The sequence below is a fragment of the Crassostrea angulata genome, chromosome 7 (assembly GCF_025612915.1).
Source record: "Crassostrea angulata isolate pt1a10 chromosome 7, ASM2561291v2, whole genome shotgun sequence".
In the NCBI taxonomy this organism is placed as follows: Eukaryota; Metazoa; Mollusca; class Bivalvia; order Ostreida; family Ostreidae; genus Magallana; species Magallana angulata.
In genome coordinates, this window is record NC_069117.1 from 58,702,199 (window position 1) to 58,947,327 (window position 245,129).

At 36.8% G+C, this 245,129-nt stretch overlaps 11 protein-coding genes and 2 pseudogenes across 20 annotated transcripts; 10 read left to right on the forward strand and 3 right to left on the reverse strand.

The window, feature by feature from the left end:
• Positions 1-7,680: 7,680 nt before the first annotated feature.
• LOC128193167 (cell surface A33 antigen-like) lies at positions 7,681-25,414 on the forward strand. Of its 6 annotated transcripts, none has more exons than XM_052866473.1 (11): positions 7,681-7,822; positions 8,154-8,555; positions 12,091-12,224; positions 13,394-13,619; positions 15,775-15,810; positions 15,991-16,107; positions 16,612-16,632; positions 17,662-17,686; positions 17,986-18,061; positions 18,383-18,397; positions 19,156-21,783. In XM_052866473.1, exons 1-11 carry the CDS (start codon positions 7,774-7,776, stop codon positions 19,336-19,338), a joined length of 1,284 nt encoding a protein of 427 aa, XP_052722433.1. In that variant the 5' UTR covers positions 7,681-7,773; the 3' UTR covers positions 19,339-21,783. The 6 variants fall into 6 exon arrangements, with proteins under 6 accessions (XP_052722433.1, XP_052722435.1, XP_052722436.1 ...); XM_052866472.1 differs by lacking the exons at positions 18,383-18,397; positions 19,156-21,783 and adding exons at positions 22,659-22,873; positions 23,237-25,414 and having other exon boundaries at positions 7,682-7,822; XM_052866475.1 differs by lacking the exon at positions 18,383-18,397.
• A 6,822-nt stretch (positions 25,415-32,236) lies between these two features.
• On the forward strand, positions 32,237-38,772 carry LOC128157526 (uncharacterized; annotated as a pseudogene).
• Positions 38,773-42,382: 3,610 nt separating this feature from the next.
• Positions 42,383-50,627, forward strand: LOC128155248 (trehalase-like). 2 transcript variants are annotated; one of them, XM_052816865.1, is made up of 14 exons: positions 42,383-42,849; positions 43,228-43,328; positions 43,452-43,584; positions 43,786-43,873; positions 44,031-44,131; positions 44,265-44,357; positions 44,490-44,729; positions 44,892-44,938; positions 45,055-45,258; positions 45,552-45,775; positions 49,281-49,505; positions 49,597-49,650; positions 50,244-50,430; positions 50,474-50,627. In XM_052816865.1, exons 1-13 carry the CDS (start codon positions 42,752-42,754, stop codon positions 50,421-50,423), a joined length of 1,788 nt encoding a protein of 595 aa, XP_052672825.1. In that variant the 5' UTR covers positions 42,383-42,751; the 3' UTR covers positions 50,424-50,430; positions 50,474-50,627. The 2 variants fall into 2 exon arrangements, with proteins under 2 accessions (XP_052672825.1, XP_052672824.1); XM_052816864.1 differs by having other exon boundaries at positions 50,244-50,627.
• Positions 50,628-50,821: 194 nt separating this feature from the next.
• On the forward strand, positions 50,822-56,302 carry LOC128155249 (dermatopontin-like). Its single transcript, XM_052816866.1, has 6 exons — positions 50,822-50,879; positions 54,657-54,857; positions 55,371-55,502; positions 55,727-55,850; positions 55,977-56,027; positions 56,142-56,302. The coding sequence occupies exons 1-6, from the start codon at positions 50,864-50,866 to the stop codon at positions 56,203-56,205; spliced, it is 588 nt and encodes a 195-aa protein (XP_052672826.1). The 5' UTR covers positions 50,822-50,863; the 3' UTR covers positions 56,206-56,302.
• Positions 56,303-57,732: 1,430 nt separating this feature from the next.
• Positions 57,733-59,157, forward strand: LOC128155254 (hemagglutinin/amebocyte aggregation factor-like). The gene is made up of 6 exons (XM_052816869.1): positions 57,733-57,860; positions 57,994-58,185; positions 58,276-58,407; positions 58,746-58,869; positions 58,953-59,003; positions 59,091-59,157. The coding sequence occupies exons 1-6, from the start codon at positions 57,845-57,847 to the stop codon at positions 59,122-59,124; spliced, it is 549 nt and encodes a 182-aa protein (XP_052672829.1). The 5' UTR covers positions 57,733-57,844; the 3' UTR covers positions 59,125-59,157.
• Positions 59,158-59,232: 75 nt separating this feature from the next.
• LOC128155250 (dermatopontin-like) lies at positions 59,233-62,369 on the forward strand. Its single transcript, XM_052816867.1, has 6 exons — positions 59,233-59,380; positions 59,452-59,646; positions 61,497-61,628; positions 61,713-61,836; positions 61,921-61,971; positions 62,237-62,369. Exons 1-6 carry the CDS (start codon positions 59,359-59,361, stop codon positions 62,295-62,297), a joined length of 585 nt encoding a protein of 194 aa, XP_052672827.1. The 5' UTR covers positions 59,233-59,358; the 3' UTR covers positions 62,298-62,369.
• Positions 62,370-63,916: 1,547 nt separating this feature from the next.
• Positions 63,917-72,670, forward strand: LOC128155252 (hemagglutinin/amebocyte aggregation factor-like). The gene is made up of 6 exons (XM_052816868.1): positions 63,917-64,046; positions 64,118-64,312; positions 71,757-71,888; positions 71,971-72,094; positions 72,183-72,233; positions 72,536-72,670. The coding sequence occupies exons 1-6, from the start codon at positions 64,025-64,027 to the stop codon at positions 72,594-72,596; spliced, it is 585 nt and encodes a 194-aa protein (XP_052672828.1). The 5' UTR covers positions 63,917-64,024; the 3' UTR covers positions 72,597-72,670.
• Positions 72,671-74,013: 1,343 nt separating this feature from the next.
• Positions 74,014-75,782, forward strand: LOC128155253 (hemagglutinin/amebocyte aggregation factor-like; annotated as a pseudogene).
• Positions 75,783-76,717: 935 nt separating this feature from the next.
• Positions 76,718-162,352, reverse strand: LOC128156075 (uncharacterized). The gene is made up of 135 exons (XM_052818065.1): positions 162,030-162,352; positions 160,239-160,332; positions 156,640-156,727; positions 154,727-154,952; positions 154,252-154,395; positions 153,735-153,863; positions 153,474-153,543; positions 153,184-153,305; positions 152,760-152,876; positions 151,890-152,102; positions 151,501-151,647; positions 151,201-151,372; positions 150,699-150,977; positions 150,262-150,390; positions 149,887-150,071; positions 149,327-149,563; positions 148,010-148,315; positions 147,521-147,727; positions 147,170-147,307; positions 146,567-146,731; positions 141,961-142,110; positions 141,736-141,837; positions 141,373-141,514; positions 140,869-141,008; positions 140,318-140,538; positions 139,919-140,111; positions 139,640-139,822; positions 139,203-139,400; positions 138,737-138,950; positions 138,271-138,620; positions 137,810-138,040; positions 137,393-137,536; positions 136,205-136,373; positions 135,676-135,851; positions 134,472-134,733; positions 133,752-133,945; positions 133,333-133,419; positions 132,870-133,109; positions 132,136-132,297; positions 131,568-131,736; positions 131,073-131,251; positions 130,660-130,815; positions 130,150-130,379; positions 129,641-129,878; positions 129,254-129,493; positions 128,868-129,032; positions 128,381-128,665; positions 127,368-128,171; positions 126,935-127,117; positions 126,219-126,346; positions 125,791-125,935; positions 125,409-125,555; positions 124,761-125,036; positions 124,293-124,544; positions 123,754-124,056; positions 123,386-123,634; positions 122,811-123,032; positions 122,296-122,442; positions 121,959-122,074; positions 121,540-121,817; positions 121,238-121,329; positions 120,727-120,924; positions 120,146-120,502; positions 119,837-120,007; positions 119,444-119,726; positions 117,764-118,014; positions 117,325-117,462; positions 116,902-117,091; positions 116,341-116,522; positions 114,422-114,646; positions 113,699-114,036; positions 113,265-113,595; positions 112,941-113,093; positions 111,337-111,516; positions 110,830-111,051; positions 110,378-110,722; positions 110,132-110,257; positions 109,658-109,955; positions 109,382-109,532; positions 108,897-109,074; positions 108,631-108,753; positions 106,011-106,227; positions 105,531-105,709; positions 104,983-105,162; positions 104,567-104,739; positions 104,123-104,300; positions 103,326-103,463; positions 103,066-103,221; positions 102,602-102,850; positions 102,248-102,400; positions 100,987-101,181; positions 100,067-100,569; positions 99,464-99,971; positions 99,031-99,262; positions 98,496-98,695; positions 98,143-98,313; positions 97,670-97,795; positions 97,158-97,358; positions 96,626-96,883; positions 96,279-96,491; positions 95,924-96,046; positions 95,455-95,815; positions 95,121-95,272; positions 94,862-94,999; positions 94,326-94,580; positions 93,768-93,991; positions 93,352-93,513; positions 92,883-93,065; positions 91,612-91,991; positions 91,204-91,366; positions 90,688-90,876; positions 90,170-90,368; positions 89,886-90,031; positions 89,491-89,739; positions 88,889-89,390; positions 88,263-88,598; positions 87,741-87,980; positions 87,300-87,473; positions 86,807-86,977; positions 85,815-86,538; positions 85,158-85,494; positions 84,573-85,030; positions 83,960-84,440; positions 83,412-83,660; positions 82,703-82,936; positions 82,122-82,298; positions 81,732-81,887; positions 81,223-81,408; positions 81,046-81,132; positions 80,618-80,946; positions 79,842-80,440; positions 79,104-79,495; positions 78,667-78,852; positions 77,760-78,035; positions 76,718-77,549 (listed from the first exon to the last, which is right to left on the reverse strand). The coding sequence occupies exons 1-135, from the start codon at positions 162,094-162,096 to the stop codon at positions 77,355-77,357; spliced, it is 29,880 nt and encodes a 9,959-aa protein (XP_052674025.1). The 5' UTR covers positions 162,097-162,352; the 3' UTR covers positions 76,718-77,354.
• Positions 162,353-170,640: 8,288 nt separating this feature from the next.
• Positions 170,641-171,483, reverse strand: LOC128155281 (uncharacterized). The gene has a single exon (XM_052816910.1). It carries the CDS (start codon positions 171,360-171,362, stop codon positions 171,036-171,038), a length of 327 nt encoding a protein of 108 aa, XP_052672870.1. The 5' UTR covers positions 171,363-171,483; the 3' UTR covers positions 170,641-171,035.
• Positions 171,484-174,672: 3,189 nt separating this feature from the next.
• Positions 174,673-221,783, forward strand: LOC128191707 (alsin-like). Of its 3 annotated transcripts, XM_052863919.1 has the most exons (35): positions 174,673-174,797; positions 184,570-184,642; positions 190,446-190,690; positions 190,993-192,336; positions 192,431-192,545; positions 193,016-193,112; positions 193,240-193,314; positions 193,725-193,837; positions 194,085-194,148; positions 194,301-194,472; positions 194,567-194,649; positions 194,983-195,155; positions 195,377-195,542; positions 195,971-196,105; positions 196,574-196,702; positions 197,451-197,480; positions 198,114-198,181; positions 198,332-198,398; positions 198,595-198,788; positions 199,171-199,236; positions 199,372-199,467; positions 200,792-200,958; positions 201,189-201,298; positions 201,426-201,503; positions 201,867-202,003; positions 202,513-202,686; positions 213,606-213,726; positions 214,750-214,907; positions 217,615-217,713; positions 218,259-218,435; positions 218,824-218,866; positions 218,974-219,035; positions 219,283-219,346; positions 219,640-219,822; positions 220,792-221,783. In XM_052863919.1, exons 2-35 carry the CDS (start codon positions 184,614-184,616, stop codon positions 220,837-220,839), a joined length of 5,082 nt encoding a protein of 1,693 aa, XP_052719879.1. In that variant the 5' UTR covers positions 174,673-174,797; positions 184,570-184,613; the 3' UTR covers positions 220,840-221,783. The 3 variants fall into 3 exon arrangements, 2 of the variants coding, with proteins under 2 accessions (XP_052719879.1, XP_052719880.1); XR_008244454.1 differs by lacking the exons at positions 214,750-214,907; positions 217,615-217,713; positions 218,259-218,435; ... (3 more) ...; positions 219,640-219,822; positions 220,792-221,783 and adding an exon at positions 209,227-213,228 and having other exon boundaries at positions 213,606-213,710; XM_052863920.1 differs by lacking the exons at positions 197,451-197,480; positions 213,606-213,726; positions 214,750-214,907; ... (5 more) ...; positions 219,640-219,822; positions 220,792-221,783 and having other exon boundaries at positions 202,513-202,690.
• LOC128191708 (uncharacterized) lies at positions 178,806-187,923 on the reverse strand. Of its 2 annotated transcripts, none has more exons than XM_052863921.1 (3): positions 187,448-187,923; positions 182,077-182,370; positions 178,806-181,847 (listed from the first exon to the last, which is right to left on the reverse strand). In XM_052863921.1, exons 2-3 carry the CDS (start codon positions 182,351-182,353, stop codon positions 180,205-180,207), a joined length of 1,920 nt encoding a protein of 639 aa, XP_052719881.1. In that variant the 5' UTR covers positions 182,354-182,370; positions 187,448-187,923; the 3' UTR covers positions 178,806-180,204. The 2 variants fall into 2 exon arrangements, with proteins under 2 accessions (XP_052719881.1, XP_052719882.1); XM_052863922.1 differs by lacking the exon at positions 187,448-187,923 and adding an exon at positions 182,925-183,740.
• A 1,733-nt stretch (positions 221,784-223,516) lies between the features above and the next one.
• Positions 223,517-225,372, forward strand: LOC128191561 (uncharacterized). The gene is made up of 2 exons (XM_052863691.1): positions 223,517-223,829; positions 224,862-225,372. Exons 1-2 carry the CDS (start codon positions 223,517-223,519, stop codon positions 225,287-225,289), a joined length of 741 nt encoding a protein of 246 aa, XP_052719651.1. The 3' UTR covers positions 225,290-225,372.
• The last annotated feature ends 19,757 nt before the right edge of the window (positions 225,373-245,129 follow it).

Consider the following 245,129-nt stretch of genomic DNA (forward strand, 5'->3'; position numbering starts at 1 on the left):
ATGTGTGCTTAACAGGCGATTTCAACGCCAGAGTATCTGACAAGAAAGATTTTTTTGAGGAAAGTGATTTGTCAAATTTTGAAGTATCGATAGACACAGAGTGTGATATCCTAACTGATGTAAACAAGTTGAATATTTTTAACATTAATATTGATAGAAAAAGTTGTGATAAAAAAACAAACTTTTTTGGAAATCAGCTGTTGAATTTTTGTAAAACAAATAGTTTATATATAATGAATGGAAGAGTTCACGGAGATGCAGATAGTGGGAATTTTACCACTATAAGATCAAGTGTTGTTGACTATTTTATTTGTAATGCAGATTTTTTTAAGTTTGTTAAACATTTTGAAGTATTAGATTTTAACTGTCTGTACTCTGATATCCACATGCCATTGACTTGTCAGTTAAGCTGTGAAATGTTAAATAACGAAAATTATAAGGATATATCATATCATGTCAATCCTACACAAAGAATCAGATCATGGGATCAAACCAAGTCGAGTGAGTTTTGCCAAAATATAAATACATTAAATTTATTAAGTATTGAACAAACTATAGATGATAAAGTACGCGACTCTGTCGAAATACAGAAGGAAGATGTAGATTTTTTGTTCAATAGTTTAGCTGATGTACTATTATCCTCAGCCAAAACCACTTTTGGAACATTTTTACCGCGCAATAAAACTTCGGTAAGAAATAGCAAAACAAAACAATGGTTTAATGCGGATTGTTTCACAGCAAGAAAAAATTGTAGGAAAATTAGACGCAAATTCAAGTTATATGGAACCAGCGTGTTTAAATCCGAGCTGCAAGGAGCACAGAAAAAATATAAGCGCATATTAAATAAATCTTACAAAGTTTATAGAAATAACCTACAGCGTAACATTAAAACATTAAGAAGTTCAAATCCAAGAGAATACTGGAAACTCGTGAATGATAAAAGCTGTAACGAATCTAACGATATTAACATAGTAGATTTTTATGACTATTTTAAAACTGTTAACGCGAACGAACATGATTTAGATATTGAATTAGACTATTCTTCCTTCAATGATAGATGCGAAGATACATTTTGTAACTCTTTGCTCAATGACCCAGTTACCGCGGCCGAAATTCTTGAGGTTGTTAAAACTATTAAAAATAACAAATCGCCGGGACCAGATACTGTTGTTAATGAATATATTAAGTCATCCATTAATATCATGATACCATTATATGTTAAACTTTTTAATTTAGTGTTTGATACTGGTATTATTCCGGAAGCCTGGTTGGTCGGAAACATAAAACCAATATATAAGAAAAAGGGTAGTTATGCTGACCCACAAAATTACCGTCCGATTACTCTTTTGAGCTGTCTAGGAAAGGTTTTTACTTCTGTATTGTGTAGAAGGTTAACTACTTTTGCTGATAATGTTAATCTTATCAGGGAAAATCAGAGTGGTTTTAGAGAAAATTATTCTACAATTGACAATATGTTTGTTCTTTACTCCCTGATTGAACTTTTTTCACTTAAGAAAAAGAAACTCTTCTGTGCTTTTATTGATTTTAAAGCTGCATTCGATAAAGTGTGGAGAATAGGATTATGGAAAAAACTCATTGAATATCAAATTAAAGGGAAATGTTTAAGGGTTGTTGTCAATATGTATAATGGCTGTAGATCAAGAATATTTTATAATAATGATTTTTCCGAATATTTCCCTTGTCAAAATGGTGTCCGTCAGGGAGAAAACTTATCTCCGTTTCTTTTTGCATTATATCTTAATGATCTTGAAGATTTTTTATCACATGAAAATGTCATAGGACTAAAAAGCCTGTCTGAAGAAATTGAACAAAATTTAAATTGTTATCTAAGAATTATGATTATGTTGTATGCAGACGACACTGTGCTGATGTCCGAAACCGAAGATGATCTACAATATCAGCTTCATTGTTTTCAAATGTACTGTGAAAAATGGAAATTACAAGTGAATGTTGAGAAAACTAAAATTATTATTTTTGGCAAAGGTAGACAAACCTCAAATGTATCATTTTTATACAATGGTAACGAAATAGAAATCGTCAAGGAATTTAAATATTTAGGAGTTATCTTTTCAAGAACAGGCTCTTTCTACAGTACTAGGAAATATGTAGTGACTAGAGCTACCAGAGCTATGTACGCAATAATTAAAAAGTCAAGAGAATTAAATCTATCGATTGATTGTCAACTTGATATGTTCGACAAAATGGTTGTTCCAATTTTACTGTATGGTTCTGAATTGTGGGGTTTTGAAAATTTATGTATCATTGAAAAATTGCATCTTAAATTTTGTAAACTTATACTTAGTCTTAAGACGTCCACACCAAATTTTATGATCTACGGTGAACTTGCTAGATATCCATTGTGTGTGAAAGCAAAAATTAGAATGTTGAATTTTTGGATAAGATTGTTGAAAGGTAAAGAATCAAAATTGTCATATATATTGTATAGTTTTTTACATAGCCTAACACAAATCAACAATTATAATTTCAAATGGGTTGAATGTATACAGAATATTTTACATGAATGTGGTCTAAGCTATGTCTGGTTGACGCATAATGTAGAAAATGAAAAATGGATTTTAAATGTTGCTAAGCAAACTTTGATTGACCAATTTCAACAAAAATGGGTCTCTGATTGTAACGCATCTAGTAAAGGATTGATCTATAACTTGTTTACCAATAACACTTTTGTACCTAGAAATTACATAAACTCTGGTGCTTATATGAATAACATTACTACATTAGTTAGATTTAGAACAAGCAACCATAAACTGCCAATTGAGACAGGCAGATGGAACAATGTACCTAGAAATCAACGATTTTGTAATTTATGTAAAAATAACATTGGCGACGAATATCACTATATCATGATATGTCCAGAATTGAAAGAATATAGAAAAGCTTATTTACCATCAATGTATTTTAGACGACCAAATGCTTTCAAATTTTTTGAATTATTTTCATGTAAAAAATTAGCTGTTATTAATAACTTATGTAAATTCATCAATATCATTAATAAGAGAGTCAACTCTCCAGGTTGATGTGTACAGTATACACTCTTGCTTTTTGTTTAATATTGTATGTATTGTATATTTTCTCTATGTTGTTTTATACAATATGAGAATAAATAAAATGAAAAAATGCAAATACTGACTATAAATTACGAAAACATTAAATTGAATACTATGGAAAGATTCAAAATTAATTTCTTTACAACTTTGCTTCAATATTGCATTAGAAATTTTTATTCCTTTTCAAGTTATTGACAAGAAACTTTGGACTCCTCTAACTCCCTAATTATAGGGGCCAGCCCCTTTTTCGGTATACCGAATGAAAGGTCTGGGTAAGACCAAGAACTTTTAAAATACATGTTAAAACAAATCTAACACGGAAAATACGCGAATTTTTTTGAATTTTTTTCTTACCTTTGTTTCAACATCTATACCACCCCTTTTATTTGCATTTAAATAATAAATGAAATATATCTCGCACAAATTCAATGTATTAGCTTCCGAACCAGCCCATATTTGAGACTCTGCCAGTCATCGTTATAGCTAAACCCCCCTGGACAAAAGAAGTCGTTAAATTTTACTAAAAGGGGAATAACTCAAAACCGGATATGGATTTTCCTCAACTAAAATATGCAACGACAACATCACGCGGCATGTTATCAGTCCTGAAAATTTCAAAACAATCGGTGAACAAACGAGCGAGATATTTAGGATCAAAGTTGGCGTCTAGAAGAAAAAAAAATAAGAAGAAATTTGAATTTTTTTCAGAATAATAGTAAGGTTTTCCGCTGAGAGCGGAAAACCTTAAAAATACTCTGACATAAATATACATATCAAAAGACCTGTATAAAAAGTTGTGTAAAAGCCGAGTGAAATCCATATACGTGTATTGGACAGGTAACGGAATTGGTTAGGAAAGATAAAGCTACAATAGGATTCAGAATTACTTTCACTAGCATTATAGGAATTTTGGAATTTATTTTTGGAATCGGGACGTAATCAATCTGTAGTTAAGTTTGAGACACCTGTTTCCGAGGAGCCCAGTACCGGGAAATCCGCAGTGATACATGTAGTTTACCCAGAAATAGCTAGTACGCCTGGTAAAACATCTGATGTTTTAATGATGGAGTATAGATAAATAAGTAATTAATAATTATATATAATCAATGTATTATTAGAACCCAGGAAGGGTTGAAGAAAAATTGACATAAATAGTTTAATCAAAATACATGAACTTTACATAGAGATATAGGAAAATATTCGAATTTTAAACTAATACTAAATTTGAAATGTTTTCTTTACTAAATGACAGCATGTGCCTAAATTACATCATATCGCGATCGGATTCAATAATAAGAAAAACTTAACAAAATACGGCATGAGAAGTACAAGTATATTATAATTTTACCAGAAATAGGGAAGTTTATATAGATACTGTGATATTGAGATTTAAGATTTAGGCATATTTAATGACTTTTAGTGAATCAATTGTTAAAAAAATAGTATCTTATAAGTCTCTTGAATATTTGTTTGGTTTAAATCTTTGCAAGTAGCATATCTAATGTTCTAACATTTAAATATTCAATTTGTACATTTTGACGTTGATGTACGGAGAGGACTAAAATAAAATAGGCTGTGTCTGCTGCTTAATCCCATTCAATATATTATACTGAATGAAATATTGTTTAAATAAATAACTTAAGTGGTGCAGATGTATAAAGACGATGGACACTCAGTACGTCCATTGTCGCAGGTAAATAAAAAAATGACGTCATTTTTGAGAAAACACGCGACCAGAGGCGAGTTCAACAGAGCAAGCGCTCGCGAGCGCTCGCCAAAATTCGCTATACCCGCAACACAAATTTTGGCGAGCGATCGCGAGCGCTCGCTCTGTTGAACACGCCTCAGATTAGACTGATGGCACGATTCTGTAAATCTTGTCGTTCCTGATTTAATTTGAATCAGAAAGTATATTCTTTGCATTATAGGCACTTGCTCATGTGATAAAGTCACCTGATGTTATTCATGTAATAACAATTAACACACGTGTGCTATTATTGTATACCACAATTAAAATTTCAATTTCTTTATTTACCAATTAAGGGCCCTCAAGGGGAAACATGAAGACTGTACATACAACATCCAATGTACATAAAACATTCAATAAACACGTAAAAGAGGGAGAGAGTTGGATGATTGAAAGAGCTAGGACAGACGTGAACATTTAATTAGTATAAATTTGTATGTTTCTATACACTCAATACAGTATCTTCGGTATATTTATGTTAAACACCATACATAAATATGTCAAAATACAAATGTACATACAAATTTGAAATAGTTTATTATATGATTGAAAAGTTAAAAACCAATATTTGACTAGGAAATCCAAATTAAGGCAATGCCTTTTGTGAAAATTTACCAAGAGAGTTAAATATATCTAATTCTTCACAGTTTAAAATCCAAAATAATTTTTGTTTATCTTGCAAACTAGCATCTTCGCTAGCCAAGGGTTTTCGGTCCACTTTGCTCCCCATAAAATTATTGGGAGCAAAGTGGACCGAAAACCCTTGGCTAGCGAAGATGGCAAACTAGTAAAATTTTGCTTTAGATGAAATTAAATCAAATAAATCCTCTCTTTCTTTTGTAAATTTGCTGCATTGGATAAAAATAATTTCTTCATCTTCAATTCTATTAAGTGTACAATTTTTACATATTCTTTCTGTTCTTTGTGTGTTATTATATCTGCCCAATTCAATGAAAAGTCTATGCGCTGATATCTGCAGTCTACAGATTGGCTTTCTGTATTCAGGTCTTAATATAGTTAAATACTTTTCCAGTCTGAAGTTAGTTTTCAAAAATATATAAGTAACACGTTTGCCATCTTTAAGTGTTTCATTTGAGTACTGCCAATCCATCAAATATGTTTTAGTCTGAGATTGTTTTAAAGAAGTAACAAAGTCCTTTTAGAATATGTCATACAGGCACGTAGCATCAAGGGGGGGGGGGGGGCTGGCCCCAGTTTTTCTTGCAGCAACAATTTTTTTAAAATTTACATATAAAAAAATGAATTATCATGGAGTTGCCCCCCCCCCCCACTTTTTTGGGAGTATGTAAAAAATTGATATGAAAATAAGGAAATAAGGAGTGAAATTGAAGTTATATACTACGCCAGCCCCCCCCCCCCCCCCCCTCCCCGGATTAGGATTTCGAAGATTTTTGAAAACTTTAAATTCCCCCCCCCCCCTTTTTTTTTTTTTTTTTGCTTGTCAAGATTTTTTGGATGAGTATGCCCCCCCCCCCACTTTCAAAAACGATGCTACGTGCCTGCATAATTGTTTTGAATATTAAGAATGTTTAGCAGCTTTTCAATAGAGGAATACCCAGTCCCAGTTTTTCTCCCATGGGAGAAACTTTTTTCATCAGGGTCTGCTGTCAACAAAAGGTTACAATCCAGTCAGATTTATGACTCTGCAGTGATGCTCTGCCTAAAAAGCTACAGCAGTACTGAATGAAATAACAAGAATGTGTTAAAATTTATTCCCACTTGTGTCCAAGGTAAGGAACACTAAGTGGGTTGGGATACCTTGATCTTCTTAATTTTAAAACACCCTTGTCTGCGAAACCTTCAAGATATTGAAGATAAGGAATATAGTTCAGACTCAGAGAGTGATAAGGATGACTGAATATTATGTAAATATGGTTTATTTGCTGTGATAAATAATTGCTACTGTTAATTAATAGTATTAATTTGAGAAATTTTACATAAAAAGTTAGCAATTGGTGTGTTTAACAGTGAAAGTCAGTGATATACCAGCAGTGCTGTGCTGACGGCTCTGCAACTCAGCTGCTCTATATAAAGCTGAATCTAATGCTAGGTGACAGATTCTGATAACAAACCAATTAAATTGAGTTTAAAACAAGCAGTGTGTGTCATACAGTGGCTGCATTAAATTCCCCCGAACTTGGGGCTTTAAGTTGTATTTTGGGCGAAATAAAGTTCTTTACTACATTAAAATCAATATCATAAATGTAGGGGAAATCTTTTCCTAGTTCAGAAAGTGAAGCATGGATCATACTGTACGTATGCTGTTGTGGGGGGGGGGGGGGGGGGGGTGTTATATGTCCATATACCACTCAACATCCTGACAACCTTACCAGCTTAAAAAGTGCTTTGTTGATTTTATATTCATGAGTCTATGCTCATACATTATAAATTCTCTGTGTGTATTCCAACATGGTACCCTAAATATAAGAGATAGATTTCCATATAATTGTGATTAGCGCATTTCAATGTACATATTTCAACGATTATTCGATTCACAAACACCGTCATTTGGACATATTACAACATTTCTGTTAGTCACCCCCTCTTAATCATGCTAGTTTACAATGCCGTCAACATGCGCCATAAATCTGTTGGTAATATCACACCTGAGATCAGGTAACCGAATTACCTTGAACCGCGTCACGTATAATATCCTGCGCATCAAATATAGTACCGCGTATTTCCAGCTCTAACTTAATTTTAGGCGAATTATGAGCTTCAGTTTTCTTTAAAATTTAGTAACAGAAAACAGTTTTAGATACAAACATATGCAATTTGCTTGTTTTTAAGTTCAAACTTCTCCCTAGTCGCTGTTTACCTGTCCGGGGTTAAGGTCAAAACATTCCTACACACCGCTAACCGCCATGTTATTTTGAATATCCAGAAGTAGGAAGTATTTTCGTAAAATTGAAAATCATGAAGCTTGCGTTGGTGTGTGCAGTTCTACTATATTTCACTTCACTTGGTATGTATTTAGTATTTTTTGCTCATCTTAAAATACCTAAACACGTTTGTATGAATGATACTTTAGAGAAAGTGTATATAAATATATAAAAACTTTTATAGGGAGGAATGTCAGACTTCACCAGACGCTTTACGTATATTAATGCACAAACGTTATAACAATGGTGCGTCAAAATGTTTGGTTTAATCAATGATATTGTATCAAAACTCTTTCATTGGTAAATGTACCTGTATATTGACGTTTTATATAGTGTTGTCCACGACAGAGTTGAACATTAAATCTATTCTCTGGTTGTTATTGTATGTCAAAGATTTTTTCTTTCCATCTTCAGCATCTGCCCAGAACATTCAGATACAAGCCCAACCACAAACGATCAACTTTAGGGAAAATGATATGGTCATTGTGTGCTCCATCACTAACCCTTCACAACTCAATGCAGTGTACTCCATACAGTTACAGAGGAACTCTAGTACAACATTTGAAACTCTAGTGTCAGTAGCTAATGGACTGACACCACCTTTACAATGGAAGGACTCTGCATTACGGAACCGGGCCACTGCCACTGGGAGCGTAGACTCTCCAAGCACTGCACAGCTGAGATTAACAATAGACAAAAACAGCGTGCAGTGTCCTACTGACTTCAAGATGTACATGTGTAAAATATCTGCCTTTAGTAATGTTGCGTCAGAGACAGTCACACAGGAGACAAGTCCAGTCCCTATATCTTACATAAGTATACAAAATCTTTAAATTAAATATTATTTTACATCTACCAAATACTGTTAAGGTATTTTATTTAGAATTAAGATTTGAATACGACATTTCTGATTGTACCTATATATTTATCTATAAAATATGATATACCAACTTGATTTGGCAAAACCCACATTCCACCATAAATGCTAAGTAGAATACGCCACTATAAACATTACATTATATATGTTTAGAGTAATTTCTCCTCTATTTATTAAGAATACCAATTGTAGTTCATATGGTTCTATAAGAAATAACCAGTTTATCAATCTTAGCAAGAAATGTTAAGAAATGATAATGCAAGAAATGATAATATCAGATTTACTAAAAAGAAAAATGATGTATGGAGGGTAATTGTGTTCAAAAATCCAGACATGTTAACTAATTATAAATCTGAATATGCAATCATGTTGGTGCATGAGCCTGAGTATAAAAGTGTGTAATTCTGATCGTGTAACCTTAAATCTCGGGTATAAACACGTTAGATTTGACTCAGACGTCAGTTCCTTCGTATGATACACATTTTGTAGCTTTATTGTTTTCATTAGTTATTTAAACCTTCAACTTTGCACACTTTCAATCTGTAGTTTCTGCATTTGTATCTTCAGAATCGGCAATAGCACATTTGAATTAAACAAATTGACAAATGTAAAGTCTACAAGTTTGTCAAATTTTGACATGACCTTATAAGGCAACTGCCTTGCCACCGGGAAAAAGGCATGTCGTGATCGCCGGAATGGAAAAAACATAATATTCAGCTAAACTATTGCAATAAGCTTTTAATGAACAATTTAACACTTTTTCTATCGAAAAAATACCAGTATTATTTTTAGAAAAATTATGGAGGTATGAATGAAAATAGACCAAACAGGAAGAGGTTCATGAATATGTGACAAATGCGCTAATTTCAGTAATATAATTCTCGTGGTATATTACGATAAGGGTTATAAAGAAATGCCGAATATCTTATTTCTCTCATATAATTCGATATGTAATTTAAACTGAAATATAAGTTAATGCGTACTCTTCTCTAGAAATTAGACAGATCAAGAAATTCACTAAGGGGGTGAATATATTTTGAGTGGCATGGGGTTCGGGTATTCCATGAGGTTTCCAAATCCAGTTATTGAGATAGTGAAAATGGCGGGATGGCTGCCAAAAGGGTACCCTTATTGTACCGTTTACTCCTCGTACAGTTTTCAAGATAGGTAGTCGTTCTTTTGCAGATCAATTATACATATATCAGAGGTGTGCAAATTGCCAGAATTTTAAATTCTGATAAATTGTGGAAAAAAATACCAGCTGTTGAATGTATAGTCATTTTTGGCAAAAATATTGCATAAAGAGTACTCCGTTTCTCTGGATTGGTAGTATTTATCAATTCAAGATTAACAAATGGATTATGGATACTGTTCACACAAAAGAAAACTCAGTTTGTTGTCACATTGACAGCTTTTGTCTTTTAATTTTTCTGAATTGGTTAGAATTAAATGACTTGCAAAGATTTGGTAATTTTTCGTGGAAAAATGTATGTAACTATACATGTATTTATACCTATTTTTAAAAAACAAAATGATTTTGTTGTGCTTGAGCAAGATAAATATAAATAAAACAATCTAAATCTCTTATAAAAAAAAGTTTCATAACAATTAATTAAAATTGAAAGGTTTTGAAACACTCTTCGCGGATTTTAAAATCTCGCCATTATTTTTTGAGAGTTGAGAACAATAAGGAAAAAAGTTCCGCATTTGCGATTTTACATTCTCATGATTTGATACAAAACAGCGAGATCACGGAATTAAGTACTCGCATAATATAAGGAATTTACAGTATGTATATGTTTTTGTAATTATGTTTTTCTATGGAAATTGGATTTCTGAAATTAAGGAATGGAGTAGGTCAGATGAATTTGATCGTTTATAACTGGTAGAGTTTTTAAAATAAACTGTATTGACGATCATTTTACAAAATTAAGTAGCTGCTTTCTGGTAAACAGTACATGTTCACAAGATACTGTAAAGCTGTATTATAATAGCTCTCCAGAAGTTTTTTTATTAGCTAACTTCACTAAGTAAGTGACTCTGTATTGAACTGATATTCAGGGCATCATACTCATATCCCATAATACCAGTAATTGCTTGAAATAAAAAGAATGCCAATTTTTTACTGCATGATAGGCTTTTTTACCTATTTATTGCCGACAATGCCAAATGATATATTTTTAGAAATAATTTATACACATTTTAATTTCATGACAGTTAACCGTATCTTTGGAATTTTTAAATATTTTTTTAAAGGTGGGGGGGGGGGGGGGGGTGCTGTGTCTTATGTTTCATATTAATCAAAATCTCAACTTTGTGGTAGCGATAAGGATGCTTTTAGAAATAATTTCTTTATTCCGCCGAGCACTATATACTTTAAGAATTTGTTGCATGTACTAAAATAAATATTTACATGTGTATTCAAACAAAGTCATTATGTATTTTTCCAGTTCTAAGGAGATATCTGAAGCCGATCGAATACTTCACTCACATCTTTTAAACATTCTCTTGATATATACCAAACTCATAATTTATTTTTTTGAAAAATCATACTTCCTAAGAAAGGTTGTTATCCAGAGATAATATGAATTATAGGCCTATCTAACTTTTTTTTTCGTCCCCATTCCGGTGATTACTGAATGCCTTTACCTGCAGCTTGCCTTTTCTTTCGGTGTAAGTGACTTCACTGTTTCCATATATGGCCATATCAAAATTTGACAACTTGTAGACTTTGCATTTGTCGATTTGTAACATGTCAGCCGTGCTATTTCAGAAAACGGAGATACAAATGCAGAGACTACAGATAGAAAGTATGTATTATAGTGGCAGGTTACATGCAAATAACAAACAGCATTTTACAGCTGCATCTGTAGGAAAAATTAGATTAAAAGCCTGCTGGGTCAACTCTAAAGTGTTTATGCCTGAGTTTTATAGGTTATATGATCAAAATTACACTCATTCATACTCAGGCTCACACACCAACACGATTGCATATATACCAATTTACAAGTTTACAAGTCTGGATTTTTGAACACGATTACCCTCCATAGTAAATATAAACAATAAAATGCTTTCTTTGATAAATATTCATGCAAGATATGTAGGTAATGATCATTGCAGAAAAAAATTTACATTTCCAGCAGGTTGTTTGTTTTTCTGCAATGACGCTACCTTCATTTCCCACATGAATCCCCCAAAAAAGCATTTTATTGTTTAATAGAATTGTATGGTTAATATTTTAAAATTTAATGCACAGAAAATATGTTAACAAACACATGACTATCATAGAAAATTGGACAAGACGACCTGCAATGTAATATTACATTACCGACACTATGTGAACTTAAGATATATAGACATTACCTTTCTTTTGTTCACGAACTGTATTTGTATTATCAAATGTCCTTTTATTGCAATGTGTAATGTGTATCCTGCAAATACTTGATAATAATGAGTCGCTTTTTTGTGTTTTAGTCAAGCCAGCTGTGATTGAGATGCCACGGGTGAGGATCCTGAATTCATTCTCTGATACTCCAAATCGACAGTTTCCTGTTGGAACTGCAATTCAGTTAACCTGTCAAGGAGAGGTTGGAAGTGACGCAAGCAGTGTAAGCATTAGCTGAAATAATGTAGCTCTCTCTGATTTTTTTATATCTGATGTTTACTGGAGAGGGTTACAATTCCATTGGATCTCCGTAACGGTGCAAAATTATTTTTTTAATATGGTTGATTTTGGTCTAAAAAGATTGCTTATATTTAGACTTTCTTTAGATAAAATGATTTTTAATTTCGGTTGAACAAACTACCTGTATAGAAACCAAAACCAGATAAAACACACTGATACAACATGTTTACCTTCTTCATGTCTTCTGTAGCGGCCATGACAATTAATCCTCACGTAATGTTATGGAATTTAAGCTTGGAGTTTTATGGGCTTTATAACATGAATGTCAATCTATATAAATGAACTTGCCTCGTTCTGTCACTAAAACATCATTAAAGGAAAGAATGGAAGATTCATATTTACCATATGTTATTCAATATGTTTAAAATTGGGAAAATTCAATATTTACTAAAAGATCCACTTCTGAATTCTCATTTGCTGTCCCAAAATAAAACCGAACAAGATCAGTATATGGTGGCGGTAAAATTCAACTTGCGTAATGTTGACATACACAAAACAAATAACCGATATATGGATTTTACTTGATATTTTTGGACATATTTATGCCATACACAACTACAATGTTTAAGTTTAGGTAAGAAATGCAAATGTTATTGTCATATATATAAGATTTGAGCTGATATTGTTGCGAGAGTGAATCACTTCCGCATTTACACCATTACAGAGATCCTGTGGAGTTGAGCCTTCTAACCACCCCCCCCCCCTCCCCTCCCCTCCCCCCCCCCCCCCCCCCCCCCAAGTAAGCATTTATGATCTATGATGATCGATATGAAAAGAAAAGTAAGTCAAGGAAGGACTAATTGTTATACATGTTGCCAAATTATGGCCCCCCAAAAGTACCGGTATATGAACCCAAGAAGCAGTGTACTTTTTAATACATTCACTGTTGTTGATTGTTGTATAAGGAAAAAGTAAGTGAAAGAAATCTATGTTTCCAGATTTGTTATCTACACAAAACTTTTCAGTTAAAAGCTTCCTTTTATTTGAGCATTTTTAACTGTTAGAAAAAAATTCATGTTATATTACTAATCATGTTAACTGACATCAAAATTTTAGCCTTCTTGCAATCAGATTGAGATTTTGATGTTTCAGACAATTAGATGGTGTGCCCAAAGGGCCAATGAAATGATGTTCACAGGATTGCCCCAAACCCCGATCCACTCTGAGGCCTCTCAATCAGGGTGTATGTTCACACGGTCCAGTACCATCACTTACAACCTGACCAATGATGACACATTTACAAGGTTCTTGTGTGAGTCTGGAGATACTGGAATGTGTGGCACAGGGACCGCCATACAACATGTCAACATCACCATCGGTAAGTTGTTGTAATTAGTCTTTTAATTAAACTGTGTAATCTCATTTAAGTCTCTTAGAATTAATCTTGAGCTGTTTTATTTCATCAATTCAACCTGATTTCCTTGATTATTTTATTTAAGCATTGATTTGTCTTGATTTCACTAATAAATTATGATTTAGGGCACTGTTGCTCCAATATATTAATAATCTATGCTTTGGTATAATGCATGATGCAGGTTTGGATGCTCCAATTAAAACAAAATCATAGTGGCTTGAATTGCTAGACTTAAAACTAAACTCTTATAAATTATATAAAAATATTAAGTTTTTCCTGATGTCATTGTCATTGTCATTGATGTGAGTTTTTGAATGTTATAAAATCTTTTTTGCCCAGTCCCTCTCATGTAAGGTCAAAGTTGGACCCCCTTAATGACCTTTTGTCTAATTGATCAGTCCGTTCTCACTTATCTTTATTTCACACCCATTTTAGAACCATCAACTGGTAAGTCCTTTTTTTTGTTTTTCAATGAAACACTCTTCTTCTTTTCCCCTATATTTGACTCATTGCTTTTAATGTTGCTGAGTTTCCTAACACAGCCTAACTTAATTAACATTATCATTTTAGAATTAGATCATTAGTTGTGCATGGCTTCATCATATGTGTGTCTTTTTTTACTGTTTTAAACTTGTTTATTTAGTGTATATATGAATTGTTACTTAGAATCTTAATTATCACCTAAATTTTGATAACATGATTTTACATTAAACTATGTAAAAAATCATTACATGGAAAAATGAATGCTATATTTCCTTTATATATTAACCTGGTAAATGTATTTTAACAAATAATATGTACTTTCTAATAATGAATTCTGAGAATTAAGTCCACCAGATGGACATATTTTAATTATGCTTTAAGTACTCAAGTTTAAAATTGATAAGGTGGACACTTAAGTAATTAGTACATGTGCCTGGTACATGATAATAAAATATTACATAATTTATGTTAACTTTTATTGTAAAGTTTAATACCTGATGAATATTGATGATTGGTAAGATATACATGTAGGATTCATTAGGCCAGAGACATAAATGTCTGTGATTAGGCTGATTGTCATTTTACCTACAGCTGATCAAAGTGCACGCTCTGGCCTCCAAATCTCCGTACATAAGAGTCACTATATACATTGTTTCAATCGGATCATATCTCAAAAAGTTTTGAGTTTGATTCTCCATGCAGTCAAAATTTGCTGGGAAACTGTCTCAGAAAAGATATTGTATATTCGTTAAAAACATGAAGAAAGAGAATGTTAACACATAGAACCTTAATTGGCCAATGTTTGTTGTGAGGACAGTATATAAGAAGTCTTTGTCAAAATGACAATATTGCTTGATTTAATGGGAGAGCAGAGGCTGTTGGTGGATATATATTTCATTGAATGTGAACTGCATGTTAGCGTGCAGGTTATGCATGTGTTTGTAAATAGGTGTGGGATGAAGATGTCACCATTACTAATAAATCTAACTATATAGTATATACATGTGTGTAACTGCTACTGTTGGATTTCATTGTTAAATCAAAATAGTTATAGAGGAATGCACTTTGTCAGAACCCCAAATGAGACTGTCACACTTGTCTTTAACAACTGAACTGCATGGTCAGCTTCTTACCTTAAAAATCTTTTTGATCATTGGTTAGAAGACAAGAAAGTCAATTAGAAAGAATTGTTGTAGACCATCAGCTCAATGGGAAGATGATTTTGCTTTAGTTTAACTCCTACATCTTTAGATCCCACTGAAAATGGAAATTTTTAACAATGACTATATTTCCAAGAAAAAAGTATTTTTATTGTGACCACAAGCAAATTTCTGATAAATTATATTGATACGATTACTCAGCCTTGTCTAATATAGAGTTTGGATGGTTACAAGGAAGTAAGTTTAGATATTAATGACACTTAATAATCTTTGTAATATTCCTGGTAATATTGAATCAATTTAAGTTTTACCTTAAGAGTACCTGGTACATGTAACATTGTGGTAGTTAATACAATAAATGGTATCATTATTTATTGTAAGTGTTCATATATTAATGTGACTGTTTTTTATATTTAACTGTACCATAATAGTGGCATGAGGTATTCAAAACTCTCCTTATCTCTTCCCTCCTACAGAAGGATCTGGAAACACCAACCCTCGTACAGCAGATGGTAAGTATTATGGAAAGGGTTGTTAATAGAAATGAAATTATTGGGAAGTATGTTTTGAATTTTAAAGCGATCTCATAAAAATGACATGCCTAAACTGTTTCTTTCTTTGCACAATATCAAGTCATTGATGTTGATTTGCGTTATTATCAAATAACATATCCGTTGTTTCCATGGTTACAGATACCTCAGACGCTGGTATCATTGCCGGAGGTGTAATCGGAGGACTGGCGGCTCTCATACTGATTATCCTCCTTGTCTACTTCCTCGTCTTGCGGAGAAAATCTGATGGAGAATCTTGTAAGTACAATGTTTTAAATAAAACTACCCTTTGACCTTGAGCTAGCTACATTTTTGTATACACTTTGGCCATGAACTGTTTAGCTTTGTCCTTTGACCTTGACATGATTTTACTGTCAGCTTGATGTGATGGTCAGCTCAGAAAACTGGAGGCATTATTTAGGGCTTAGAAGGTTTTATTTTCCAACCTTCTTGTAAAACATTTTAATTGAAGTACTACTGTGTACAGGAAAATATTTGCTCCCATTTTATTTTCACCCCTTTCGCCCTTGTTATCAGCGGATAAAATTATGACTTGGCAAATTCCAAAGTCTCATATTATCTTTTTTTAAACACAACTGTGTCTCAAAGAATTCAAGACAGGGCAAAACTGCTTGTGAGTGTAGAAGGGTGAAAATTACCCTGAATACAGTGTTCTTTTTCATATTGACACAATGATTAGACTGAAATGCTGAGTTTAATGAGCTTTGGTAATGTGATTTATTTCTTCATTATCTTCCTTAGCCACTCCTCCACCCATAGATGGTAACTATGACTTTATTCTATAGATCGACATACCACATAACATATCACTCAATACATATACCTGAGTGAAAGCTTGTAATTCTGTATTCAGATACAACTTATGACCATACAGATAAACACACCAACATTCCCCTCACTATGTATCACCGGTACATGTATATTGTAGATGGTTTGTTGGTGTGTTTATTGAAAAACTGGTTTGCAATTCAAGATCAGAGTAAAAAAAAAAAAAGACTACAAACCAACACACTATGTACATGTACCAGCATACCACTTGGCATATACCCTTGTTTGCAATGAAGATCAGTTTTCTAAAGCTCTAGATTTACCCTGGGTATGCAAATCTGTCAACTAGATATTGATTCTCTCACAGTCAACATGATCTCCTGTTCAATATTTAATGACCCTACTCTTTCTCTGATTGCCAGAATGATCGAAAAATATGCATGCTTTAAATGTTGATACCTAAAATACCAATCTTTAAACAGAAAATATATGTGTTTTCATATTTTTCTTTTCCGATATTTGTGAAGAAATTATAGATGTTTTATTAATAGAAATAATATGAATTTACCTTGTCCATGGAAATTTTATGTATTGCAGAAATCATATCATTGTACATGAATAATGTTTTATGGAAATTATATGAAGATGCTCATCATATAAAGGAAATAATCTTAAAGGTTTCTTGTATATAGGAAATAATCTTAAGTAACGTTTCTTGTATAAAGGAATTATTTATATAAATCTAACAAGAAGAAGTAACCAATGTCAGTTTTCATATTTTAACCAGTGTTGCCATTATAACTTGTATCTCTGTGTATCATTGTGCTTTCCTATGTTACTCACCAAACAGAAAATGAGCAGAGAATTGTTTGAGAGGAATGTTGAAAATACACATTCTGTTAATTGTACACAGACGCTAAAGACGTAATTTTTCACATTACCAAGTATTTGGGGGGTTTTATGCTTAGAAAGTAAAAACCATGATTAGTGTGTTTAAAAAAACTGTCTTTGTTTGTTTTACAGACAGAACGAAGGAAGATGTGCCAGGGTGAGTTAATTATCCTCATTATGATAAACTTTCCAGGATCATTATAATTCATCAAAGCTCAGTCTTATTTTCATCTTTCTTGCTTTAAAAGTTGCTGTCAGAAATTTCTTTTCCCTCGAGGATGAAAAATTGCCCTTTTCTTTTTTCTCAAGCAACAAACATAACTAAAATTAAGGATATCTTTCAAATAGATTAAGTCCAAAACAAAAATTTCCTCATAATTCTACAGTAAGATGTGTATATAGGTAAACAGCAGAGGGGCTCTGAATGGGTTGATTAAATTCATGTTACTGTTGTAGGTACAATGGACCAGCTAACCCGGAGGGACCAGTTTACAGTGTTCCCGTCAAAGACAACCCACCACATGAAAGACAGGTAAACTGACCTTTGATCTCATCAAAAGTAATCAATAGAAACAATCCATTTTCTTAATTATTTTATCAAAGATGATTCAAAGCATGTTGTTTCCTAATTATGGCAAGTCATTTTTTTTTTAATTTTTAAAGACATATATATTACAGTTTGTAAATAGATTTTGTTACAGTAGTATTTTTTAATGCTTATAATCAGAAAAGAGTTTTGGTGATTATTAATTAATTATTCAGCATTATTTAATCTGATGTACATTGTACCAGATAAGTGTGAAAGAAATGAATTTGAAAGTAAATTTAATGAGTGTGATGTTTTAAACCCCAGGAATTGCTTGAGGAGGTAGGCTATGTACTGTAAACAGATTGTTAATGCTGGTGATATGCTCACATAACACGCCATGAGTCACCTTAATTAGTAGTAATTAAACAACGTGCCGGAAACTGCGTTTTCAGTATTGTTCATTTTCTTTTGTTTATTTTTTTTTTGGTTTTTGGATTTTGCTGTGCCTGATGTATCAGGGTTAAACATTCAATTTAAAAAAAAATAATTTGTATTAAACAGAGGCGTACAAAATGTATTGTATACAATATATATACAATTACCTTTATTCAATCAATGTACATATAGTACGGTATATATTCATAGTATGTCAATATCTGAGTACATGTACTACAAGCTGTCCATTTATCATTCCTCTGTGTGTGTGTACAGGAACCTTATAGTGTGTGTATCAAAAGAAAAATAAAATGCATGCTGGACATATATTAGTAAGTCCAGACACGCAGATGTTATTGTGTATTTGTCATATTATATATCTTCAAATCAATAAATACATGTATAAGTCTGCATGAGTCACAGCATGACCAAATGGAATGAATGAATCTAAATTCGCATGGCAGATGACTTTATCCAGAAAATTAATAATCATGATGGCTTGTTTTAATAATAGCGCTTAATTTATTTGTAACAAGCAAATTTTTATCTATTTTAAAATTTTGAAAGTGAAGCCATTTTTGTGTGTGATTTTTGAAATGGTGATAGGGACGAGGCAGTCTGCCATGCTTTAGTGATTCATGTCTCCATTTTGGTCTCCACAGAGAGAAGAGGACGACCACAGAGTGAATGGAACCACCCAGGAGCCACGAAGAGAGCTGCATTACGCTGACCTTGACATAGCGACCCAGCCCCCGGGGACCAAGGTCAAACCCAAGCCCCGCCCTCGACATGAACCAAGCAGCACAGAGTACGCAAGTGTAACGTTCGGCGGCAGTGCTGTGTAAAAGTCCCGTTTAGTTCAACTCGCGCGACCAAAGTCTTTGAAAATATTTATTGTTACAAACTTTTTCTGTAAGTTTACTTTGCATAAGGGAAAAATCTGAACGATTGGCTCAGGATTCTATGCAGAATATTAATGTTGAAATGCAGTAGCCAGCATATATCTGTCCACTACAATATAGACTGATCGTCATAACATTAGATTTATTTGCATGTTGTCTTGTTAATGCATGGTGCAGCATTTGTACTCCGTAGACCTATACTGCCTTTTCATACTTTTCTGTATCTTATATAAGATATACATGTTGGGTCTTGGACCAAAACAAAAATTGGTGACAAGATTTATATTTTTATTTTCTGTGATGTAGAAGTTTTTTATCTTTTTCATTTGAAAAGATAATCCCTGGTTGTGTTAGAAATTCCAAAATCAGGATCTATTTTTCTATGCCAACATTATTGTCAAAGTTTTTCATGTCATGAATTTAAATATACAATGCATGTATCAAGGTATAATTTACAGTAATCAATATTTCTAAAAAAAAAAATTGGCACAAATATTTTTACCTATTCTACATGTAGTACTATGCAGACCCTTATTGTTAAATTAATCAGGATTATTAAGTTGTTACAACTTCCAGACCATAGTGACTTTATTTATATTTTATATGTTACAACAAGCATCAGAGGTATACCGTACATATTTTTGTTTTTTACTTTGTCAGCTGTATGTACATGAATATTATTATAAGCAGGTGTGATCTTGTGATACTTGCCATGTGGTTAACAGTTTTATGAACTTAAAAATAACAAATAATTAAATTAGTTAACACTGCAATCCCACCTTTTGTGAGTTCATAAAAATTAAATTTTTTAAATTTTTAAAAAAGAATTGAACAAAATATTTATCTTTGTTTATACATATCACACTTTTGATAACATTTTTTAAACTATTTTTTGCTGTTAAATATACTGAAAATCAAAAATTTAAATAGATGTTCTGATATTTTTTAGAGAAGATCCAGAGCTACATTTTAAATAAACTGAACAAGAATATTATTTTAAAAGATTCAGTGCTTGTTCATATACCAGTAAACGTTTACACATACCTGTAGTTTCTTTTCTTGGAGATGAATATTTATTGATAATATACAGGAGAAAGAACAAAATATGGTTTATACACATCACCCTCTATAGATTAAATCCTATACACCCTGCAGAACAATTATAGCTCGCCATGAAACCTATGATTAAATTCCACCCTGCAGAACAGCTAAGGCTCGCCATGAAAACTTCAACTAAGCTCAAACACTTGTTATGATTCTCACGTGGCCTGACATTTCTGTAAAGTTTATTAAAAATTTTATTTTCTACACAGCAAAGTAAATTGTATTTTTGATACAAATTATATATTTTACTTATATTGGAGGTGAAATACGCCTAGCAAAGGTTTTGTAGATAAATATATTTTTGTGTCCAGTTTAGAGTTTCTGTCCCGAGTTTGGCATTCCTTTATGCTCTTGTTTATCAATTATTCCTATGAAATGATTTTGTCCATTTGTTATTCAGTATGAATTTAGAATTTCTTTTTTTACAACCCACAAGGTTTTTAGTTATCTTATTACATGAAGTTTTAACATACTTTTCGATTTTATTGTATGAATGACCTTCACCAACTTTGATATCCCATGTCCATATAAGTACAACCAGGGTTGTCTCTAAAAATTGAAGTAGAAGGAAGAAATAAAAAAGAAGAAGGGGGTCTTGGGGTCTAGCTTATAGCTAGATTGTGTTTGGAATGCAAAAGTAGCGGGGTAAATAAATCACTTTAGGCGGGGGAATTCCCCGCCCCCCGGGTCTTAGAGACAACCCTGACAACGATTAACATACTGTAGAAGCACATATTTTCGTAAGATCAAAATTTCGTTGTTTTCAAATGAAATAAGATTTTGTTGGCATTTAATTTTGTCATATCATAATCTCTTTGTAACCATGAATAATTGGGTGATAAATTCGTCATGGATTTAATTTTGTTGATTTATACTGCCAACGAAAATAAATCATAATTCATAAACGAATATTTCTGCTTCAACAGTACTTGTTTGACCCTTGAATATGTAGAATATATATAGTTATTTATCATCGCATTCATGATCTACTTTGTATTTCATCTTCTGTCAAATTCATGTCCAACGAAATGACAAAATGCATTCAGTGTGTAAGTCTTGTGTACTAGAGAGCATTAGATCAAAACGAGTTTGATTTTGATTCTAGTATTGGTGCTATGATCTCGGAACGTTTGTCTTATTGTTCTCACTGATCAAGCAGTGTGCATGATTTGTGTGTTTCCCACATATTGTATATTTATGTAAAATGTTGACTTCATGGTTCTGTTATTATTGGAAAAGAGAATGTATTTTTCCACCAGAGAAAATATTAAATTAAAAAACAAATCCTGGTTGTTTTTTAATTACCCGGTACCTGTACCTGTATTTTAGAGTATGGACAGCGATTACCTGTACCTGTATGTTAGAGTATGGACAGCGATTACCTGTACCTGTATTTTAGAGTATGGACAGTGATTACCTGTACCTGTATTTTAGAGTATGAATGGTGTCATCTTTGTATGTGAAGCAGCATGCTTTAACCCTTAGACCTCATGGTGCATATAATATATCACTAGTTTAACTAGTAGTTCTGTGAGCATAAGAATGAAATTAAACTTTGTTGATCCAACGTAGTTTATGACTGAACATAAATGTAAATTGATACAGTATATAGGGTTATTTTCGCCCCGTGTTATTTTCGTCCTTCTACATTTGCAAATGGTTTCGCCCAATCTTAAATTTGCCCAGACACGATTGTGTACTAAAGAGATACTGTGGTATTTGCCAAGTTTTAAATTAGCCTGCTGGCAACAAGGGCGAAAGGGGCGAAAATAAAATGGGGGCGAATATTTCCCTGTATACGGTAACAAGAAAAATTGTTCCGCAAGATGATCAGAGGAAATGAGAGCGGTGTTTTAAGGCTTAATTTTACGCAGTCCTCTCTCATTCAGAAAACTTTCATTTGTGAGAGTTTAATTTCAGCATATTAAAAGAACCACTAATGAACAAGAGATAAGCTATTTGTGGATTTTTAAATGGTCATTTTGGAAAAAGATGACACCCAGAGTATAACAAGGGGTGTATTCAAAATGAGCAAATTAGGATTACTCTTGAAGCTCTCCAATCAACCAAACAAATACACCCCTGTGCAACTGGAAGGGGGGTAATCCATATAACTTATATACATTAAAAGAGTTATCATTCTACTTTCTCTTTCACAGCATCGTAGAAAGCATCCCCGGGACGAAGACGAGCGTCGTAAGTACAGAGGACACGAAAATAACGGACTGGACGAGGAGCACACGGCGAAGTCGGAGAAGGAGGAGATAGACTACCAAAACCACGGCTACTCCAACCGGATGATGAACGACTACGGGGATGATGGAGATGTCGCTCCCAGGGAACAGCCGGCGTTCGGATCGGCAGTGTAATCCAGGTAAACCAGAGTTAGTCCAGTAATATCTGTAACTGTTTCTGATCGAGGATTTTGTTTCTTACATGTGTACCATTAGTAGCTGTAGAGGGGTAAATTTGTTTCTTCTTTTCCGATAAATATGGGCATTTAATTTTTGTAAGTAGATGTACTCTCATATGGTTTTTGTCCTTTATTCCGTCACAGTGTAAACACAGTATTTTGTACACATACCATTTCATGAATTCATTGTGTAACTTAATACTTTTGACCATGAAGTATCATATATAAGGATAGTGCATTCACTGACTTATTATATACAAACTATTTTTATAATTTGATATTTTGATTTATACTAGTAAGGTGATTGATTTGATTGCTTTGTAGGGCCAACCAATGAGGGTTGGACAAGTTGACAGAATCAGGGGAGGATATGATTGGCCGGATCAATATATTCTGATAACCAAGACTTCAGCTAATATCTATGCAGACACAAATAGGCTACAGTGTCCTCCTCCTGTTAATTCTATCCCTGTGCAGCCAATGTTACCTTTATAATGTCAGACGTACACAAACTGCTACTCGGTGACTAATTCCGGATTGATCTATAACCAGGGGTTCTCCTTATATGATTGGACGACTTTGTTTCTACTGATTTAATAGCGGAACTATAATTATAATTAGTACCCTGATTTTTTTGTTATACAGTGTATGTTACAAAGCTTTATGTTGGAGAGAAGAAATGGAGACAATGTAATTGTCAGCTAGATTGTTTAGAGAATCAGTGTGATACCGGTAGAAAGATGATTCTATGTCTTCTGTTAGTACCCACAGATGGGGAAAAGGGGTTCATATTTCAGGGGAAGGGGGTGGTTATATTTGAGAGTCAAATTGAAATTTGAAAATAGTGGTCTATGATTGTGCAATAATTATACGTGATTAGACTGTGTATAGCATACAAGACATTTTCTGTCTTCCCCTTTTGTTAAAGTCAAGGACCAACAGATATGGGCATTTATGTTTCAATGAATTATGCTGTTCACTAAATGTAGTGGTAGTATTGTATAGACATCAACGGGAGAAGAGAATTTGTAGTTGGCTTCAGATTTTTCGGGTTTCTAAGTCTTGCCTCCACCATAATTTGACTCAAAGTCAAACGAATCTCTGTCATACTTTATACAAACACAGAATTCTTCCATCTGATAGCAAAAGTAACAAGCATGTTTACAACAATCGAACCAATGTATTCCTGGTAAAGACTTCTTTACAAGCTAGGAAAAAGAAAGCATCTTACTCTTTCATTTCTATTTTTGTAAATTTTGTCAGGAATGACTGATACCATTGTATGATGATTGTCAATATTATATTCATTAGTTAGGATGGTAGTGCATTGTCTAATGTTGTGTGTAGAAGAGATACCTGGCCGTTACCTGTATCTCCTCACCAGTGAACAAGTGCTATTATCTAATGTTTTCTATACCTACCTCCACCTGTGATTGTGAACTCTGACTTATCTCTCTTTATAAGGTTTCGGGGCAATTTGTAACAAATGTAAAATGATGTTGTATTCATCTCATGGTCAGCTTTAGATAGTTTCTCTAACTTGTGTCTTCAGTATGTAAGATGGTGTATGAACAAGGAACGCGTGATGTTGACAAAATAAGATTTTTCGAAACTATTAATTTTTTTATTGTTAGCGTTATTTTCCCCTATAATTCCATTGAGACATTCCATTTGATAATTATAGTTAATCCATCCAAGGTCATCACATATCTAGCACACAACAGTGTGCTCCTAAAAATGTTTTTTTCTTGTGTAATGTGAACACATGATGATTTTTTTTGATATTTTTTTGTAAATCCATATATGTATATTTTTTTGTAATTATTTCTTGTTTTTTACAAATCATCAGATGATTTTTTATATATATACAAATGTTGTTTGATTGTGTCTGAACATGGGTGATTTTATTTTCTAGTTTTAGTCAAGAACGACATATCATATGTGCCATGCTCACTAAACCTTTGACAGTTACTTCCCTTGAATTTTAGCAGTCGTTGGTCGTAACATTAGGCTGTTCAATATCATTAGTCTTAATTTATAAATGTTAATTATTGTATATACATAAATTTTATAAAGTGAAAATGATTTCACTGCTAATCACGTTAAAAAATTTTAACTGAATTTTTATGACCGTATAGGTAATTTTTTTTTTATCAAACTCATCAGTTTAAATAGAATTGAATTTTACTAAAATAACAAACATTTCGTTGAAGATTTTTTTTACTTATTATTTAACATTAATTACTAGTAAATAAAATGGTCTTATTCATTATTAAGTTAAATTTATTTTAGCATTTTTGACTTATTTTGTTATAATTGACAGTGATGATATATTTTACATGGCAGTTCTCCCAATCAAAGTCAATTATTCTCGATTTATTGCACGTAGATTTTGTATCTATTGGTTTGAATGGTATTATCCTATTTACATATGTAAAGCACTTGAAATCAAGTATACATAGTAATTCCTGTATCTACTAATAAAGCTTACAAAACAAATGACATCTTGTTGTCATGGTGATGTTTAATTCTTAAAGTAGCAACGCTTTGATGAAGAAGATAGGCGAATTAGGCGGATAAAAAGCCTTAAAAAGGACGGTAGGAAGCGAAGCATTTAAGAATCATCATATCTTTAAATAAAAAAAAACCAAAAATCCGTTCTCGACGAAAGTATCTTTTGACTTTTTCCGTATTTTATTTATATAATTATATTTTTAACCGAATATACGAGCTTGTAGTTTTAAATTTTGCATGAGAAGATATGTTGATAAGGCGTGTAAATACCAATACACGGGCGGATAAAATACTGAAAAATTGAAATATGAATAAAACTGATATATTTATTTTTAAAAATATTCAAAACAAAATATATTAAACATTTCATTGATTTTTAACCTTGAATATGTTCAATACTTGAAATATGTTGACTCAAATAGGTGTATACGTATCGAAACCTCCAGATAGTGTCAATGCCTTTTCTTTTATAGAGCAGGTTTGTGTTCCATATTTTTCTCATAGTCTAAATAAGGTCTGATGGAAAACAAACCGATTCCAATCAACAAAAACGTGGAGAGATGACCCACTATACATTAAAAATATCAAAAATAATACAAGTTCGTAAATTGTGGCCCAAGTCATACATACTGATAGTATTTAAACAGCCTACCCTGTTGTGTCTGAAATGACTCGGTGGTTATTTGAACTATCTTATCCCCCTCCCATCTTCTTTTTATAATCTACTGTATAGCTCTTTAAAGTGTATATTTAAATTTTAAAAATTTTAAAATACGAAACTGTATTTTATAATTAACCAAAAGGATTTGCACCGTCTTATTCGCCCGGGTTTTTTGGAGCAGTGATCAGCATATAGTGAAGGGCAATGGTAAATCTAGTACCGATTGGTTTATCTGTGAGAATCGTTAAAAATAAAATACCACCTCCCGGACACTTATAAAGGTCTATGCCAATATGTAGGTATCTCAAGTTTCAGAACTGTATACTAGTACATTAATATTCTATCCCCCATTTATAACAGTTGAGACAAAGTCGCACACTTTAGGAGGCGGAGGTGCAAAGAAAAGTTGGACAACAAATTCCGATCAGGTTTTGTCACTTTTTTGCTAAGAAAAAAATTTCAATGAATTTAAACTCTCGAAAGTCTTATATTTTTGGAGGTTTTTTTTAAATTTAAAACATGTTTCTATTCATATAAATAATCAAAAGAGATAATGAAATCTTACGACAAAAAAGAGAGTCTTACAGCTTCTAGATATATCTGTTTTAGGTAGAAATATTTAGGGGAAAATCTATAAACGAAAAATAAGACGAAATGCTTGAAGCTTTCTACTGGATGGTTTGCAAAATATCAGCCTAAAGTGTTGTCATTTCAGAGCCTATATATTGACTATACATCAGGAAGATAGTGTAGAAATCTTGTCCAAGGCAGTGGACAGCATGTTCTATACTACTGGTACATGTATTTAGAAGACCCACTGAACTGGCTATCTAGCGAACGACAACTCGCGGCGCGCTGAACTGTTGGTTCGATTGAATTGGAGGACTATAAATTGATTGTAATGTAGACGTACAAACTTTAACCTTTGTAAGGTAAAAGTCGAAATATTTTTTATGTTGACCGACAATTCTTGGTCAACATAGAATTAAATGTAAGGTCCGTCGAAAAGATATTTTTGTGAAAGATTTTTTTCATCATAAAATATGTTGAAAAATGAAAATAACAAATGTGAAATATATATAACATAAGGTCAATTTGATAAATGATTGGCATATATGAATGTTAAAAAAGGCGCTATGTGTAGTTTATAATTTATTGATATCTAACATTAAAATGAGAAAAGGAGACTGATGGGGTCTTCAACATAACCGTCCCCCTCCCAATAAAAGAGAAGGGGACTGATGGGGTCTCCAACATAACCGTCCCCCTCCCAATAAAAGAGAAGGAGACTGATGGGGTCTCCAACATAACCGTCCCCCTCCCAATAAAAGAGAAGGAGACTGATGAGGTCTCCAACATAACCGCCCCCTCCCAATAAAAGAGAAGGAGACTGATGGGGTCTCCAACATAACCGCCCCCTCCCAATAAAAGAGAAGGAGACTGATGGGGTCTCAACATAACCGCCCCCTCCCAATAAAAGAGAAGGAGACTGATGGGGTCTCCAACATAACCGCCCCCCTCCCAATAAAAGAGAAGGAGACTGATGGGGTCTCCAACATAACCGCCCCCCCCCCCCCTCCCAATAAAAGAGAAGGAGACTGATGGGGTCTCAAACATAACCGTCCCCTCCCAATAAAAGAGAGGGAGACTGATGGGGTCTCAACATAACCGTCCCCTCCCAATAAAAGAGAGGGAGACTGATGGGGTCTCAACATAACCGCCCCCCTCCCAATAAAAGAGAAGGAGACTGATGGGGTCTCCAACATAACCGTCCCCCTCCCAATAAAAGAGAAGGAGACTGATGGGGTCTCCAACATAACCGTCCCCTCCCAATAAAAGAGAAGGAGACTGATGGGGTCTCCAACATAACCGTCCCCTCCCAATAAAAGAGAAGGAGACTGATGGGGTCTCCAACATAACCGTCCCCTCCCAATAAAAGAGAGGGAGACTGATGGGGTCTCAACATAACCGCCCCCCTCCCAATAAAAGAGAAGGAGACTGATGGGGTCTCCAACATAACCGCCCCCCTCCCAATAAAAGAGAAGGAGACTGATGGGGTCTCCAACATAACCGCCCCCCCCCTCCCAATAAAAGAGAAGGAGACTGATGGGGTCTCCAACATAACCGTCCCCCTCCCAATAAAAGAGAAGGAGACTGATGGGGTGTCCAACATAACCGTCCCCCTCCCAATAAAAGAGAAGGAGACTGATGGGGTCTCAACATAACCGCCCCCCCCTTCCAATAAAAGAGAAGGAGACTGATGGGGTCTCCAACATAACCGTCCCCCTCCCAATAAAAGAGAAGGAGACTGATGGGGTCTCCAACATAACCGCCCCCCCCCCCCCTCCCAATAAAAGAGAAGGAGACTGATGGGGTCTCAACATAACCGCCCCCCTCCCAATAAAAGAGAAGGAGACTGATGGGGTCTCCAACATAACCGTCCCCCTCCCAATAAAAGAGAAGGAGACTGATGGGGTCTCCAACATAACCGTCCCCCTCCCAATAAAAGAGAAGGAGACTGATGGGGTCTCCAACATAACCGTCCCCCTCCCAATAAAAGAGAAGGAGACTGATGGGGTCTCCAACATAACCGTCCCCCCCCCTCCCAATAAAAGAGAAGGAGACTGATGGGGTCTCCAACATAACCGTCCCCCTCCCAATAAAAGAGAAGGAGACTAATGGGGTCTCAACATAACCGTCCCCCTCCCAATAAAAGAGAAGGAGACTGATGGGGTCTCCAACATAACCGTCCCCCTCCCAATAAAAGAGAGGGAGACTGATGGGGTCTCCAACATAACCGTCCCCCTCCCAATAAAAGAGAAGGAGACTGATGGGGTCTCCAACATAACCGTCCCCCCCCCCCCTCCCAATAAAAGAGAAGGAGACTGATGGGGTCTCAACATAACTGTCCCCCTCCCAATAAAAGAGAAGGAGACTGATGGGGTCTCCAACATAACCGTCCCCCTCCCAATAAAAGAGAAGGAGACTGATGGTCTCCAACATAACCGCCCCCTCCCAATAAAAGAGAAGGAGACTGATGGGGTCTCCAACATAACCGTCCCCCTCCAAATAAAAAAGAGAGGGAGACTGATGGGGTCTCAACATAACCGCCCCCTCCCAATAAAAGAGAAGGAGACTGATGGGGTCTCCAACATAACCGCCCCCCTCCCAATAAAAGAGAAGGAGACTGATGGGGTCTCCAACATAATCGTCCCCCTCCCAATAAAAGAGAGGGAGACTGATGGGGTCTCAACATAACCGCCCCCCTCCCAATAAAAGAGAGGGAGACTGATGGGGTCTCAACATAACCGCCCCCCTCCCAATAAAAGAGAGGGAGACTGATGGGGTCTCCAACATAACCGTCCCCCTCCCAATAAAAGAGAGGGAGACTGATGGGGTCACAACATAACCACCCCCCTCCCAATAAAAGAGAAGGAGACTGATGGGGTCTCAACATAACCGTCCCCCTCCCAATAAAAGAGAAGGAGACTGATGGGGTCTCAACATAACCGTCCCCCTCCCAATAAAAGAGAGGGAGACTGATGGGGTCTCCAACATAACTGTCCCCCTCCCAATAAAAGAGAGGGAGACTGATGGGGTCTCAACATAACAGCCCCCCTCCCAATAAAAGAGAAGGAGACTGATGGGGTCTCCAACATAACCGTCCCCCTCCCAATAAAAGAGAAGGAGACTGATGGGGTCTCCAACATAACCGCCCCCTCCCAATAAAAGAGAAGGAGACTGATGGGGTCTCAACATAACCGTCCCCCTCCCAATAAAAGAGAAGGAGACTGATGGGGTCTCCAACATAACCGCTCCCTCCCAATAAAAGAGAAGGAGACTGATGGGGTCTCCAACATAACCGTCCCCCTCCCAATAAAAGAGAAGGAGACTGATGTGGTCTCCAACATAACCGTCCCTCTCTTAATAAAAGAGAAGGAGACTGATGGGGTCTCAACATAACCGTCCCCCTCCCAATAAAAGAGAAGGAGACTGATGGGGTCTCCAACATAACCGTCCCCCTCCCAATAAAAGAGAAGGAGACTGATGGGGTCTCAACATAACCGTCCCCCTCCCAATAAAAGAGAGGGAGACTGATGGGGTCTCCAACATAACCGCCCCCCCCCCCTCTCAATAAAAGAGAAGGAGACTGATGGGGTCTCAACATAACCGTCCCCCTCCCAATAAAAGAGAAGGAGACTGATGGGGTCTCCAACATAACCGTCCCCCTCCCAATAAAAGAGAAGGAGACTGATGGGGTCTCAACATAACCGTCCCCCTCCCAATAAAAGAGAGGGAGACTGATGGGGTCTCCAACATAACCGCCCCCCCCCCCCCTCTCAATAAAAGAGAAGGAGACTGATGGGGTCTCAACATAACCGTCCCCCTCCCAATAAAAGAGAAGGAGACTGATGGGGTCTCCAACATAACCGCCCCCCCCCTCCCAATAAAAGAGAAGGAGACTGATGGGGTCTCCAACATAACCGTCCCCCTCCCAATAAAAGAGAAGGAGACTGATGGGGTCTCAACATAACCGCCCCCCTCCCAATAAAAGAGAAGGAGACTGATGGGGTCTCAACATAACCGTCCCCCTCCCAATAAAAGAGAAGGAGACTGATGGGGTCTCCAACATAACCGCCCCCCTCCCAATAAAAGAGAAGGAGACTGATGGGGTCTCCAACATAACCGTCCCCCTCCCAATAAAAGAGAGGGAGACTGATGGGGTCTCCAACATAACCGTCCCCCTCCCAATAAAAGAGAAGGAGACTGATGGGGTCTCCAACATAACCGTCCCCCTCCCAATAAAAGAGAGGGAGACTGATGGGGTCTCCAACATAACCGCCCCCTCCCAATAAAAGAGAAGGAGACTGATGGGGTCTCCAACATAACCGTCCCCCTCCCAATAAAAGAGAAGGAGACTGATGGGGTCTCCAACATAACCGCCCCTTCCAATAAAAGAGAAGGGGATCTGGACTCGTTACTGTAACCGGATATACAGCAAAATTAATCCTTACTTGATACATGTATTATTATTGTAAAAATATTAAAAGATGTGCCTGCCAAATTCACAGGTGCTTGTTGACTGCCCCCCCCCCCCCCAACACAACCCCGACCGAATTTTATATAATAGCCCATGGAATTTACTCCCATATTACTAAAATAATCTTTAAAAATTGTCACAAAATATTTCCAAGTGAATACATTTAAAAAACAAAAACAAAAAATATCAAAAAACATTATTTAAAAACACCCCTTCCCCCTCTGCACATAAGATATATCGAAAGGGGGTGTTATTACAAAAAAATATTTTTGGTATTTTTTTTTTTCAATTTATTCACTTGGATGTATATATTTTGTTACAATTTTTATAGATAATTTTAGTAATATGTGAGTAAATCCCATTGGTTATTCTGTAAAATTCGGTCGGGAGGGGGGGGGGGGGTGGATACAGTCAACAAGCACCTGTGGTAAAATTATAGTTATGTTTGTGCGAATCCAGAAAAAGTTGAAATAAATCAATACATGTATTTATCGAGGTATTATAATTAGTGAATGGTTTCGGGGCTTGTTTTTTCTTCCTGAGGAGTTTTCTCTCATTTCACTCTTAGCAGATTTCTAATTCCCTTTTTACATACATCATTTTTAAGCAGTTGTTATAACAACGCGATTATTTACGTTCGAGTTCTAAAACTGACTACATGCATTATGTATGGCTTATAATTTGTTTCTGTCTCCCGATCACACGGAGACACCAGAGTTCGATCAGTCAATGTAGACCCAAACAAATTCACTGTTCAATAATAAATGCCTTCACCATATGTCAATACTTTTCTTCCTATTGTGGTGATTTTTTTCTGAGGAGTGACAAACCGTTTTTAACTGTTTTTAACACTTTGTAACAAATCAAAGGTGGTGAGATCCGCCGGCAGCGTAATGTAACGGCGGGGTACCCTCTTACTTCATTTACAACTAATTTCACTCTTCAAAGGGACAGAACTGTCTTCTTGCACCCGTAATCTATTCAATTACCGTAGAATTAAAGCACGTATTCTGATACAATAATATACGGCAGGACCAATTTTAAATGCAATTGTAGTATTTGTTCACCTGCGCTTACAGCGCCGCCTAGTGGACAGGAACGTAACTAGCTAGAGCTCTCAGCCAATTAATCACTGGTGATCGCACGCGCCGTTTGTCGTCTGCTAATCATTCAGTTGTGGCTGCTTTCTGACGCGTCGCTGTATACCCATCTTCATCCTCCTTTCAGACCGGCGTCTTTCTTTTGACTGTTGATACTTTTTGTATTTTTATTTCATCATTTGTTTGGAGATTGTAACAATGTGGACTACAATTCTTAGACTCATCACTTTCATTTACCTTAACGAACTTCTTGGAGTCATTGGTAAGTACTTAATTCACAGCATCAAATATTTCAATACATATATATAAAGAAATCTTAATTATGCAATTTTTTTCTATTGATAACCGACTTTGTTCTTTGTTTTTTTACTTGATTTCATTTGCATAATCATCTGCCTGTAATAAAAACGATGCGTCGAATTTAGTTCCCCTATTTTGAATACAGTTAGAATATTTTTCATCGCACAAAACTGTAAAATAAGATTGATTCTATCATTTTTAAGCGATTATAATTGTTATCATGCTTACAGATTTGTCTTTGGAAATGTTTTACGAATGAGTGGAATAATGTGTTAAATTCTTTGTTGAATGGAATCGTTTTAAGAGATCAGAGCGCGGTGTTTAACAGACGATCCTTGTCTTATCGTGTAGATCGGAATCAGTCCCCACAACCGATGTTGATCCAGATACTGCTCATTCCTAACTGCTAATTATTAAATTCGGGGACTGATAAATCAGTGCTAACTGTGTTTAACAATATCAAATATACCTAATTGTAGCATGAATATACAAAAGAGTTTAACACGTTTGGCAAACAACGTTATACATGTAACGGCGGCTATTTCAGTGTTATATATATCGACAGACCCAGCGAGACCAGGGGACCCCGGGCCTGGGGTGAAACCTCAGTGTGATGCATTCAAATTGCTCTTTTTATCTTTAATTACAAGGATTCTCGCGTACAATTATATTTTCCAGGCCTGCATTTGTTAACAAAGTCTCACTCCTAATTGAATTATGTTGTACCAACTTTCTGAGCAGGTATTCAATATTTAAAAGTCTCGGACGTTGTAATTTAGCAAAAAGAAGTAATAATTTCATTACTTATTAAAGTTTATTTCACAATAAACCTCATTGTACGCATTATTATAGGGATCTCCATACATTGATAATCAGTGTTTGGGTAATGGTCAATTATGAGTTACGTGACGGCGCGGCCTTGCATGTAGGGTGTCTGTAGAATGTCAGTCTTACTTTGAGGAATTCTCAACTGTTTAGATACAAATGACTGTATTGATCACAATTGTAATTAAAACTAAGCACCACAGAAATGGAATATAAACACAGTCACTATCTTAGTAATCACCATCATTTGGTACCGAAGTCTTATAACGGCCTTCCACTAACGCCCAGTGCGCCTGCGCCAGGGCCGCTCACCACACGTGTATTTCGATGACTACCAGGGTTCTCGCAGCTTCCTCTCACACGAGAGTTAATTATACTCAGTCTCATGGGGGGAGTTTGTCAATCCCACTCACCGTCATCGACACCCTGTTTGACTGACCAGTGTCATTGCTGACGTCCTGTCAGGCGGACTAGACGGACTGAGGGGTGACGAACGGTCCCGGGGGACTAGGGCTATGGTCGCCTGCGCCCGGTGTCGTGTGTCATTAATGCAGGGTGTAAGGGAGAGGGGAGAGCCGTTTTGTCAACATACCGTCGCACTAGGAAGGGTCATTGTGTATCGAGCCGCTCGGACAAACGATATAAAGTTATAATCCGATAAATATTAGTTTGTGTCTCCTTGTTTAGCCAGCTATTCATACAAGATCAGGCTCTATGCATGGCGAACGTGCTTAATTAAACACACGATACATAGTATACACTCATGAATAATGAACATTCCATTAACTGGACAGGACTTTCTTAACCCGGTCATACTATTTCAATAAACTTAAGAAAACCATTATAGAGATCTATGAGAGTAAGATATTGGACTTAAGAGATCTTTCCCCTTCCCCACCAGGCGTCTGGTTTCTGTGAGGATTCTCCAACCCGTGACGTTTCCCGCGGCGCATGCCTGTGGCGTCCCCTTTGTTTCCAGAGTCTTGCAAGGTGTGAAATAGTTTTAATATTTGATGTCTGTGTAGATGTTATGCGTTCTGTGTGCGATGGAGATGCTCATTATGATAAGAAAATGATTTATCGAAGCGGAAAAAATCCCGGCTTGCTTGACATCTGGACTTCTCAGTTACGCCAAGATTCATCTACACATAATTAGCGACCCTGCGGAATATTGCCATTAAGTGTTAATAATTCAAACGACAAAAAGCACATGAAAGTCAAACCTCAGGATGTTTGGCAAGTTTAGGTTCTAATTTTCGGATCTCAAAATGCAATTGAGAGTTATAACAGTCGAAATATTGACATTCGATACAAGTTGACGCGCCGCGTCTTAGATCTAGGGCCATTGTGCTCGACTAAAAGGGAGATTTTTTAGTTTAATGAAAACTGAAGTAGTTACTGGTAAAAATTGATAACAATGCAGAGTTTATTATGAAACAAACTGTAGTACTATGCTATGGCAACTCCATGGCGGCTGTAATTATCACCACACTTAGAGGGTCATGTCAGAAGCCATATGTGTGCTTTTTTCTTTACACTCATTGCTTTAGGAGACTTGTATGAACCAGTATGAATGTTTTGATATATGGCTCTACAACAGAATCGTCCTAAAGGCAGGGATCTATGCATAAAAACGACATCATTTTACTGAAAAATTCTCCGAAACTTGGAGCGGAAAACGGCGGTATACATGTAGCTACGAATATTTACAAGTGTTGATAGAAATAAACAGGGACTCAATACTGAATGCAATAATACGTTCCACAAATAATGATGTCTGAATGAGATGGAAATTGTTTTCGGAGAGAGAGAGAGAGAGAGAGAGAGAGAGAGAGAGAGAGAGAGAGAGAGAATTCTAGATAACTTAACGAGAGTGAAGCTCAGCATCTGTCTCGAAACATGCAGCTAAAGAGATTGTTTTGCAATTCTTTAAATTTTGATATCCATATCTTGGGAATAATCAGGAAGAATTCCGCTACCCCTAAGTATTATCGTACCAGTATGTTCCGCCAGAATGGGTCTGTCACTGTAAACGGTCGTCAAAAAGGCAATCTACATTATGTACTTAATATCTAAGCTATAAAGTAGAACCATCTTAACAAGGCCTTGGACTTTCGGTTGGACGTAGCTATAATTTCTTGCGTCAAAACAAGTTCAAAATGATGCGGTATCAAGCGAGATATGCACCGATTGCGTAGTTGTAGCTCAAAAGCCAGACAAATCTTGGTGATTTCAAAGAACCATGGCTGAGTGGCCAGCAATGAAATAGACAGGCCTACGTCACATTGCCGTTTGACACAACTACCCAAAGTCCAAGCTCTTATTAAAATGGTTCTAATGTTAGCTACGTTCCACAGGTTCCCTGACGACCCTGGACCAGGTGACGGGGATGATGGGTGACATGGTGTCCATGGAGTGTAACTACGTCAATCCCCCGGGCCAGAAGTGGTACGTCATCCAGTGGAAGAGGAGGAACAATGGTACAGAGCCGGAGACCCTCGTCACCCTACAGAATAACTTCCTTTCAGAGGTACAATCTCTATAAATCTGGATGATGCAAAAAATATTTTTTTCAAAATGACATTTTTTAAACAAATGCCCTATACATGAAAATAGAATGATATTTTCATCTTCTTGGGTTATTATTAGGACACGAAGCCTCTAGGAGCGTCTTGGAACAATGACCTTGAACCGAGTTTCCGGAACCGAGCCAGGACCAATATTCGTCAGGACGAGAACGGCCTGAAGTTTAACCTTGAGATCTACGACTTTAACTGTGGGGACAGGGGACTGTACTCGAGACAATTCCGCCTCATCCCAAACCCGACTCGTACTGAAAGGTTCGTTTATATTGTTTAAAGTTTAATTGCATTGAACATTTTTTTCGGCAGTATAAACAATTGTATAAAGAAGTGCATGCACGCCTTTCACTTGAAACGAAGCTATTAATAATATGAATTTACCAGCATACAGGCGCGTTATCTTTCTACCACAGGCACTTGTTTCTGAGAAAAAAATTTACCCTATAGTATAATAAGTGTTATTATTATACTATAATAAGTGTTATCATTATACTATAATAAGTGTTGTTATTATACTATAATAAGTGTTATTATTATACTATAGGGTAAATTTTTTTCTCAGAAACAAGTGCCTGTGCTTTGTACATAGGAACAGTGAGAATTACATGTATAGTAGTACTTATGAATACGATTTGCGCTCAATAGAGTAGCTAAGTATTCACTATGGCACACAGACAATACGTCTAATTAGATAAGTATTGTCTTCTTATCGACCTGCCTCAGAGTCAACAAGGTTAGTAGAACTGAGGTTGTACATGTACTTGTAAAAGTAACCTCCCGCAGTTCATGTTGCCTTAAATGTCTACAAACATGATTGCAAATGAAAGGAGAAAGTCTGACATATAACAGAACATGGGGACAGACGTATGGCATAGTAACCTGCACAGGTGTAATATACAGGTGTACTATACCTGTCTATTGTGTACACACTGACCCGCTGATTTTGATCTCATCACTTTCTTAATTATCACATTGAACACACCTGCTGCTGTGGTAGGCATCACAAACCTCACCATCGATTTCCACGGAAGTCCCAGCATCAGGCTTCTGTAACCATGTAATTACATGCTGGGGCTTCTTTCACGTAATGCCAGATAGTTACCTAAGAAGCTGAAGATTGAAGAAATCCATTGTTAGGCAGCTGTATTCTAGATTTGTCATTAGAATATCATCTATTTCAGAGAATGTATAATTTCTATGTCGATCATTTTAGATTGGTTGTTAGAAAAAATCTTTAAAAAAAGATTCAATAGAAGTATGAGTCACATGTCTTTAAAGTTTTAATGATATTCAAGAAGAAAGAAACTAAAGGCTACTTTAAAAGGACAAATACAAAACACTTTAATTTTAGACAAACATTCCACGCATTTGATGTGTAAACCTCAGATAATTCTCAATGGTATCAGGCATTCAAGGTTGAATATGGCAAGAATAGTATGACCAAGGCTATAGAACTTAGTATTAAAAAAATTAATACATATATAGTTAAAACTTTTACCAAATAATTTTTTTTTATTGCAGCCAAACCAGAGAAACCAGTGATAAATAATGACGTCATCATTGTTGACGAGAACAGTACGTGTGAGTTGGAATGCGAGGTTTTGGCGGGCCTTCCACCCGTCAGACTCACGTGGCTTATTTCAACCCCCGGCAGTTCTAAGTTCGAGGTCATTGAAAATCTTCCAGAGCAAATTGTGAAAGAAGGCACAGACTGCCGACCCAAGGTCATTCAACATGTGCAGCTGCTAGTTACCCAGGAAAATAGTGGGTCTATGTTTAGATGTCAGGTGGACAATGGCATGTCTGACGTCATGACAGAGGAATTGTATGACGTAGTACAAGTCAAAATACCAGGTAAGTTAATAAGCACTTTAAAAATAAACAAAATTGAAGGATTCAGTATGACTTTTAGTTTGCTCTACATTTAAAAGTAACTTTTGATACGACTGTACCTAACGACCTACTTCTAATCCCGTTTGTCGTTGTACAGACCCCATCGTTCCGTCCTCTCCCGCCTACACGCTGTCCTGTACAGGAAACGAGTGTCTATCAGACGGACCGGTTCAAGGTGATTACACAGAACCATCTCTCATTTCTCTATCTCTGTGTCTCAAATAAGTCCCGTTGTATAATCTTATCTTGTTTTCTTTGTTTTCAGGTGACGTCAAAAACAGTGCGAGAAGTCTATTAGGATCATTGTTACCATCGTTCATCTGCATGCTCATTTGCATATTATTATGACGTCGTCCACATCATAACCACGTGATGAGAATCCTAGGCGGATCGTGCTCAATAAGAGATGGTGTTCGATTCTCAGAAATCCATACACTGTTTCATAAAGATTATTTATTTTTGCGTGAATGATTTGTGCGTGTACCTGGTATATGAATCATAGTATAGTGATGATCTCATAGCATACCAATATACGAATTCCCTTTGGTATTATTTTTATTCATAGATCAGAGACTGCAGCAATCATTTTATATCATCAGTCAAAATGGGAATATTTTGTGAGTGAGTGGGTGCCTCTGTTTTGTTTCTATTTTGTACTAGTCGTCATATTGTGCTTACATGTGTTCAAATGAGAACAAGTATTATTGAGAAATACCCGGTATTCTATACCAGTGTTATAAAGCGCACACGTACCGGTGGCGTCATCGAGATGTCTTTATACCGAGGCTACCCGAAGCCATTTTTTTGCCACTCGTAACAATTATCCCAGTTGATAGCACTTGAATTTACAATATTTATAAATGAATTGTGCATTGTATTGATTGTAAATTCCGACAATAGAACTATTTTGATGATAAAAAACTTTCGAATAAAACTAAATTGTGCATTGTATTGATTGTAAATTCATTCTGACAATAGGACTAATTTGATGATAAAAAAAACTCTTGAATAAAACAAACTAAAATTGTTTTAGAAAATTTGTATTGAATTGATTGTGTCGAAACGAGAGAAAACATACAGAAGTTATTGGTAAAAATTATTGAATGGCGGATTTTAATTGTTAAAAATTCTTCAGCAAATGGAATTTATGAGGAGGGTGCGAAGGGGGATGGTTAGTAATATTTAAAAGGAAGTTAGATTTTTTATGAATGATATTGGAGATAGATTAATAGACTTAGTCTTCTAAAATATAGATGATATTCTTTGTCTCTTTGTATTTTTCTTTGGTTGACTATTTAGCATGTTAAAAACTATGAAAATTGGTTTAGTTATTATCAGACACTTTTGTAACGACTTTCGGTGTTCGATGCGATCCCTAATGAAAAAAAGGCTCTCATCTCTCGGAGATCAAGATTATATTTTTCCACAGTTCTTAACAAATCTAAACATAATCACCCCCAAAGACGGGCCCAGTGACCCGCTGTAAGCCTTGAACCTCCGTCTGTGAGTTATAACGGAGACAGGGGATCGTTGGTTACGGTGCTGCACGGCAAAAACCCATGTCTCCCTGATTTCTGGAATTCTGTTGAATCAGAAGTCACTTCTGATGATGAGAATGATGCATATGTTTGTCATTATTCAAAAGTAATGGAGAATGGCATCTTCATTCCTGACTCCTTGTTTACAACTTATTTCCCTTCACGTACCATGATCTAGCTGAATTCCCGGTGTGTTTAGTTGTAACTGTTGTCAATTTAACGCGTCTTGTTCATGCAGAGCACACGGAGTATAGAATAAAAAGGCAGAGTAATCTATAATTCTGTGATATTCATCTCTCTCTCTCTCTCTCTCTCTCTCTCTCTCTCTCTCTCTCTCTCTCTCTCTCTCTCTCTCTCTCTCTCTCTCTCTCTCAGGCTTTAAAATTTTTCTCAAAAGTAGAAGGGGAAATGAAATAGCGCAAATGCCCATTTGGTTTAGTCGTACAAAACAATTTCAATTTTTTTTCATTAAATATATTTGCTAATGTTATACAAGTTTATAAAAAGGACAATTTCTAAATATTATACTCATTTTTTAATATTTTAACAAATTATAAGAAAAAATTAAATCCTAAAGTTTTGGTGGTATCGAATCCACAATTCTATGTCTGGTGCTCTAACCACTGATCCATTTCAGTCACAACAAAGTGCGGTGTTTAAATGCTATACATGCGACTTTGGCCACGAATCTATGGAATTGTGTTATTTTCCAAAAACGTTCAATAGTTGATATAAAAAAAAAATGATATTTTTAGAGGATACTGGGTCATCTCTCCATGTTTTTGTTTATTGGAATCGGTTTGTTTTCCAGTAGACAAAAATATGGAGGTCAGACCCACTGCATTGAAGGTTACCAAATGACATTGCATGGAGGTTTTGACATGCATATGCTAGTTTAAAGCAACATATCCATAGTACTTAACATATCTTAGGGTTACAGATCGATGTTAGGTTAAACCGTTTTTAATAATTTAAAAAAGAAATTATATTTATTGATATTTCAATTTTGCCGTATCTTATCTATCCTCATATAGATATTTTACACGCCTTATTTATCCATCTTCTTGTTTCATTGCAAAGAGTTTCTATTATGGCAATTGTCCATGGCACATAAACCGTTATAGTAAGCAGGGTAATTGGATGTGCAATGTCAATGTAATCACTATATGATATTAAAGTTACTTTCCAAAATAAGTTGTAGATGCCATTTGAGAGATTTAGATATTGTACTTCTTGTAATTACACTATAGAGAGTACTCAGTAGATTATCTTTTGATTGTAAAATTCTCCTGAACCAAGACAGTTTCAGTGATTTGATGTAGGAATCTAAATGTACCATTTGGAGCCCCCCCCCCCCCCTCCCAGTATACTTCTGAATTAATAGTGCTCTTGGTATTTTATCATTTTTTTCCAAATGAATTGGAAAAAGGTTTTTTCCAGTTGTTTTAACCACTCTTTACTTGGTGTAGGCAACGTTATGAAAAGATGTGTCAATTTAGGTAGTAATATTGACTTTATAACAGTTATCTTTCCTAAGGAAGTTAACTGATTATTGTAGGCAAATTTTTGTACAAGCCAATAATGTAATTTTGCTTCTAATGAATCGTATAGATAGCTGTTTCCTCAAAATAGGACCGAGAGAATGTGCTAACAAAAACCCTTTTTGTTTTAAGTTTAGTACAAGTTATACAATGATTCCAATATAGAAATAGCAGCTAATATTGCTTTAACGGTCCTGTTTATGAAGGATCTTCTTTAAATAACTAATTATATAAATTAATGCCCATTATACATCGTGCTAAATATATTATGCAATGCATAATGCTGCTATTTCTTTTAATATACGAAACATAATTAATCTTCACAAAAAACCAATTCATACTTTCGATGACCCATGAATCATTTTAAATATATCAGTGATTAATTCTACAAATAAAGTAAATTCTTATCTGACAGAGAGCTACAAATTTACGGATACATATATTAAAATCGATTTCAGAAACTCCAGCTATAGAACTTTGTATATAAATGAGCATGATTGTAACACGGATTTAACCCTTCATTCTTATCAAACATAAAAACCTCCCAACGAGAACAAAGGGTCGTGTGCCCCCCCCCCCCCCCCCCCTCCAGCAAAACCAAACATACATACAATCATGCATATATATATACTAATACACATTAATAATAAAATACAAAAAAAGAAAGCATATCAATTATGTTTAATAAAATTAGTATAAACATTAAAAATTTTAGACATGCGTTGTTGCCATGTCATGTGTAACATTTACAACGTCAATGATTTTTCTAGTAAACCCATTAGATGATGTTTTATTTAAATGGTATCAAAAGCTAGAGCAAATACTCACGAAAACAGGATAACAAATGAATTATATTTACTGGAATCAAATTTTACTTTTCTCACTAAATGTTCATAGGAATTGATTGAGATTAAATACATGTAGTGTATCATTGTATATCCCAAAATCAACTTATTAGATTATCAGATTATTTTTTGTAAATTTTTTTATTCCAAGCTATAATATTGCAATAATGAATAAATAAATGAAAAAGTCACATATTTTTACATTCTTTATTAATTAGAGGAGAAATCATACGTCGGGCCAACAAAATATGCACGGAATAAAAGTTAGATATGTTGATTAGTGACTTGTCATATCAATATCTTATAATTAAGAATTTTTTTAAAAGGCTGTATAGTTACACAGTCTCGTGTTCACAATGGCTGCTTATTTACGGTACACCAACGATCGGATAAGGGAGACTACTCTTACTAGTTACCTGATAAAAAAGAACAATCGTCACGGTAGTTTATTGTGAATATAATTTTTACATTATCATAATAACAAATGTAACTCTAGACCGTGGTTGTACGACTTGGTCACATATGGCTGTGTCTGACAGACCTTTTTGTGCAAAAAGCAAACAAGGAGAAAAAGCATGTTCAATCGATCAAAGACAGATAGAGCACATGTAGTGTTCATGAGGAAGTAAATGTTGTATCATCTCTACACAAACAGGAAAAGGAGAGAATGATCAATTCTCCATTCCTCCTGTCTTTGTTTAACTTCCTGAGTATGTTCAGTAATCGACAATGATGAGGAAATAATGTTTCCCATTTAAGGGTTCTAGTTAAATGGCGACTGTTATAAACCACTTTAAATTCAAAAAGGGGATATATACCAGAAAGGAGACTTATCTAATAAGCTTACACGTCATAATGATGCAAGGGTATGGAGGTTAGCGGAGCCGTTACCTGTACACGGGGAGGGAGTGCAGTCAGTGGGAAAGCCGTCTTCACCGGGGGGACCACTTACAGAACTTGTTTGCATTCCATGGTCGCTAGATCGGACTACTCCTAAACATGGCCTCTATCTCTGTACTAGCGGGATCCGTTCTGATTCACCTTGTGCTGTCCGTAGGGATTCTCCGTGGAGAGGACACGGTCCCGGCTTGTGACAGGTAGGTACTATGACCTTTAGTTCCCGGGGCGGCATTATTTTTCTTCATCTTATAGGATAGCTATTTTGGGTCATAACCTTCTGAATAACACGACTTTCTGTACGGTTAATTAAAACACACGTGCAAATTTATACAGTTTTCGTCAGCCCCAAAAATATTTATTGCAACTTCATTGTATGTTTAGCTGTATTTCAAAAGTATATGGTTCAAATATGCACAATTTTCCGCTGCACAGTAGATGATAAGATAAATTGCCTACGAATTCAAAAAAAAGTAGTTAACCTTATAGATAGCTTAACACTTTGCATAGATTGTGAAAAAAAATCATCATAAATTTGTACAGACGTTAAACATTGAATTTATTATTCTATTTGCAAGCCCAATTTACTGTCAGGGGGACCTTCTGGATATAATACAGCGGATGAGGCTGTTCAATGACTCCAAAACCTTCGTGGATATGAGTCTTAAGCAGTCTCCAGGTAGTGACACAAAAAGATCGTTTTGTTTAATGTTGAAGAAAACAACAAGTCTTTAATGATTAATATTGAAATTTTTTCTTTTTCTACATCCAAAGTCTAAACTTCTATGTCCTTCTATTTCAGAGGAAGTCTTGTCTGCTTTTAACAACCTTTCTAAACCAATCTCCGAGGCGCAGGGTCGGAAGTTTGTGGGTGACCACTTTTCCGGTCCTGGGGATGAATTCCAACCATGGAAACCGACCGATTTGCCGCGCATGTACGTGTTTATAAAATCCTGTGCCTGTCTTTCTTTAATTAACTGCAATAGCAAGTGCTTTGTAATTAATCGAAAATCATGTAAATACACGAATTTTGTCATTTGTACTTCATAATATAAGCAGATATACATGTATATCTACACAATGCAAAGTTATGATAATATGCGGAATAATAAGGAGATCAACTTGTCATTGTGCAGGCCTGCCATCATGAATCACATCAAGGATCCCTTACTGAGGGGCTTTGCCTGGGACCTCTGTCGGACTTGGAAAGACTTGGGTCGAAAAGTGGGTGTTATTCCCTGAATTAATCCGTGATAATCCCAGAATTAATCTACTCAATATAATTTTTTACGATTTTTTTTCTTCATTGAAGTGTCACAATATCTCCATCAGTATCCGTAGGCTGCACTGCCCAAAGTTTGGTTCTATGATCTCGTTTTAGATCAAAATTGATGTGAAATTGAATCCAGATCGCTATTCCCTGGTGTATCTACCTAACCCATTCATTGTCCCCGGGGGAAGATTTAGAGAAACCTATTACTGGTATATTGCGATTTATATATCAATAGTATTGATTTAAAATGATTTTAAAAAATTAAACCACACACTTAAAATTCATTGTAACTGCTTCTTAAGTAGCTAAGAATGTTTTGATGATGTCTTTGGTGTACGACAGGGATACCTACTGGGTGGTGAAGGGTCTCCTGTTGTGTGAAATGACAGACACCGTGAAGGGCATGCTGGAAAACTTTGCCTTCATGATACAGAGGTCAGGAACTCGTTAAGATTTAAACTCAAGTAATGAAAAAGTGCTCTACAAATATACATGTACAGACCTCGTTGAAATAGATGGTATGGAAAACTACTAGTGTTGTAAAAGATTCCCAATTGCGTTTCACAGGTTTGGCTTCATCCCAAATGGCGGCCGTGTATACTACAGTCGGCGCTCGCAGCCTCCTTTCTTTATTCCAATGATGTATGACTATTACAAGGCCACCAAGAATCTGACCTTCGTGCAGAGTCATCTAACAGCCATGGAGACAGAGTACGCTTTCTGGATGACCAATCGAAGCGTCAGCGTACAGACGGGTGACGTCACACATATACTTAACAGATACGCATCCAGCGTCAACTCTCCTAGGTGACCCAATTCTAAACGTACAGAGCTGAAATTAATTCATTCTTTATTTTAAAGAGTTTACAATTCAAGCTAATTTTACAACTAAACAGAGCTGAGATTTTTTCACATTTCTTTTGAATTGTTTACAACTGAAGTTATTTAACTTGTTGGTTTTTTTAACAGACCCGAGTCCTATTCTGAAGATATAAAAACTGCCTCAACTACAAACAGTAATTACAAATTTTCATTTTTTTTTAAAGCTGATTTTGGACTAAGTATCAGGTAAAAACACTTACTCATCTGTCCAGGTATGCCGTAATCAATAAAGCTGACAAAATGGTTTTAGATTCCAGCGCCAAAAGACAGTTGTATCAGAACCTCGTGTCCGCCGCCGAATCAGGATGGGATTTCTCCTCCCGCTGGTTCTCGCGAGATCCTGGGACAAATCTCACCCTTGACACCACGAGGACAACTAACATTTTACCTGTCGATCTGAACAGTGTCCTTTGCATGAATGAACACATCTTATCGGAACTTTTCAACCGGACAGGTATTACATAGAAATTACAGTTTACATGTACAATATATTTGGTTTGCGTTTAGCAATATGATTGAATGAAAAATTCCTTTTGAAAAAGCTAACATCGAAAGACACCCTACACTTTACTTTTAGTAATCAAATTCAAGCCGAGTTGTACCAATTGCACCTCTAATACAGTCTTTTTCTTACCTTTCATGACTTTGCTTGCCATTGCTCATAAATTAAAAGTGAATTCTACGTTTAATTAAACCATTTATAAAGTAAACAATTTCTGTTTTGTAAAAATTCTTTAACGCTTCCAGGCAATCAAGAAAAAGGGAAAAACTATTCCAAAAACTGGCAAAGACGACAGGCGGCGATTTTTAACGTGCTCTGGAACCCCACAAAAAGGGTGTGGCAAGACCTGGACATTGCGGCCAATTCTCACAGGGATTACTTTTATGCCTCCAACATTCTCCCTCTGTTTGCATCATGCACAGGAAAAAATGAAACACAAACGGAGAAATCTGTTTTGACCTATTTACAGGTAAGAGTATAACCATTGTACTATCTTACCTGTCTATAACCATTGTAACAGCTTACCTGTCTATAACCATTGTAACAGCTTACCTGTCTATAACCATTGTAACAGCTTACCTGTCTATAACCATTGTAACAGTTTACCTGTTTATAACCATTGTAACAGCTTATAGTCTGTAACCATTGTAACAGCTTATAGTCTGTAACCATTGTAACAGCTTATAGTCTGTAACCATTGTAACAGCTTATAGTCTGTAACCATTGTAACAGCTTATAGTCTTTAATCATTGTAACAGCTTATAGTCTTTAATCATTGTAACAGCTTATAGTCTTTAACCATTGTAACAGCTTATATTCTTAACCCATGTAACCAGCTTACTTGTCTTTAACCATTGTAACATCTTATACATGTACCTGTCTTTAACCATTCTAACAGCTTACCTGTCTATAACCATTGTAACAGCTTACCTGTCTATAACCATTGTAACAGCTAACCTGTCTATAACCATTGTAACAGCTTACATGTCTATAACCATTGTAACACCTTATCTGTCTATAACCATTGTAACACCTTATAGTATGTAACCATTGTAACAGCTTATAGTCTTTAATCATTGTAACAGCTTATAGCCTTTAACCATTGTAACAGCTTATATTCTTAACCAATGTAACCAGCTTACTTGTCTTTAACCATTGTAACATCTTATACATGTACCTGTCTTTAACCATTCTAACAGCTTACCTGTCTATAACCATTGTAACAGCTAACCTGTCTATAACCATTGTAACAGCTTACATGTCTATAACCATTGTAACACCTTACCTGTCTATAACCATTGTAACAGCTTATACATGTACCTGTCTTCTTTAACCATTGTAACAGCTTATACATGTACCTGTCTATAACCATTGTAACAGCTAACCTGTCTATAACCATTCTAACAGCTTACCTGTCTATAACCATTCTAACAGCTTACCTGTCTTTAACCAATCTAACAACTTACTTGTCTTTAACCATTCTAACAGCTTACCTGTCTTTAACCATTCTAACAGCTTACCTGTCTATAACTTTTGTAACAGCTTACCTGTTATAACCATTGTAACAGCTTACCTGTCTATAACCATAGTAACAGCTTACCTGTCTTTAACCATTGTAACAGCTTACATGTCTATAACCATTTTAACCAGCTTATCTGTCTATAACCATAGTAACAGTTTACCTGTCTTTAACCATCTGCTCTTCAAGTAAGATTGTGTTTATGTCTACCCTTCTGTTCTGACTATTAAGATTGTCAACTGTTTCTTATCCTGTTCTGCAACTTCTGAAACTGTTATATGCCCAACTTCTCTATTCTGACCTTTTAATGATTTGACTTGTTTTGCAATCAAGAGAGTCATTGATACCCTACCTCCCTTTCATTTTCCCTTTGATTTCAAAACGTAAGCTTGACTTCCAAGAGAGACTGTAATTGTTTTCTTTTAAGACTGTAGTTTGTATAAGAAGTAAGGCTGTAAAAGTGAGACATGTGGTACTGTAAATTAATCTACGAGTAAGGCTGTAACTCGTTTTTTCTTTTAAGTAAAAAAGTGTCCTCTATATGTAAGAACCAAAGAATACACCCATCTCTTTATCTTTGTCTATTCTTAGCCCTTTGTAGTACGTCGTTTTAAATGTTGCTTAAACCTTAATGAACTCGAAATATGTCACGAAAAATAAGCTTGAAAAGTGTAAGAGAATATCTTACGCTATATACGCTGTGATTATAGAGATCAGACGTGTCCTTTTATGCATGTAGGAGAGCTATTGAGATGAACCGTTAACAATATTGTCCTGGTGGTATCACATCCACTTTTTTCGTCAAAAGAATTTGAATAAAGACTACAAGTAAACAGGAAATAATAATATATTTTAAATGGTTCTAAAAATGCGTTTACAGGGATATAGACATAACTGAGCTGAAACATTTTCAAATTCTATTTTTTTTATTATCTAGAATGGTCAATATAGATATTTTTAATAATGATAAATGATAGTGTTATATATTCGTCAAAATTTGAAAGTCAAATACTTAGTATTGAGTTAAAAGCAAGATACGAAGTTCGAAAAACTTTAGTATGTAAACAAAGCTCGAGTCTTGTTATTGTTTAGATGTGTTGTATTGCGTGGTTTAAGTTTCAATAAAATGGTGCTATGATCATTTGTTAATAATACCGGTATTATTTATGAACGCATTGAATCAGTTTAACTTGTCACGGTTGTAAAATTAATAAACTCGAGCTTTATTTACATGACAATGATTTTGTACGTCAGTATCTTGCCTGAAACTTTGTTTCTAACATCCAATTTGCTGTCGATCATTCCAAATGCACAAGTAAACGTAATATTTTGATCTTATATCGTATCTAGGTTCCTTGAAACAAAAGAGATCGTGATTTTGGTTGTTCATATGCAGTCAAATTGTACTTTTAAATAATGTCAATATAGGGGCCCTGGACCGAGCCCTGTAAAGCATGATATACTAACTAAAACAATTTTGTACGTCATCTGACGAAGCCAGGCATTCACAAAGTTACCCGAGGTTATAGAGATCACGTGGTGATTTATAATATTCAATAGGTCAAAATATACCGTTTACAACAAAGAACACGAATTCAAGAAGAAGCAGATTTTTTCTCTCTTAACCACGAGTGCACGTTTGTCTATTAATCACCTTTTAATTCAAGCTTACATATATATAAATATAATAACTACCATTAATCTGACGATGTATAAAAGTCTGTGAAAACTGGGCGCACTTACCAGTATATGGATATTAAAAAGGTAATGACCCCTTCCTTTGAAAATCACTTTGTACTTTGTAAATATGAAATCCTTCAATAAAAAAAAATATGCCAATTTTCAAAATTTATTTGTCGCAATTTTCAGATGTCCTTAAGTGTAGTAATTTGTTATAATTTAAGGAATAAGGAATCATTCTTTGAGTATTATGAGATAATAATTTCGGTTGGAGCGTCAAATCCAATAAAGCCCTAAGGGCTGTATGATAGATTTGACCACGCTCCGACCGAAATTATCACCTCATTATATTCAAAGAATGATTCCTTATTACTTATATTTATATTACTTCCAATTTGTACACTTTTAAGCAAAAAATATTTTTTAGTGTAGCACATGCTATGTATTACTACGCGGCGCAGCCAATACCGTTTTCCGGTTATGCTATGAGACACGCCCATTTTGTGTCACTCATGTTTTATGAAGATATTGGGTTTTAGAGTTCAAAATTGATTCGTAATTTAATTACAGACAAAGACAGTTGAAAATGTTTATATAAAACAATTATCCATGTATTTTCAACAACAAAAAACAGCGAATTAAAAAGTTAACCGGGATATGAATTTGGTTGGTCACGTGATCAAATCCTGTGAAGCCCAAAGGACGCTCAGAAGAGTTGTTTACCATCAACGAAGTGTAATGTTCATATATATTCAAATATTTCATATTTCCTTAGAATTTAGGAGTTTTGCAATTTGCGGGGGGTTTTCCAACCTCGCTAGAAACGACTGGCCAGCAGTGGGATTTGCCCAATGGATGGCCACCATTACAACACATGGCTATCTGGGGAATGTCTCAAAGTCAGAATCAACAGTTAAAGGCCGAGGCATTTTCTCTAGCCAATAAATCGATTGTTAGCAATTGGATAGCGTGGAATCGCAGCAGAAACATGTATGAGAAGGTCTGTATCATCTTTTACTATAATTCGGGAACAAGACAGTTTTACAATAGCCCATATATTTTGTAATACATCTATTGAACGTAAATTTTAGTACTCAACTAATATCTCGGGGGAAGGAGGCAGTGGCGGTGAATACGGAGTACAGGTAAGAATACAGAGTACAGGTAAGAGATATACTTCGTACACTGCAATCTTAGTACAATAATGTCCGTACTACCAACCAGCTAGAAACAAGTACTAGTACATGTATAACTAGAAATTGCAATATATAGTGTACATGTACTGTAATCTTAGTAAAATAATGTCCATGCTACCAACCAGTTACGAAAAACTATAACAAGAAATACCAAAATTCTGCCATGATTTATTAATTTCAAGTGTACATAACAAACGTTTTTCGTCAAACATTCTGTCCCGACGGTGTCCCGACTGTGACAAAGTTTCAAAGTTTGAACATTGACTTATATCATTGTTATCAAGAGGATTCAAAGAAAATGATACATCAAACATATAGAATGATATATTATTAATATATCATGCAACTATTCAATTTTGTACATGTAATATTTTCAGCACTACATGTAAATACTAACTAAGAATATCCAATTTTTGCACTTATTACTTAAACCGTATTCCGTAAACTCATATAATCGTGATTCTATAACATTAAGTCTTTATTTGTTAGATGGATCAATGTTATACTTTTACACGTTGTAGTTTGATTGTCTTTAATTACAGGAGGGGTTTGGGTGGTCCAATGGAGTCGTGTTAGAACTACTAAGTATGTACGGAGATAGGTTGTCCGTCAGCCCGCCATGTCATCATACGTCATCCGCCCACGCCGCCTCCAGAACGAGGCTGTTCTACAATATATCGCCACTTGTTCTTTGTTTTGTTTGTTTGCTGTTTTATTTATAGTTTTGCAATAAAGAATCCTTTTAAGAAGACATTATCTAGAGCGTTTTAACATGCCTAACTGATGGCGTTATTAATGACACCGTGTTCTGTATTTAAATGATAACAGAAATATGACTGCCCTTTTCATTAAAAATAAATATGATTAATAGAAATATCAAAACATGTCTGTATTTATATGATAACAGAAATATGACTGCCCTTTCATTAATAAAATATAATTATGAGACATATCAAAACATTTCTGTAGTATGAAATAAAATGTATTGAAAGTGATGATTTTAACAGTTTGTGTGTTATAGTATGTGACATTTAGAATTGCAATAATATCCATGACAACAATTCTGACCTACAGGTATATGAAAGAATGGAAATTGATAACTCTATATTCTGTTTGCACTGTTAATCTTATCAGTTACGAAACTTCCAAACTGTCTAGGGTCATGCTTTTATTTGCAGGCAAGTCAGTAAAATTACGATTTTTCCCCAATATATATTCCTTAACATCGACATTTTTGATATTTGCTTAAGCTCTCTTCCACCCTTACATGTTTACCATACTTCTTTTGTCTTAAATACATTTTTGGCTAAACATATCCTAGATTACTTTTGAGAAATGGGCTCCAATAACATTTTTGTCTATTGTAAGAAGTAAAATTCCATTAATATTTATCTGTTGCTGAAATACTACCACAAAGCTGATGAATCTAAGGCTACTACCGGTATATATTTTGCTAGAAAGACGATATCAACAAATAAGCAGTATTAAGATGTTACATGTATGTGATGTTACAAGCTGCGACATTTAAAAAACACTTTAATAAAAGAATCAATAATCGGAAATGAGGAAATAAGGATCGGAAGGTTATCTTAGATAAACACATGCACGGATCTATGGGGGGGGGGGGGGGCTGCTGTAAAAATCAAACTTATTAAATTTTTATAGCGAAATAACTGAAAATATAACTGGACCCCCCCCCCCCCCACCACCACTTTCCCGGCATACACAAACATCCATCGAGCCCCTCCCCCTTCTCGGAAAATGTTTGGTTTCGCGCATGAAACACAATGTTTACTGGCGAAGTACATATACATGTATCTCAACAACAGATTTTGAGAAACCTCAAAAGTGAGAGAGGATGGTTTGGAGGATGGCACAGCATTGAATACCTTTGACAAACTTATTCACACAATTGGTAAAGATATATTCGGCATTAGAAGAAGCAAGAACAATAGGGTTAATAACAGAGGCAACAGTAGGAAAGAGAATATCCATGAGTACAAAGACAACTCAACAAGCAGTTCAAAATGGCGTCAGAGGAGACGACGGGGATAGCGCTGTTGGCTGACAATGTAGGATCGGAGATGGCAACGTTAAAACGGGCAGAAAGAATAAGGAAGATAAATAGACGGAGGAAAAAAGATAGACACCAAAATCATTCAGATTCACAGAGAAGCTGATAGAAATTGATTGATCATTCTATTTGAATTACACAAAGGAAGAAGGCGAGCAGTACCAGAAGAAAACCCATTTTGACCAAGAACGGAACAAAGATCTAGGGTCGCGCCCAAGAAAGTTGAGGATGAACTTCCAGAATCAGAATTAGACTGTGAAGAGCCATCGTAGAAGAAAATTGCATCTGTTATCAAGAAAAATAAGACTTGCTCATGGTCAGCTCATGGTCCCAACGGGCTGACAAACAAAATATAAAACGTGTTCCAAAAATACGGTGTTTCAAGAAACTGTGGGCATTGTACACAGTCATCTGGAATAAAGTAACGATGTTGGAAGGGGGGGGGGGCTAATAAATAGTTTGTGCCAAAGGGAAACAATCTCTAGAACACTTGCTATATATCATTTTAATGTTGAAGGAAGGATATTCCCTGCATTGTAAGCAAACAGGCCGTCAAACGACATGGTAAGGAATAAAGATAAACACATTTATTTCGATGCTGGAGATCCAGGGCTTTTCGAGATGTCTTCAACACACCAGTCTTATTTCATTGGCGAGGCAAGGAGGGCCAAAATGAACCACTGTGGTCTGGCTTGACCAAGTTAACGCATATGATTCAATGCTGCACGAGCTAATAGAGGTGGCGATGAACACATACCATGTACCACTGCATGAGAAGAAGATTGTCGGCGACTACTATTATGGAATTGAAATAGGATATACGTTTGGGAAGTTTACGGCAGGAGGGCAACAACTGGAAAAGGGGATTGCGACAAGCTGCACAAATCCACAAATATTTGTGATGGGAATAAGCTTGATGGCGACAGCAATAGAAAGAAAAACAAGAGGACCAAAGAAGAAGTCAGAAACGTACCAACTACCGATAAAAGGCTTCATGGACGACCTTGCAGTGACCACCACTAAAGATGTACAAACTAGGTGGGTCTTTTCTTTACCGGAGGGAATTGTAACATTGGCATGCATTAAGTTTAAAGCAAAGTAGTCAAGATTTTTGGTAGTGGGGACAAGACAGATCAGCAAACGTTTCAAGATGAAGGGCAAAGAAGAAGAAATTTCATCACTTGTCGACAACCCAATAAAATGCATAGGAAAATAATTGGACGATTCTCTGTCAGAAACCAATGAATGGTGACAAACATGGCCGAAAAAAGTAGACAAGAGCGTCCTTCCAAGGAGTACAAAGCTTCGATGGAAGCATGGAATTCTGCCGAGATTGATGAGGTAGCTGATTAATTATGAGGTGGCGATGACAGAGATAGAAAGTTTGGAAGGGGTAGTAAACTGGTGCATATGCAGATGGATAGGTGTTCCAACAAGCTTTACTTTAATTGGACTCTACAGCAAAACGGCCTAACAACAGTTACCTTTATCATCAATTATTGAAAAGTTCAAGGTTGCAAAGACGCAGAAGTTCTGACAAGGTCGGACAGTTAATAATCTGTAACAACAGTAGACCAAGATTGCAATTGTTTGGAATTTAGTGACATACTCGCAACACGTGCACGGACAGCAGGGCAAAGATGGCATGACAGATAGAATAAGCTCAGTGCAAGGAGAGGTAGGAAGATACGCTAATTACGTCAGAAGGTCAAAGGCTGTAGAACTCGGCAAACAGTGAACCTAGTTGTAATGTTGCTTCCACAACGCAACATTTTATGGTCGGAGCTATGGAAGAAGAATCAATGCAAGATTGCGTCTCTGTGATTATTGCAGATTCACAAGCCATTCTAAAACAATGGGTACTAATTGGATATCGGCAGGTGACATCCACTTTATGAAGGAGGATGTGAAACTAGAAATTAAGATGAGCAACCCATCAGTATTCGATACAGGAGGAAACTGGGAGTTGAGAATATACAAAGACAAAAGCTTGCCTTCCAAAGCTTTGAAGGAACAACTCTGCGACCTGACACGGTGCTTTGGTCTAAACATATACAAACGATAGATGCCATAGAGATGACTTTGACGAGGCGCACCAGAGAAAGAACGGGGACACATGAACCTTATCAGACTGCAGATAGAAGGGTTGTTAGGCTCTCTTGTTCCCTTTGGATGTAGGATGTAGAAGCTTCCAGCTTTGTCAGTTTAGTTTCTGTTCAGGAGCGAAGCTAGGAATGAAGCCGACAGATCGTAGGGCTGCAGTACAACAGCAATCAAAGGAAGCAGGGAAGTCACTCTATTAGCTATTGCGCTTACGAGTCTAATCAAGCTGGATGCCTGGAACCAACCCAGTAGCTGGCCATCATTGATGACCCACCATCAGCTTTAGTCTGACTTAAGGATAAAACGTTTCCGTCCCTTTTACTCGGATACACATGTCTATTTAAGAAGTAGAATTGAAACCGATGAACGTTAAAAATGAATAAATGTCATCTCTTTTCACTCGACGATATTCACAGAAAGAAATAAAATTGTAAAATAGACATTGTTTTCCATTAAAAAGTCTTGAAGCACATCACACATGATTATTGTTATCGTCCGAGTTACTTTCATGTTGTTGGGCAAATCACCGAGACAGAGTCTTTATTCATAGTCGTGTATCAAAACCTGACAAGCAAGAGTGGGTAGAAATCTTAGGTTTTATCCCTTCTAGTGAAAAAAAAGTTTAAATAAACACTTTAAAGTACATGTGCATGTATTTTATGATAAATGGCCATTGTAAGTAAATGTGCTGCATAAATATCGTTATCTTGGAGCAAAGCTTATTGTTAAGTAATGAACAGGTACAAGTTTATTTGAATTTCATTGCTTCTTTAAACAGCTGTCATTGGTATAACCTTGTTATTTGGGGTGGAACCCTGGGTTAATGACTATGACAGACCTTTCACATTCACGTGCCCCCAACATCACTCTATCAACAGGGTGATTAGTCGCCATTTCGACGCAGCGGAAGATCGCATTTTTGACTTCAAATGCAGCAAGTACACGTCTGCCTCCGAAAGGGAAAGCTGTTCTTGGTCTGGTAAGCTTCTGTATTAAATATATTACCAAAACAATAACGCAATTGTCAAAAGAACAGCCGACAGCCATTTGATTATCTGAACGAAAATAGTTAAGGGAAAAAGATCGAGTTTAGGCATTAAATAAAAAGCCCCTCATAGCTTAGGCACTTACTCAGTGCGTAAGGCAAAAAAAGAAAATTTCCCTTAAAAGGTGCAATGTGGTTTTGAAATGATAAGATATATGATAATAATTATTTACTACACACTTTACTATTATTTGTTTTAGAATTCTTATTTTTCAACCACATACCCTACTTGAGCAGATATGCGTTGCGTAGACAAAGCGATTTACACGATAGCTCCGCAGAAACGCACACATACTTTTTATTTTCATGTCATATATCACACAGCGTACTGGGGGAAAGCAATGATAATTTTATGAATATATAATCTGCGAGATTTATATTCAATGTTTCGGTTTTTTTTTTTTTTGTATCTTTGTGTAGATTACGTGAATGAATTTTTTTGTGTAGATTACGTGAATGATTTTGACAAACCAGTCGTGTTCCAGTGTCCCAATGGCGGTGTTATGGATGGCGTCCATAGTTACCATGACAACGAAGCAGAGGACAGGCGCTTCCGTTTCTACTGTTGCGAAAAACCAGGTTATGTTCAGAAACAGTCTTTCAGTTTCAATCTTTACCAGTTACGATTGAAGATTGAGCATTAGCCGGCTTTTGGGGTCCGTGGACCCTCTTCATAATGACTCAACGTGTCTATACACTAGTCTTTTATAATGCCATTTCATGAAGACGTTTCCGATACACATCAGATGAGCCGGTATATCTCTACTTTGAGTACTTTGAGTACTTTGATTTTTACATTACAGGAATGTGTCTGTACAATTGTTTCTACAGTGGCTGGGTCAATAGTTACGATGGATACTTTGACTACACCGTTCCGCCTGGTCACGTGATGCGGGGGTGGACAAGTATCCATGACAATGGAGCAGAGTATGTAGTTAAGCTTTTGTGAAGAAGTTTTACTTCTGGAAAATTATTAGGAAAATATTATGAAGACATGATTTATTTTACCTATTTAGGGATGTTTTGCACATAATTATGTATAACCTTTTACAGAGATAGGATTTTTAATTTCGAAGTCTGTCTTATTAAGATCTGCATTAATACGTAAGTATATTGTTAATTTCTTGATTATTGATCGTATGTCCTGAAATTTCACTTTATGGCGTTCAGCCTTGTCTTTCACGGGGGGCGACTCAGCTGTTTCTGTTCCTGTTGCAGGGGTCTTGTCGGAGAGCTGATAGGGAAAAGAGCGGCAAACAACACGAATGGACGTCACAATTGAATATCAGTCATTGTATGACTAACTTTAACCTTAAAATACAAATACACACACACAACCACTACAAGACTGTTCATTCATGTCTCTTCTAAATCTTAACAAACAAGTTAACCAATGGTTTGCAATCGTTTGAAAGACTGACCGGGGGGGGGGGGGGGGGGGGTGGCAAAGTTAACTCAAAGTCGATTTGTTAACCCGAAGTGACAGAGGTAGCGGTTATTTACATTTAAGTGAATGTATTATTACTTTGGCACAGGAGAATATCAACATATAGAAAATAATGTGATGGATACGGAAAATTGTACAGATAATTTATTTAATTTATTTAATATATGATTACAGTTGATTAACGTTGATCAACATTTTCTTTACACTTTTCCCTCATTATGGCTGTTGTGTGATGCATTGATGGGGCAGAGATTACGACATTTCTTTCCTCTTCCCCGACAACAATTAATCAGTTAAATAGAAAGTTATCATGTCAAAGGAATTACCACATGTAAAGATGTCGGAGGTCGCGGGGAAATGTCCCAAATCAGTTTGGTGTGTCTATCAAACCCACGGAGACAATTGTATATGCATTATGGGTACTGTAAACCAATTTTTATTCGCGGCGACTTTATTTCGTGATTTACTTCCGATGAACTGGTTCGCGACGACTAATGTTCGCGACCAAGATCCAGGCCCGTGTTGTTATAACAATTATATAACAAGGTCCGGTTCGCGGCGAGAAATATTCGCGAAGACGAGGTTCTCGCTAACCTTACAAAAATTTCTCACAAGCGAATTATAGTTGATCAACAAGATTCAACGATTATTAGTATCATGGCCTTTGGCACCGTGGGGTATATACGTGTATTTGTAAAGGAAAAACTCACCGTGGGGTATATACATGTATTTGTAAAGGAAAAACTCACCGTGGGGTATATACATGTATTTGTAAAGGAAAAACTCACCGTGGGGTATATACATGTATTTGTAAAGGAAAAACTCAGCAACAAACGGAAAGCTATTGATGATATTTACCTTCTAGCCCTTTGCTCTGAATTATCTGTGATATAGCAGTTTTGGAGTTTTGTCTCAACAACACCTTGACATAAACTCAATGAATTCGTTCGTTGGCCGTTTGGGTCCATTCTATACCAAGTATTAAGTAATTCTGACAGTCGAAATACTAATGTACGGACAGTGATACTTTCTTCATGTTTCAAGAGTTTGAATTGAGTCGTGACAAATTACATGTAGTATATATATATATATATCAAAAGGGTTGTCTGGGTGTTCGGCTTGTCATCTGCCCACGTCGTGTCAAAACGAGGCTGTTGCGTTAAATACTGTTACATATTTACCAATACAGTGTAGTTTCCTAGCTTTCTTAGTTCCGTTCCCTTGTTGCTTCCTGTACTTTCTGCAATAAAACAATATTGAAATATTTCAATGATTGTTACGAAATGTTTTGGCTACCTTTACTGCACTGTACACTTGAAATCTTGTTATAGAAATACTAAAATGCAGGTGTATTATATGTATAAAAATCACACTTGACAATTTTAACGTTCTCGTGACAGGTTTAGATAATTTTATATCTGTTCAAAGTGTAATACTTCTTATCAGATTAACAAGCTCCTAACTGTTCGGAGACATGCTGTTGTTCGCAGGTATTTTCGTTTGTTTCAGTAAAGTAAAATTTCGACATATTCCGGGGTTATTGCATATTTCCTTATATCTTAGTACGTAACAGTTTTGTAGAAGTACCGATAGAATCATTAGTATCAAGTCCTCCAATTACAGCTCTCCTTCACCTGCTGGTGTGCGTGCATTCATGGGTCAATGACTACGACCACCCTTTCACTTTCACTTGTCCTCAACACCAATCCATTCAGCGGGTAGTCAGTCACCATGACAACCACAGAGAGGACCGAGTGTTCGATTTTACGTGTAGTAACTATGAGGATTCAAAATTTGATAGCTGCTATTGGACAGGTATATCCGTCAGTATCAGCTGTATATGTCAACAGTTTAATCTTTGATGGAACAGGCAATAAGATTTTGGTATTTATGCTCTTTGTTTAGAGTACGTGAATGACTTTGACCAACCTGTAATATTTCAATGCCCTCACGGAGGTGTGTTAAACGGGGTCAGCAGTTACCATGACAACCACAAAGAGGATAGACGCTTCAGATTCTACTGCTGTGAAAGTCCAGGTTCTAGAACTTATAGATGTCAACAGCATTGAAAATTATTTGTTATTGTCAACGTTTAACGTTCTAAAAATGCTCTGCCAATATTCAAGCTTAAAACTAAAGCCTCGCATCTTTCTGTGAAATGAACCTGCTGTAGTATATCTCTTAAATTTATAATTATCCCTGAAGCAAGACCCTTTATCTATTATTTCTTTTGATTTTTAAAACTCTAAATTGCATTCTGCCAGTTCGGTTGACATAAGAACTCAAAATTCATTGATTAGCCTTGTTTTGCATTTATGTTCAAAGAATCACTATTTCAATATGTGTTTGTTTTAAACATTTTCCCTTCACGTTAGGGAATTGTCTCTTCAATTGCTACTACTCTGGCCTGGTCAACCAATACGATGGCGACTTGGACTATACAGTACCAGACGGTCACGTGATGCGAGGCTGGACAAGCGTCCATGACAACCATCACGAGTATGTATGTCCAGAACGAGGCTGTAATTGGTTTAACTGACATGAAGGCAGCCTACAGAAACTTTTGTATACATGTTTTGTAGGGACAGAGTATTTGATTTTGATGTCTGTCGTATGCAGCAGTGCTTGGAGACGTAAGTTCAAGCTTAGAGTCATGTATTGATATACGGTAATATGGCTTTGTTTTATGCATTAATACACCACCTTTTGGGTTTTTACAGGGGAAATCCTGGAGAAACAGTCATTGGAAAATGATGCTTTGTGGAAATAAAATTCATTTGCTCCATAGTCTTTTTATCTTTTATCCTACTTACATCTAGTAGTCTTTGAGTGTGGGTGTGTGGGGGTCAAGATTACTCTGTTCTTGTTCCATTACTGGGTTTATTCGGCCATATTTATGTCATAAGTTCAAATGATAATGTCTTCTATTTGCCCTAAAGTTGTACACGGTATTTAAGAAAAAACACCTTATCGCCGTTATCAGTAGACATGGCCATGCTGGAAGTCGGAGGTAAGTCTCTCACTCATTGTGGACAGTGACCATAATTTTGACACGTGTAAATCCATCGCCTCTTTATACAGTTGTCGTCGCCTTATCCCTGTTCCTTGGGGTGGAGTCCTGGGTTAATGACTATGACAAACCTTTCACATTCACGTGCCCCTCACATCAGTCAATCAACCGGGTGGTAAGTCACCATGACAACGGGCCAGAGGATCGCAAGTTCGACTTCCAGTGCACTAAGTACACTGAAGGCACGGAAAGTTGTTTCTGGTCAGGTATGCTTCGTTACACGAAAATTTTGGCGGCAATTTAATCAAATTAGAAAATACCGGTAATTATGGACAGTAACATTCATCTCATCCCTAAGGGTAAAAAGACATAAGGTGTTCTATGTATAAAGACCACATTTTGTATCTATATAATAGATAAATGGTCTGATACACCTACATGTAACCATGATATCATTTTGAAGGTGTTATTAAATAATCAAAGTACTGAAGTACCGACAGGATTTGATTTTATCGATTATCATTTATTCAAAATCAACGATATGTGATTTTGCATGGCAAGAAGTATCAGTAATCGAAATATTTCTGAGAAATTGTATGGATTCAGGCAGGATTGAACTCTATCTTGTTCAACCAAATGCTCGGCTGTCTCCATTTATCTCCAACAAGCAAGAGAGACTCTGTTTTGTCGGATATTAACGGAGACAGACTAGCGTCTGGTTGAACGAGACTACTTTGAACTCTAGCGTAGGAATACATACGACTTTTAAAAATATCTAAACTGTTTGTACAATTTAAAATCTTACTATTTTCATGGTATTAATAAATAAGTTTTTTTTTAAAAATACATAGCATCGAATTTATCGATTATTTTCAAGAACTAAGTGTTGTCAGCGGTATTGATTTGTGCTTAGGTCCAAACACTGTTTCACTTTCGCTTTGCCCGAGTAAGTGCATAGCAGAGTTGATTAAAATCAACTCCCAAAAATGCTCCACCAAAGAAATTTTCAAAATTTTGATTACAGTCCAATTAAACGAACTTTACATTGAAGTCTATGTGCAACACATGAATAAGGTGTCTCACTACTTCAAGACTAATATTTTTAAAGACAATACGACATAAGATAGCGATTTAAGTGTTTTGTTAAACTGTTTGAACCATTCCAATTAGTTGTCAATCATCATAGCTCAGTCATTTAAGTATCGGTCTTATGAACTGCAGATCATGATTTCAAATATACCTCGGGCTTTTGTTTATATTTTAATTATTGCATTAATTTTCAAAAATCAACATTTTTATCCCAACTTGCATATTTTTCACCAATTTGACTTATATACTCATGCTATCCTACATAATCAATAATTTTATGCAGATTTCAGCAACTTTTTCCAGGTGTAGTTAGCCACTTTAAGATATTGTAAAAAGTAGCTTGAAATTCATACAAATCTCTTGGTGAATATATGCATAATCTTTCCTTTTCATCGAAATATGAACTAAAATGAAGTCAACCATTTATCCACAGATATTTTTACAAACTTACAATTTTCTTTTTTTCTTCAAAGAGAGATACATGTAACTCTTCAAAAGTTCTAAGATGCAAAATGGCCAGTTTCTTCTATTTTATCAGACATGTGAATTTTGCTCATTTCATTTTCATTGTTATTTAGTTTAACGAGGCCGAGTACAGATCGAATACGCACGCTTTTGCGCAGCGTTTCATTTGTATTGTCTTTTTGCTTGGTTAACGCCATGGCGTGATAGTTTCAACAGCAGATATTCAGCGAAATTTTTTTTGAAAATAGCTCGTTTGATGCGTAAAATTGATTTTATATTGTGGAATAAACATAAATGTCTCGAAGTTTAAGCTATTTTTGGGCTCGGGTCGAAAACGTGAAGAGGGTTCAGCAAGCCTAAATCTCTTATTTTTTAATCTTAAAAAAAAAATAATATCAGTAGAAATTCATGTAAAAAATTTCATTCAAAAATTTAGGGCAGAACAAATTAGACCCGGCCTCTTTAAGCTAAATAAATTAAACATGATTCAAAATTGTTTATTAAAAGCGATAGGTTCAATCTGTGTGAATTGTAACCTATTCGGATTATTTTTTTTTGGTAGAGTACGCGAATAACTTTGACCAACCAGTCGCTTTCCAGTGCCCGAATGGTGGCGTTATGGATGGCGTCGGTAGTTACCATGACAACGGATCAGAGGACAGACGCTTCCGTTTCTACTGTTGTGAAAAACCAGGTTTTAATCAGAAACAATCAATATATCTAATTTCCAACACTAAATCTATTAAGTAATTGACTGTTTATGTCGTTCACATTACAGGAATGTGTCTGTACAACTGCTTCTACAGTGGCTGGGTCAATAGTTACGACGGAGATTTGGACTACACAGTACCAGCTGGTCACGTGATGAGGGGCATGATCAGTATCCATGACAACGGGGCCGAGTATGTTCTTTAGCAAAGTACTGATAAGCGGTAAATAGAATTGTGGTTTATGCCTGTATAAGTTACAAATGATTTTCTTTCCAGGGACAGAATTTTTGATTTTGAGGTCTGTCTTATGCAGCAATGCACGGACTCGTAAGTATATTTCATTGATTGTTCGTAACATTGTCGGCTAAAATAGGAGTTCAAGCTGGTAATAATAAAGGTTACTGGTCATTCTTCTTATCCTATCCTTCCTAACTACATAGATTTTACGTAAAAAAATGTATAAACACGGGATTCGAACCTGATCCACGTCTTTAGAGAGCTCTGATGCCGTATGGCTCGCCTGTGGACGACATGACCATGGATACCATTACCGTCAATTATTGCCTAACCCAGTATTCGATTTTTGTTTCAGGAATCCAGGTGGGGGTACGATCGGGAAAAGATCAGCAAACAACACGAGTGGACGTCATTGATTGTCTAAAATCTACTTTATTTTGGTTTTATATATATATATGGATTAATGATATAAACGTATACCAATGCCCTGAAGTTCCATTTTTTTTAATCCAACGTCATCTTTGCTATAGCCATAGCCAAGGGAGAGAAGTGGATCGTAAAGTTAACCCTTGGCTAGCGAAGATGAATCTTCGTGTGAACAATAAATGTGAACAATACTTTAGAGGGTCATGTATATTTTCATTCTTTAAAATAAAACCACTTTTAAAATACTAATTATTAAGATGGCTGGATCGTCCAGGCCCTTTGAGACTTCATTGAAGAGCCGTGTATAACGATATAGAAAACTATCAAATTTTTAAGTTGGAATACTTTGATATTTTTTAACTAAATAGTATTAAAGGTGGTATGGGACATCTGTCGATATTAATGTAACTGCTCGGAGACATACTGTTGTTCGCAGGTAATTTAGTTTGTTTCAATAAAGTAAAATTTCGACATATTCCGGGGTTATTCCATATTTCCTTATATTTTAGTACGTAACAGTTCTGTAGAAGTACCGATAGAATCATTAGTATCAAGTCCTCCAATTACAGCTCTCCCTCACCTGCTGGTGTGCGTGCATTCATAGGTCAATGACTACGACCACCCTTTCACTTTCACTTGTCCTCAACACCAATCCATTCAGCGGGTAGTCAGTCACCATGACAACCACAGAGAGGACCGAGTGTTCGATTTTACGTGTAGTAACCATGAAGATTCAAAATTTGATAGCTGCTATTGGACAGATGGCAACAGCATTGAAAATTATTTGTTACTGTCAACGTTTAACGTTCTAAAAATGCTCTGCCAATATTCAAGCTTAAAACTAACGCCTCGCTTCTTTCTGTGAAATGAACCTGCTGTAGTATATCTCTTAAATCTATAATTATCCCTGAAGCAAGACCCTTTATCTATTATTTCTTTTGATTTTTAAAACTCTAAATTGCATTCCGCCAGTTCGGTTGACATAAGAACTCAAAATTCATTGATTAGCCTTGTTTTGCATTTATGTTCAAAGAATCACCTTTTCAATATGTGTTTGTTTTAAACATTTTCCCTTCACGTTAGGGAATTGTCTCTTCAATTGCTACTACTCTGGCCTGGTCAACCAATACGATGGCGACTTGGACTATACAGTACCAGACGGTCACGTGATGCGAGGCTGGACAAGCGTCCATGACAACCATCACGAATATGTGTGTCCAGAATGAGGCTGTAATTGGTTTAACTGACATGAAGGCAGCCTACAGAAACTTTTGTATACATGTTTTGTAGGGACAGAGTATTTGATTTTGATGTCTGCCGTATGCAGCAGTGCTTGGATACGTAAGTTCACGCTTAGAGGCATGCATTGATATACAGTAATATGGCTTTGTTTTATGCATTAATACACCACCTTTTGGGTTTTTACAGGGGAAATCCTGGAGAAACAGTTATTGTAAAATGATGCTTTTTGGAAATAAAATTCATTTGCTCCATAGTCTTTTTATTCTTCTTATATCTAGTAGTCTTTGAGTGTGGGGTGTGTGTGTGTGGGGGGGGGGGGTCCTTATTTATGCCTCAAGATTACTCTGTTCTTGTTCCATTTCTGGGTTTATTCGGCCATATTTATGTCATAAGTTCAAATGATAATGTCTTCTATTTGCCCAAAAGTTGTACACAGTATTTAAGAAAAAAAACCTTATCGCCGTTATCAGTAGACATGACCATGCTGGAAGTCAGAGGTAAGTCTCTCACTCATTGTGGACAGTGACCATAATTTTGACACGTGTAAATCCATCGCCTCTTTATACAGTTGTCGTCGCCTTATCCCTCTTCCTTGGGGTGGAGTCCTGGGTCAATGACTATGACAAACCTTTCACATTCACGTGCCCCTCACATCAGTCAATCAACCGGGTGGTAAGTCACCATGACAACGGGCCAGAGGATCGCAAGTTCGACTTCCAGTGCACTAAGTACACTGAAGGCACGGAAAGCTGTTTCTGGTCAGGTATTTTTCATTACAAATATTTACACTTGCACTTAATATCGTAATGAAAACACAATTTAGGCACAAAGAAAAAAACCATCTGTTTTTTGTTATACGAAGTTTTATTTGCTGATTATAAAGCGTAAACTTCCCCAACCCAGGTTATACTCGTATAACTTGAGTAGACATTGAGTTCATTTCTTGAATAAATACGGTTTGGTACGTGATCAAATCTTGATCACGTGACCAACCTGAATTTATATCCCGATATCCATTCAAAAATGATTTCTTAAGAAAATGTTCCTCGGCAGTTTAATCAAATTAGAAAATACCGGTAACTAAAAAATAACACAAAAACATTCATCTTATTTCTATGGTAAAAAGTCATGTTAAAATTGTTCGCTCCTTAGGATTTTGGTAGCCATTTTGGTCACCTCTAGTCTGAAAATTCTGCATCACATATCAATTCTAATAGTATATTTATATTCTACAATGCCAAATAAACATCATTAAATAAAATTGATTTTTAAAAAAAATACATTTTTACAGAGTTTAGTTAAAGACTATATTTTGTGGTGGAAAGATTTTAAGAAGGAAATGAACAATTTTCATAACTCACTAGTTTTAGAGTAATCCTAATTTTCAGCGCAGACCAAACTTCTAGATAGTTTGTGTATCATGATATATTCATGATGTTCTAAAAAGACATCTAAACAATATTTTGATATTTCTATCGATATATTTTGGCATACATTGTAGTTAGCTTATATTTGAATTCATAGAAGTTAAAAAAAATTAAGGTGGCTCTATACACCACTTTTTGATGACGCAGTACGCAAAAAAGTAAATATGGAAACATGTATTTCCGGTACTGGCTGATTTAAACTGAGGTGAGTTGTATGGGAACCGCTATTTTGAAAAAAATGTTAAATGGATAGATTTAATTTGATAATTGGAACAGTAATGTGGTATGTGACTCCTTCACGTTGTGTGGTATTATTTATCGAAATAAACAATAAAATCAATAAATTTTTAAAGAGTTTCTTTAGCATCTTCGATATGTTACACCGTAGCGCAGTGGGTTAGTGGGTTCACTACAAACCAGTAGGTCATGAGTTCGATTCCCGTTGGAAACAATACATTTTTTAACTTTCCAAAAATTTCTAAAACGTATTTTTTGGTTGAATACCGTGAAAGAAATTTCTAAACAGGTGAAAATAATTCAATTATAATATACTTTAATGCACATTAATATCGACACCTAACGGGGATGAGAGGGTCGCTTTGAATTTCTCTCAGGTTGGGATACATAAATCCTATTAGCCTAGTCAATGTTCCCCTTTATTTATTTGACTTAGTTTTGCATTAAAGCGAATATCTTCACTTATACAGGGCAAATTCTATAATGAAATATGTATGTAGTTATCGTTCCAACATTATATTTAGGAAATTTTCTTCAACTCAGAAATGAAAAATCCCCAAGGTGTTTGGGCCTTGGGACTTAGGAACGATAACCCTTACATGAGGAACTTTCATACCAAATACAATTTAAAATATTTTTTGTGTTTATTTGCAATGGTTTTCATTTAATTTTTTATGTCACATTTATTAAAATACATTTTCTTATAACATCAAGCAACTTTTTCAGATGATTTGTCAACAGAGTAAGAAAATATGAAAAAAATATGTTTTGGGGAAATACTAAAAAAAATTGCAATAATAACATCTTTGAATGTTAAGAAGTGTTATATTTATATGAAATATCCATCATATGACAAAATAATTTCTCTCAATTTGTTGATAGCTGTCTTTTTAAAAAATATTTTACAAAAACTCGAATAAACATTAAAAAATTCTTTAAAAATACCTAAATTATCCCTATCGTCATTTTAATATTATATAAGTATATGTTTTGTGGTCTTCTATTGAAAATTGGAATAAACTGTGGGTGTATAGAGCCACCTTAAGTCCATGAAACAAAATCGAAAATATCCGTTCGGTTCCCTGTGGTAGAAATGTGCTGACTAACTTCCGGTTTCATGAACGCATATCATTCGATCAATCGCAACTTCTCGGGCCTTTCCGGCAAGCTCGGAAAAAAACCCACCTCGAATGTATTAACATCACCGGATGTTAGAATTTTATACAAAATAGAGTCGATTCCCATTAAAATAAGGCTAGAAAGCCTTATAAGTCGCTTCTGTGTTATATTTTACGGTAAATCATTTACACTAATGAAGTCTAGCTTGCATCTCAACAGATCATAAAAATTAATGTGTTGTATTTATATCAAGTTTTATAAAAAGGGGGGTTGTCATGGACGCCTAGGTAATAGGCCTACATTCGAGGTGTTTTTCCGAGCTTGCCGGAAAGGCCCGAGAAGTTGCGATTGATCATTCGATCCTCAGCTGGTCACGTGATACCCGATGGATATATAAGCGGAGAAAACCGGAGTAGGATCGGAGAGTCTGTGTTTGACGGCCGAAGCAGCAACACGTTAAAGCCAGGGAAGAAATAAAGGTCGGTAAAATTAACCTGTCCATGCGCGGATCTAGAGGGGGGGTCGGGGGGGTCCGGACCCCCCCCCCCCCCCCCTGGAATTTTCAAAGAAAAAAATACAATAAAACAATTTATAAGAAAAATGACTCGACTGTTATGTTATAGATATTTCTGAATTAACTTTTTTTTGTATTGTAATCAAATCTTATTATTGCGTGATTAGAATCAAAATCACAAATGTTATTCGGGTTTCGAAACGAATTTAAAAAGGTACGATTTGTTTAATGTCCTATTACGAGTCATTGACGTCACAATCTTGTCATAATGCTAATGCATCGTCATTAACGAAGTCATCGGCTGTATTATAGCTCTGCTTCAGACTCAGTGTGACAGGCTGTCTCTCGAATTCTGTTATTCGGTAACTGATTCCAATTATTTGAATAATAGTTCTCTCAAAATAATCTTGATTATCATTTCCTTCCATGTTTAACGCTTGCTTGTAGTTTAGTTATAGATGAAAATATATCATGTCATTTATGGGTGAAAGGGATTTTGATCTTTTGCAAGCCACCTTGCTGAAAGCAGCAGCAAAAGGCTGGCAAGCCTTGCAGTTCGATGTATCTTTGAGATACACAAGTTTGAAGAAAGACTACACCTATGATCTGAGTAAAATGAGGTCCGATGTATTGCCCAGAGACGGTAATGTGGACAACATTGCCGAAGCGATTTATCCAGCAGATGGCCCAGAAAATATTTGTCCTTTGAAAGTGTATGGGGATGGCAATTGCTTCTATAGGGCCCTCTCTAAAGCCATTTTTGGTCATGAAGGGAGACATACTGAACTTCGAGTCATGACTGTATTAGAACTGGTAAAAAATACGAGAAAATATGCGTCACAGGCAACTTACGACAAGATGTGTTCTAATCCTCCAAGTGTGCAATATGTTGTGGAGACGTCAGTATCGGACAGATCACTTGTTCCGGGGAATTTTCTCAAGTCTATTCAGAATGAAACTCTAAGTTCAATCAAATCAGGGGAATATTGTTCTTTAATTCATTTCTTCGCAGTGGCAAATGCTCTGAATCATCCAATATATAGCATCTACCCAACAATACAAAATGTTGCTGTAAACAGACATTATTTTCATCAAGAAATAAGGCCATTATCAGATGAAAAGGTACGTCAAGGTTCCCCCATCTACATCATGTGGTCACACACTGAAAATAGCAATCCAATCAATTGGTCACCAAATCATTTTGTTGTTTGTTTCTCAGTTTTACCTACAGATGTCCAAACCAATGAAATGAAGGAGCCTGCTCCTAAAAAGTCAAAACTTTGTATTGACTTAGATGATACCCCGGAGATCACCTTGGGCTCACAAAATGATAAAGCAAATAAAAAATCTGATGACAATGAATTTATTCAGACAACAGAAGATGAAATTGATAAAGATAAAACATCTATTGACGATTCAGGTTTTTCTGATCTTGGTAAAATTGTCACAGGTGCAATAAAGTTGAACACAATGTCCTCAGCTGAAAAGATAAGTTATATTCAGAATCAGCCCTTGCCAGACGATATCGCCAAGTTAAAAACAGGTCGTGCTCAAACAACGAATACAGGTGAACTAAAGAAGACTTTATCATTTCAATCTTCTTGGATGAATCAGTTTCCATAGTTGACCTTTAGCAAACTGTTAAATGGCGGTCTATGCAAGTTTTGTGTCATGTTCCCTCAATCAGATGTCCAACATCAAAATGCGTTTGTTACGCAACCTTTTACTGCGTATAAAAAAGCCCTTGGAAAAACATCTGCCCTTTTAAAGCATCAAAATTCAGAACACCACAAGAATGCCAAATCTGTTTATCACACAACCAAGATGACATCCGAAGTGCCATCTTCGTCTCTTCCGTATAAACTAAATCAGCAAAATCAGACACAGTATCAGCACAACATTAGGTTGCTTGAGAAAATAGTAGATGCGGTCATTCTGTGTGGGAAACAAAATATTCCTCTGCGAGGACACAGAGATGATAGTACAAGTGATTCTTCAAATAAAGGTAATTTCCTGGCAATATTACAGCTGTTGGCAAAGCATGATGAGCAGCTCATGTCTCATCTACAAACAGCAAAAAAGAATGCCTTATACACCAGCAAAACCATTCAAAATGAGGTTATCCAACTCATAGGAAATCACATCACAGGTAAAATTTTGAAGGGTCTACAAGGGAGGGGTTTTTATTCCATCATAGCCGATGAGGTAACAGACAAATATGCTAACAAAGAAGTTTTAGTCTTGTGTCTCAGATTTCTAGATACTAGAGAAAACCCTGCCACCATTAAGGAGGAATTCCTTGACTTTTCAAATATAGGCAGAACTACAGGGGAAGCAATTGCTGATAAACTCATTGAAATCCTCCGCTCGCTTGCAATTCCAATTGAGAACATGCGAGGGCAAGCATACGATGGTGCAGCAGCAATGGCATCGGAAAAACGGGGGTGTCAGGGACGAATGAAGTCTCTAAACCAATTAGCTTTGTTTACACATTGTCGGAGTCATGTGTTGAATCTGAGCGTTGCTTCAGCCTGCAAATTACCTCTTGTAAGGAATATGATAGATGTCCTTAATTCAGTGTTTATTTTCTTTGACAGTTCCCCCAAAAGACAAGGGTTTTTTGAGAATATTATAGAAAATGATGGGTCAGTAGATTTTTCCAAAAAGAAACTAGTAGTGTCTATGGTCTTACGTGCCTGTAATAGGCTTTCGAGACTATAGATGTATATTTGGATTAATAAATATACAGATTGTCTCATTGACTGTGGTTAGTACGCTACAGTCCCGGAACGGCGCATGCGCTCCTGTCTTCGAGCAGCACATACGCAATCGTCATTTGAAGTGCATGCGCCACAGAGAACCGGGGGATAATACTTGTACATATTTCAAATTAAAATCCATGATTGAGGAAATAGATTATTTAATTCACGCATTGACTAGACTTTGGCCCGTGCGTGCACGGGTTGACATTGCTTTTCGGACATTTACGAAATAGGTACATCGACACACCTTATTATTGACTTTTACATAACGATCATGCTATTAACTTCATTACACTTTCCTTAGTTTGAATAATCTGTGTCTCGGGAAAGGCCCTCACCACAGTTAGAATGCCTCCCTTATACCCGTAATGTAGCAGAAAATTGCAGAATTGCTCCAAAAACGATTTTGAAGAAAGTTAATGAAGTTGCCCTGAAAATAACAATCAAATTCATCACAACAAACCTTTTTGAGACTGCAAATACCTTTCGATCAACTAAAAAATTTAATCCATAGAATGGAAGAATTCAAAATCTTTTCACCAAAGTGCACGTATTTTCTTTATAAAACAGGGTCCGTAGGACATTATTCATTTTTACGATAAAACATATTCTACCTTCACTCGCCTAACAAATATAATGTAATTTTTCTGCATTTAATCAAATATTTTTTGTCAACACGAAGACAAAAGTAAGTACTTAGTTAAAATGTATATTCTTTCTCTTATAAGAAATCATTACAGCGAATTACAGAATACCAGTAGAGTTTTCAATAGCTTGCTAGATTGATCAATAGGGTATTCAATTTGGTCAGCAAGGTATCACATTAGGTTTAAATCTAGGTCATGTGATTACTCAGGTATGACAGCAATAGAGTGAGTTAATCTGGTTAACATTTGCACGTTTTGGGCCTTTTTGTTTCTCTCTGTTATCCTACATTACTGCTATAAAAGTCTGAACTAATTAAGCAGTCAGCACAAAAAAAAATATTAGACCTAGTGCTGTAAGATGCACCAGAAATCAGGGAACCAAAATGTTTAATGATTTTTTGCAGTGAAAAATACCTCCTTTTTTAAGTTATGCTTGTCTCTTTTGTTTGTTTCTTCAGAACTGCCTTTTGAATTACATTTTTTGAAAAACAAAATTCAAATTACTCCAAGCAGAATTGATGCTCTATAGAATCCAGTGCTGTTTAGGTGAACATTCTGTTTAAAGGTCTATGAATAGAATAGCTAACAATAGGAGAGAGTGTTCTAGAGGTTTTCTTTGTGCCAAATGAATTGGTTGAGTGCAAAATAACAATCTACACTTGGGTAACCACATGACCTAGATTTAAACCTGATGTGATACCTTGCTGACCAAATTGAATACCCTATTGAGCAATCCAACAAGCTATTGAAAACTCTACCGGTATTCTGTAATTCGCTGTAATATATATAAACAGAATATATAGCAAAAGTCCAATGAAAATTTACCCGTATTTGTATTATCATTTCTGTTCATGCAGATGTGATATTGTGGAAACATAAACTAAAGATCCCGTTAGCGTGAATGTATTGCGCAAGCGCAAGTTTGTAAAATCCAAAAAATCCAGGTGATTTCCGGGATTTTTTGAGGAATTTTCGTTGGTTATTAATTAGCGAAGCTTAACTGAGAAAAAAATAAAAATAAATTGGTTATCTTCAAGTACCAATGAGGTTTAAAATATATAAAACAAAAGACAGTATTCTTCCGATTTCTCGGTATTAAAGACCAAAAATTCGAGTCTATTATATTAATATAGTAGTATTGATTTGCTCAGGCAGAGCAGCCGAATCCCATTGAAACGTTACATTACTATTAGAACCATTTTAGCAAGAGCTTGGACTGTAGGTTATTGTGTCAAACGGCAATATGACGAAGGCCTGTCTATTTCATTGTAGGCCACTCAGGCATGGCTCTTTGAAATCAACACGATTTGTCTGGCTTTTGAGCAAAGACTACGTAATCGGTGTATATTTCGCTTGAAAACAGCGTCATTTTAACATATTTTGACGCAAGAAATAGATCGTTACATCCTACTGAAAGTACAAGGTCTTGTTAAAATGGTTCTATTTCAGGTGCCTACCTCCTTAAGGTTCAAGATGACTTCGGATTTTTATCTTTGTGTAGATTACGTGAATGATTTCGACCAACCAGTCGTGTTCCAGTGTCCCAATGGCGGTGTTATGGATGGCGTCGGTAGTTACCATGACAACGGACCAGAGGACAGACGCTTCCGTTTCTACTGTTGTGAAAAACCAGGTTTTGATCAGAACCAATCAATATTTCCAATTTTCAACAGTAAATTCTAAATAATTGACTGTTTATTTCGTTCACATCACAGGAATGTGTCTGTACAACTGCTTCTACAGTGGCTGGGTCAATAGTTATGACGGAGATTTGGACTACACAGTACCAGCTGGTCACGTGATGCGAGGCATGATCAGTATCCATAGCAACGGACCAGAGTAAGCTCTTTTGCAAAGAAAGTATTGATAAGGAGTAAATAGAATTGTGGTTTATGCTTGTATAAGTTACAAATGATTTTCTTTCCAGGGACAGGATTTTTGAGTTTGAGGTCTGTCTTATGCAGCAATGCATGGACTCGTAAGTATATTTCATTGATTGTTCGTAACATGGTCATGCAATAAGTCGGCTAAAGTACACGTAGGAGTTCAAGCTGATAATAATTAAGGTTACTTGTTATTCTTCTTACCCGATCCTGCGTAACTACTTCAGGTTTTTACGTGAAAAATTGTATGAACGTTGCGACAGGTTGTCTTTTGTCGAAGACGGGATTCGAACTTGATCACACGTCTCTAGAGAGCCCCGAAGCCGTATGACTCGCCTGTGGACTGACATCATTACCGTCAATTATTGCCTAACCCTGTATTCAATTTTTGTTTCAGGAATCCAGGTGGGGGTACGATCGGGAAAAGATCAGCAAACAACACGAGTGGACGTCATTGATTGTCTAAAATCTACTTTATTTTGATTTTATGTATGTCTGCATTAGTGATAAAAACATAAAACCAATGTCCTCAAGTTCATTTATTTTATCCATCGTCATCTTCACTAGCCAAGGGAGAAGAGCGGTTCGTAACACTTCGCTAGCGAAGATGATCCTTCGTGTGAAAAATAAATGTTAACATTACTTTATAGGGTCATGTACTTTTTTTTCTTTAAAATAAAACCACTTATAAAATACTAAATATTAAGATGGCTGGATCGTCCAGGCCCTTTGAGACTGTATTGATCTCCTGTAGAAGAAGAGCCGTGTATAATGATATAGAAAACTATCAAATTTTTAAGTTGGAAAACTTTGATAATTTTTAACTAAATAGTATTAAAGGTGGTATGAGACATCTGTCGATATTAATGTGGATTAATAGAACATTCATTATGACGAGTGTGGGATAGTGAAATTCCACCTCGGGGACAAGATTCACAGTCTTGGACGTTAGCATTAATTAGTACCATTAAATTCTTCATGCAATTTACTACTGATATCGTCTGTTCACTTGCCTCGGATAGTCTTTTAAACACCATCACCAGTCCCGTAAATTCATGTGGTGCACTTTGTTTACATGTAAAAATGGCGACTCTCGATCTCGATGTAAATTCAACATACTTGATTTTCCGAGGTCGGTAGCGGGTTTCGATGAAAGTCTGAGGCAAATAAAGAGGCGATATCAGTAGTAAATTGCATGAAGAATTTAATGGTACTAATTGTTTTCACAGAATTTGCGTATAAATAAGGTAAATCAGTCGAAAACTAGCGCAGGTTTTTCTGCGCAATAAATATACAATTTTTTCAATCGGTGGCCCTGTAGAGGCCTGTAGCTCTCCGGTCTGTCAATATTTTTTCCCCGGAGAGCTACAGTTCTGCAGCTATCTTGGACGAGGCTCTACCGAGGGGGAGGGGGGCAAAAAAAAAAACCCCCAGAAGTGAATTATATAGAAGTGTACACGTCCGAGTTTAATTATGTTTTAATATAAAAGAGAAAATGAATAATACATTAGGGCATTATATTATGGTGAATTACAAGCACAAAATGCCTGTTACTCACAGAAATTGAAAGCATAACACCAGAGAAATACAGGAAGTACCGGTATAACTTAACAAAACCATATATACTAAAGGCAACAATCTTTCGTAACGTATGACCATATCTGACTTGTAGAATACTTCAAACATGTAACACCTGACAACATATTATACGCATTTGAAATGATTGAATCATTCGCTCAGACACTTGATTCTATGGTAACACTGTCGCTCTGGTTAGCGTTTTAGAATTTGGAAAACTTTCTATTGACATTGAAGACTAGTATCACAAAGAATGGTTATCTTGGAAGTTATGCAATCTTCTTATAAGGCGGAATAATGTCTCACCTTACAGGTAAGTATTATTTGCTCGCGTCAGGAGTAGTATACACAAAGTACATATGTATGGTACTCTTTATTCTCATTTAAATCTTTATCACGTCTTTGGCACCGTGATTATCTGTACATGTACCCCGGCGATTTATCTACAGAGTTGTCTTATCTTTCCAGTTCTTACTCTCCTCTTTCTGTCTGTTGTGGGAGTGTGTTAATGGGTCAATGAATACGACAAACCTTTCAGCTTCACCTGTCCGCAGCACCAGTCCATCAGTCGAATAGTCAGTCACCATGACAACCACAGAGAGGACAGGGTGTTTGATTTTACGTGCTCCAAGTACACGGAGTTCGCCGAGAACTGTACTTGGTCAGGTACGGCGTGACCTTGGGGACTCCAAGGGCACCACCCAGTCATGCAAACTCAGTAAATTCATAAAGCCTGTATGGTCCATTTTATGTTTTTTATTCCTTTTTCCTCTTATCTGACTATTGCTTTTACACCAAAAACTAGTACTTAGAGAGAACAGGTCAATGTCAGATGGACTAAATTGTATTTAACATAGTAAAGTAGAGCCAGTTGTCTATACACTTGGGCTAAAATATATTGTTGTGCAGTTGAGCAATGTGACCCATGGTCCTCTTGATTCGGAATCCAATGTCACCAGTGTTAGATTGTGCATACTATCATAGTAGCTTCGCGGATTATAAAGCGTAAACTGTCCCAACCCAGGTTACACTCATATATCTTGAGTAGACATTCATTAAAAGTTTAGATATTTTACACTATAAATTCTGTTTTCAAATCAGAAAAATCACAATGACTACAAATAACTTTTAGATTACGTGAACGAGTTCGATCAGCCGGTGGCTTTCCAGTGTCCACGCGGGAAGGCCTTGGATGGGATAAGCAGTTACCATGACAACGATAAAGAGGACAGACGTTTCAGGTTCTATTGCTGTGAAACACCAGGTGTGTCGCTGTAAAATGTTTCTCTGACATAGATACATGCATAAGTCATAACAGTTAAACTATGGTCTTTATTCGACATTCCACCGCTGTCTTTTTCACAGGAATGTGTCTGTACAACTGCTTCTACAGTGGCTGGGTCAATAGTTACGACGGAGATGTGGAATACACAGTACCAGCTGGTCACGTGATGAGGGGCATGATCAGTATCCATGACAACGGAGCCGAGTATATATTTTTCTTGACGACTCCTCCAAATTCAACTCCTCTTTTTTAATCACTTGCCTTTTATTGAAAGTTTTCTAAATATGATGTTTTTAGCTATTGATTATAATGGTAAAACAGACTTTTGTTGTTCAGCAGTGAACAGTGAAAAACTAGAGCCGACGCCAGTTTTTAATCAACCGTTACTAATTTTGAAACAGTAATTTTGATGATGGTTTTTCAGAGACCGAATCTTTGACTTTGAATCATGTCTGATGCAAGAATGCCTCGACGTGTGAGTAATTCCTCTGTGCATGATGTCCTGTTCATAGAAATGTTTGGTAGTCGTCATTAATTATAAAAAGATAATGAAACTATTTATGGTCTTTAGTATATAAAATTAAGTTTTGTTGTCTACTGAGCACTGTTGCCAATAATTCTATTGTTGATATTTTATAGAGGAGGCCCTGATGGAGCAGTAATCGGTTAGAGCACCCCGGGGTCACCAATCAGAGGAGAACTCTATCACCCATGATCGTTGTGTGTTCACTGTGAATAAAACAGGAATCTACCCACCTTACAACGTCTGTAGTTCTGTATCAGTATAATGTTATATGGAATCAGTCACAGACGTGATCTCCATATCATCACAATATGCAAATCAAATCTGACATGAATTTTCATTTCCCTTATATCTCGGATTACCGCCGTATTAGTTGTCGATTTCTATTGTAACAGGCCGAGAACACTATTTAGGTTTCACTGTACCCAGGCATATCATTCATCCGAACACGTTACATTGAACGGAAAGATTGTAGAAACGCGTTTTAAAAATAGATGACAACCACAAGTACTGCAGTGGTAAGGAATATTGATAAAGACGAAACAAAACAAACTGAAATCCGGGCACACACACAGGTATTTCGAGAATCTTCGATTACTGTATCTAACGTTTCCCTGTGTTGTACTGTTTTACCATCGCACATGCGCAAACCATACGCTGTGCGCAGATGTGCAGTGACAGCATGCAGTTAAAAAAGGGATGTTTTCTCTGTAAAAACTGATAAAAATGTCAACACCTTGTTTCTTTCTTGGATTTACTATCGCATGTTAACTCTGTGGATATAGTGCGGTTGGGGTCAACAAAATGATGTAGAATTATGCACTCTGTATGAACGACACACGTGTTCGATGTGCACGTGAAGAAAGGCAGCACTATTTGCAAAAGATAATGCGAATACTTTTTGAAATTCTTTCAAATAATATACCATCTTTTATTTTTATCAATTGTAATTTCTTTTATTTCACTTTTTCAACCATATTAATACAAAGTATAGTTCAAGCCTTTAGAAGTCGGCACAACCTGAATGCCTCCATCGGAATTTAAAGCAACCGACCGCAACTTTCTCGACCACTATACTGGCGAGCAATCGAAACTAATATGGCGATCAAAAACATTTATGAACTCATGTCAGCTATTTTCAACGACACATTACTTAGCAATCTATATAAAAGTCAACCAATAAACCTGTCAAGTCATTATTATAATATATATATTTTATTTCCTTAAAAATACAAAGTTTTAAAAAATACATAGAAAAAGGAAAAACAGTTACAAGCGTTTTATCTGCAATTATTCAATTTTTAAATAGCGAAACACAAATCATAAATTTTACCCTCAAAGCAGTAATTATTCAAGGTGAGTTTATTTCAAATGTTTTTGCCTGGATCATAGACTTGAATTCTGAGAGACAGTTAACAAAATAAACAATATTGGACGGTTCTGATATACGCATGTACATTGTAAATTGATAATAATGGAAAAGAAATTAAATTCATTTACTATTAGGACGGAATGTCATAGTAAAAATAATTTTCAAAAACATCACATTTTAACAATTGTATACATTATAATTATATGTAAAAAAAAATTGCACAAATTAAATAATAATAAATAGATATAAGTATCACAGTATGAAGAAAATGGTCAGATAAATAACAGGGCTCACAAATAAGGACAGAACATGGATCTAAAGAAAAAACACGGCCATTATCTCAGCAGTTCTTGATTAAAGCTCCTTCATAGCATCAATATTTTGTTAGTTTTGTTTGAATAGAAAAGTTTAAATGCACAAGATTTTTCGATGAGGCCTGGTCACCAAAATCTGATTTGCTATCGCCTCTTTTTGACTTCCTTCTCTTTCCTGACTATGTCGGCCTCCGTTGTTGAAATTCTTTTGAGTAGGTCGGTTTTACGTGTGAGGATGGTTGCCAGCTGTTCCCTGGCTGAGGTCAGTCGGGGGTCACTGGATGAACTCTTCTCCATGCTCCTTATTCCTTCCTCCAAGTCCGACACCGCTTTTAGGGTCTACAAAACAACAAAGCCAGTCATACTCCATTGCTTCATAAACTTCTCTGTATAATGATGCTCAGCCATTTTGATTTTCAGAATCTAACCTAACCTGACCTCATTTTTTGGTGGAAAATAGTCCAACCATTGCACATGCTCAAAAGTTTCAAAATGCAAGATGACTAAGATTTAGCTAGTTCTACATAGTAAACTTGTTTGTTTGTTTACCTGTGCGAGATCAGCGTTGAGTTGGTCATTCCTGGCTTCCAGTTCCATGAGCTGTGTGTCGCTGACACTAGGGGGTGTCTTCATTGATGGAACAGCCATTGATCGCCGTGGGCTGCGCCGCGGTGTTACAGGCGGTGTGTTGCCACCTTTTAGCTCCGACATTCTGCTGCTGACAAAGTCACTGGTTGCTAGGAAGCCTCCTTTGGAGGAAAGGAATTGTCGTAGTCTGGCGTTGCTGGCTAGAGATTCACACCCGTAAAGTCGCTGAGACATACTCTGGAAATCAAGAAATTTCTTCATTTAGCTAATATCCTAAAACCAGTTTTTATTTATATATTATTGAGATTATTTGATTTCTTTATTCAAAAAAAATTTGCATTCATAGAAAGCACCTTAATGAATATAAAAATATTAGGTTTTAAAGACATCAGGTTTCACCGAGAGATTCATGATATATTCCACGCTGCAAAATTACATTCCCCTGTACTTGTGTGGCTATGAAGCAAAAGGGAAACTCAATATTTATGTGTTTGCCCATTGAATAATTCTATTTTTCTCTTTTTTTTTTGATTGGATTAATTTTCTTTTGAACAGTGTCAAAAGTTTATCTTTTCATAATTACATGATCTATCAAAGACATGGAAATCTTGTAAAAATTTGATATTTGGTAAATCATGAGTTTGTGTGTCACGATATCTCTTTAACTAATACAGCAAATCTAGTACATGACTGTATTATTCATCAAGATTTTATTATTTATTGCAAAATTTTGTTTATTAAGTGTTAAATTAAAGAAACAGAGCTAGAACTTTTAGAAGTTATCATATTTTTTTCCCTTCCCCTTTTTCGTAAGCCTAAAATATTTTCTGAGAGGAGATGAAAGTACTCATACATCATATGTTTTTACCTGTTCAGAGAAGTCGATCCTGGTCGGTCCGTCCACCTTCATGTCCACGATGTCTCCAACCACCGACATCTTCTCCTCCTGCTTTTTGATGGTACCAAGGGTCTGCTCCAGAGCCAGTCGAGTCTGGGGGGTGGGGTTGTTGTGTGCCCGGGAGAAGAACATGTCTTGACAAACAACCCGCAGTGCCTAAAATAAAGACAGTTATAGGTCTCTTATTCTGATTTTCGGCATGTAGCTGAGTTTGGAACAGTAAATTAAAGTTAATTTACAACCAATCATGGATCAAAAGGAAAAAATCAGAGAAACTTAATAGTAAAACATTTCAGATGTTACCCTTGATCCTGCTCTATCATATGATTAGTTCTTTTACTTGCTATGCATTACAGACACTCTACAATCTAATAATTATATAAATTGGTCCAATTTAATGATCTCACCTTGTAGAACTCTCGCAGGAAGACAGTGTCACTATCGTCTGTTAAGTCTCCTGTTTTGATATGAGCCAACGAATGCAAAATCACCACAACAAATTCACCAATTGAGTCCATTCTCTCTCTCCGCACAAACAGAATCTTCTTGGCATGCTCGTAAAACACCGAGTTCCTGAACGCATTGTGTTCGTAGTTGTTTGGAGGTAAGTTCGAGGCAAGGAGTAAGCTGACTTCAGGTGTACCGATTGTTTCATGTAATAGTCTTGTCACAAAAACACCGAAACGATAAATGACGAATTGAGCGGGTGATATTTGATTGATGTCCGCCGGTTTTAGGTCACCCTTACAGACCCACTGAGCATCCTTCACATCCATGTAGGATCGACTATAGTCCCCACCTGGTAAAAGAGGAAAAAGATGTTAAATCCTGATAATATTTTGAATATAAATTTTATTAAAAAAAATATTTATAAGTATGCAGTGTTTTAAGTTTACATTTATTATCTTTAAGGAAAAGTAATCCTCAGTGATTTATATCTTTATTTCAAATATAAGGCAAACTGAAAGTTAAGGAAAATTTAACAACTTTTGATTCATCAAACATTTTCTAGTTTCCATTTCTAAATAAGTGTTTGGGTCAAAAACCGTCAACAGATCAAGTAAAGGATAATAAATAAAGCTTGTCATACAGGTATCCTCTGTCCCCCGCCCAAATTTCCTTTGACGTGTTACATTCCGACCTACCTAGCACCTTGTCTCCTCCAGCAATGCCACCTTCCGTCTTATCCAACATGTCCGCCAAGTCATTGATCTGTTTGAAAAGTGGTGACGCCATGAGCATGTTAACCCAGTCCTGTTCGCGGTTCCCAGTGGGGGTGAACTGACCCAGGCCTGATGAGGATTTGTCGCCCAGTCCTGACATGATACCGCCCGCCACGGACGACCGTGCTCCCGCCTGCAGGAACTCATCATCGTCATCCGCGTGAGAGGTTAGCCTCTCCATCTCCTCGCAGTCCTTCTCCAGAATGATCTCCTTGTCCACCTTGGCTTTCGCGGTGTCCATGCGGCGTTTCTTGCGAGCCTCCAGTTTGGCCAGTAGTGCCTGCTTGCTGCGGCTCTGCTCCTGATCCATGGAGTCTCGTATCCTTTCCATGTTCTCCTTGTGTTCCCGTAGGAGTCTTTCTTTCTCCTCCTGGCTGTTTCCGGACTTTTGGATTTCCTCTTTCTCGCGGCGTTCTCTCTCCTCCATCTGCTGTTGTCGGAGCCTCTGCCGTTCCTCTTCCCGGTCCTTCTGTTTTTGCTCCTCAAGTCTTGCCTCAGCCTCCAACTCTTCCTCCAGTTGTCTATAGAAGATAAAAAAATTATTTAATTCAAGAAACAATTTACTAGTATCAATACATGTAATTCTACAGAACCTGAATTGCTAACCTATTAATGTATCAATAGTTCATAAACATTGATTGTAATTTTTAATTAGCTCCAAATGAACATCGTTGATGGCTGGTCACACGATGACTTACTTGTACTTCTCCAACATCTTCCTTTTCCTCTCCTCCTCTGCCAGTCGCTGCTCCTCTTTCCTCCTCGCCAGCTCCTCCTGTAACTTCCTGTACATGTCCTCCTTGTATTTCCTCGCCTCCTCGGACGCCAGCTTGGCCTGTTCAGCATACTGCTTATTAAGCTCCTCAGCAGGAGAGAACGTCTTCATGGCGTCTGCCAGTTCCTGCAGCTGTTTCTCCTTGAGGTTCAGTCGTTGGTGTGTCTGCTGAATCTCCTGTTGTGGACTCACTTCCTGTTCTGCTCTCTCCAACAGTTGTGTAGTGTGGTCATCAAAGCCACTCAGTTCTTGCTGTTAATGAAAAGGAGTCACAAGTCAGTTGAGAAATAGAGAGGGTAGGTGACAAATAGGACATAAAGAGTGTTATAGAAAAGAAAACTGTTCCTTTACCTGCTGCCTCTGCTTGAGTTGCTCCTTTCGTCTGGCCAGCTCTGCTGGATCCATGTTTCCAGAATCAGCTATCAAGTCTCGCATCTCCTGCAATTGTCAAGAAAAATGCAATCATTTGTGGGAAAAAATTAGAATAAAAACATATATCGATCTCGGTGCTTTGTGTCATAGAATTACCTGCTCAAAAGCAGCCAAAAGTTTTTCTCTCTCCTTCTGCCTGTTCTCCTCAATCTCTGCTCGGGCTCTTCTACGAGCAGCCTCAAGCTCCCGAGCGAGCTGGTCCTCGAGATGGATGGCCTCTTTGAGATGTCGCTGTCTGAGGACTGTGTATATCATGTTCTCTGCCTTCTTCTTGTCCTTGTTCTAAGAAGGAGAAAGCAGTTAAATTAACATTGTAATATATGAATACATATCTTCAAAAAGATCACAGGAATATTGAGTTTTAAGTTCATCATAAATAAGACATTTTATTTTAATAAAAAATGCTACATGTCAAATAGTAAAGAAGGATGTTTGATATGGAAATCTTTAAAAATAAAAACTTATACAAGTTTGCGAGGAATTTGATCGATTGTGTGGGGTTTTTTATATCACAAAAGTGCACATGAATAATAAAACAAGGCTGAAAGATGAATGAAAGACTTCAAAGTATTTGCTATTAAGTAAATGGCAGAGAGATGACCAACCTTGACATTTTTCTTGAGGGCGTCGTTTTCCACGTCCTTGGCGATCTTCTCGTTGAGCTGGTCTCGCTGTTGTTGCTGACTTGACAGTTTCTGGGCTGTCTCCATCCTGTGTTTGTCCTCGAGCTGCTCCATCCTTCTCTTTTTCTTCTCTTCAATCTGCCAAAAAACCAAAACATGTTATTTCTGATTGCACTTATATCAGATCAATATGTATTACAACCCATTACATTTTAATAGTGCTTTTTGTAATTAAGATTAGAGTCAAAATAGTTGGGAAAATTTCATTATAAGATCTAGTCTTTTTTTATAGTACAGTACCATGTAATAACTGGAAGTATTATTTTAAGACATCATTTTCTCTGATATTGCAAGAACCTCTTTGACCCTGACCTTTTTTCTGAGAGCCTCTTTCTGGCGATCTTTTTCTGAGTTGAGGTTCCGCTCTAATGCCTCCATTTCGGCTTTGTGTGCACTCAGTAGTTTCTGGTACTCGGCGTCCCCGGGGGTCAGGTTCTGGTGATGTAGCAGCATGTCACGCTCAAACTTGGACTGGTGCGCTTGTAATGCCTACGAAGAAATAAGTTGATTTTTCATGAAACTCTAAGAAATAGTCATGTTCCTCAGGTACATCCCACAATTTTTTTTTTACATGTTTTGTTAATTATTCGTGTGGTTTATTTTTAAATAGCTAACTCTTCATAAACCAACTCCGAAGATCTAGAAAACTAGTTAAACACTTTGTATACTGGTGGGATATTCGACTAAGTAACTGTAGACAAAATTATTAAAGTTTTTCTTGTTCAGCTATCTTTTTAACAAAATAATTCTTCCTCTCCCTAGTAAACTCCTCCATGTACCAGTTATTTCTGCTTCTGGTTACCCAGTAATAAGGAAAATAATTACCAGCATTAACTGTTTTTTTTTTAAATAAACATTTTTTCTCTGCTAGCTATCCTCGCCTGTCCACCTACCAGTTGTTTCTGCTGCTGGTTGTTGAGGACTATGTCCTGCTCCTCTTTGCTCCTCTCCTCCTGGGCCTCCAGATTGAGCCTCCTCAGGTCCTCGCTCTGCTGTCCCTCTAGCTTCTCTAGCTCTGTCGTCTGCTGGTCCACCAGTTTCTGTTGCTCTGACAGTAGCTTGTCTCCGTTGATCTTCTCGTTGATGCCCATGATGACATCTGCAGCTTCTGCGTCATTCTGTGCCGCCTACAAGTAAAAAGTCAGGGCTTGTTACATATTTCTTATGACAGTAGTAAAATCCTTTTTTTATAAGTTTGAAGATTGCTTCACCCATTAAAGCAGGGTTTCACATTTGATTAAAATATTGCAGACCTTTGACTTGTATACAGATTGCCATTTTTTCCAACTTTTAGTTACTATCAGTACTAACATAAAATCATTTAACCATCTTTTGAATTTTCTAAGCCAGTTTTCAAATATAAATATGTGGTTTACCATTAATAGTTAGGTCAATTAATGTCAAATTGCCCTTGCAGAATGTGGATAAATTGGATAAAAGTGAAATGAGTAAGATACTAATGCAAATTGTGAGAACACAAGCAGACTAGTGCAGGGTAGAGGTACTGGCTTTTTTCATAGTGTAAACAGTGGTTAATAAACATGTACTGATGAGTTATATGATAAGTGACTTTATGTACACTCGTCTGGTTGCTATACTGACATGTTTCTTGGTGATCCTGTCCAGCTCCTTGTTGACCGCCCTCTCTTTGTCCAGCTCCTCCTTCATCCGTTTCCTGGCTGCCAGTTTGGCCTTGATTTTGTCCGCCTGCTGGTTGCGGCCGTCGTCTAGCCGGTTGTTGAGTCTGGCGATCTGGTCCTGGTACTGCTGTAGGATCCGGTCTCTCTCGCTCTCCGTCTGGTTCTTTAACATTTCCCTCAGGGCCTCCTCTCCTGCCTGCTTCTGCTGATCCTGTTTACAGACATTAACAAGTCTTAAGTAGCATTTTAACTAAATTGTGCAAATTATTTTTTAAAATACCAAAACACTTGCATTGTTAGTTTTCTGACCATTTCAATTTATCATTGAAGCAGTTTCTGATAGTTTTAAAAATGTATTTCTTCATATAGAAGCTGTGCAAGATAATTGGCAAATCCTTTATCTAAAATGCTCTCTCTTGAGTTTTATTCCGCTGGATGCCATAAACACATATCTGGTGAGTTGAATATGCATTAAACACTGGGTAATGCCAGCCATAACAGCTCACTCACCCTCTCCATGATCTTGATGGTGCTCAGTATGGCCTCCTCTTCCATGTCCCGGTCAGCCTGACCCTGGGTCTCCCTCACCCTCAGCAGATTCCTTCTCTCCTCCTCCTCGAGACTCTGCAACTCCTCCTCAGTCAGTTCAGCCCCATGCTTTCTGTCCTTCCTCTTCTTCAGTTTCTCCTTCATGGCTTCGATCTGCTGCTGGAGCTCCTTTCGTCTGCTCTTGGCGTCATTAATCAGAGCCTCTTTCTGACTCTTGCTGATATCCAAGGCACGGATTTGTTGTTCAAACTCTTGATCGATTTCTGGACTTTTAACTTCATCACGGGCATCGCTGCTTTTCTTTCTGATGTCTGCCAACATATGCTCTTGCTGTTGTTGGAGCTTCAATATCTGATTCATCAACTCCTCATAAGAGGGCATTTCTATGTTTGGAACTGACTCCTCTGATATGCCATTTTCTTTGGCTTCAGATAAATGTTTCCTAGTAAAACAAAAGAGAAGGCGTTTAAGGAACAATTATTTTTAAGTAACTTATATTGCTTTAGGATAAAAAGAAATTTTCCAAAAAAAATTTCATGTAGGAAATTCTAGATGAAATTTATGTTTAACTCACTTTGCCAGTTCCTTCTTCTTGTGACGCCTGGCATCAAGCAGTCTCTTTCTGAGTTTATCCAGCTGTTTCCTCTTCCTCTTCTCAAACGCTTCATTCAGTTTCTGCATGTTGCTGGCATACTCCATCATAATCATCTCTTTCTCCTGCTCCTGTTTTGACCTTGCTAGTTTCTTCTCCAGTTCATGCTGGGCATCAGCCATGGCTTTCCTCTTCTCTAACTCACAGTCATCTAGAGTCTTGTTCATGTCTTCAATCTCATCCTTCTTAAGGTCATTCTCCAGTTTTGCTGCCTCATAAGCCTGTTTTTCAAACACAGCACGAGAAAGTTCTTGGGACGCTTCACCACCTTGACCCTTGTTACCTTTGCCCTTTGGCCCATCAAAGATGGAGGTCTCATCTTTCCCACCTCCTGTCTTGGTAGTTGATTTGACTCCAGACTTGGCCAGTCTACTTCTTTCCTATTTAGGTTATAGAGTTAATTGTACTTATTCAATAAGATCATTTACAGGAGTTTTTGAAAGAGATGGTAAACTACCAAGTAGTTCACCTGAATCAATGACAATGATGTTAATGGTTTCTGCATACCTTTTGATCCCGGCGTCTTCTGAGGCTGTCGGTGCTTCCTGTTCGCTTGATGTCCCCAGCCCCACCACTGCCTCCGATATTGATATTGGTCACATGTTGGCCGGCCCCACCCTCAGTGCCCTGACTAATCAGGTTCAGTAGTTCTGAGGACAGGGTGAAAGGACCCCCTGACTCTAACAGCGCTATCAGCTGCTTCAGTAGAGGTATCAGGTCCGACTCCTTGTCTCCTGAGGAGTCTACATCGCCGTAGACTCCGGACAGCTGACAGTCGTAATCACCGGCCAATAGGCTTGCTCGTGTCAGGACAGTCTTGGCCTCAGTAGCACACAGCTCAGATCTGAGAATTATTGTTTTGATGTGAAATAAATCAATAATACAAAGATAGCAAATTATCATTTCATATTTCATTCTCTTTATGAAAAACTTCATTACTAAGAGAAATACAAATATCTTTTAAAATGAAATACATAAACAATATCAACACTGCACTATAATCCTTTCAATATGTAAAAGTACAATTTTTTAACATAAATTACCAGTTTATTACTGACAATGGCTTACAAAAATTATCAGGCAAATAGCTTACTACGGTAATATCTAGCCTAAGAGATACATGTGCCATTAGTCACCTTCTATGTAAAAACATGTATAAAGTACCTCTCCCTGGCATACTCCAGTGAGGAATGAGCCTCGTCTAGGTTCTCCATCCTGGCCCTCAGTGTGTCCTTCAGCTCACTCTGTAGCCTGAGTTTGGCTTGCTTGTACCTCTGTAGTGTGGTGTTCTCGGCGTCAGGGTTCATGGCCCCCTCAAGGTCATGAGCTCTGTCCTTGTACTGTTTCTCCTCCTGTTGCAGCTTGTTAAAGAATCGACGTAGGGCATCTGCCAACTTGACGTGGGAAGCCACGTGCCCTTCCTCTCCCTCATGCTCTTTGGCATCACTCTGGGTCAGGACCGCGATGACCTCTGGCGGTATCACCGTAGCATATTCCTGTTCTGCACCACCTCGTCTCTGAACCTCGCGCTTCTCAGCTTCCGAAAGCTGGTGAACATCTGCATCAATCTCCTCCAAGAATCTCTGTACATCTCGAGAAGTCACAGAGTCCAAGTCGAAAAGAAGCTGCTGAGTAAACTGGTGCTCCTTCAGAGTTAGTTCCCGCTCCTTCTGTCTCTGTCGCCTCCAGAAGCTTCGTCTGGCCACCAGTTCTTCCTCCAGCATGGCTAGAGCTCCTGGGGGTGGCTTCTTCTTCCTGGGGCCGCCAGAGGACATAGTGACAGGGATGGCCAGGCCTGTCTCTGGGTTACTACGGATACCAATCACAGGGCTGATTTCTCCTGTCACAGGGTCTAGAGCCTTCTTACCGATACTGATTGGAACCAAGCCTGACAAACAATGGCCACATTTTAAAAGGGCATGTTTATATCACATAAATGTATTATAAAAAGATGCGTACCGTGCATTTTTCTAAATGAATTGAAATTTACATATATATCTATGTCATATACGTTATTAATAGTTTTCATAATCTGTATGATAGATTTTTGCTGCATAAAAACTTCAATTTCAATTGATGTTCACTTAAAAAGTGTTCACAAATAAATTACTGTATACTGAACAAATCTCCATCATTTCATTGATTTTGATTCTCACCAGCTCCTTCAGGGTCCTCCATGGTTCCGGCCAGCGGTCTGACATTGCCGGTCTTCTTATCTTTGTCTGCCCCGAGGATGGGCACCTGTTGTTCTGTGCCCGATGGATCCAGCATTGTTGTTCCCACCAAGATGGGTAACAACTGTCCAGTCTTGAAAAACTCGTACATTCCTGTTGGAAAAATTCAATGACTGTAGACTGAGCCCACTTAATACTTTATTCACATTTCCAAATTAATTGTAGAAGGATAGAATGTTAAAGTTAACTGTATATGGAGTTAATTTTGCCCAATATCATTTCCACTATGCCAACACTAGTTTAATGAATTCAAAACATTTTAATCCAAAAATCTATTTAAAAAAAACCAAAAAAACAAAAACTTAAAATGAAGTAAAATCATTAACAAATGTGATTAGATGAAATAACATGAGACACGGTATGTTGATTATCTGTACCAGTGCTAATCACGTTTTGTTAAGGCAAGTGCCTGTACCTGGGCATCCTCCGGTGGCAGCCAGAATGGACGACCGATCGAATCTACGCTCGACATCATGCTGAGTCCTCAGTAGGTAGGCCTTCATTCTTGAGCGAGCTTTCTCGAGCTCTTTCATTGCAGCCTCCAAGCTGGTCAACTCATGTCTCACGTTTACATTGGTTCCTGTCGAGTCTGTAAACAAATAAAATCCATTAGTGAACTCCCAGACAGCTTCATTGGTTGGAGGAATAAATTCCATAGCTACCAAATTGATACCAATATAAACTGAGTAGGGGCAGTTAACTCTTTATACACTGCAAAAGCAACATTCTCTCTACCATATAAATTAGGCAAAATTCTTTATATGATATATACTAATTTTTAAGCCAATCAAATAATCTGTTACAACCAAAGTCAAATAATATTCCATTATTTAACTTAGAGCTGCAATAATCTTACCGCCCACTGCATCTTTGAGTTCTCTGAGCGTGTCAATGACTCTTGCCTCACATGCAAGCACGCTAGAGTCCAGCAGGGCCTGGAATCCTCCACCAGATGGCAACACATTGGCCTCGATTAAATAACCACTCTGAACTCTGACCAATCGACCACTGAGAGGCTCCACGAAAGTGTCGCCAGGAATTATGGGAAGGTTGTGTCTGCTGCCTGGTTTTGTTCCTCCAATTGGCACAATGTCTCCTGAAAATTGAAGAAAGATCATCTCATAAGTAAAAATCCAATCAATTCTGATATTGAACACTCCACTGAGCGTTTTGCAAAGTATTTTGAATATTATGAATAAAATAAATTAATGTTCACGGTTGAATATTGTTGTAAAGTTAAAATTCTAGTAATTGCTGCCTAAATGACTCAAAGCTCAGACTTATAAAAAGCTCAAAAACATTTCTCATTGACCTAATTTTTATTACCTATCCACACAAATATCTCCATCATGTTCTATACCAATAACTAAAGACTGACCTGTCTCTGGGTCCAAGGTCACAGCCAGGATAGGGACAGGCTGTTCACTGTTAGGGTCCACCATCAGGGAGCCCACCTCTATGGGGGTCGGCATGCCTGTGACCGGGTCTATGTGGGTACCCCCAATAGGGAGGAGAGCCCCGGTCTGGGGGTGCATGGTCACGCCCATTATTGGTACATGAAGTCCCGTCACTGGGTCATTCATTGGCGCTCCGTATCTCAGGTCACTCTTGTGCTCCAGTGGGCGGAGCTTGGTTTTGATTGGCTGGTTGTTTTGTGGGTGGACGGGGTATGGTACAAAAGGAATGAAGGGCTCGTCTGCTCTTGCTGCTTCTCCTTTAAATAGTTTAAAATTTAGTGTTATAAAGGAGAGTTTTACTGAGGAATACCATAAAATGACTTAAAATACCCATGATTTCTAAAACTGTTTATTGTCAAAGAACCTGTTGTTAGACAGGACAGATTTTAACAATCATATTAATCAAAATTATCTGTGATTGTGAAAATAAATTATTATTTATTATCATTATTTCTTAAACTACTTTTGTACTGGGTATTAAAAAACTAAAAAGTCGGTTTAAAGCATAAATACTGAATGCAGAAATAATTAACAAACAGCTACTCACCTGTTGCAGAGTCTGAAACAAAGACCAGTCTGGAGGTGACGGGGTCAAAGGCCACGTTACCCTGGATGGGCAGCACGTGTCCTGTCTGTGGATGGACAAAGTGGTCAGCGGGCACATCGGCCAGCGTACCATTGGCCAGGATCATCTTGACTCCAGATTTGGGTCGAATGAGTCCAGAGTTGGCCTCCTGGCTGACCAGATCCGAGGCTTTGACGCTCATGTCTGGACCAATCAGATCGTCTCGTTTGAGTGGCACATTCTTTCCGGATTTGACCAGCTGACCTCCAGTTCCCTGACCAAGTACACCGTAAGCCCCAATTCTCTGACATTCCTGTGTGATTTCGCTGGACATCTTCTGTAATAAGAGGGACACTCTTGCACCCACCGAGCGGTGAGCACCCATGTCAAATTCTCCATTCCTGGTCAGTTTACCCTGCTGTAAATTCTCTACATGCTCTGTCAAGTTTCTAGCCGCTTCTCTCAAAGAAGATTGGTAGGCAACCTAAAAAATCCAAACAATTTATAAATTTCTCCTTAGTATTATTGAAAAATAGTAATGTTGCTTAGTTCCTACTATTGGAAGACAAGCAGTGAATTTTTACCTGATGTTTCTCTCTGCCTTGTTCATCTTCCATCATCAGTTCTTTCTGTTTGTTCAAAATAGCTTCAAACCTGCGACCAATGTCTCTTCTTCGTTCCAGCTCAATCTCCAAGGCTTCTAGTTTGTTTTCATAACTAACAAGATCCTCATCAGTAGCCAATGAGGCTTTCCCTTTCAGGTTCATCTTGGCAGCCCAAAGACCTTTGAGAGACTCTGCCTGATTGGCTATTCTGTTGTACATTTGTTTGGTCTGCAAATAGTAAAGAATTAATGACATTTTATTCAATAAAAGTATGCGTTTGTGAAAAAAATATCAAAATGAAGAAAAATCTTAAAATAGCAAAATTTAAAAAAATGCAATGCCAAATTTTTATAAATATGCTGAAAGGCTCTTACCTCATCCTTATGTTTGCCAATGGTGTTTGTGACTGCACGTGATTGTTTGGAGAGGGTGTCATACAAGGTGCGAGAATTAAACGCCTCTAGGTCCACCTGTTTGTCGTAATCCCAGAATTCATCATCCTTTGTCTCTATTGTATTAGCTGTAGGAAAAATCAGACAATTCAGGTTTTTTTAACTCTCTTCAGGAGAAAATACAATAAATTTGTATTATAATAAAGACTGTTGTTAAAATTCTTAATTATTTCATGCAATATGATGAAACATGAGGAATCTAATACCATCCAGTATCCCGCCGAGATCTGAGTCGCTGTCACTTCTCCCCGAGGTGATGGCCTGCATGTTTCTGTGGTATTTTTTGGCGGGTCGAACCGTCGAACCTTTGCTGGAGTAGTCATCAAAGTTGTAGAGCCGGGTCATAGCACGGTAGAACGGGATCAGGTAGGACGTCTTGGACCAGCCGTACTTCCTGAACAATACCTGTACACAAACAAACATTGTTTACCTGTGAACATTGTTTACCTGGTGATCTAAAGATGTGGCAAGGTAATGATTATCAAGTTAATGAAGTTTCAACCAAATTCATTGACAGTAAATATACCTAGGAACCTCAGAATCAAATTTGAATATATGTACATGTAACTCAAAAAAAAATCTATGATGGTTGATGTTCTGCACAACTTATTGTACTTGTAATTTATAGTAATAGCTGTAATGGCTGCAAATCAAAGGTTTTTTACTTGTATAATTTAACTCTGACGAAAATTTTCCCTTGAAGCTTGCCTAATTCTTCACTTACCAGGGCTAACAACATAAGGACCATGGCCATGAAGGCTGTTCCCAGCAGGATGAAGATGATCTCCCAGTCTGGAGTCTTCAGGATGTCTGATGCCACGGAGATTCCGTTCTGTATGATGTATCCGGAGGTAGGTGGGAAGAATGGACCATTCTCTGCACACTGGGCCCCACTAGCCATCACTCGAATGTACTGCAGAAATACAACATACATGTATGTATACTCTATAGCTCAATGTCAATTAAATACTGGGCTTGTCTGTTCTTGGAATTTGCATGAATGACCTTGACTTTTCCAATGACAAATGACCTTGCACACCTGCATTGGCCTTGTTAGTAAAGAAAAGTTTACTGTGTTAGATAAGTTTCAATAATTCACATATTTCCTGTAAATGAATTTTGATTCTAGTAAAACAATCTATAGAGTCATACAGAATTTGCTGTGAAACAAAAAATAATGCATAATTATATTATTAGAGAATATTTCTTTATAAATACCAGAGACTAGAAAAAAGTTTACCATTTTCTTGTTGGCGTCCGTGCTAAGAGAGAAGACGTAGATTCCGGGGTCCTTGAACTGGTAGGAAAACAGCGTGGCAGTGGAAGTGGTCTGTGTCATCGCCTCTACCAGCGACCGGAAACTGCCGTAGTCAAACTGGTCGTTCGTGTTAAACAGGTTATTTCTGTCAGTAAAAAATGTCAATTAATGACACATACAATGATGAGACCCTTGTAACTGTCAAACCAGAATGATCTTCTTGAAATCTCTTGCTCTCTATTTCTTTTATATAATTTAGTCTGTCACTAATATCAGAAAAACAGAAATTATAGCGACTGTCTGATGACCTGGCAAATTTTCATTTTCACACTTCACAATACATGTTCTTTATTATTTATTACCAGTAAACACCAGCCATTAGGGACTTACACATCGTAGACAGGGTAGAGGGTGCTACTGACAGAGAACAGCATGTACTCTCCATAGGTCAGACACACGACCGGGTTCTCGATCCCGGAGAACAGCGATCCGTTGTTGCTGGAGGTCGCCAGCAGACGTCGTCGTCCGGTGTAGATCTGGTTAATATTGCTGTCGGCCGTGATGTTTCCAGTGATGGTTCCTTTGATGTGGGCATCCAGCATGCCCAGTACTTGGGCGGGGTCCGGGTTGTACACTCCCAGGAAGCCACTTGTGGTCATCTCAGTAATGTGTATGGGGTAATCTGAATTATCTCTGCTTCCACATTGTTCGGAGGTCAAGGCATTTCTAGCATTTATCATTTTCAACAGTCCACTGGCAGCGTATTCTTTCTGTTATACCAAGAGATACAAATTAGTATTGTTCAACAAAAGGACTATGTGCGGTATGGCCAAATATCTGCCTCCAATTTTAACCAATTTTTAAATAGTGTCCAATAAGAATCAAATCTTCATAAATCATTGTACAGTGGATGCCTATAACTAAAATCATGATTTTAGTCATCATTGCTCATTCGCTATTTATCTATGACGTCAACTAAATGACCTAATTCCCGCAAATTTGTAAACAATTGAAAATATTACCAATTTTGCTATATATTTTGCATTCGGAAGTATAGAGCGCAGGTCTGCTCAAGTAAGATTTTAACATATGTTTTTCTTCTGATAAATATACACATTATACTAAAAAATGGTACTTGAGCAAGCCTGCGCTCGATGTTTCCCAGTCCAAAAACCATCGGAAAACACCCATATTTTGCTACAAAACATCAATATATCAAAATTAGGCAATCTTCATGACGTCATTTCTACATTATGACGTCACTGTGGTGATAATCTTTTGCACCCTTATTTTAAATATGATTCTAACTATCTTCCATCTTATTTTTAAAGCTCTTTATAAAACTTAAATTTTGGGGGCAAAAAATGCATAAAACCGCACATAGTCCTTTCATCATATTTTATATCAATCCAGATTTGATTAACAATCAAAAGCTGGGTCATATCAAGCGCTTACAGTGCAAACATTGTTTGGTAAACCAAATCATTAACATCCTTATACTAAAAACCACTTACAATCTACACAATTCTATGTAATAAGATCCTCATATACATGTCAATTCTGAATAATCCAAATAAACTATCTCAAAAAACTAAACACATTCAATCTTAGACAAACAAATAATAAGTTAGCTGCTGATGAGATATTCCTGGGTTATTTACCACAATGGTGTTGTTGGCATCTCTGAGAACAAGGTGGGGCTCCAGCGGGGGCTCGGAGCACTTGAAGGACACACGGTATCTCTGGGCGATCCTACACTCAAGGTTACAGAGCTCCTCAAGGTCATCTGTCTTACACAGACACATTCCCATCAGTCGGTCAAAGCTCACATACTCCTTGCACACCTGAGAATAAAGGTAAACAGGTAAATCTCATGATCCAAGACTCAACAAGAAAAAGGCACCATACCTATATCAAACATTAAAGACTCTCATAAGAAATGTTATCAGTATAAAGAATTCTGTATTGATTTTCGAAATTCCATCTCCATCATTGTTAAAGTCCTTTTCTTTGAGCTACAGTCTCTAACAGATGTATTCACCAAAATGTGTTAGTGTGTAAGTTTGGCAAATGCATTGAATAAAACTTTACCCTTCTTTTTCAGGTAAAATTGTAAGGTGTAAGAAATACCTGGTTTTTGCAGTAGTCCTCCCACTGAGCGTCGTTTAGACACTGGCCGTTCTGAGCGCGTGTGGTGCCCTCTTTACAGAGATCATACACTTTCTTCACACAGTCCGCATTATCTGCCAACTCAAGGAAACCAGCCGCGCACGGACACTGCCGATCACTCTCCTACAGATAGAAACACTTATTGTTTATTCTAATATCTAAGAATCAGAAGGTTTTAAAATCACAAAAAACAGAAGGGGATAATTTTTTTAATGATCCTTCTTAAAATATTGTGAATAAAATTTACACAACATACATTGGTTAAATGAAAATTTCTAATTATCATTAAAATCACTAAATCTTGCAATGAGAAAATACCCCACAAACATCTTGACAAAGTTAAGTTTAACTGGTAATTTGTAAAACAGTCCTCTTACCTGGAAGTCTCGCCCCGCCCCAGTACATTTACAGGTGGGCTGCCCCACCCTGTCCTGATATGCCTCTCCCCCACAGGAGAAGCAGCCCTTCTGTCCAGTCAGGTGGTTGAAGTGGTCAATGGGGCACTGAGGGCAGTCTGCAATGCTACCGCCGGCAAAGTTAGGATTGTATCTACCCTGGGGGCAGGGTGTGGGCTCAGCACTTCCAGACGGGCAGTAGTAACCTACAAATGTAATGCTGATGTAAATAAGCTCTATTCATTTGAAATTCATCCTTTTAAAATATCTATTTCATTTAATCCTTTCCTAATTAAATCTTAATGATGTAACTTAGTAATTCTAGCTGCTTAACTTTTTGGACAGATTAACTTAAGGTGTTGACTTGATTTTAAAGAAATGCTGAATATTAATTTAAAAAGACAGTGTTACACTTACAAACATAATGCTGCTACAGACAACATCTATTCCTTCATGTCTACATGTACAAACATCTACTTCATGTACCTTAAACCAATCTACATCACCTGTCTTGGTGACACGACCTTGACATTCCCTTACCTTTAGGACATATGTAGGAGTTAGTGGAGTTGAAGCCGAAGGCCCAGGCCAGGGAGGAGTCGTTAGCGACTGGCTGATCGGACGTCGCCAGGGACAGACATACAGTCCCCGCTCTACATGTCTCACATACTGCACGGTTAGGGTCCGCTCCAAATGTCCCCGGGGGACAGGGTTCACAGGTGTCGTTGAAGGTAGCTCTGGGGGAGCCATCATACTCTTTGTAACCCAGGGGGCACTTCACTGGCTCAATGGCACCTGTAAAACAATGTTCAAGATAATTGATATTCATACCAATTCTTTCAGAGTATCTCTCTTACAAAAGCCATTATCTAATATTTCAGAGTGCTATTTTCCTATACACCTCCTTCACATTTATTGGCTTAAAAAGGATGCTGTTGATTACAGAATTACAGCTTCAGATCCATTAAACACACTGTGTTAAAGTGTTCATTCAATCAATCAATGATGAAGCTTTTAAAGTGCAGGACAGCTATCAAGTGAAACTGTCGAGTGAAGTTAGAGTCTGGATCACATACCTGCATCAGTCATGTTGCAGTCATCCAGTTTACCACAGTAATGTCCCTGGGGACATCGGATGGGTGTGGCTGACCCCTCAGGGCAGTAGTAACCATAGGGGCAGGGAACCTGGGACATGGATCTGTTACAGTAGTATCCTACAACAGAAAAGTAAAATTCTTAACTTATTAGAAGAAATAATACACCTAGATCATCTCAGAAACATAACGTTGGTAAGTAATATTTCAGTAAAGTTTAAGGGGGGACTATTTCACTGACCGGCCTGACAGATGGTCTCGTTGTGTGAGCCTGGGGGACAGTAGTACCCTGTCTGACACTGGATTCCAGAGTACGTCATGTTGGCATCCGGACACTTGAACCCGGCAGGACACAGGTGACAATCGTCTATACTGGCCGCCTTCTGGGTGTCCCTGCAATATCAACACCAAAGCTACTTAAACAGATTGTTGATTAAATTACCATTGTAACATTAAAGCTAACACTTGCGTATGGCAAATACATTTTATTTGCTTCAGAAAATTTTTATTTATTTTGACTCCCAAGTTTAACACATCATTAGATAAGCAAAAGTCATGTATTTTGGAAATCTGACCTGTAAGTTCCTACTGGACACTCGTAGGCAACATTTGTGGCATTGGGACAGTACATTCCGATAGGACATGGGTACAGCTCATAGGTGGTCAGGTTACTGATGGGACACATGTATCCTCCGGGGCAGGGCAGGCACCAGTCACTGGAGTTAGCCCCCTCCCGGTCGTTGTAGGTCAGGATTGGGCAGGGGTAGGGGTTCCCGGCATCACCAGCCAGACAGTAGGAGCCGGTGTAGCAGGGAATGGAGGTGGGACCCCCGGGACATAGTCTTCCTCCCGGACAGTCCCCACACTCGCCGGCACTCATAGCTCCTGTCTTGTCAATGAATTTCTGTGGGGGGCACGACTGGGGGGTGGTGGTACCTGGTTATTATACCATATGACAATCATTTTGAAGATGTATCACAACATCAAATTATGAAATAAAATTGACCTGGAAAACTGTACAGGCATAAAGTTAGGTAAACCTACCCTCTGGACAGTAGAATCCGTATGGACAGAGTGAATCTGGGGGGTCGGGACGGTCTTGTCCACCGACACACAGGTAGCCGGCTGAACAGTTACCTGCTACCTTTCCTCCACGACAGTATACACCTGTAAATGAGAAAAATTACACCTTAACAATTGGTGATATTTAATCAAAAATAAAATACAAAGAAATTTGCAGCTTGAAAAATTAAATAAGTGCATTTGTATAAAATGAGTGGTCTTCTTTGCATGTTATTATTTACAGAATTATTCTGTTCCATATTTCCTGATTTTTAATCATATACCTAAACATTGCATTATATCTCTAAATAAACTTAAAATGTTCCCAAGTGTTTACCTGAAGGACAAGCTGAGCAGTCAGAGGCGAATTCTAGCCCTGTCGTAGTGTCAGTGGTGTAAGTTCCGTTCTCACACAGGTAGGGGTCCGACGTATTACCGGGACAATAAGAGTACGAGGGGCATGGGACAGGTGCGCTGGTGTTACCTGAGCAGTAGGAGCCTGTGGGGCACGAAATGCAGGTCACCTCCCCATTATTTGGCTGAAAAGTACCTAAAAAAGATTTTATATCCCATCAATATTGCATGAAAAATAGGCATAACATTTTAAAATGTTATCAATATTTAATTTCAATTTCCATATCTATTTCTTCTTATATCTCATATGATTCTGGAGTTTCTCGTTACCTGGATCACATCCGATGGGATCAGCAGTACCCCGGGGACAGTAGAAGCCGGCCGGACACAGGTGAGTGGAGGGCGAGTCTGACTCAATTTTAGCAATGTCGGGGCAGTAGTACCTCGGGGAGCATAGGTCTGTGGGACCAGTCATTCCCAGTAGGTCACAGTAGTACCCAGCTCTACAAGGCCAGCAATCGTCCACGATGCCAGCACCGGTCTGGTTCCTGTAGGTCCCCTTAGGACACTGAACAGCTGTTGTGGTGCCTGCAAAGTTATCATGTAGGTAGGATGAAAATCATCAACACTTGTTTTTAAAATAATTTTTTGAAAGTTTTGATTTGTTTTACAAAACCTAATAGATTGAGTGGTGATAAGATTAAAAAAAATGTTACCAATTATTTTTTCAAAAATGAGCCTAAGTCTTAGAAATATTTCAGCAACGAAAATTAACAATTTGTTTCCTATTCACCATGTATATATACATGTATGTCTATAAGTTACAGGAACAATAACTGAACACCCTAATCCAGGAACTCACCAGATGGACAGTAATGCCCTACAGGACATGGTCCGTTGGTTCCGTCGTTGGGGGTGGCTGATGTGGCATTGCCCACACAGAGGAAGCCCGCACTGCAGGGCCCGGACACCGCGGAGAGCCCAGTTTCATTACAGAACTGGCCTGGGTTACATGGGAGACAGTCCACTTCATACACCAGTTGTTCATGTGGGCTGTAGGAGCCTGAAGACAAAGGACAAACATAAGATAGAAATTGTACATATTGAATTTACAAAGTGTACTAACAATGCTAGTGAATTTTCATCTTACAGTTTTTTAATGACAGTCAACAAATTTTAAAAGTAGAGTATTACAGATGTTGTTTTTTTTCAAGATGATTAAAATTTCGGTTTTTTAAAACTTCTTTCCAACCCCAAATATAGCTAGACTACAGATATAGGCACACTTGTTTAAACATTTCCATTTTTGAGTATTTACTGAGTCTGTTTACTTCATTAAAATCTACTGCTATCAATCTACCAGTCAGTACTCACCCATTGGACAGGGAGCCCCATTTCCTGATGTTCCATTAGTACAGTAGTACCCGGCCGGACAGGGAAGTGTGTCGTTCATTCCCTGGTTGGGACAGGTTCTTCCCGCAGGACAAGTCAAACAAGCACCTGTCAATGATAGCAGTCATTTAGTGTAAACTCTCAGGAATAAATCGGTGAAAATTTCAATGCAGTTCTACCTGCATTTCTCAAATTCCTCTGTGTCCCAGTCCAGTTTTTAAGTGCCAGTTCAATCATCCCTCTCAGACTTAATTAACCTTGGTCAAAAACTACAGAAACCACTAGTCTCTCACTGAATTTATTTTTTCCTATCTCTAAAGTTTGTCCATGTTTGCAATAACCCAGACATTTCATATTCCCAGCCATCCATCTTTACACCATCACAGACACTTACCCAGTCCTTCACCCATAAGCAAACTTACCAACCATTCATTCATATTATCCCCAAAGCTTACCCAGTCCTTCAGTTGGTCCGTAAGTTCCGATGTCACACTTGGTCTCTTTGACCGCTCCCTCCAAGCAGTAGTGACCCACGGGACAGATGTAGCCCTTCACATTGTCGGCGGGGTTGGGAATATCTGAACCTTGTAGGCAGATGTAGCCAGCACTGCAGGGCAAACTCACTCCTACAAACAGAGAGAGATTGAATGATTTTTCTCTTTAATATATCAAAGTTTTGTCAGCCATTTTAAATTATTACTGATCAATTACATATTTTGTACAATTCTTATGTTGTGAAAGCTGATTTTGAGATTTTCTCTCAAAATCAGCAAACAAGAATTCTTTAGGGTCATCATTTGCTACTGACCATTTTTGGAGCTGTTGGTCGTACAGTAACGTCCCGGGCTACAGATCTCACAGTTTGTCACATTGACATTTCCGGTATTGACGGCCATCGTTCCAGATGGGCAAGGAGTGGGAAGGTAGCTACCCTCGGGGCAGTAGTTCCCGATGGGACAGATGTAGGCTGAAGGGTTTGGCTCTGTGTTGTTACCCAGACAGTAGTATCTGTATAGAGAGAAATATGTCGACCATTCTTTAAATTCAATGGATAAAAATAGCCTCTTTCATTATACCTTAGCAAGGTTAAAAACACAAGGAGTTCTTTGCCTTCATGATAATTCTTTTTTATCACACACAACATTTTCTTCACATCATGCCACTTCAGGAAACGATAAAATGTATATAGTTTATTAAATGGGTAAAAATATTCAATGCAATTAACTGATGATGCACATCACTGATTAAACTCACCTTTCTGTTGTTTATTTAATGCCATCTAAAATCATGGCTAGAATTCAAACTATTATAGTTTTCTTTTAATATTTCTACCGGTCACCTACCCAGCATAACAGGGTCCCTCGGGGGTGGGGAGTCCAGAGCTCTGACAGTAGAACCCTGGGGGACACCACTGACAGTCCGACTCGTTGACCCTCATAGTGCGGTTGTTGTAGGTTCCTGGGGGACAGGGGTACTGGTTGTAGCGCTCGGTCTGGGTGGGGCAGTAATATCCCTCGGGGCAGGTGAAGTTGGCCAGGTCTCCGACTGCTGTTACACTATTGTCACAGTAGTATCCTGCAGGGGAGGAAAACATAAAGACTCAATAAACTGGGATAAGGAATATCATTGTGTAAGACAGTGCACATATCATGAAATAATACTAAATCATGTGCAAAGAACATCAAATCTATCGGTCAAATAATCTTCGAACATGGACTTAACTCGTTTTTGGAATATTTCAAAAGATAATTTTGTTGAGTTGGGTTATGTGTGTACCTTCTGGACAGACTTTACAGGAGTCTTTTTCATACTCATTCTGGAAGAACCCACTAGAACATCTGATCGGAGTGCTGGTATTGGTCAGGCAGTAGTGCCCAGGTGGACATCGATAGTCGTAAGGGTTTGGGACGGACTGACCAGAGGGGCAGTAAAACCCAGGGTCACAGGGTCCAGTCACGGCACTGAGACCGGTGCCGTTACAGTACATACCACCGTCACAGGGAGTGCACTGGGCGTCCGACTGAAGCCGAGTGGTGGGTCCGTAGGTTCCATTACGACAGGGTTCTGGGAGACCACTTCCTGTGGGACAGTAATGGCCGACCGGACAGTCCACCTGCTGGGGTGAGGTAGAACTCTCGGGGCAGTAGTAGCCAGCAGTACAGTCTCCTGTCGGGGTCCAGAGTCCAGGGGTGGAGCAGTATTTACCAGGGGTACATTTTGTCATTTCCCATGATCCTTCAGGACAGAAGAATCCAGGCTGACATTGGCCTCCAGTGGAAGAGGGCTACAAGTAATCACACAAAATGGGAATTTAAGTCAGGTTGCATTGCTTTTTGGTTAAGTTTCATTTGTTAAGTTTTTAAAAATACTATGACTTACTGTGCTAATGGAGGAGCCATTGGTACAATACCAGCCGGCTGAGCAGTTCCCTGTGGGGTAAGCGTTTCCTGACCCCTGACAGTACATCCCCTGGGTGCAGGGCAGGCAAGCCTGGTCATTCTGCTGGGTGGTCAGGTTATTGAAGGTTCCAGGGGGACAGGGGTGCTCATGGGGGTCGGTGGTGTTCAGTGTACAGTAGTACCCTCCAGGACAAAGGAAGGGGGAGTAGTCTGATGTATTGGCATAGCAATAGTATCCCTCAGGGCAGCTCTTACAGGCCTTCTCATTGGTCAGATCTTGGTATGACCCTGCTGGACATCCAATGGGGTACTCTGTACCTTCTGGGCAGTAGTGACCAGTGGGGCATTGGTGACCTATGATGGGATGGACGGTCCCTGTGGGGCACTGACTGTCGTTCAGCATCAGGGGGTTGGCTTTGTCCACGCCAGACACGCAGTAGTAGCCGTCCATACACACACCAGTGGGGGTGGTCAAGTTCACACCTACAACACAAATTTACACATTTTTTAAAAAATTATCACACTCATAACCATGAAACAATTTCAAAATTAGTAGAACCAAAATTAATCTATAAACAAAATTTGAATAGTCATATTAAGCTTCTTGTATGTGATATAGTATAAATTGTTAATTCTACTAACATTTAATTTTCACTGTTGATGCTATTTCAATTTTTTTTTTTTTTTCTTTTTTTTTTTACAAAATTGAAGAACCAGAACTGATCTAAACAAGATCTAATAGTAAGAAGCAATAAGAAGGTGTTAATTCTACTATCATTTTAACCCAAGCTGTTAAGCTTGACATCTGAAAGTTGAGTATGAATTCCATTTTCTCATCTCACTGTCTTATCAAAGTTTGGGTCAACCATCTGTTACAGGTTTTCGAGTTTGGACACTTACCCTGGCAGTAGTGTCCTCCGGGACACGGTGTACACTCCAAGTCCTTACTGAGTCCTGTCACATTATTGTAGGTCCCGGCGGGACAGGACTTCCAGTCGTACCCAGTACCATTGGGACAGTAGTAGCCTTCAGGGCAGGGGGTCTTGGAGGTGCCTGCATTTCCTGCTATGGTCAGCGCTGGTACACAGTAGTATCCTGTAATTGATATATTGTATAATGTATATACATCAAGCATATTGTATAATGTATATACATCAATCATATTGTATAATGTATATACATGAGCATATTGTATAATGTAAATACATTGATCATATTGTATAATGTATATACATCAATCATATTGTATAATGTATATACATGAGCATATTGTATAATGTAAATACATCGATCATATTGTATAATGTATATACATCGATCATATTGTATAATGTAAATACATCGATCATATTGTATAATGTATATACATCGAGCATATTGTATAATGTATAGACATCGAGCATATTGTATAATGTATATACATCAACCATATTGTATAATGTATTAGCTGTAGAGTTTAATAATGCTCCACATAATGAATGTATATACCCTAAAACCTATAAATGCTCCAATTTTGTCTCATTAAATTTGAAGAAATACACGTTAACTTTAAAAACCTCAAATTGTGTGTAATCAGTGTTTGATAATTACCTATGAACTCTCAGTCAAGTAAATTAATTTTATAATTTTTACATTAATTTTACTCTCTTAATTTCCATACAATATATATGACAGATGTCTTTCTCAAAACATATGAACCACTAATGATAATAATGATCTTGCCCATCATTTGTAATTATCCTGGAATCTTTCTAAGCAATTAACTTAATCTACTATAATTATCCTGTAAATATTGAATTACCCCATGCATCCTCATTACCCTATCAATCCTGACCCTATGATTTCAAAGATTAAATGATGACCATTTTCTCAAAGAATAAGTACATATAAATGAACTATTTCTGTTTGGCTTTTATTTTTACCCTGCCCCTCACAAATGACCTTGATTTGATTTGAACATATTTTATTATGCAACTATACATTTACATAAATGGATTAGGCAGCAGGCAATGCCTATGTAAGCCTTCTCCATAAGGTGCAAGGTAATACATATAAAGAATTGTATGATGAAGCATAAAGATATATGCATAAAAATATATATTCAGATGGACCAAAAAAAAGGGTTGGCAAAAACCAATGACCTTTATCACATTATACTGACCTTCTGGACAGACAGTACAGGTGGCAGCACCATTGTGGTCTGCGTGGGTCCCTGCTGGACAGTCCGCGGGCTCGGCACTTCCTGTGGGGCAATGTTTGGCCGCTGGGCAAATAATCTCTGTCTCCACACTCGATCCGGAGGGACAGTAGTATCCTACAAATAAATACACCACCACATCACATTTCATAATATATTCAATTCACCATCAAAGAATGTCTCTTGTTAATTACAAATATAATATCAACTAATGCAAGATGCTTTTATGTCACCCTCAAACAATGTCACCTGTTAATCACAGATAGAATATCAAGATGAAATGTATAGGTGTTATAACGGTATAGAATGATTGTCTACCTTCTTTACATGGTCCAGACACAGCGGTGAGTCCCTGACCATTACAGTAGTACCCAGGGGTACAGTTCCAGCACTCAGAGCCAGCCGTCAACCCCGTCACATTGGAGAAGGTTCCATTGGAGCAGGGGGTGGGGTCCTGGGTCCCCTCCCCACAGTAGTGACCGGCCATACAGATGACCTCCGTGGCGACCTTGGAGCCTGAGGGACAGTAATACCCAGGCTGGCATTTACCCACTACGGTCAGTAGTCCTGAAATGATTACATCAGAGAGTTGTAAACACTATCAATGTCCATGATACATGTAAATCCAAATTCTCGTCATATATAGATTTTTTAATGATGTACAACAAACTCATTTCAAAAGTTTTACAATTATATTTTTTTTTCAAAAGAACATTACGTTTACATTTACAAAAATTGTGACTTCAAGAAGGCCATGTCTTAGGTGTAGCTGTATCCCCTACCTGTCTCATTACAGAAGTACCCTCCAGTACAGTTCAGACACTGACTCTCGGCTTGTAGCCCAGGGGTGGGGCTGTAACTACCCTCAGGGCAGGGGATAGGGTCGGCTGTACCCTCAGGACAGTAGAAGGCAGCTGGACATTGGTCAGCATATGGTGCTACAATCACGACAAGTGCAATGTTAAATGTCCAATCAAGTAAACATATTTACAATAGCAGTTACGAAGTCCAACTTTTTTTACAAATGATATCCATCACTCACCTTGGGCAGGTGTTGTGGAGTCTGCCCCGATCTTACAGTAGTATCCTCCAGCACACAGCCTGAGGGGTGAGGTCAGTCCTGTCACATCACAGGCCCAGCCCCCAACACAGGGAGAACACTCAGAGGAGTTGGACAGTCCTAGAAAACAAAGGTAGGGGGGACATAGAAAGGTTGTTCAGTAAAACACAGATATAGCCAACATGCTTATAATGAAGGTAAACTTACAACAAATTCAGTTTTATTCCCCTAATCGTAAAATTTTTATAAAAACTGAACACCTATGATGAATTATTTAAGGAATGAATACAATATTTAATTGTTTTATACGACATAAAATGGTTTGGGGCAGTTTACGCTTCGTTTATAAACCGCACAGCGGTTTTATAAGAAAGTGTAAACTGTTTCAAACCATTTGTATCGTATAAAACTAATAAATATTGAATTCATTGCTTATAATTTAATTTTTTACTCTTCATCGTAGATAAAAACAGTCATTTGACCTTTAAATTGACGTAAAATTGTACAAAATTCAAATGTAACATCAGGCGTATTGATATGTTTTTGACGTTAGTCTTACTATGACGTAGGCAGCATTCTTTATACGATATAAAATTATTTTTTTAGCCAATCAGAAAGCGCGTTACAACCAAAATTAAATTATTTAAGCATGAACTAAAATCGCTCATGTTTTACTGATGCACGCATATGATAATACATGTATAATTATATTACTGAATTAACAGCCATTTAATCTGTGTTGGAAGTTTCTCTTTTAGAGGCCCTAGGTGAGAAAGTACCTGTTCTATTGTTGAACGTTCCTTTGGGACATGGATATTGCTCGGCATGCTCTGTTCCATTGGGACAGTAGAATCCCTCGGGACACACTGTACTAGCGTAGTTGACCACTGGACTGAAGGTCGCATTACAGTAATAGCCCTCGGGGCAGGTTTTACACGTCGACTTTACTGGCTCATCCTGATGATGAAGAACAGTTGGGATTATGTAATTCAGAAGACGCAATGAAAACCACAACAGAATGTTAATTCCATAAAATCTATTAAATGCTGCATATCATACAATTTGGAAAAAGAAAATATTGGTACATGAATTTACAACACAATAATTTGTTGACAAATATAAATGCTGGGCCACAACTACGCACCCCTTGTGGTTGATTGTTGTTGATGTTTAAAGGCAACACCTGCAAAATACTAGCAGTCAGTTGCAAACCTAGCCCTTACCTGGTACGATCCCGATGGACAGGATTCTGGGGCAGACTTTCCTCCCACACAGAAGTACCCAGGTTGACAGCTGAAGTTTGCGGGGGTGGCGGAGACCTGACCGGCGGGGCAGTAGTACCCGGGGTCACAGGGACCAGTCACATCAGCCAGACCCTCACTTCCACAGTACATACCTGACAGGTAAAATATAATTAATTCACAGTGCTTGTTGCTTGTCTTTTCCAATAAGTTCATAATTCCACAAATTTTTTAAAGATCTTAAAATGGCTTATCAAATTCTATCATCTATGGCCCATAGGATCAAAATCCACAAAGCCAATTATTGAGTCTTAAACCACATGATTTATCACCATGAAAATGTAAGATTAAACAAGATTAATTTTCTAAGAAAAGAGACAACATCCTCTGATATTTACCAAGTTTACAGATCTTGCAGGCTGAGGCCACACTGCTGAGGATCATGTCCAGGTAGTAGCCCATTGGGCAGGCATTGGGGACACTGGTTCCTGTGGGGCAGTAGTGACCCAGGGGGCACCCACCACCCGTGGAGCCATCAGGAGGGTTGGCGAGAATGGTGCTACCATTGCAGTAGTAACCTACAAATAAAACAGGGGAGATAACTATATTGTACACAGTCTACCGATATCCTTGGGTTTGAATGTTCCTGGGTTCTTCTAACATTTATTTACAATAAAAAGGTTATTTGCCTGATGTCTCATAAACATCCATCTTTAAGTATTTTTAAATCATACCTTGAAATTCGCAATTTACAAATAATTATTGAATCATTTACATGCATAAACTAACAAGGAAAAAGTAATACATTTTCTTGTGCATAAAAAAGTTTTGATTTATAAATTGTTGCAATATTTAATACAAAATAGTTTAACAAAACCAAAATTTCACAAAAATCTGAAGTCAAATTGATTTGCTCCAAGACAATTTTACTAAGGACAGTTCAAACCTTGGGAGCAGTTTCCTGTGGGCTCGCTAAGTCGTTCCATGAAGCAATACTGCCCTGGGGGGCATTCAATGGCGGCGGGGCTTCCCTCAGGGCAGTACTGACCCCTCAGACATTTTCCGCCCTGTGTGGGATCGGTTGGCATGGTGCTAACAGAACCGCCAGTGCAGTAGTAACCAGCGCTGTAAACAAATCACAACCAATGCAGTTCGTATTTTTTCATTGACACTTACTTAATCCAGTGTTATTTTTGTAATTTTTTTAGTTATTCAGTTTAGTTTACTGACATCACAATGATGGCATACAGTCAAAATTAAATCGAATGACAAACAAAAGAATTTTATCACAAAAAGGCTATAGCATGCAAGGCAATTTTATACAATTTTTTATTATAAAAAAGATTTCCCACTATTTTGAATTAAAGATATAATTGCTTTTTAAAGAAAATGCCCACCCCAGTAAGATTTCCCCAATATCCCCTACCTGCAGTTGTTGGTGGGGCTGGACAGTCCGGTGGTCTGACAGTACGTCCCAGGGGTACAGCTTACACAGGCACTGGAGTTGGTCTGCATCTGGGCAGGGTTGAAAGTGCCAGCAGGGCAGGGATTCTCTGTGTCTGACTGGGTGCCCGCCGGGCAGTAGAAGCCTGAGGGGCAGGGCTTGTCACTGTAGTCTGTGGAGTTCACCAGGCAGTAGTACCCTAGAGGAAGGTATACACATTATATAGCATGGTAATCAATGAGTTACATCAATAAATGTAACTGTGAGAGTTTGGTATCTACAATTAATATACATGTATTACAGACCCTGAAACGTACTACTACATCACACGCTCGCTGCACGCTCGCTACACGCTCGCTAAACGGTTCACACGAAACGCTGAACGGTTTACACGAAACGCTGCACGCTTTGCCCGAAACGCTAAACGATTTATACGAAACGCTGAACGGTTTACACGAAACGATTCTCGCACGAAACGATTTGCTCGCTTTTCACACGCTTTGGACACGCTTTTGTCCTGATCGATTCGGGTCCTCTCGGATTTTTACCCTGACTCTGTTAGTAAGAATTAATTTTAAGAAAACACGAAATAATAGAAATACTGATATTAGAAACATATATGTACATAAGTATTGAATTGATTAATTAAATTAATCTGGTACTTATATTTAAAGCAAAAAATTATTTATTCACAGAATTAGCCAAAAATATTACTTCTATAATTATATTTATTGCTCAAAAGAAATATCCATGATTCTTATTTGTCCCGTAAATAATAAAAATTCCAGAGAAAAAAGTTACCGTAACACAATATTCAATACCAAAAATAAAATCCATATGAAACTAAAATCGATTTTTCAGTATTCGGCGGGATTCGTTTTTTCTTCTCACATTAATATTTTTATTGGTTTCAGAGAATACGATGTAAAAATACTGACTGTAAATAAACCTGTAATTATTTACATTGATAATTTGGTTTTTCAGTATTCGGCGGGATTTGTTTTTTCTTCTCACATTAATATTTTTATTGGTTTCAGAGAATACGATGTAAAAATGCTAACTGTAAATAAACCTGTAATTATTTACATTGATAATTTTGAATGTTATGTAAAATAAAATTAGTCACATAAGTTAGAAAAATGCTATAAAACAACCGATTAATTTTTTTTTATGTCGAATCATTCACGTAAATAAATGTTCCGTATATAACATCACAGAGAAAAATCAATGGATAAAACAATAAAGAAAGTTGTCATTACTATTTTGGATTTCGGAAAGAACAAAAAATAAAAAATGATTTAGATTTTTGTCTCGATATTCGTATACATAACCGGCGCCCCGCATGACGGCGTACAATATATCTATCATAATCTATTTGAATTAAGTACATGTATCATGCATTTAGATTCCCATAATAATTAATTGCATGTGTACATTTTAGGAACATTTCAGTTTGTGAATTACTTGTTGTTTTCCGTTATCAGTGTTTAAATAATTAAAATAATAACTTGAAGAAATATTTTTAATCGGGATTCAGAAGAATTTACTTCCCGCATTTCATAGAAATGAACAGAATATTTTCTTTCTATGTTAACATTTCATCGTGTTAAAATTAATGTTAAATAATCTATCATTGAAATTGTGTGCATCATCAAATACCGATTCCGACTACCTTGAAGTCATTAAATTTCTATTGGCTATTGACAAAAAAAGAGACGTGTGACCATCCAATGAAAACGAATACACAGAGTTTGATTGACAGGTTCAGCCAGGTGCAGGTCTTACCCGATGTCCGAGGTTATGTGTACTGGTTGTACACAGCCGAATAGTCTCTATAACTAGTCTTCTTTCAATGTGCGTACTTTTCTTTTGTTTGTTAAAAATTAATTCAATTTTGTAAAAAGATAAGTATATTATTTCTTATAGATTTTTTTCACGGGAATATCTCAAAGGAGTTTTGCCAATCAGTTTAAAGTAATGTTTAACATGAGCGCTATTTTGAAACAATTAAATTGTCAGAGAGTTCCGAATGAAATCTAATGAACGTTTCACACGGTTCTCGCACGCTTTGCTCGAAACGATTTACACGCTTTGCCCGAAACGCTGCACGCTTTGCCCGAAACGCTAAACGGTTTACACGAAACGCTTCACGATTCACACGAAACGCTAAACGGTTTACACGAAACGCTAAACGGTTTACACGAAACGTTTCTCGCACGAAAGTCGCACGCTTTTTTGGTGTAGTAGTACGTTTCAGGGTCTGTACTATGGTTTCATTAATATTCAAGGGTATCAATTTTCGTGGATAAAGTAATCATCACAGTTTCAAGGATACGTAAATTCGTGGCCAACGACCCTATCAATACAAAATGTTAATAGAAATTGCACTTTAGTGAACATTTAATTTCATGGATCAACTTAACAATGAAATCCACGAAAATTGGTATTCAATGAATATTGATGAAACCACAGTAAGTACATGTAGTTTATAGTTAGAAACTTCTTTTAGACCAGAGAAAATAATTTTACCATTAATTTATCTATAGAAGAGATATCATAAACGAAAGAGAAAGAGGTATTTTCAAAAATGTTCTTTGCTTACCAGCAGGACAAGTTTTACACACACTCTGTCCGATCTCATTCTGATAAGTCCCAGAGGGGCATTCCACTGGGAGCTCGCTTCCCAGAGGGCAATGGTATCCCATGGGGCATATGTCTCCATAGCCTGTCAAAACATGCGGCAATACTTAGTTGATTCATTTTATGTACATCTGAACAAAATATTATTCAGAAAGGATATTTTACATACACATAATACAACCTGTTGAGTTTACACATAAAAATTGTTTCCATCAAATATAAACACACCTGTATGGCCTCCTAACAGATTACAGGTATTGTTGGCCGTGAAGTTGGCCGCATTGTCGGGGTTGGACCGGTCCACTCCAGACTGACAGTAGTAGCCAGGGTCACATGGTCCAGTCATATTAATGGCGCCCTCTATCGAGCAGTAATAGCCGCCGTCACAATCCTTGCACTGAGTAACCTGTCAACAAACAGAACTTATCTCTTATACAGGTGTGAAATCTCTTACACAGGTGTGACATCTTTTAAAACAATCTCTAGCACAGGTGTTACTCTCTAACACAGTAGTAACATTTCTAAAACATGTACACAGGTAATATGTCGAGTCCAAATTGTCTCATGAAATAAATTTCATATACTGTATTCATGCACACAGTGAAAAAAAAAATAGCTATATATAGTGTATTTATTATTAACTTGGTTCTAATACCACCAGTATAATGGGTATCACTGACCCTGTTTCAGACAACCAGAAAGTCTTGATTTACCTGGAACAGGTTAGTCTGCTGACTGTAAGTTCCCTTGGGACACGGCTTCCAGTCCAGTCCAGTTCCACTCGGACAGTAGTATCCGGCCGGACAGTCAAAGTGACCGGAGGTTGGAATTCCAGCAGTCACATTCTCGGGCAGGCAGTAGAATCTGGGACAACGATATAGAATTATTTTAAAATGTCATCGTTTCCTCATGCCTTAAATTTGTTTATTCACATATTCATCTAAATTCATCTAAAATAAGTATAGATTACTTAACAATCTTCATCTTACCCATTGGGACAGATGTTGCATTGCCACTGTCCAGTCTGGTTGGTGAAATATCCAGGGGCACAGGACCTGGGCTGGTCACTGCCCTCTGGGCACACCAGGCCAATGGGACAAATAACTGCCATACTGTTAGTGGAGCCTGTGGGGCAGTAATAGCCCTGGGTACAGTTCCCTTCCTCTGCGGTCAGGCCAGCCTGCTGGCAGTAATACCCAGCTGTACAGTTTGTGCACTGTCCTGAAGCTGTGAGCCCAGTTGTATTGGAAAATGTGCCCGAGGGACATTTGAAAGGGGTGTGGGTACCTGAAGCATTCAACAATGATAATGAGTGTACATGTACATATAAAACAAACTATTACATGCATTATACTTTAAATTCACACCTTAATAATTTCTAAGTGGTTATAAAAATGATATTATAATATATTTTCTTTTATTTTACATTAACATTTCAGTTTCTCTGTTGATCAACTGCTTACCCTCTGGGCAGTATTTGCCTGCTGGGCAGATTGCAGGGGCAATGTTGTCGGATCCTGTCACACAGTAGAAGCCCGGGGAGCACAGTCCTACTGGAGCTGTCAATCCTGTGGTGTCACAGTACCAGCCTACATAAATAATTAGTACATGTATACTTCAGTATTACTGGTCAATACACACCTGTCCAGGAATTTTAAACAAACAATTTGAAAATACAGCTTTCACTGATAAGGAACCAGAAAGATTACCCATGGTACAAGGAGTACAGTCTGTTGTATTCATAAGTCTTGTCGTGTTGGAGTACGTTCCCGCTGGGCATTTGGTTGGCTCAGTTGACTGCTCTGGACAATAGTGGCCCACCGGGCATTCATAGGCATCAGAGTTCTGCATGGGGGCTGCCGTTTTGGCCCCTGTCCTACAGTAGTAGCCCGCTCCACATGGTAGGTAGGGGTTGACGGTAGCGGCTGGGCAGTAATATCCTCCCAGGCAAGGGAAGCATTCGGACTCTGCCCTCAGACCAGTGTCATTGTTGTATGTACCGCTGGGACAGGGGAATTCTGTGGACACCTTAGTGCCATTCAAACAGTAGTGGCCTGAAAATGAACACAATTTGAAACATGTATATTGTAAGTTTCCACACTTCTTTGATAAAATTTTCATTGTCTCGCTAAACATGTCATATTAAAGGTCAATCTCCTACCCTCAGGACAGACATAGGTGGTGTAGTTAGTGATAGGTCCCATGGAGTCATCGCAATAGAAGCCCGCTGGGCACTCTTTACATGTGGCCTGTCTTACTTCGTCCTGGTAGAAGCCTGCGCTACACAGCTGGTAATTACTTGATCCTGTGGGACACATGTATCCGGCGGGACACTCATAGGAACTGGGGTTCCGAACAGTCTGTCCAGTGGGGCAGTAGTAACCTGCAAGAAGTACAAGATTTAAAACAGTTACTGTAAAACTTCACAATAAAGAGTACTTAACTTTCCCCCTCAACTTATCACAGTAATGGTAATTACAATTTTTAACAATATAGGAACCGACAAATTAAATGTTTATATCTTACTTGTACATGAACATTTAAATGTATTGGCAAACAAAAAACCAGCACAAGAAAGTTCAAATAATGTAAGGTGTATCTATTGAAGATTCTGATTGATAGAGAATAAGATAGATTTGATTTAGTGAAGGTATTATCAGTCACTGACCTGCATCACACTGGCCGTCCACTGCACTGAGTCCACTCCCATTACAGTATGAGCCAGAGGTACATGATATACAGTAGGACAGATTCTGGGCGCTGTAGCTAGGCTGGAAGAACCCTGGGGGGCAGGGCTCCGGGGTGAAGCTTCCCTCCAGACAGTAATGACCGGGGGGACACCTGTCTCCTGTTTAAGTAGAAGTTAACAAAAGTACATATGAAAACCTTATCCAATGTTCACTAGAATTATCACTTGTCAACAAAAGTGACACATAAAAATCATATACAATATTACCTAACTTTGGCAATATATTGACAGTTATTCGTATACGCTTGAAAAACAGACTATAATTATGTAACAGTACTTTATTATTAGTTATTACTGAAGATAATACTTCATGAATACATGGAATTTCTCTTAATCTCTAAGACCCTTTATTGCAAGTCCCTTTTATATATCTGGACACTTACCTCCTGTGTCATGATGTTGTATATATCTGGACACTTACCTCCTGTGCCATGATGTTGTATATATCTGGACACTTCCCCCCTGTGTCATGATGTTGTATATATCTGGACACTTACCTCCTGTGCCATGATGTTGTATATATCTGGACACTTACCTCCTGTGTCATGATGTTGTATATATCTGGACACTTACCTCCTGTGTCATGATGTTGTATATATCTGGACACTTCCCCCCTGTGTCATGATGTTGTATATATCTGGACACTTACCTCCTGTGTCATGATGTTGTATATATCTGGACACTTACCCCCTGTGTCATGATGTTGTATATATCTGGACACTTACCCCCTGTGTCATGATGTTATATATATCTGCACACTTACCCCCTGTGTCATGATGTTGTATATATCTGGACATTTAACCCCTGTGTCATGATGTTATATATATCTGGACACTTACCTCCTGTGTCATGATGTTGTATATATCTGGACACTTACCTCCTGTGTCATGATGTTGTATATATCTGGACACTTACCTCCTGTGTCATGATGTTGTATATATCTGGACACTTACCTCCTGTGTCATGATGTTGTATATATCTGGACACTTACCCCCTGTGTCATGATGTTGTATATATCTGGATACTTACCCCCTGTGTCATGATGTTGTATATATCTGGACACTTACCTCCTGTGTCATGATGTTGTATATATCTGGACACTTACCCCCTGTGTCATGATGTTGTATATATCTGGACACTTACCCCCTGTGCCATGATGTTGTATATATCTGGACACTTACCTCCTGTGCCATGATGTTGTATATATCTGGACACTTACCTCCTGTGTCATGATGTTGTATATATCTGGACACTTACCTCCTGTGTCATGATGTTGTATATATCTGGACACTTACCCCCTGTGTCATGATGTTGTATGTATCTTGATACTTACCCCCTGTGTCATGATGTTGTATATATCTGGACACTTACCCCCTGTGTCATGATGTTGTATGTATCTTGATACTTACCCCCTGTGTCATGATGTTGTATATATCTGGACATTTAACCCCTGTGTCATGATGTTGTACATATCTTGACATTTAACCCCTGTGTCATGATGTTGTATATATCTGGACACTTACCCCCTGTGCCAGTAGGTGTGGCGGTGGTGGAGTTGGTGGTGCAGTAGTAGCCACTGGAACAGTTACCCCGCGGTGCTGACATCATGTTGACATCACAGTACTGACCAGGGTCACAGCCTGTGGGGGCAGAGCTTCCTCGGGGACAGTACTGGCCTGTCAACAAAAACAAGATGTATAAAAAGCCTATATATAACTAATCTAATTGCAATGTAACAAAACTTTGTAAATTTTCATAACAAAATCTTTTTCATTTTTTGGGGATATTTTAATCCTCATTCATGAATACTAAAAGACAAAGGAGCATCTCCAGGTAAGAGACCTTACCTGCCACACACATCCCTCCCTCAGGTGTAGTTGGTTGAGCCAGGTAAGATTGTAGGGTACAGTACCAGCCAGGGTCGCACTGATCTGTGGGGGTGCTGAGGCCCGGGAACCCACAGTAGTACCCCGGGGTACAAGGGGAACAAGCAGAGTCGTTAGCCTGACCAGTGTGGTTGTTGAAGGTACCCCTGGGGCAGGGGTACTGGGTGTCAGACTGAGTGCCCGCCAGGCAGTAGTAGCCCGCTGGGCAGGGCTTGTCAGTATAGGTCGTGCTGTTTGCTGTGCAGTAATATCCAGCGGGGCAAGATGTACAGGAGGCCTGGTTTGTCTGGTCCTACAAATAATTCAATGAATAAATAAAATGAATTCAAAAACATTTCTCAGTGATAGTTACATGTGACTGATATTGTACCCTTAAATTTGGAACGACTCCTTACCTGACAGGTTCCAGCAGGACAGCCCTGTGGCACCACTGTACTTCCAGGGCACATGTATCCCTGAGGACATATTCCCCCAACTCCTGTGTGGTTCCCGGTGGGGGTAGGGGTATTGACACCCTCTGTGCAGTAGTACCCTGGGCTGCAGTCTCCCGCCGGGGCTGTCAGATTGGTGACGTCGCAGTATTTACCTCCGGTACATTGTAGACAGAAGCTGGCATCGGTTAGTCCCAGCTGGTCACTGTAAGTACCGGCGGGACAGGCCGACTCATTTTTACCTGTACCTGCTGGGCAGTAGAATCCTTTGGAACAGAGGCGGTACCCAGAGCTTGAGTTACCTGAAATAAGGAAATAAAAGCTTGGTCGAAAGGAATAGTTGTGTCAAAGGTTAACTCTTTCCAGCCAGTTAATAAATATAATAGTATCATAAAAATCATCTTCTCTACAGGTTTGAACAAGTACATGTATAAAAGATTCAAACTTAGATACTGTAAATGTAATACATTTTGTCATGTTTTCTATTTTTGCACTTTTGGGGTAAAGCAGCTTCCACTAATACAGGTCATGGCTATATGGCACACATATATAAGTATTTAAACAAGGACATTAAGAAATGCACATTAATCAAATCTTAACTAACCTGTTGAAAAAGCAGTTCCCACAAATATCGTAGACAACATAATTAACTCACATCGTAAACACCTAATGAAGGTGTGACCCTACCTTGAATGACTTCCTCAGGTACACAGTAGAATCCAGCTGGACAGGTGAGACAGGTGTCTTGTTGAGTCAGGTTGGTAAAGGTGCCAGGTATGCAGGGTACAGGCGACCCTGATCCTGCTGGACAGTGGAGACCAATGGGGCAGGGTGTGGCCACAGGGTTAGGGACGTCATCACCCCCGGGGCAGTAAAATCCTGGGTCACAGTCCGCCACAACAGATGTCAAGCCTAGAAAAACAAAAACAATAATTGACTGGTCTATAGAATTATCTTCAAACTTACAAAATTTACTTCATAAATCATACTTGACATCTTTGGACGGTAAAATCACTTGCAATCTGTTACAGCGAATTACAGAATACCAGTAGAGTTTTCAATAGCTTGTTGGATTGCTCAATAGGGTATTCAATTTGGTCAGCAAGGTATCACATTAGGTTTAAATCTAGGTCATGTGATTACTCAGGTATGACAGCGATAAAGTGAGTTAATCTAGTAAACATTTGCACATTTTGGCCTTTTTTGTTTCTCCCTGTTATCCTACATTACTGCTATAAAAGTCTGAACTAATTAAGCAGTCACAACACAAAAATACTCTTAGTGCTGTATGTTGCACCAGGAGTTGGGGAACCAAAATGTCTAATGATTTTTTGCAGGAAAAAAATATCTCCCTAATTCTTAAGGTTATGCTTTTCTCTTTTGTTTTTTTCTTCAGAAATGTCTTTTGAATTACATTTTTTGAAAAACAAAATTCAAATTACTCCAAGCAGAATTGATGCTCTATAGAATCCAGTGCTGTCCAGGTGAACATTCTTTGTAATAGTCTATTAATAGAATAGCTAACAATAGGAGAGAGTGTTCTAGAGGTTTTCTTTGTGCCAAATGAATGGGTTGAGTGCAAAATAACAATCTACACTTGGGTAACCACAGGACCTAGATTTAAACCTGATGTGATACCTTGCTGACCAAATTGAATACCCTATTGAGCAATCCAACAAGCTATTGAAAACTCTACCGGTATTCTGTAATTCGCTGTAAGATTGTTGATTTATTGTCACATTATAATTATTCATGTGTAGTTAAAATTCATCAAACTGTTTGTTTGGGTGTAAAAAAAATAACTATAAAATGGCAGTAACTTTATAAAACTTATTAAAGATGACTCTGAGTTTGCTAATGCAACTTCAACTGAAATGATGATCTGAAAGGAAATCTCTTTCTCCCATTCTCCCTTAGATATTTACCTGTTTTGTCTGTATCATTGCAGTATTAGATATTTACCTGTATCATTGCAATATTAGATATTTACCTGTATCGTTGCAGTATTAGATATTTACCTGTATCGTTGCAGTATTAGATTTTTACCTGTATCGTTGCAGTATTAGATATTTACCTGTATCGTTGCAGCATTAGATATTTACCTGTATCGTTGCAGCATTAGATATTAACCTGTATCATTGCAGTATTAGATATTTACCTGTATCGTTGCAGCATTAGATATTTACCTGTATCGTTGCAGTATTAGATATTTACCTGTATCGTTGCAGTATTAGACATTTACCTGTATCGTTGCAGTATTAGACATTTACCTGTACCGTTGCAGTATTAGATATTTACTTGTATCGTTGCAGTATTAGACATTTCCCTGTACCGTTGCAGTATTAGATATTTACCTGTATCGTTGCAGTATTAGACATTTACCTGTATAGTTGCAGTATTAGATATTTACCTGTATCGTTGCAATATTAGATATTTACCTGTATCGTTGCAGTATTAGACATTTACCTGTATAGTTGCAGTATTAGATATTTACCTGTATCGTTGCAATATTAGATATTTACCTGTATCGTTGCAGTATTAAACATTTACCTGTATCGTTGCAGTATTAGACATTTACCTGTATTGTTGCAGTATTAGATATTTACCTGTATCGTTGCAGTATTTGCCAGGATCACATGCTGTACACTGCGTTTCATTGGCCAGTCCCTGGGTGTTAGAGTAGGTTCCTCGGGGACAGGGTGTTGGGTTTCCTGACCCCTGGGGACAGTAACTTCCGGCAGTACAGATGGCTTCCTGAGAGCTGTTAGACTGGAGCACACAGTAATATCTAAAAGTCAAGAAATAAATCCATATAAAACTGGTTTTTACTAATCATTTTTAAGTAGAAAAACCATTAGCTTAAAAATATTTCTCTTCCCTGGAAGGAATAGAACATGTCAGTACCCTGAAATGTGAAGAATTGCTGTTGTAAAATACTGATAGCATAAGCCTTAAAACAAGAAACAGAGGTTTCCTTTACATAGAACTGACCAATGGAATCATAATGACAGAACCATATAAAAGAGGTTGCATTGCCTTACATAGAATAGACCAATAGATAATGACTGATTCTCATCATATAACAGAGGTTGTGTCGCCTTCAACAGAATAGACCAATAGATAAGTAATGACAGAAACAATACCTGTTAATATGTAAGTACACCTACCCTGCATCACAGAGGCCACTGGGGGCGGTCATTGCTGTCTGCTCACAGTAGCTGCCCGCGAGACACAGGACACAGTCCAGCTCAGCCTGCAGACCAGTGGAGTTACTGTACATCCCCTTGGGGCAAGGCACGGGGTTAGTGGTCCCTACTGGACAGTAATAGCCCTCTGGACAAATATTGGCATCCGTTCCTGAGAAATCAATGGAATTTAAGTTTTAATTATCAGTTAGATGTGGTACATAATTAGGATATCAAATCCTTAATAAGTTTAAAATTGTTAACATTTATCTTATACAGGCGTGTTGATGTTTTTGCATTGTATTAATTTGTGGTTGTTGATGACGGTTGTTTTTTTATTTGTCTCATATAGTGTTGAATTCATTGTGTACTACATAACATTAGTGAGGCTTTTATCTAATTTACCTTGCACAGGTGTTGAGATGTTGGCGTACTGTTTACAGTAGAATCCAGAGTCACACTGGCTGACCGGGGTAACCATCCCTGGGGTGGGGCAGTAGTACCCTCCAGAGCAGGGCGAGCACAGACTGGCATCAGTTAGTCCTTGTAAAGAAATAAATGAGAGAATTCTTTCACTGAATAATTTCAGGAAGTTGACACATATACATGTACTAGATGTCTATCTTTTTTATTTTGGAAAAAAAATTCATCACTTTAACAGCTATTAAAAGGGGGCATGGTGCAGTGTTTCACAAGTTTGCTTTAGATTTAACATTACTTTCAATTTCTCAAAATACATACCGGTAGTCCTATTTATTATTTGCTACAGATTCAATTTACTGTGATACAAGATAACATAACTTTCATTAAAGTTTAGGTGTATCATCACTCCAGTAATATCTACCTGTCAGGTTGTTGAAGGTTCCGACGGGACAGGGGAACTCATTGTTGTATCTGGTCCCCGAGGGACAGAAGTATCCCATGGGACAGATTGTGGTGGAGTTGTCCAGGACAACGATGGACACTGTGTTGTCACAGAAGTAGCCGGCCGGACACACCTTACAGGTGCTCTGTGTCACCTGGTCCTGGTAGGTACCATTCTCGCAGCGGACAGGCGAGTCCATTCCTCCAGGGCAGTAGTGACCCACAGGGCAACTAATGCAGAGAAAAAAATTAACTTATGGCTACAGGAGAGAAATATCATGACTTTAAATTTCTCATGATTTAATTGTAGCAAACCTAATTACCGGTAACCTTATGATACCGTATTTTTCGGGGCATATGTCGATGTGGGGCATAGGCCGAATTGCTAATTTTTAGACAAAATTCAAGAAAAATCCTTAAACTAGCCTAATTGGGGGATAAGCCGATTTTCAATCGATGATTACTAAAGTGAAAGTATGACCGCTGATTAAGAAAGTCACCGTATTAAGTATATACTTTCAGAATATCGATGTAGAAAGTCAAAAGAGTAATTAAAGTTATCATATTAGCTTAACATATATATCTCAAGCAATTTTTAAAAATTAATCTGTGTTTTGTGGCTGTTTGGTCTCTTCCGTATTCGTCGGTGTATCGTTGTGTATCGTAATTTTACATAGTGTAAATTTTAATTGCAACACCAACCTCCGTGGTTCTGTCTGGTAGAACTAAGTATAATATTTTACCAAACCTTTTATATTTTATTAATACCTTATTGCTAAATCTCATTTAATCAAGTTATACTTTGAAAGCTACTTGTAAATACGGGGTATGGCGTCCATTAGCTAAACACGTGGTTTCATATTCAAATAGAGTTATCCCCCGTAATCGCTATGAATGAGAAAACGAAATACCAAACATAAAATATTTAATTTGTGTTCTTTCCATTAATTAATTAAATAGTGACTTGTCGTTATGCAGAGAAGTTGTAATATTAAAAACACAGTTAATGCAATGAAGTGTAACGGTGTACACTAGGCTACGTGCCCCCAGGCTGTGTTTTAGTCACGGGTTTCACACCTTTGTATATACACACGACACCAGAATACCGTTATTACATCCAACAGAAAATTAATTGTAAAAACACATAGCATTTGATTTATTCTACACCTAAGACCAGTGATTCCTACGAACGCAGACATGAAGAATTCACCAAAATTCCGTCATATTACATTCTACCCGGTTTCGTTTTCTTTTTTACTACGCAATAATAGTTTCCAGGGTTCATACACGAATATGGGAAAAAATTCTTTTGATTGGGATTGTAAAGAAATACCTTGTTCAGTACTGTACATTTTATTACTCACGATGTCATTACAAAAATTATCAACGGGACAACTATCGAACAATACTTCAAACGGATGAAAAAAAAACAACCCTCATAATAAATTGCTACAACAGTACAACGGATAAAAACAGTGGATTTTATATTTTACTGTTAAATTTTTTTAACTTTGAGTCTAAGAATAGCCGATCCTGGGGGATAGGCCGGGGCTCGCTCATCGGAGGAAAAAAACACCGGCCTATGCCCCGAAAAATACGGTACATATTGACAAATAATAATCAAAAATAAAACTGCCCAAGTGGAGTAACTATGACCTACTTGTATGCTGGGGGAGTGGCTGAACTTTGACCCTGAGGGCAGTAGTATCCGGAGCTACAGTTCCCGGCTGGAAGTTCTATCCCACTTCCTGGACAGTACAGACCACCTGTGCAGTTCTTACAGTCCGTCAACTCATCCTGTCCTGTCACATCCAGGTAGTAGCCCATGGGGCAAGGCTGGTACAGAGAGCTGCCCAAGGGACAGTAGTGGCCCACAGGGCAGATGTTACCTGTGGTGTTGTCAGTGGGGGTAGGAGTGTCGGCTTGGAGTATGCAGTAGTAACCTGTAAAACAAACATACAAACTAATAATTTCCATTTTGATTTAGACAAAATACAAAATAATCCATTGCAAGCTTATGACCTATATCTCTGTTCTATAACTATTCACTGACCAGCTGTACAGTTTCCTGTAGGTGTGCTGAGACCCACTGTCTGGCAGTAACTCCCTGGGTCACATGGGCTGGGCTGGTAAGAACCCTCTGGGCAATAGAACCCGGTTTGACATTGCCCACCCCCTGGGCTACTGGGCATGGATGAACTGGAATTACTGGTGCAGTAGTATCCTGTTGTACAGAACAAATTGCATGCCATAACTGCTTATAAGGTTTATAAGTTTTCATAAAACCATTAAATTGTTATAGAATCAATATACTGAAAGTTCTTTATTTGAATAAAAACAATTTTATTTCATATATGTGTACCTGGACTGCATTTTCCTGTGGGTGTACTAAGTCCAGGTGTGGCACAATACTCTCCCCCTGGACAGGGCAGGCAGTCAGACAGAGTGGTGGCCATGGTCAGATTGTAGAAGGTGCCTGCTGGGCAAGGGTACTGAGTGGCTGAGGTGGTGCCTGCTGGACAGTAGTAGCCTGGGTCACAGGGTGTGGCCTGGTAGTTGTCTGCTCCCAGGAGGCAGTAGTAGCCCGCTGGGCACTGGTGACAAGTGGACAGTCCGGTCACATTGCTGAAGGCTCCAGCTTCACAGGGGATGGGCGTGGTGGTGCCAGTGGGACAATAGTGACCCACAGGACATATTCCACCCATACCTGTCTCATTTCCTGTAAAAGTATCCAGTTTTAATATAAAATACTGTACTTTTGACACTGGTTGATCATAACTTTATGTCAATAACAAGATTCACAAGGTAGAACAATTAAATTTTTTAATACAAAACCCAAATGAAAATATTTGAGTTATTAAATAATTAATGATTTATCTTCAACACTTTGACAATATGAGATTGAGTGGGTTGTCTTTTTCAGTGATGGAGTATCAGACTGACCTGCCGCTACACAAGCTCCTCCCACCAGCGTCCTGTTCCCGCCGGTCGGGTCGTTTCTGTCCACACCGTACTCACAGTAGTACCCCGCCAGACACTGGCCTGTGGGTGAGGAGGCCCCCAGTTGGTCACAGTACATCCCCCCGGGGCAAGGTTTACACTGGCTCTCCTGGGACAGTCCTGTCTCATTGTTGTAGGTCCCTGAATAAGATACAGTAACTCAGCATGTTGTTTACAAACAAAGGCTAAACTGTTCCACTTGGTCAAATATTAGACCCAACTCACCATACCTAAAATCTTTAAATCCTTGACCCAATTTCTCCTCCGTAAAGTAGATACATGTATTGTCTTTAAATATAAGTACCTTTCAACAAATCAAGTATACAACAAAGCTGTAGACTCATCTTACCTTTTCCCTACCCGATGTTAGTCTGGAAACAAAGCCTCCAAAGCCCTAACTAGCACCTAGTAACACCTCTACTTACAACACAACAAATGATTGGTTTGCACTTACCAACTGGGCACTGTTTCCAGTCAAATCCTGTTCCAAGCGGACAGAAGTGACCCTCAGGACAGAGAGTGACCAGGTTCCCACTCACACAGTACCTGTAGAAACAAATGATAATAACAGTGTTACATTTAGAAACTGGGTATAGTCAAGCAAAGCAACATGTTTCCAAGCAGTAACAATTACTTAAAAAAAAAGTCATATCCAAAAGGGAACAGATAAATATTGAGACAGGAACAATTGATTTTATAAACGTTCTGATCCTAGGTAACATCAGTACTTGTATATGTATGTGGGTGGTCACTCACCATCCTTCCGGACAGTCGTAGCACTGGGATCCCATGGTGTGGTTCATGTAGGTTCCGTTGGCACAGGGTATGGGTTGTGAGGAGTTGATAGGACAGTAATGTCCTACAGTGCAGGGATAGTCGGAGGGGCGGGAGGAGTTCTGGCCCGAGGGGCAGTAATAGCCCGCCTCGCAGGGCCCAGTCGTGGCGTTCAGGCCCTCTGTCTCACAATACTGGCCCTCAGTGCAGGGCGTACACTGATCAGAACTATTCAGCCCGGTGTATGGATTAAATGTACCCTGGAAGACAGGCTCGTATAGATATCATACTTAATATGGCCTTCAGTATTTGGCTAAAGAACTATTTTTACCATTAAGAACAAATCTACATTATTTTATCTATTGAGTTGGAAGAATGGCTGACAACATGCTTTGACGTACCTCTGGGCATTTATTTGGTACAGCTGTTCCAACAGGACAGAAGTGGCCTGACGTACAAATCGTTTTCTGTATTGAATCCGATCCTTCCTCACAGTAGTACCCTGCTGCACACAGACCTACAGATGGACATAAAGGCAATGTTAATAAATGCCCTACAGACAAGTTATAAATCAACCTACAGACACACACACAACATCAAACAACACAACTTCAAATAAAACCTACAACAACAAAAGAAAATCACAAAAAATTTAAAAATTTTAAATCAATTTTGAATAATTAGTTTTTAACTGCCATACAGACACGGCGTATATGACAATGATAGAGTTTCCCTGACCTTCGGGGGTTGTGAGACCAGGCGTGGTGCAGTAGGATCCCGCAGTACAGGGTGTACACTCGCTGACATTACGCAGTCCTGTCGTGGCTCCGTACGTCCCAGGGGGACAGGATAATGGACCGTCAGTACCCTCCGGACAATAGGACCCTGTAACAAACGGATATCTAGGATTGTACTGTAGAATATCAAAGGGAAGAGGGGTTATCTCTCACAACTGACAATTATACAGGGAGAAGTATAAAACTCTTACTATTATCATTATTGGGGTACATGCATATGACCTTATACATGTATTTACAGGGAAGCCTCTTATTCCTTTATTGGTCAATATTTGATCAAATCAAATTAAATTGAATATCAAGGCAAAGCTTGTCAAAGAAAGCCTGTGGTATAAATTATTGCTCTTTGTAATATGTAGAGTAGAATATTTTATGTAAAATACTTCATTTTAAATTAATAAACTTCATTTTAAATCAATATCAAAGGACTGCATGAACATGATTGCGAATGCTTACCCTGGGGACAAATGTTAGCCTCTGTGGTTTGGTTGGGGGTGGAGGTCTTTGCATTCATGCGACAATAGTAGCCGGCCTGACACAGGCCTGTGGGGGCATTCTGTCCCACAATTCCACAGTAATACCCGCCAGTACAAGGGGTGCAGTCTGTGCTCTGGTTTAGACCAGTCAGGTTGTTGAAGGTTCCCAAAGGACAGGGCCACTGGTTGCTGGCAGAGGTACCTGTTTACAGAAAGTAATTCATACTAAAGTCTTGTTGATCAAGAAAGGGAAGCAGCACAATTGTGAATGAAGTCAAGTAGATGAGGATAGTTTGTGCAGGTGTTACAATTGAAAAATCAGTGCATTTTTGAATTTTTCAATACTAACCCTGAAATTCAGTATTATAGATCAGAGGAGGCAGTAGGCAACTTACTGACGTTACAATAATCAGTATTTGCAATTTAAAAAAAAAGAACTGTTAAAAAACTTTATAAACAGCCTCTTCAAATTGCCTTTTCAAAATTATTAAAACCTTTACCGTAATAGGATACGGAAGCACAGATTTAAATCAGATGAGATTTGAGATAACTCACCCGGTGGGCAGTAGTGGCCCTCTGGGCATTTAATGGTGTCATTGATGAGCACCACACCGTAGCTGTTGTCACAGTAGTATCCCCCGGGGCAGAGGTCACAGGATGACTGACCCTGGTTCTCCTGGAACCACCCACTGGGACAGATAACAGGAGCCGCCGAGTGTTCTGGACAGTAGTGACCGACGCTACACAGACGGGGGTTGTCTGTCATTTCTCCCTGAGGGCAGTAATAGCCAGCGCTGCAGTTTCCTAAAGAAAATAACCATTAAAATTCAAATACAGTGTACATGCATTGTATGATATCCAAATGATTTTTTTGTGTGAAAAAAGAATAAAGATGTGTTCCTGAAATTTAAGTTCAACAATACCTGTAGTAACAGTCAAGTTGTGTTCAGCACAGTATTCTCCAAAGTCACATGGTAGGCAGTGAGAGGCCAATGTGTTTCCTTGGGTAGGGCTGTAGGTCCCGGGAGAGCAGGGGGTGGGGTAAGCTGACCCTGCCAAGCAGTAGAATCCCGGGGGACACACGTTACCAGTGCTGCCATCTGTGGGGGTTGCGGTCGTTGCCATGGCAGTGCAGTAGTATCCAGCCGAGCAGTTGTCAGTGGGAGTGTCCAGACCAGAGAACTGGCAATATTTACCTCCAGGGCAAGGGGTGGGGGCCTGGGAGCCTACAGTCATGAAAATCATTGCAAATGGTTATCTAAGGAAGCTGTGCTTTAATTATGTATATAAATCTCTCCTTACTGACTGGTTTTAAAAATGATACAAACAGTTCAAAAATGGTAACTATGTACATGTATATAAAAATTACAATTTACATTACCAAAAAAATCTACAAACTTAAGGTATTAAAGTAGAAGAAATTATATAACAGAACATCTTCATATCTGATTAACAGTCTGACCTTCAGGACAGTAATATCCAGCGGCGCATTCCCCTCCGTGGGTGGTGGTGTTTGGGCTGTCTGCACCGCCTGTACAGTACCACCCAGCGCTACAGTTACCGGTGTAGGCAGAGTTAGCAAAGCCTGCACAGTACTTCCCTGGGGGACACTCCAAGCAGTCTGAGGCCTGGGTGCCCTTGGTTGTAGGGTTGTAGGTTCCAGGGGGGCACCTGTTCTCTGTGTCAAAGGTTGTTCCATTTGGACAGTAGTGACCTGAAAGTTAAAAATAGAGGAAAATTAAAATTTGAAATAACAGATTTATTGTCCATATCTTTATTGTTCAATGCACTATATTCATTGCATGTGAACATTTTTTTTTTATAGAGGGTACATTTTCAGAACTCTTTTTGAACCAAAACTTGAATCAGAAATATTCTAGAGAGAGATATCACTGATGATTCATGATGAGTGAGAATAGTTGATACTCACCCACAGGGCAGGGTGAGGGTAAGAAGCCGGTGGAGTTGGCCAGGCAGTAGTAACCCTGGGGACAGGTCCAGCACACAGACAAACCCTCGGTGTCAGCATAGGTTCCAGAGGCACAGGGGACAGGGCTGGGGGATCCCTGGGGACAGAAGTGACCCACAGGACAGACCCCTCCTACCCCTGTGAAGAACGCCTGGTCTGGGCATGTGCAGTTGGCTGTTGATGTGTCATTACTGGCTCCAGGCTTAGGGCGGTCCACTCCCGATGTGCAATAGTATCCTACAGAAATAAAGTAAATTTATTGAATACAAGAAAAATAAAATTCAAGACAAACTGTAAATTTCTAATTACACGTGAGGAATAATATCCATGTAAAATGGCGAGAAGCAAACCTCAGGGTTTTAAAGTCTAACTGGCTTTTATTTTTTGGACAGAAGTAAACTAACTAAAACTATGATAAATCCTGGCATTTACTATATTATATTCTCACGGTTTGTTGAATTTCAGAATTAAGTACTTGCTTAAAATAAGGAATTTACAGTTTTTTATTGCTAGCAATAAGTCATGTATTCACAGTAAAATCTGTAGAAATAAAATCTTTCAAAACTATGATTAATAATTACTAATGATAACAAATGTTTATCATCATACCCGCTGAGCAGTTGGCTGTGGGGGCGGTCAGATGCTCTCCCTGACAGTACTGTCCCCCGTCACAGGCCACACACTGGGCCGAGGCTGACAGTCCCTGTTGGTTACTGTAGGAACCGCTCGGGCACGACTGCCAGTTTATTCCTGTACCTGAAACCAATTATCCACGGAATTTATAACAGGGATAGGACAATGCAAAACATTGCTTGTATTACATTTAGGACACATTGATTTAAAATTGCCAAATTTTGAACAAATTTAAATTTTAAAGTTGAAAGAAGCTTTCTGAAAAAATAAAAATTTGAACTATTTAAACAGGACCTTTTGAGTTCACATAATAACATTTGTATGGGTAGACACTCTACCCTGTCATTACAAACAGTACCTGCGGGACAGTAGTAGCCCTCGGGGCAGGGCTGGGCATTCAGAGTAGCATTGTCAGGCTGGACAGGTAAGCAGTAGAAGCCGTCCGGACAGGTGTCACAGGTGGAGGCCCCAGTGTGGTTAGTGTAGGTCCCAGCGGTACACTCCTGTAGTCAGACACACAGATGAATACAACAAAATACATGTAGGTACAACACGGAGGTCATGCAGGTAGGTGGTCAACATTCGAATTATACAGTGTCAGTCAGATTGTCAAAAACAAAACAGGTACAGAATGGAGGTTATACAGTTACCAGTAAATGATCAACATACAAATTATACAGTCAGATTGTCAACATGATAACATGCACAAAATGGAGGTCATAATAGTTAGATGGTCAACATTACAATCAATACAGTGAAAAGGAACTCTACTATTTGGTGACAAACCTTGTAGATTTCGCTTCCGTTAGGGCAGTGCATTCCCCTTGGACAGAGGTAGTGGGCAGGGTTTGGAACGTCCAGCCCAGTGGGGCAATAGTAGCCTCCCCAGCACTGATATCCAGTGTCCGTCATTCCTGATAACCAGAACATTACAATTAATCATATAATGCATTAAAATCATAATGTTGTGGCATACTCAAGTTTTTTGGAGTTAATTTTTTGACTCATCTTTTCTAATCTGTCATTTAAGGAATGAATTCAATATTTATTTGTTTTATACGATATAAAATGGTTTGGGACAGTTTACGCTTTATAAACCGCGAAGCGGTTTATAAAAAAGCGTAAACTGTTCCAAACCATTTTATATCGTATAAAACTAATACATATTGAATTCATTGCTTATAATTTAATTGTGTACTCTTCATGTAGATAAAAACGGTCATTTGACCTTTAAAATGACATAAAATTGTACAAAATTCAAACGTAACGTCAGGCGTATTGATACGTTTTTGACGTTAGTCTTACTATGACGTAGGCAACATTCTTTATACAATATAAAACAATTTTTTTAGCCAATTAGAAAGCGCGTTACAACCAGAATTAAATTATATAATTATAACTTAACACTTTGAAATTTACCAGTACATAACTATAAAAAAAATCATTACTAAAAACATTGAGTTTTTTGATACGGTAGATCCAAACACAATAATCCCACTGACCAGTGCTAGGGCAGTAGTATCCTCCTGTACAGTTTGTGCATTGGGCCTCAGCAGAAAGCCCAGTCACGTTGGAGAATGTGCCTGCTGGGCAGGGGGTGGGGCTGGGTGACCCCTGAGGACAGTAGGAGCCTGCTGGACAGATGATGAAGGTCGCGACATCTGCAGCAGTAGGGCAGTAGTAACCTGTAAATAATATATATCATGGTGTATAAATATAAAGTCAAATTCTCGATTACTTTAAATTTCTTATCCTTGACGAAAAACAATTTTGAAATTTTTCTCTATAGAGGCAACCATGAACAGGGTTTATAGATCATTTGGTTTTGTAATTAGTAGTAAGACACAAGGAGAATCAAACTACTAAATAAATACACTTTTAATGATGTCCCTTGCAAACATCTATGGAGGTTAACTCTCTACAGAGTTTGTTTACCTTGAGAGCACTGTGGTCCGGCTGCTGTCATGTTGTAGTCCGGACAATACTGACCCCCAGTACAGTTAGTACACTCTCCCACTGCCTGTCTACCAGTAGACGGGTTGAAAGTGCCCGGGGGACAGGACTGAGGGGTGACCGTTCCCACTGGACAATAGAATCCCTCCGGACAGATGTTTGCGTTGGTGTCCTGAGTAGGGGTAGAGCTGTTGGCCCCACTGGTGCAGTAGTAGCCAGCCTGACAGCTGCCCACGGGCAGAGTCAGTCCCTCCTGGTCACAGTACATCCCCCCAGAGCAGCTCTGGCAGTCAGAGGCCTGGGTACGGTGAGTCTGGTTGTTAAATGTTCCGGCGGGACAAGGGTACTGGTTAGAGTTGGTTGTATTCAGTGGACAGTAATAACCGGTGGGGCAGTTAGAGTCATTGTATAACACCACAGGGGACATCACATTGTCACAGAAGTAGCCCACTGGGCAAGCCTTGCAGGCCCACTGTCCAAACTCATCCTGGTATGATCCTGATGGACATCTCTGGGGTGCAGAGCTACCTTCTGGACAGTAGTGACCTTGGGTGCAGTTATAGCCAGCAGGGGTGGCAGAATCCTGACCCCCGGGGCAGTAGTATCCCTGGGAGCAGAGTCCATCAGGAATAACATTTCCACTGCCGTCACAGTAATATCCAGGTGTACACTGCTTACAATCGCTGATGTCATCATTTCCTGTGCTGTTGAGGTAATATCCTGCCTGACAGTATGTGGGTGAGGGGCTACCCAAGGGGCAGTAGGCTCCAGTGGGGCATATGTCTCCTGCAAACATAAAACAATCCCAAATATACAATTCTATCAATGGCAGTTATCATGCTTACTCATGTCTGCAAATAATGAAGTAAAAATTATGACATTAATAAAAATTGACATTTGTTATTTGATCAGATATTTGATATCTTAAGAAGGATGACTTTTATTAAACTTGGACATGGAGAATTAACTCCCTTTACAACATCCTAGCCCATTACCTGTGACGTTTCCATCGTTGGGGTTGGGTACTGTGGCTTTACTAGTGCAGTAGTACCCAGGACTACATTGACCTGTAGTGTCATTTAGGTAGTCGGACACACAGTAGGAGCCAGGGGTGCAGGGGGTGGGGTTGACCGACCCCTCAGGACAGAAGTAGCCGGCCTGACAGTTGTTGCCCCCCACCCCGCTGGGTGTGGCATTGACCGCCCCTCCACTGCAGTAGTAGCCGTCGCTACAGACACCGGTCGGTGAAGAAAGTCCATCTCTGTCGCAGTAAGAACCACCTGTTGAAGAAAACCAACACTTTATCATCTAAATATGTTTATTTATCTAGTGAGTACATGAATGAAAAATATTCTTTTTACATTACACTGCATAGAGTTAAAAAATTCATACAGTCCAATACAACACAGTGAAATTCACTAAGTAGCAAGTTATACAAATAAAAACAATGCCTTTACAATGTACCTGTAATAAATCATTTACCTGTACAGGTGAGACAGTCTGCCAGTTTGGTTCTCATTGTCTCATTGTTAAATGTCCCAGAAGGACAGGGGTAATCGTTGGAGTTCTGGGTCCCGCTGGGGCAATAGTATCCCAGAGGGCAGGGATTGTCCGTAAAGTTAGCTGTACCCTCCAAACAGAAGTACCCTACAATCAACAGACATAGATACCAAACATAACTATTGCTTCAACTCCTAAAGATTTTATAATTACCTTCAAGAACACATATAAACAGATTTTCTAATAAAATTCCCTCATGTCATATGTTATCCTATGCAATGCCACTATGCAATGCCACTGCATAAAAAACTTCTTGTATAACGTATCTTCATGAATTGGAAATGTACAATCTGTCGACTTGTTCTCACCTTGAGGACAGGTGATACACTGGGACAGGCCCTCCGTGTTACTGTAGGTTCCGTTTGGACACTTGATGGGGTAGATACTGCCCAGCCCTCCTGGGCAGTAGTGACCCACAGGGCAGATTCCTCCATAACCCAGCTGCCGGTCATCGTAACACGTGTTGTTGAGGGACACAGAGTTGTTGAGTCCGTTCGGATATTGACGGTCAATTCCAGACACACACCAGTGACCCGGTGCACAATAACCTATAATTGTTAAAACCAGTTTCTAGTATTAATTCAGATCTTGACACCAACAATTAAATAAATGCTCTCCTTATATAGATTTACAGACTCTGAAATAACGATTAAAGAAGCTAAGAAAACCATGAGTGATCACTTTGACAGACTTACCTGTAGGAGTGCTGAGGTGTTCTCCGTCGCAGTACTGGCCTTGGGGACAGGGTTTACACTGGCTCTCCTGATAAATCCCAGCCACATCACTGTATGTGCCCCGGGGACAAGCCTTCCAGTCCAGACCGGTGCCCGCTGGGCAGTAGTAGCCCGTTGGACAGATCTCGCTCTGGCCCTGCAGCACACAGTAGTAACCCGCAGGGCAGGGATAACACTGGATAGCGTGGGTGTGGTTCACCTGGAAAAATTATAAACCATCAAACACACATTCCAAACTCTGTTGTTCCTCTCAACAAGAACACTATGGAATCATTTATATATAAGGGGGGGGGGGGGGGGGGGGGGGGGGGCGTCAATTTTCATGTTCTAGAATTTTTTGGGGATGTAATTATATGAATTTTATTTTATTGTAGAATGTAAAGAATATACAAAGATTGTGTTTTTTCATTATTTATCTATCTAATATACAAAAGACAAATCATAATCAAAGAAATACTACGACTACCCACCTCACTGTAGTTTCTGCAGGGGACAGGTTGTGACACGCCCTCAGGACAGAAGTGGCCGACCGGACAGAAACTGGTGGCTGGTTCTTTGTAGATGGAGCCCTCTGGGCAGTAGTAGCCCTCCCCACACAGCCCAGTGGGTGTGGTCAGACCGTCAGTCTCACAGTACTGTCCCCCAGGGCAGGGGCTACAGTCGGAGACATTCTGGAGGTTAGTGGCATTTGAGTAGGTACCTGTAACAGGAATTTTAAGATATATTGAGGAGGTCTTTACACACACCTTTAATGGGAGAACAAACATGGGTTTAAAAGTAATTCTGCTTAAAGCTATAGACTTTACACCAAAAGTAAAATTTAAATACATATTAATTAATGACAACTTTTTTCCACTGAAGTGTGAAAATGTAATCAACATGAATGGCTTTACTTCAAGAAATCTATTCAGCAACATTACTTTGTTAAAGAATAAACAGTTCCTGTGAGAGTTCATTTTCTGTGTGATGAGGATACACACCTTTAGGACACAGGGTGAAGCTGGCACTGGCATTGGGACAGTAAGCTCCCATGGGACAGTCAACCTGTGTTGGTGAGGTGGAGGACTCAGGGCAGTAGTAGCCGGCCCAACAGGTGCCACTCGGCTCCATCAAGTTAGTGGTCCCACAGTACATTCCTACAGGTACAAAGTTTTATTGCTATAATCATAATATCACTCCTTAATACACAATTATCATGATAAGACAAACTGTTTTCAGGTAGAATTAGTAAATAAGTTTACCTTAAAAAAAATTACTGATTTTACACTGACTTTATTAAATCTACTTAGTAAAACACTAATGTTTAAAAATACAAAAACAATTGTGCAAGATCATCAGTAAATATCTGTGTAATATCACTGTGACTTTTTATAGTTTAGATTTCTCTACTAACCAGCGGTACAGTTGGTGCATTCCGTGACTGCGGTCAGTTTGGTGGCGTTGGAGTAAGTCCCCTGGGGACACTTCTGGGGCTCTGTGGTCTGGACCGGACAGAAGTAGCCAGCCGGACACTCATCCGCATCTGCTCCCTGATTGGGGGTTCCTGATTTAGCTCCTTGACGACAGTAATATCTACAGAGAGAAAAGATACACTCAACAAATGGAACACATCCACAAAAATCACAAAGAAAACTATTCTATGAAACATATGCAAATAAAAACTAGCTGCAGATCAGGAGCTCTGCTGGAAAATTTGGGTTGTTTTGCCAACTGAATATAAAGCTACAGCTTCTCCCATACAATTCAGCCATGTACTGCACTTGTTTGTATGAGAGGAACTGTAGCTCTATGGCATGTCAACCTGAATTTTTCTATAGAACCACAGATTAGCAGCTAAATAGAATCAAGTCAATAAAAGGAATATGAAGCCTATGATTCTGGCACTGACCCGGCCTGGCAGATCTGTGTGTAGGTGGTCTGAGCGGTCATGTCGCAGTAGTACCCTCCCGGACACAGTATACAATCCCCCACAGCCTGCATGCCGGTCACGTTACCGAACGTTCCTGTGGGGCAGGGGTACTGGCTGGAGTACCTGGTGCTGGCAGGGCAGTAGTAACCTGGAAAGATTAAGACACAATACAGTTGTTATGAGTTGAAACTCAGTCTAAATACAGACATACAGGATTAGACAAACAAGAGCTAAGTCAATAAGTTGTTTAAAAAGTCATCTATTGTGTCTTTTGTAAGAGTAAACTACAGTATTTTTTTACTATTCCCCCTTGAATGGATATGCCACTCACAAATGAAAGATGAAGGTAGTAAATATACAGGTACCACTTGCAAAGCAAGAGAAATAAAGGTACTCAAGACTAGCGATGGGTTCATGAATTTTGGCAGAAGCTACACTGAAATGAATTATCTAGAACCACTGAATAGCAAAGAACTTTCATTGGACCAAGTTTCAGAGGGATTAAGACCTGCCATGAAGTGGTCATGGATGCACCAGTACTACTCACCAATAGGACAGTACGAGTTGTTGTAGAGAACCACAGGGGCCATCGTGTTGTCACAGAAGAACCCGGCGGGACAGGTGACACACGAACCCTGACCCGTCTGGTCCTGGTACTTCCCAGAGTCACAGCGAATCGGGGCGTGGCTTCCCTGGGGGCAGTAATGACCTACAGAATATGAGACGATATGACATATACCAAAACTTTCATCTTGATTTTATTCTTAAATTTCTTTACCTCATTTTCTGCTTAATAGGGAAAAGAAATGGATTAATAATCCTTTCATAGACGAAATTCCTTACAAATAGCAAGCAGACAACAGTTAAACAGAATCAATAAGTAAAACATGTTATATTTATTTGATTCTATCAAAAGGGGAAAAAAATTAATAATATTACTTCTATACCAGTATGTACAGGTAATTTTGAAACTATTTTATCATATGTATCTTCACATTCAGATTTACTGTAAACCAACTTTTATTTGCGAGAAAATTTCACGAAGTTCAAGAGAGCCTCATGGTCGTGAATATTTCTTGATGCGAACCAGCCCCTGTTGTATGGTTGTGATAACAACATGGGCTGGATACAGCTTATTTGCAAGCATAATCGCCATGAACCAATTTATCTCCAGTAAATCCCAAAATAATGTTGACAAGAATAAAATTAGGTTTTCAGTGTACAAGTTTTATAAATGTCCTATCTGAATGCCCATTTTTATGGCACAGATTTTGGTTGTACCTTCAGGACAGGTGTACTCAGATGGATTGGAGACGTTCATTCCGGCCGGGCAGTAGTAACCAAGGTCACACTCAGCAGTGGGGTACACGTTGCCATAGCCACTGCAGTAAGATCCCTGGATACAGGTCAAACAGTCAGTCTCACTCTGAGCTCCAGTCGTGTTCAGGTAGGTCCCCGGGGGACAGTTTGTCCCTGCCGAGCTTCCTGCCATACAGTAAGTTCCTGGGGGACAGGTGTCACCTAAGAAGATCAAATTTCAGCTGTATTGAGGTGGACAATAAATCAAAAGAAGCAGATTCAGATGGAAATCTTTCTCACTAACAATATCAATATGTATAACGAAAGTATAAAACTTTACTTCACTTTATAACCCTAAAAGAATACCAACAGCCATTAGAATCTAATCCTATACAGATAAATATTTCGTAACTGATCCTTTATTATTTTTTGAAGAGGTACTCACCATAGAGCTGGTCAACTGGTGTGGAGTTGGTAGATCCTGACGAACAGAAGTAGCCTGCCGAACAATTACCCACAGGGGTGGATAACTCTGTTAAACAGACAACACAAAATTAACATCCATCACATAGAAACAAAGCTGAAGTTGAAAACGCTAACAGTTACTGTTGAATTGTTTAACTTGGCATACTGTGGAATCATTCAAATTTGTGTGGGCCAATTTTCATGGATTGCTTAAATTCTACAAGTCCATGGGAAGTAATTTCATGTTTTCCCTTACACATGCATAAGGAAATATAACTTCATAACCAACTTGATGAGTTTTACTTACAAATTTGAATGAACACTGAGCCACCACAAAATCTATTGATTTCACAGTACAGGTAATGTACTAGTAATAAGACAAATCTTCCCCCCACTCACCAACATTATCACAGTGCATTCCAGGGGAGCAGGGAGTTTCTGCCGAGCTTCCATTTGGACAGAAGTTTCCGACGGAACATCGTCCACCCTGGGCGGTCAGTGTGGGTCGGGCTACAGTGGCTCCAGTGGTACAATACCACCCACCATCACAGTCTCCAGTAGGCATAGACAGGCCGGTAGTCTGGCAATATTTACTACAAAAGATTTATTGTTTTAAAAATTCAGTCTCATAATATTACCTTACATGATATGAAAAACTGTTTTGAACTGGTATAAAATTAATCAAACAATTTCTATACACATGTACTGAAATTTCCTAACTAAAAAATTTAGTTAAACAGAAATCTTATGAAGATAAGTTGCCCGACTGCAAACCTAAATAAAACAATACTACACACTCGTTACAATGTTTCTAAAGAGAACAGAGCACCAGTCCCAGTGTTTAGAAGCCGAGACATGGACAATGCCAGCAAATACTGTGGTTTCATCAATATTCGTTGAATACCAATTTTTGTGGATTTCATTATCAAGTTGTTCCATGAAATTAAGTGTTCATTGAAGTGCAATTTCTATTTTTGATAGGGTCATTAACCAAGAATTTACGTATCTTTAAAACTGTGATTTTTACTTTATCCACGAAAAATTGATAAACTTGAATATTAATGAAACCACAATACATGTAGACTCCCTTCTGTCTTGTTGCAGACTTCAGTAACGTACCCTGGTGAACAGCTCAGGCAGTCAGCAGCTTTCTGTCCCCCTGTTGTGTTGAGGAATGTTCCGATAGCACATGGATTGAGATTAGCTGACACGGACCGGACGGGGCACCAGTATCCCTCAGGGCAGGGCACAGGGTCACTGGTCCCCAGCACACAGTAGTGGCCAATCGGACAGTCCAGGCAGGTGACGGTCCGAGTCGAGTTGGTGTACTTTCCGGCGGGGCAGGGGGTTGGGCCTGAGGATCCAGACGGACAGTATGAGCCTGCATGGGGAATGAAACTTTGTACACAGAGCGCAAATGTAATGATTAAATAAAATGTAAATCAGTATGCAAAAAGAAATGGAGCATCCTTATTACTATTCACATTTTGCTTAAATACTCGATATATATAAACACCTCAGGGTTCAAATGATGTTCATTCAAAAGTATGAAAAATTTCCAAGATTTCTCTGTATAAACGCCCCTTGTAGCTTATCATGTTTCAATACACGGCTAAAAATGTGATGTCTACCGGGATTTGTATTGCAGTAAGCCCGGATGATAACGTTGAAAATTTTCATGAGGTATTCCGAGTAACTTCCGAATGGAGAAAAGATGTAAACATTCCTCATTATAAATCTCTGTAGAAAATCTGTTTTCTTTACTGTGAATTTTAACGAGTAAAAATTGATAATTTGTGAATGAAGTTATCTTGAAAATTTTCCCTTCCATCAATTTTAATTGCCCTTCTTTCACAGGTATGTGTATTTTAATTAAAAATCATCCAAAAGAGCGGCATAAATATCTTGGGACAAACTTTACCAAACTAAACAGTAAAATCTGCAGAAAGGGATAATTCTGGCTGAAAATACTAGTAGTTAACTGAATATACAAAAAATGCTTTAAACTGGACGATTTTTGTTTATTGAAATCAATTGCTTTTTGTCAGATGAAAAAGTGTACGCTTACCAAAAATTAAACTCAAAATTGAAAATGCTGTTTTTTGAAGCTTTGTTTTACAAAAATATCAAAAAATATTTTGAACTTCAAAATAGAATTCAGTGACTGCATAGTATTTTAAATTATCAGTGATCGAAATCTTAATCAGTTTCTTCATGAACAGCTCCAAAAAAAGCATAACAAACTGATCCAATAGCCAATGTAAATTGTTTATCCTGGTATACGACCATTCTTATACTGTCTCTAACTGTGTGAACCTCTCACCTGCGGGACACTCGTCCCCCCATGTTTGGTTGACTGGGGCACTTTCTGGCGATCCCCCACTACAGTAGAACCCAGCATCACACTGACTTCCTGTCGCGGTCATGTTGGTCTCCGGGCAGAAGGTTCCTGGATTACAGGGGTCACAGGTAGAGAGGGCGGTCAGCTTCCAGCTGTCTCTGTATATAGGGTAAATAATACGTGAACATTTCTGTGTGGAAGATCTGATTTATTGGATTTGTATGTCCATCTTTTATACACCATTGCACACAAATCTGGTTTACACATTGTTTTCACAATAAGATTTTAATTTGGAGATAAAGAGAATTTTACATTGCACATGAATCTGTTCTACATGTACAGTATATAGTTTTCAGTATGTAAAGTATTAATTGTGAAATACATTGTATATCTTTATCAAAATGTGAAGGTATAAAATAATTGTTTAGGGTAAACTGAAAAGAAAACTGACAGAGAAGAATAATAACCCTAATTTAACCCTGGTAACATCTTTGTTTGTACAGTTCCTTACCCATAGGTTCCTGAGGGGCAGGGTGTTGGGATCTCACTCCCCTCGGGGCAGTAGTGGCCTTTGGGACAGATTCCTAGGATAGCACTGTCGTCTACTAGAGGTGTCCTTGTACCTGATCCGTATCTTGACCAGTGTCCAGCACTTATTAGTCCAGTGTAGTTGGTCAGTCCTGAAACAGAATATAACAGGGGTCACTGACTATATACTATAAGCATGGACCTTGGAGTTTAAATGTTGACAATATTTCTTAAAGCGATCAACAGAAAAAAATTACCACCATGATGACAGAAGGTAAAACAAGCAGTTAAAATTTTGTTTCCATTGATTAACTTCCACAAAAATTACCTTCACTTTAACCACTCAATATTACATTGAAAAAAATCACAATTCACCGCAGATTTGTACTGTAGTCTTGCCAATCTATATCCAATCATCCATTACCTTATCATGCCTAGATCAATTTTAGAAGCGGTCAGTCACTTACCAGTGGTCTCGCAGTATTTGCCGGCCAGACACTGAGTACAGTTACCTTATCACGCCTAGATCAATTTCAGAAGCGGTCAGTCACTTACCAGTGGTCTCGCAGTATTTGCCGGCCAGAAACTGAGTACAGTTACCTTATCACGCCTAGATCAATTTTAGAAGCGGTCAGTCACTTACCAGTGGTCTCGCAGTATTTGCCGGCCAGACACTGAGTACAGTTACCTTATCACGCCTAGATCAATTTTAGAAGCGGTCAGTCACTTACCAGTGGTCTCGCAGTATTTGCCGGCCAGACACTGAGTACAGTTACCTTATCACGCCTAGATCAATTTTAGAAGCGGTCAGTCACTTACCAGTGGTCTCGCAGTATTTGCCGGCCAGACACTAAGTACAGTTACCTTATCACGCCTAGATCAATTTTAGAAGCGGTCAGTCACTTACCAGTGGTCTCGCAGTATTTGCCGGCCAGACACTGAGTACAGTTACCTTATCACGCCTAGATCAATTTTAGAAGCGGTCAGTCACTTACCAGTGGTCTCGCAGTATTTGCCGGCCAGACACTGAGTACAGTTACCTTATCACGCCTAGATCAATTTTAGAAGCGGTCAGTCACTTACCAGTGGTCTCGCAGTATTTGCCGGCCAGACACTGAGTACAGTTACCTTATCACGCCTAGATCAATTTTAGAAGCGGTCAGTCACTTACCAGTGGTCTCGCAGTATTTGCCGGCCAGACACTGAGTACAGTTACCCTCCTCTGTCAGTCCCATCTGTCCCCCAAACGTCCCCACGGGACAGGGCGTGCCCTGGGAGATTGGAATCAGCACGGTACTGGCCAAACAGTAGTAACCTAAGATCAAGGAAATCACAACACAGTAAGAAAAACCTCACACATTTTCGTGGAATTCATCAATCAGATAAATAAATTGCCAATTTTAGACTACATTCTAAAGTTGAGTTTTGGATAAAGTTGCTGGTAAAATAGAAAATATTAGGAATTTCATTTCCATTGCAGTGAAGTTACAATCAAATTTACTAGTACCGGTAAATTATTTTAAAAATAGAATTTTAAGTATTTGTTCTTTATTAGAAATGTGATTTTGCCATTGCCTTGGTAACTCACCTAGTGGACAAAGAGCGGGCTCTGACCCTGGACTACATAAGAATCCCGCCATACACAGCTGACAGTCTGACATCCCCGTACTGTTGGCATGGTAACCGATGGAACAAGTTTTGGGCGTGTCTGACCCTGCCTTACACACGTGATGCTGGGGACAGATGTTACCTGTCACATTGTCCACGGGGTCAGGGATCCAGGCCCCACCCGTACAGTAGTAACCAGCGGAACACTCCCCTACAATAACACAATTCATACCTCAAGCTCCATATTGTAAAACAGTAGAGAACTATTCTAAAACAAATACCACACACTAAATTAAAACACAGTCATTTAAATTGTTTATAAATCTTTAAGAGAGAATGATCCATAAAGTATTTGTTGATGGATCCTAACACATGTAGTAAATGTCTAAACTAAGATAGTGACAAAATAGTGGATAAGGAGCTATAGGAAATAGAGCTGACCTGTGACCTCAGTTAGAGCTGTTCCGTTACAGTATTTCCCGGGGTCACATGATTTACAGGAGGCCGTCTCTGAGGTGCCACTCCTGTCTGGGTTGTATGTTCCCCGGGGACAGGGCACCATGACTGAGGTGCCCTCTGGGCAGTAGTAGCCCGGGTGACAGGTGTCTCCCCACAGGATGGCGGTCTTGTTGCCCGACGTGTCGTTGTTGTAGACTGGGTCGTTGTACAGGGCCAAGCCGTAACAGATGTGTCCGGCCTTACACATGCCTGTCACTTCCGTCGCCCCACGGTTCTGGCAGTAGCGGCCCGGGGGGCAGGGTTCACAGTCACTGATGTTGGTTCGGTGGGTTCTAGCAAAAAATATTATTTTGTCAGGTAAATTATTATGTTTATCATACTCTGGCACAAATAACAGCACAAATAACAATGAGTTGAATAAGCAGATTTCCACTTTGAGAGAACTTACAGGTTGGAGTAATATCCTGGTTCACATGATGTGGGAACGTAGCTTCCGTTTCCGCAGTATGATCCGGCTGGACAAGCAGTTCTGTTGGTCATACCTTTGTCTGGACAGTAGAACCCTGGTGGACACTCAAAGCATTCAGCGTAACCGTTGTACGGCATGTACGTCCCTATCTCGCACTCATACTGAGCCATAGAGCCATTGGGAGCAAAGTGACCTAAAAAATCAAATATGGTTTTTAACGTCATTAATTACGCAATTTATTTTTTTTTAATCTCATTTTAATTCAACAATAAGCTACAGCACTGTAAAAATTAACCTTAAATTGAATAGAAACTTTAATTTATAAATCATAAAATATATCAGACTTATTTCTAAAATGTTGGTCATCAACAAGTATTAACATAACCTGCACTGTTCTTTTACCTTTATTTATACGGACACTTAACAGAAGCAGTTGTGTACTTACCTGGGTCAGTGATGTGTTGTATGGGGGTTTTGGCAGCACCTGTACAGTAGTACCCTCCCCAGCAGGCCCCTGTGGGAGCCCCACCAGCCACAGAGGAACAGTAGTACCCAGCGTCACAATCGAAACACTCGTAGTTATTGACAGCACCTGATACATTACTGTAGGTTCCCAGGGGGCAGGGCTCGGCGACATACGACCCTGTCGAATATACATGGAGAATATGCAACACTTGTGGGGGACTTAATGAAATATGAACAATGAATTGTACAGATATCTTTAATGTGTCTTTCATTAAATTTGTTAACCTGACATCTTAATGAAGTTTTTCAAGTTTAAAGAAATGTGATAAGAAATCCAATAGACTGCAAGATGATTACCTAGTACATATGTAAGTATTTTATTGAGCTATTAGAGCTATTAATAGATTTGACCCTGACCTGAGACACAGAATCCTCCTCTGGGACAGAGCTCTCCAGTCGTACCATCAGTGGGGGCGGAGGTGGAGGCTCCAGAATAACAGAGATATCCAGGGTCACAGGGAGCTCGGGGCTGTAGGAGACCGGGGGCGTCACAGTACCAACCAGGGTCACACGGAGGGCACTCGGTCAAGGTCTTCAGTACTGTCAACACAACAACAAAAATCATGTTTCAACAGCTGTAAACCACAAGAAGACATGCACAAAGTTCTGACAGATCATACAAGACAGCAGACTTACATGATGTGTTTCCGTATCTACCAATAGGGCACGGTTCTGGTTTGAAGGAGCCTGCTACACAGTATGACCCTCGTGGGCAGTCTGTGGGGATGCTGGAAGCTAGCGGGCAGTAGTAGCCCGCGGGACAGGTCTGACAGCTGCCCACATCAGGGGTGGCTGTCACATTGGTGTAAGTTCCCTCTGGGCAGGGCACCTGTTACAGAAAAAGGTCAAAGGTCAGCTATCTTTGTTTAAATACACTTTTATGCACCAGATGAAAAAAATATTCATTTAAATAAAATTAACATGGACATCGTTAAAACATTAGTTTTTATTCTTTTTATTGGCTCTTGCTAAGCGTATCAGGTAATAAAAGAAATAATCAATGAACCAGTGTAAGATGTTGACACAGATAAATACCTGTCTAGCTCCGTAAGATCCGATGGTTGGAGGATGAAGACCGTAGGGATTGGTGAAGTTTGTGGGGCAGTAGTAGCCGGTCTCACAGGGCCCTGACTCTGTGGATGACCCTTCCAGACAGTAGTACCCGGCCTGACAGGGTTCACAGTGGGTGTCGACATCGTACGCCTTCACCGTTTTTCTGATGGTTCCTGTGGGACACTTCAGCTCCTCCACAGTACCTGGGGAGGGGAAACATACATGTTAAAGTCCGGAGCGGTATAACATCACACAATCTCGTTTAAGAATTGTTTTCCCAATCATAAAATGATACTAGAAAAAAATCAATTTTAAATGTATGATATGAAATATTTTTTAAATTGTTCGGATAGGAAAGACGGTAATGAATAAATTGAAGAAAATAATTATTTTCCCCATAGAATTCTTTTTAAATTATATACCCTGAATCATTTATGACAATACATGTTGCATTGTACATATGATAAATTCCATTGATGTTTAAATTGGAGAACAGTAGCTTGTGAGTTGTCCCTCCTTAGTTCTCTACTCACCCTCAGGACAGTATCTCCCCACGGAGCAGTCTGTGGCATCCGGTTCCTTGGTCAGGCCAGCCAGACAGTAGCGCCCCGGGGGACACTTCTTGGTGTTGACCATGGCTTCCTCTGACGTTGACGAGTTGTCACAGTAGTGTCTAGATGAATATATTAATATAATATTCAAATCTACGTAAAGCTCAAACTCAAAATTGTTTTTAATAAACATTCTACAGTAAAACACGGTTATAACGAAGTGCCAGGGACGGGCGATTTTCCTTTCGTTAAAATTCATTATATCCATCAAGTTTACAACAAGATAGTAATATAGTCATCAGGAATAAAAATTACTTCGCTGTAAGCGTCAATTCATTATAAGCGTGTTCGCTATAATCGTGTTTCATTGTATAATATTCAAATTATCAATAACAGACAGGTCTAAAATGACTCTGAAGAAAAAATGTTAATTTAAAAAAAAAAAGTAATAATGAGAAAAAACAAAATTCAAGTTTTGAAACTGACCCTATTCGACACGTTTCACAGACTTCCTGCCCTGGTTTGGAGTAGTACCCAACGGTACAGTCATATGGATAAATTGTCCCCAGGGGACACGAAAATCCTCCTGGGCAGGTGATACACTCAAATTGTCTCTTGGCAGGGGCACCTGCAGGAAATTAAAAGTAATCAGAGGTAACAAAAATCAACTGTTATAGAGGAATTTCAAAATCAGTATTAATTCAATATATTGAATGTTTACAGATGTCTCTTACTTGGAAAAAAATTATAATATGTGAATTGTTAACTGTAAGAACTGCAAATACTAACTGTTATCACTCCAAGATCATTAAATTATCCACACTGTTATTGTAGAGAACAAAATAGTACCTGGTCCAACCAGAGCTTGACTTGTCTGGTTCACTCCGTATGGCATGTAGGTACCAGCTTTACATTTTACGGGCGCAGAGACCGAAAACTCACAATAATGACCTAAAAATAATTCAAGGAAAACATTTTCAGTTTTACTCTCAAGAAATCACATTTCAAGGTAGGAAAATGGAATGTGCATTTTAAAATGACTGTTTCATGTTTACACATCCTCTATCATCTTACCTTGCCAGCAGTTTTTACACTGGGCTTCCTCATAGAGTCCCTCAACATTATTATATGTTCCATTTGGACATCCGTACTCTGTCGCTGCCGTGGTTCCGTTGGGACAGTAGTACCCACGAGGGCAGGTGCCATGAGTGGTGCTGAGACCACCTTTTTAAAAATAAAATACATAATACTTACACTACAGATCAAATTTTGACATTCATCAACAACGCTTATGACATTCCCTGGGAAGTAAACAAGGCTTACATTATTATACATAATAAAAATAGAGTAATTAAAAATGTCAGTAATAAATATTAAATTGAACAATTGGTGAAAATTATTTAAATGTAGCCAGTGGTCGAAATAGCCAAGCTTGGGACCTTGTTATTGATAAATTTATTATACAGAATAAACCTGAAATTTTGTTATTATACGAATAACACAGAATAGACACATTAAACACAGACAAACATACACATTAGACAATGAAATGAAACAGTAATATTGCAATTTAGAATGAACTTTAATCTATTACTAACATTAATTCTTACAAACTCTTAAAACTTCCATTCACTAACACTCACTCTACACACATGTACAGTCGCACCTGCTGTTACGGCCACCTTTAATCAGCGGCCACTCACCATGAGCGGCCAGTTTTAATCCCGCCCGTTTAATTTTACACTATATTTTAACTGATTTAAGCGGTCACCTGTCTAACGCAGCCAGCGGCCACTGTTTTTAGGTCCCGTGGCTTCAACAACGGCCATTTTGTCTGTTTTGTCACATGACTTTTGAATCTGACATGTGACCCCGTATCGAAAGAAGCCAAACTTCGAAAGCTGATAATGAGTTAATGACAAATAATTGAGTGTGTTATTTGAAGTCTGCTGAGATTTAATGTGATAATTGATTATCATAACACCTGTTTTGTGTTGTTTATATATCGACAATATATTTTACAGATATATAGTTTATATATCGATACTTATATACTGCATTACAAAGTCATTGTACAGTACAGCTCACGAGTATCCCGACACCCACCGTGTAAAAAACACGGTGGAAAACGGTCTGTGTCGCACCGTGCACACGGTGTGACACCGTGTATGTGTATTGGAAAATTCAAGAAAAAGCACCGTGTCGCACCGTGGCCGCCCGTGTAACTCCGTGGCCACTGTGTTACTCCGTGGATATCGTTACCTGAGACGTTGATAGAAATAGCGAATGTTTGGAAATAAAGAAATTATTGCTTAACAAGGGTTGAAACATATATATCCTTTTCATATTAAAAGAAAAAGAATGTCGACTAAAGTTGCACGGACCCAGAAAATTGTCGAGGCTGTCAACGTGAAGTTAATTTTGTGTGATCTGAAAACTCGACGTAAATGGATACCTTTTAATTCATTTGTTCTTAAATAAATTGAAATAAATTCACCAAAAATATTTAATAATCAATTAAATAAATATATAATCAAAATTCCAATCAATTTAATTCATCTTGTTTTTTTTTTCTCTAAACACACGTGATGTTGTAACTGACGATCCTATTAAAATGTCGGGAGCTTAAACATCTTATTTCTGTTATCTGTAAACACTTTCTGATTTATTAATTAATTTACAGCCTTACTTTTAACCAATTAAAAATGAGAAATGAAAACATTTCAGATCATGTTTTTCTAAAAACATGTGCTGTTGATGTGCTGTAGTAAATAACAACCCCATATTACCGGTGACTCGAATAATTTGGACTTCAGCTATTTATGTAGCAATAAATAAACAAACAAAAAATCACTTTTATATTATAGATTATAGATAAATACATGTACAAACTCTTTTTAAATTATATTCAAGCATTGTACACGTATTAAAAATATACCCGCATATCATAAAATAATTTTCAACTTTATTTCCGTATAGCTCGTAATGGCCTCGTGATTTCACATGAAAAAATCACTCGTGCGATGTACGGAAGCTGATCAGATACACAGCATTGTCTTTCATCTTGGGTTCTATACACAACAGGTGTTATTGTCTGTCTTGTTAGGTGTCATTGGAATTTACAACTAACTGTGTGTATATTTAGACGTCTGAACAGGTGTACTCGAGATGCCGTTATTCACACCTTTCCGCGAACACCTGTTTGGTAACTCATCATAACCCGTCGTGTGTATGGTCTGAATATATATAACTTCTACTTTGTTAGTTCAATGATTTTTCCTAATCTCTAACAAACAAAAAAATTGTTTGTAGATATGTACACAAACAACTACACGGAAGACTATCGGCGCGTGGATCCGGGGAACAATTCAGCAACTCTATAAATGCAGGAATTTCACAAAGTATTAACTTGCGATAAGAAATTATTTACCGGGTACACATACATGTATGTACAAAAAAACCTGATTGAATAAAAAGATGAATGAGATAATACCAGTAACTTTTTGCAAGCATTTATAATAAACACAACTTTATTGATGTGAAATAGCGTCGAAATTTTAACGAAAAACCTTATTACATCGTGAACTTTACAAACTTTTAGTCATTGTGTTGAAATCGTTATTAAAACCATGGATCTAAAATAAATGAATTAAATTCATACAAATAGAACTCTTATAATTCAAAAAAAGTTGCACAAAAGTACAGAGAGAGAGAGAGAGAGAGAGAGAGAGATTTTACAACGTAATATTCCAACCCTCATGCATGCAGTATAAGAATGAAGAAACTAAACATTTCAAACACTGAATACGTCATTGTTAAACATTTTTCTATTTTGCGGACTTAGAAAAACAAGAGAACGACATTTTTTCCATATCATGGAAGGAGCATGTGGTCTATCTCGCGGGCTGATTTGATTGACAGGGATAGCACGTGGACCCTGACTGCATATATTCTAACGCAATTTTAGGGAAAAGGGTTCAATATAATGGAAACTATAAATCGAACTTATTACACTGAATTACAAGTAAAATGTACTTAAATCAAACTCATACTGGTATTCTCTCTCTCTCTCTCTCTCTCTCTCTCTCTCTCTCTCTCTCTCTCTCTCTCTCTCTCTCTCTCTCTCTCTCTCTTATATGACGATCATTAAACAATCAAACAGTAATTATTGCAATACTGAGTAGTTTCTTGGAACACAAATAATTTCTAAACTCAAATTGCTATAAAGATAAAATAAAAAATTTTCAAGAACCGATCCACGGATTTTTAGCGCTATGAATATGTACCGTGCGGTACTACATGGACAAGTTCATCACACATATGTATAAACGAAAGAAAATTTGAAAATATATTAGATATAAAGCTGTATAATTATATTATTTAGAGAAAGTGCATTTGTTTTCAACAACCCGTTAGATTTGTTATCGTTGAATAGAGTATAAGTGAGAAAAGATCACAGTTATGGTTCTATGCACTATTGAAACTGCCAAACTACAGTAAGTGCGATTACTTCTACGTTTAAAAACGGACTGTAACAAAAACTTATAGAACCGTTTATTTGAATTTTAAAAAGGAAAAGAAAGTGTTAGTGTTTTAATTGATCAAACCTTTATGTGGGCGATATCGATTTTTGATATTAACAAAAATCAACAGATGAGTGTCAATCGCATACGTCTGAAAATTGCGTGCATAAAATTTTATTTATTTCTATTTCTTCGTCTTTTTCTTTCATTCTCTTACGTACATCAATAAATATTTTATTCTTTATAAATTTTATTCCTAAATCCTCCTTTTTTCACAGGTAAATACCGAGTGTTACACCGTGTAACTGTCCGTGTTGCATCGCGTTGCACCGTGTCACACCGTGTTTTTTCTCGTTCTGTGGCCGTAACAGAGAACAATAGATCAAAGGTACCGACACTTCCACGCTCAGCGTGGACTTTCAAACACGGTGGTCGGTGTTTTTGTCGGGATACTCGTGAGCTGTACTGTATATGGCCAGTCTTGCGCGGAACAGCTTAACATGTGCAGCAATTAGCCGGTAATATGCACTTTTTTCCTAGAAAATTTCTTTGAGATAATAAAACGGGTTCTTAATATATATAAGAATAGAATTTTGATACTTTTTTAAAAGGTAAAACATCGGCTATCGTAGTTCAGTAAGTAGCCTTTGTAAGGAAACGCTACTTCTGTTTGTTTATCGCATTTAATCCCTTGAAAATTATTATCATTTGGGCGTATTGAGCAGAAAATGTTTTGTTCTTAATCCCTTGATAGATAAATGGAATTAAAACGGCCATTTAAAATTGATATAAACTGTTTATTTAGCAATCCGAGCTGTGCATTCACCATCTCTATGTACGCCGCCATTACATATTATGCTATTAATAAATCTGTGCAATAGAGCCAAAATGAAAATACACAATGTTTTTTCCCATTAATTTGAAACCTGGAATAAGAGGCCACCTGTCTTTAGCGGCCAGTTTGGCATTGTCCCACAGGTGGCCGCTTAAAACAGGTGCGACTGTACCAATTAAACATCAAGCTAGCGCTGTAATTTAATATACAAATAATATAACTGGTTACATAAATATATAAGTACTGGTAATAAAGTATCAGTAGTGAGTACTTTGACCAAAGCCTCATCCACTTCAGAATTCTCCCCCCGATCTAGTTTTACCTTCACAGTAGGATCCCTGAGGACAGGTGTAGCACTGGGCGGCCTCATACAAGTCTGCTCGGTCCGAGTACGTCCCAGCAGGGCAGGGGAATTTTTCTGGGGAGGGGGACTGCAGTGGACAGTAGTATCCCGGCCAGCATGGCTTTGGGGGGTTGGTGGAGTTGTCTGCAAATATAAATTGTCATGCTTGAAAAATTTATTGTATCAAAAATGCATTTAATTCAAAATTTGCCCCGTTTGTCTTAATTAATTTTTATGATAGCAAACTGTTGCATTGCGCGTCCGTTGTTTACTTGCCTTGACTGACTCTCTATTATGACGTCACCTTGTTTTGGAGTCGTGAAAGGTTATTTACGTCATCGTTTACAAATCAACAAATCAGAGGCGATTATTTGAAACAGAGGGAATGTTCATTAGATATTATTCCTAGCCGGTCAATATCAATAAAATATTGACCGGTCAATATTTTTCGGACGAGCTAATATTACAATTAATGACTATTCGTCTATATAGAGTTATATAGTGATAATATTCTACTGAATATAACAATTCACATTATTGCCCTCCTCTATGTGTTCCATTCACATTATTTCCCTCACTTACTTGTTCCCCATTCACAATATTTGCCCTCTGGACAGGCGTCACACTGGTCAGCTGATGACAGGTTGGTTTTGTCACTGTACGTCCCTGGTATACATGGGTACTGGTCATCCGCAATGGTTCCAAGTGGACAGTAGTAACCTTTAATTCAAAAAATATTATAATGAATACCCCTTCCAATATAAACTGCTTATCTTCTTATCTATATAAGTATCTGATTTTGTTTACACTGACAGGGAAGAAGATATATATAGCATTTAAAACAACGAAAAAGAAAATTTAATTGTGTGGTTCAAGCACCACTGCTTGGTATTGGTAGGACTTCTTTCTAAGCTACTACTCTCAGGTACTGACCTGGTTTACAGGGTACCACCGAAGCTGTGTGGTTAATCTCCGGACAGGCGAAACCTATATCACACTTGTGACAGTTGAGCGGGTGGCCGGTGTTGGCGTCAGGGTTGTAGGTTCCAGGCTGACAGGGGGTGGGGGCCGTAGTCGGCTGAGACTCTGTGCCCCCGGGGCAGTAAAACCCAGCCGGACACTGAATACATTGCGTCTCGTCTGAAAAAAAAATGAAAATTTTGTAAGTATAGTACTATTCCTCTGCTTATTTTAGGTACTTTTTATTTGGAAGATTTTGCAAGGATCAGATCATATTATCCAAGAATATTAATCAGCTAATGTACAGATTAAATCCCTGTCAACTGATTGCATAAAATTATGATTATTGAATACAATGTACCAAGAGAACAAATGATGGAAGATATTTTATAAATCAAACTTCTCTTCAGGAAATATGTGACAGTAAAACAGTGAAAATAAATTTTAATTAGAATGACATACTGTCAAATCCAAGGTCTGGTCCGTAAGTTCCAACAGGGCAGGGATGTTGAAACCCTGAGGACTGTCCCCCTGTGCAGTAGAATCCTCTGGGACAGTCTATGCCTGTGTCTGAGGTCCCCTTGGGGCAGTACTTGGCAGATGGACATGGGAGACAAGCAGTGTCACTGGTGGAGTTCTGCTCCGGATTGTAGGATCCACCAGCGCAGGGGAACTGGGTGCCGACTGTGGTTCCCTGGAGACAGTAGTGGCCCGTGGGACAGGGGTACTGGGTGTAGGAGGTTTCACCTGGGCCAGGGCAGTAGTAACCTGATCGGATAAGACAGCATTGTAAAAGAAAATAGACTAAGATCTAGTTGTATGTACATGTGGTAACAATTAAAGTATCAATGACAAATCAAAAATATGAAACCTTTTATCTGTAAATAAATTTTAACAATCTAAATTATCAACTATTCAACTGTCAAATGGACCATCATTAAAACAAGATATCTGTGAGCCAATGCTCACTAGTGATACCCCCGCTCTAATGTGAATATGCAAAATAAGCAAAGTCGACATTTAACAGAAAGCTGGCATCCGATTGGTACAGAAATATATCCCACAATATGGTATGCCTAAACAAATAGTGTGTTAAAATTTCAAGCATCTGCGATAAAAAGCTGCTGAGAAATCTTTGAAAAATATTTGTTTGAAAATTTTTGCTAAAAATAAACAAAGTTGTCATGTAACAGGAAGTTGACGTCTGATTGGTACAAAAATATATCCCACAATATGGCATGCCTATACAAATATTGTGTAAAAATTTCAAGCATCTGCGATAAATTGTTGCTGAGAAATCTTTGACGACAATTTGTTTGAAAATTTTGGTTAAAAAATAAGCAAAGTCGTCATTTAACAGGAAGTTGACGTCCGATTGGTACAAAAATATATCCCACGATATGGCATGCCTTAACAAACACTGTGTAAAAATTTCAAGCATCTGCGATAAATAGCTGCTGAGATAAATGCGACAGAAATTTTTGTTACAGACGGACAGACAGACACACAAGGGTAAAACAGTATACCCCCTCTCCTTCGGAGCGGGGGTATAATAATGTGATTATAAAAAGTAATAGCTCAAAAACGCCAAAAGTGCCAAAGGAAAGAACTTTTTATTGACTGCCTACATATTTTTAAATAGAGGAACAATATCTCTTTCAACATTTGATAAAACTATTTTTTCTTGACAAAGCAGTTAACTAATAGTAATTAATGATAAGCCTGTCATTTCAAACTAAGAGGAATTTTGGGATATTGCCTGTTTTGACCTTGACCTACCTGGTGGACATAGGACACATGCCGTCGAGTCGATGGATCCATTGAATTGATTGTACGTCCCGGCAGGACATCGGAAGAAGGTCTTCCCATCACACCATCCCCCGGCCTGACAGATGTCTGCCGAGGGGGTGGAGTTAGTAGAGCCCATGGAGCAGGTATAGCCTGGGTCACAGGGCAGACAGGCGGTGGCGCCACCTGTGGAGTAGGAGCCTGCCGGACACTCTGATTTTCTGGAAACTACAAAAAAAAATGACAAAAATATAAGCATGTTGTACTGTAGTTTTATCATTAACTTTCCTTGTTAACATTATGCATGGAGTTAGAATTATTCACAGTTTCTAGGAGAAGTAAATTTCTAGACAATGTTCTTTATAAAAATACATGTTGTTATAAATCTCATTTCAATGAACATTCAATTTTATTGATAAACTCAACAGTGAAATACACAAAAAATGGTATTCAACAAATATTGATGAAACCACAATGAGCATATCAGTAGTTGAGCAGTGTTTGATTTGTCCTTTGTCCCTGATGAAATGTTAGTATTGTGGGATTCTTACATTCTGGTTCTGGGCAGTAATAGCCCGGGTCACATGCTGTACAGTTGGTGGAGCCCGCTGGGCTTATGAAACCCGGGGGACACAGGGTCTGGCCCTCGTAGGTGTTTGGACACCTATACCCCTCGTCACACATGGTACACGCCTTCTGTCCCCCAAGAGAGTAGTAGCCAGGCTGACAGGGTGTTCTGTAAAAAATCAACTACGATACTTAAATGGTTCAGAAATTAAATCAAAATCAATGAGTATGGCTATAGTGTTACATTAAATCAGAATGTTTACAGTGAAAATAGGGTGAACAATTTATTCAAACTTTTCAGTGTAAAAATACACAGTGTAAAATTAAATCAATTTTTTAAAAAATAACGTTGTACTGACGAGCTGTTGGTGGCGGAGTCAGGACACTCGTATCCCGAAAGACAGGTGATGCAGGAAGTCTGGTTGCCGACGGAGTACGTCCCGTCCTCACACGGAATCTGGGTATTCTTGTTGGTCGTGGGACATGCACTGAGAGAAAAACATAAAATTGAAACTGCTTGCTAGCAAAAATCAATTAATACTACAGTGCAATACATCTATGAGCCCATAAGATTCAAATGGTTGATATCTTAATTGAATCCCTGTATTATGTATTAATTCTACATGTACTTTTCTCACTATATCAAACATGTACTTTATGTACTATCCCCAAGTGTGTATGATGTATCTGGTAGATATTTTATCCCTCTGTGCATGATATTCTATCTATGAAATACTGTTCTAACTGAATCAGGCAGAAGTGTTATCCCCCTTTGAGTGATGTACAATGTACTTACAATCCTGCGGGGCATGGTGTACACTCTGTGGCTTTGGTCAGTGAGTAGGTGCCTGGGAGACACTGGATCTGCTGGGAGGAGTTAGTCGTGGAACAGGCATACCCTGCAGGACAGTCCACACAGGTCGACGACCCAGCCACGGAGTAGGTCCCCGGGAGACAGGTCTGGATCCCTGTACCGTCAGCGTTTGGACACACCTCTCCTGGGGTACACTTGGTACAGGACGAGGAATTACCCAAGGAGTATGTCCCTCCTGGACAAGGAATCTCATTGGACGAGCTGGGAAAGAGAAAATTGACATATAAACATAAAGCAAATTTGCACATACACTGAGAAAATCAGTATGTGAACATTTAGAAAATTGATAATGGTAAAGGCATAAACATAGAGAAAATTGTCAGGTGAATTTAGAGAAAATCAACAAAGAAAATTTTCTTCAAATGCCTTGTGTAAATATTTTTATTTGTAAGACCGTGTTGGATTCATTGTGTACAACACTTACCTAGTACTAGGACAGTAACTGCCGGCGGAGCATGCTGTACAGGTCATGGAACCAGCAATGGAGTAGGAACCAGCATGACAGGCGTAGTTCTTGGTAGCGTCTGTGTTGTCAGGACAGGCATAGCCCGCCGGGCACTGAGAGCATTCTGTCTGCCCAGGGCTGCTCAGGTAGCCTGAAGGTTTCAAAATTATGAATTAAATACTGTTAATTAACAAAGTTTTTCAAGAATTATTGAAATTTGCTAGTGGCTACTGAATATCAGCATCTATGACTCGACACGACAGGAGGAAATGTAGGTACCTGCTGAGCAGGGGGTGGGGGCAGCAGTAGTCAGTGGACACATGGACCCGCCCGGGCATAGCGTGCACGCTGAGGTTGATCCATTGATGTTGTATTCTCCTGGGTTACATGCGTTGGGTGAGGCCGCAGGATTTGTACACTCGTAACCTTAAGAAACAGATAAAGATTTCCTTGAGAGATATTATTCACAAAATTCTATTTAGACACAATGTTTCTATTTAACATTCTACAAAATTACATTAAAATTACATGTATCATAAACAGTGCATTTGAAACTTCTTATTTCCCTTGTTTATAAAAAGACATTTTACATTCTCATTATCATCTATCCAGAAGGTCCAACCATTTGAGTCATTAATTATAACTGCCTCGATTCTGGACAGACTTACCAGCTGGACAGTATGAGCAGGCAGTGGCCATCCCCAGAGAGTAGGTCCCACTTGGACAGTCTGTCTCCGCTGTCTTGGAGCAGTATTTCCCGGCGGGACACTGAGCACAGGCATCCTGTTTGGTTGTGGACCAGAATCCATCCGGACAGTCGGTCTGCAAGGCGGATCCCTGGGGACAGTACTTCCCAGCGGAGCAGTCGGTACAGGTGATCACTGGTGAAAAAAGATTGTGTTTATTATATATTTAAAAGAAATATCACATAATAGAAGGGCCTTCAATTACATAAAAGAAACTCTTGGATTGTGTAATGTAAGAATCTCTGTATAGCTTACTTTCTTTATATTAAATGGATGGGGAAACAACTTCTTTATATGTAGAACCATTTTAACAAGAGCTTGGACTTTTGGTAGTTGTGACAAACAGCAATGTGATGTAGGCCTGTCTATTTCATTGCTGGCCACTCAGCCATGGCTCTTTGAAATCAACATGATTTGTCTGGCTTTTGAGCTAAGACTACGCAATCGGTGCATATTTCGCTTGAAACCGTGTCATTTTGACTTGTTTTGACGCAAGAAATAGATAGTTACGTCCTACTGAAAGTCCAAGGCCTTGTTAAAATGGTTCTAATATGCACACTTCGTTATAACCAACTTCCTTTTATATGAGTTTTATTGTATTGCATTTACATGTAACTAGTATATATTTTTCCCAACAAAATATGTACCAAATTTACACAGACTTTTGTAAAGTCAAAATGTATAGTCTTGAAAATCAGAAAGTCTTCAGAAATAACTCTGACAATAAATATCACAAGAAGAGAAAATCAAATAATCCTGATAACTGAAGACAATGAGTCAAGTCCAGCCTACCTCCTGCAGCGCTGTATTGGCCGGGATCACACTGTACAGGGGTGGCGTCTGGGGTGGGGCAGGACTCGCCCACAGGACAGTCTTTACAAGAGGTGGCTCCCTCAGCTGAGTACTGGGCTATGTTTCAAACATAGATAATATCAATATAAATGGTATGTATATTACTGCATATTTCAGAAACAGGTAGACAGCACAAATGAACTGAGAACAATACCAGTTATCAACACTTCCTTATTCAGTTAAAGATACTCACTTATAGCAAAGTACCATGGATAACAGATTTTGATTGTTTATAAATGTAATTTAATATATCCAAAAATTTTAAAATAGTTTAAAGCTTTTCACTACATGAGCTAATTTGTTAAAAGTAAGTTTGCTGTACTAATGTTTTACTGTCACAATATAAAATGTCAAAAACAAGTACTTGAGGAGCAGTCCAGAGGCGCGGCTGTCTTGGTGGGGCAGTATTTTCCTTTAGGACATCGTGAGCAAGTCCCATTTCCAAGAACAGCATACTCTCCGGCGCTACAGTCGGTCGGTGTCACTCTGTAAGTAATAAACTACTGAAGCAGCATAATTCAACACAAAACAGCTCCTCATCAAGATGAATTTTAAATGCATGTACATAATGTACATTAATTTTAAAGAAAAGTTTGAATCTAAAGCAATATTTTTTGTTTACATTAATTTCTTATTAATATGAAAAAAACTTACGCTGGATCGGTACAAGCTTTTCCTGCAGGACAACTGGCGCACAACTTCTGTGTGCCATCTGGAATCTCATCTACCAATCAGAAACCAACAGATTTAATTATAATGTAGGAAGTTCATCTGAATTCTCTAAGCACAGTGTGAAATGAACAACTAATTCTACAAAGGAAAGTACAGCACACTCATGCAGTACTCTACATGTCAACTCTACAAGCACAAATAGGATTTATCTCTCTCAACAAACATTGAAGTCATGTGACCTACTTGCGGCACAGAGAGTGCAGGTGGGGGATTCAGCTGGCGCCACATACCCTGCAGCACAGGGTGTGGGGGAGGAGGTGCCGTTTCCACTGCAGGCATTGCCCTCGGGGCATGATGAACAACTACTGGCTCCTACAAAGTTAAATTAAATTTTCGGTGATGAATAATTTTTTAATAATTGACAAGTTAGATTACAAAAGATGCATTGCAACCTGCTAATGTTAACTTATTAATGGTTTTAGGGGGTTAATTTTTGTAACTTTAACTTTGTTTCTACAAATGCATCTCCACTAAAAACTCTATTTTTATTGGCATCTTTAATAAATTGTAAAACCTTTCCATTTAATCTTATAAAAGAACTACCCCATTATAAATCAGACTACTCAAGCCAACTATTTACTCTCAAATTAAAAAAAATTAACTCATTGAAATTAATTAATAATACCAGTAAATAAATATGCAGTATCTAATGAATCCATAAAATCAATGAAAATTATAAACAAATCCCTGACAGACTTACCAGCAGCCGAGCTGTAGAAGCCCGGGGGGCAGGAATCACATATCCCCGACCCCTCCACGGAGTAATAACCAGCACTACACTGGACTGGTGTCCCTCTGTTTGGACACTCACTTCCCGCGGGACATTTCTGACAAGATGACTGAGCTGTTAAAGAGAATCGGAGAGTGAGAAGCATATAGACAAAGCAGAGAATGGTGGGACTCCAGTATGACATTCTGTCAGTAATAAACCATACCGCATTTAAATAATATATTAACATTTCACATCAACTTCCAAGTCTATCTTCATTATCAAAAGATTTTTGATTTATTCAGAAAAACAATTTTTAACTAATCATAGGAAATCACAGATAACAGATCGCACCAAGATAAGCCTCTACATTACAGTCTAATTATTACTACATGACAGAGATTACGGATTATCTGTGGATGACTTGTAATAATCTCTACATTGCATGACAAGGATTGCGGATTACCTGTGGATGACGTGTAATATCCCTCTTGACATAGAGTTGGACCCTGGTCTTTGGCGGTACACATTGAGCCGATGGGACAAGGGGTGCAGGTAGAGGCCCCACCCAGGGAGTAATGGCCAGCATTACAGTCCGTGGGCGTCTCTGTTCCTGCTCCACAAGATTTCCCCGCGGGACAGTCCAAGCATGTCGTTGATCCAGCACTGCTGTATTTTCCTGCCACACATGTCTATTCAACACAAAACACAATTCTAATTAGTGTAATTCATTTGGTTACAATTTGTGTACACTTAGGATATCCACATGTTGTGTACAAAAAGAATATGCCCATGTTGTGTATATACATGGTAAGAATGAGTATATTTTGTGTACACTTAGAATATCTCTCTGCTGTGAACACTAAGGATACCTACATATTTTATACACTATTAATATCCACTCGTGTGTACACTAAGGTATAATCATATATTGTGTACATTTGTGGGATATATCTCTGCTGAGTACCGGTACTCTAAAGATGCCCATTGTATGTTGTGCAAAATAAGGAATTTTTTATACATGTACACTAATGCTTTCTATGTGTTTGGAACACCTAAAATATATATACTATGTATGCTGAAGACATCAATATGCCACATATATTATTTTCCTTACTGTGACAATACTATTAGTCTTTAATTAGTTCCTGTTAAGTTATCATTAACCCTTTAATCCTTATAACTATTCATCCTGTAAGTTTCAATACAGAATTCATGCATGTTAAGTAAATCATTAAGATTTTTCTATGATTAACATGATTTATATTAGTACATAATGTATAACAGCATCAGATCCATCAATGCTGTGCAGACTGTCCAGATGTGCGAGTGATCCGGGAGACATCCGTCTGACCTTTGTGCTACTGACCCTCTCGGGGGAATTCCTCTAATACAGCATCAATACACACTGCAGAGACTGCAGAATGTGATAAAAGTCTAATACCAGCTAATTAGGTCTCCTTTATTGAGTCTCCTATCAGACAAGCAAAACAAGATATTGCATTTTGTTCCAGGGGTCCCACAAAGGGCAAAAGGGCCCACAGAGGGGACAGGGGTCCAAAAAAGGGACAATTTACTTATCTGTGTTCCTCAGTATGTTGTTTGCCACATGAGCATTTAGTGTATATTCAGATGTAACACATTGACATCCTATGGAGATATGCAACAGTAGATGAAAAGATTCTATCTTGTGAATAAAATGAACTAAAATCAATAAAAACTGCAGAGAAGCTAATGTATGGCTTATTGAGTGGTAGCTGAAATCCACAGCTTTAGCCAGCAATCTTTGAATGTCATTGCAATAAACTGGCCATGCATCAATTTGATTGTCACTAAAGCAAGTCCCATGGGATGAAAAGTTAACCTGATTTGTGAAATGCTTACATTTGCTTTTGCTAGATAACTGGTCTGATATGAGACAGAATCTGTTTCATCCTCTCACAGTTGTCTATGTATTGACCTAAATTATTAGACTTTATAGATAAAACAGAAACTAATGCTTTTTTTCTCTTTTACTATATAACAAATGTTTTATCGGTTTTAACATAAACCAGAGGCAGTTGATTTCAGAACATGTAATAAAATTGCAGCAACAAAGAATGACGACAAGCATCAGCCAGCCAATCAAACCTTTGGATATATCTCGAAAGGTCAACTCTACAGTTCTATCTGTAACATCACTGATTTTACCTATATGCTATAAAATTTTAAATACCAGTTCTACATGTACATGTATGTCCTATGAAAGGTGAACCAATCAAAACTCGTCAATGCTTCAGCAAGGAGTATGGAGCTTAAATTGCCATTATTGTGTGGATGTGTGTGTAAAGTGGTATTTTTTTTTTTTTTGGGGGGGGGGGGGGGGGGGGGTACACTTACATCACAGTCCGAGAGCTGGCCACTTCCTGTTGTGCCCACATACTTCCCGCCCGGGCATGCTGTTTTGGGGCTGCTCCCTCCTGGGCAACTGTCAAAATAATCAGAATTATCAGCTGTGGTTTCATTTCATGGTGCAAACTATTGGTTATAAAGATTTAATTTTCAGTTGTGCTCACAATATAACAATATATATTGTATGGGTTTTCATTCATGTAAGACAATAAATGTGTGCTGCCATTTGCTAACATTTGGTACTTGGAATTATAGACCATATTCTGTTAGGCATGGTCAAAAATAAATTTCCACGATTATAACACTACAATGGCATTATTTTTTGTAATGGAGAATGATACATGGTAGATTTGTGTAGATTGTCTTGTTCTTACTGACTTTGCATATAACAAATGCTTCCACGGTGGGAATTAAACCTGCAACCTTTGATCAGAAACGTTTTAATCTCAACAGCTTTGACTTTCGGTGGTCATGCCTGCATTAGGTCCCACCTATTCATTGTAAGCCACTTGTTGGCTGAATGACTATATATTGGAAGCCACAACAGCTAGGTAGTAACTTACTCACAAATCAACAGCTGGTTACTTGGATGATATTTGTAAGGCCTATGTTAATGTAACTCAAAACTCAATAACATAAAGACCAACTTTTTCAGAGATCTGTTTAAAAACTTTCAAGCATTAGGCCTAAAAAAAAAAAGTTGTGTGTTTAGGGTAACCCGACCTAATCTACAAAAATGCCCCGATCCTACCAGTTTTAGATGTCTGTTTTTATCCGATTGTGAATTTTATATTATTTCTATTTAAATATCCGTTTTTAAATATGACACAAACAAACATTCTTAGGATTCATGCAGAAAAAAATATGATTAAATAAAAAAAAATCCCTACCTACCTAACCTAATTTTTTCATCAGTGTTACCTTATACAAACAAATTTTTTTTTTTAGGCCTTATCAAAAGACAACAATATATATTACCCAGTATAATATAACTATTACTTTATATTCAGTGAAGAAACCTGAAAATAATCTTTACTGTTATGCTAGTATGTGAAATCATAGTCATATTTTAGGATTCCGAGAGTGAATTTTTACTACATTGATTTTAAAAAACAGTGTCAATTAATTGATTATATGTTGAATACACACTTTTCCCTTTACAATGGAAAATGTACCTCTGGAATTTAATGTAAATAAAACAACCATTCAAAAGTGAATATATCTAGCCACAGTCAAGGTTTAGAGCAGATTCATCCACTTTAATTTATAGATTTCCACATGGGGGGGGGGGTGTAATTCATCAAATAGGCAAAAATAAAATACAGTACATAACTGTAAAAACATTGAACATTTTTAATTGTAGGGTGCTATTTTTCTATTAATCATCTGACATCTGACTGACTGAAATTATACAAATGCTACAAACTTTGGAGTGGAAGTGAAAAATATTTGCACCCACAGAAAATCTTTCTAAAGCAGTATTTAACATGCAAACCATTAGTTTAATTCAATATCATTAAAATATACCCTCTTGTTGTATTGGTTTCAGCATGGATTTGCGTAACAATCAATACGCAGAAATATTCGACATGTTTATTGCATGACAAATCAAACTCTTTTGAGTTATTACTTTCTGTTACAGATTTTATTTTAAGAGCTAGGAGTAGGACTATATAAGAATATAGATCCTTAAGGAATTCTCATTATATTCCAATATTATAAGTTTTTTGGTTTCTTAATTTCCTATTTTATTTGCATGTTGTTTCTCTCCTTTGTTCAAGAATAAAATCTGGACTTGAAATATTCAGTGTTAAAATGAATGAATCATCCTGGCAGACCTAGAATTTCTATACATCTCTGCTAATCAATAATGTACAGTCAGGATTTTCAGTACATGTATTACACAATTATCACACATGCCATGGGATACTTTACCGATCCCAATTATTTATGGTCTCTATTTTGAGGGATTTAAGTCCCCAGGTTTTTTAAATGCTGAAATCAGACCCCTCTGTTAGCTGATTTATTGAAAATTTTGTTTTGTATAATTAAGCTATTAGAATTTTCTAGCAGTACATTTTTATAATGTATAGAACACAGCCCTGGGTGTTTAACTTTATACAACGTCTTATATAAAGGTTTCTTATGTCCTGACGTCACTTGTTTTCCAAACATAAGTTGTCTCCATAAAAGTCACAGATCTGTGTACACAGAAGATTTACAATATTTGGACAGTACAAGTGCACTTTGAAGTAATTATAGAGATTTCTTCACTCAAGATCAATTCCCGAAGACATGTTCATGTACTGCCAAAAACTATCAAAAGTTTCGAAGGTCACCTGGTAATTTGATCTAGTAACAAATTAATGTAACTATATAAATATATCAGCGTTCCTCAATTATTGCCACTTTTTTAAAATTTAAATTTGACAGTTGATAGGAAGCGTACAATGTAGACATTGGGATCTACATGAGACTAACTAAAAGTATGAAGACAGATCATCTGTAATGCTTAATTAGCTAGGGAAAGCCTTGCAGGGCCTTGCTACACAAAGAATTCATCTACATTTTTAATTTCTACCTTCTTTTTCAATAAACTAATGTCATATATGATATCGAATAACTAACCAGTTGACCACATCTCTTTTGTACCATACTTCATATTTTTTGAAGACACCAACTGATATAAATCTTTCATTATATTATACTGGTAATAGATCACTTCTCTTTTCATTTTGCCATCAAGTTAAACTTAAGCAATGCACAATAGGATGACAGTTGTCAATATATATAATTCATCGATTACTGTTAATTTATAATACGACTAGCTAGGGGACATTTAAATGGCCTGCTTTCTCCGCTGTGTACATTGAATACACAAATGAAGTAATTTTCTCAGACAACATTCCTTAAAACATGAATTTAAAATCAGACACAAAATGGACCAGTAAATTGGATTTGCGAAACTTTTATGGTTCTCAGCTGGCATTAGTCCAAAAATGTAAAATCTAACGATTTACCTTTATGATGAAATATCTCCTGGCTTGGAAAATCATAGCTTCTAGAGAAATTGTGAGAAAATTTGCTAAATTATTATTCCTTGAAGTTTTTGTTTTTGGCATGGTCACATGGAAGGGTTACAGAATTTAGAAGTCTTTGTCTTACGCAACATACTTCCTGTGTCTTGTAAATGATTGCCTGTCATTTTGTTCATTGAGTTAAACCATTCGGTGTTACTCAGTATACTGTGTACAAGAAAATATTTGTCGTTTTATTTTTGCCTCTTTTGCCCATGATGTCAGTGCATGGCCAAATTAAGACTGGGCGAAACAAGAGGTAACACAAATGAAGCCTGTGTATGGGCGTATCATAGACAAGTCAAAACCATTTACAAGTGTAGACGGTCGAAAACAACATGGGGCAAAAATAACCCTGTATACAACACATAAAACAGATATAATCTTCTTAATTTTTTATAAGCCAAAGAAAAACTCAAACTATAAAAGTATTAGGCAAAAATGAGATTTGGGGGGGGGGGGGGGGGGATATTGACTTGGAAGCTATACATCTTTGAGGGGGATACTTACTAGTGTCCCTGGGGACAGGTTACACAGGAGCCGCTTTCATAATGTGTTCCAACAGGACAGTTGGTATTGCAGTCGGTTGCACAGTTACACTGGGCTGTAACAGAAAAACAACGTAAATATCATCATAACACAACTAAGGCATTGGATGGATCTGTTCTTTTTTTTTTTTTTTTTTTTTACTTATTTTTAAACAGTATACTAATTTTGATTTCATATACAAAGAATATCAGCAGCTATTTCAATAAAGGAATGACATACAAGTATACATATAAAGATATAAAGAATGAATTTAATTGCTTATTAATTAAAATAATTTATATGTGTGGATTTGGGGGTGGGGTAGGGTTTGGGGTCAGGGGTCCACCCCCCCACCCCCACCCCACCCCCCCCCCCCCCAATATTAAAAAATAAAATCATCCTTTCTGACATCGCCCCAACATTTACAGAATACTTGTATAATATCATCAACAATTAATGATGCCACTACAAAATTAGCTGCTTTAAAAATTCCTTAATATTGTTGGAAATATATATCATTATACAATTACATGGATCTAGGGGGTGGAAATGACAATTTAAATTTACATAGTAAAATTATCCCAAATATGCCTCGGACCTCCCACCCCACCCCCGGCAATAATTTATAACATATGACCATGACAGTTTCTAATCTTTGATAAACCAAATAGAATAAAATTATGATAAATAAGATGGAAGAGGTTTGTTTATATAAATATCTAATGTATTTTATGCTGAGGTAATCATTTCATAAGATTGAAAATATTTATGACTTTGTTGTAAATTCTTTTGTTTGGAATTGCCTCCTGGAGGTTTCTAGACTGAGGAGGGAGGGAGGGAATTTCTATTAACCAAACTTGAAGTTTTACTAATTAAAAATTGGTAAAAATAAATATCTCAATCCAAGAAAAAAAAGTTCTTTATTTTTTGCTAATAAAATTTTATACCCGAGGGGGGGGGGGGGGTATTTCAATGATGCACGAGGCAATTCCAAACAAACAATAATTTTATTTTTGCCCTATGCAGTACCATTGTTGTATAGAATTACTTAAACAGGGGTAATTGTTTGTTCTTCAATGCCTCTGAAACTGATCACAGCATTTCCTAATCATGCATATTAAATGCAAAGAACCAGAAATATTGATTTCATAGAAATATTAAAATATCTATTATTACTATCTGTATTACACCAATTTTTTTTTATTTCATAATATGCATTTTCAACTTGATTTTAAAGTATTGATCTCTGCATTCATTGGTTGGACATTGTAGCAGTTTATATAAACATGTAATGCTAAATCCATTTCATTCTACTGTAACAGGAAGGGAAAAACTTCAAAAGGACTACATTGATATCAAGCCCAGAACCTAGATCAACTTAACTCTTATCAAATACCCTATCAATCACACACTTAAAGTTGCACCAGAGATAAGTTAGTTCCGACTGAGCTAGCTTTAATTTAAGCTATGGGTATATTCGGCCTGATATATTACATAAGATCATTCTCTTCTATTCTGCAGTGTTCTGTGCCTAAATTCGTCAACTTCAAGATAAAAGTTATTTGGGGTGGGGAAATGAATTGGGATTAAAATTAAATTAACAAATTCTTGTTTCAAACTTCATGAAAATTTTACATTGTAGAATACTGATGATTATATAAAACCAGAGACAAATAAGACAGGTATCAATTACCTTAAATTCAATCATTTATACGTTCTATTTTAATTTATCAGTTTATCAGTTTATATGACTATTATTTTTTGAACACTCACCATCAGCAACATATTGTGAATATGACCAGCATACCACAACCAAAACAAATCGAAACGTATATTTCATTCCGGGCAGATTTTGCAAGACCGGCTTGCACCCGGGGTAGCAAAATTATCTTCAATATTCACAAAAAAAGACGACGAAACAACACTGAAGAATGTATATCTATAGCGAAACAACTCTCATGCAAGAGAGGGTGGTATCCTTAAATCAATATCACATAATGATCACTTGGGGACACAACAATTTCCGAAAGTAATAATATAGCTTCTCCCCTCTTTCGTTCTACAAAACAAGGTGCTTGTTTAATCTCGCGCGATAATCCCGGAAGTAAACAATTCAATGCGCATGCCTGTCCCTTTCTTCTTAGCAATGCGTAAACAAATTTTTGACCACGTGTTGTAGGAAAAAAAGGCGGGAAACTCTAAAAAAGAAAAAAGTGGAAATCTTGGCGGCTATCCTTTTCCTTAAGGCTTTCAATATATTTGTATCTCAAATACAATTTTTGATTTATTGCTCTGTTCTTTTTTAAAGATTAGCTTTATCTGTAATCTTAAAATGGATCCAGTACGCATTATTGGAGAAAACAAAGAACTATATATGATATTATACTCTGTCCCAAGATATTTTGGATTTACATTTGGCTTAATTGCTTGATATTCATAAATACCTCAGGGTTCAAACGATGTTCATTCAAAAGTATGAACAATTTCCAAGATTTCTTAGTCGAACCGCCCCTGTTAGCTTATCAGGTTTCAATACAATGCTAAATCAAAGTACTGAAAGTACTGAAAAGCGCTAACCTAGCTTGGTTCTAAGAAAATTTACTGTGTGCAAGTGTAGGCGGAAATGAGCCTTATTGAAATTTTGGTTTATGTTTAATGAATATCAATTTAAAGTATCTAAGGCAAGATTTCTTTAAATGTATGTTACTTTCTGAAGATTATGTGAATTAAAGCTGAACACGACTTGTATATGGATACTTGCCTGAAAAAAGATATGTTAAAATCACAAATTATACCTTTTGAACAGTAATTTATCACAGTTTTTGACATTTTCTTGCAAAGAATCGATTTTATTTTTCTATATTTTAGCTTCTGAATACGCACTATATTTTTTCATCACTGCGTAGCATCCCGTGCTGATGTACGTAAGCCCCGCAAACCAATCGTATCTACTCGGCCATTTCCGTCACCCAGATAACTGGTTCCCTATACCTCTTACCAGTTTAAATGATGTATATTTCTGCTCATAGAGGGCAGTTATTCCTTGCACCGGAAATAGAAGTCTAACGACAATAAAGCGCTGAGCTATGCTTAGCGCTTTAAAAATGTGATATGTCTACGGAGATTTTGTATTGCAGCAGCCCGGATGATAACGTTGAAAAATTGCGCGATGCATGCCGAGTGTATTCCGAATAGAGAAAAGATGTAAAATTATCTAGGAAAATATCCCTTTCAACTAGTTCAATTGCACTTCTTTCACAGGTATGTGTATTTTTACAAATGTGCTGCATAAATATCTTGGGACAGACTATAGTCAAATTTGGCCCCCATAATTCGCTGTTTTTAAAGTGATTTAGATACATTAATTTGTTGTGTTATTTTATAAAATAGTTGAAATAAAATATATTTTTCACCTATTTATCTGATTTATATGCACTTACTGGCACTATATGACGTCAGAAGTGACACTATTTTTATAATTCAATCAAATTCAGTAAAAAATTTACAATTTTTCCATCTTTTTTTCGAATTGGAAATATAGAGCGACTCTTTGAACAAGAACTAACTTTTTGTCACTTAAAAGTACTAGGGAGATACATCTTTGGTGAAAATATTTTGTTTGTTCAAGCAGTCGCTCAATGTTTCCTCTAAGAAAAACTGCTTCAAAACAAGCGGTTTTATGCTAAAAATGCGAAAATGGCGGGAAAAGGTAAACTTTATGATTTCATATTTTTAAATTATGGGCATTAAAATCTCAAAATCAAAGTTATGAAAAAACTACAAATGTATATCTGTACAAATGAAACAAAGAATTAGAGTAAAATGACGATGTTCATTTTAGGGGGCCATTTTAGGATCAAACCATATATATAGTCCTTTTACATGTTTGATGGAGCGAGGATTTTGATTATTTAGGGCAATATCATTCTCGCAAACCACGGTAAGGCAACCTCAGCTGCGCAGCCCAACGCATTTTCCAGATTTCTGTTTGCTGCAAAAACAAAATACGGGACACAATAAGTGCATTCCAATAATTATTAGTTCAATATCGCATGATACCTTATTTTGGCAAGCTAAATTCTAGCTGCAGGTCTGTAGCTCCCGGTCTGAAAACGCTCGGATGGACCTGGTCCATCCGCCATCCGCCATCCGAAATTTTTCAGACCGGGAGCTACAGACCTGCAGCTAGCCAAATTCAAAATCAAAGTACTGATTAAGGTAATGACGTTTAAGCAATATGAGCTGCAATTTGCATGTTGAATTTTTTTTTAACGAAAATGTTATTTTCTGCTAAAGTGACAAAAATATTGCTTCTAAATTTCTGTTAGCTTTATTTTTGAAAAAATTGCAAGATTGAATTATTGTTATCCTGTACAAAAATTGATTTGCTATACAGTATTCCTTATAAAAGAAATCTTTCCTGTGACAAAAATTAATGATTTTTCAAATCTTATTTATCATAAAAGTTAAAGTTATATGCAGACTTATCATTCTAGCAGGTTTTTAAAAAAAAAAATCTAAAAAAAATACAGCTCATATTGCTTTAAAAACAACGAAATGTTATTTCGCATGACAAGTAGTTTCTAATATATATATGTACTGTTAAGGGGGTTTGCACCTGAAGTACTGTATAGTGTATACTAACGTCGATCATCCGAAATTTGACCGAAAACCACTTGGATATAAAGATGGGGACCTAAAATGTTCATTTATTTTAGAACTATTATAACAAGGCCTTGGACTTTCAGTAAGATGTAACTAGCTATTAATCTTGCGTCAAAACAAGTTAAAATGACGCTGGTTTCAAGCGAAATATACACCGATTGCGTAGCATTAGCTCAAAAGCCAGACAAATATTCTTGTTGATTTCAAAGAGCCATGACTGAGTGGCCTACAATGCAATAGACAGGCGTACGTCACATTGCTGTTTGACACAACTACCCAAAGTCCACGTTCCTGTTAAAATTGTTCTATTTGTCACATGCCATTTTTTGGGGAAATATGGGGTCCCAAACATAATTGATAATTTTTCTGAAATTATTGCTAAAATTTGGCATGGAAATTGATTATTTGAAGAAATCAAACAAATATTTATAGTTTGAACAATTATTTATGATTTTAATCCAGTATGAAGTTGAACACACGTAGTGACAATAAAAGTAATATCTAAGTCAAAGTTTTAAGGTCAGACGACACGTTCCTCCAGGATATTTTTGTATCTCCTCACAATAAAGAGTTCCAATAAAATTATTATTATTAATAATCATTTTTATATTGATTAAAATTTATTTTTAAATGTATGGTTGCTTAGATGGCCGAGTGGTTGGACCAGTGGCTGCTCACTGCTAAGAGTGTATGTTCCATAGGTCGTAAGTTCAATTCCCGGCCTAGGTGGAGTTCCATATTTATTTATCTATGTATGTTTATACATGCCAAATATTTTTATATTGCAAATTGCATACTCTAGTATAATGCAGAAATGCCTGGTAAGGTAAGCTACTTTTTTTGCGAGAAAGCTTGTCAAAGTAGTAGCGAATCAATAAGAAATTCCTGGAAAAAGTTATATAAAATTGAGGAACGTGTCGTCTGACCTAAAAAAAACTTGCTTTGATACTGGTGGTTCCGAATACCAGTATACATAATGAACACAACAGAAGATGTTACGATTGTTACAGAATTTCGGAGCAATCAAATTATAACGCAAATTAAAAACTATTAGAATAGTAATGCAATCTTTCCAAAACTTTGTATACAAAAAGAAATACATTTAATGTCTAGTGTTAAAGTAACAAAAAAGAAGAGGTCACTTTGCAAAAGTTTGAGATATTGCATAAAATGAGCTATTTTTAGGCAAATATTGGAGTGGATTTTTACTTGTCTTCCATGACATATAAGCTAAATATGCCAAAATATTTCGAGAGAAATATCAAAATATTGTTCAAATATGTTTTTCAGAACAATTTGAACATATCGTAATACACAAACTATCTGGAAGTCTGGTCTGCGCTGAAAATTAGGAAACTAAAACAGCAGTACTCTATAAAACTCTATTTTTAAGCGCCCACCCCCCCCCCCCCCCCATGGTACCATCCGGAACACCTCGGGCCTTTCACCGTGAAAGGCCCGAGGTGTTCCGGATGCCCATGGTACGTGTCATGATATATCCCGGATGATAACGTTGGGTAATATTGTGCGAGGTATTCCGAGTAGTTCCGAATGGAGAAAGATGTAAAACAGTTCCCAATATAAATCTATGTAAGAAATCTTATTTTGTCAATGAGGATATCTTGGATATTTTATCTTTTATCGATTTCAGCTTTATTTCTTTCAACGGTTTGTGTATTTTCACAAAAAAATTTAAATCATCAAAAATTGATGGAAGCAATGACTTGGGACAGACTATATAGCAGGTGATCTCGTTAACTATGGTTTACAGATGGGAATTAAAGATTAGCGTCATTAAATATAGTAAATAAATATATAATAAAGTAGACCCAGTGTTCTGTGACGTCATACTTTATTGTAAATTCTTTAAAAATTGTGCAAAATAGTTTTATTTATTTTATGTGAATATAATCACATGGCTGTAATTAGAAATACTGTTAAGTTCAATATATTTTTGCAGCTTAAGTTTATCCTAAATTTCCAATTTTTTTATACATTTTATCTATGCTAAGGGGAAATAACTCTTTTTCTGACTTTTCTCTCAGTCGTATGTCTAAATGATATAATTTTTCTTATCCCAACAACCAATTTTTAAATGTGTTTGTAGTTTTAGTTTTCTAACACAGTTGACAATAAAATTAAAAAAGATAAACAAGTTTCTGCCTACAAAGATTTTGCTTTTAACATAAAAAGTACGGTTTTCTGATGCTAAAATATGCCCTAGTTCATGTTTATCTGACTTCTCAAAAAATGCGATGACATGTATATTTTTTCTAATAATTGATGAAATTTAAGTCTATTAAGTTGAAATCAGTTCTGTTTTTCAACTTTCATCAGAGAATTTTACGAGGATGGAGTTAAGGTACTACAGTTTACAACCGAGAAACTAGTTTATCGACTGTGAAACTATATGTTTAGCTCATTTTTGATAATTTGGCGTATCATATACTTTTTGTTTAAATTGACTGTGGATAAAAACAAATACGGTCGCTGGTTCAATTATCAGAACCGTGTATTTACAATGTAATGACAGTTATGATATTTAATTATTTTCACGTGGTTTAAAATTTTTCTTTTAAAATGTTAATTATCTTTGAAGTAAAATGATATATGCGACTTTGTCTATACAAATATGTAGATCTAATCATATACAGAAACTAGCTCATCAATAATTCTTTAAACAAATAATAAACTACATGGGTAATCCGGAAGTAATTCACGTTATAAAACGCTTTTTTCGTGAGCTCCGTATTACAATTTTAATTTGAATTAGAAGTTTTATCAAAAAGCATTGTAAAATTAAAAGATCAAATACAAAATTATGTGATTTCGCTGCGACACAAAAAAAACCTGCTAGTTTGGCGGCTTTATATCAGAGAAATAAGGCAAGTTATGGATGTGGGGGGGGGGGGGCAGTTTCAATCTACACGTTTATTCGCGACAGTTTATTCTTAATAATTTTATTTCTTTTACCTACGAAAATGAGCTAAATTGGATTCGTTCATGATAAAAGTGCGTAACGCCAGGTGCCTGTGATATGTGAACAAATTTGTGTCTACACTCAGACAGACGGACAGACAGACAGACGGACAGGACAATTGACTCCCCCACCCCAACTTCGTTTGCTGAGGTTTTAAAAGGACTAACGAGGAAGTTACATCTACATTGCCTGTTTTAATTACACGGTAACTCAAAATGTACAAAAATTTATTTTCTTTTTAAATAAGACGCATTTGATCAAACTATTCAAATCTAGAAAAGTTGCTCCCCAAGTTAATGATAATGATGATATGGTTTCCACCTTCTATAATTTCTTTGTAACAATCATTTTGCATTGAATATTTTCATGTACAACTGCATGTATTATATCATTTTGCGAAAATAAAGCTTTGTCCATGTCATTTATATAACAAATGTTACATTAAAAGTTTAAAATCGAAGATTTCTAAACTTATCTATAACAATCATATGTTACGGAAATACATGAGGAATTTTACAATGCTTGAATGAATTTCTGTTATAGTGATTTGATTAAAAGATGAAGATAAATCAATGGCTTTAATAAAGTCATCTTGTTACATTCGGTGACTTCAGTTATCCTTATAGGATTTGTTGTCACATCTCAAGCTTTACACGGGCACGTAGCATCGTTTTTGAAAGTGGGGGGGGGGGGGGGGGGCGCAGACTCATCCAAAAAATCTTGACAAGCAAAAAAAAGAAAAAGGGAAAAGGTTACTTTCCAAAATCCTGAAAATCCTAATGGGGGGGGGGGGGGGCTGAGGCAGGTATGTTATTCACTTCAATTTCACAGTTTATTTCCTTATTTTCACTTCAATTTTTACATGGTCACATAAAAGTGGGGGGGGGGGGGCAACTCCATATATGTTAATTCAATTTTTTGTATGTAAATTTAAGAAAATTCTTTGCTGCGCAAAATAGGGGGGGGGGGGCTGATGCTACGTGCCTGTTACATTCACATATATATATTTATTTTTTACAAACGACAGACATTTTGAAATAAAGATTTTCACACCCAAGATAATATATATTTTCATGTTTGAAATGTTTGATATCACATGCAATGTGAAAAAAAACCTGATGTCGGTATATGTACATTATTTTAAATTTTAAGCTGATAGAAATTGAGAGATATGTTAAAATCTGTCTCGCTTTAATAGTTACTGATCACCTGTGGTTAAAACTAATGATTTATTTGTATATCATTAAATGTACTATAATTGTTATAAATGTTAACTGGCATTGTATGGCATTGTAATTGTAATATATTATGTACAAGGAGAGGACATTCTAAGTTTTTTGAAACTTGTGTCCAATCCTTTTGGCATTAGTCAATAAAATATGTTCAACTCAACTTGTGGACAGACCAAAGTAAAGTGTTTTTGTTTTGACATCGAGATTAATTACACGTGAGAGTAGGTGGCGAAAACCCATTATATTTTCTAAAATTAATTAATTAATTAATTAATATTAACATCTCCTGGGTAAGTTCTCATCTATTGCCTAAGAAAACCGACTGCTGTTCATAGATCTGTAGAAACTGACCAGGTTATCGATCGGCCGACAGCTTCAGTACCGTAAGAAAAATCACGGCCTGCACGAAATGTTCCTTTATATAAGACGAATTGGTGATCTGTCATCTAACTTACTGATGTACACTGGTGATAATTTAATTATAATATTTATTACTCTTTAAGATCAATATATTAAGAAAAAAAGAAATATAAACAATAAAATTCCTCCTTTGTATTTTTTTTTGCAATGTCGCTACCTTAACTGCATAAACTATTGTGTGTCTTTCTTATATTTTTTATATCTAACAAAAGTTGAAAGGCGGCAGGGAACCATGCCCAATATATTGGTGTATAACATATACTGTATACTCTACAAAACAATATCATTATGGTGAGCAAGGGTTTCGTTTCAAATCACAATCCTATTGTGATGGCCGTATAATTCGACTCCTTTAGCAACATTTGCCGCATACCTATGTGAACTGGACAAGCAGCAATGCGGTAACTATAGGTTGTAGATTTGGGGGTTTATTTTCTAGCTTCCTTCTGTATCACAGAGAAACAGAAGGAAGCTTGAAACACGTTATGTCTTAAATGTAATTGGACAAACAGTTTCTTGGGATTTCCAACACGTACCCAGCTATTTACAAAAGGTATATGCAAAACAGTCTACACATATATTGCAAATTAATGCAACTTCCGTGAACAATTCACCTTCTAATTTCCCTCTTAATAGAAAACGAAACAAAGCAAATTATAATTTAGAGTAACAGGATGTTCAAAAAGAAGAAAAATATGCGTATGTGTTAAAATTAAAACGCGTAATTATGCATTTTCTTAAACCAGCTAAACCTGTATCTCAGGTAAATAATATGTCAAATGCCTCGCCGCAGGCGTCTCTCTTTGTTTTTCAATGAACCAATTATAACTGTTGGATTGCGCAATCATTATCTTTTGATGTTGAAAGATATATAAATAAATGTGTTTGGTAGGGCCTTGGGTATCTGATTATCTTACTGATAGCAATCTGATGCTGGTTCGGGGGGGGGGGGGTATATTAACAAAACTAATAACAGATAAAACTGTGGATTCAACAATGCATATCGAGGTAATGAGGCGGGGAAATCCCCGCATAGAAGTGATTCACGGAGAAAAACACGTTCAATAGATAGTATAAGAACACGATCTTTATGAATGAAAATTTTATTGTTTGAGGTAAATTTTATATACGTATTAAAAAAATGAACACTAGTACAAAATATGTCCAATATTATACAAGCATAATCATTTAACATGAAAAAAGTAGTTTAATGTTTTTTTAGGCATGCTAGTTCAGTGTATATCACCAGTCTGTGTCCTAAATTTCCCGCGTCCCGTGGGTGCCCCGTAGGTGCCCCGGCGCCATTACAACCCATCAAATCCAGCTCTCTACTAACTTGGCAATATTGCTGACGAATAACGCTACGGAGAAAAACTGCTCACTACAAAACGATCAATAAATGGATCTAAAAGTCCTCATTTTTACACAAAATGATATAAAAAATATAACCATGCACTGTCACACACACAGACGTCCCTGCCGCTACTCCCGGGCCATGGCCTGGGGGCTCATTCCCTGCAACTCCTGGGACTCTTGAACCAAGGCACACAGGGGACAAACGCACCAAGTCAATAAGTCCCCCACCAAGCTTCCTTGAATTCCTTTAGACTCGCGGATTTTCCCTCGAATACTGATGACTGCCCACAAATCCACGAGGGGGACGAGGAGAGCTAGGCCACACAGCAGACAGGACTCCCCCACCGCCTCAGCATTCTTCCCGAACTGGTAGCACGGCACAAAGTAAGAGATCAAACACAAGCTGAAATTATCAAAGCATCCGAATAATCCATGCTGCCATTCCCCAGACATATTTACTCCGTTTGTTAATCGCTCACACACCAACAAACTTGGTAGAGAAACAGGAAAAAAAGTTTTGCCCAAATGTAACGTAAACTTTTGTTATAGCCAACGCCCCAGGAACGCATGCGCAGAAAATATTCTGATGGAAAGATGCAAAATTCCCCCCGAGGTTAGCGCGTCACTCGGCAATGCAAGGGATTGTACAGATAATGTAATGGACGTCCACGGGCAAACACTTATACGACATTCCGTCAAGCTAGTGTCTCACCTGGGAATTTAGTATAATTTAGTATTTAATTTTATAATATTGATTATTAAAAGAAGATTTTTGTTAACAGTTTGTATAATTTTTCTTGTTATCCCTTCCCAAAGCCCCTTTCTCCCCCTCGCTTATCTGTAACAGCTGCGAATGTGTGCGCTAAGCAGATGAGAGAATTCCGCGCACTGCTGTCTGTATAATCGGACGATCGAGTTACCCCCGGCGGCCTGTCGCTGACCATCGTTATGTCAGGTCAATAGATGATCGGGCCTGTGCATTGCCACGCGTGTCGCGAAAATTAGCATCGCCAGATATAAAACTTTCGCGAATAATATTACAGCGGGTGGCGCGGGTAACGTTGTAGCGGGTGATTTAAATGAGAGAGAGAGAGAGAGAGAGAGAGAGAGAGAGAGAGAGAGAATATATTCAACCGGAAATCAGTGACGCATGTTATAACAAAGTCATAATTAATGGGATTTTTTTTTCTTACAAAACCATGCATTTATTTTCCGGAACCCTCGGGTTTTCCATCCGTTGCACTGTTGAAAGTGGTGTAACGGATAGAAAACCCGTGGGTTCCGACGATGTTTCAAAGTATTTTCTATGATATTCGGTATCTAACAAACACATGAAACAGCTAGAAGCATTTATAAACTTGGTCGAAAGCCTAAACGCAGACCAGGCCTTAGGATAATGAAACTGTCTAAGACAATATATCATGCAAGTAAAATTAAAAAAAAAAAAGATTATAAGGTTGTTTGCCTATGTTGTGGCTACGTACACATTTCCAATGAAAATCTATCATTAATAAAGTATTTTGCGAATGGTTGAAAAGACTCTTGAAAGTCTTCGATCTTTCATAACTCCGACCGCGATGTAAAGTTGTAAATTTTAGATTTACCGGGTGGCAGTAAATACAAAGTTGTCCAAATAATATCACATCCTCAAATTAAATATTGTCATGATATATTCTATGTGCAAAATAGAATCATTTTAACAAGAGCTTGGACTTTTGGTAGTTGTGTCAATCGGCAATGTGACGTAGGTCTGTCTATTTCATTGCTGGCCACTCAGTGACGGCTCTTTGAAATCAACAAGATTTGTCTAGCTTTTGAGCGAAGGCTACGCAATCGGTGTATATTTCGCTTTTGACGCAAGAAATAGATATTGACATCCTACTGATCGGTATGGTGGCATATCTCTGCCCCTTGTGTGCAAGTTATTTTTCTATCAAATATGTCGACATGCAAGATAAATATTTTGACATGCAAGATAGTTATGTCAACATGCAACATAACTATGTTGACATGCAAGAAATTGCAATCTGATATGAATTATACAAAATCTCAAAAATTGCCCACCTGTGACATCCAAGATGCTAGTTGCTATCTTTCTATGTCGACATGCAACTTATTTATGTTAACATGCAAGATAAATATGCTGACATGCAACTTATTTATGTCAACATGAAACTTATGTATGTCGGTATGCAAGTTATTTATGTCGACATGCTAGATGAATATGTCAACATGCAACTTAGTTATGTTTACATGCGAGATAAATATGTTGAAATGCAACTTATAAGTTGCATGTCAACATAACTAAGTTGCATGTTGACATAAATATGTTGCATGTCAACATATCAATCTTGCATGTTAACATAACTAAATTGCATGTTGACATAAATAGTTCCATGTCGACATAAAGAAGTTGCATGTTAACATAAATAAGTTGCATGTTGACATCAATAGGTAGCGTATCTAGCATCTCGGATGTCACATGTTGGCGATATTTGAGATTTTTTATAACTCTTATTTGATTGCAGTTTTCTTGCATGTCAACATAGTTATGTTGCATGTTGACATTATTATCTTGCATGTCAACATATTTATCTTGCATGTCAACATAATTAAGAGAAAAATAACTTGCACACAGGAGGCAGAGATATGCCACCATAGATCGGGATATATTGTTTCGTTGAATAAAAGAAATCAGTTTCAAAAGACAGGTAGTCCTCACTTAAATTAACTAAAAGCATTGACGTCGCCGGATGTCACGGGGCAACGAGAAGTGCAAACGGTATGGATTTAATTCTGGGAAAACCCCATACAAAGTGTGAAAATGCTCGATGATGCAAATAATTTGTCAAAAGTTGCTCGTATATTTGTGTTTAACTATAATACATTTTGTGGGGTTTGGTGGTAACTGTATGTTGGGCACCAAACAGCCCGAAAGAAAATAGAATATCAGTCAAAAGAATAAGTATAGCGTCATCTGAGGTTCAGGGTTTTCCTATACTGTGAAAGAAGAGATACACGGTAAAAAATGAAAAATTCGAAGAACTAACTCTCGAACAAATGTGAGCAAATCATATAAGATGTCAAGTGGTATATTGCCGTTTTAAATTGTACGAAGGCACAAGAGACTAAGCGTGATCTATAGATGGGGTATTTTGATAAACTGTGCTAACGTCATATTGACGTCGTGTTTCACCGTTTTGGACGTTACCGTGCTCCGTGGTGACAAAACCTTTTGCTTTTAAAATCGTGTAAATAATAACATTTTCATCAAATGGAATGAAAGCTGGCGTATCAATTAAATAAGTGTTGGTGTATAAATCAATCTATTGGTTACATTGTATGACTTGTATGAAATAAAACAACCAATTTCAATGTCTTCGTATTTTTTGATTGACCCTAGTAAAAGTGACCTTCCTCAAAAGGTTTTTTACTTAATGGAAAAACTTTATTGACTGTTGATAATTTATCTCGAATGAAAAGTGGATCAATATTCGCCACGAAAGTCAGTTCCAGGGGAGAGGCCAAGAGATTATTGTGATCACACGGGGGGGGGGGGGTCCAAAGCCTGTTTATGGTAAATTTACTGTGTGATTTTAATAAATTTGAATTTTCCCAGGTCGGGTGGGTTGGAGTTCGACCCCATCTTCTTTTGAGAATAATTTTATAGCCTAAGAGAGAGAGAGAGAGAGAGAGAGAGAGAGAGAGAGAGAGAGAGAGAGAGAGAGAGAGAATTTTATCTCATCGGGTTCGGGGTTTCTGATATTCCTGCCACAAACTCAGGTGAGAAGACGAAAACAAATGTTGACATTGTTGTTTTGTTTATTTGTTCATTGATGGGAAGTGTCAATTTGAATGTTAATCAAGACATAGGAAGTACAATTTAAGGTAAAAGAGAAGCCTTTTATTAAACATATGTTTGTATATTGTTAGCTTCAGAACTGCAGTGCAACTCAATCGTTACCCCTCTGTCCCAGGTCTCTCGTTCCGTCACTTGCTGTCAGTTGAAAAGGTGGAATGCAACGCCAAATTTTATTTCATGCATCGTTACTGTACCTTTCTCTGAAAATATGAACTCGTTGTTCATTGGGGGATATCATCTCCTTATAATTTAAATGAAATAATTTTAGGCATAGTGTTCTCTGGGTTGAGGTGATACTTTTGTACCCTATGGTACACTTCTATATCAAGGGTTACAAGGAGGGCACAGTGTAAAAGCATTGGAAAATGAAAGTAGCAAATTATTAAAGATACTTGTAAGTCACTAAGGTACAGAGGGTACAATGGTAGCATAATGACTGAATGCCACAGACTAAGTAGCCTACATTTGATTCATTCAATCTTTATTTCCTCTTTACAGTTTTTCAAATTGATATTATTTGTTGTGAATCATATATAACTTGATATTAATTTTTATTTCTAGGTGGGTCAGTTCTCTTTATTTGATCTAATTAAAAGTTTTTCTTAAAACTAAATTGTCTATGAAGTCATGATTTTTGATAATAATTCATATATACTTATGTTAAAAACAGAAATAATATATAAACGGTGTGACCGTTGGACCGAGCGCAGATTTCACACTGTGCAGTTTGATTTTTGTAGAACAAATTAAATTTATTTGAAACGCACACAGTAGGATCCGCCTGGTTGCCTACTCAGATCATTAGCCAAAGTTTACTAAACGTCGCGTGCTCTGTCTACATTATGACGTCATTTTTCAGACGTAAAACGTACACGTTTTGTCTTCGGAAATAGCTGAAGAGAGTTAAGTTTATTATTCCGAACTTTTTTTAATTTCTTCTTTCATTGTTTATTGATTTAATTCATGTGCATGCCGCGGTAATAAAATTGAATACTTTATTCAGTATCTAAAATATCAGTTCCTTGATGTTAATGTTTTTATTTTCCATCTGATAATTTGATAAGACATACATAGAACTAGTCGTGTTTCTTGATTAAAGCACTATTGGAACTTATCTGGTGTCCTCTTTTATTTCTTTTAATTAAAATTACCTTCTATTGAAACACTGGAACATTTTTAAATCGAGTTTAAGGACAATATACATTGATAAGTACCAGTCAATCAATGATCGAACTAACTTTTTAAAAACAAAATGGCTGCCAGTATGGCGGCGCCCAGGGCTGGAAGAAATTTTTTTTGGCCTTAGTACCCGTGATTCAACTTTCATTTTTCACTGATTTTCTTATATAATACGTGTTACTATTAATCCTCGCTTCGCAAGGCGGGCTTTGCCCGCCTCTCGCTGCGCTCAGTATGAAGCTCTATGTTTGGGCTTGTACACCCAATGATTATTGAAATCAATTAGAAGTAATAATACCTTAGGTGCATGTTTTTCTTTTTTGAAATATGTACAAAATCTGTATATAAATATAGAAATATTCATTTCTTATGACATTAATATTGCAGGCTTATTCACATCTTTTGGTAAAATAATTTTTAATGGTAATTCCAGGGAGATAAATAAAGTTATTTATGTCCCTGGTAATTCATATAAACATATAACTGATAAAAGATTTGCTTTACAATGTGTTTAAAAATTACTGCTGAGCTATATTGGCATATCCCTTACCTGAGAGAGTTAGATAAAAATCCTTCCCGACTCCCCTACTTTCGCTTTTAGTAGAAACATATAGTGTACCCTATTTGTAACTTTTTGCTCATGTTTTTTATAGTGGTGTACCCTTGGCTACAAAACTATTACCTTAAAACGCAGTCCTAATTTCTTGCCATATCTAAATTTTCTTGACAAATGTCAGATCAGCTCAAGATAATTATTTGTGGTTTTACCCAGGCATCTTTCATTATTCTGAGGTACTTGTGATGTCTTACACTTTTCAACATTATCATTCACATATTTCATGTATGTTTCGACACAAATAAACCCAGGTAGCTGTGATTAATATAACCTGTTCAGCTATTTTTTTTTGGGGGGGGGGGGGGAAGGGGGGGGGGATAATAGAGGAAATCTTAATATTTGTTCACGATATTTAGTTGCATTGTTTGAACTGTAAGGTACTTATAAATGTTAAATAATCAAGCAAATTTTGCTGCATAAATATCCTAGGACAGGTTGTTGTGATTGAATATATAAATTTTTCTATAGGCCTAATCCAAGAAAATTTGGTGCATAAAATGTCTTCAGACAGGATACAAACAAATGCCAAATATGCTACGGGTACTATCTGCATATAACATTAGGGTTGAATATTCCCAGCTCAATGTGTTTGTAATACATAGCACTTATCTTAAATTGAATTGTCTAAGTAATTTTACTTTTGCTTTGTACAGCCATGCTTCAAGCTACTTTCGGTATCCATAGTCAGTGTTTTAAGTGTTATGCATATTCACATTTTCCAGTGAGTATCTACTAGTATATGCTTGAAAATAATACCTTATATTTAAAAAAAAACACCCCAATAATATTTATGCTAATACAGGCCTTATTTACAGATCTGAATGTGTTGCTTTCTATAGCTTAAACTTGTTCTTTTTCCAATGCAATTAAGGGCCTGTTTCACTTACTGTTGAGATGCACTGGATAAATGTGTTTAAATAAAAAAAAAACCTTGGAATGTCCCTTTTTTGAAATTACAGCTGCAAATATTGACAATAACTTTAGATTGATTTAATACTATACAATATGTATCTTGTACCTTGACCACTCTAGTGATAATATATTAAGTTGATTTAACATTTTATTTCAAAACATTTTACATACCTAATATATCTATCACAGTTAGTCTGGGCTGAGATAAGATTAAGGCTTATAACTTATGTGAAAAATAATGACAAAGCCACAGTGCTTGATTTGTTGAGGTTAAAGTCCTGTATTAATATTGTGTCAGGAGAGATAACTCTGATGCTTTTCTCTGGGTTTTTTTAAGAGAATAAACATGTCTGCATTAATTTTTCTAATGGCTTACTATCATAAGATTTTAGAATGAATAATTGATTTTTCTCCCACTATAGGTCCCTGCTATATATCACTGGGAGAAACAAATTTGTCTTTAAACTTTAAAAGGTTTTAGTGAAAAGTTCAAAATCAACTCTACTTATGATACAAATTAAAGACAAGAAAATAGATAGGTCTGATTGCACTTAACAGATTCTCCCTTGCTTAATGAACTGGAGTATTATGAGGGTAATGCTGTAGGCAAAGTGTACCAGCTACTTTCATTGATGAAATAGCTTTAATCTGTAAAAGGGTGTGGCATTTTAGACATGTGTCTATAACAGATCATTATTTAGACCATTAGATATTAAAAATATAAGTTTTCAAATTTTTTATGGTCGCCATCTCAATGAATGATGTCTCATTTATTTGTGACCCATGATTCCCATCCTATCCCACCTGGCATCAACGTCCCTGACTCCATGCGGACACCATGGCCGGTTTGTCCTGTCTTTAATTGAACATTTGGACAGCGAGGCCGGTTTGTCCTGTCTTTGATTAAACATTTGGAAACCGAGGCCTGTCCTGTCTTTAATTAAACATGTGTACACCGAGGCCAGTTTGTCCTGTCTTTAATTGAACATTTGGACAGCGAAGCCGGTTTGTCGTGTCTTTAATTAAACATTTGGACAGCGAGGCCAGTTTGTCCTGTCTTTAAACATTTGGACAGCGAGGCTGGTTTGTCCTGTCTTTAATTAAACATTGGGACAGCAAGGCCGGTTTATCCTGACAGTGTCTTTAATTACCGTAAACATTGGGACAGCGAGGCCGGTTTGTCCTGTCTTTAATTGAAGTTGTTACCATAACTAAGATCCTGGTTCATTTTAATATTTCCATCATCAAACGTCACAAGATTTATTATAATACTGTATATAATTCTCTTGTTTATGATTCCTTTATATAAAAGTAATAAACACAGGTGTAAAGCTTGTATATATCATAGATTTTATTGCAAAAATATACCTGCACATAATTTCAATGCATTTAATTTTATGCATATACATTTACATATTCTTTCCATTTACAAGTAAATAAAACATAAGATTGCTTTATATTTCATTTTACCCGGTACATTAACTACTTTCACTCTAGATAATGAAATACAAAAATAAATAAGGTAGATAGATAAAGCAAGTCTAAATGGGATGTGGTTCTTGGAAGTTTGAAACAACCAAAGCTCCAGAATCGTTAATCAATGTTAATTATGATATTAAATTGATCTGATTCCAGAAGCATGTAGAATTTGACATTAAGGTTTTTCTAAGGTACAGACCTGATTTTAGGAATGCTTAACATCAAAGCTTATGTAGCTATCGACAGATCTACCCAGTTTAATAAATCTCTTGTTTTAGAGACCAATATACTGAAAGAAATATTTATTGTTGTTTAAGAAGTACTATAGCTTAAATCTTAATTTATTTTTGTTCAATAGAAAGTACTATAGTTTGAATGGTGAACCGTGAACCTACACAAAGTGTTTATTTTACACATATGTGGAACAAACTGGATGCTATTAGACTGTAGCACTCGCTAGTAGGTCCGCCTCTTCCTGTTAGATCTATAATGCATGGCCTATCATCAATAATGAAAGCTTTCTTCCCTAGAATGTTCTCCTCCTTTGAATTTAATGGACATAAACAGGACAGAATGAGCAGTGTTAGGGAATCAATATCAAGGGAAAGGGCCATCTTACACTGTATATCAACATGAAAAATAATGAAAGGACGATAATTAATACTTGAAGTGAATGTGATTTAGATATATAGAAATGGTTCAATATTGAACAGGTAGATGGCCTACAGCATGGGCAAAAAAAGCTGAACTTAACTTATAATATTGATACATGTTCACAGTTCAGAAGATAAATTACAAAAAACTTTTAAGGTGTCATCAAACTGTGTTCTCTTTAAACTTATATATTTTGAAACATAAACACAATATTGCAGACACTACACATCACAGCAATAGATGTCAATATAAAATAAATCACGTGTAATCGTCGGTGAAGAATTCTGTTTTGATTTTAGAAAAATCTTGTTTCTGGTCAGGGAAGCTTAATGAAAAGGTGTCATGATTGAAAATCATCTTCGAACTTTGGACAGAAAAACTATTGATGAAATGTTAAAAAATTGACAAAAATGATACTGTACATAATAAATAAATTTAAATGGGGATCAGCAAAGTTCACAAATGTATATGAATCTCTACAGTGGATTTCTTGTTTTAAAGTCCCTCCTTTGCCAAATCACCCACTGACAACAGGGTGAGACAAAAATAAGGTTGTGGGGGTGGGTGAGTGGGGGGGGGTGGTCAGTGTTTGATCACAAGGCAGTGTCTGAAGAACAACAGAGTGCAGAGGAGGCAGCATGGGAGAACTTGGTGAAGACCCTGACTGGAGCCATGGTCTCTTTCCCAGCATGTCCGTTCTGTATATGTCCGTTAGGATGGGGGGAGAAATGGGGAAACCGTTTGGGGCGATTAAAAACCGGGACAGAGTTTCTCTTCTCTAAGTTTATTGGATCGGCACATGGGCCGATGTGAACTGGTAGTTCTAACAGTAGCTGGCCTCCACAGGAAGAGAAATGGACAACAATACGGAGGCTGTATGTTACATGAATGAGCCGACACCCGGGGTTGATGCTGGGTAAAATGTTGATTCCCGTGGGCAGTGAGATGTCAAAACAAGCCATGGATTGATGGGGTTTGCTGACCACAGTTCCTTTAGGGTTCTTCTCACCGAACGTGGATAGATTGAATGTGAAATGGGATTTAGGTTTAACCATTGTTATGTGCTGTTGTAAACAGCCTTCAATCATTTTTATTTGTTTTGCGTACTTGTTTTCAATTTCAAGTCTGACTTGTACGTCGTCTCCAGCCAGGAAGCAGGATCGATCCAGAATCAAGTTGACACTGGCTATGTCACTGGAGAAAAATGAACAGGATGACAGAGTTACGTCCTCCTGGTGAGTCACGGGCAGAAGAGCGTTTGGAATGGAATGAATGTCAAATCTTCGCCGTACAGTGAAAGAACTTCGACGGGAGAGGATGATTTTGACAAAGTTGTTAAGGGAGTGCGTACTTCGGGCAGAGGACGATCCTATCTCATCACAGAATCTCGCCTTCACTGTGTATTCAATCTCGGCACCAAAACCGTTTTGTTGGTTTTTGTATTTCAGTGATGAAGGAAGGTTACTGGGCAGGAGGAATTTGAACTTTGACACGTAGTGTCCAGGATTCACCACAGTGGACCATTTACCGTCGGACGTACCCACAATGTAGTTACGTTTGTTGAGAAAAACGTCACGGAATGTCTTTTTTCTTCCTGAATTTGGACCCCTGGACAGAGTAACAGCTGTGTACCCAGTTATGAGAAACTCGATGAACCTGATTTCTAACTTTCCCTTTATGTCAAACACAATCCTCCCAGATAGTTCTTCCCCTGGGCAGAAGCGATGTTTCTCATGCTGGTCAAGCTCGATGTCAAACCGAGACACCAGGTTCTCCTTAGCCTGGTAGTTTCTCCGGAATGCCATTGATCCCTTTGTCACGGTCCCGGCAGGATATCCTCTGAGGGTTCCCCTGACCGGCCTCCGTATGTGCATGGGGACGCTGCTATGGACACTGGGCAAACTGTGAACGGTGGTGGCCCCTGCAGAATGGTGGCTCCTCACAGTACCACTTAGGTTCTTTGTCCTGAGATCCCCCGGTAATCCCCGGACTGACCCCACCTGAGAGGCTGTCATTGAGGTTGGAGACTTGGCACTCTGGGGCCCCCATGTGGAGCCTCCAGGGACCGTGATCATTTTGCTGAGTTTGGCTTTTGTTCCCTCACGGTATTTGGCTGCCCTGGGGCTGATGTTAGAGAAGCCTGTGTTGTTCTGTTTGTAATGCTGTCTTGTTTCTGAACTCTCAGAGTTCAGAGGACTAGGGTCAAATATGACATCTATTGGCTTCATTTCTTCACCTAAAAAAGTGGTATACAATGAATGGTAGATGTATTAATCATGAACAAGAATGATTAAAAATATATGGTTTTTAGCATACATTCTTTGGTAGGAGATTGTTAAGATTTAGAAATTAGCTAAACTGTGGTCTTCCAGTAAAACCCAAAATTACATGGTAAAGTAATACATTAAATATGATAGGCAAGTTGTCTTTGAATGAATATATGTAGTATTTATTGTTAGACTGACCTTCCACATTAAAGCCATCCAGCTCTATTTTGTGAGGGGAGAGAATGTCTTCTTCCTCTGTCTCTAGCCCCTCATTTACATAACCTTGGTGTGTAGTAGCCCCCTCCTCTTCCCTGGGGGATGAGCTCTTCTCTTTCACTGTAACATTGTCCTGGCCATGCACAATGACCTTGACCTCAGTCTGACCTAGAGGGTCAGCCATTGACGAAGTCGGGACCTCACTGTTCATCTTGTACAGAAGGCCCTGGACTGGAGCCTTTGTGGGTTGAGGGTTCATGAGTCTGAGGCTTCATACTGAAAAATATCAACAGGACTTTATGTCAGACTGAAAAAAAAACTGGGGGCTCCATTGTATGTGGTGCATTATGGCAAGCTGTGCATTATGACTGGCTGGACAATATAAAGGCACTGTTCCATGAGGTAGTTTTTGTCTGTAAAAAGGTGCTCTAATAAAAGGATATTGTGATCTATTAATCTTTGTTAAGTCAGCAAATGACAATACAAAGTTTTGGATCTTAGTGGGACCATAACACCTTGTGCCATTTCATAACATCATCCATTGATGAGATTGTAAAATGCTTGAAGAGATGGGATAGAATGCATTGAACATGATCATTGAATGGAGATTGTACATTTACAAATGAAGCTTCTGTTAGCTTTGTAGCCTTCAGAATGCCTTTGTAAATAGAGTTGCTGGCAAATGCATTAGGTGTTTTATATAACCTACACGTATGTGGGACAGTGGCTGAATCAACTTCACGTATACCCTTTTGTATTTTTTATGGTACCTGAAAACTTCACTTATCCCTAGTTTATACGCAGTATGAGAAAAAAGAAATCACTCCTACCTGAAATTCTTAAACATTTATAAATCCGTGTGAATTTTTTCTCCTTTAAAAATTCAATGAAGACTTAGCCATGCTTGATAAGTTGGTAATATTGATCTGTTCACGGTGGGAAAGAAGTCCCGAAGCAGGTGCTTGACTGAACAGTCACAGAATACACTGGCCTAGAGCAGGCAGACACTGAGGGCCCACTAACAGGCGATGCAGTCAGACGCAGGGGGACCTGGTGAGACCGCTGGACATGTGTAAGGTGTCTAGCAAGAACAGCCTCTCTTTATGGGAGCAGGATAATCATGCTTGGTTAGGTTTTTATGGCCAACAAACAGAACTGGTTCATGACAATGGGACAAATAACTTGTTTGCATAATCATTTAAATCTACTTATCTGAAATATTTATCAATACGGCCGACAATTTGTTGAAAGGTTCTACATATTGAATTCTGTAAAAAGCTGGCAGCTCTCTCTTACGTATACTTTCGGTGCATATCTGAGTACAGAGTTCTATGAGTGTTAATTCCTGTCTCAATATTCACACTCTGCTGAGAATGGAGGCAGATTTAAATAAAAATTGAGAAGTGATCAGGAATTATCAGATTTACTCATGGATTGATCAACCTGAAGCCCTTATAGAGTAATTAAAATTCCTATCCCCCCTCAGGACTTAAAGAGCTATTGTATATTGATTGTGTGTGTAGTATGTATTTAGATCTATTTACAGGTCATTGTATCTCAGCATATACAAGTATATGGTCATCTCATTCATTCATCAGAATGAGATGCACTTACTTGTAGTTTTTCCTGTCTGGCTCAGACTTCAGAATGTAATAAACAGTAAAGATAATTTCAGGTAATAGTCAAGCGTGTGCTGCATACATGTACACAAACTTCTCTTTATAACCAGAATTCTATTTATAAACATGCACAGGTAAAAGTGATGGTTCTGTATTCATTACCTAAGGGTGACATGGGAGAATATACTAAATGAATGATCAGACTCATTAATTACCTGGACCGTATGGCATACATTCCAACATTACCCCCCCCCCCCCCAAAAAAAAAAAATGGTATGACCATGCAGCTCCCCTTTTAAAAATGTGAGAGAGTTTTGCACCAACTGGCACTTGGGATACTTATTCATGGAGACAACAGTACTTATTCTTCAATGTCTCCATGTCACTGACAGAAGGAGATAATGACTTCAATGGAGATTTAATTATAGTAATTTCGAGATTTGTAATAAAAGTTGAAGGATGCGACTATATACAGAAATAAAGCTCACATCCCACGGTCATCGGTGTCTGAATGAAACACACAGCATCCTGGTGACTTAGCATCACCACATTGTATAGTGTTATATGATTTGTGTGCTATTATGTTGTATCATCAGCGAGTGGAGGACACAAACCTACAATTGCTTTGTAAACTTACTGGGACTGGTAATTTTATCTGTTTTGCTTGACTTAACTCAGACCAGAAAGATTTGTGATATCATGCAGCATCATTTTATTGTTGTGTTTAGTCTTTGTCATTTGCATTTAGGGTGAGAACTGGCATCTGTTTATTTGAATCTATTAAACAGAAAGTCCAAAATTTTTTTAGTGTTTTGAAGGTTTCACTGAAACTTTGTGATATTGTATGTTTTTGCAGGAAAAAGCCATGATAGAGAGCAGACATCGGGGTGAATAGATGTAATGGCAGACCAAAAAGATAGAGAAAAGGGGTAAGTTATTGTTTGAGGTAATTATATAAATGATGAGATGATCATTGAGAGAGACAGCTGGAAGAGTTAGGTAGTTTGTATGAACATGAGGTGAGATGGCTATGAAGAGAGCCGGTAATTCTTACCTCTGAATGTAAGATAAAATGACCAGGTAAAGAGACAGCTGGAAGAGGTAGGTAATACTTTGAGGTAGCTAGGTCTGTGAGGTAGTGCCCATTAGTGTGTTAGTGAGGGACCGCTTGATTCAAGAGCCAGAAGAGGAAGGCAAACATTGGAGATTCACTGGTGTTTTGTATGATTACATAAGGTCCTGTTCTCTGTTTACACATCACTATGGAACGCCTCAACTGCCTCATGTAGGTAATCTTCATAATATGATGATACTTCAACATTACATGATGGTACTTCAACATTACGTGCTGATACTTCAACATTACATGATGGTACTTTAACATTACATGCTGATACTTCAACATTACATGATGGTACTTTAACATTACGTGATGGTACTTTGACATTACATGCTGATACTTTAACATTACATGCTGATACTTTAACATTACATGATGGTACTTTAACATTACGTGCTGATAGTTCAACATTACATGCTGATATTTCATTATATGATGGTACTTCACTATGCGGTGGTTCTAAAAATAGGGAAGTTTTAACGTTGGGCTGTTTCTCTGTTTCAGAGATTGATCATGTTACATTAAAGTTTTAAAATTCAGAGAATTTAAAACTATCTATAACAATTTGTTATAGATAAGTTTAAAAATCTTTGATTTTAAACTTTTAATATAACAATCATATAAGACTAAGGTCCACTGAGACTAGTTTGGATCATGTCAAAAAAGCTGGAACTACAAATAATAAAAAACAGGATTCTGCTTGAAAAATATATGTTATTGAAAAACTATAGATACTCAGATTATGAAAACCACTGGCAAACAATTTGTGAGAAATTATAACAAGTTTTATGACATATGTGATTGCTTAAACTATTCTCTTTTTTTAAAAATCATATTGACTTGTTAACAAATATTTTGATACATGTACCCCCTTTTCTATTGTATTTTTTAAATCTTCTATATCTCCCTTTTTCTCTTTTAATTTACTGCTATTTTTTTTTTTATCTATATATTTTTTTTTGCAAGAAAACACGTTTTCACACTACACGGATAATCTATTTCCTTTAGATTAATAAGATATTACAATATGTAGAATCTTGAAATGTATGAAATATGTCTGAAATATGTGTGTATGTGGATTTATGTGTAAACAAAAAAAAAAGCTGGAACTGAAGAAGTACACAATACACTACAGCTCATGAGAGAGGATCTCTACTGAATAAAAATATTGTCGAAACATACGATTTGTTTTGGTGCAATGTATTTAGGCAAACGACAACCACACATGCAACTTATAAGATCATGCAAAGGATAAAGCGTTGCATTGCTGTTGAATCTGATTTTAGCAGTAACTGTACTGTTGAACAAATCAGTGCTTTCATTGCTCACTTTTTCACGTGGATCTCCAGGAAGAACCCATTAATCCCCATAAGTCCAATCTACATGTAGCATGAATGACAGAAGTATTTGTTTAGGTGCTCTTAAAAAAATATGAGCTGTTCGCTCTGACTAAGCGCCAAAGGATTTGGTTCTGAATGCACATTTTTAGACCAAAATTCCCTGAAGGACTTTTGGTACCCCCTGATTTTTATGCGCTGAGCCCCAATCAACTCACAATTAATGCAGCCATTCTTTAAAATTTAAAATGACCCATTTAAAAGACAACACTTAATCAAATAGTAGCATTTGTTGAGTATCTCGATATAAACAAGTTTTAGTGGACCTTAGTCCAATCTGATCAATCTCTGAAACTGAGAAACAGCCCAGTGTTAAAAACTTTACAGGCATCCACGTGTTCTGAGTTTTAGCGTATTTCGTTCCCTAGGCGACGCTTCCCTAACACTATTTTTAGAACTACCGCATAGTGAAGTACCATCATATAATGAAGTATCAGCATGTAATGTTAAAGTATCAGCATGTAATGTTGAAGTATCAGCATGTGATGTTAAAGTACCATCATGTAATGTTAAAGTATCAGCATGTAATGTTGAACTATCAGCACGTAATGTTAAAGTACCATCATGTAATGTTAAAGTATCAGCATGTAATGTTGAAGTATCAGCATGTAATGTTAAAGTACCATCATGTAATGTTAGAATATCAGCATGTAATGTTGAAGTATCAGCACGTAATGTTAAAGTACCATCATGTAATGTTAAAGTATCAGCATGTAATGTTGAAGTATCATCATATTATGAAGATTATCTACATAAGGCAGTTGAGGCGTTCCATACATCACTCTGTGTGTTTTATGCATGTCCTGATAGAAAATTTCTTGGTTTTTCAACTATTACAGTGATGGTTGAACAATTTTGATTAAAGGTATGCATTAATCCAAGCAAGTCAATGAATTCCTGATGACTCTTGGTTTTCAAACTCAATGCAGAGGAAATAAAAAAGTACTTTTACTATGATATCTGTCATAAAAGTACTATTGAATGTATTAGATGGAAATACTACAAATTACAATTACAGTAGTACCTTTAGAGAAAGAATTGATCGCTCATTAAAGGTATTTATAGTTACTGTATGCAGTAACTCAGTATGGGTACATTGTAGCTTCACAGGAATAAAATAAATGTAACCTAATAGAGGTATTTAAAGTATGTGACATCTCAAATAAGGTATTAGTAGATTCAGAGGAAATAAACACTGTCCTGAGACTATACAGTACCTGTTGTAGAATTGGTTTAGGTAAGTCCTACACAGGTGTAACAAATCTAGCCACCTCCTCTGTACAGAGCCACATCAAGGTGTGAATTGTGGAAATCCCTGAGTCAATTCAGTGTGATCAACCAGCCAAAAAAGTAGAAAACGACTCCTGTTGAATGGAGGTATACATAGAAATTCCCCGCTCATTGTTGTGCCTGTATATAGAAATAGCAGGGTGCAGGGCCTGCAGTCACTCAGGCGGAACGGAACACAGTCAACGACCGTGGGTGGAGCAAGTTGACTGGTTCACTGCCTCTCCAGGGAAAAATGTCCAAAACTTTTGAAATACTCAGAAACCCATTTTCTTTTTCTGGATCAATTCAGATCAGCTGTTAAAAGCTTCTGCTGTGTGATTTATTTTACGGCAATTAATTTATCACACGCATGCCTGAGAACCATGATGCTAGACACAGTCCGACCCCAAAAATACTACACTACAAAAGTACTACCGGTACATTTTTAATTATAGAGGAAATCAGGAGAAGAGACAGAGATAGAGTTATAGTACCAATATTTTTATTACATATAATTTCTTGTTACAGAAGAAGTTGCACTTAAAAACCTTATATGATCTTTTAACAACCAGTTTCACCATAATACATGCTAGTTACTATATATATTTTTTTTTTGGGGGGGGGGGGTGGGGGATGTTAAATACAGTTGGTATGAAGATAGGCCATGAAGAGAAAAAAAACCCAACACTGACATTTTGAAAAAAAAAGAAAATCTAGACTGAATTCTGTTATTGTAGGAGACTTAAACACCAGGCAGCAGCACCTAGGTGTGACATTTTTCTTTGTTTAATCAAGCCTTCATGGCTGGAATTGTATCTAATTTTAAATAGTCCCGTTAACAAAGCTAATACTATAACACTGTTACTGCTAATAAGATTTTGCCTGGAATTTAAATAGAAAGAGAAAAGTCATAAAGAAAGCTAATTAGATGTTTAAATTTGTTCTTGGCTTATATTGGTTCATGTTGAAGTATGGTAGGGATCAATCCTGCTGCATGCTGGGTAATGGATTGGACGTATACATGTAACGAAACGATTTCTGTATATCCTGGTATTTTTAAAATAAATCTGTAAATGATATACCCCATGTAACAATGTTATTCTTAGCTGGACCTAGATAGAATTAAATGTCAGGTCATCTTAACATCAAACTATGAGATAAAGCTGTGAAATCATTTGAAATTCATTTAAGCTGCCTGATTTTAAGTGCATTAAAGATTGTTGTAGAGCATGCTTTTAAAATTTTCTCTCACAGAAATGTAAATGAATATGATTAAAACATATCATTGATATGTTACTTATATTATAAAAAAATTTGAAAAATTTGCAATAAAAACAAGAAAATTCAAGTACTTTTATCAAACGACTCATCTGTCCTTTAAATTTGGCAGTATATAAGCACCTTTGGCTTTATACAGGCTTATATAAAGTGACAAGCAAAGAGGGGCTCTAAGTGACATACAACGCATATACTGTGAGGGGTTCCAAATGACATACAAACTTTATGTTGGGAGGGGTTCCAAGTGACATTCAAACCATATGCTGGGAGGGGTTACAAGTTACATACAGAGCATATGCTGGGAGGAGCTTCAAACGACATACAAAGCATATGCTTGGAAGAGTTCCAAATGAGATACAAAGCTTATGCTGGGAGGGGTTCCAAGTGACATACAAAGCTTATGTTACTGTGAAAGTTCATATCATATGTAAACAGTTCTCAGTGCAGTCTATGGAATTTTCATAGAGAAGTGCATTAATTGAATGATTGGTATAGAGAGGTGCATTAAATAAATGCAAACATGTGAAGAACAACGCAAATATTTAATAACTGACTTATGCTAAATATGGTATGATAATAAGTAAAATTTATATGAAGAATTTATTACAAGAATATACTCTACATTTAAAATTGTACTCACCAAACCAAAATTTAAAAAAAACCCTCCTTTTTCGACAGATCAGTAGATAAATGGAAGGAAAAGTCCAAACATGTTAGACCGAATTAGCTTTGCACTTTTTTTTCTACCATGTCAGAGGTTTCATTACAAATTTTAATTGTGTTTGGCCAAAATACACAGTCACACTGTGCCTACACAGATCAAATGACAGCTATTGTGTTAGAAAAGAATAAAGGAATGAAATCATTTAAAACATCGCAGCCATTTATTACAACTGTTAGAAAGAAGTCCCATGGTGTCAACACTGGGACCTAGAGAGAAATACAAGAGGGGGGTGCTTTGTTTTATGACCGAGTCCTCAATTTTTTAAGTTTTTTCAATTTAGCATTGTGTATAGAGTTATAGAATATATGTCCAGAAGGGAATCAGTCTTTGGAGTTTAAATACCAGGAGGACTATGTCTATTGTACAGGTGTGTAATTTGACACCTTTGAGGTAGGAATCTGACACTTGTACAACCGTACACAGTACAAAGCCAGCAGTGACCGTGCCAGGTCTGGTTCCTCGCCGCTGGTCCAACTGTCCCCCCAGGCCACGGTCTCAGACTTGCTTTGTATGGTGAGGTGATCTGATGTCTGAGACAGTACAGTCAATTCTGGATCTCTGGAATCCATCCTGTACAACAACAGAAACTTACCCTTGATAAATAATTTAATTGTAATTTTTCCAAAGCATTCATATACAAGACTTGTACATAAGATAATTCAAAATTTACAGAGTACAATAAATATTGCAATTCATCAAGCATCAGTACAGTCATGTCTGGTTGTAGATAATGAACTGGTCTCTACCGGTATTCCTTGTCATGTACTGTAGACGGCCAAGATTAATTTTGAGAAGACTTTTGGGGGTAGGGGGGAGGAGGGGGTGGATGAAACAAGCGTAAGAGGAAGAATTGACTGCAGACTGAAGACTTTGGTCTCAAAAATAGGTCATTCTGCAAGAGACACAGAATTTATTTCAATGCTGATAATTTGTTTGAATTACAGCAAAGACGAAAAAGATGGTCTCCTGTATATGTGGCAAGGTTACCATGGAGATGTGGAGGTGGTTAAGTTTCCCGCCCTGTTTGGCATTCCCATCAGGAAGGTTGCTATAGGGACCGACCACTCGGTTTTCTTGACATTAGATGGGCGCTTGTTTTCCTGTGGGAGCAATGTCCATGGACAGCTGGGAGTGATTACCGGAGACAAGGATCAGGCTTATGATCCTGTACAGGTGTCTGGATTATCAGGTAAATCCAGGTGTTCTTACCTAGTCAGGAAATCACATCAATTTTTAATTTGAAATGTAATTTCCTTTAAAATTGGCATACCACTGAGCATGTCAAAAAGATGTATTTTGCTGTTGAGCTTACTCATGATTAATTGAATGGATATACTTGCAAAGTTTTTCCCCCTCCCCCACCCCCCCCCCCCCCCAACAAATAAAAGATGAAAACTATACTTTGATATTCAGTTATAAAAGCAAGAATTTTCCATCAAGAACAGTGAATTTTACCGGGTACTTTGTTTTTATATATTGCTTCAATTATAGATGTCCAGATAAAGGATGTGGCTTGCGGTTGTAACCACAGTGCAGCGGTCAGTAGATTAGGACAGGTGTACTGCTGGGGGGATTCCCGGGAATTCCAGTGTGCCTCCACGGAGAAGACAGTGACTGTCCCACAACTAGTCCCGGTCCACCGGGAGACCTTCGACCATTGTCAGCACGGAGTCCCTATTGAGGACCAGGTTGACATTGTAGAGGTGTCCTGTGGAAAGTCCCACACTGTAGCTCTGTCTGGGGCCAGGGAAGTGTGGGTGTGGGGGTCAGGGGAGGGGCTGGGGATCAAACAGAAATCCACCGCCTCCCCTGTTCTGTTGGAGAGACTCGTGGGGAGAAATGTCCTGGGGATAAGTTGTGGGTTCTCCCACACGCTGGCTGTGTTAGAGAGGAGTATACTGGAGGATTTGTATTCCCCGGTGAAGACTAGGAGGTCCAGGGCCTCAGAGACCAATACTCACAAAATCCTCCCAAAAACCTGTGCAAAATGTAACTCTGAGATTTATACCTATCAGGAGACCAATGATACTTGTATTATCAATGATGAACATCTGTGTAAGTGTGATAATGAATCAGAATTAGCAGATCCAGGAGTTGGACAGAGGGCGCGATGTGATAGTGATGTGTTTGAAAGTGTTGAGGACTCAGATCAAAGGAAAACCAAGGAAAAGTTGGGGGCGCCTCAGATAAATGATGAACATCATGAGGAGGAAGATATATGGGTGAAACAGGAGACTATTCCTACCAGTGAATCAGCAGGAAACAGTTTCTCAGAACATCAAGGAATGCAGAAGTGTCCAGGGTCAAATAGGCTGTCAGCAACAAAATCTGTCAGCTTTGTCAATGAGGAGGAGGCAAGGAAGTACCTTGCCGAGCAATACGAGGACAAAACAGAGGAAGAAGAATGTCCTCAACAACAGGACACACCCTCCACCTCTACCCTGGGGAGTCTGTTGTCCTCGGTGCAGATGTACCCATCTGACGTGATCAGCCATATTTCTGCCGTTCCTCAACAAATGTCCTCCATGACCAGTAAAGCTCTCAGTAGTATCACCGATAAACTGGGCTTCTCTGCAGACAACCGGCCGAGGGACACGACATCAGAGAGCAGTGGGATGGGCTCACAGCTCTTCCTGGCCTTTGATACCTCCGAGGAGGATCTCAGGTCTCAGGGAGTGGAGGCCCCAGACCCTCAGGGAGTGGAGGACCCAGACCCCCAGGCCTTGATGGAGACTAGTTTTATCAGTGACTCAGGCATAGAGGGAAATACAAATAGGCTATCACTGCGGACCATAGAGGCCAAACAGGAAAACCTGAGTAAAAAGGCCACCATTGGTAAGTCTCAAGTATCTTCTCTAGTTTTGCTTAACAGTGTTACATGTATATAAAGACAGGCACTAATGATTCCCTCCTTTGTTCTGTAATTAAGACCAGCTTCAAGTTACCTCAGAAGCTACAGAGTCCTTAGTTACCTTGGAAACAGAGGTGTGGTCCTGGGGTAAAAATAACAAAGGACAGCTGGGTCATGGAGATGAAATTGATAGGTAAGTGCATCGAAATCTGTACTCTTGAAATCTTGTTTGTTATATTGATTAAATAATGCCATGTATTCGTACATACTATGGATTCCTAATTAAGTATGATAAATTAATATCCGTGTAAAATTGCAAGAGGTACATCTCACAAATTTTGAAATCGTTTTAGTTTTTGGACAGAATTAAATTTAATTACCGGTACACTATGATAAAAAATTAGGTGTTCTATATTTTATATTCTTGTGAAATGATGCACAATAGTTGAATTGCAGAATTAAGTTCTTGCGTAAAATAAGGAATCCACAGAATATTCCAATCTGTTTAAAATACATGTATCTAAATCAAAGAGCAATCTAAAAAGACTTCTTGTTTTATTCTATAAAAAGTAAAGAAGTTAATGGCATATTGGTACATGAATGTTATGACCAGAGGTTGCTTGTTCAATTCCCATCTTAGTACAGTATATGATTTTGATTCAGGGAACGTCCCGAGGTGGTGAGGATGCTTATTGGGACGAAGGTGGTCAAGGTCTGTGGAGGGGGATTCCACTCCCTAGCCCTGACCGCAGACTCAAAGGTCAGAACAAGACTCTTGCAGATCTTATCTGAAGCTGGACTATGTCCTCTTTATTACTTCTTATATTTATGTATCATTGAAGACTTTTGATTTTGATTGTATATTTGACCTATGATATCTATTTTAGGTTTACAGCTGGGGGTTAAATGCATCGGGTCAACTGGCCCGCACTGATAACACAGCTAAACCGTGTCCTATAAAGGTACGATAGGTTCCTTACCTGGTAGTAGCAGTCATCAATGCAAGGTTATATATATAGAAAGGGCACTGACCACTTGCAAAATAGATAATACAATCTTTTAGTGTAATGGCTTTCTGGGAAGTGATTTTGATTATGAAAAGAAAAGAAGAATTTAATAGAAAATTATATTTATCACAGAAGTTTATCATTCCTGAAAAGGGGAAATGGTGTGGGTAATCATATCAAATTATCTCCCTTGCAATGTAAGAATGTGACCTAAAAAATAATGTTCAGCACAAACAAAATCTTTTAATGTTAATCTTTTGATCTTTGAAAAAAGCAAGAATACTTATTGAGTAATTTTTTGGTTCTGTACAACCCTGAGAAATGGAACGTGTTAATGTGAATAACTTGTGTTTTCAATCTTATAGCTGATGGACCGTTGCTATGCCTGGGACATAGCTGCAGGGGAGAAATTCTCGGTGTTTCTGATGGACCGAGATGGATTCCAACCAGAAATCCACTACGTCGGGAAACACCCATGGTAGTGATGTCTCTTATTACTCACTTAGTACACACACCAAAATGTTTTCATGAACTACAGAGTTTTCTTCATTATACACCTTGAATGTATTGAAGGTATATTATTGACTAAAGATGTCAAAAGGATTGGACACAAGTTCTAGTAACTTAGATTGTCCTCTCTTTTTTGCATAAATTATATATTAAACTGCCATACAATTCCATGCACCTTGAATGTGATGAATGAATCCATTCTTGATCTATTTCAGTAGAGATCTCTATGTGCCAATATACAAAACAAACCGTCTGACCTGCTTGAATTTCTTAAAACAAGTAAGTTCTCTTTCAGACAGTAAGGTATCCAACAGTTTTCTGGATTTATTATTTGGGGGATTGGATGTTCATGTGATCAGATATTAATGAAAAAATTGGGACATATGTATATAAGATGTGAGAAATTAATGAACAATGATTTATTCTTGCAGGCAGGCTGGGTGCGTGCAATATCAGCAGGAGAAGATAACTCTGCCTGTATTTCCTGCTGGAGTTTTACTGGATTTACAGCTTCCCTGTTTGAGGTGGCGGCCGCTGAGAGGAGATTTTACAGCTTTCTCAACTGTATCCTCTCCTCTGTGGTCCACCCTCTCAAAGAATCAAGTAAGGGCTGCCATTCTATAAAAGCTCAGACAGAAATTAATTTATAATTCTTAGCCAAGGTCACAGTGTTAAATGTCAGGGTTGAATTGAGCAGGTTTCTTCAGTACCCTGGATGTGTTCCCGTACAAGTCCTGTACCCAGAACCTGCTGGCTGCATTTGAGAATATCACCAATCTGGTAGGTGGCTGCCAGTTTTCATGTTTCAAAAATCTTTTAAGACATTGATAATGGTTCCAAAATGAATGGTAACTGACAGAGAAAGAGTTTCCATGACTTTTGACCATTACAGAAAGCAAGAACAAGGGTTGAATTTCAACCATGGTGCATGTGATATATAAAGCCATTAGATCAGACATATCATGAAATGAACAGGAAACTTATTTTTATAACCTCATAGTTGTATGATTTCACAGTATGTTTTAAGTCTACATGACTAAAGGGTTCATGAATCCTCCAAGCCTTTATGTAATCTCATGTTGTTGTGTTGCATGTGCCCCACCGTTCTTGTAGATCGGGGAGAAGTCTGTGGACTTGACAAACAGGATACGGTCCATGGACAATTTCTTGGAGGCTAATTTCTTTGTGAGATGTGAGGAGATCATCAGTGAGTTCAAGGTCCTTTCCATCAGCTTCGCGGACATGTTGGCCATCGGAGGCTTTGATTACTTGTGTAAAACTGGGAAGTGAGTCCCTTTTTACTAGAACCTGATTTCCTGTATAATTGTCATTGAATCATATGTTAGTCAAGTGTATAGAACAAATTTTGTTATCAGAATAAAGCTGCATTTTTTTTTTCAATTCAATATTCAACATTACCGCGGTAAATGAAAATCAGCAGGTACATGTGCAAGAATTTGAAAAGAATGAAATGCTGTAATTAGGGTTTCAAATTTCTCTTTGGCAGACAGTTTTTTGATTCCATAGACAAGGAATTACAGACTCTGCTAGATGGATCTAAATATAGCCAGAAAAACAAGGCCGAAAAACTACAGGTGCTATTCGATCGACCGTTCAGTCACATCAAGGAATACTGTCGACTCACCGAGAAGCTGGTCTGTAATTATGAAGCCGTAAGTAAATTCTAAAAAAATTCTTAGTCAAATCAAATGCAGTGGATTACAAATAAGGACCATTTAAGTGAAAATAAAATAATGTATTTGAATCAATTGCTTGTAATTCTTGGATTTATCTCAATTATACACTATAATTCCATGATATAAATCATATACATTACATTGTACATGTACCTTACATTCAAGTAATGGACATTAAAGAATAGTATAATGTGAAAATTTTTTCGAGGGGGGTGGTGGGTGGGGTGGGGATGGGGGGGGGATTGGTTTCCCAGGGGGTTTCTGAGGACTATTTTGGGTAACTTCATTTTGTGAATTTAAGAACTTTCACTTTCTTAGGGGTGGGTGTGGGTGGGTCCAGACCCCCGGCCCCCCCTCTAGATCCACACATGATGTACATGTATATGCATTTCGGTATTCCTCAGGAAACTCTGGAGAACTGCCTGTTGAACAGGGTGACCCTACAGTGGCAGACCCTAAAGCGGACCACCAGCACTGACCACAGACAGGCCAAGAATACCAAGGTCTTCTGGGAGGCCCTCAACTTCCCCAAACTGATAGTGAGTGGTACTAATGTACTAGTGGTACTAGTATTATGCCAACATACCCAAACTGATTGTGAGTGTTACTAATGTATGTTGTACTAGTGGTACTAGAATGATGCCAACATACCCAAGCTTACTGTGACTGTTACTAGTGCACTTTCATCTACTGGTAGGGTCAAATGAGTTTTTCTGGTTATAATTTGAGTGGCAAAAACTGGTTTGCCTACATCGGGATACACATATTTTTTTATCAAAAACTGCTTTATATGCGGACAAATTATCTTACTTTTTCACTTATTTGTTCATTTTGAAACTGCATCTGCAACTAAAAAATGGAATTTAAAAATACTATACTTTGTTAACTAGGTGTTAGTAGTAATTGGGTAGCTTTAGAAGTACCGGTCAATGTTTCACCTTTGAAAGCATTGTAAGCAGCCAGGAAGGACAACTCTGTTAAAATGGCATATTCTGTACTCTCCACAGGATGCAGTGAAGATACCCACACGGCGTTTGGTCCGGGGCAGCAGGGACCACCCCCTCTCTCTGTACGGGGCGGGGCGCATGTCCACCCACGACTTTTTCCTCTTCAATGACCTCTTTGTTCACGCCCAGGTCAGTGGACCCACATATTTGTTGTACATTACATCATTGAATGAATAATTTTTGACTTTGTTGTGTCAATAACTGCCATCTGGCGAGCAGACAAATTATCATAACACGCAATATTCACTTTGTCTGCTCTTTTGATGGCAGTAATTGACACGACGACATCGAAAATAATTCATTTAATGCTTATATTTACATTCCCTTATTGATGGAATAATTTATTTTATTTAATGAATCAGTATAAACCGTTGATCATTGAGGGAGTAAATTTGTAACAGCAAGAACAGCTGTTTTCTAAGAGATGAGTTAAGATGAGCCTTGAAAATATAATCCATGAAAAATAACTCATGAAATTTTGCTTTTAAGAATAGAATCAACTTTATTGTTGAATAATTGGAAAACAAGGTGTTTTAACAACATGTATGAAATATATTTTTAATTTGATTACAAAGAAACAATGTTCTGGAGCTACTTATGTAAACTACATGTAAATTCATACGCAGTGATTAGGTTGTTGCATTTAGAGGCATTTAAAGATCACAGAATTTGATAGACAAACGCAGTAGATTGTGAATATTATTTTGTAAACAATGGATTTTTTATATTTTAATTTTAATGATTGAAGAAAACAAAAAGGTATTTTTGTATCTAAGTAATTTTCATTTCCTGACAATCTAACTCTGAAGATGTTTATATACATGTATAATGAAACTGTGAATGCAGAGCAATTCTGATTTTGTAATGTTACATGTAGCTTAAAAAGCATCAGTTTGGTCAATCAAAGGTAGTATGATCTCCTTGTTTGAACTTCATCATTCTATGCTAATACAATACATCATCAGATGCTATTAATTCTTTTAACTAACAGCATTCAACAAAAACTATCATCACTTTTATATTGCATTATTGAGATGCTTTAAGATTAAATGAATAAAAATATTACAACATGTACTGGAGTAGATGGCAAGTGTCTATGTTTTTATGTAATAATTTAATAGCACATGTTATACCCATGTTTTAATACCAAGTACCTGAGACATTGCCTGCTAGAAGTGGCATGACATTCCAGTACAAACAACAATATAATTACATGCCCCATAAAATCATTATCCTTGTTTATAGATCATCCAGTATATGATAGGTTTGTCTGAGGAAAACACATGTAGAATTTTATACCAGTGAAAACTTTTGAATCTATTAAAACCATTCATAAATGCATGTACTGCCTGAATTGTCATACATCCATTATGCTCATATTGACCTTTGTTTTATTCCCCTCCAAATAAAGGTTGGAGTATTATTAGAATGTATTGGAAAGCGCAAATTATTTTGACTTTGATTTTGTTTATGTTCAAAAGCCAAGTTTATAGCTGATTCCTTTGTGATTAACATGTGGCGAATCACCATTTGTTTACAGTATTCAGCATTCCAAACCTACCCCTTGGAGACCCTATGGGTTGAAACACCAGAAAATGAAAAGCAAAGGTAATAACTCCTTATATTTCACTAAAAATATTATTTTAAATTCCTACAATATAGTAAAAAAATATCATCTAACGAACTCTGTAAAGCCGCGGCCAGTTGGCTACAGGACTTATTATTCAAGATTTCTTATGGTGCACATCTCCATTCCAGGAACTTAATCTCCTTGATCACGCCGGAGGAAACACTTGTATTGTCTACCGCTGACAGCAACGGAAAGGTAAAAATTCAAAAAAATAAAAATTCTATAAATGCTCAGTTGTAGTAAATTTCTGTAAATTAGCATCTTTAAATCCTACTTTCATTTTATTAAGCAGACAATTTAGCTGCTTTTAAAAATGTTTACAAGAAGTTTATCTTATAACTCTCTCAATTTTAAGCTTCGTGAATCCTGTGATGTATTTTATTCTATACAGACGGAGTGGCTGATCGCTCTGAACTCCACTATAAACAAAGTTCTGAGTCGTCAGAAGTCTGTGACACGTAGAGGGAGCCATGATCGCTTGACTCCACCTGACATCCGCTTTGCTAACCACCAGTTTATAAAACATGGCGTGTTCAAAGGGGCCACCTACTCCGGCTACTGGTTGTCTGGGAAGTTACACGGCTTGTATGTTTACATTTCACAGCTTTTATGTTGGATATTATTGAATGATCTGGAAAATTACACAGCTTGTATATTTAATATTTTTTGGAAGATCTAGGAAATTAAGATTAGTATATTAACATTCTCACTCAATTGAAACATGTACATTACACAAAATAGTGCCATAGAAATGTCGGAGTTACACTTGATCCCAAAGTTCTTCTGATCTTTGTCTACGCCCCAGTATAGATGATAATTGCCATGTCACCATTCCTCAGTATGGCTGCTTTGTTCTTTGTCTCAGTATCCACACACCAATTTGGCCGTATTGGGGTATATGTGTCCTCCATCACAACATCATAATCCACGGTTATCATATGAATGGTTATTTTTCTTAATGTTTCAGTGGTGAGATGAAGTGGGCAGATGGACGGAAATATGTTGGACACTTCAAGGAGGGATTACAGCATGGGTAGGAGAGAAGGAATGATCAAGTCTGATTCAGCTGTTTCCTATAATGGACTTACCAGTATACTTTGTTGTAGCGGATCTGTAGGCTAACTATAACTAAGTTTACTTGTTCATTGATTGATTCACTTCTTTGCAGACACGGCAAGTTAATTCTAAAGCAGAATGACGGGAGTGAGAGAACTCAGGAGGGGTACTGGAGAGATGGACTCCTTCATGGACTAGCTAAAGTCAGGTCTGTTATAAAGATATAGTAGTTACAGGACTGGGGTGGGGGGGGGGGTACTGGAGAGACGGACTCCTACATGGACTAGCTAAAGTCAGGTCTGTTATAAAGATATAGTAGTTACAGGACTGGGGTGGGGGGGGGGGGGGTACTGGAGAGATGGACTCCTTCATGGACTGGCTAAAGTCAGGTATGTTATAAAGATATAGTAGTTACAGGACTGGGGTGGGGGGGGGGGGGGTACTGGAGAGATGGACTCCTTCATGGACTGGCTAAAGTCAGGTATGTTATATAGATACAGTAGTATAAGGACGGGGGGGGGGGGGGGGGGGGGGGGTCTGGAGAAATGGACTCCTTCACAGACTGGCCAAAGTCAGGTCAGTTATACATTAGATCAAGGGATGGGGGGGAGGGGGTACTGGAGCGATGGACTTCTACATAATGGACTAGCGCTAAAGTCAGGTCAGTAATATAGATATAGATATTAAATAGATAAAGTTATATAGATATAGACATTTCTCTCTGATAACTGTAATCTTGTATGCCCTCTGGGCCCAAAATTGGAAAAAAACTATTATTATTAATATATTGATACAGTAGTTAAAGGACTGATACAGTAGTTAAATTACTTGAGGGGGGGGGGGGAGGTTGGGTTCTGGAGAAATGGACTCCTTCACGGACTGGCCAAAGTCAAGTCAGTTATATACATTAGTTCAAGGAATGGGGGAGGGGGATGGGGGATACTGGAGAGATAGACTCATACTTGCCAACTGACCCGATTTCGTCGGGTCACACTCGATTTACGACCCTTCACCCGATTATTTTTTATGACCCGGCGGGTCATGCTTTTCAAATTCAAAATCAGCAACTGTTAGTTAAAATGCTTCTTTGCAATAAAGTATTACACATAAGTTTTAACACATATTTCTATTGTATATATCTATGAAATGCATGATAAATATGTCATGAATGTCGTTACGCGCTATGACCAGATTTTTTACTTTCCAAATCTGGTCATGACCAGATTTTCTCATGTTGGAGGTTGGCAAGAATGGATAGACTTCTACATGGACTAGCTAAAGTTGGATCAATTATAGATGCAGTATTTAAAATACTTGGTTGGGGGAGGGGGGGGGGTTGAGAGATGGTCACTTTCACTCTCACTGTTTCATTATTCCTACATATAATACATATTGTATTGTTTACAAATCATCCTTGTATTCTTGTTTAATCCAAAGTAGGTCCATAATTGAAAAGAGAGATTTTATTATACTCCTTATTATTTATTCTATTCTATTCAGATATTCTTATTATTTATCTTGTTTCTGTTAAGGTATTCTAACGGTGACCTGTATGAGGGAGCCTTTAAAGATGGACAGAGACACGGTCATGGCATCTATCGCCAGGGACAACACGCCTCAATGGCCGCCAATGTTTACATCGGAGAGTGGGTGTCAGACAAAAAGCATGGCTATGGAATCATGGATGATGTCATGAAAGGTGAGGTTGTACTGTCCATATGATGTCAGACACTTGTTTGAGGTTTTAGTTTTGAAGCCTTAAATATCATTTGTTCAATGTTTTTCTCTGCCCAGTCTGACAGATTCAGTTCATCCTTTGTTACGATACTCTGGCAATTAAAGCCCATATATATGTATTTCCATAATTTCAAGAATACTAGATGGCGGGTATGATGACATTATAATCTTTATATTTGTTGTTGTCGATAGGAGAGAAGTACATGGGGATGTGGCAGGATGACGTCAGACAGGGCAGTGGAATCGTGGTCACTCTGGACGGAATGTACTTCGAGGGCAACTTCACCAACGACAAGCTGACGGTTAGTAGAACAGAAAGGAATGAAATACACGAAAAGTCTTCATGATATTCTCCGTGAATAATCATCTATACATAACTCTTTATGACTATGTAAGCTGTGCGACTGACTTTGGCTGTTTCTTTGACAGGGGTTTGGTTTGATGATGACGTATGACAACAGCTGTTACGAGGGAGAGTTTGCAGGAATTACACAGCTACAAGGAAAGGTCAGTAGTTTGGTTGATATGATACGAGATGTTTTGATTTTTATGAAAAGTTTACTTGAACAAGTTTGAAAAATGTTTGTTGTGATATAACAAAATTAAGGAGATTTTCCATAAACTATTTTTTCAAAGATAATTATATGATGTGTATGTGATACAGGAAACTGGGGATCCCTTACCCTGAAACCATTAAAGGAGAGTTGAAAGTGTCACTATGACATTAATATGTCCATAATTTAATTTTAACATTATTCTGTTGCACTTGTATGATAACTTAGCATTGTGTATGGTACCTATGAAGAGTGTGAACTAAATTAAATCATTTAGTGATGTGTTTATGTTAATTAAATGATGTGTATATGATAGGGCAAGCTGAGAATGCCAAACCGTGACACCATTGAGGGGATGTTTAGTGGCTCGTGGAACGAAGGACTGAAAATCAATGGAGTCTTTAAGAAAGCTGAATATACAGACAGCAAGAAAACGGGACACAGACTCTCACAGTAAGTCTATGGATCTGCTACAGGGGCATAGTATGTCCTTGCACCAATCCTTGTACATACTATATGTAGTTATTGTGAACCAAGTAATATACATGTTCATTAAAATCCTTGAGATTTGACAGCAAGTAGACGAATATTTGTTGCATGCAGGTATAAAACACACTTTTCGAAAAAAGAGAATAAAACTGCTTTCTGGGTGTATAGAAAATGACACATATATTACGGTACTTGGTTTAGAGTATTCAGCATATCTTGTTCAAAGATGATTCATTCATTGAGTCAGTATTATCAGGGATTTTGTTTGCAATTTTGTAAAGGAAATTATCATGTCTAACTATATGAAGTTAATTCAACATTTCTAGTTGCTGTTTCCTATTAATTTAACATTCTCTGAAAGTTCCTTAACCTGCAGTCATGCAGCTTCAGGACTTAAAACCCTATTGCTTTTCTTACCTGATATTTTTCACTCTCTGACATTTACCAAGTCAGTTTTACCTTATATATTCAAGGATCTTTGGCACCATGGCCGTTCCTGCCAATCAAAAGTGGGAGGGCATGTTCCAGCAGTGTATCAATGTATTCAGGGTCAAAGGTCAGGACCAACTTAATACCCAGAAAGCCTGGGAAAATGTGGCAGTTACTCTGTCAAAGGGGAAGAAGAACATAAGAGAAATCCAGGCAAAGTAAGAGATTATTACAGAGAACTTGCTGATATCAGCTTGTACATGTATATGTACATGTATATATTATCAAAACCGATTTGGTGAGGTTTTTCTGATAGCATCAGGATCAATTCTGATGGTTATGTCAAAGGTAACCAAACCGCTGGTGTTAAAACTCTATGATTGATCAACTTGTATTCTTAGGCGGAGTTATCTATGCAGGCTTACGCAAGGCCAGAGCTTATGGATTTCACCGAAACGTTATTTTCCCACATCATTGGCTATTCCCTTGTGTTTAAATTCTATGAAAAATTCTTTCTGTGTAAGCTGGTGTTAAACCATAGTCTCAAGTCATCCTCTAGAGTACGCACAGCTCTCTTCTTGGTGGAAGAGGATCATTGATGTTGGTTTGTGACAATGGCATTTAAACAAAATACATGCATGTCTCAACGACATATGGTAAAGAAGTTTTTATTGAATGTTTTATTTTTTTTTTTTTTTTTTTTTTTTGTATGTATTTATTAAACACAGTACATTTGGATTCGAGATAATACCTCCGCAGAGGCTCTCTATATATACATCACCTGGGGTGCCAGGGGCCCCCTGGATCAGTAATGCTAATCAGCGATATAAATGAATCAGTATTTATAATTGTATTTTTTAAGCGTAAATAGACTTAGATATGAAATAACAATTGATATAAATATTCGTATCAATATTGTATATACATTTGTAGAGCATTAAAATATATTGTACAAGGTATTTGTTTTCTTCAATATGTATAATTGTATTTTTTTAAAAGCGTAATTAGACGTAAACATGAAATAACACATTTTGATACAAGTAATAGTAAAGTAAAATAAGAGTACTATTCGGGGAGGTATCATTCAGCCAATTGATATAATATTCGTATCAATACTGTATATATATTTGTGGAACATACCTGTTCAATAAAATATTTTTAGCAATAAATATACAATCGGAACATAAAGTAAATGCAATGCGGCAGGACTAACAACAGCATCACAGTCCAAAATTGCCTACCGCATATATGTGAAGAGGGACAGGTCTCCCTCTTGTACATTATAATAGTACATTAATAAAGTTTATAATATTTCATTTATCATATACTATTTGATATTTTTTCAAGAATGCTGAAGTTTAATTTTACACATTTTGATTTTTTTACAGTAAGATACAATTGCATTAGCGCATTTTTTAAAAAACAGCGCATATCTTCAGATGACACATGTTCGTTTGAGATTCTACGTTTCATTTTATATTTGTAAATTTTGCATGCAATGAATGACAAAGTGTTGTCTAAGATAAGAGTATATTTGTTGCTCGTGAAAATAAAACCAATGACAATCAATTTCCATGTAACATCAATATTTAGTATCAGAGAAATGTTCCACCAAAGTGGCATTGTCAAGTCACACTCGTAGATTAAATGTTTTATATTTTCTGGCGTATTGCAATTATTACAGTTCCCATTAATGTTTTTATCCCATTTACTAACCGATAGATTCGTGGTCAACAAGTTGTGAAGTAATTTATAATTAAACTCTGATACAGATTTATCAAATAATGATCGAATCTTGTTCTCGTAGATTACATTAAAGTAGTACTTGTCTATTTGGAATTCCTTACACCATATATTTTCCATAATAGGTTTTTGGGATTTCTTGTTTATAAGAATATTGTAGAAAAATTTAGACTTTTTATTTGAAGTATCTTCTAGCTTTCCTTCAAAATAGAAATGTGACTTAGTGAGCGAATTCGTGAAATTTATGGTTTGTAAATCTATTCTTGAAAGGTGCAACTTTATTGCATTTTTAACTATAAAGTATTCACATAAAAAATTGCTTGTTGATGCCAAGCATTCTTTTATGTCGTTTATTGTTTTGAAGCCATTCTCATTAAAGAGGTCTTTTACTAGTAATAAACCACCTTTTGTCCAACTTGAAAAAAATATAGATTTACCCTTAAAACATATGTTTTTATTGAACCAGATATTTTGATTAGCAAAATTGGTTAATGAAATATCTTTGCATTCGTTAAAGGCCACAAGGACCTCTTTATAGAACACAGGAAGGGAGTTTAATTTAAATTCTTCGTATTTTGTAATGCTTGAATTGATCAAAAATGGAATATCGATATTATGTTTTACTACACAAGCGTTTAAGAGTGAAGATAGACTACTTCTATTTTGAATAATTTTCGAAACCCAAGAAGCTTTTATAGCTTTGAGTTTTGATTCAAAGTCTGTAATACCAATGCCGCCTTCATTTATGTTTCTAATTAAGGTGTTACGCTTGATGCGCTCTCGGTTACCCCAAAGGAAGGAGAAAATTATTTTATTAATACTCTTTATGAAAGATTGTTCAGGGTTTTCTAAAATAGTAGCCGTGTACAAGACCTTGGAGATTAAAAGAGAATTTATAAGCTGGCATTTTCCAAAAATAGTTAATTTTCTACATCGCCAAGAGTCAAGTATTTTTTCAAATTCCTTAAGTTTACATAACCAGTTTCTTTCATTATTTTTCGGTTTTATTATGCCCCATATATATACCCAGACATTTAATTGTTTCAAAATTAATTTTTATACCTTTAAGAGTTGTTTCGCCTTCCATAGTATGTTTAAGCGCCCCTAAAGGAATACATTCCGTCTTTGATAAATTCAACTTTGTTCCTGATACAGATCCAAAGTTTTCAATAATTTTGACAACATGTTCAAGGGATTCTATGTCCTTAACAGGGAAAGTACTGTCATCTGCATGTTGTATGCATTTAATTTCATTTCGTGTGTTGCTTATTTTAAATCCATTAACACTATCAGAATTATTAATTCTTGTTGATAAAATTTCCATTACAAATAGAAATAAAATAGCTGAGACAGGACATCCTTGTCTAATACCTCTATACATATGACATTTTCTAGAGATCCAACCATTGTTTTTTATATAAAAATAAGGATTTGTATACAAAATTTTGATCCATTTAACAAAATTGTCGCCGAAATTAAATTTCATCATTGACTGCAACAGAAACTCCCATTCAACAGAATCAAATGCCTTCTGAAAGTCAGCAAATAAGAGGATTCCTGATTCATTGCTTTTTTCCCAATAATCAAAAATATCTAAAATAAGCCTAGCATTTGTTCCTATATAACGTCCTTTAATATATCCAGACTGATCGGGGTTTATTAATTTGTCTATAATTTTTTTTAAACGTCGAGAAAAAACACAAGCAATAATTTTGTAATCACAATTTGTTAAACTTATGGGACGATAGTTTTGAAGTTCATCTAGTTTTCCTTTCTTATGAATCAAAGACAATACAGAGCATTTTTGCGTATTTGTTAGTTCCTTATCCTCAAAAGATTTTATTAGCGCATCGAACATGTATTGCTTTAGGTGTTTCCAAAACATTTTATAGAACTCAACAGGCAAGCCGTCAAGTCCGGGAGATTTATTGTTTTTCATTTCAAGTACGGCCTCAGAGCATTCTTGTATTGTTGGAGCTTTATCAAAGAACTCTTTGTCTTTTATTGAATGTTCAAAACTTTCAGGGGCATTAATTGCCAGAAAGTTTTAAGTCTCTATCTCTAATGGTTTCTGAGAAGTGGCAAAAACAAGCACTGATATAATAGAGGCATTAACTCTATAACTGTTTCAAGGTGGGGGCTGAAGGGCTATATTTTTAAATGCCTTAAAGAGTCCTATCACATTCATGATATGTTTTTCTATACCAACATAAACAATAGAAATATAAAAAAAATCATTGATTTCCTGACTTTCAACCTTGACCTTAATGTTATTTTAATCAGCCAAGGTGGACACTTCCATCCCATGTGGTCTGATGTCTCTATGATGAATGGTTCCTGACTTGTTTGTGTTTTTATTGAAGTTTAGGAATTTTTAGGGGCAATAACTGCTACTAGGGGTCATCAAATCGTTTCAGTATGAATAGATTGAAGAAGCCTCTTGGTGAATTACAGATATTGGTAAAAGTGTCAAGTCTCTACCTGTAATAGTTTAAGTGTTAAGTGATTACAATCATATTGTAATATAGATGTAATAACTTCATAATTATTTCAAGGTAGGCGCCGAAAGGTTAGATTTTGAAATGTCTTCAGAATTCTACTACATCCATAATTGAGTTTTTCAATACCACTATTTATATGAAATCTCATTAATACATGTATACAGATTTTTGAATGACCTTGACCTTTGACCTTATGCCAAGGTAGATGTTTCAATCCCAAGTAGACCAATATCTCTACAATGTATGGTAAAAATGCTGTGTTTTTGTTGAATGTACGAAACTTTCAGCGGCAAGAAACTGCTAGAAGGGGGCCTCAGGCCCATTTGTTATGAACAAATTAAAGGAGCCTCTTTGTGAACTAATCGCAAATCCAGCATCGATTTAGATGCTACAGTTAATGTTGCATTGCATTGAGTGATGACACTTTTTAATGGTGTTTATTTCAATTGCGATTTCCAACAAAGATTCTGATTGGTGCATTTATATAGACCCACTCATTATCAAATGCATGTGGAAAACATGATGCTATCATGTGGAAACAAATGTTGGAGAGAGAAAACTTATAATAAAGTTGTACATGTACTTGCAAGTTAAAAATTACAAACAGAGTTATTTGAGAGTAAAGGGAACGCAATGTTTTGTATATGTGTTATAATGTTAGTGGGAAAAAAAACAAAGAAAAAGTTCTCTAAAAGCAGGGATACTGGGATTACGGTATTCTCTTTTCAAAAGTGGACAGGCAATGTCAGGCATAGCCTACATCTACATGTTGGCTAATATTGCTTATATTTCAAAAATAAAAAAAAAAATAAAAATTACATTAAGTATATCGTTTTTAGCATGATCTACGAAGTAAATAACATTAGATAAGTTTTTCCGTTCTCCATTCCGTTCCGCTTTCCGTTCCGTTTTCCGTTCCGCGTTTTAGCAACACCCTTTGAAAACAGATGTGTGTAATTGATCGGTTGAAGTTCAATAAAATGCAATTTCAAAATGCAATATTTATGATCAGTATCCATTGAGAACTCTATGGAATAAGCTACAACAAAATAAATATTGCCTCAACTTAAATTGATGGCTGACAAAATTATATACCCTATTGAGCAATTCAGCAAGCTATTAAAATATACCAGTATTCTGGAATTTGCTGTAACTGATTTATCTTTCCTTGAAATAGGCCCTTGAAGGAAAGTGAAAATAACACTTATTTAAAAGTAAATATTTATCTTAATTATATAATTTTTAAGTTCACTTCACTTCAAGACAGACCAAAGACAATAAATAAATAGTTGAAACAAAATGAAAGTACAACACCTGGATAAGAAAATTACCACATCTAAAAATAGCACAGTAATTCCACAGGTAAGGTGTTGTCCTTCAAAATGGAGTCATTTCCAACAAGAGTGTAAGTGAAAATCAATATTCTAATTCTTATTTAAATTAAGTCATATTGTTGTAATAAATGTTAATTTTTTATGTTATTATATTCTTTTGTCTGTCATTTGATTTCATTTTGACTGTATGCCAATATGGTGATGTCAATAAACCATTGAAATGTTCATTTCAAATATGGGTGTTAATTGTCAATAATTGATAGATTTTTAATGTTTCTCTTTAATTATAAAAAAATAAAAACTACATCCTAAATGACCTATTTTATAAGCAGTCTCCAAGCCATTTCTTAAACCCATTGAAAAAGCCTCTTGCCTCCTTTCAAATATGACAAAAACTTGAAACAAAGACTATCAATTAGTATTTTTAACCATCCTAGTACCAGCTATTCATAAATTTTAGGATACATAGAATCTCAACTCCACTTCAACATTAATTAACTGCCATCCAAAAAATTATATGTCTAATAGCAATGAATACATTAAATAAATGGCAAATTCAAGAGTATAATTTCTTCTGAATAGCTAGGACGTACTTCATTGTATATATTATAATTTTCACAAAATCAAATGCTACAGTATTATTATTTCTGCTGACTAAAATTCCTAAACACAAAGGTGCAAAATGATTTTGGAACCTAAAATTGAATTGATATTTCAGGGTGTGAATTAATTCTATAAATTGTTATGTTGTAAAAATGAGACATCTCATCTGAAAAACAAATCTTACTTATTTACAGTATACTGTATGCATGTAAATCTTGATGTCTCTATTGATTGTTGCTCATGGTAAGAAAAATGCATTCTTTCTAGTAAAGGCTAGTCAAACATGTGAATTAAGGAATGAGAATTCATTCTTTGAGTATTATGAGGTGATAATTTTGGTTGGTGTGTGGTCAAATCCAATTAAGTCCGAAGAACTGTAGCTCCATTGGAAATTCAGGTTGATGGACCGCAGAGTTACAGTTCCATCCATACAAAAAACTGTACAATTATTGTACATAAAAAAATTGTGCATGGTTTGCCTGTTGAGCTCTAGTTCTGCAGCTAAAAATGTTAATAAAAAAAACACAATTTATTTAACTTCTTAAGCTTTCAAAAATATGCATATTATCAATAACAGATATGAGGGAATGCAGCTGACGTCAGAGTCTGTGTTTGTGGGACTGTGTGTGATAGTGGGGACCTCACAACAGGTGGCCCTCAGGAGGGAGACAGAGGACATCAGGGAGATGGTGAGGATACGAGTGATGCCTAATGATGGGATGATTGAGATGGTGAGTGGAAGTAAGAGAGAAGGGTTCAGACTGAAGGGATCAGATGTTGACTATATGTACTGGCCAAACAACCACCGAGTGATCATGGACATGTCTCAGTCTGAGTATTACAACACAGCCAATACAACCTTGATTCTCTCTGACAGTTCTGAGAGTCCACCAGGATTCACTTTACTTCAGTTACTGACACCAACAACATTCAGAGAAGTCCGATTAGCATGTGTCAGAATGAACGACAGAGTCTATATATCTAGTTCTACATGCAGACAGTTAACTTGTTCATCAATTTTTCTCAATTCTACTGTACACGGACCCTGTGGTAGTGGTGTTAGAGCAGGAGTAGAATATGACACTGCCATCTGTTTTGTTTGTGACTTTTGGCCTCGGTCTGCCTCCTCGTGGATAGACAGATGTCACTCATGGCCTGATCCTGAAGTTGTCAATGACATTGTCAGAAATGGATGCCATGTTGTAGCAATAGGACACCCATTAGGACCACATGGAAATAGAGAATGGAGAATTTCATTTTCTCTGGCAGAATATAAACTAGTTTCATCAATGAACCACTGTCAGTTTTTGACTTATGGATTGTTAAAACTTTTCTTAAAAGAAGTAATAAATCACCAGTTAGAAGAATCCAATAAACTGTTGTGTTCCTATCACATGAAGACAACAGTTTTCTGGGCGATTCAACAAAACACACTACCTAACTGGTGTCCACAAAATCTCCTGGCCAGTTTCTGGGTCTGTTTTAAACTCCTCCTTAAATGGGTGTATGAGGGAGTTAGTCCAAATTTTTTCATCCCACAAAACAACCTGTTTCTGACAAAGGTCCATGGCTCAGCACAAAACAGATTATTCCTACAGTTACATGAATTGTACAAGAAAGGTCTGGCCTGTCTGTTACAGAGTTCCTCAATCAGGTCCTACATCATTGATGTCCTGTACAATCCTAGACTTTCTATATGTACAGATGAAAGTATAATGATGTCTGAAGTTGATTATGATGTAGAACTTGTCAGGGAGTCCAATAGAGCTGTTGTTTCTGAAGTAGATCTATTTGGTCTTACAAAAGCCATACACACAATAGAACAGTTGGTAGAGTCACCCCTGACACACTATCAAGTTGTTACATTACAGAGTGTTACAGCCTCTTTACTTCAGTGTACTGCATTTCAATTACAAAAAATGTACACCAACACAGGTTACAACAAGCAGATGTATATTGCAGACAAAATGTCCTGTCACATGCTGAAATTAGCAGCCAAGTTAGGATGTGTATCTGACATGTTGTACATTGCCATGTATTATTACAAGACACTTAGATACAGGGAAGCCCTATCTCTTATAGAGATGACCAAGGTCAAGTTAGCACAGCCATATCTGATGTATAGGGTACATGTAGACAGAGAGAGGTATACTGAGGCTGTAGGGGGACAGTCCTGGTCTACAAAGATCAGACAGGCTGTAGCAAGAGATATCACACTTTACAATGAAATCTGTTATATCAGTGAACTAATGTCAGAACAACAGTCTGCTCTACAGAACAAAGATGATGCATTATATATCCCAGTGTTTGTAATGTTACACTTCCTAGAGTTCTTGTGTTACAGACACATTGATACAACATTATCACAAGCAGCTCTAGATGAGCTACAGGTCCTAGTCCACCATGATCAGGGATTGTATGTATGTGATCTATTTAGAGACATCTCCTGGTATATCCTAGGGATCTGTCAACAGATCACAGGGAACCTCCAGGCTGCTCTATACTCATACCAACAGTCATTCACACAGTATCCGATGCACAGAATACAAACTGCTACACACAGGAGAATACAGGACATAGTTGGAACAATCTCACACCAGTAAATAATTACCTAAAATATAGGAAACGTTCTGAGATTGAAAGCTGGTAACAAACTTAGTATAATTATGTATAAAGATAAGACAGATTGTATTACGACATTCCTGCATTATGATAAATCAATCCTTGAATCACAAGATACTTTGGGTCTATTTCAGGGGTATTTGACAACTGTACATGTGACTTATATTTTTATTTGTTAAATTTCTGTTGTTTGTTAGCAGTAGATGTAACATAGCATTGCCTCTAAGTTATGCATGACAGAATGAGTGAGTAGTAATACATTGCAGTGCGTCTGGGTTTAGCAGTGTAATACAATACAGATCAATTTACTACAATATCCTTGAACTGATAAAGACTGTGACTGACGGAATGAATGTACTATGCTTTGCTAGTCCAGTTTGAAATACTGTATTATGGTTTACATTTCTTTATCAACAGTGTACTGTACTGCTGTATTTATGCAATGTTTATTGTATTTCTAATTTTTTCGTATTAAAACAATGCACTGAAAGAAAGCATTCTTTTTCAAATGCACTGATGTTTAATCAATGTCTTGACATTTATATTTGCAATCTACAGTATATGCATTTGTTGCAATACATTTTAACTTTTTTTATCATGACGTTGTTTATATATATCTGCAAGTTGTGAAAATATGTAAAAGTCTCTAAATCTTTCCACACATATGTTTTATCTTTTATACCAAAAAAAGGGAGGCTCAGGAGACAAATAGCTCACCTGAGTAACATTGGTCATAACTCTAATCAGCAAGCAGGAATATGTATTTGGAATCAAAAGACATACTATCTAGTTTAATAAGAACAAAGGACTTTCTCTCTCTTTCTATCTGTCTGTCTGTCTCTGTGTGTGTGTGTGTGTGTCTCTCTCTCTCTCTCTCTCTCTCTCTCTCTCTAAGGAGGTGATAAACAAAAGTCTCATACCATGGTCCAGAGCTCTCTCCTAGATAGAAGATGATCGTACATGTTGAATGTGGTTTGCTTACTTACCAGTCAAGTGATTGAGATGAATTTCTCAATTTCTACACCTTTCAAACGGAAATCGACAGTCAATAAACAAATTAAACGATGACATGAAAGAACTTTAGACAGAAGTGGAAAGTGCAAAGGGGTCTATCTACACGTAGGTAGAATTGAGCAATCTTTGCTTATCAAGTTTCCAATTCGGTCATTCTTCCTTACCCTACCACATGGTATAAATTTACACACGTGTAAACATACATTACCATACATTTTACCACAAATGTTATTTCTTCACTTGTCTCTAAATTCCTTTAAATGCCATCACTAGCCCCATACTGTGGCATGGTTTGTTTACATGTAAAAATGATGACTCCTGATCTGCTTTTTGAGGTCGATTTGCTTAAAGATGATTTATTAGGAGAGAGTTTGGGGCAAGTTAAATGACAACTACATTTATGAACAGTTGTAAACTGAATGAACAATTTTTAATTGATTATTTGCACAGAATGTGGTATGATATAATGTCAATTATATTTGTTCACAGGGCTTCTATATATGTCATAGAGAGCACAGTGGATATGAACCCCTGTGATCTGATCAAACCTAGCATAATTCATGCAAAGTAAATTGCAAGTTTTTCATAATTGAAATATGCACTGTACATTTTATAGTTATTTACATGTATAATCAAACCCACTTTTATTTAATTGAGCTACACCAGCCATATTTATCGTGTGATTGTTATTGTCACAACAAATGCCCCAATTCTGATTGCCATGAGAAACAGGCGAATTTTTCATTTTCTGTTATGTTGTTGTTTTGTCTGTACATAATTTAGTCTGCACCAGCGGCCAATCAGAAGTAAACTGAGTCCACCAATAAGAAAGTTTGTGGTCATGAACCGGGTATGGTTTATGCATGACGTAGCTGACAGACTTGAACGTAATGCTATACCGGTATTGAAAAAACCTCACCAAATTCATTTTGATAATAATACTGTAGGTATTTACATACAAATGTGTTTTGTACACTTTGTCATTAATATTTCCATTGATTATAAATGTATAAGCTGAAAAGCAGATATTCTAATATGGATAAAAATTTTGGTATGTGATCTGAAATGGTTTTGTTGGAATTTAATTTTGTTCTTAACCATATAAACGCTTTGATTTTATTGAAGAATATGAACCCCCAAAAGAATATTTCTGTTTTAATTAAATACAGTACATTCAAAATGTCTAACACGTCAATTGTGATAAGGAATCACATATATTGTAAATTTGCAATGTGTACTCAGTGTTTCCATTAAATATATAATCATGTTTTTTACCTGATGTTCACCTGTTTTACCTGTCTTACCTGTGTTTCTGATCAGTCCCTCCAATAAGATACGGAGGATTCTGACCCTAGCGGAGGAGCTGGAGACGATCCCTCCTCACAGCAAGGGTAGGCTTACTGTGGAGTACTACCACCAGATCAAGACCTACCTACACAAGGTCAGTCAAACGGTCATACCATCACAGAATAGGCCGCTAGTACTACCGCCATATAATTACATACTTACACAATGTCAAACAGTGTCATCACAGAATAGGCCGCTAGTGTTACATTTTTTTATTTTTTTTATTTTTTATGTATAAAATGGTTTACTAGTGCATTTTAAATGATGGACCAAAATATTGAATGTTTAAGTCAAGTTACAAGCGAGATACAGAGGTAAGAATTGGTTGTTATGTAAACAAAGCTCGAGTCTTATAGTTGTTTACAAAAAATGTAATGTAGAGAATTACCATTTCTTTGACAAAATGACATGTAAAAACAATTTAAACTAATTCAGTATCTTCATAAATACTATTAATGAAAAAAGAAAGATACATATGATTGAAACTTGCACCAATACAACACATGTAAAAATGACAACATTCGGGCTTTCTTTACAAAACAAAGAATTATGAACTCTACATCTTGCTTATAACTTAATATTTGACTTTCAAATTTTGACAAAGCATTATTTATAAACTTCTATATTTATCAGTATAAACATTGAAAATAGAGAAATAAAATTAGAAAATTTTAAGTCAAATCGTGTCCAAGTCTCTTTAATACACAATGTCGGTCAAACATCTCATCACTGAATAAACTATAGTTTTATATAGTGATTTTTACCTGAACGATAATTAAGAATTAAGAAATCAGTCCCAGGATATACATGTATAAGGATGTGAAGTATTTTGTTCTTTCCAAAAATAACTATTATAATAGAAGATTGATAACTATAGAAGATTGATAGGTCTGGATTACAGTAAAACACGGTTATAACGAAGTGCCAGGGACGAACCATTTTGCTTCGTTATCAGCGGAATTCATTATATCCGTCAAGTTTACAACATGTAATAAAGTTTTAGGGATTGAAAATCACTTCGCTGTAAGCGTCAATTCATTTTAAGTGTGTTCGCTATAAGCGTGTTTTACTGTACATACTTTTATTTTGTGGTACTTTCACTTTGTGTTGTTCCCAGGCTTTTGACCTGCCCATTCACCCCCTGGGTAAGCTAATGGAGGGCCTGGTAGATGTATTCCGTGCGGCGTATATCGGAGTGGGAGCCCACCCCAGACTGTTGGACCACGCTGTTAAGGAGATCACTTCATTTGTGTCCAGACTCTACAATTGTGTCAGGTAATGCTTTTTGCCATACACTGTACCATCAGGTAACACTTTTTACTATACACTTTGCCATCAGGTAACACTTTTTGCCATACACTTTGCCATCAGGTAACACTTTTTGCCATTCACTTTACCATCAGCTAACACTTTTTATACCCCCGCAAACGAAGTTTAGGGGGGTATATTGGTTTCACCCTGTCCGTCTGTCCGTCTGTCTGTCTGTCCGTCTGTCTGTCTGTCCGTCTGTCCGTCTGTCCGTCTGTCTGTAGACGCAACTTTGTCCCCCCAATAGAATTTTTTATTACTGCATGGAACAGTTTGAAAATTTGTACATATGTTGAACACCATCTGAAGATGTGCACCTGCAATTTTTTTTAAGATCAGACAAGATTTAATGATTTTATGACAGTTTTCATTTTCCTTATTCTATATATTGTACACTAATGTTGAAAAGTAAGGGAGGTAATCATTACAGATTTTATTGATTAATTAATAGAAAACACTCTAAAATATATTTATATAAATACATCCAGATGGAGTTTTTTGTCTTTATGTCTTAATTAATAAAAAAAAATTTATTTTTTATAAGTATTCTATCAACTGACAATGCAAAGTTTTTGTTTGTCAATGATAAATTCTTAGGAGCTAATGAGAACATCAAAGACAAGTGTGGCTGAATTCATTCGTCCCAAGGGAGCCATTATCTGAGCCATGGCTCAGATGGAGCATGTGTTTAGGGGAAATTGATAATCTGTAAAATGGGTGATGGTTTTGAGGCTATTTTAAAACTGTTTCATGTAAACCAAAAGGTCTATCATTATAAGGAAATAAATAATATAATTATTAATAAAGAAGTTAAACTATTTTTAGCGGTTGTTTAAATTTATTTGTCAAGTAATTTTATGAAGTGACCCTATTGGGCATTAATTTAAATGAAATTCAAAATTACTGATATGATTGTAGTGTTTTGGCAATTTTAAAATTGTTTGTAATATTAAATTTTCTTTTTTACATATTTTTACATAGTATGGTAATTATGGTAATGTTTTGGGAGTTTATTAAACTTAACAAGCTCACCAAAGAAAATCATAGTCCTATGGGATCAATTTTCTGATATGGAGTTCAATTGTGCCATAGGAGAAAGTGAGGAAAATTTGAAACAACTAATTGCATCTGTCAAGACTCTTATTAGAAAGATATTGAAAGTTTTATCAACAGAAGAGCATTGCTTGGCTACCGGTATTTCTATTCACTGCAAAGGGAGGGGTTATTGTCATTTTGTTGGTTTTTCTTTAAATCAATTAAATTAAAAAAAAAAATATCATCAAATACATACATTTGTAAATGTATTACTGTTATAGATATGTATTTACAGTGAAATTCTGACAATTTTGATTTTAATTTTTCTTTGTTAACTTTTTTTTTTTTTTTTTACAATTCTAGAATTTTTTTTTTGTATGTGTTCCAAACCTTAATTATTATTCAATTCAATTATTTGTCCCATTTGAAATTAGCCTAGCGGGGGTATTAGTCCCATTAGGACAGTTCTAGTTACTATACACTTTACCATCAGCTAACACTTTTTGCTATACACTTTACCATCAGGTAACACTTTTTGCCATACACTTTACCATCAGCTAACACTTTTTACTACACACTGTGCCATCAGGTAACACTTTTTACTACACACTTTACCATCAGGTAACACTTTTTGCTATACACTTTACCATCAGGTAACACTTTTTGCCATACACTTTGCCATCAGAAAAACTTTTTGCCATACACTTTACCATCAGGTAACACTTTTTGCCATACAATTTGCCATCAGCTAACACTTTTTACTACACACTGTACCATCAGGTAACACTTTTTGCCATACAATTTGCCATCAGCTAACACTTTTTACTACACACTGTACCATCAGGTAACACTTTTTGCCATACACTGTGCCATCAGCTAACACTTTTTACTATACACGTTAACATCAGCTAACACTTTTTGCTTTACACTTTACCATCAGGTAACACTTTTTGCCATACACTTTGCCATCAGTTAACACTTTTTACTATACACTTTGCCATCAGCTAACACTTTTTGCTATACACTTTACAATCAGGTAACACTTTTTGCCATACACTGTGCCATCAGCTAACACTTTTTACTATACACGTTAACATCAGCTAACACTTTTTGCTTTACACTTTACCATCAGGTAACACTTTTTGCCATACACTTTACCATCAGCTAACACTTTTTACTACACACTGTGCCATCAGGTAACACCTTTTGCCATACACTGTGCCATCAGTTAACACTTTTTACTATACACTTTACCATCAGGTAACACTTTTTGCCACTGTACCATCAGATTACACCTTCTAACATACAAACATTGTGCCATAGGATTTACATGTATTTGTGGGAACACACAAGTGAAATGCCTTCCTCTAAAATCTCTGTAGGATTTATCTGTAGTCACTACAGTATTTACTTGAAGTTCTTTATAGAATTTACAAGTAGTTGTTGATAGGAATTACATGTAGTTGTCTTTAAGAATCATCTGTATTCATCTATGAGAATTGCCTGTAGTTATCTATAGGAAATACCTGTAGTATTTTTTAGTAATTACCTGTAGTATTCTGTAGGAATGACCTGTAGTTATCTATAGGAATTACCTGTAGTATTCTGTTTACCAGTAGTATTTTTGCTCTACCCACAGGATCCTGTTCCCAGACCTCTCAGAGACGGGGGGCCCTCTGCTGATTGAAGCCGAAGCAGCCAGTGAAGGAGGGACAACTCCAGAGACGGACGACATTTCGTAAGTACCCCGCTGTCTAACACACTCTTTGAAGTATTTTACAAACTTATTCATCTGATGACATTTTTTTAAAGTTTGATTACACAGTCCATTTCTTCTTATTTAATTTTAAGTAGAGGTACTGTTTCTCAAAAATGTTATTCAAAGCAGGTTTTATTTTTATTACCGGTAATTAAATTTTCATATAGGATGAGCCTTACTATACACATAAGCAATTAGGCCTCACAATAGGAGGAGCTCTGTCATGTGACATTTTTGTAAAGAAATTAATTGATGATACTTAATTCAGTGTTAACAGTTATAGGCTGTAATTGATGATACTTAATTCAGTGTTAACAGTTATAGGCTGTAATTGTTGATACATAGTTCAGTGTTAACAGTTATAGGCTGTAATTGATGATACTTAATTCAGTGTTAACAGTTATAGGCTGTAATTGATGATACTTAATTCAGTGTTAACAGTTATAGGCTGTAATTGATGATACATAATTCAGTGTTAACAGTTATTGGCTGTAACTGATGATACATAATCCTAATTGTTACAGGCTGGTGGTGAGCTGTGGTACCCTCATACACCCGATCCTTCTCCCTAAGATCTACCCACCCCTGTTTGACCTTTATGCACTCTACAATGACAAAGATGATGAGAAGTATTGGGAGAGGGTGAGGAAACTGAACAAACAAGGAGATATAGGACTAATGGCATTTCTAGGAATTGATCAGTAAGTACATGTATAATCCTGGAGATGTAGGACTAATGGCATTTCTAGGAATTGATCAGTAAGTATAATCTTGGAGATGTAGGACTGATGGCATTTCTAGGAATTTATCAGTAAGTATAATCCTGGAGATGTAGGACTGATGGCATTTCTAGGAATTGATCAGTAAGTATAATCCTGGAGATGTAGGACTAATGGCATTTCTAGGAATTGATCAGTAAGTATAATCTGCGATATATAGGACTGATGGCTTATCTAGGAATTGATCAGTAACTAATAATGGCATAACAGGGAATTTCAAATGAGTTAAAAAATTTCCATTCCTTACTTTTCTGAAACTTAGCATATGAGTGACCAATACATGTGTTAGAATCTCATCTTTGTATTTCAGGAAGTTCTGGTTGATTGATGCAGTGTTAAAGGAAAAATCTCCAGTAGGTACCCTGTTTTCTGTACTTCACTGTTGATAAATGTTGTGTCTCTGCCATGACAGTTGTTTGATGCACGCTGTGTTCACATACTAGCTTTGTCTATGTTGTAGAGTCTGTCAGCCTTGAGAAACCAGAGCTATTGTTCTGCCATAGAGACACTGCAACACATAAGGTTGGTAGAAACAATTTAATCATTATTATTTACTGGTATATCAATGAACTTCAAGACAATAACACAATCTTTTCTAGCTCACCTGAACCAAAGGTTCAAGTATTCTTTTCTTAACACGTGTTTTTCCTCATCGATCCACCCCTTAAATCATTTTTAACATATGATTGGAACAGCTCTTCATTAAAACTTTGGAGACATCCTTGTTAATAATATATATTTACTTAATTTCTGTGTTTTTCTTTTTCAGCACAGCCTTTAGTCCCAAGGAAAAATTAGAAGTCATTCAGAAAACATTTTCAGAAATAACAAAGGTAATCTAACAGTATTTTTGCTCTCATAGAGTTTTTAAGAGGCTCTACACCAGAAGTTTTTTTTTTGCTCTGAAAATAGATAACTTTTAGTTGGACAAGCACCAACTGTCCAGGATTTCCATTTTAAACGGATCCGTAATCGAAATAGGAAACAAGACATTGAACTGCATTGGCTGACCTTTCATCATCAAATTCAAAATTCAAAACTGAGGATTTTGCAAAATTCACAAACGTTTATGCCTAATTTAAATATCAAAATACAAATAATGAACAAATCTTGTTAACTCTGACAGACGGTTGAGGAGAGTATGGGAGACGTACAGGTTTGGTGTATGGATGATCTATTCCCTATCTTCCATTACGTCGTCATCAGAGCACAGATACGCCACCTAGGGGCAGAAATTCACCTAATCCAGGACTTAATGGAGCCCCATTTAGAAAATGGAGAGTTAGGCATCATGTTTACAACACTGCATGTAAGTAAGAAAATAGAGAACTTTCACCATGTTTGTAAGTCTGCAATTGAGTTAAAGTCTGTCCCAATGTATTGCTTTCATCACTTTTTGATGATTTTTAATATAAAAAAACACATACCTGTGAAAGAAATGCAGTTGAAATTGATGAAAGGGGAGCTATCTAATACACATGTATATATTTATTGACAAATAAACGAAAACAAACTTACAGAGATTTATAATGGGAAATGTTAACATCTTTTCTCCATCTGGAACTCACTCGGAATACCGCGCACTATTTTTCAATGGTATCATCCGGGCTTAAATACGAAATCTTCCTAAACTTTCTATTTTTGGATGTGTATTGAAACCTGAAGGGGTAGAGGAGGCATTTCAAAACAGATAGTCTTGATATTTTTCATATTAGTGGATGAACATAGTTTGAGCACAAAGGTATTTATTGTTAAAATATCAAGCGAAAAGTGTTGGAAGCAAAAACTTGGGACACAGTATAGAAATGGAGAACTTTGCACCACGTTTATAACACTACATGTGAATTAGAAGATAAAGTAATTTGCATGTAAGTTACAAAATGGAAAATCTTGTTTACAAAATTACGGTTAAAGTCAAAATTAAACCCAACATAAGTTGTCGAAAAAAATTGTTATAATATCATAAAACATGTCTGCATATTTCAAAATCTTATGTCTGCTTATTACGTGCTGTTTGATTTACCAAAGTATTTATAGTTATATTCCGTAAATGTTCTTGCATATGTTTCATTTTACTGAATAGTAGAAAATTGAATTTATATCATGATAAAATTTTATCTAATAATAAAATAATATTATATACCGTGACAAGAATTTAATTTGTAAAATATATAGTCGGATATTGAATGGTGGGACACAAGAAACTCTGTATTTATTTCCTGACAAGTATTGGAGATACATTGTTAATAATCCATATATTGTTGATCTCTTTATCTAGGCCTGTTATTTTCAAATCCAAAATGAGAAGATACCCAGTCACGGTTGATGGCCGTCGCTAGGTCAAAGTCTCCGGGAAATCCGCTCCCCCCTGATTCTGAACATTCCCTTCAACCAACGCATGTCCTGGTGCAGTTCATCATGGTTGATGGCCGCCGCTCGGTCAAAGTCTCCGGGAAATCTTGACATTCCTTTCAACCAAAGCATAACCTGGTGCCGTTCAGTGCTTTCTGTTATCATATCATTTATTTTTGTGTTTTGTTATTTTTTCCTTTTTGATTTTTTTGGTATTTTTGTATAGATTATGTCTTTGATTTTTGATATGGATGATGATAAATATATTCTGAGCTTTCTTCACTGTATTGACTCTGAATTATGTGAGGGTTCACGGTACATGTATTAAGATTACATACCATGATAAATAGTCTTATATCTTGATACGTTACTTTCAAGACTTTTAAGTCCAGCCTGTTAGAAAAGATTGGTATTTTTTCACTAGAATTTGATTAATTTTATTTTATCACATTTTATATTACATATTCTGTTCATTTGAAACTGTTTGGTAATGTACAGAAGAGTTACCGGGGATTATAGCATGTATATCACTATTATAAATTAATCATGTAGTACACCCACTCACCCTCCTCATGATAATTGCCTTCTTAGCCGTGAAATTTTAAAAACAATGATATGGTATGCATAATAACATAATAAAGAAAATTATCAGATCTATCAGGTATACAGATTCAAGCTAGTGAGATTTTATCAGTTTGTTAAATTTGAAAAAAAAAAACATGTGATTTAAGGTAATCATAGTTTTGATTCATATCATTCTTCATAAATTTAAGCATAAACAACACAGTAAATCAAGGTAAATATGTTTGTGTTTGTGTAACGTTATGCATGATACATTATGCAAACATTCAATATTTGTTGAGTTTTTGCATATCTCTTGGTAATAACTATTAAATATTGAAAATATTGACACTTGAAGCAGAAATATTGTTTCTGAATTTATTGAACTAAGGAGTATTTATAAATATTTTATCATTTTTGTTATTATAATTACGTAAAAATCAATCAAAGTTGTGATAAAGTGAAGATGAAAGAATTTGAGACTCCAAGTTAACCGTTATTTGGATAAATAGGGCTGACTTTTGAACATATTATTGCGCTACGCTTGTTAGACAATAAACCCGTGAGAATAAATAGAATTATTTTATTGACCCAAAGCCAAAAGAATCGGGCTCAAATTCCGAAACTCAGATAGTCTTCCCCTTACATATTTTTCATAATGCTAAAATGTGAATACATGTACGTGTATATCTATATAAATATATAGATAGTCTACTACATATGCGTAGTGCTAAAAAATTAAATGATATCTTGATTTAATCTACAAAATACGTATTTTCAATGTAAAAATTAAGCTTTTTGTGTCTTTGTCTGTGAAAACACTACGAATCGATTTTGTAATGTACACTCCATAATTTCAAATGACGTATTGTTGAAGCGCCAGCGGGGTTTTCGTTTTTAAAAGAAATGATAATTACATAAATTTGTCAACATTCTAATATTTAATCGAACTATTGCTGAAAATGATACAAATATAAAATAATAAGGAATCATAATATACTTTAAAATGTTATGAGTTGATAATTTCGGTCGGGACATAGTCAAATCTGTCCTAAAGACGTTCGGGCTTTATTGGATTTGACCCCGCCCCGAGCAAAATGAACACCTCATGATACTCAAAGAATGATTCCTTATTCCTTAAATAAAACACCGCCTACATTCATTTAGAGCTGCGCCACAAGGAGATCAGTAAACTCTAAAAATGGCGACGGTCATCCAATCCTCTTGGAGTATAATTGACGATATTAAACGATAGTTTAGAGATGGGATTTCAATTATTTTATAAATCAGAGTCTATCGCTTTAAACTATTTGTTTACAGGTGTTCAATACAGATTATGAACCAAAAATATGTTGAATCTTGAGGTTAACAAACAACAAGAGGCCCAGAGGCCATATCGCTCACATGAGCAACAATAGCCTCTGACTCAAGTGATCTAAAAACTATGGGTTTTGTCGCTAACTGTAGTTTATAGCTGTAAAAAAATATATCCAGTACAAAGCCATAAAACTGGCATTAATGTGGCTCAATGGTCGATGTCATTTTGGGACTGTATTGGTCTAGCTCTTATAAGAGCTCTATATAAAGATGCTGCTGTAGGAAAACACACACAGATTTCAAAGTTAAAGTATATGGGATTTTTCCTCACCTCATGATAGTCAATAACTAAATAAATCCTATCTATAAAAAGCTTGTGAAACCGAACTCATCAGATAAACTGTTTGATTCAGAATAGTTTATGCTTGTGAAACATTAGGTGAGCCTATAGAAAACTTTAAAGACGTGAGATAAAGATGAAAGTCTTAAACAATAATTTACGGTCCGTAAACCATTATTTACAGTATCGACTTTGATAGATGTTTTAGTGAATTTCGCTATATACCGCAAGCGTCTATTGGGTCCCTGGTTCGTTTTCTTAAATATCACCGCACAATGGGCGGAGCTACACGTGTAATAAAGCTGTCAGTATCGGTCACCTCAATTGAGACTGCTCCTTGTATAGGTACCATTCCTTAGCGAGTTTAACAGAAACACGTGACTGCTAGACAGGAAAACCGAACAGAAACAGATTTTCAAACGACCACACAAAAATGGAAGCTCTGATGAGACAAGTTTTGATTATTTGTTTATTTCAAGGAGTACAGACAAACTTAATTTTTGACCAGGGCACCTGGAAAGTGATTGACTCTATGACTGGCGTTTACACCGAATCGTCGGTTCTGTCCAGCCATCAGGACGTCACGTGTATTGAGTGCGCCGCCAGGACCCTGATGCTGGACGGAGAGGGTTACTCCTGTAACCGTGGCGACCAGATGTGTATGATCTACAGTACCTGTCACATAAAGGACCGCCTGGCCTCCGGGGACTGGGAGCCAATCGGGGGATGGCTACATTTCTGTACAAGTATGCATCTTCATTTTCTACGTAGGCTCCCCGTCATTATGGAGCAATCTTTAGAATTTAGAATGTGTATAGTAGGACCTTCAAGTCGCACAATTAGATTTTATCACAGAGAAAATATTTCGACATTTATGAGTTACGTGAAATTGATATGAATCCCTATCCTGTTTCCAGTAATATTTTTTGTATTTAACTTTTTTAGGTATTAAATTGAATAAACTTTTATGCCATATATGGATCTGATATATATTGTCAAATATTTACATTTTCCAGTGTTTTTGTGTATAAAACTACAATTCTGTTTTATTTTTCAATAATTTCACCATTGGCACATTGCCAAAAATGGGAGTTCAACAGCATCAGGCGGTTGCTTTTCATCTCATGGTAATACAGTCTGTATTACTTGAAAAATCTGTGTCAAATGACGTACACTGTTGGGACACAAGCGGCGTTAGCATGATAGAAATAATGTAAATATATAAATATTTTTAATTGTACATTTTAAGATAATTTTAAAATAATATAAATATAAGTAATAAGGAATTATTTTTGACTTTTATGGGGTGATAATTATAGTCGGGCACGTATTCAAATCCTTTAAAGCTGGAGAGGCTTTATGATAGATTTTTTTATGTACCTATTGTAATTATTAACCTATAAAAGTCAAAGAATGATTCTAGGCCTATAATAATACTATTGATTAATTAAGTCAATACGTAACAATTTGAACCATTTCAAGTTTTCAGTTAGATTATTTTGACTACTACAAAATATATTTGTCGGCCACAGGCCACAAACTTATTGTCTGTTTTGCTGCTACTGGAGGAAGAGATTGCTAGAGGGCAAGACAGTATAGTTACATGTATACATTAGTTTGATAACTATTAATCCGTCCAAGATTGATACTTTATTTCTTCAGGTGCCTCGACACACAAAACATATTATTTGATGGATTGATAAAGAATATTTTTTGAAATATGATTTCACAAAAATAGACCAATAACGGTTTTTAATATTATTTTTTTTTTATCGCAGAAATTAAATTAACTCCAGGATTGACTGGGACCTGGCTTGACCTCGGAATAGAACTCAGCAGGAGAACATCGATACGCTTCCAGGTCAAGGCCACTAATGATGTGTATATTGGACTGGGTTCTGGATACAACACGGACAGTCCCGGCTACTGGGTTATACTAGGAGGGTGGTATGGGACAAAATCGTGTCTGAGGGATGGATTTGTCCGCGAGAGTCAATGTTATTCAGGGTACAGTGGACCGATTACAAGTGGCGAACAGTATAGATCGTTCTGGGTCACCTGGAATGAAGGTCATGTAAGAGTGGGGACAGGGGAAACACCAGGTAACGGAACAATCATGGACCACGTGTTTCCTAACGTATATACCGTGCGACATGCTCTGATAAATACACCATGGTGTAGAGGGGAGTGGGTCATTTACCTGTAATGTACCTGCAGCCTCGTTAAGAATGCTCACCGGTAATAGTTAGTCTTTCACGTTTGTATACAGACTTTGAGGTATCATTGTCGAGGCGTTGTTTAAAGTTGAAACAAGTTTTTGAAGGGTTTTTTTACAAGCCTTCTCCGCCATGTTGTTGTATTTTCTGTATAAAGATTATTTCCTGTTTTAGACGATTAAAATAAATTGATCAAGTTAAAACTGTTGTCACATATCTTATAACCAAATACATGTTTATAGGAAAGTTAAAATGATTCCACGTATGCATATATGTGATACCACAAAAGTCGCGTAATTTTGGGGAAATGAACTTGTTTTGAATTCTCCTTCTACCATTTTTTTTAAATCAAAGCAGATTATGTAGTGGACTCTGTGTGCATGATTAACTTATTCGTGTAAAGACAGCTGTATGCTTCTGCTGATAAAATGAAGCACCACAGAACGGATCTCGGACGATCTTTTCTATTTATGATGAGATCTGAAGAAATCATGTTTAACCTCAGAAATTGCTATACATTATGTATTCTAAATAAAAATGTATCTCAGCTTCCATTTTTAAAACAAGAGGCCCATGGGCCACATCGCCCACCTATGGGCGAATAATAGCTATGATAAATCAGCTTAATGGAATCATAATACAAACTATCTGGACAATGTACAAAAATAGATTTGATCCTGTATAAATAAAACCATTTCCCCCCTGGATATTCTTATGTATATAAGCATTAGTCCCTTTTCTAACAGGATGATTTTATAGTCATATCATATGTTGAGTATTGCAGTTCTCAAAAAGATCCTTAACAATAGTTTATATATGGGATATAAACCTACATCAAACTCTGAACCTTCTTGTGAGGCCAAAGAATTGTCCTGGGGCCAAAGTCTTAACAATTATAAAGCATCCTCTGGCTGATTAGTTTCTGAGAAGAAGAGTTTTTAAGATTTACTTTATTTATTCCTTTGTTAAACTTTGACCCCCATTGTGACCCCACCCTACCCCTGGGGATCATGATTTTCACAACTTTGAATCTACACTACCTGAGAATGCTTCCACACAAGTTTCAGCTTTTCTGGCTGATTAGTTTCTGAGAAGAAGATTTTTAAAGGTAATCTCAAAGAATGACTCGATCCTTGTTCCTTAAAACACTTTTTAAAAAAATGTACTTCTTTGCAATAAATCGAAAAGAGAAATTTTAAAAAGAAATTGGAAGCTTGTGTTACAGGAACAAGGCCCCAATGGCCACATCGCTCACCTGAGGAACAATAGGTATGATAAAATCAGCTTAATGGAGTCATAATACAAACTGTCTGGAAAATGTACAAAAATACATGTAGATCCTGTATAAATTAAATCCACTTTTTCTCTTGGATATTCTTATGTTTATAATCATTAGTCCCTTTTCTAACAGGATGATTTTATAGTCATATCACATATTGAATATTGCAGTTCTCAAAAAGATCCTTTAATAACAATAGTTTATATATGGGATATAAACTACATCAAACTCTGAACCTTCTTGTGAGGCCAAAGAATTTTCCTGGGGCCAAAATCTTAACAATTATAAAGAATCATCTGGCTGATTAGTTTCTGAGAAGAAGACTTTTAAATATTTACTCTAAATATTCCTATGTTAAACTTTTACCCACCCCTCTTTGTGGCCCCACCCTACCCTCGGGGTCATGATTTCCACAACTTTGAATCTACACTACCTGAGGATGCTTTAACACAAGTGTCAGCTTTCCTAGCTGATTAGTTTCTGAGAAGAAGATTTTTAAAGATTTACTCTATATATTCCTATGTTAAACTTCGACCCCCATTGTGGCCCCACCCTACCCTCGAGGGTCATGATTTTCCAACTTTGAATTTACACTACCTGAGGATGCTTTCACACAAGTTTCAGCTTTCCTGGCTGATTAGTTTCTGAGAAGAGGATTTTTAAAGATTTACTCTATATATTCATATGTTAAACTTCGACACCCCCCCCCCCCCATTGTGGCCCCACTCTACCCCCGGGGGTCATGATTTTCACAACTTTGAATCTACACTACCTGAGGATGCTTCCACACAAGTTTCAGTTTTCCTGGTCAAGTTTTTATTATCAAATGCAAAACCTAAATTGGAGAACCAAAATTTTCAAATTGTAATTAAATTGGAATATAAATCTAAGTAAAGTACAGGAACGTTTATACCTCTCAAAATCAGTACTTTATATGCCTTCACAATTAATTATAATTTAACATTTAACAGAGCAAAAAAAGGCCCAGGGGCTACATCGCCCACCTGAGCAACAATAGTGAACCGAAATAAATCTTTAGACTTTCTTTGGAGTATCAAATACAAAATAATTTGAACATTATGCTCCTTTTTTCGTTTGAGTTTTTAAGGAAACGATTTTTAAAATTTTCACTCTATTCATTCCATTCCAAGGTAAAAATTCAACTCCGTCCGATTGAGGACCCATCCTTACTCCGGGGTCACGATTTAAACAAACTATTGAGGATGCTTCAACACAACTTACAGATGTTCTGGCCATTTGGTGCTTGGAAGATTTTAAAAATAATTCTATTTATTCTTCTGTAAAAATTTGACTACTCCCTCTATTGTGGACTCAAACTACCCCCGGGGATCATTAATTGAACAAACTTGTATCTACTTTACCTAAAGATGCTTCAACCGTCCAAAGTTAAAACTTTTATGCCCAAATGGTTTGTGAGATGATGATATATAAAATTTTTCACTATATACTCAAGTATTCCTGTGTCCTAGTCTTCCTATGACACCAGCTATGGCCATATCCTACCTCGGGATTCATGATTTAAACAAAATTGATTCTACACTACCTGATAATGCTTCCACACTAGTGTCAGTTTTTCCGGTCAAATGTTTTTTGAGAAGAAAAAAATAAGTTCTCTATATATTGCTATGTTAAAAATTTGGGAACCCCCCCCCCCCCCCCCCCCCCCGCTGTGGCCCTATCCTTACCCCGGGAATGAGGATTTGAACAAACTTGAATTTACACTACCTAAGGATGCTTCCACACAAGTTTCAGCATTTTTGGCCAAATGTTATTTTAAGAAGAACATATTTTAACAATAACAACAAATTTCCCATCAATCAAAATTAATTAATTCTCCTTTAAAGAGGGCGAGGCCCTTCATTTGAACAAACTTGAATAACCTTGACCCAATAATGATTTGTGCCAAATTTGGATGATGAAATTGGCCTAGTTGATTTGGAAAAGAAGACGAAAATGTGAAAAGTTTACAACGACAATGACGACGACACCAATGGCAGACAACGGAAAAATTTTGATCAGAAACTTCACTTGAGCATTCGGTTCAGGTGAGCTAAACATTTTTTTCACTAAATTTTAGATATTGCTTTAAACTTTTTAGATCTAGATTGGTTTTACTGTACATTCTACATTGTCTGCAACAAGTTTATGCAAAAAGTTTAAATGATTATTGGGAATTTTTTGTTAACATTACACAAATTACATATATAACAGATCCAGTTGATATTCCAAAATTAATACCAGAATAGATAAACTTTACACTGTATATAGATAGCTTAATTAATGATGAAAAATGACATAAAAGATGAAAGATCAGGTAAAAATTTCATTCATTAAGAACAATAAGGTCAGTACTTATCGGTACTTATCAGCACTTCTCTAATTTTTTCAGTACCGTCAGTAAAAAAGTTAATACTTTTCTAAGTTTATCAGTAATGTCAGTACATTGTCAGTAAATGTCTAAGGGCCGGTACACACGATAAGGCCTTAAAACTTAAGTTTTTGCCTTGCCGTGTGTACGACCTTAATACACGTTTTTGCTAGCCTTACAAGTCAAACTTACGAATATAGCACAGTTCTATTTCCTAATACAAGACTTAGCTGACCTTTGTATCGTAGCCAATGAAAATCATTTAATACCCTAATGTCAATCAATCTATATCAAACCGTACATGTGGGTAGATTTGAGAGACCGCATGCTATTGCAAGCACGTAGCATCATTTCTGAAAGTGCGGGGGGGGGGGGGGGCAGACTCATCCAAAAAATCTTGACAAGCAAAAAATAAAAAAGGGAAATCTTCAAAATCCTAAACCGGGGGGGGGGGGGGGGGGGAGTTTATAACTTTAATTTCAATCCTACTGTCCTTATTTTCATATCAATTTTTTACATATTCCCAAAAAGTGTGTGGGGGGGGGGGGGGCAACTCCATGATAATTCAAATTTTTATATGTAGATTTAAAAAAAATTGTTGTTGCAAGAAAAAGTTGGCCCCTGGCCGGAATTAAACAGATCTTCAAATAGTTTACTGTTTTATTTTATTATTTAAAATTTCATACAGGATGAGCTTTACTACTACACACCGTATAACCGTTTTGAATCATTTCATTCAAGTGCCGTGTGATACTGCTTACCTGGACAGCAGACGTTCAATGAGGAAAGAAATGTTCTTTATTATTAATTTTAACAAATATTAATCTCATAATATTTGATTGAAAGTAGAGTTATATAGTTGCTCTTTTATGACCAGTCTTGGTTTTTAAAAGCCATTGTAACATGAAGAATTTTGGGCCATTTTCTAATGCATTTTTTTGGGGAGGGGGATGCAAACTTTGAGGTTTGGACACTTAATTAACAAACTAAAAGGGCATGTGCTATCAAAATAATACAACATCAGAATGTTAGCCTATTATCTTAGCTTTAAATTGAAATTTGCAAAAGTTTCTATTATTCATTCCTGTAGCTGCTATATTAAGTTAAGCAACACACCCTCAAAGAAAAATGACACGTTCAACGTCCGTTGGATGAAACATTAAAAATATGTTTTAAACCAGTAATGATTCACTCGTGTGTGTGTGTGTGTGTGTGTGTGTGTGTGTGTGTGTGTGTGTGTGTGTGTGTGTGTATATATATATATATATATATATATATATATATATATATATATATATATATATATATATATATATATATATATATATATATATATATATATATATATATATATATATATATATATATATATTATACAATTATTTAATGCTTTAGCAGTCAATAGACCAGAATATTTTCCCGAGGTGCAGGGAACAGCTCAGTATGATCTATTGCCCGAGGCCAACGGCCGAGGGCAATAGATCATACTGAGCTGTTCCCTGCACCAAGGGAAAAAATTCTGGTCTATTGACTGTTCAAGCATTAAATAATTGTTTTATTACCTAATTCCTTTTCTTTTCGGGGTTTACAATTTGCATATTGCAGATAGTTTTCGTGCCATTATGCAATATACTCAGATTTTTTTTTTCATCTTTTACAGGCACAAAACCTGCTACATGCATTACAACATCTCAATTTAATATTAGTTAACACAAAGAAGGGGGAGTCTTCAACCCATTAGATTTAAAGTAGTCTTTTACCATATATAAAGCTTTAGATTATATGATACTCCATTTTTGATAACATTGAATTTGGTTTCATAAGTATAAAAAACAGCGTCTATGTAAAGGAATATACATTCCCTGAGAACTATCGAAAGGATGTAACATTAACATACCCGCGTTCTGAAATACGTTGCCGGTCCAATAGATCGCAGTCTATTGACCGGCGGTCTAATAGATCGCAGTCTATTGACCGGCAGTTCAAAATAGACGCAAATATTTAATTTGTAATAAAACAACAAAATCCCTTTGATTAGGTAATAAATATATTTATTACCTAATCAAAGGGATTTTGTTGTTTTATTACATATTAAATATTTGCGTCTATTTTGAACTGCCGGTCAATAGACTGCGATCTATTAGACCGCCGGTCAATAGTCTTCGATCTATTGGACCGCCGGTCAATAGACTGCGATCTATTGACCGCCGGTCAATAGACTGCGATCTATTGGACCGGCAACGTATTTCAGAACGCTGGTATGTTAATGTTACATCCTTTCAATAGTTCTCATGGAATGTATATTCCTTTACATAGACGCTGTTTTTAGTACTTGGTGAAACCAAATTCAATGTTATCAAAATGGAGTATCAATTAAATAATCAATAGTTTTAAAGCCTAATATAAGGTAAAAGACTACATGTATTTAAAATCTAATAGGTTGAAGATTCCCCCTTCTTTGTGTAAACTATTAAATTGAGATGTTGTAATGCATGCAACAGGTTTTGTGCATGTAAAAGATGAAAAAAAAAATCTTAGTATATTGCATAATGGCTCGAAAATCATCTGCAATATGCAAATTGTAAACCCCGAAAACTAAAAAAGGAAATAGGTAATAAAACAATTATTTAACGCTTGAACAGTCAATAGACCAGAATATTTTCCCTTGGTGCAAGGAACAGCTCAGTATGATCTATTGCCCTCGGCCGTTGGCCTCGGGCAATAGATCATACTGAGCTGTTCCCTGCACCTCGGGAAAATATTCTGGTCTATTGACTGCTAAAGCATTAAATAATTGTATAATATAAAACACCATCTCAATAATGAGTAGTTTTGATCATCTTCGCTAGCCAAGGGTTTTCGGTCCGCTTTGCTCCCCATAAACCCTTGGCGGATTTCATTATGAAAACTCGGTGACAAGCTCCGCTTTATGATTGGCTGCAGCTGCGAGTAGCTGATCCAATCACAGTGCATGTAAATATAAACTTTAAAAGAAACACATGTGGAATCTTTGGTAAAAATATTCGGTGCTTTTAACAAGTTGAGACACAAGTTCTCGAGTACAGTGCTTCTCCAACGATGGTCTAACCAGATCGCTTTAAAACCTATCTATTTTACTGGGATTGAACATGTAGTTCTACAAACTTGTCAAGGCTCGCGTGATCAGCATGGGAAGTAAACATGGCGAATGTAGAAGTTGCCTATCCCGTTAGTATATACGTTCCCGCTTATGGTTATTGCTTTTAAAGGTTCAATGAGCTCTGTTTTATTTAATTTCTGTGGTCCGCAATATTCACGACAACGATGCCTGATTTTATGGCATGAAAGCTTTCATATAAATCGGCGACTTTTTCACTCTCGGTCCTTACAAAACACTATGAATAAAACATTCCGTGCTTTCCCTTGGTTATTACTTAATTCGTATTTAACATGTTTAATAGCATCGTTAATTATGTTCCGACATTCGGTAGTCAACATGTTTTTAAGTTGCATTAATACCGTAGTGTACATGTATATATAACCCGTTGTTTAAAATGTAAATATGCAAGGGGCGCAACTCAAGTTGCTCGCTAGATAGCGCCACCACATCACCGAGTTTTCGTAATGAAATCCGCCAAGGGTTTATGGGGAGCAAAGTGGACCGAAAACCCTTGGCTAGCGAAGATGAGTTTTGATATGTAATCCTATGTATTATTTTTAATTGCTGTTTATTGATTTACTTATACACGAAATGGCAAATTATGAAATGAATATTCTATATGTAGAAAAAAATATATAATTATTTTATTTAAAAACGGTGAATTGTTAGATTGCAATTCTCTGCATCATTTGAAATTTATTTTGTGATATACTTTCATTGGTGGTAAAGGATGGTACAATACAAAATAAATATTTCATATAAAGAAAGATAATGCGTCAATTTAAAATTCATGGAATGTTTCCATTGCAATCCCCTGCATCATTTTGATATATATATAATTTTATACGGAATTGTTCATTTTTTTTTTATTTAAAATGTGATATAGATGCTAACGGGGAAGTTATGTGTGCTGTCAAACATTTCTCGGAAATTATCTTTTGACTTTTTATATTCACAATAAACCGGTGTTCAAATTTTTGCCTCTTCATTTCCAAGTTTTTTTAATGTAATACTGTCATTAGGAGGTCGTGTATCTATTTATGAAAAATCAAGGTTTTTTTGTTTGTTTTACATATAGCTGATCCTGATAAAATAAATTTTGTTTAGTTGTTATATGCAGACACAATCTATTATAAAGACTGGATAAACACAATCCAGATATACTTTCTATACTATCTATTTGTTATAAAAGTATATACTTGTAGTTTATTTAACTGTATATATTTATATGGTTTACACAAGTTTAATTCAATGTTCTTTAGAATATCACATACTCAGTTACCAGGCATAAACTTCTATTATCATTTAGTTGAGATATTTTTAGTCAAAAAATTGGATTTGTTTAACTTGTCGGATAGGAGAGGTAATACGATTTCATCGTCCTCTTCCTCAAGAGAGACAGACGACGGATGAATAGATACAGACAGACAGACACACAGACAAAAAAATCTGTGACTAATATGATTGAAATTTATATAGTATCACGACACAGGGCAAGACAAACTATGGTCGAACAACAATTTTGGATTTTTTTTTTGGGGGGGGGGGGTGGTAGGGTTGGGGTTGGAATTAAAAGCTAATGCATGAAAGTTGAAACAATATTGGATGCCATATTTCTTGGATTTGTTTTGCAGCTTTGATTATGTCAAATTTTAATGTTTGAAGTTCTTTTAATTCTTGACTTAAACACGATTTGAGCTTAAAGTTTTTAATTAGGGTCTTCCGTTTCCAACGGAAGACCCTTTTGTTTTTCTTCGGATTCTTTTTAGGGTCTTCCGTTTCCAACGGAAGACCCTCTTGTTATTCTTCGGTTTCTTTCTATTATTATTATTATTAGGGTCTTCCGTTTCCAACGGAAGACCCTCTTGTTATTCTATTGTTTCTTTTTATTATTATTATTATTCTTTTTCTTTTCTTCTGACTCCTTTTTTGCTTCATAACTCAAAAAGTTTTTAACCGATTTTAATGAAATTTGCAGAGGTGTTTGCAAGTTGGCGTCCCTCAAAAATGTTAAAGTTTTATAAAGAACGTCACCTCCGTTTTGACGTGACGTCATTTTTAAAAATTTCAAAAAGTCATTTTGTCCCGGACTTTTCTCAAAAACGCTTTAAGAAAGAGGCTTGAAAATTTCAATGGTGATGATTTGGTCGATTTACCTCTGTAATAAGGCTGGAAATGAAAATCTGTCACTTCCGGTCGAAACCGGAAGTGAAACAAATTTTTCGAAAAAATGAATTTTCTGATCAAATGAAAAATGAATATGTGTTTTGTAGAGCTTAATTAGCTGAATCAAACACTGAAAGCTGTTTTAAAATCGGACGATGCATTACAGAGATATCGGGGTTTAAAAATTGATTTTTCCGGAAATTTTGATTCCGCGTCCTTGGTTTAAAAAATAGCGTAATGTTCAAAGTAATATTAACTCGTACCAAAAATTATTGTTAAGTCGTACTTGAACAATTCGGATTTTTTTTGTTAAGTTGTTCTTGAAATCGGAAAGGTGTTTGTTAAGTCGTACTTAAAATCATTCGTATTTTGTTAAGTCGTACCAGGAATAATTCGATTTTTTTATCTTTTCATTTTAGTTACTCTTGTTATTGGTTTAAGAGCTCTGCTTCCTACAGGAACTTCCAGCTTTACTTCCGACATTAACGGAAGACCCACTCGTTGCTTTGCAACGAGCTTTGCTCTAGTTCTTTTTATTTTTTTTTCTGACTCCTTTTCGGCTTAATAACTCAAAAAGTTTACAACCGATTTTGATGAAATTTTCAGAGATTATGTGCAATTATTATACCTTGAAGTTTGTGAAGATTCTTTGTTAACGTCACTTCCGTTTTTACGTTACGTCATTTTTAAAATTTTTAAAAAGTCATTTTGTCCGCGGCGTTTCTCAAAAATGCTTTAAGATAGAGGCTTGAAATTTTCAATGGTTATGATTTGGTCGATTTACCTCTGTAATAAGGCTCGAAATGAAAATCTGTCACTTCCGGTCGAAACCGGAAGTGAAACAAATTTTTCGAAAAAATGAATAATTTCTGATCAAATCAAAAATGAATATGTGTTTTGTAAAGCTTACAAAGCTGAATCTTACAGTGAAAACCGTTTTAAAATCAGACGATGTATTACAGAGATATCGGGGTTTAAAAATTGATTTTTCCGGAAATTTTGATTCCGCGTCCTTGGTTTAAAAAATAGCGTAATGTTCAAATTAAAATTAACTCCTACCAAAAATAATTGTTAAGTCGTACTTGAACACATTCGGATTTTTTTTGTTAAGTCGTTCTTGAAATCGGAAAGGTTTTTGTTAAGTCGTACTTAAAATCATTCGTATTTTGTTAAGTCGTACCAGTAATAATTCGATTTTTTTTCATCTTTCTATTTTAGTTACTCTTGTTGTTTTAAGAGCTCTGCTTCTTACAGGAACTTCCAGCTTTACTTCCGACATTAACGGAAGACCCACTCGTTGCTTTGCAACGAGCTTTGCTCTAGTTCATTATTATTATTCTTCCTCTGACTTTTTTGGTGGCTTATATCTCAAAAACTATTCAACTGATTTTCACGAAATTTTTAGAACTTGTTTGGTATCGTAAATACTCGAAGTTATCAAACTTTGAACTTATGACGTCACTTCCAGTTTCAGAAATTGACGATTTTGTTAATTTTTAAGGGTCATTTTGTCCACGCATCTCCTCCGAAACTAATCAAGATAGAAGCTTGAAATTTTCAGGGATTGTAGATGTATGTATGTAGATGTACCCCATTGCCTTCACTAATGGAAATTGTGCAAGGCTTAGAAGCTCGCCTGAACCTGAAAATTGGCACCAAATTTTTCCACGAAATTTTCGCACATTTTCTGTAATATCTTTTGATGTATAAATATTTAGTTAAGACATGTAATGCAAAAGATGGTTATATTTTCAAGGCCTTTCATGTGATATCAAGAAAAAGGGGCTGGCCCCTCATATCAGGGGCCAAGATGGCTCTAAAGTCTTTTTATAATAACTCTTTACTGAAAAATATTTTGTTATTTATTATAGAAGAACAAATGTTTAGTGTACAACTGTTTATCTATACAGTACCATACTTAAGTCATATGTTACGTAATTAGGGGTTTTAAGGGGCCAGAATTTCAAAACTTTGATTATTAATAATTGAAAAAAGAGAAATATTTTGAAAAGCAATGTAGAACAAAAGTTGTTCAAAATAATGTTCTCAACAATATGACAACTAAAATTGTGTTGTTGGTGGCCCCAGTAAAGAGTTAAAGGGTCAGCCCCTAAAACACTTTTATACCGATGTCTCGAGAACAGTTAACAATTCGTGAACACTTGTTTCACAAAATATGTTTATATTTGCAAGACCTTTAAATTGATATCAAGAAAAAGGGGCTGGTCCCTCATATTAGGGCCCAAGAGGGCTCTAAAGTCTTTTTATAATAACTCTTTACTGAAAAATATTTTGTTATTTATTATAGAAGAACAAATGTTTATTGTACAACTGTTTATCTATACAGTACCATATTTAAGTCATATGTTACGTAATTAGGGGTTTCAAGGGGCCAGAAGGTCAAAAAATTGATCATTAATATTGGAAAAAGGAGAAATATATTGGATAGCCCTATAGAACAAAAGTTGTTCAAAATAATGTTCTCAACAATATGACAACTAAAATTTTGTTGTTGGTGGCCCCAGTAAAGAGTTAAAGGGTCAGCCCCTAAAACACTTTTATACCGATGTCTTGAGAACAGTTAACAATTCGTGAACACTTGTAGAACAAAATATGTTTATATTTGCAAGACCTTTAAATTGATATCAAGAAAAAGGTACTGGCCCCTCATATTAGGGGCCAAGAGGGCTCTAAAGTCTTTTTATAATAACTCTTTACTGAAAAATATTTTATTTATTATAGAAGAACAAATGTTTATTGTACAACTGTTTATCTATACAGTACCATACTTAAGTCATATGTTACGTAATTAGGGGTTTCAAGGGACCAGAAGTTCAAAAAATTGATCATTAATATTGGAAAAAGGAGAAAATATTGAATAGCACTATAGAACAAAAGTTGTTCAAAATAATGTTCTCAAGAATATGACAACTAAAATTTTGTTGTTGGTGGCCCCAGTAAAGAGTTAAAGGGTCAGCCCCTAAAACACTTTTATACCGATGTCTCGAGAACAGTTAACAATTCGTGAACACTTGTTTCACAAAATATGTTTATATTTGCAAGACCTTTAATTTGATATCAAGAAAAAGGGGCTGCCCCTCAAATTAGGGACCAAGAGGGCTCAAAAATCTTCTTACAATAACTCTGTACTGAACAATATTTTGTTATTAATTATAGAAGCAAAAATGTTCACTGTACAGCTGTTTATCTATAAAGTACCATACATAAGTCATATGTTACGTAATTTGGGGTTTCAAGAGGCCAGAAGTTTTAAAATTTGATCATAAATATCAGAAAAAGAAGAAATATTTTGAATAGCATTGTAGAGCAAAAGTTGTTCAAAATAATGTTCTCAACAATACGAAAACTAAAACTTTGTTGTTGGTAGCCCCGGTAAGGAGTTTAAGGGTCGGCCCCTAATACACAGTTGTTTAGATATCTCGAGAGAGGTTAACAATTCCAGAACACTTGTAGAACAAAATATGTTTATATTCGCAAGACCTTTTGATTAATACCAAATAAAAGGGACTTGCCCCTCAAATTCTTGGTTAAGAAAATAGTGTTAAGTTCTTGGTTAAATTAACTCATACCTAAAAATTAATTGCTATGTCGTACTTTAACATATTCGGATTTTTTTGTAAAGTTGTTCATGAAATCATGAAGGTTTTTGTTAACTCGTACTTAAAACCATTCGGATTTTGTTAATTCGTACCCGGAATTATTCGATTTTTTAATCATTTTGTTTTCGTGTCTACTGTTATAAGTTTAAAACACTTCTTCTTACAGGAACTTTTAGCTTTACTTTCAACATTAATTAGTTTCCAACGGAAGACCCTCTTGTTATTCTATTGTTTCTTTTTAGGGTCTTTCGTTTCCAACGGAAGATTCTCTTGTTATTCTATTGTTTCTTTTTATTAGGGTCTTCCGTTTCCCACGGAAGATCCTCTTGTTTTTCTTCGGTTCGTTTTATTATTATTTTATTCTTTATTTTTTTCTTACTCCTTCTCGGCTCTATATCTCAAAAATTGTCAATGAAATTTTCAGAGCTTTTGTAAAGTTACCGTGCCTAAAAGATGTTAAAGTTTCAGCATTTACGTCACTTCCGTTCAAATTTGGCGGCCATTTTTAAATTTAAAAAAACTGATTTTGTCCGGAAGAAATCTCCGTAAACTTTAAAGATATCGCTTTGAAATTTTTACTGATGATAGATGTATCAATTCTATAATGTACTGGGGGGTTTAAAATTTCGTTCATCAATTTTGCTCAAAACCGGAAGCAGTTCCAATTTTTGGAAATTTTCATTTTTTTTGGAACAAAATAAGACAATACTACAGTTGCCATGGTGAATTCAAATCTGAAATCCGTTTGAAAATCGGACGATGCATTACAGAGATATCGGGGTTTAAAAATTGATTTTTCCGGAAATTTTGATTCCGCGTCCTTGGTTAAAAAAATAGCGTAATGTTCAAGGTAAAATTAATTCGTACCAAAAATAATTGTTAAGTCGTACTTGAACACATTCGGATTTTTTTTTGTCAAGTCGTTCTTGAAATCAGAAAGGTTTTTGTTTTTTCGTACTTAAAATCATTCGGATTTTGTTAAGTCGTACCAGGAATAATTCAATTTTTTCATCTTTTTATTTTAGTTACTCTTGTTGTTGGTTTAAGAGCTCTGCTTCTTACAGGAACTTCCAGCTTTACATCCGACATTAACGGAAGACCCACTCGTTGCTTTGCAACGAGCTTTGCTCTAGTTTTATTTTCTTCTTCTATTTTTAATGCTTTGAATGGTTAATATGGGTAGTTTTAATGCTGTGTCAAAATGTGAAAGTCAAAAATTGAGTTATAAGCAATATACAGAGTTTGACATTCTTTGTTTTGTAAACACATCTCGAGCCTTGTTATTGTTTACACACGTGGATTATTGGTATAAGTTTCAAATAAATGTTGCTTCTTTTGTTGGTATTTATAAACAAATTTAATCAGTTTGTTTGCCATGAGTCATTTTGACAAAGAAATGGTAATTCCATATTTTACATTATTTGTAATAAAAAAATAGATTGGGCCCATGAGAAAAGGGTCTGATGGCATTTTTGACAAAACAGAGAAATAACGTCAGAAACATATGACGTTACTTCATAACGTCTCTCGAAAGCCTAAAGCGCGTTATTTTCATAACAAGTAGTATTTTTACCTGATTTTTCTTAATTTAACACAAAAAATATTGGCTATGTTGTGGAAATATTTTGTTATTAACTTTGGCGCGTATATACGTGTTTCTTTCTTTTACAGCCTATCGATATTTATGAACAGCAAAGGCTAAATGATTCAGATCACCTGGTATTGCTTGATTTAAAAAAGGGTATTCCCGACATTTATATTATTCTTGAGCAATTACTGTTAATGTTATTGTTTTTAACAATGTACAGTGTATAAACTTAAAGCTAAACATGCTGCACACATTATACGGTCACTTATTTTTTTTAAAAATCATTTTTGGATGGATAATTGAAAGATGCAAGAGACTTGAAAAATATCTGGTTGAACGAGCTCAAAAGTACACAGTCTTTACTCATATTTCCCCTTGATGAAAATAAAAGAGAATCTTGGATACAATCTTCATGTTGATTAAAACTCTGTATGTGGTGAAATACAATGTTTAAGATTAGCTTGTCAGTGTGTATACATGGTGTTATAAATACAATGTTTAAGATTAGCTTGTCAGTGTGTATACACCTTGTTTTAAATACAATGTTTAAGATAAGCTTGTCAGTGTGTATACACCTTGTTTTAAATACAATGTTTAAGATTTGCTTGGCAGTGTGTATACACGGTGTTATAAATACAATGTTTAAGATTAGCTTGGCAGTGTGTATACACGGTGTTATAAATACAATGTTTAAGATTAGCTTGTCAGTGTGTATACACGGTGTTATAAATACAATGTTTAAGATAAGCTTGTCAGTGTGTATACACCTTGTTTTAAATACAATGTTTAAGATTAGCTTGTCAGTGTGTATACAGGGTGTTATAAATACAATGTTTAAGATTTGCTTGGCAGTGTGTATACACGGTGTTATAAATACAATGTTTAAGATTAGCTTGGCAGTGTGTATACACGGTGTTATAAATACAATGTTTAAGATTAGCTTGTCAGTGTGTATACACGGTGTTATAAATACAATGTTTAAGATTAGCTTGTCAGTGTGTATACACCTTGTTTTAAATACAATGTTTAAGATTAGCTTGTCAGTGTGTATACACGGTGTTATAAATACAATGTTTAAGATTAGCTTGGCAGTGTGTAAACACGGTGTTATAAATACAATGCTTGAGATTAGCTTGGCAGTGTGTATACACGGTGTTATAAATACAATGTTTAAGATTAGCTTGTCAGTGTGTATACACCTTGTTTTAAATACAATGTTTAAGATAAGCTTGTCAGTGTGCATACACCTTGTTTTAAATACAATGTTTAAGATTTGCTTGGCAGTGTGTATACACGGTGTTATAAATACAATGTTTAAGATTAGCTTGGCAGTGTGTATACACGGTGTTATAAATACAATGTTTAAGATTAGCTTGTCAGTGTGTATACACGGTGTTATAAATACAATGTTTAAGATTAGCTTGTCAGTGTGTATACACCTTGTTTTAAATACAATGTTTAAGATTAGCTTGTCAGTGTGTATACAGGGTGTTATAAATACAATGTTTAAGATTTGCTTGGCAGTGTGTATACACGGTGTTATAAATACAATGTTTAAGGTTAGCTTGGCAGTGTGTATACACGGTGTTATAAATACAATGTTTAAGATTAGCTTGTCAGTGTGTATACACGGTGTTATAAATACAATGTTTAAGATTAGCTTGTCAGTGTGTATACACCTTGTTTTAAATACAATGTTTAAGATTAGCTTGGCAGTGTGTATACACGGTGTTATAAATACAATGTTTAAGATTAGCTTGGCAGTGTGTAAACACGGTGTTATAAATACAATGCTTGAGATTAGCTTGGCAGTGTGTATACACGGTGTTATAAATACAATGTTTAAGATTAGCTTGTCAGTGTTTATACACGGTGTTATAAATACAATGTTTAAGATTAGCTTGGCACTGTGTATACACGGTGTCATAAATACAATGTTTAAGATAAGCTTGGCAGTGTGTATACACGGTGTTATAAATACAATGTTTAAGATTAGCTTGGCAGTGTGTATACATGGTGTTATAAATACAATGTTTAAGATTAGCTTGTCAGTGTGTATACACCTTGTTTTAAATACAATGTTTAAGATTAGCTTGGCAGTGTGTATACACGGTGTTATAAATACAATGTTTAAGATTAGCTTGGCGGTGTGTATACACGGTGTTATAAATACAATGTTTAAGATTAGCTTGTCGGTGTATATACACGGTGTTATAAATACAATGTTTAAGATTAGCTTGGCAGTGTGTATACACGGTGTTATAAATACAATGTTAAAGATTAGCTTGGCAGTGTGTATACACGTTGTTATAAATACAATGTTTAAGATAACCTTGGCAGTGTGTATACACGTTGTTATAAATACAATGTTTAAGATTAGCTTGGCAGTGTGTATACAGGGTGTTATAAATACAATGTTTAAGATTAGTTTTGCGGTGTGTATACACGGTGTTATAAAAACAATGTTTAAGATTAGCTTGACAGTGTGTATACACGGTGTTATAAATACAATGTTTAAGATTAGCTTGGCAGTGTGTATACACGGTGTTATAAATACAATGTTTAAGATTAGCTTGGCAGTGTGTATACACGGTGTTATAAATACAATGTTTAAGATTAGCTTGGCAGTGTGTATACACGGTGTTATAAATCTGAGCTTCAAAATTTTTGCGTACTTATGGTCATCGAAGAGGTCATGGTCCAGTAACTGTAGTCTGAAGGATTATTACCCTGATGGTCAAGTAATCTGAAGGTTCAAAGGTTCGTTGGTTCATTAGTTTGAAGGTGTATATATGTAAGTTTAAAAAGTTCAGTAGTCCGAAAACCCAAATAGTACAATTCCCTGAAGTTTTGAACCACACCAAAATATACCGACTAGAAGTATCATTATACGTAACTACACAGTATTATATTAAGTTTCTTAATCGAACAACATCAAAGGGTGTCAATATCTAAATGGTTAAACCAGCAATCTGTCTTTTTTTCTTGATTTTCTTTAAGGGGGGGGGGGGGTCAAAGGTTAAACAATAATGTTTAATGTGTGGCCCAATTTCCGTGGAATGCTATTTTTTAGCTTAGTTTTACCCCTAGCTGCTATGTTAACTCTTATCATTAACCCATATTCTGTGAGAACATAATTATTTACCTCTAAGCCTAGCAATGAGCTTGAAATTGAAAGACCTTCTATAATTATGTTATGCTGCATTATGTCATGTACATTTTCATTTTGGTAAAGAGGAATAAGTTTTAGAAATCTTAGATATAATAATGTATGTCAATGAAATATATTAATTAAATGAAAATAAATCGTAATTGGCACAATTTCAAGATTTTCAATCATATATTTACATTCCTTAGCAAATACTTATTCATTAGTTGCCAGTGGTATTTTGTACGTATAAGCTTGACTTTATTGAATTTGACTTTGTTCAAACTGTAGTCTATGATATACTAAAATGCAGTAGGCGACACTGCTTTTAAATTGCTGCTTTTATATTGCTTTATTAACAAGTTATCACTATTATGTAGGGAATTAAAAAATCTAAAGAAAACATGTAAAATGGTCAACTTCTAGAAATCTTTTTTTTTTGCTGTCTTTTGATATACAGAAAAGAATGTTTTTATTTAAATTTCTTAAAATTCTTTCATTGCAGTCATCTGCATCATTTGTGATTTATTTTAATAGATTAACACGTACTAACACGTTTGAATTAATATTTTATAAAGACAACACATTTTTGTTTTACTGAAAGTGTAGATCAAATAATTCTTTCATTGCAATTCCCTGCATCAATTTTGATTGACTAAAAGGGAATGGTACTTTATGAAATTAATATTTTATACAGAAAAACATATCGTGTTTTAATTAAAATTCAGACACTTCTTTTGATACAATTCCCTGCACCATTTTTATTGACTTTTACGGAATGATATCTTACGAAATAGATATTTTGTACAGAAAAAACATTTTGTGTTTTACGTCAAATTCAGAGACTTCTTTAATTACAATTTCTTGCGCTATTTTGATTTACTTTCATTACTTTTATATTTATATTGCTACCTTCATATCCCGCATTAATCACCAACGGAAGCATTTAATTGTTTAAATAAGGGAAGAAAGAAACATAGTTTGAGATTGGTTTTTGATTGTTAACACGAAATGTACATTATATAATTATATAATGCTCCCAAACAGGCACTCTTTATTTTATTATACTGATCGAATGTCTCAATTCTAGAGAAAATTTTATTACTTTTATATAGAAATGACGTCAATTCTACGACGAACCATATGCGCATAATTTAAGTGCATATAACAACTCGCTGTGTTACCGGTGGCCAAGTGTGTTGCTAACGCTGAGGGAAATACAACGGATTATAAACTGCGCCTAAACCAATCAGATTTCAGTATTTAACATGAAATTGTCATTTTGTAATTTATTTTGATTAAGTTTCACGGACTGGCACATTTTTGAATTTTTATTTTTTTTCATATAAGTTTACTGGCAATTTGTGCGTGCAAACGAACGTAGCTGTGCTATTTAATCACCTCTAATATTGCCCGACATTCCAGTTATCATTCAGTTAGATGGATAACTCAGGCTCATCCTGTCATCATGATTTGAATTTTTATAACATGTTACATAATTAAATCAACCAAGACGAACCGGAAAAGAATGAACCGGAACACCCCACTTTCAAAATAATGCTACGGGCCTGAAATCTATACTTATAATTGCTCAAAACCGCCAAAATGTATGATGATAAAAAATTATAACAAAGAATAATACACCTGTATTCAAGACCTTACCGATAGTGGTACTGTACCAGTATATTTTATTATGAATACCAAATTAGACACAGTTTAAATGTTGGCCTCCTTATATTATGGGCGGTGGAAAGTGTAAAAAAAGACGTTAATGCAAAACCAACAACTTATTTTAAAATCATGCTGAAATACGAAAAAGACTAGCTTAAAACAAAAACCAAACTATTACCGATGCAAAACCAACAGCAATTGATAATCTGTGAAAACGAGTTGTGTAACTCGAGACCTCGAATTACTTTTTGTTTTTTCAAAAAATCAGCATGTCCCATCATGGCCTTCGTACGTAGGTGAGCATCAGTTATCAAACTGACGCTCCTTTTTGCAGAGGATCTGCCGCTTTTGTAGGATAAACTGCCAGTTTGTTTTGCATTGGCAACTGTATGTTCAGTTTAGTTTATACTTGTGAAACTTAGTTGTTATTGTTTACAGAACTATAGTTTACGATCCGTAAACCATAGTTTATAGTCTACAAATCTAGTTTATTAAAGGGACATGGACACGATTTGAAACCAAAATTTTTACTTTTTATGTATAAAATAGTTTAATTGTGCATTTTGAATGATTGACCAAAATTTAAATGCTAAAAATCAAATTACAAGCAAGATACAGATGTAAGAAATTATTGAAAACAAAGCACGAGTCTTATATTTGTTTTCAAAATTCAAATATGTTAAGTAATGAAATTACCATTTTTTTGACAAAATATTCGTGACAAAAAAAATAACTGATTCAATGTGTTCATAAATAATATTATCAACAAAAGAAAGCATCATAACTGAAACTCATATCAATACTTCACGTATCTAAACAATAACAAGCCT

Bases quoted from the DNA above. Each gene is read 5' to 3' on its own strand.
- LOC128193167 (XM_052866472.1), top strand. From the start codon at position 7,774: ATGAAGCTTGCGTTGGTGTGTGCAGTTCTACTATATTTCACTTCACTT. The intron at 12,225-13,393 runs GTAAGCATTAGC...TTGATGTTTCAG, and splicing joins TTGGAAGTGACGCAAGCAGT to ACAATTAGATGGTGTGCCCA. The intron at 16,108-16,611 runs GTAAGTACAATG...TATCTTCCTTAG, and splicing joins AAAATCTGATGGAGAATCTT to CCACTCCTCCACCCATAGAT.
- LOC128155248 (XM_052816864.1), top strand. From the start codon at position 42,752: ATGGCCTCTATCTCTGTACTAGCGGGATCCGTTCTGATTCACCTTGTG. The intron at 44,730-44,891 runs GTGACCCAATTC...TTTTTTTAACAG, and splicing joins TCCAGCGTCAACTCTCCTAG to ACCCGAGTCCTATTCTGAAG. The intron at 49,506-49,596 runs GTCTGTATCATC...CGTAAATTTTAG, and splicing joins GCAGAAACATGTATGAGAAG to TACTCAACTAATATCTCGGG.
- LOC128155249 (XM_052816866.1), top strand. The intron at 55,851-55,976 runs GTATGTAGTTAA...AACCTTTTACAG, and splicing joins ATCCATGACAATGGAGCAGA to AGATAGGATTTTTAATTTCG. The intron at 56,028-56,141 runs GTAAGTATATTG...TTCCTGTTGCAG, and splicing joins ATTAAGATCTGCATTAATAC to GGGTCTTGTCGGAGAGCTGA.
- LOC128155254 (XM_052816869.1), top strand. The intron at 58,186-58,275 runs GTATATCCGTCA...CTCTTTGTTTAG, and splicing joins TGATAGCTGCTATTGGACAG to AGTACGTGAATGACTTTGAC. The intron at 59,004-59,090 runs GTAAGTTCAAGC...GGGTTTTTACAG, and splicing joins ATGCAGCAGTGCTTGGAGAC to GGGAAATCCTGGAGAAACAG.
- LOC128155250 (XM_052816867.1), top strand. From the start codon at position 59,359: ATGGCCATGCTGGAAGTCGGAG. The intron at 61,629-61,712 runs GTTTTAATCAGA...TTCACATTACAG, and splicing joins CTACTGTTGTGAAAAACCAG to GAATGTGTCTGTACAACTGC. The intron at 61,972-62,236 runs GTAAGTATATTT...TTTTTGTTTCAG, and splicing joins ATGCAGCAATGCACGGACTC to GAATCCAGGTGGGGGTACGA.
- LOC128155252 (XM_052816868.1), top strand. From the start codon at position 64,025: ATGACCATGCTGGAAGTCAGAG. The intron at 64,313-71,756 runs GTATTTTTCATT...ATCTTTGTGTAG, and splicing joins GGAAAGCTGTTTCTGGTCAG to ATTACGTGAATGATTTCGAC. The intron at 72,095-72,182 runs GTAAGCTCTTTT...TTTTCTTTCCAG, and splicing joins ATCCATAGCAACGGACCAGA to GGACAGGATTTTTGAGTTTG.
- LOC128156075 (XM_052818065.1), bottom strand. From the start codon at position 162,096: ATGAAATATACGTTTCGATTTGTTTTGGTTGTGGTATGCTGGTCATAT. The intron at 160,333-162,029 runs GTGAGTGTTCAA...TTTCTGTTACAG, and splicing joins TTCACAATATGTTGCTGATG to CCCAGTGTAACTGTGCAACC. The intron at 117,463-117,763 runs GTAGATATTACT...TTTCTTTACAAG, and splicing joins AACCTTCAACAACCTGACAG to GACTAACTGATGCCAGTCTG.
- LOC128155281 (XM_052816910.1), bottom strand. From the start codon at position 171,362: ATGTCTGGGGAATGGCAGCATGGATTATTCGGATGCTTTGATAATTTC.
- LOC128191708 (XM_052863921.1), bottom strand. From the start codon at position 182,353: ATGAACCCTCAACCCACAAAGGCTCCAGTCCAGGGCCTTCTGTACAAG. The intron at 181,848-182,076 runs GTCAGTCTAACA...CCACTTTTTTAG, and splicing joins GGATGGCTTTAATGTGGAAG to GTGAAGAAATGAAGCCAATA.
- LOC128191707 (XM_052863919.1), top strand. From the start codon at position 184,614: ATGGCAGACCAAAAAGATAGAGAAAAGGG. The intron at 198,182-198,331 runs GTAATAACTCCT...TCTCCATTCCAG, and splicing joins CCAGAAAATGAAAAGCAAAG to GAACTTAATCTCCTTGATCA. The intron at 202,004-202,512 runs GTAAGTCTATGG...TATATATTCAAG, and splicing joins ACGGGACACAGACTCTCACA to GATCTTTGGCACCATGGCCG.
- LOC128191561 (XM_052863691.1), top strand. From the start codon at position 223,517: ATGGAAGCTCTGATGAGACAAGTTTTGATTATTTGTTTATTTCAAGGA. The intron at 223,830-224,861 runs GTATGCATCTTC...TTTTTATCGCAG, and splicing joins ATGGCTACATTTCTGTACAA to AAATTAAATTAACTCCAGGA.